Below are 286,659 nucleotides of genomic sequence, written 5' to 3'. Positions count from 1 at the left end.
AACTACCATGGCACACGTTTACCTGTGTAACAAACCTGCACATCCTACACGTGTAACCAATATATGTATATTATTATTCAAGTTCCAATAATCAAATAATACACAAACCACTGTATTATTTGATTATTGGAAATCAAATAATAATAATAATAATAATAATATACATATATTCTATTGGTTCTAATTCTCTGGAGAACCCTGACTAATACAATGGGTGATTCATTCAGGACTCTCAGTGCAAACAACAGAACATTCTCTAGCCTGTATAAGCAGGAAGGAATTTATTATAGGACATTACATAGCTCGTGGAGCCACTGGGAGGACCAGGGAATTAGGCTTGGAGGGTTTGCACCTAGGAATGGTGGCCACTGTCCAGTGGAGATGCCTCTACTACTGCCATGGACACAGCATCTCAAATGACACCTTTGCTGCCCAAACCCCACTACTGCTGCCTTCCAAAACAGGCTGCTTCTACAGCCACTTTTGCTGGAAAATGGAATCTGTGTGATACTTGCTTCCTCTCTTTTCTCTACTTAGAATTAAAATTATCTTTATTTTGTGTCTGATTGGTGGAGCCCAGCTCATGTGTCTGTACTGCAGCTACAAGAAAGAATGGAAAGTGAGTTTTCTGGTTTGTGCCTTGAAAAGGAGGAACCCATAATAGGGAAAATTCCTCATACATAGGAAAGGTGTTCAAAGGGGCTGGGAAACGTGGAAAGTCTACTTCAGTGAATCTGAATTTTCTTAGTTCTGTTCTGCCTCTGTGGGCCCTATCCCTAGAATGTTACAAAGACCATCACAATGGCCTTACTGTTGACCTGGTAGCAGCTCGATATAGTTGCAAGCAAAGAGCTTAAGAAGTGAAGTTATGTAATTATAGAACAACAGAGAAACAAAGACTGTTGGGTACACACAGTCCACTCTTTTAGTAATTTTTGAGTTAAAAAAAGTGTCAGAAACGCAGGAGGCAGAGCAAGAAGGCAGAACAGAAGCTTCTACCAATTGTCTTCCCCACAGGAACACCAAATTTAACAACTGTCTACATAAAAAATGCACCTTCATTAGAACCAAAATTCAAGTGAATGATTGTAGTACCTGGTTTTAACTTTATATTACTGAAAGAGGCACTCAGGAGGGTAGGAAGGATGGTCTTGAATTGCCAGAGCCATCCCTCCCCGATCCCTGGCAGCAGCCACATGGCACAGAGAATCTGTGTAGGGAGAGTGTAGTGGTTGTAGGACTTTGTGTTAGAACTCAGTGTTGCCTTGTTACAGTGGAAAGCAACACCAGGCAGAACTCAGCTAATACCCATGAGGGAGAATTTAGATCAGCCCTAGCCAGAGGGGAACCATCCATCCCAGTTGCTGAATGGGCTAAAGGGCTCTGGGGTTCTAAATAAACTTGAAAGGCAGTATAGGCCACAAGGATTACAACTCCTAGGAAAGTCTGATCTGCGCTTGGAGCCAGTGGACTTGAGGGGCATGTGACCTGCTGAGATAGCCAAGGGAGTGCTTGCGCCACCCCTCTCCCAACCCTAGGCAGTGCAACTCACAGCTCTCAAAGAGACTCCTTCCTTCAGCTTGAGGAGAGAAGAGTAAAGAGGACTTGTCTTGCCACTTGGATACCAGCTCAGCCACAGGAGGTTAGGGCACCGCGCAGAGTCCTGAGGCACCATTCCAGGACCTAACTTCCAGATGACATTTCTAGACATACCCTGGGCTTATATGGGCCATATAAGGCAGAAGGGAACCTGTTGCCTTGAATGAAAGGATCTAGTCCTGATAGTATTCACCACCTGCTGACTAAAGTGCCCTTGGGCCCTGAATAATCAGCAGCAGTAGCCAGGTAGTACACACTATGGCCCTTGAGTGAGAGTCTGAGATGTGCTGACTTCAGGTGTGACCCAGCACATTCCCAGCTGTGGTGGCTATGGGGAGAGACTCCTTCTACTTGAGAAAAGCAGGGAGAAAAGTAAAGGGGATTTCATCTTGGAGCTTAGGTACTAGCTCGGCCACAGTGGGGCAGAGCACCAAGTGGGCTCTCAGCGTCCCCGATTCCAGGCCTTGGCTCTTGCACAGCATTTCTGGACCTGACCTGGGCCAGAGGGGAGACCACTGCCCTGATAAGTGAGTCCTAGGTCTGGCAGCATTCACCACAAGCTTCCTGAAGAGCCCTTGGCCTTGTGTGAACATTGGTGGTAGCCAGGCAGTACTCCCCATGGGCCTGTGGTGGTGGTGGCCATGGGGAGAGACTCCTCTGCCTGTGGGAAGGGGAGGGATGAGTGGGAAAGACTTGACTTGTAGCTTTGTCTGCAGCTCAGCTGCAGTAGAATAGAACACAAGGCAGATTCTTAAGATTTTCAACTCCAGGCTCTGGTCCCCAAACAGCATCTACGGACCTGCTTGGGGGAACTCGCTGCCCTGAAGGGAAGGACACAAGCTTGGCTGACTTACTGCCTGCTAACTGTAAAGGCCTAAAGCCTTGAGTAAACAAAGGTGGTAGCCAGGTAGTGGTTATAGTGGGCCTTGGGTAAGACACAGTGCTGTGCTGGCTTCAGGTCTGACCTAGTGCAGTCCCAGTGGTGGTGGCCACAGGGGTGCTTGTGCCACCCCTCCCCCAGTTGTAGGCAGCTCAGCACAGAGACAGAGAGACTCTGTCTGTTTGGGAGAAAGTAAGGGAAGAGAACAAGAATATCTGCCTGGTAATCCAGACAATTCTTCCAGATCTTATCCAAGACCATCAAGTGGTACCTCTACAAGTCTGCAAGAGCCACAGCATTACTGGGCTTGGGGTGCCTCCTAATGCTGATATGACTATGGTGACCAAAAACTTAGATGACAACACCCAAGTCCCTTCGAATACCTAGAAAGCCTTCCCAAGAAGGCTTTCCCAAGAAGCCCAGACTGCAAAGACTACCACAAATATCTAACTTTTCAATGTCCAGACACCAATGAACATCCACAAGCATCAATACCACTCAAGAAAACATGACCTTACTAAACAAACTAAATAAGTCACCAGGGATTTATCCTAGAGAGATAGAAATATGTGATCTTTCTCTATCTCTCAGAGAAAGGTCATATATCTACACCTCTAGGCTTTTCAGACAGAGAATTTGAAATAGCTATTTTGAGGAAACTCAGTGAAATACAAGATAATACAGAGAAGGAATTCAGAATCCTATCAGATCAATTTAACCAAGATATTGAAATAATTAAAAAGAATCAAGCCGAAATTCTGAAGCTGAAAAATGCAACTGACTACTAAAGAATGCATCAGAGTCTCTTAATAGCAGAGTTGATCAAAGAGAAGAAAGAATTAGTAACATTTCTATGTGAAAACAGTGAAAATTCTGAAAATAGTAATCCCATTTACAATAGCTACAAATAAAATTAAGTACCTGGAAATTAATCAAAGAAGTGAAAGATCTTGACAATGGAAAATAAAACACTATGAAAGAAATTGGAGAGGACACACGAAAAACAGAAAAATATTCCATATTCATAGATTGGAAGAATCAACATTGTTAAAATGTCCATACAACCCAAAGCAGTCTATAGATTCAATACAATCCTTATCAAAATACCAGTGACATTCTCCATATAAACAGAAAAAACAATCCTAGAATTTATAGAGAACCACAAAAGACCCAGAATAGCCAAAGCTATCCTAAGCAAAAAGAACAAAACTGGAGGAATTGCATTACCTGACTTCAAATTATACTACAGAGCTATAGTAACCAAAATAGCATTATATTGGCATAAAAACAGACACATAGACTAATGAAACAGACTACTGAACCCAGAAATAGATCTATACACCTACAGGAACTCATTTTTGATAAAGTTGTTAAGAACATTCATTGGGAAAAGGATAGTTAATCTTCAATAAATGATGCTTAGAAAACTGAATATCCATATGCAGAAGAATGAAACTAGACTCCTATCTCTTGCCATATACAAAAATAAAATCAAATTTTGAATTAAAAGCTTAAATCTAAGACCTCAAACTACAAAACGACTATGCAAAAACTCTGTGGAAACTCTCCAGGACATTGAAGTGGGCAAAGATTTCTTGAGTAATACCTCACAAGCACAGGCAACCAAAGCAAAAATGGATAAATGGGATCACATCAAGTTAAAAAGCTTCTGCACAGCAAAGGAAACAATCAACAAAGTGAAGAGACACCTCATTTGCCCTGACATGATTATTATGCATTGCATGCCTGTATCAAAACATCTCATGTAACCCATAAATATACACACCTGCTATGTATCCACACACAAAATATGTCTCACACAAAAATACGTTAGACATGCCTACAACCCACTTTTCAACTTTATCATGCTTTTCCTATAAAAATGGACTCTAAATTAAAACAGCTATGTGTGAATGACAGAAAGAAATACTAAAACTTAAAAGATACTTTTATTGAGTACTATTAAGAGAATCACAATGAAGCACTTTCTTCACTATCTTATCTGTTATTCGTGTTTCATTCAAAGTTGGTTTCCCTCCACACTTGGTCAAAATACGTCTTTTACTTTCAATCTTTATCCTTTAGTCAAAAGGGATTTTGAGCCATTTGTACAATTGCATCTTGGGTTTCAGAACGATGTGGCAGTACACCCTTGCAGGTTTCTGTGGCAGGTCGGTCTCCCTCCTGCCTTCAACTGGAGTATAACATACAGCAAAGAGCATTAATCTTATGTGCATAATTCGACATATTTTTACACATGTATAAACCGCCAAAGAAATCAAGATATAGAACATTCCCAGCACTCTAGAAGGCTCTTCTGTGCTCCTTCCCAGTCAAAAACCACTGAAAGGTAACCACTATTTTCACTTTTATCACTTTTGATTAGTTTTGTCTACTCACGAACTTTATTTGAATAGTGTCATAAAGTATGTACTTTTTTGTGTGTTTGGCTTCTTTTGCTCAACATAACATTTGTTGACATCCATGTTGCTGTGTATATCAGCAGTTTGATCTTTTTATTGCTGTGTAATTAACGTATATCACAGTTGATTTATCTAGTCTTCTGTTGATGGACATTTGGGTTGTTTCCATTTTTTTTACTATTATGAATAAAACTACCCTCTATGGTAGGTTTTAACTCTTTTTTTTTTTTTTTGAGACGGAGTCTCACTCTGTCGCCCAGGCTGGAGTGCAGCGGTGCGATCTTGGCTCACTGCAAGCTCCACCTTCTGGGTTCACGCCATTCTCCTGCCTCGGCCTCCCGAGTAACTGGGACTACAGGTGCCCACCACCACACCTGGCTAATTTTTTTTGTATTTTTAGTAGAGACGGGGTTTCACTGTGTTAGCCAGGATGGTCTCGATCTCCTGACCTCGTGATCCGCCCACCTCGGCCTCCCAGAGTGCTGGGATTACAGACATGAGCCACCACGCCAGGCCGATTTTAACTCTTATAATGAGGGCTGTAATTAAAACGTCATCTTTATATACACTTATTATGGGAAATGGTTCCAGTTCTCTATTCAAAATTCCCCTTTGTGTCTTCTCTTGCTTCATGGACTGATGGAAAGAGAAAGTGGATTCATGAGGGTACACGTACCATTAGAGAAGGAGAAAGGGAGCATATATTTATCAGACATCTACTCTGGGGCGTGTATTTTACCTGCCTATTTTATTAACTCCTCCTAACAATTTTGTAGGTAGGTTTTCCTGTTTCACAGAGGATGAAATTGAGACACAGAAAAATTAGGTGACCTGTCTGGAGTCATACAGCTACAAAGTGGTAGGAGGTCACATGAAATTCCAAAGCGTGGCCTTTTTCCACCATGTGCCCTGTCCAAATCATCTAGAACCAGAATCACAGTAGGGATGGGGGAGTGGAGGGTGGTAGGCATTGGTGATATTGATGCACTTCCAGATGATTCTATCCATAAGCCTCAGAGGGAGCCCTCTGCACTGTATCATGCTGCCTTTGGTCATTCTTTTCCTCTTTAGATGAGTGACGTTTTCTTTCCTCTCCCCATGACTCACTTTTTCCACGCTTGCTGTCTCCTTTCTAATCTATGACTCACACTCTGCATCCTCAGTGACGTTCACTGCATATAACTGGTTATCTGAAATCTCAAAGCAGTGCCATCTCTCTCCCTGCCTGCTGCCCACTTGCCCTTACCTCTTCCCTCACCAAGTGAGCCACACTCAGTGAGGCCCCAACCCAAGCTCTGCCTCCTTCACCAGGCTGATGCTCAAGGATCTGCTCTTGTCTTGATTCTCAGTTCCTGCCCTTATGGGAGGGATTCAGGGCAGATCCTAATTTCCTCCTCCTCCCCACTCACCCTATGGGGTGGAAAAGACGGTCTACCAGTTATTTTTCTTTCATTGTGGTAAAATACATGTAATGTAAAGTTGATCATTTTAAACACCTTACAGCGTGCAATTGAATGGCATTTAGTATATTCACAATGTGGCGCAACCATCACCAATACCTAGTTCTAGAACATTTTCATCATTCCAAAGGAAACCCCATAACCATTTTCAGCAGTCACTCTCCATCTCCAGCCCCTGGCAACCATTAACTTTCTTTCTGTCTGACAGTGTTGACAGCATTCACTACATGCCAGGCATTGTGCTAATATCATGATATGCATACCTTATTAATTCTCATGCCAGCAGCTCTGTGAAACTGGGGTTCTTCCTTCCATTTCACAGATGAGATAATTGAGGCTCAGAGAGAAAAGATTTATGTGAGGTCACAAAGCCCGTAAGTGGTAGAACCTGGACAAAACCACCCCCCACTCCAGCCCAGTGCTGTTTCCAACCACTGCTAAATGATGACCAAAACATGAATGATGCAGGTCTGGGTAACTCCTAAGCACATATATTTTCCATTCCAAAAGAATATTCTTTCCACTCCATCCTGAAGGTCAGTGGTAACAAAAAACAAACAAACGCAGTGAGCACAAATTCAAATGACTTACATTCCAGGAATTTTCTGGGATCTGTGACCCCAGAAACTATTAGTTGACATCTTGGGATGGCACACAGGGCAAGCAGAGTAAGAAATAAAGTGACTCCAAATGTGTCACAGGCTGAGGGGGTCTCACGAAAGGAAAGGTTCTAACTGGTACCGGATGGCTGTTTCTCCTGCCTTGTTGTCTAAGATTCTTTCTTCAAGAGTTTGGGCTTTTGGTTGCTAGGACCATGTAGGCTGACTTCCCTTATGGTTCCAGAAACGAAGGAAGCAATTGCAATCTCTATGTCCACAAAAAAAGGAGGAGCTTATTAGACTTAACAGAAAAGCTACCATATGACATGCAAGCAAGGCCACATTTTCCTGATCTTCATGCAATTAAGACAAATCTGTGTTGGATGCCTCGTCCTACCTCACACCAAACATGTTAAAATGTGGCCATATGGCACATTTAGTATAATTTACATATATATGTTGAGGTAGGTTTTAGTTGACTAACATAATACACTTTGTAGACATTTAATTAAACATTTATAACTTTCATTTTGTAAGTTTTTGAGACAGTACATTATTTCTTCCAAGTCTCAAATAATTCCATAAACCTTTGAAAAGGTCAGTGACCACCAGGCATTGTGCATTGTGTGGGTTTCTTAAACAACCTTGCTTTGTGAGCCTCTCTGCATGATCACTGTTGTTGAGTAGCTGGTTATTCTGGTCATTGGTCTGAATCTGATTGCCTTTATCACTCAGCCAGACAAGAGCTCAGAGGTGGAGTCTCTGCTGATTTGGAAAAATATGGAACATAAGTTCCCCAACAAAGTGTTCCAGTAGATTATTTTTACATATCGTGCTTCACAAATATAGCTGAACTTGTAGCTGCCATTCAAAATGGCAGCTGGTCTGGACACTAATTGTTAGCAGTTTAGGGAGGACGCAGGGAATCTCACCATTGATGGACTTTGAGCAGTGTAAAAATTGGTAAAGCATAGGGGTACCTGTGGGCATAACCTTGCTAGCAGAATAGTGACAGAAAAATCATCAAAGGCTTAATAGTGAGGTGGCTTAAAAATAAATTTACAATGCAAATTGAGACATACTTTGTTTACATTAAAATGCACACATCTCAAGTTTACAGCTTGAACTTTTTTTTTTTTGAGACAGGGTCTTGCTGTCATCCCAGCTGGAGTGCAGAGGTGTGTGATCGCAACTCTCTACAGCCTTGACCTCTGAGCCTCAAGCAATCCTTCTACCTCAGCCTCCTGAGTAGCTGGGACCACAGGTATGCAAAACCACACCTGGCTAATTTATTTTTTATTAATTTAATTTAATTTAATTAATTTATTTTTTTAAGACAGAGTCTTGCTCTGTCACCAGGCTGGAGTCCAGTGGGGCAATCTTGCCTCACTGCAACCTCAGCCTCTCAGATTCAAGCGATTCTCCTGCCTCAGCCTACCGAGTAGCTGGGACTACAGGTGCGCGCCACCACGCCCAGCTAATTTTTGCATTTTTAGTAGAGATGGGGTTTCACCATGTTGGCCAGGATGGTCTCAATTTCCTGACCTTGTGATCTGCCCACCTTGGCCTCCCAAAGTGCTGGGATTACAAGTGTGAGCAACTGCACCTGGCCTATTTTTATTTTTTGTAGGCATGGGGCCTCCCTCTGTTGCCCAGGCTGGTCTCGAACTCCTGAGCTCAAGAAATCCTCCTGCCTCAGTTTCCCAAAGTGCCCCTGTGTCCGGAATTGGTGGGTTCTTGGTCTCACTGACTTCAAGAATGAAGCCGTGGACCCTCAAGGTGAGTGTTACAGTTCTTAAAGGCAGCATGTCCGGAGTTTGTTCCTTCTGATGTTCGAATGTGTTCAGAGTTTCTTCCTTCTGGTGGGTTCGTGGTCTCACTGGCTCAGGAGTGAAGCTGTGGACCTTTGCGGTGAGGGTTACAGCTCTTAAGGCGGTGCGTCTGGAGTTGTTAGTTCCTCCCGGTGGGTTCGTGGTCTCGCTGGCTTCAGGAGTGAAGCTGTAGATCTTCGAGGTGAGTGTTACAGCTCATAAAGGCAATGTGGACCCAAACAGCGAGCAGCAGCAAGATCTACTGCAAAGAGCAAAAGAACAAAGCACCCACGGTTTGGAACAAGACCTGAGCAGGTTGCCACCGGGGTGCAGGCAGCCTGCTTTTATTCTCTTATCTGGCCCCACCCACATCCTGCTGATTGGTCCATTTTACAGAGCTGATTGGTCTGTTTTACAGAGCACTGATTGGTCCGTTTTGACAGGGTGCTGATTGGTGCGTTTACAATCCCTGAGCTGGACACAAGGGTTCTCCAAGTCCCCACCAGAGTAGCCAGATACAGAGTGTCTGTTGGTGCATTCACAAACCCTGAGCTAGACACAGGGTGCTGATTGGTGTGTTTACAAACCTTGAGCTAGATACAGAGTGCCCATTAGTGTATTTATAATCCCTTAGCTAGACATAAACGTTCTCCAACTCCCCACCAGAGTAGCTAGATACGAGTGTCGATTGGTGCATTCACAAACCCTGAGCTAGACACAGGGTACTGATTGGTGTATTTACAATCCCTTAGCTAGACATAAAGGTTCTCCAAGTCCCCACCAGACACAGGAGCCCAGCTGGCTTCATCCAGTGGATCCCGCACCGGGGCCGCAGGTGGAGCTGCCTGCCAGTCCCGCGCCGTGCGCCTGCACTCCTCAGCCCTTAGGTGGTCGATGGGACTGGGCGCCGTAGAGTAGGGGGTGGCGCTCGACTGGGAGGCTGGGGCGGCGCAGGAGCCCATGGCGCGGGGAGGCTCAGGCATGGCGGGCTGCAGGGCCCGAACCCTGCCCAGGGGGAGGCAGCTAAGGTCCGGCGAGAAGTCGAGCACAGCAGCTGCTAGCCCAGGTGCTAAGCCCCTCACTGCCGCGGGCCAGTGGGGCCGGCTGGCCGCTCCGAGTGTGGGGCCCGCCGAGCGCCCGCCCACCCGGAACTGGCGCTGGCCCGCAAGCGCCGTGCGCAGCCCCGGTTCCCGCCTGCGCCTCTCCCTCCACACCTACCCGCAAGCTGAGGGAGCCGGCTCCGGCCTCGGCCAGCCCAGGAAGGGGCTCCCACAGTGCAGCGGCGGGCTGAAGGGCTCCTCAAGTCCCGCGAAAGTGGGAGCTCAGGCAGACGAGGCGTCGGGAGCGAGCGAGAGCTGCGAGAACTGCCAGCACGCTGTCACCTCTCACCACGATTACAGGTGTAAGCCACAGTACCTGGCCTACCTTGAAGTTTTTTTTAACCTAAAGAGGTAACTGCTAGTCTGACTTCTAGCACTGTAGATAGTTTAGCCTGTTCTTGAACTTCATACGAATGGCATCATACTATATATATTCTTTAATTAATTTTTTAAAGAGACAGGGTCTCATTCTGATGCCCAGACTGGAGTGCAGTGGTGCAATCATAACTTGCTGCAGCCTTGACTTCCTGAGCTCAAGGGATCCTCCTGCCTCAGCCTCCTGGGTAGCTGGGACTACAGACACCATGCCTGGCTAATTTTAAATTTTTTTTTTTTTTTTTTGTATAGATGGGGTCTCGCTGGTCTTGAACTCTTAGGCTCAAGTGATCCTACTGACTCAGTCTCCCCAAAGTACTGAGACTACAGGCATGAGCCACCACACCTGGCCTATATATAGTCTTTTAAAAGTTTCTTACTTCTTTTGCTTAACGTAATGTCTTGTGAAATTATCCACGTTGCTGTGTTTATCAGCAGTTTGTTCTTTTTCAGTCCTGGGTGACATTCTGTTGGGTAAACATACAGCAATTTGTTTATCCTTGTTTATCCTTGCTGATGGACATTTAGATTGTTTCTTGTTTGGGCTATTGTGAAAACAACTATTGTGAGTATTTGATACAAGTCATTTGTGAATATAAGTCTTCCTTTCTCTTAAGTAAATATCACAAATATTTGTAATACCTGTAACTTCTAGTAGTGATAAGACAACCCAGCAAGAAGGCAAAAGATTCCAGCAGACACATCATAAAAGAAGATATGCAAATAAATAATATAATCATTTACTCTAAATAAATATTTGGAGTAGAATTTCTAGATCATATGGTAGATAGGTATTTAATTTTAAGACACTGCCAAATAGTTTTCCAAAGGGGTCGTAATGTGCTGTACTCCCCTCAACAATGTATGACAGTTCTAGTGGTGCCACATCTTTGGCAACACTTGGTTCTCATATGTTTTTAATTGAGCCATTTTCCTGGTGGTTGTTAAGTGGTATCTCATTGTAATTTTAATTTTCATTTCTGTGACGACTAACGATGTTGAGTATCTTTTCATATATCATTGGTCATTTGCACATCTTCTTTTATGATGTGTCTGTTTGAATCTTTTGCCCTTTTATTGGGTTGTTTCTCTTGTCACTATTATAAGTTATAGGTATTGCAAATAGTTTCTCCTAGTCTGTGGTTTGCCCTTTTATTTTCTTAACATAACTTTGAAGAATATAATTTAAAACATTTTAATAAAGCCCAACTTACCCATTTTTCCCTTATGGTTAGTGTTTTTGCTTTTTATCCTGTCTAAAAAATTGTATTTACTGCAATGTCACAAAGATATTCTCCAGTTTTTTTCTCTAGAAGGTTTGTAGTTTTACGCTTAGGTCTCAACTCCATTTTAACTTAATTTTGGCATATCATATGCTAAGGCCATGATACAGATAGAGCCAAGGTTTCTTTCTTTCCATTTAGACATCTAGTTGCTCTAGCATCATTTGTTGAATAGACTACTCCTTCCCCAATTTAATTGCACTAGCACCTTTATAAACAGCTAAGTGACTGGATATATGTGTGTCTATTTCTGGACTCTCCGTTATTTCACTGATTTATTTATGCTTACGACAACATCACACAGGTTTGTAGCTTTAAGTAAGTAGATAAGTAGCTATTTAGTAAGTCTTGAAAATGTTTAGTATAAGTTTTCCACCTCGGTTTTTAAAATTTTTTTGAAGATGATTTTGGCTTTTCTAGGTCTTTTGCGTTTCCGTAAAAATCTTATAATCACCTTGTCAGTTTCTATAAAAACAGCTGCTGGGATTTTGATAGGGACAGTGTTGAATCTATAGATCAAATAGGGAAGAACTGACATCTTTTTTTAAAAATTTTATTATTATTATACTTTAAGTTTTAGGGTACATGTGCACAATGTGCAGGTTTGTTACATATGTATACATGTGCCATGTTGGTGTACTGCACCCATTAACTCGTCATTTAGCATTAGATATATCTCCTAATGCTATCCCTCCCCCCTCCCCCCACCCCACAACAGTCACCGGAGTGTGATGTTCCCCTTCCTGTGTCCATGTGTTCTCATTGTTCAATTCCCACCTATGAGTGAGAACATGCGGTGTTTGGTTTTTTGTCCTTGCAATAGTTTGCTGAGAATGATGGTTTCCAGTTTCATCCATGTCCGTATAAAGGACATGAACTCATCGTTTTTTATGGCTGCATCGTATTCCATGGTGTATATGTGCCACATTTTCTTAATCCAATCTATCGTTGTTGGACATTTGGGTTGGTTCCAAGTCTTTGCTATTGTGAATAGTGCTGCAGTAAACATATGTGTGCATGTCCCTTTATAGCAGCATGATTTATAATCCTTTGGGCATATACCCAGTAATGGGATGGCTGGGTCAAATGGTATTTCTAGTTCTAGATCCCTGAGGAATCGCCACACTGACTTCCACAATGGTTGAACTAGTTTACAGTCCCACCAACAGTGTAAAAGTGTTCCTATTTCTCCACATCCTCTCCAGCACCTGTTGTATCCTGACTTTTTAATGATCGCCATTCTAACTGGTGTGAGATGGTATCTCATTGTGGTTTTGATTTGCATTTCTCTGATGGCCAGTGATGATGAGCATTTTTTCATGTGTTTTTTGCCTGCATAAATGTCTTCTTTTGAGAAGTGTCTGTTCATATCCTTCGCCCACTTTTTGATGGGGTTGTTTGTTTTTTTCTTGTAAATTTGTTTGGGTTCATTGTAGATTCTGGATATTAGCCCTTTGTCAGATGAGTAGGTTGCAAAAATGTTCTCCCATTCTGTAGGTTGCCTGTTCACTCTGATGGTAGTTTCTTTTGCTGTGCAGAAGCTCTTTAGTTTAATTAGATCCCATTTGTCAATTTTGGCTTTTGTTGCCATTGCTTTTGGTGTTTTAGACATGAAGTCCTTGCCCATGCCTATGTCCTGAATGGTATTGCCTAGGTTTTCTTCTAGGGTTTTTATGGTTTTGGGGCTAACATTTAAGTCTTTAATCCATCTTGAATTAATTTTTGTATAAGGTGTAAGGAAGGGATCCAGTTTCAGCTTTGTACATATGGCTAGCCAGTTTTCCCAGCACCATTTATTAAATAGGGAATCCTTTCCCCATTGCTTGTTTTTCTCAGGTTTGTCAAAGATCAGATAGTTGTAGATATGCAGCATTATTTCCGAGAGCTCTGTTCTGTTCCATTGATCTATATCTCTGTTTTGGTACCAGTACCATGCTGTTTTGGTTACTGTAGCCTTGTAGTATAGTTTGAAGTCAGGTAGCGTGATGCCTCCAGCTTTGTTCTTTTGGCTTAGGATTGACTTGGCGATGCGGGCTCTGTTTTGGTTCCATATGAACTTTAAAGTAGTTTTTTCCAATTCTGTGAAGAAAGTCATTGGTAGCTTGATGGGGATGGCATCGAATCTATAAATTACCTTGGGCAGTATGGGCATTTTCACGATATTGATTCTTCCTACCCATGAGCATGGAACGTTCTTCCATTTGTTTGTATCCTCTTTTATTTCATTGAGCAGTGGTTTGTAGTTCTTCTTGAAGAGGTCCTTCACATCCCTTGTAAGTTGGATTCCTAGGTATTTTATTCTCTTTGAAGCAATTTTGAATAGGAGTTCACTCATGATTTGGCTTTCTGTTTGTCTGTTATTGGTGTATAAGAATGCTTGTGATTTTTGTACATTGATTTTGTATCCTGAGACTTTGCTGAAGTTGCTTATCAGCTTAAGGAGATTTTGGGCTGAGACAATGGGGTTTTCTAGATATACAATCATGTCGTCTGCAAACAGGGACAATTTGACTTCCTCTTTTCCTAATTGAATACCCTTTATTTCCTTCTCCTGCCTAATTGCCCTGGCCAGAACTTCCAACACTATGTTGAATAGGAGTGGTGAGAGAGGGCATCCCTGTCTTGTGCCAGTTTTCAAAGGGAATACTTCCAGTTTTTGCCCATTCAGTATGATATTGGCTGTGGGTTTGTCATAGATAGCTCATATTATTTTGAGGTATGTCCCATCAATACCTAATTTATTGAGAGTTTTTAGCATGAAGCGTTGTTGAATTTTGTCAAAGGCCTTTTCTGCATCTATTGAGATAATCATGTGGTTTTTGTCTTTGGTTCTGTTTATATGCTGGATTACATTTATTGATTTTCATATGTTGAACCAGCCTTGCATCCCAGGGATAAAGCCCACTTGGTCATGGTGGATAAGCTTTTTGATGTGCTGCTGGATTCAGTTTGCCAGTATTTTATTCAGGATTTTTGCATCAATGTTCATCAAGGATATTGGTCTAAAATTCTCTTTTTTTGTTGTGTCTCTGCCAGGCTTTGGTATCAGGATGATGCTGGCCTCATAAAATGAGTTAGGGAGGATTCCCTCTTTTTCTATTGATTGGAATAGTTTCAGAAGGAATGGTACCAGCTCTTCCTTGTACCTCTGGTAGAATTCGGCTGTGAATCCATCTGGTCCTGGACTCTTTTTGGTTGGTAAGCTATTGATTATTGCCACAATTTCAGATCCTGTTATTGGTCTATTCAGAGATTCAACTTCTTCCTGGTTTAGTCTTGGGAGGGTGGATGTGTCGAGGAATTTATCCATTTCTTCTAGATTTTCTAGTTTATTTGCGTAGAGGTGTTTGTAGTATTCTCTGATGGTAGTTTGTATTTCTGTGGGATTGGTGGTGATATCCCCTTTATCATTTTTTATTGCGTCTATTTGATTCTTTCCTCTTTTCTTCTTTATTAGTCTTGCTAACAGTCTATCAATTTTGTTGATCTTTTCAAAAAACCAGCTCCTGAATTCATTGATTTTTTGAAGGGTTTTTTATGTCTCTGTTTCCTTCAGTTCTGCTCTGATTTTAGTTATTTCTTGCCTTCTGCTAGCTTTTGAATGTGTTTGCTCTTGCTTTTCTAGTTCTTTTAATTGTGATGTTAGGGTGTCAATTTTGGATCTTTCCTGCTTTCTCTTGTGGGCATTTAGTGCTATAAATTTCCCTCTACACACCGCTTTGAATGTGTCCCAGAGATTCTGGTATGTTGTGTCTTTGTTCTCATTGGTTTCAAACATCTTTATTTCTGCCTTCATTTCGTTATGTACCCAGTAGTCACTCAGGAGCAGGTTGTTCAGTTTCCATGTAGTTGAGTGGTTTTGAGTGAGTTTCTTAATCCTGAGTTCTAGTTTTATTGCACTGTGGTCTGAGAGACAGTTTGTTATAATTTCTGTTCTTTTAATTTGCTGAGGAGTGCTTTACTTCCAACTATGTGGTCAGTTTTGGAATAGGTGTGTTGTGGTGCTGAAAAGAATGTATATTCTGTTGATTTGGGGTAGAGAGTTCTGTAGATGTCTATTAGGTCCGCTTGGTGCAGAGCTGAGTTCAATTCCTGGGTATCCTTGTTAACTTTCTGTCTCGTTGATCTGTCTAATGTTGACAGTGGGGTGTTAAAGTCTCCCATTATTATTGTGTGGGAGTCTAAGTCTCTTTGTAGGTCACTCAGGACTTGCTTTATGAATCTGGGTGCTCCTGTATTGGGTGCATATATATTTAGGATAGTTAGCTCTTCTTGTTGAATTGATCCCTTTACCATTATGTAATGGCCTTCTTTGTCTCTTTTGATCTTTGCTGGTTTAAAGTCAGTTTCATCAGAGACTAGGATTGCAACCCCTGCCTTTTTTTGTTTTCCATTTGCTTGGTAGATCTTCCTCCATCCCTTTATTTTGAGCCTATGTGTGTCTCTGCATGTGAGATGGGTTTCCTGAATACAGCACACTGATGGGTCTTGACTCTTTATCCAATTTGCCTGTCTGTGTCTTTTAATTGGAACATTTAGCCCATTTACATTTAAAGTTAATATTGTTATGTGTGAATTTGGTCCTGTCATTATGATTTTGGCTGGTTATTTTGCTCATTAGTTGATGCAGTTTCTTCCTAGCCTTGATGGTCTTTACATTTTGGCATGTTTTTGCAGTGGCTGATACCGGTTGTTCCTTTCCATGTTTAGTGCTTCCTTCAGGAGCTCTTTTAGGGCAGGCCTGGTGGTGACAAAATCTCTCAGCATTTGCTTGTCTGTAAAGGATTTTATTTCTCCTTCACTTATGAAGCTTAGTTTGGCTGGATATGAAATTCTGGGTTGAAAATTCTTTTCTTTAAGAATGTTGAATATTGGCCCCCACTCTCTTCTGGCTTGTAGAGCTTCTGCCAAGAGATCCGCTGTTAGTCTGATGGACTTCCCTTTGTGGGTAACCCAACCTTTCTCTCTGGCTGCCCTTAACATTTTTTCCTTCATTTCAACTTTGGTGAATCTGACAATTATGTGTCTTGGAGTTGCTCTTCTCGAGGAGTATCTTTGTGGCGTTCTCTGTATTTCCTGAATCTGAATGTTGGCTTGCATTGCTAGATTGGGGAAGTTCTTCTGGGTAATGTCCTGCAGAGTGTTTTCCAACTTGGTTCCATTCTCCCCGTCACTTTCAGGTACACCAATCAGACATAGATTTGGTCTTTTCACATAGTCCCATATTTCTTGGAGGCCTTGTTCGTTTCTTTTTATTCTTTTTTCTCTAAACTTCCCTTCTTGCTTCATTTCATTCATTTCATCTTCCATCACTGATACCCTTTCTTCCAGTTGATCGCATTGGCTCCTGAGGCTTCTGCATTCTTTACGTAGTTCTCAAGCCTTGGCTTTCAGCTCCATCAGGTCCTTTAAGGACTTGTCTGCATTGGTTATTCTAGTTATCCATTCATATAATTTTTTTTCAAAGTTTTTAACTTCTTTGCCATTGGTTTGAATTTCCTTCTGTAGCTTGGAGTAGTTTGATCGTCTGAAGCCTTCTCTCAACTTGTCAAAGTCATTCTCCGTCCAGCTTTGTTCCATTGCTGGTGAGGAGCTGTGTTCCTTTGGAGGAGGAGAGGCGCTCTGCTTTTTAGAGTTTCCAGTTTTTCTGCTGTGTTTTTTCCCCATCTTTGTGGTTTTATCTACTTTTGGTCTTTGATGATGATGACGTACAGATGGGTTTTTGGTGTGGATGTCCTTTCTGTTTGTTAGTTTTCCTTCTAACAAATAGGACCCTCAGCTGCACGTCTGTTGGAGTTTGCTAGAGATCCACTCCAGATGCTGTTTGCCTGGGTATCAGCAGTGGTGGCTGCAGAACAGCGGTGGCTGTAGAACAGTGGATATTGGTGACCTGCAAATGCTGCTGCCTGATCGTTCCTCTGGAAGTTTTGTCTCAGAGGAGTACCTGGCCGCGTGAGGTGTCAGTCTGCCCCTACTGGGGGGTGCCCTCCCAGTTAGGCTGCTTGGGGGTCAGGGACCCACTTGAGGAGGCAGTCTGCCCATTCTCAGATCTCAAGCTGTGTGCTGGGAGAACCAATGCTCTCTTCCAAGCTGTCAGACAGGGACATTTAAGTCTGCAGAGGTTACTGCTGTCTTTTTGTTTGTCTGTGCCCTGCCTCCAGAGGTTGAGTCTACAGAGGCAGGCAGGCTCCACCCAGTTCGGGCTTCCTGGCTGCTTTGTTTACCTAATCAAGCCTGGGCAATGGCAGGCACCCCTCCCCCAGCCTCGCTGCTGCCTTGCAGTTTGATCTCAGACTGCTGTGCTAGCAATTAGCGAGACTCCGTGGGCATAGGACCCTCCGAGCCAGGTGTGGAATATAATCTCCTGGTGTGCCGTTTTTTAAGCCCGTTGGAAAAGCGCAGTATTAGGGTGGGAGTGACCCGATTTTCCAGGTGCCATCTGTCACCCCTTTCTTTGACTAGGAAAGGGAATTCCCTGACCCCTTGCACTTCCTGAGTGAGGCAATGCCTTGCCCTGCTTCGGGTCACGCATGGTGCTCTGCACCCACTGTCCTGCACCCACTGTTGGCACTCCCTAGTGAGATGAACCCGGTACCTCAGTTGGAAATGCAGAAATCACCTGTCTTCTGCATTGCTCACGCTGGGAGCTGTAGACCGGAGCTGTTCCTATTCAGCTATCTTGGCTCTCCCCTCCAGACTGACATCTTAATATTGAGCCTTCCAGTTTAGGAGCATGGTGTATTTTTTCCTTTACTTAGGTTTTTAATCTCAGCATTGTTTTGTAGTTTTCAGTGTGCAGATTTTGTATGATTTTGTTAAATTTAGCCACAAATATTTTTTTGATGATATTGTAGATGAAATTCTTTTTTTTTCCTACCTTCATTTTAGGTTCAAGGGGTACATGTGCAGGTTTGTTATGTGGATAAATTACTGGTTTTTTTTTTTTTAAATTTACTTTGGCTTGTTTTTTTGCCTAGTATATAGAAATACGATTGACTTTTTGGATCCTGGAAACTCACTAAATTTACATATTGGCTTTAGTAGATTTTTTTTCCTTGCATATTCTTTAGGCCTTTCTATGTATATGATAGTGTTATCTTTGAATAAGAACAGTTTTACTCCTTTCTTTTTAACATGCATGCCTTTTTACTTCTTTTTCTTGCCATGCTGTATAGCTAGGATCTTTAATACAATATTTAGTAGAATCAGTGAGAGAAGACACCCTTCCCTTGTTCCTATCTTAGGATGATGGCATTTAGTCTTTTGCCATTAAGTGTAATGTTAGCTGTGTTTTGTGGAATGACCTTTCATCAGTTTGAGAAAGTTGTTTTTTATTCTGAGCTTACTGACAGTTCTATTTATTGTTGTTTTTTTTTGCCATATGCTTTTTCTCCATCTATTGAGATATTAAAGTTGTTTTTCTTTTTTCCTCTATTGATATGGTAAATTACATGAATTGATTTTTAAATGTTGAACCAATTTTGCATATCTGGGATAAACCATCCTTGGACATAAGGTCTTATTCTTTCTATGTATTGTTGCATTCAATTTGATAATATTTTAAGTAGATTTTTATGTTTATATTTATGTTTTTATGTTCATTTTTATGTTTTATATATATGTTTATGTTATCAGGATAATGCTGGTCTCACAAAATGGATTGGGAAATGCCACACCTCTACTTTCTGAAAGAGTTTACATAAGGTTGGTGTTATTTCTTCTTTAAATGATTAATAGAACTTATTAATGAGTAGATCAGAAAGCTGAGCGAAAAAAAAAAGAATTATTAATGAGGCCATCTGAGGATTGAGGATCTGTTTTGGGAGGGTTTTAAGTCATTAATTTGATTTTAAAAGGAGATACATAGTTATTTAGATTTTCTATGTTTCTTGAGTCTGTTTTCATAATTGCATCTTTCAAAGAATTTGTCCTTAGGTTGTTGAGTTTATTGGCAGAGAGTTGTTCACAATATACCTTTATCATACTTTTTTATTTTTGTTTTTTGAGAGAGGATCTTGCTGTGTCACCCAGGCTGGAGTGCTGTGGTACAATCACGGCTCACTGCAGTCTCGACTGCCTGGGCTCAGGTTATCCTCTCACCTCAGCCTCCCGAGTAGCTGGGTTGCAGGTGCGTACCACCATGCCCAGCTAATTTTTGTATTTCCTGTAGAGACGGAGTTTCGCCATGTTGGCTAAGCTGGTCTCGAACTCCTGGGCTCAAGCAATCCTCTCACCTTGGCCTCTCAAAGTGTTGGGATTACAGGCATGAGCCACCATGCCCAGCTCCTTTATTATACTTTTTTTTGGTGAGGGAGAGACTGGAGTTTTATTATTAGTCCAGTCAGTCTCCCCAAGCATTCAAGGATCAGAGTTTTTAAGGACAACTTGGTGAGTGGGGGGAAGCCAGTGAGCCGGGAGTGCTGATTGGTTAGGTCAGAGAAGAAATCACAGGAAGTAGAAGCTGTCTTCTTGTTTTGAGTGAGTTCCTGGGTGGGGGGCCACAAGATCAGATGAGCCAGTTTATCGATCTGCATGGTGCTAGCTAATCCATCAAGTGCAGGATCTGTAAAATATCTCAAGCACTGATCTTATGAGCAGTTTAGGGAGGGTCAGAATATTGTAGCCTCCAGCTGCATGACTCCTAAACCATAATTTCTAATCTTTTTTTTTTTTTTGACAGAGCCTCACTCTGTCGCCCATGCTAGAGTGCAATCACGCAATCTTGGCTCACTGCAACCTCTGCCTCCTGGGTTGAAGCGATTCTCCTGCCTCAGCCTCTTGAGTAGCTGGAATTACAGGTACTCACCACCATGCCTGGCTAATTTTGTATTTTTAGTAGAGATGGGGTTTTGCCATGGCTGGTCTTGAACTCCTGACCTCATGTGATCCACCCACCTTGGCCTCCCAAAGTGCTGGGGTTACAGGCATGAGCCACTGTGCCCGGCCCATAATTTCTAATCTTGTGGCTAAGTTGTTAGCCCTAAAAAGGCAGTTTAGTCCCCAGACAAGGAGGGAATTTGCCTTTGGAAAAGCCTGTTCTCATTCTTTGTTTTAAACTATAAACAAAGTTCCTCCCAAAGTTAGTTGTGCCTATCCCCAGGAATGAACAAGGACAGCTTGGAAGTTAAAAACAAGATGGAGTTGGTTAGGTCACATCTCTTTCACTGTCTCAGTTACAATTTTGCAATGGTGGTTTCAATCTCTCCTTTTGGGTTTTATAACACCTTAATCTTAAGGTGTTGGCTAAAGAAGATGGAAAAAGGGTGAAGATCGCTCTAACTTCTTTCTGCTGATAGGGCGTAGTGAGGGTAGGTGTTGATCCCAAGGTGAGAGGAGTGGAACCACTTTGCAATTGTCTGAGCATACTCATGCAGGTCTGGCTGGGGTTCCAAGGTTTGCATGGAAAAGGCATTAGCATTGTCATCTATAGTTTTAGTACTGCATTTAAGGGAACAACATACTATAAGGTAAATAATGAGTACTAGGGTAAGGAGTGCAATTCCCAGTTTTAAAAGTAAAGATTTGAAAGCATTAGTTTGGAGACTTGTAGCCCACAAAGACTTTAGGATCTAGTCCAGACTGCAGAAAAAACTCAAGAACAGATAACAACAGGTGTACTGTAGTTTTTTTTTAAACATAATTTTTCTGTCATCAGTTCCCATTGTTACTAGAAACAAATCATGATAGAACTGATTTGTTTGCAAAATAAACTTTAGTCTTATTATATTTGGCCTGATTATTTGCATAAAATGCAGCAAGAATAATTATTCCCACATAGGCATTTTAAATTGGCTTTGATGGAACTCTGTTTCATAAGGAATCTCAGATAAGATTTTTTAAAAGCTGAGCCCAGCCATGGGTTTGTACCCTCAAATTACTATGAGTTGGGTATATTCCTCTCCTCTTGAGGTCCTAGGATAACCTGGGGCCCTTGGGCCTCTTAAAAAGTTACATGCTTTACTTACCACTGGTCAGGAACCCTATACAGGGACTGTATAGACAAGGTATGAGGCCAGTTTTCCCAAGGGGCTTTTATTGGCTCTGTAAGTCAAGTTAGATTCCTTAAAGGAAAACATGCCATTCCAGTCTTGGTAAAGTAACCAGTTTCTCCAGCTGTGTCCTGTTACAAAAGAAAGCAGATTCTTATTGCACTTATGCAATAACTATACTGTCATAAGTTGAGAATACTCAAATAGTTTCCAAATTCTGGAGAAATCAAGTAGAGAGAAACAAATATGCTCTAAATTTTGATCATAGAAGTGTATTTTACTCAGTTGTTAAAAGCTATACATAGCTCAAAAGAAAAGTTTTCTTGGCTCTGGAAAGAAAAGGATCAGCAACGTTTTTAGCAAAAAGGTCAAAGAATGATTACTTCAGTTTCCTGTTAGTTTAGTCCATTCAGTTAACTCCTGTTCTGCTTGATATTCATGAACATTTCAGCTCTCCATGAGAGTCCCAAAAGTTTTTCCTCTATTCTAATGTCACAGTCTCCAAAGTTATTAGAAAGCTGCATCCAAAAACACCTCTCAAAGTCCTACAGCCTATTATAAAACACCTTTTGAAGAGGATTGTAACAAGACAACAAATGTCTTTGGATGACAGAAAGTCTCAGGACAGCCATTATTAAAGCTGTAGTTGACCAGGAATTTTGGTTACCTCTGTGGCACACAATAATTTAACATAACAATTATCATTATTACTGATAACATATACTGAGTCATATCAGAATTGTAGGAGTTTCACATAATTTTGGAACATATACCAATAACACATTTACACAAATATATATAGCCCAAAGAAAGCCAAACACCATTTCATATTTGACAATGCTTCCTGTATGATTTTTATACCAAATAAGCCAAACACATCACTTTTGGACTTCAGGGAACCTAATGTCTAACGGATTAGTTAGATCAGAAAATGACATACTTTATAATTTGATTTTGGCAAGGTTGTCAAACACCAAAGGTTTAAAACACCGAATATCACAAAATAGGTTCATAGGTTGTTCATTCATCCAAAGTGGTAACTCAAAAAAACTTTTTAAAAGGCAAAAATCTTTACTTTGATAGAAGAGACAAAACTTTCCAAACAAGACTCAATGAAGTTAGCATGAGGCCAAGTGAATCTTTCTCTTTTCTCTTCTCTTTTTTTTTTCCTGCAATTTACCCAAAGGGGCAAACAAAAACCTTTCATTATCTTTTAATATTACATGAAGATCTTTTTCAAAAGAGAAAAACATATTTCATGTTTGCATTACTGCATCTTTAATGCTAAAGCTAGTTTTTAAAGAAAATTTTATAAATCTATCTAGTTTTAATTAGTTTGACCCTAAGGTAAGATTTTCATAAACCTTTTAGAACCCTTTACAATTTTCTGTTAAACAGCAAATCAATTTTCTAAGAAAATCCTGTTATTTGGACACATGGGGCCCAGTTTCTGGCCCTGCATTAGTATGCTTTTATTTTAATGTTTGACTTACAGAAAAAAATTAAATAATCCCCTTTGAATCTTAGCCAACTTGCTCATACCCACAGAACTTTCTTTACAAGACCAAGCCTTCACAAACCCTTTTCACTTTGCTTAAACCTTCAGTTTTTTCCCATTACTCTTTGAGGTTAAGATGATCTTTAAAACCCTCTGAAGTAGACAAAATTACATTCCCTTTAACAAAAGCCACATTCCCATGCCTTCTTATAACCAAAAACACATTCTACTGTCCCTACACACCTTGTATGTAAAACTGTTTCTTCAGTAGTCTCAACTACATGTTACAATGTTAACTATTAGCAATGTTTATTTTTGGTGAAAAACCTGGTAAGTGAGCGATTTTAATTAGGTACTAGGGATGGAACCTAGGGCATCAGAGAGAAGTGCAGATAAGGTCTGACTCTTTCCAGCATAGCCAGAGGGTTGGGCGTGGGTGGGGCATGGCTAACTCCACATGTCCTCAGGCCTTATCTAGAATCTCATGCTACAAAGTAGGTAAATTGAACAATTATCAAAAGTCAAAGAAGCAGTTTATGACCTTAATGCTTTTAGCAAATCTGATATCTGACCTTAAATTTAGACTAAATGCCTACAGTTGAAGACATTTTTATTTTACCAATAATCTTTAAAACTGTCTTTTTCCCCCCAAAATATTACTAACATCACATGAATAAAAAGGCATTAAAGTGTCTATTTTTCTGACAAAATATGATTTAAGCACTTATTATTCTAAATCAATTAATCAGAGCCCTTTTATATAAATATTACACAAACAACACATAAATACACAGACGGACAGACAGACAGAAGATCCAGCAGTTGTAAGATTTTTCATTTGCTAGTTTTTTTAATTGGATTACTGGCTTCTGGGTGGAGTCCTTGGAGGAACAGGGTCAGGAAAGCATGCAGTTTCTAGGGCCTAATAAGGAGGCACAGCTGGAAGGCAAAGACAGATCCCCAAAATTAAGGGTGCCATTTTAATTTTAATTTTATTTTATTTTGAGACAGAGTCTTGCTCTTTCGCCCATGATGGAGTGCAGTGGCACAATCTTGGCTCACAGCAACTTCTGCAACCTCAAGTGATTCTCATGCCTCAGCCTCCTGAGTAGCTGGGATTACAGGCACCTGCCACCATGCCCAGCTAATTTTTGTATTTTTAGTAGAGACAGGGTTTCACCGTGTTGGTCAGACCAGTCTCGAGCTCCTGACCTCAGGTGATCTGCCCACCTTGGCCTCCCAAAGTGCTGGGATAGGGTGTTATTTTATACTGGATCCTGGATCCCCAAAAAGGAGGGAAACACTATGAGAGTAGATAGTGCAGTGCTTCTACCATGCATTTCATTGCAAGGCAACCCAAAGCAAATCAGCCCATTTTGTAATTAGCCCATCCTGCATGGGAGTCTCATGTCTCAGTGGGGGTTGGGGATGTTTCCATATCTTCCAGGTAGCCAAGAGCATGCTTCTCTCTTTGAGGAGTACAAAGAGCCAAGTATCCCTCCATGACTGCCATTAGCTATACCATAAAGTATATTTCCTACCTAGTTATTACACACCAAGGAAGGCCAGAAGAATGAAGTGGTTTTTGATGGCCCTGCTTGCTGTACTATAGCTGTAGGGGTTAAGCCCCTTTACAAAAGAAAATCACCCTTTTCTGTTTTATGGAACCAGAGACAAAAGATTCTAAGTTTTGCAAGATGTTGCACAATGGGCTGCATAGAAAACTGAATTAACATTTTCCATCCCAGCTGGAGCAAAATACACGTAACAAAACAGACACTAGTCACTTCATTCAGGACCCAATATCGACATGGCAAGGCTCAAACTTTCTCCCATTGGTCTCTGTTGTCCTTGGTCTGCTCCAGGTGGGGAGGCATGATCTCTGAACAGTAATTCAATGGGTGGTCTCTGGGCAAGACAAAGAGTGGACAGTCACACCAAGTCAGGCCTGTTGAGCTTTCTTCAGGGCTCACTGAATGTGACCAGTCAAGTAAGGGTGGGGGGCATTCTCAGAGTTAGGCCTGCTGGACTTCTGTCAGCAATTCCTTCTGAGATCTGCTCCACATATACAAACACACACAAAGATGAGATGAACAAAGGCCTTCCAAATCACATCTCTAGCCAAGAACTCCAAGAGTATCCCTTCTAAACTATCCTCCCATTCTCCATCTGAGAAATCTTCCCAAAATCTTCCTGATCCAGAAGTCTCCCAAACCAGGACTCTTCCTGCTAGTTAGGGAGAGCCAACCAAGACCCCTCAGGAACCGAACTGAGACAGACACCCTCAATGGGGCTACAGACAAACTGAGACCTTTGAAGGAGCTGAACCGAGACAGACACCCTGTGGTGGAGCTACATTGTGGGGTGTCACCCCACAATGAGGCTACAGACAGACACCCCACCACGGGCCCACAGAACCAGTCAGGAGAAGGAAGGAGGCATTGGCAGTGTCTAGGATACTCATCAACCCAGACACGCTGCAGTAGGGCTATGGACAGACACCCTGTGATAGGGCCACAGTTATGGGACATCTCCCCAGGACTTTTCCTCCATTGCAATTAAATCCATGCACATTGGGTCGGCAGCACCCTGCCAGTAGAGAGAGTACCAGAGTCAGCTCCAGTCCAAGAGAACTAGGTGGCTTCTTGGGCTGGCCTTTGGATCCATTGCTGGAGGAGGGCCTCTGGACCATGGGCAGGTAGCCACAAGGGCAATCCTAAGCAAGCCCCCAAATTTGTAACCACCCAGTGGGTTCACCTTGTCCACTGCCTAGACAGAGCTGGTTTATTGAGACAGGAGAACTGCAATAGAGAAAGAGTAATTCACACAGAGCTGCTGTGTGGGAGACTGGAGTTTAATTATTACTCAAATCAGTCTCCCCTTTTATTATGTTTTCAACATCTGTAAGGCATGTAGTAATGTCCCCTCCATCAATCCAGATATTGATATATTGGCTTTTTGCTTGAGTGTTAGCCACCCTGCATTATATAATCTGGAGAATGCCCTCAGAAGAAAAGCCAATTAAATGTGAATCTAACCTGGTGATTTCCTTCTTGCAAGGTTAATTCCTTCCGTTTTGTACCTGCTTTTGGTTATGCTCCAAAGCCTTCAAACAAAAATTTTTCCCCAGAGTTTCCCTCCCAATAATTTAAAATTATTAAAATGGGAGGCTCAGACAGAGACAAGATGCTTTGCCATTACTGCAATAGAAATTCTATTACCTTGCTGTATATTTTCGTTTATCCTGCCTGTTTTTTGTTCCTTTTTCTCTGTTTTCTTGTCTTCTTTTAAATTATTGTTCAAATTTTGCACTTCTATTAGCTTGTTAGTTATACATTTTATTCTCTTAGTTCTTACTTTAGACATTATAATGTATATCCTTTACTTATTAAAGCCCAATATATTTTTATATTTTTACCATTTCATAGTAAATGCAAGACGTGTAGAACACTTTAACTCCATTTGCTCCCCTCCTGCCTTTTGAGTTAGAGTTTTGATGCATTTTAATACAACACACATTTTAAACCTCACAAGACATCCTTACTATTAATATGCTTTTAGTAAGCAATATTCTTTTAGATTATTCACATTATTTTTCTTTCCATTGCACTGCACTGCTTGCATTTTGTACTTTCACCTGTGATCATTTTCTTTCTTTAGTAGTTTTTTTTAGTATAGGACGTCTGATGATATATGATTCACCCAGGTTATGCTTTCTTCATCAATTCCCCACTCTGCTTTCAATATCGTGGACTATTATGTAGCTAACCGTCACAGTAACTTTAAGGAGGAGGGCCTCTCATTCTCTATCCTTAGAGGTTCTATCTTTTGTCTATTTCTTGCTATAAATACCTCTATTCTTTTTGTTTTCCTTTTCCCACCAGAGAGTCGTTACCAGTCTCTTGTGTCTTCTCATAGCATTCACCAAGAACTTCTTCTAGAAGTTATTCTTGCACAGCACCCCAATAACTTAGATAAGTGCAATAATTGCAACAATAATCTGATGTTAAAAGTACAATGGAGAAAATTATTAATCCCACTTGAACCCAAGGATAAGGAAGGATGCTCAGAGAAAGCTATAGGGAAGTTAGGCCTTGAAGGATAGCCAACTAGGCATTGACTGAGTGAAGAGAAGGAATGATATTGCAATAACCTACAAAAACGTAGAGGTGTGAAGAAGTGTTAAGTGGTCTGGGAATGCAGCATGGTTCAGGATTTGGTATAGGGCAGAGATGGAGAATATATAGCTTTCACGCTACAATCTCCCCATTCCACATTCATGGCAGGCATTGCTAATCTATCACAGAGCATTATTTCTCATGGGGATTGATTTGAACCTTTGAATCATTCTCAACTTAGCACTCCAGGCAGCTACTCTTAGTTAAATAGTGGCAGGGTAAGAGATGAAACCTATTTGTTATTTCTGGGAATAGAGAGAATGATAGATCATGAAGAGAAATGAGGCTAGGGAGTTAGGCAGGGTCCAGCTGGGAAGATGCTTTTGATAATGGTATTGGTTGGTGATCAGAACCTCTTGAGGAAGCTAGGAGGCTTTGAGTGTAAAATATCAGAAAAGTTTCAGTGTGCATGTAGCTGCCTCTGTGGGGTGTGCTCCATTCTTGTTAACGAGGCCCCAGAGAAACTTCATTTGAGAATCTCCTGGCTCATCTGCTTCAATAGTAATTAGCCATGCAGAGAAGATCTCTGTGGTTTAATTAAGTGGCATATGTGGTTAAAAGTTTGTCTTCCTCTAAGGGAGCAGTAATTAAAAATTAAGCGTAGTCTCTCCATGGATCAGTATCTTCATTGGAAACACAGCCTTTGGCTGTCACCAATTCAGAATACTGGAGAAACAGGCACTTCTCTCTCAGGCTCGTCTGCCCCCCTTCCAAGTCCAAAAAGTAGGACCTACCTGGGTCTGATTGGGAATGACACCTAGAATTGAGGGACCAAGTTGGGGGAGATGGGTCTTGCATGGCCATAGTCAACCTCAGTGATATCCTCTGTGTTGAAGGAGGCATAACATTATAGAATGAGATTGGTGAGAGCACTGAGGTAGTAGTGCACCTGATGTATTTAAGGAATAACAGACCAGTGTGGCTGGACTGGGCTGAATGAATAAAGAGGGGCAGGAGCTGAGGTCAGAATGGCCACAGGACCAGTTCACATAGTCTTGTAGTCAGATTATTGCAAAGATTTTGGCTTTAATGTGAGCCAACTTTATCAATATTTTGTTTTTGCTACATTTTGATCTTATTTAGAAAATCTTTCCATAGCCCAAGTTCTAAAATATGATAACTTTTATTTTCTACAAAGTGTTTTTTCTAAAATTGTTTTCTGAAGCATAATTTATGAACAATAGCATTTATTCATAGGAAGTATTCCATTTGATGAGTTTTGACAACAGTATGCCGTTATGTAACAACTACAATGAAGATACACAATATTCTTATTGCCACAAAAGTTCTCTCCTACCCATTGGTAGTCACTATCCTTCTCCCACTCCTAGCCCCAGGCAAACGGTGATCTGATTTCCTGCTTCCTTTTCCTGAATGTCATACAATTAGAATGATATAAGATGTAGCCTTTTTTTGGTCCAGCTTCTTTGATTTTGCATACTTTTTTTGAGATTCTTCCAAGTTGTTGCACATATAAGTAATTCATTCATTTTTATTGCTGCATATGGATGTACCACAATTTGGTTATCCATTCATCATTGGTGGACTGTCTCCACTGTTTGGCTACTGTGAATAAAGCTGCTCTAAACATTGGCATACAGTTCTTTGAGTGAACATATGGTTCCTTTTCTTTTGGGTAAATACCTAGGGATAGGATTGCTGGGTTGTATGGTAGGTATGTGTTAAACTTTTAAAGAAACTGCTAAACTGTTTTCAGAAAGGGCTGCTCCATTTTGCAGTGGATACAATTTCCAGGTGCTTCTCTCACCGGAGCTTGGTATTAGCCATTTTAGTGATGTGTAGTGGTATTTCATTGTGGTTTTGATTTGCATTTCCCTAATGACCAGTGGTGTCAAGCATCTTTTCATGTGCTTATTTGCCATCTGTATATCTTCTTTGGTTAAGTGTCTGTTCAGATCCTTTGCCCACTATTTGAGCTATTTGTCTTATAATTGATTGTGAGAGTTCTTTTTTCTAGATAAAGTCTTTATTAGGTATGTGTTTTGCAAACATTTTCTCCCAGCCTGTGGCTTGTCTTTACATTCTCTTAACAGTATCTTTCAAACAGCAGAAGTTTAAAATTTTGATGATGCTGAGTTTAGCAGTTTTTTTCTATTATGGTTTTTGCTTTTTGTTTCTTATGTGAAAATTATTTGCCTAATCCAAGGTTACAAAGCTTTTCTTTTGTTTTCTTCTATAAGTTTTACAGTTTTAGCTCTTACATTTAAGTCCATGATCCATTTTGAATTAATTTATATATATGGTGTGAGTTAAGGATTGATTTTTTTATATGGATATCGAATTGTTCCAGCATCAGTTGTTGAAAAACTGTCCTTTCTCTATTGCATTGGAATTTTTGTCAAAAATCAATTGACTGTATAACTGTAGATCTATTTCTGAACTCTTGTTTGATTGAGCTTTAAAACCAAAAGTACACTGTCTTGATTATTATAGCTTAGTAAGTCTTGAATTGCATGGTATGGGTCTTCTTTCCTCCCCCAAAGTTATTTAGGTTCTTCTAGGATTTTGCCATTTCCATATAAATTTTATTTTAAAATTTTCAACTTACAAAAGAGCCCAATAGAATTTTGATTGAGATTTCATTGAACCAATAGGTCAGGAATTGCCAAAAAAACACTTTCACAGAAACACATAGAATAATGTTTGACCAAACACCTTGTTACCATGGCTCAGCCAATTTGATACATAAAATCAACTATATAGTCTCCCTCCTGATGAATATCACCGTCTTTACCTTCAGTCTCCATTAATGGACTACATTTTTACCAATATTCATAACAAAAAATTAGAATTTTACAGTTTATCTGTAATTAGAAATATGTTTTCATACTTATAAAAGAAAGATTGTTTATGGTCAGGGCGTGAGATCCTTTATGAAGATGCAGATTTAAAAAAATCTATACTTCTGCTATCCAGAGGTAACCACTGTTTCTACATTTTGGTAGACTTCCTCAAATTTATTTATATTTATGCCAAGTCTTATTCCTGAAGAATTTAAGGAAGCTTGGAAATACGTATAAAATACAAGATAAGATAAATGGATAATGAGGTTAGAAAAGAACAAAAGAGGGGATAAACAAGGGTGGAGACATAAAATTGAGCCAGGAATGACTCTGAAAATGCAGATTATGATGACTGTTGTTATGGGTGGGCCTCAGATTTGGCTCAGGCTTTCTGGTCAGCCACACAGTTCACTGGGACCAAAAGTAAAAATAAACCCCTTGATTAGGTGAAATTATATCATCTGCGGTTCTAAGAACAGACACATTGCATGGGGTTTCTTTTAATCCGTCTTAATGTAGGCTTTGGCAATCAAATTGGGGTGTAAAAATTCACAGTAAACAATAGCTCAGAGGCAAAAAGAATGCTGTCTAGGTGCTCAGATTTCCAGTGGTTTGGGTGGACAACATATTGGATTTTAGTCTTGCAGGTAAGTATGGATGACCTGCATGTCCTTTGAGCAAGCTTCCCTAAATATATTTTCTTTTAGTTAAACTTTTGGTAAACACTGAGTATCAGTGACCACCAACTAATAGTCCCTCGTTGATACCTAAGCTGCGGCTGGTGTCTATTATCAATCAAGTAGAGGTGAATCTTATTTAGAGTTGGCAATCAAACCACACACTAGTATTTAGTGCAGGGCTTTCAGTCAGACAGATGTTTCAGATTCTAACTCCATAACTCAACTAACTGTGCAGTAATAAACAAGTTAAAAATTTCACCAAGTCTCCAGGTTCTCATCTATAAAATGTGAATAACATTAGTATCTGTCTTGTAGGGTTGTCGTTGGGATTAAATATGTTTACACAAGTAAAGTATGTAACACAATAACCAGAGTATAGTAAATGTTCAATAAATGATACTATTATTATCTTTATAAAGCTGAGGAGACTAATGAGGACTTGTGCCTAGAAATAAGGCCATCAGACATCTGCTTCCAGGTGAGCTGAGACAGCACCCACCAAACGTGTTCCAGGACCCAAATAAAATCTTAACCTTAAACTACATAACTTTTGAATGAACTCCCAGATTCCAGTGTATTCTACACCAAGGCATCTCAAGTGTTAGTCTGTGGATCAGTGTTTGTCCATAATGAAGTTTTCATGCATGAACTGAAAAAAAAAAAAAAAAAACCCTGCAAAATTGGCTCTGTTCCCAGTACCCTTCTCTATCTTTAGGTTAATTTATATTTCTTGTAGAAAGCATTTAGTTGGAACTTTTTAAAACCATGGTGATAATCTTTGTTTTTTAAGCCTCTGGGAAGGAGGTAGTTAGAATATCTACATTTGATGTAATTGGTGATAGTTTTGAGTTTAAACCTACTTTTTAATTTTGGCCTTTTCTTTTCTTTTCTTTTCTTTCTTTCCTTCCTTCCTTTCTTTCTTTCTTTCTTTCTTTCTTTCTTTCTTTCTTTCTTTCTTTCTTTCTTTCTTTCTTCTTTCTTTCTTCTTTATTCCTTCCTTCCTTCCTTCCCCCTTCCTTCCTTCCTTCATTCCTTCCTTCCTTCCTTATCTCTCTCTCTCTCTCTCTCTCTCTTTCCTTTCTTTCTTTCTTCAGAACCTCACTCTGTCACCCAGGCTGGAGTGCAGTGGTGCAATCTCTGCTCGCTGCAGCCTCTGTCTCCCGGGTTCAAGTGATTCTCCTGCCTCAGCCTCGCGAGTAGTTGGAATTAAAGGTGCGCACCACTACACCCAGCTAATTTTTGTATTTTTAGTAGAGATGGGCTTTCACAATGTTGGCCAGTCTGATCTCAAACTGCTGACCTCAAGTGATCTGCCTGCCTTGGCCTCCTGAAGTGCTAGGATTATAGATGTGAGCCACCACACCCAGCCTTGGCCTTTGTTTTCTATTTGTTGTGTATGCTTTTCGTTCATCTGTTTTTCCTTTCTTGCCTCCCTTTGGGTGGATTGATTATTATTTTTTAAAGTATTCTCTTTTATCTCCTCTATTTATCTCTTTTTAGTTATGCCTCTTTGTTTGTGATTACTCTAGAGATTATAATCTTCACTTTCAACTATCACAGTCTACCTTCAAAAGATGTTCTACCAAATTACAAATAATGTAAGCACCTCATAACAGTACACTTGTGATTCCTCTTCCCAGCCTTTGTCCTCTTAATATCATGTTTTATTTCTACAAATGTCATAAACCACATGATCCATTGTTATCATTTCTTACTTTCAATAGTCAACAGTTGTCTAAAGAGATTTAAAGATGTTATATATGATTATAAACATATTTACAATTCATTTCTATATAATTACAAATGTAATTTTTTTAAAAAGGTCCTTTATATTTACCTACATTTTATTTTATCTAGTGCCTTTCTTTCCTTCCTGTAGATTCATATTTCTACCTGATGTCATTTCCCTTTAGCCTAATACACTTCTTTTAGCATTTCCTATAGTGTGGGTCTGGTGGGAACAAATTATCTTAGTTTTTGTCTAAACATCTCTTCAGTTGCTTTCAGATTTAAAGGATATTTTTGCTAGATATAAGATTCTAGGTTGATAGGGTTTTTTTTTTTTTTTGCTTATTTTTAAAGCACTTTAAAGTTGATGCTCCATTGTCTTCTGACTTTCAGTATTTCTGATAAAAACTCAGAAATTATTTTTATCTCCTCATCCCTTTTCCCTTGCATAGGATATGTCTTATTTCCTGTGGCTGTTTTCAAGAATATCTTCTTGCCTTTGGTTTTACTGGTATGCCGACATATGCTACATTTTACTGGTATGCCTACATATGTTTTCATTTTTGTTGTTTTATTTTATTATTATTGTTATTATTTTTATTTTTTGTGAAGACAAGGTATCCTATCTTGCCTAGGCTGGTCTTGAACTCCTAAGCTCAAGGGATCCCCCTGCCTCGGCCTCCCAAAGTGCTGGGATTACAGATATGAGCTACTGTGCCTGGCCAGTTTTATTATTTTTTAACTTCAACTTTTATTTTAGATACAGGGGTACATGTGCATGTTCATTGCATGGGCATTACACCCAGGTAGTGAGCATTACATATGGTTTCCTTTGTATTTATCCTCCTTGGGTTTCAATGAGCTCTTTGGATCTCTGGGAAAAGTCTTAACCATCATCTTTTCAAATATTCCTTCTGCCACATTTTCTTTCCTTTCTCATTCTTGACTTTAAATTTTAGATGTTATACCATTTTCTATTGTCCTACATTTACCAAATGCATTATTTCCCCCATCTTGTTTTTCAGTCTGTGTAATTTCTGTTGACATTGCTACAAATTCATTGGTTCTTTCTTCTGCTGTGTTCGATCTGCTGAGGAGCCCATTGAAAAATTTTTTTTTTCTGTTTCAAAATTATTCTCTTTTTTGATATATATTTAAGGCATATGACATGATGTTTTGATACACAAACACATAGTAAAAATTCTTTCTGATATTGTATTTTTTATTTCTAACATTTCCATTTGGCTCATAGATATTATATAGTATAAAAATATAGTATAGTAAATATATATAGAGTATAGTACAGTAATAAAATGTTATATATAGTATAGTACATGTAATATATACACTTGTGGCATATAAATATATACTATATATAATATATATTATATCTACACTATAAAAGTTTCAATTTCACTTCTGAAACTCTCCATCTGTTCAAGCATGTAGCCTATCTTTTTCAGTACACCCTTTAATATTTTTATCATAGTTATGTTAAAGTCCCTCTCTAATAATTCTAACATATAAAGTCCTCTTTGAGTCTTGTTATATTGATTATTTTCTCTCTTGGTGGATCACATCTCCGTTTTTCATATGTGTAAAATAACAGAGAATATATAAATAATATTTAGGCCACCCAAAATACGTGATCCAGTTTAATTGTGGCTGTTAGTGTGGGAAACTGAGTCAAACTAATTTAGAGTTGAGTAGTCTGGACTTTGTTGTGGCTTTAGTGAGATACAGTTCACTACTGACTTCAAATGATATGAGGGCAAGATTGTAACTTTCCTTTAAGAAGGGCTTGTGTATGAGTAAATGTGGGGTTTCTTTTAATTCTCCTGATCTTCCCTTAGCCTTCAGCCAGCCTAGTATACATTTGCCTGGTGAATAGGATGGTTCTCTCTCAGCTCTTCAGCCTCTTCTCCAGCCATAGGCAGCAGCTGCCTTGTATTCCGTGGAGGCCTGGAGTGACAGTGGCATATTTCTCAGTTCTACAGCTCCCTCTCTGCTTGTGCTTCAGGTGGAGGTCTCTCTTTGCTTTCCTACTTCCTTTCCCAGCTCTGGTGGCTGCTGCATAGAACTCAGTGAAGTCCTACTGTGTCTGAAGGTTTCCTTCTCCATTTGCCTGTCCTGCCCCAAGACCTCAGCATGCTCTGTGCTCCTGTGTGCTGTGTATAGGAGGAGAGGGCAGGCGGTCTTTCTCAGATTTTCTTCACCTCCTTCAGACATAGACAACTGCTGCCCCATAATCTGGTTTAAAGGGACTGTTAAAAGAGATTGCTAAGTTGTCAAACTGCCTGTGTAAGGTTGATGAGTTATGACAAAAACCAAACCCAGAACTATCTTTGTGAGTTGATGAGGGTTACTACAAAAACCAAGACCCAGGAGGTGGTCACAAAGAAACTTATGAAATTTAGCTTATTATAAATTTCCATTTTAAAAAAAGCTTAGTGACATACAAGCTGTAAATTCTTTTAGATGCTTCTAGACAGAAACATTGAACATGGGAATACTTGCCTGAGGCATGAACTTGGTACATAAATTTGTAGAGGCCAAGATCTCAGCTAATACCTAGGTGGCTCACTTCTAGATTTATAAAGCAAGATCAACTTGGTTTTGATCTGTTGCAAGCCACTTACTATATTGGAGCTTGAAACAGTACCTCACATTGTATGGTGGATGTGGACTTAAGCTGAAAAAATGATCCCATTCAGAACCACAAGAAGATAAGCTACTTAGGAATTGTGATGGTTAATTTTATGTATCAATTTGACTGGTTTAAGAGATACCCAGGTATTTGCTAAAACAGTATTTCTGAGTGTGTCCATAAGGATGTTTCTGAAAGAGATTAGCATTTGAATCAGTTGACTGAGTGTAAAGAAGGTCCACCTTCACCAATGTGGGTGGGCATCATCCAATCAGTTGGGAGTCTGCATAGAACAAAAAGGCGGAGAAGAGAAAATTCGTTCTTTCTTCTAGAGCTGGGACATCCATCTTCTCCTGCCCTTAGACATCAGAGCTCCAGGTTCTCAGGGCTTGGGACTGCAGGTCTTACACTAGTGGCCTCCCTTGTTTTCAGGCCTTTGGACACAGACTGAATTGCACCAGGCATCCCTGGTTTTCCAGCTTGCAGACAGCGGATAGAGGGACCTGGGGCTCATAATCACATGAGCCAATTCCCATAATGAATCTCCTCTTATATTTATCCTATTGATTCTGTTTCTTTGGAGAGCCCTGATTAATATTGAGGAATAAAATTAGTAAGATATATATATATATAATAAGATATACATATATAAAAGTTAATGATATATATGTTATAATATACACACACACATATATACGCACACACTATATAATATTAATATACGTATACTTTAATGAGGACAACTTTAGACTTCTACTTCCATTTAGGATGTAGAAAGTCATAAGAGAATATTGCTCCCTCCCTAACAGTGGTTACTTTTTTACTTTTAGAGTGTAAATGTAAAACTATGTAAATGAACAAAAATACAGAAAATGATGAATTCCTTTTAGGCAATGTATTAATCTGTTCTCACACTGCTATAAAGAAGTACCTGAGACTGGGTAATTTACAAAGAAAAGAGGTTTAATTGACTCGCAGTTCCACAGGCTTAACAGGAAGCATGGCTGGGAGGCCTTGGGAGACATACAGTCATGGTGGAAGGTGAAGAGGAAACAGGGATCTTCTTCACACTGTGGCAGGAGAGAGAGAGGGAGAGAGAGAAGGGGGAAGTGCCACATACTTCCATACCATCAGATCTTGTGAGAACTCACTCACCATCTCGAGAACAGCAAGGGGAAATCCACCCCCATAATCCAGTCACCTCCCTGACACATGGGGATTACAATTTGACAGGAGATTTGGGTGGGGACACAGAGTCAACCCATATCAGTTTAGAAGAGTCACAAGGCTTCATTGATTCATGTTGGAACAGCAGCACGAGGAGAAAGTTTCCAAATATGAGAGCAAGAAGAAACAGTTGAATTTTTTTTTTTTTTTCACAGAGTTTTGCTCTGTCGCCCAGGCTGGAGTGCAGTGGCACGATCTAGGCTCACTGCAACCTCCACCTCCTGGGTTCAAGCGATTCTCCTGCGTCAGCCTCCTGAGTAGCTGGGATTACAGGCGTGCACCATTATGTCCAGCTAATTTTTGTAATTTTAGTAGAGACAGGGTTTCACCATGTTGGCCAGGCTGGTCTTGAACTCCTGACCTCAGGTTATCCACCCACCTTAGCCTCCCAAAGTGCTAGGATTACAGGCGTGAGCCACCACACCTGGCCCAAAACAGTAGAATTTTTAACAAATATTTAAAGGCTAAGTGTGGGCTGGTATGATGGTCTACAATTGGAGCCTCAGCCACAGAGAACTTCTGTAGCCACCAACCTTCTCTTTCCCAAGAATCTTCACCAAGGACTCATGGGAAAGACGGGGCAGAGATGGGGCAGAACCAGAGATCTGAGAGAGAGCCCCTGAGGTGTGCTGGCTTGATGAAAGCTGAAGACAGGGCATGAAACCTGAGAGTGATGTATCTGAGGTTTTTATTATTTTTTCCTCTTGGGAAACAGGTGAGATTAACAGACCGTGAAAGTTAATGGCTCCAGTTCTCACTTTGTCTTATCCATGTGCTTTTCCATACAACCTTATGTATTCCCATTTATGAGTGACACTCTCATGCTCTCTTTCAGCTGCTACCATTTTCTCTTCCCCCTCAAAAGTAACTGATAGCCTGACCTCTAATACTACATTTAGCTTTTCTATTAAAATTATATACATAAATCACATAGCATGTATTCTTTTGTGTCTGATTTCTTTCACCCAACATTAAACTCATGAGAGTCATTTCTGTTGGTACAAAAGGCTGTAATTTGTTTATGTTTCTATAGAGTATACATGATATGGTTTGACTCTGTCCCCACGCAAATCTCAACTTGAATTGTGTCTCCCAGAATTCCCACTTGTTATGGGAGGGACCCAGGGGGAGGTAATTGAATCATGGGGACTGGTTTTTCCCATGCTATTCTCGTGATAGTGAATATGTCTCATGAGATTTGGTGGGTTTATCAGGGGTTTCTGCTTTTTCTTCTTCCTCATTTTCTCTTGCTGCTGCCATGTAAGAAGTGTCTTTTACCTCCCTCCATGATTCTGAGGCTTCCCCAACCATGTGGAACTGTAAGTCCAATTAAACCTCTTTTTCTTCCAGTCTTGGGTATATCTTTATCAGCAGCGTGAAAATGAACTAATACAGTAAATTGGTACCAGTAGAGTGGGGCATTGCTGAAAAGATACCCAAAAATGTGGAAGCAACTTTGGAACTGGGTGACAGGAAGAAGTTGGAACAGTTTGGAGGCCTCAGAAGAAGACAGGAAAATGTGGGAAAGTTTGGAATGCCCTAGAGACTTGTTGAATGGGTTTGCCCAAAATGCTGATAGCAATATGGACAATAAGATCCAGGCTGAGGTGGTCTCAGGTGGAGATGGGAACTTGTTGAGAACTGGAGCAAAGGTGACTCTTGTTATGTTTTAGCAAAGAGACTAGTGGCATTTTGCCCCTGCCCTAGGCCCCTGCCTAGAGATCTGTGGAACTTTGAACTTGAGAGAGATGGTTTAGGATATCTGGTGGAAGAAATTTCTAAGCAGCAAAGCATCCAAGAGGTGACTTGGGTGCTGTTAAAGGCATTCAGTTCTAAAAGGGAAACAGCATAAATGTCTGGAAAATTTTCAGCCTGACAATGTGATAGAAAAGAAAATCCCATTTTCTGAGGAGAAATCCAAGCCTGCTGCATATGTTTGCATAAGTAACAAGGAGCTGAATGTTAATCCCAAAGACAATGGGGAAAATGTCTCCAGGGCATGTCAGAGGTCTTCATGGCAGCCCCTCCCATCACAAGCCTGGAGGTTTAGGAGGCAAAAATGATTTCGTGGGCTGGGCCCTGGATCCTTGTGCTGTGTGCAGCCTAGGGACTTGGTGCCCTGTGTCCCAACCATGGCTGAAAGGGGCTGAGGTAGAGATTGGGCTGTGGCTTCAGAGGGTGCAATCCTCAAGCTTTGGCATCTTCTGTATGGTGTTGAGCCTGTGAGTAAAAAGAAGTCAAGAATTGAGGTTTGGGGACCTCTGCCTAGATTTCAGAAGATGTTTGGAAATGCTTGAATGCCCAGGCAAAAGTTTGCTGTGGGGGCAGGGCCCTAGTGGAGAGCCTCTGCTAGGGCAGTATGGAAGGGAAATGTGGGGTTGGAGCCCCTCCACAGAGTCCCTACTTGGGCACTGCCTAGTGGAGCTGTGAGAAGAGGGCCAGTGTCCTCCAGATCCCAGAATGGTAGATCCACTGACAGCTTGAACCCTGTTGCCTAGAAAAGCCACACTCAAAGCCAACCTGTGAAAGCAGCTGGGAGGGAGGCTGTACCTTGCAAAGCCACAGGGATGGATCTGCCCAAGATCATGGGAACTTTCCTCATGCATCAGCGTGACCTGGATGTGAGACCTAGAGTCAAAGGAGATCATTTTGGAGCTTTAAAATTTGACTGCCTTGCTGGATTTTGGACTTGCATGGGCCCTGTAACCCATTTGTTTTGGCCAATTTCTCCCATTTGGAATGGTTGTATTTACCCAATACTTGTACCCCCATTGTATCTAGGAATTAACTAGTTGCTTTTGATTTTAAAGGCTCATTGGTGGAAGGGACTTGCCTTGTCTCAGATGAGACTTTGGACTGTGGACTTTTGGGTTAATGCTGAAATGAGTTAAAACTCTGGGGGACTGCTGGGAAGGCATGATTGGTTTTGAAATGTGAGGACATGAGATTTGGAGGGGCCAGGGGCAGAATGATATGGTGGGGTCAGGGGCAGAATGATATGGTTTGGCTGTGTCCCCACCCAAATCTCAACTTGAATTGTATCTCCCAGAATTCCCACGTGTTGTGGGAGGGACCCAGGGGGAGGTAATTGAATCATGAGGTCTGGTCTTTTGTGTACTATTCTCATGATAGTGAATAAGTCTCACGGATCTGATGGGTTTATCAGGGGTTTCTACTTTTGCTTTTTCCCCATTTTCTCTTGCTGCCACCACGTAAAAGGGGCCTTTCACCTCCTGCCGTGATTCTGAGGCCTTCCCAGCCATGTGGAACTGTAAGTCCAATTAAACCTCTTTTTCTTCCAGTCTTGGTATATCTTTATCAGCAGCATGAAAACAGACTAATACAATATATACATAAACAGAATTGTTTATGTTGCTGTACAGTATAAAGAATTGTATCTGCACCACAATTTATTTATCTGTTCTGTTTGTTAATGAACATTTAAGTTATTTCCAGTTTTTTGGCTACTGTGAATAATGCTGATATGAATATTCTTGGAAATATTTTTTGGTGAAAACATACATATTCCTGTTGGGTGTGTACCTTAGAGTGGCTTTGCTGGGTGAGAGGGTATATATATTTTAAAATCTAGTAAATAATTCCCAAGAGTTTCTCAAAGTAGTTGAATCAACTTATACTCCTTCTGGTACTAGTTAAGAGTTTCCATTGTTCTACATCTTCATCAAAACTTGGTAGTGTCGATGTTTTAAAATTAAACCATTCAGGTAGGTTTGTAGTGGCATTTTTTTGTGTATGTTTTAAATTTTTTAAAAATTAAAAATAAAACATTCATAGAAAGAAGTGGCCAAATTATTAGTATACATTTTGATGAATTTTCCCAGGACAATGAAAACACCATGTAACCAGCACTCCATTAAAAAATAGAACATTACCAGCACCTAGGAATCCCTGTGATGCTCTGTTTCAGGCACTACCTATCCGAGACATAACCACTATGCTCACTTCTAACACATTAGTCTTGTCTATTTAGTACATTGTACACATGGAATCAAAATACTTTTTCAGGTCTGGAGTTTTTTGCACAACATTATGTTTGTAAAATTTATCAATATATTTGGGTGTAGCTGTAGTTTGGTCATTCTCGTTGTTGCGTAGTATCTAATTTTGTAAATTTATCATAATTTATTTTTCTATTCTATTGTTGATGAGCACTTTGATAGTTTCCAACTTTGGGTATCATGACCACTGCTGCCACAAATATTCTGATATATGGCTCACAGTGAACATATACATGCATATCTGTTGGGTGTATTTCTAGGAGTGAAATTGCTGGATCAAAAAGTATGCATATGTTCACATTAGTAGATACTGCCAGTTTTAAAGTGATACCAACTTACACTCTTGCTACTAGAGGAGAAGAGTTTTTATTGCTCCTTAATCTTGACTAGACTTTTTATTTTTTGTCTTTCATTTTAGAAACTCTGGTAGGTGTTTAGTGGTATCTTTAACCCCTCTTAATATTTACTGGTCATTCGAATATTCTCTTTTATATAAAATTCCTTGTCCAAATTTCCCATCCATTTTTCTGTTGATTTGTAGGAGTTCTTTATATATTCTGAAGATGACTCTTTTGTTGGTTACATGTGCTGTAAATATGTTGTCTCACTCTGTGGCTTCCCTTTTCACTCTTTATAATCATGTACTTTGAATACAAGTTTTTAATTTTAATGTAGACAAATTTATTAGTCTATTATTTTATGATGGGTGTGTTTCTGTTCCAATTAAGAAATATCTACTTACCTCTAGGTCATGAAGATAGTCATATATTTTGTTCTAGAAGCCTTGTCATTTTGTCCGTCACATTTAGATGTATAATCACTTGGAATATTTTTTCCTAAATGTTGCAAGGTAGATTCATATTCAATTTTTCAAATTAAATTAAATATGGATAGTCAATGGATGCAGAATGATTTCTTGAAACAAAATCCCCTTGTGAATTTGCTACTCTGACATATCTGACCAGGCCAAGGGCTTTAGCTTTCACCTTCATGGCTGGCCAGAAGGAAGGAAGTACTGTTATATCTTGCTTCATTTCATTTCAGGTACAAGCACAGAAACTCCTACATGACCACAGTCCAGTAAAGAAAAAGCTATACCTGTTAATAATATTTTATTGAAGGTTCAGGAATGCTGAAATGGTGGTTATACTATGGAAACTAACAAGTACAGCACAGACCCAAACTTTCCTAGGAATTATTTTTTTCCTTTTTTTTTTTGAGACAGGGTCTTGCTCTGTCATTCAGGCAGGAGTGCAGTGGTGCAATCCCAGCTTGCTGCAGCTGCAATCCCCCTGGCTCAAGCAATCTCCCCCATCTCAGCCTCCTGAGTAGCTGGGACAACAGATGCATGCCCCCATGCTCGGCTAATTTTCTTTTTATTTTTTTTGTAGAGGTGGTGTATTAGTCAGGGTTCTCTAGAGAGAAAGAACTAATAGGATAGATACACATCTATAAAGGGGAGTTTATTAAGTACTAACTCACATGATCACAGGGTCCCACAATAGGCCGTCTGCAAGCTGAGGAGCAAAGAGCCAAACCGAGTCCCAAAACTGAAGAACTTGGAGTCTGATGTTCGGGGACAGGAAGCATCCAGCACAGGAAAAAGATGTGGGCTGGGAGGCCAGGCCAATGTAGTCTTTTCACTGGGCTTTTCACTGGCCTGCTTTATATTCTAGATGCCCTGGCAGCTGATTAGATGGTGACCACCCAGATTAAGGGTGGGTCTGCCTTTCCCAGCCCACTGACTCAAATGTTAGTCTCCTTTGGCAGCACCCTCACAGACACACCCAGGATCAATACTTTGCATCCTTCAATCCAATCAAGTTGACGCTCATTATTATCCATCAGAGATGGGGTCTCACTATGTTGCCCAGTTGGTCTCAAACTCCTGGACTCAAGAGATCTACCCACCCTCAGCCTCTCAAAGTGCTGAGATTGCAGGTGTGAGCCACTGCACTAGCCTGGGTGCAGTACAAGCAGCATTCTTGTCAGGCTGGCTGCGAATCTGTCTCCACATGGACAAAGACGCTTCATCCCCAACCTTGAGACAGAGGCCTTTCCATGCCTCAGCGTCTGAGTCAAACAGGCTCCCAAGACTCCCAGAAGGAGGACTTCCCCTTAACTGCCCTCATACCTCATAGCCCCATTGTGCTCAGCCATCTATAATCATGTTTTTACAGTTCTGTGGGAAGGATTAGTGGCTAAGTATAGGGAAGTCTCTGAGGGAATTTTTAAGGCACGGCTTTATATAAAGGTGAATGCCAGTTCCACAGTAAAATCTAAATAAAATTTAAATGGTTAACTAAAGTTGTATACTCAAAATTACATTTAAAATTTAAAAATTAAAAATTTAAATGAGATCAAAATAAAATTAAAATTTCTAATAAAATCATTAGAATTTTCAAAACATATCTGAACACAGGAGCAGAAATTTCATGTTATTAAAACCTCATACCAAAATGTGTATTCTAGAATTGAAATAGGATTCTAATACATGAGCTAGAAAGTTTGCAGCCTAGGTAGGTAGCTGGGCTTTGTAAAGCCCCCTTGAGACAGGTTTGGGAAAGCATACTTCTCTCCAAGTAGTCATTTGCAAGAACCTCTCTGTAACAAGTAGGGGCCAGTCATGATTGTGGGGTCTCTGAGGAGGCCTGAGAATAGGACAGAGGGATGGTAGATGGAAGCCACCTTTATTACTGATAGAGATGTCACTGGAGGATGTGGCTTCAAGTAAAAGTTGAAAGGGCTAAAATTAGGCTGCCTCACTCCTGTGCATAGAGAAGCAGAGTGGAATTCTTGATCCCTGTAGGTGAGGACTGAGTCAAGCAGGTGACCAGGATGGCTTTTCATTCCCCTCAGCTTGACTAAACTCCAGACAGGCTTCTTCCTGACTCTGGGTCCTTGACTTTTTTCTTAGAGTATTTACTTTAGAAAACTTGTACTTGTAAAGTTTTCTGTATCCCACTGAGATGGAAACCTTTTAAAAAGCCTCTTGCCGGTTTCACAAACTAAAAATGTCTTTCTCACGGTCCTGGGAGCCATCTCTTTGGAAGGTAAGCACAAGGAGGTAGCACTCCTGTCTCCAATCTTCTGTGGGAAGGCAGGAACCTACCTTCAGCAGGTGCCTTGCTCCACATTGCAAAGTAACCCCTGTTGTAAAGGCATGAAAAGTTTATTTTTCCTTTGGATAAAGTCAATTAGTAAACACAGGTGGTCTACGACTTTTACCTAATGTTCTTCAGTACTTTCTCATTAGCTCACCCTAGTGCCGAAAAACCCTCCTGCCCTTTGTTTCTGTGGAGTTGAAGTCAGACTGACTTCTGGATTCTCTCCTGTATTGCAACAGCCTTGAATAAAGTTTACCTTGCCTGTTGAACCTTGTCAGATGCAATTTTTGCTTTGACACAGGCTTTATTAATCCATTCTCATGCTGCTAATAAAAACATCCCCAAGACTGGGTAACTTTTAAAAGAAAGAGGTTTAATTGACTCACAGTTTAGCATGGCTGGGGAGGCCTCAGGAATCTTATAATCATGGTGGATGGGGAAGCAAACACATCCTTCTTCACATGGTGGGGGCAAGGAGAAGTGCAGAGTGAAGGGGGTGGGGTGGGAAATGCCCCTTATAAAGCTATCAGATTTTGTGAGAACTCACTCACTATCATGAGAACAGCATGGAGGTAACCTCCCCCATGATTCCATTACCCCCCACTGGGTCCCTCCCATGACATGTGGTGATTATGGGAACTACAGTTCAATATGAAATTTGGGTGGGACACAGCCAAACCATATTACAGGCCAAATATATGCCTTCCCAATGTACTTCCTGGAGTAGAAACAGTAATGAGGTGAAAAAAAGCAAGGGTATTACATTAATTAAACTCTCTTCATGTGGAAGGAAAGATCACCAATAGAAATAAAGCACTCCTGCCAAACAGTGACATTTAGTCTTCCTGCTTTTAGATGTTCACTTACAATATCAATTTTTCTACTACATTCTCAAGTTTTCATTTCTTACCACAGGATCGATATCTTCTGAGCCAAATGAGGCTGACATTTATTTACAGTGGAAAGCTCTATGGCCCAATAAAATTATAACCAATGTCTAAAACTGGTACATTTTCTGGATTTTGTGTGATTTGGTCATACACCTTGTTACAAAATATCACTGTTTTCAGTTCTGAAAATAAGGAGTCTGAAACTCTTTAATATTAAACAGTTTTTCTGAGTTGTAAGTGACCTTTGATATCCTCTATTCAACTGCTGCCCGATGTATAAACTGTCTTTATCATACCCTCTTCTAGGGGTGGTGGACGTCACCTTTCAACAACTCTGACTTTTGAGTGTTTTCCTTACAATGTGCCAGGAATTTCTCTCCCAATTCTTACACATATTGGGTCTTGTTCTATTTTCAAAAGTCATTCAGAATAAACTTCAACACAAAAGATGATCTGCTTCTGGAAATAGGCAGATAGATCGATGGTAATGATGTTGGAAATATAGATACCTGTAGGGCAAATGACCCCAAAAGGAAGCTCAAGAAGAATGATGTACCAAGTGTTGTTGGGGGAATGGAGGGAAGGAAGCCAGGGGTAGAGACACAGAAGTGGAACACACGATACATGTTAGAGAGACTGTGAAATGTCTGATAAAGGAGAAACTAGCAGCAGGGGGCTGAGCTATACAAAATGCGGAGGACAATTGAAGGGATTTTTGGCTGTGGGAATCAGGGTGGCTAGAGTTAGAAGCACATGGTGGGGAGAGGAGCAGGTGTTGCTCAAATTAGAACAATTTTTCAATTTTTTTCCATTCTATTATCTGTCAGCATGGGCTTTGTTTCTTCAAGGATCTTCATGATCTTAGCTCCTAACTCTCTTGAATCTTGTAACTCTTTATACTTCCTCCATCAACACTTTGGGAAAAGCCATCATTTCCCATCTAGATTATTGTGGTTTCATTTTAATGATGTATTTGGCATTTCCATATCCCCTCTCGAAACCTGCTCTTCCATCCATTCTCTGCACTGCAACTACAGTGATCTTTTAGTAATCAATATTTAATCATCTAACTTTTTAGATTAAAGTCTGTGTTAGTTTTCTGGGGCTGCTGTGACTAAATACCATTGCCTCTGGTAGATTAAAACAATAGAGATTTGTTCTCTCACAGTTCTAGAGGCTAGAAGTCAAATATCAGGGTGTCAGCAGGGTTGGTTCCTCCTGGAGGCTCTGAGGGAGAGTCTGTTCATGCCTCTCTCCCAGCTTCTGGTGGTTGTGGGCAATCTTTATTGTTCCTCATCTGGTAGATGCAACACTTCAATCTCTGCTTCTGTCCTCATGTGGCTGTGTTCTAGAGGCATTGGTTTCCACCCCTTTGCAAATCTGTGTCCAAATTTCTCTCTTCTTATAAGGACACCAGCCATCAGGTTAAGGCCCACTTTAATCCACTATGGCCTTGTCTTTTTGATTACATCTGCATAGATGACTCTATTTTCAAATAAGGTCACATTCTGAGGTTTAAGGTGGGCATAAATTTTTGGGGAACACTACTCAACCCCACACAAATCCTCTCTTCATTTAGTAAATATTGATTGAGTCCCTACTCTGTTTCAGGAATTCCAAAGCCCATTGATGACTTCCCAAAAGTGATGACTGAGCTGATTTTCAAAGGGCAATAGACAAGTAGAAGAAGCATCCAGGATGAGGACACCATGAATGAGCCAATGTAGGCAGGAGCCTGGCACATTGAAGAAGCTGGATGAAGCCCCTGGGGAAAGTAGGCGTGGGAAGAAGAGCTAATCAGCATTTATCAAAGGATAAATTTGGCTACCTACATTGGCTCATGATGTCCTCTTGCAGGATGCTTCTCCTACTTGTCTGTTGTCCTTTGGATGTCATCTCAGCCATCACTTTTATGGAATAAGGCACCCTGTTATATGCACTCATAGAATTCTGTTCCCTTCCTCTATAACTCGTATCATGATTTATAATTACTCATTAATTAATATGATTAACATTTGTCATCTCCTTGACCTAATACACAGGGATCTTGTTTCCTTTACTTCACCACTATATTCCTGGAGCTTAGTACTATGTCTGGCACATCGTGGGTGGCCACTAAATATTTGTTGAAAAAATGAAGTCACACCTGGCATTGAAGCTAGGGGCACCTCCTGGCAAAAGCCAGAATAACTGGGTGTAAAGCTGAAAGTAGTGACTATGCAGTGTATTCCTGACTTGCCTATTTGTATAGAACTTGTGTCTAAGATTCCTGATGAGGTGGTTGACTAGTCTGTGTTCTGGTCACAGGTTTATCTGAGCTACAAACATGGACTGGACATGGCCCTTGAGTCCTGATTTTCCACACCCAACCTATGGTCACATCCTGGAGATTCTGCCTCTCCCACGTCTCTCAGTCTGTCTCTCAGTCTTCTCCTCTCTCCATCTCAGCTCTTCCTGCCCTTATGGAGACCTTTATCATGTCTTGTCTCCAAACCAGGCTCCTTGCAGAGATGACGGCCCCCTTTCAATCCATTCTCTACATTGTAGGCAAATCAGTTTTTATAAAATGCAAGTTTGAATACATCATTGTATTATCTTGATAGGGCTGCAGTAACAGAATGGCTTAAACAACAGAAATGTATTTGTATTGTCTCACAGTTCTGGAGGCTGGAAGTCCGAAATTGAGGTGTTGTCAGGATTGGTTCCTTCTGAGGGCTGTGATGGAAGGATCCGTTCTGAACCTTTCTCTCTGGCTTGTAGATAGCTGTCTTCTCTCTGTGTCTCTTCATATTGTCTTCCTTTATGCACATGTTTCTGTTTCTGTATTCAAACTTCTCCTCTTTATAAGGACACCAGTCGTGTTGGATTATGACCCACCCTCATGACCTTATCTTAACTTGATTATCTCTCTAAAGGGCCCATCTCCAAATAATGCCACATTCTGAGGTACTAGGGCTAGGACTCCAACATATTTTTTTTGGAAGGGGCACAATTCAGCCATAACAGTGACGTTTGTGCTGCACAAGCTTCTCCATGGCCTGCAGACTTAAAGCTAATCTCCTTCCCATGATGGGCTCCTGCTGGGCTCTGCTCCATCTTTTGCCTTTCTCCCTGACTTCTTGCATTCCATGTGCCCATTGTAAAATATTTCTTGCTGCTTCTTGCCTTAGGACTTACTATTCCATCTGCCTGAAAATGCCCATTCCCCCTCTCTGTTAGCCCTGGTGATTAGTCCTCACCCTTTGCCTCAGATTAGATATTGCATCCTTTTGGAAGCCTTTCTGATGTTCCTCCATGGTAGGCAACCCTCTCACACACACGACCTGGAACTGAATCAGTACTTACAACACTGTCTTCCCCACTAGACTGTGAGCTGCCTGAATACAAGAACTGTGTCTGGTTCCTTGTTACCCCACCCCACCTGGCATGGTGCCTGGGACACAATGGTCCCTTGATAAATATTTCGAGATGAAATAATGCTTAGATGGACATTTATAATTATGAACAGATGTAAAGAAGAAATGCAACAGACCTCAAGCCACTATCTAAAGAGCAGCATTCCATTTAAGTCACTACAGATGGGACAGAGACCAACCAGAATGGCGGGAACCCCTCTCCTTGAAGGTGCCTCTTGGTCTCTTACAGCTTCAACTTTAAAACAGACTCCTAGGGACTCTGAGTTGGAGAAATTCCTAGAGATCCAGTAGGATCATTTTAAAGAAGGGAGAAATTGGAGCATGATGGGAGGAAGAACCTTAATTATCCTGACATTTTTATTGTTAGTCAAGACTGGTACCTGGACTTCTTGGCTTCTCCATGAAAAGAGTAAATGGTTTACCTGTAATAGAGGTCATGTGCATGGAGGTTAAGAGAATGGGTGCTGGTCCACTTTTTAGGTATATGGTCCTGCCTCTTATCAGGCAAGTGATTTAGGGCAAGTCACCTAACCTCTCTGTGACACGGTTTCTCCATCTGTGAAGTGGGGACAATGGGAGTACCTATCTCAAAGTTGAGAAGATTTGCTGAACAAAAGCATGTTAAAGCACAATGCCCAGCAGGTGGTCAACATCCCCATCCCCAAATGTTAGTATTTATACTATGAGGAAGAGAAAATATTTTAGTAAAGTAACCAGTCATAGCTAAATCTTGGAAGCCTGCCTGGTCTGCACTTAGATTAACCAAACATGTAAAAATCAGAGGTTTAGTCATAGTGACCCCTCATTCCTTTCTGTACACATGGATAGTGCTTGATTTCATTGGGTTCATTTGGACAATAACACATGAATAAGCCTTTCCTGATTCACTGGGGTCTTATCAAAACACTCAGAGTGATTTTTTGCCGATGTTTGACTCATGGACATTTTGGAACCCACCATTCTCCCATGGAGGGCAGTGAGGAAGGCATACGTGATAGACGGGGCTATTTAGTCATGGCGCCTCCTGTGTCCAGATGTTTTATTTCCACTGTCCAGAAGCAGAAGCCTTTTCCACACTGTGTCTGCAAATTTATTCAGAAACCACACTTCAGCTGGAGGCTCCAGCCACCTGACATTTCCCACTCATTAACTCCCTAGGGGAGAACAAGGATACAAGAAGAGGGAAGCAGAGTGACAGTGGTCATAGGTTTTCCTGACACTGCTTCAGATCCCTGACTCATTCCCCACCTCTGGTCCCCAGCACCATCCTAACTTCCCATCCTAGCAGACAGAGTGACCCAGAACCACTGAGTGAGGACCTGTGTGGTCTGGAGACCCTGTCCCAACTGTAATGCTTTAACCTTCCTTTGCCAGGCCTCCTTAGGGCCCTTTGTGCTCCAAGGGAACAGGGTAGTCTCTCTCCCAGCTCTTCCCTCAGGGAACTCTGCTCTATGACTTCTCTAATTTGTTTTGTTTTGTTTTGTTTGTTTCTTTTTTTTTTTCTCTGAGATAGAGTCTGGCTCTGTCACCCAGGCTGGAGTGCAGTGAAGTGATCTCCGCTCACTGCAACCTCTGCCTCCTGGACTCAAGTAAGCCTCTCACCTCAGCCTCCTGAGTAGCTGTAACTACAGACATGTGCCACCACACTTGGCTAATTTTTGCATTTTTTTTTGGTACAGACAGGGTTTTGCCATGTTGCCTAGGCTGGTCTCAAACTTTTGGGCTCAAATGATCCACCCACCTTGGTCTCCCAAATTGCTGGGATTATAGGCGTGAGCCATCATGCCTGGTCAACCTTTTCCAAGCTTAGCAAGCAAAGGACAGCCCAAGGAGATGGAGCATGTCATTGCCTCTTCCCTAGTACTGAGAATATTCCCAGAGCTTTCATGGTCATATCTCAGAGGTGTGACTCAGCTTCCCCATTTGTAGGTAACTCAGGTTGAGGAACAGGAGTGAGTATTTTGGAATATGAGGGATGTCTATAAAAGTGAAATGCTATTTTGTCTTTTGTCTTTTGGTATGGGATAGCTTAATATTGGGGGACAATAGTTTTCAAGTAATGGAATAGTGTGGCTTGGTTGTCTGTGTGTGTGTGTGTGTGTGTGTGTGTGTGTGTGTGTGTGTGTGTGTGTGTGTGTATTTATGCTAGTCCAGGGACAAGTGATGAAGGTAGATTAGAGTTATGTTGGTTTACAAAATACTATCAGGTTCTTTGGATTCTCGGGATATTGACAATGTCGGGGGCTCTTTAAGTGCTGAATTTTCAGCATGTAGTAAGAATAGTTTTACATGATTTATCTATTGGGGAAACTCTAAGAATTGTTCCAGTTTTAGTTGCAATAGTGGCCCTCCAGCTCCTTCCAGTTACTGGCCTCTGACAGAGCAGGAGTACTGTTATCTTGGACAAACAGCTCCACTTTAAGTTCCAGCTCCCTTTCTAACCTCATGCATTTCAAGGAAATCACTTATCTTCTAACAATAAGCAGCCAGAAAGAGCAGACGGTAAAACACAGATAAGACAGCTTGGGCACAGAGAGAGGGGGAAAGTCTCTTGGGTAACCACCAAACTTCACACTCACAATGGGCCCCAGTAAAACAGTGGGTCCTAATAAGTACATTCCTTTCCCTTTAGGTGCATGAAGATAGGGAAGCTAAAAGCAGACTCAGGGGGTATGCCTGCAGCTGCAGGAAGATGTGTGGGAACAGACACAAAAACCCTCCCTCCCAGATAAGCAAGACAAAGAGACAAACATTCCAAGCCCGTGATAAGCTCTTCTGCCTTGAACCCTTAAAAACTCTCAGTCTGTAAGAGAGAATGCCTCTGACCTAACTTGGCCAGAAGCCCCTCTCAGGTTTATTCTCCAAAAGAAACCTCTCTTTGACTGTTGAGCCACTTTTTGTGTTTCTTTCTTCTTTCTTTAATTCTTGTAGCCTCTGTTACTGGGCATGGAGTCATCTGTCTTCTACGGAGCACCTCTGTCTTTTGGTCAAAGAGGGAAAATGAAATCCTGGCCCTATGGATACTGGGAAGCATACTCAAGTATCTCTGTACGTATCAAATGAGACGAGGGCTTGTTCAGGAGAGACACTAGACTTTCTGTTAATCTATACTTTGGGATTCCTGGAAGTTGCATTCTGAGATGCTCCAGATTCACATGAAAAAAAACAAGCCAAGTGCTTGGCTGGCTGGGTTTCTTTCCTCCGCTCCTCCTTCCTTTCCTTATTTGCTCTCTCCTTTCCTTTCTTCCTTCCTTCTCTTTCTTTTCTTTTTCTGTCTCATCCTGTTCTAAAAACAATAGGGTTGTTTAGAAAGATACATACAACAGACAAGATAAAATAAACTAAAAATAGTCGAGGCTGGGTGCTGTGGCTCACATCTGTAATCTCAGCACTTTGGAAGACCAAGGCGGGAGGATTGGTTGAACCCAATGAAGGGAGCCAGCCTCTGCACACCTGTGGGTATTTCTTGTCAGGTGGGATGAGAGACTGAGAAAAGAAATAAGACACAGAGACAAAGTATAGAGAAAGAACAGTGGGCCTAGGGAACCGGTGCTCAGCATACGGAGGACTTGCACTGGCACCGGTCTCTGAGTTCCCTCAGTATTTATTGATTACTATTTTCACTATCTCAGCAAGGGGAATGCAGCAGGAGAACAGGGTGATAGTGGGGAGAAGGTCAGCAAGAAAACATATGTGCAAAGGAATCTGTGTCACAAATAAATTCAAGGGAAGGTACTATGCGTGGATATGCACGTAGGCCAGATTTATGCTTTTCTCCACCTAAACATCTTAGTGGAGTAAAGAGTAACAGAGCAGTATTGCTGCCAGCATGTCTCGCCTCCCGCCATAGGGCAGTTTTTCTCCTACCTCAGAATAGAACAAATGTACAATCGGGTTTTATACTGAGACATTCAGTTCCCAGGGGCAGGCAGGAGACAGAGGCCTTCCTCTTATCTCAACTGCAAGAGGCCTTCCTCTTTTACTAATCCTCCTCATCACAGACCCTTCACAGGCGTCAGGCTGGGGGATGGTTAGGTCTTTCCCGTCCCAAGAGGCCATATCTCAGGCTATCTCAGTAGGGAGAAACCTTGGACAATACCTGGCTTTCCTGGGCAGAGGTCCCTGCGGCTTTCCGCAGTGCATTGTGCTCCTGGTTACTCGAGAATGGAGAATGGCGATGACTTTTACCAGCATACTGCCTGTAAACATATTGTTAACAAGGCACATCCTGCACAACCCTAGATCCCTTAAACCTTGATTCCATACAACACATGTTTCTGTGAGCTCAAGGTTGGGGCAAAGTTACAGATTAACAGCATCTCAAGGCAAAACAGTTTTTCAGGGTACAGGTCAAAATGGAGTTTCTTATGTCTTCCTTTCTACATAGACACATTAACAGTCTGACCTCTCTTTCTTTTCCCTACACCCAGGAGTTTGAGACCAGCTTGGGCAACAGAGCAAGACACCGTGTCTACAAAAAAAAAAAAAAAAAAGACAAGCGACAATAAGTAAAAAAAAAAAGTAGGGTAAGAACAAAATGACGTTTTCTGCAAGGTGAGTATACAAAATCAGTGGGAAGGTGGGGTCTTATGTAGGGATTGATGAGACACAACAGGCTTCACCCAGCACCACAATTTATGTAGCTTTACAGTAGTACAAATGATGGGCACCACACTATGCACTGCAACAGCACTGTGGAGGCCTTGCTTATCCTCTGCTCATCTTCCTGTATCTACAATCATTTCACACTGGAATATGAATGGTCACAGAGACAGCCAGACTATCTCAGTTTGGGCATTGCACCAGATCTGGGGCTTATTTGGCTTTTACATCTTGATGGTCATGTAGCCCTCTCTGAGATGTATTTCTTTATTTTAGTTTATTTTTTTCTGAGACAGAGTCTCGCTCTGTCGCCCAGGCTGGAGTGCAGTGGTGCGATCTCGGCTTACTGCAAGCTCCGCCTCCTGGGTTCACGCCATTCTCCTGCCTCAGCCTCCCGAGTAGCTGGGACTACAGGCACCCACCACCATGCCCAGCTAATTTTTTGTATTTTTAGTAGAGACAGGTTTTCACCATGTTAGCCAGGATGGTCTCGATCTCCTGACCTCGTGATCCTTCCGCCTCGGCCTCCCAAAGTGCTGGGATTACGGGCATGAGCCACCGCGCCTGGCCTATGAGATGTATTTCTATCTATCATTTTTCTGTGCAGCTGCCTCTTGTCAATTACTAGCAATTGCTGGTTATCCAGTTACTAGTTAACAAATCAACAAAGAGGTGCAGCATGCTGGTTCACTATATAGCCGGATCCTAGTTTATCATAGATCGGGTATGCTGTACATTCTTTGAATTACTGTTGCGTGAAATAAAACTGAGAGTCAAGTCCTCAGGTTTTCTTGAGGCTGAAAAAAAGATTATACTCCATCTGTTAATTCTTTCCTCCCAGTTTACCTCTGACTTTTGTCAATACTTCTTTGCCATATGTTCCTTGGGCATTTAAAAGATAATTATATATATTAATTGACAAATAATAATTGTATATATTTATGTGGTACAATGTGATGTTTTGATCTATGTATACATTGTAGAAAGGTTAAATCAAGCTAATTACCATATCTAACATTTCATCTACTTATGATTTAAAAAATAATTCTTGGCCGTGCATGGTGGCTCATGCCTGTAATTCTCAGCAATTTGCGAGGCTGAGATGGGCAGATCACTTGACACCAGGAGTTTGAGACCAGCCTAGGCAACATGGTGAAACTCTGTCTCTACTAAAAATACAAAAATTAGCTGCGCTTGGTGGTGCACACCTGTAGTCCTAGCTACTAGGGTGGCTGAGGCACGCAAATCACTTGGACCTGGAAGGTGGAGGTTGCAGTGAGCCAGGATTGCACTTCTGCACTCCAGCCTGGGTGACAGAGCAAGACACTGTCTCAAAAAGAAATCTTTAAAAAGTTTTATTTAATTGTAATTGACAAATAATAAACACATATATTTGTGAGGGTATAATGTGATGTTTCTACACACGTACACATTATGTAATGATCAAGTCAAGCTAATTATCATATAATCACCTCAAATGCTTATCATTTCTTTGTGGTGAGAACATCTAAAATCTACTCTTTCAGCCATTTTGAAATCTATAATACGTTGGTGTTCACTATAGTCATCATACTGTGCAACAAATCCCGGAACCAATCCTCCTGTTGAACGGAAACTATGTACCCTTTAAGCTGTGTTTTGCTTTTCCCTGTCCATTCCCCTATCCCCCTCCTCTGCTAACCACTGTTCTACTCTTTACTTCTATGAATTTGACTGTTTTAGATTTCACATATAAGTGAGATCATGTGGTACCTGTTTTTCTGTGCCTGGCTTATTTCACTTAATATAATGTCTCCTAGATTCACCCATGTTGTCACAAATGACAAAATCACCTAGTTTAGAAAGTAATCCTTAATGTAGTACCTTCTACAACATTTTGTGCACAAAAATACATTTTAAAACTCTGCAACCATGAGGACCATATTATTCAATGAGCAGTTGGAATTCTTTCCCAAGAATCACATTGAGCCATGAGTATATTTACTTAAAAATTTCTGATATATCTTTTTTAGTTGGACTATCCTCTCTCTTCCCTTTTTCTCCACTATCACCTGCATTATTGTTATTATTATTATTATTATTTTGAGATGGAGTTTCGCTCTTGTTACCCAGGCTGGAGTGCAATGGCGCGATCTCAGCTCACTGCAACCTGCACCACCCGGGTTCAAGTGATTCTCCTGCCTCGGCCTCGTGAGTAGCTGGGATTACAGGCATGTGCCACCAAGCCCAGCTAATTTTGTATTTTTAGTAGAGATGGGGTTTCTCCATGTTGGTCAGGCTGGTCTCCAATTCCCAACCTCAGGTGATCCTCCAGCCTTGGCCTCCCAAAGTGCTGGGATTACAGGCATGAGCCACCACGCCTGGCCTCACCTGCATTTTTACAGGCTTCAACAGAGGTGTTGAGCTGCATATATCACTTTTTTAAAGCTAAATTTACTTCTTTGTTTGGCCAATAGATCTCCATGAGTATTGCATCAACTGGAAGTTTTAGTTTGACTTCTCAAAATACCTTTTTATTCTGGCAACCATTTTCATTTATTTTTTATAAAGTAGCCTACAAATTCTTTATTACCTATAGCAGAAAGATTAAACAGTGTTCAGGACATTAATATAATCATGTCAATTTCCTAACCTTCTCAGCAAAAATACCATTTTCTCATACACATTTCCCATAACTGGTGTAATTACTGGAGGTCATTGCTCAGTAAAGTCTAGGTTCCCTCTGGTCTGGGGGCATAATTACACTTCACCCACCAAGGAATAATTTTTTTTTTCTTCGAGACGGAGTCTCGCTCTGTCGCCCAGGCTGGAGTACAGTAGTGTGGTGTTGGTTCACTGCAAGCTCCGCCTCCCGGGTTCACGCCATTCTCCTGCCTCAGCCTCCCGAGTAGCTGGGACTACAGGTGCCTGCCACCACGCCTGGCTAATTTTTTGTATTTTTAGTAGAGACAGGGTTTCACCGTGTTAGCCAGGATGGTCTTGATCTCCTGACCTTGTGATCCACCTGCCTCAGCCTCCCAAAGTGCTGGGATTACAGGCGTGAGTCACCGCGCCCAGCCCAAGGAATAAGTATTACAGTAACTCAGGTTCCAGGTATCACTGTGGAGCACTGCCCATCTGTCCATAATTGGTAGAGTTTGAGCCAGTTAAGGATCAACTTTGGGTCATCCAAGGTAATACCAATTGTATCACAGAGTCAAAACTCCTTTCAACTTTTTGACACTGTTGCTCTGAGGGAGTAGCAGTAAATGGCATGCTTACCAGTCATCTTGCCATATGCCATAGGTTAGGTTGGCCATAGTGTTCCCATAAACATACCTCCTCTTGCTTGCGCCTGCAGCACAACTGCTATTTAAATGTATCAGGTGCTGTTGCTGTTGACATGGCAATTGTTCCTTCCTTGGTGAGCATATGGATTCTTGCCCAGAGTTATTGACAAGCAAGATGCTGAGTGAGTTGGGTAACATGCATAGTCCATTCAAATGCTGTGATATGGTTTGGATATTTGTCCTGCTCAAATCTCATGCTGAAATGAAATCCCATGGGGATTGGAGGTGGGGCCTGATGGGAGGTGTTTGGGTCATGGGGGTGTGTTCTCCTGAATTTGGTTGTTTAAAAATTGTGTGGTGGCTGGACACAGTGGCTCACGCCTGTAATCTCAGCACTTTGGGAGGCCGAAGCTGGCGGATCACCTGAGGTCAGGAGTTCAAGACCAGCCTGACCAACATGGTGAAACCCCATCTCTACTAAAAATACAAAATTAGCTGGGCGTGGTGGCGCGTGCCTGTAATCCCAGCTACTCAGGAGGCTGAGCCAGGAGAATTGCTTGAACCCAGGAGGCAGAGGTTGCAGTGAGCCGAGATCACGCCATTGCACTCCAGACTGGGCAACAAGAGCAAAGCTTCGTTTCAAAAAAAAAAAAAAAAAAAAAAGGGTGTGGCACCTGCCCATATCCCCGCCTTGCTCCTGCCCTTTTCATGTGACCTGCCTGCTCCAGCTTTGCCTTCCACTATGAGTAAAACTCCCCGAGGCCTCCCTGGAAGGTGAGCAGGTGCTGGTGTCATGCTTGTGCAGTCTGCAGAACCATGAGCCAATTAAACCTCTTTTCTTTATAAATTACCCAGTCTCAGGTATTCCTTTACAGCCATGCAAGAATGGCCTAGCACATTGCTTCATCATATTTCTGGGCCAAATGCAAGTTCAGTGAGTTTCCTGGAAGAGAACTCCCCCTAGTGACCATTTAGACCACAAGCATGAGTCTCCAGAAAAGTCATTTCCACTTGCCATGCTTAACCAAGTTCCCAACCTCCTAAGTCCCTCTTAGTACTCTGGACCGATGCTGGGTCTGTGATCACAAGTGTTGCAGCCATGAGTACTTGTGATACAAGACTAATTCAAGTACACTACATGCATCTAAAAAGTACTGTGTCCCTTAAGAGATTGTAGGGTTATCATACTCAGTTCCCAGGGGCCGTTCAGTTCAAGTATCCCAAAGGCTTCCCATAATCATTGTATTGGAAATTCCAGGGTGAGATCATCATTGGTATGTGACAACCAGGTCATGTCAATATTCCCCTCTCAGACATCATTGTGATTTTTTGAATGCCTGCCTGTATTGTTTTCCAAACACATTAGCATATGCTGTAGTTAAAAGGGCAAACTAGACTCCAATATACTAGGCAGACAACTGCAATGATGTCTCCCTCATACCCAGGTATTTGCTTTAACAATGGGGTGTCATCTTGGGTTACAACAACATGATGCAGAGCTGTTAGTTGACAGTCACAGTATGTTCAGTGAGGTTCAAAGGCAGGAATCCTCTTAGTGCTACAGCGAATCAGCATGATACACATAAGAACAAAATGTGACTAAAACAGTAATCCCAACCTACTGTTGCTTAGGCAGGTCATCAAAGAACTCTGATGTCTTCTCTCCAAATCTTGTACATAATGTCTCAGGTAATTGTTGCCATGTGGCTTCGGTCCAATCCTCCTTATTAAGGGGAAATAAATCTTGGGGTATTTCCTTGTATGGGCTATGATCAGCACCACATATGAGAGAAACAGCTAAGAATATTGTTCTCCTGCTCCTGAGATAAAAATGACAACTCCCAGTGGCCGGGTGCAGTGGCTCACGCCTGTAATCCCAGCACTTTGGGAGGCCGAGGTGGGTGGATCATTTGAGGCCAGGAGTTTGAGACCAGCCTGGCAATATAGTGAAACCCCGTCTCTACTAAAAATACAAAAAATTAGTCAGGTGCGGTGGCATCTGTCTGTAGTCCCAGCTACTCAGGAAGCTGAGGTATGTGAATTGCTTGAACCTTCTAGGCTGAGGTTGCAGCGAGCTGAGATCATGCCACTGCACTCCAGCCTGGGTGACAGAGTGAGACTCGATCTAAAAAAAAAAAAAAAAAAAAGTCACCTTCCTTTCCAGGTATTATTTCCCATTTTATGATCTCTTTCCATTTATTACCTGTCTTGATCCAGACTGGGCTTCTCTGGGTAGACATCTCTGGTTCAGCTATCCTGCCCTCTACAGGCATGTAGCAGGTGAGGCTTTCCAGAACTGCTTCTTGTGTCCATTACCAGGTAGAAGGCATAGGGCTAGAAAGGCAAAGGAAGATGGGAATGTCTCACAGGGGAGGGGCGCATCACCTATGGTCAGCCGTCATGAGATGAAGTCACTATCCATTTCATTATTTGTTTAGGAATATGCACAGTCAAGTTATTTATTTGTTTAACTTTAGGTTTCTTTTTAAATAAAACAAATTTGCCTCCAGCAAACACTAAACTGCTTCTGCCTCTATAAAGTTGTCAGTTTTGGATATTTTATACAAATGAAACACAAAAAAAGGCAAGCCTTTTATGTCTGGCTTCTTTCACTTTACATAATGTTTTCAAGGTTCATTCATGTTTAGCCTGTACTAGTACTTCATTCCTATTTATGGCTGAGTAATATTTCATTATATGAAGATGCCACATTTTGTTTATACATGCATCCATTGATGAACATTTGTGTTGTTTCCACCTTTTGGCTATTGTTAGTAGTGCTGGTATGAACATTTGGATGCAAGTTTTTGTTTGAATACCTATTTTCAGTTGTTTTAGGTATACATCTAGGGGTAGAGTTGCTAGGTCATCTTGTATCTTTGTTTAACTGATTGAGGAATAAACTATTGTCCACACTGTCCATACCATTTTACATTCCCAATAACAGTGTATGAGTGTTTTAATTTCTTTGAACTATTTGTTTATCATTTTGTTGATAGCCATGATAAGGGGTATGAAGTGATATTTTATTGTCATTGTGTCTTGCATTTCCATAATGGCAAATGACACTGAGCATCTTCTATGTGCTTGTTGGCCATTTACATATTTTCTTTGGAGGGATGCCTATTCATGTTCTTTGCCCATTAAAACATTTTTTTCCCTTCGTCTTTTGTTGTTGAGTTATAAGAGCTCTTTATATATTCTGGATAAGATATCCTTATCAGACATACGGTTTACAAATATTTTCTTCCATTTTGTGAATTGTGTTTTCACTCTCACAATGTTGTCTTTTGATGTAAAAAAGATTTTAATTTTGATAACGTTCACTTTATTTTTTTCTTTTGTGGCTTGTGTTTTTGGTGTCATGTCTATGAAACTTGGACAAATTCAAGGTGATAAAGATTTATTCATTTTTTTCTAAAAATTTTATAGTTTTAGCTCTTATATTTAGGTTTTTAGTTGATTTTGAGTTTTGTATATCCTATGAAGTAAGGGCTCAACTTTATTCCTTTCTATGTGTCTATCCAGTCGCCCCAGCACCATTTGTTGAAGAGACTATTCTTTCTCCATTGAATGGTCTTAGCACCCAGGTTAAAAATCAATTGACCATACATATATGAGTTTATTTCTGAACTCTCAATTCCATTCAATTGATCTAGTTATTTATCCTTATGCTAGTAGCATACATTTTTTTATGACGGCAGTTTTGTAGTATATTTTGAAGTCAGGAAGTATAAATCCTCCAAATTTGTTCTTATTTTTCAAGATTGTTTTGACTAGGGAGGAAGAGTCTGGGGATGGAGATGAATGGGGAATAATGGCTGTAATAAGCTCTTGCATATAACAAAGTTCTAGAGGGCTATGTGCGCACTCAGGAATAAACACGTGCCTAGAAAGATTGGAAGAGATCCTATGCTTTTAGCTCTGGCTAATCTCTAGGATCCATGTAAGCAGTAAGTGAAGGGATAAGGCAGAGCTGTAAATTACCTAGCTAACTATGGAAGGAGTGCCCTAACGCAGAGACAATCTGCCAAGACAGGGGAACAGTTTTTCTCTTTTTCTTATTTTATCTTATCTTATTCTTTAATTTTCTTTTCTTTTCTTTTTGGATCCAGGAAGCTAGGAGAATCATGGTTAAATCACTAGCTGACCATTAAGCTAACAGAACCTTCAGGGAACACACACACAAAAGAATACAGTCTTTATAAAAGTAGTTTAGAAAAGTCACTAATCCAACATCAGTGATCATTAGAGAAATGCAAATCAAAACCACAATGAGATACCATCTCATGCCAGTCAGAGTGGTGATTATTAAAAAGTCAAGAAACAACAGATGCTGATGAGGCTGTGGAGAAATAGGAACACTTTACATTGTTGCTGGGAATGTAAATTAGTTCAACCATTGTGGAAGACAGTGTGGCAATTCCTCAAAGAGCTAGAACCAGAAATATCATTTGGATCAGCAATCCCATTACTGGATGTATAACCAAAGGAATATAAATTGTTCTATTATAAAGATACATGCGTGTGTATGTCCATTGCAGCACTACTCACAATAGCAAAGACATGTCATCAACTCAGATGCTCATCAGTGATAGACTCAATAACAAAAATGTGGTAAGTATACACCATGCAATACTATGCAGCCATAAAAAGGAATGAGATCATGTCCTTTGCAGGGACATGGGTGGAGCTGGAAGCCAATCTTCAGCAAACTAACACAGGAACAGAAAACCAAATACCGCATGTTCTTACTTATAAGTGGGAGCTGAACAAAGAGAATACATGGACACAGGGAGGGAACAACACACACTGGGGCCTCTCAGGGCAGGGGCAGGGGAAGGGAGAGCATCAAGATAAACAGCTAACGTACATAAGGCTTAATACCTAGGTGAGGGGTTGATTGATAGGTGCAACAAACCACCATGGCACACGTTTGCCTATGTAACAAACCTGCACATGTATCCTGGAACTTAAAATAAGACAAAATTTAAAAAAGAAAAATCACTAATCAAAGAAACTACTACTACCCACAATGAGCAGCAACAATAAACCCTGGAAATGGAGGAGAATTTGATTTCTAGAGTTAGCACATTATAATATGAAAAACATTCAGTTTTAAATAAAAATTACGAGGTGTGCAAAAAAAAAAAAAAGTTCCCAAACAAGAAACTATGGCCCATTCATGGGAAAAAAATCAACAGGAATTGTCCTGAAAGAAGCCCAGATATTGGACTTACTAGTGAAAGATTTTAAGTCAACTTTAAAAAATATGAGCAAAGAACTAAGGAAATCATGGACGAAGAACTAGAGGAAACTATGAGAACAATGTATTACCAAACAATATTAATAAAGGGATGGGAATTAGAAAAAAACACCAAATAGAAATTTTATATTATAGGTAAATGGTGCATTTTTTGTTCGCGACTTATTAGTCTAATGCAACTTCTAACACCTACCCCTTTAAAAAGAATTGTAAAACCACAAAATACTCTATCTCTATTAAACCCTTTCCTATAATTTTTGTTGTTTTCATACATTTTTAATTTTTCTTATACTTAAGACTGCACAATACATAACCATAATTGTGCAGTCAGCATTCATTTTTTGCCGTGTTTAATATTTTTGTTTTTCTTCATTTTTTTTAGATCTCCTTGTTTCCGCTGGGACATTTTCCCCTTTGTCTGATGAAATTTCTTTAATATTTGTTTTAGGATAGGTGTGTTGAATAAATGTCTTAATTTGTCTTTATTTGGAAGGATATTTTCAGTGCTTTTAGTGTCCACAATTTGTAGTTATAGTTTTTATTCTCTTAAAATGTTATTCCCTTGTCTTTGGGATTCATGTTGAAACGTGTCAGTTGTCAGGAATGAATGTTTGAAAGGAATCTGTTTTTCTTTTAACTACTTTAATGATTTTTCTTTGTCTTTGGTTTTTACTAGTTGAATTGTGGTGTGCTAAAGTCTAGTTTTCTGTATATTTATTTTGATGGGTTCAAAAAGTTTTTTATGGGGTGTATTCTCACGGTGCTAATAAGACATACCTAAGACTGGGTAATTTATAAAGAAAAAGAGGTTTAATTGACTCACAGTTCCACATAGCTGGGGAGGCTTCACAATCGTGGTGGAAGGCAAAGGAGAAGCCAAGGCACGTTGTACGTGGCAGCAGGCAAGAGAGCATGTGCAGGGGAACTGCCCTTTATAAAACCATCATATCTCGTGAGACTTATTCACTATCACGAGAACAGCATGGGAAAGACTCTCCACCCCAATTCTATCACCTCCCACTGGGTCCCACCCATGACATGTAGGAATTATGGGAGCTACAATTCAAAATGAGATTTGGGTGGGTACACAGCCAAACCATATCATGGGGGGTGTTGCTTTTGTCAGTTTTTGGAAAACTGTCAGCCATTGTCTCATGAAATATTACTCCTAAACTGCTTTTTTTTTCTTTTCTCTTTCTGAACTTCAATTACATATATTTTTTGTCTTTTGAATATGTTCCAACATCTCGTATGCTCTTTTTCTCATTTTTCATTCTTATTTCTCACCATGCTTCAATTTATCTGTCTCTTTTCATCCTCCTTACCCTTTGCACTATTCTACTCTCTACCTCCATGAGGTCAAATTTTCAAACTTCTCCATATGAGTGAGAACATGCAATATTTGTCTTTCTGTGCCTGGATTATTTCACTTAACACAATATCCTCCAGGCTCATTCATGTTGCTGCAAATGACAGAATTTCATTCTTTTTTATGGCTAAATGATGTTCCAAATTTTCTTTATCCATTTGTCTGTTGATGGACACTTAGATTGATTCCATATTTTGGCTACTGTGAATGGTGCTGCAATAAACATGGGAGGATAGACATCTTTTTGTCATCCTGATTTCTTTTATTTTGGATATATACCTAGCAATAAGATTGCTAGATCATATGACATTTCAGTTTTTAGTTTTTTGAGGAATTTACATATGTTTCTACAACAAGGTTTATTACTAGACATTCTATAGAATTGCAATAATTCCGATAAGATGCTCTTGAAAGGACACTTGCCCAGTAATGGCATCTTCACCAATGAACCAGTGATGACTCTATCTTTGATCCTCTGAAACCAGTGAACTCTGTTTCTAAGCAGCTTAGATGAATCTTTCCCTTTTTAACCAATAAAAGCTTCCCTTTATGCTTCCCTCTTTGGATGCACCAGTTCATGCACCGCTGGTTGTAATCCTCATTTCTCATTTCTGAATGAACTCAATGTAGTTGGACATTTCTTTAATGTCAGAGAGATGTCGGTACTCTTTTAAAAAATTTGAATAAGTTTTTGGGGGAATTGGTGGTGTTTTGTTACATGAATATTTTCTTTAATGGTGATTTCTGAGATTTTGATGCACCTATTACCTGAACAGTGTACATTGTACTCAATGTGTGGTCTTTGCTCCCTTCCACCCCCCCACCCTTCCCTTGAGTCCCCAAAGTGTATTGAATTAGATTGGTGCAAAAATAATTGCGGGTTTTGCCATTAAAAGGGGCTTTTAATGGCAAATAATGGTAAAACCCATACTTATTTTTGCACCAACCTAATATTATTCTTATGCCTTTGCATCCTCATAACTTAGCTCCCATTTATGAGTGACAACATACGATGTTTGGTTTTCCATTCCTAAGTTACTTCAGTTAGAATAATGATCTCCAATTCCATCCAGGTTGCTGCAAATGCCATTATTTCATTCCTTTTTATGGCTGAGCAGTATTCCATGGTATGTATATATGTGTGTGTGTATATATATATACACACACACATATATACATATTATATGGGTATTTAAGTCCTCGATGTATATATGTGTTCACGTCCTTGATTCATCTTGAGTTGATTTTTGTATAAGGTGAGAGATGAGGATCTAGCTTCATTTTTCTACATGTGGCTTGCCAATGATCCCAGCATGATTTGTTGAATAGGGTGTCCTTTCCTCACTTTATGTTTTTGTTTCCTTTGTGAAAGATTGGTTGACTGTAAATATTTGGCTTTATTTCTGGGTTCTCTATTGTTTCCTTGGTCTATATGCCTGTTTTTATACCAGTACCATACTGTTTTGGTGACTATGGCCTTATAGTATAGTTTGAAGTCAGGTAATGTAATGCCTCCAGATTTGTTCTTTTTGCTTAGCTTTGCTTTGGCTATGTGTGTTCTTTTTTTGGTTCCATATGAATTTTAGGATTGTTTTATCTAGTTCTGTAAAGAATGATGGTGTTATTTTAATGGAAATTGCATTGAATTTGTAGATTGCTTTGGGCAGTATGGTCATTTTCACAATATTGATTCTCATGAACATGGGATGTGTTTCCATTTATTTGTGTCATCTATGATTTCTTTCAGCAGGGTTTTGTAGTTTTCGTTGTAGAGGTCTTTCACGTCCTCGCTTAGGTATATTCCTAAGTATTTTATTAATTTGTTTATTTTGCAGCTATTGTAAAAGAGGTTGAGTTCTTGATTTGATTCTCAGCTGGTCCCTCTTGGTGTATAACAGGGCTACTGATTTATGTACATTAATTTTCCATCCTGAAACTTTGCTGAATTTATTTACCAGTTCTAGGAGCTTTTTTGATGGGTCTTTAGGGTTTTCTAGGTATACAATCATATCATCAGCAAACAGTGATAGTTTGACTTCCTCTTTACTGATTTGGATGCCCTTTATTTCTTTCTCTTGTCTGATTGCTCTGGCTAGGACTTCCAGTACTATGTTGAATAGAAGTGGTGAAAGTGGGCATCCTTGTTTTGTTCCAGTTCTCAGGTGGAATGCTTTCAGCTTTGCCCCATTCTGTGTAATGTTGGTTGTGGGTTTGTCTTAGATGACTTTTATTACCTTAAGGTATGTCCCTTGTGTTTCGATTTTGCTGAGGTTTTAATCATAAAGGGATACTAGATTTTTGTCAAATGCTTTTTGTACATCTATTGAGATAATCATGTTATTATCTTATCTTTTGTATTTTTTTGTTTCAATTTCATTTAGTTCTGCTCTGATCTTGGTTATTTCTTTTCTTCTGCTGGGTTTAGGTTTGGATTGTTATTGTTTCTCCAGTTACATGAGGTGTGACCTTAGATTGCCTATTTGTGCTCTTTTAGACTTTTTGATGTAGGCATTTAATGCTATAAATGCTCCTTTTGTCACTGCTTTGCTGTTTCCCTGAGGGTTTGATAGATTTTGTCATATTATCATTTAGTTCAAAGAATTTTTAAATTTCCACCTTGATTTCATTGTTGACCAAATGATCATTCAGGAGTGGGTTATTTAATTACCATGTATTTGCATGGTTTTGAGGATTTCTTTTGGAGTTGATTTCCAATTTTATTCCACTGTGGATTGAGAGAGTACTTGTTATAATTTCAATTTTCTTAAATCTACTGAGACTTGTTTTGTGGTCTATCATATGGTCTTTCTTGGAGAATGTTCCATATGCTGATGAATAGAATATATATTCTGCAGTTATTGGGTAGAATGTTCTGTAAATATGTGTTAAGTCCATTTGATCTAGGGTATAGTTTAAGTCCATTGTTTTTTTGCTAACTTTCTGTCTTGATGACCTGTCTAGTGCTGCCAGTAGAGTGTTAAATTCCCCCACTATTACTGTGTTGCCATCTATCTAATTCCTTAGGTCTAGTAGTAATTGTTTTATACATTTGGGAGCTCTAGTGTTAGGTGCATATATATGTGGAATTGTCATTTTCCTGTTGGATTAGTCCTTTTATCATTATATAATGTCCTTCTTTGCCTTTTTAACTGTTGTTGCTTTAAAGTTTGTTTTATTTGACATAAAAATAGCTACTCTTGCTTGCTTTTGGCGTCCATTTGCATGGAATAGCTTTTTCCATCCCTTTACCTTAAGTGTATGTGAGTCCTTATGTGACAGATGAGTCTCTTGAAGACAGAAGATACTTGGCTGGTGAATTCCTATCCGTTCTGCCATTCTGTATCTTTTAAGTGGAACATTTAGACTATTTACATTCAACATTAGTATTGAGATGTGAGATGCTATTCTATTCATCATTCTATTTGTTGCATGAAATCCTTGTTTTTGTTTTTCATTGTTTTGTTGTTTAATAGGTCCTGTGAGATTTATGCTTTAAGGAGATTCTATTTTGGTGTATTTTTAGAATTTGTTTTAAGATTTGAGCTACTTTTAGTAGTTCTTGTAGTGTTGGCTTGGTAGTGGTGAATTCTCTTAGCATTTGTTTGTTTGAAAAAGACTGTATTTTTCCTTCATTTATGAATCTTAGTTTCACTGGATACTAAATTCTTGGCTGATAATTGTTTTGTTTATGGAGGCTAAAAATAGGACCCCAAACTCTTCTAGCTTGTAGGGTTTCTTCTGAGAAATCTGCTCTGTTAGTCTGATAGGTTTTCCTTTATAGATTACATGATGCTTTTGCCTCGCAGCTCTTAAGATTCTTTCCTTCATCTTGACCTTAGATAACCTCATGACTATGTACCAAGGCAATGATCTTTTTGCAATGCATTTCCCAGTGTTCTTTGAGCTTCTTGTATTTAGATGTCTAGATCTCTAGCAGAGCTGGGGAATTTTTCCTCAATTATTCTCTCAAATATATTTTCCAAACTTTTAGATTTCTCTTCTGTCTTGGGAACACCAATTATTCTTAGCTTTGGCTATTTAACATAACCCCAAACTTCTTGGAGGCTTTGTTCATTTTTTAAATTCTTTTTTCTTTGTCTTTGTAGGAGTGGGTTTATTCAAAACCCTTGTCTTTGAGCTCTGATTTTCTTTCTTCTACTTATTCGATTGTATTGCTGAGAATTTCCAGTGCATTTTGCATTTCTCTTAAGTGTGTCCTTCATTTTCAGAAGTTGTGATTATTTTTTATTTATGCTATCTATTTCACTAGAGATTTTTCCATTCATATCCTGTATCTTTTTTTTTATTTCTTTAAGTTGGACTGCATCTTTCTCTGGTGCCTCCCTGATTGGCTTAATAGCTGATCTTCTGAATTCTTTTTCTGGCACTTCAGAGATTTCACCTTGGTTTGGATCCATTGCTGGTGAGCTAGTGTGATCTTTTGGGGGTATTAAAGAACCTTGTTTTGTCATATTGTCAGCACTGTTTTTCTGGTTCCTTCTCATTTGGGTAGACTATGTCAGAGGGAAGTTTGGAACTCAAGGGCTGCTGTTCAGATTCCTTTGTCCCACAGGGTTGCTCCCTTGATGTGGTTCTCTCTCCTTTCCCCCTGAGATAGAGCCTCCTGAGAGCCAAACTGCAGTGACTGTTGTTTCTCTTCTCAATCTAGCCACCCAGTGAAGCTACTGGGCTCTGGGCTGGTACGGGGGAGTGTCTGCAGAGTCCTGTGATGTGATCCCTCTTCAGGTCTCTCAGCCACGGATACCAGCACCTACTCCAATGGAGGTAGCAGGGGAGTGAAGTGGACTCTGTGAGGGTCCTTGGTTGTATTTTTGTTAAGTGTGCTGGTTTTGTGTGGACCTCCAGCCAGGAGGTGGCGCTTTCAAGAGCACATGAGCTATATTAGCACATCAGCACATCAGTATAGGGAAGATTAGGCAGTGGGTGGGGCCATAGGGCTCTCAAGGGATTATGTCCTTTGTCTTTAGCTACCAGGTCAGCTAGAGAAAGACCATCAGGTAGGGGCAGGGTTAGGCATGTCTGAGCTCAGGCTCACCTTTCGTGAAGCTTGCTGTGGCTGCTGTCGGGGCTGGGAGTGTGGTTCCCAGGCCAATGGAGTTATGTTCCCAGGGGAATTGTGGTTGCTTCTGCTGTGTCACACAGGTCACTAGGGAAGTGGGGGAAAGCCGGCAGTCACAGGTCTCACCCAGATCCCATGTAGCCCACAGCCTGAAAGGCTGGTCTCACTCCCAAGGTAGTCCCCCGCCCCCACCGCCCGCCAGCAGCAGCGAGTTTATTTCTAGGTAGCCGGTGAGCAGGGCTGAGAATGTTCTGCAGGCTCCAAGCCTCTCAGCTGAGAAAGCAAGCAAACTCACAGTTCCTCAGTTGTCCCACAGAGCCTGCAGCAGCAATCCACCTCCCTCAAAGGGTCTGTGGATTCTTTCAGCTTTCCTGGTATGTTCTTGTGGCAGTTCTTAGAGCAAAAGTTCATGGTGTGTGTCTACACATGCCACTCTGTCCGTCCTAGTGGGGGCTGCAAGTTAGTTTTGCCTCCTATCCACCATTTTCCCTCTATTGGAAGTACACTTGAAGTGAGAGTACCTTTGGAAAAGATTGGTGACTCTTGGAACTGGGTGAGGAACTGGGTAGGTAACCACAATTGAGCCCTTGGCAATCTAAGCTTCCATGGATCATCTTTCTTCTGCCCAGGTAAATCATCTCTCAGATTGCGTTCCCTCCCTTTGGTAGCAGCTCCCTGTTGACTTATTCAGGATCTGATTGGGTTAAGATGCCTTGCATCCTTTTTGGGACTATATAAGACTTTTTGTCTTTTTTGGAAAGTTATTTCTTTTAGAAAGACAGTTTGTCTTTCTGGTCCTGGTAAATGCACTTTTGGTTTCAGTTTTGTTCTGACTTGTTTGTGTATGCTTATACTTTCATTTGTTGCTTGATTCTTTTCTTCCTCTATTTCTAAACATCTTTTGAAAGAAAAATTTACTTTCTCAAAAGGTAGGCACGAGTTGGCCGTTTAAAAGCCATTAGGGCAATTGCCACCATTCTATGAGGGATGTCAGTATCCGAAGAAAAAAAATCTCTTGTCAGGATAAACTAGCGCACAAACAGCCAAATTACCACTAGGGGGCCTGCCAGTCTCAAGAAAAATTTTGCGCGTCTGGGGAAAACTTGTTCGTGGGACAGGCAATGAGAGTGCAGATTGCTTGCCAAGTAAAACAAAAATCCGGTGCCAGGCACACTGTAAAACAAAACACCAGTCCAAACGCCTATCATTCCCTGACAGGGCTCTGCTCTTCGGGCTTTTCTTTTGCTCTCAAGAGATTAATAAGCAGAATGGGATCCCAAAATCCTAAAGCACGTAATTATAATCCTCCTGGGACCCCTGCAGGCTCTATGTTTTAAAAATTATGGTCCTCTGTCTTGTGTACAATTTTAAATCAATAGCTATAGCACACCAAAACTAATTTGGATCCTCAATGGTCATACTGGGGGGCATTTGAGCTCCCCAAACTTGTTTTGTTAGAACAAAATTAGAAGACTGTGGTCCTAATATTAAGCAATCTGAATGGGAAACATACTTTAATTGGTATCTCAAAGCTTCTAAGTACATTCAGGATTCTACAATTGCCTCCTTATGAGATACCATGTCAAAATTAACTGAGACAAACAAATAGTTAAGGAAGGACAAGGCTTGAGGATCCCAGACTTGTTCCTCGTTGGAGACCTCCTCTTCTCTTTCCCCTGTTCCTTCTCTCTATTTCTTCTTTGAGTGAATTACCTTTCCCTCTGGATTCCTCAGCTCCCACTACCCCTGAACCTGGTCCTGTTAAAACCTGTCCCTTGAAAGTTAAATTCACTGATGATTCCTCTAAATCCTAAATTTCTTTTGTTCCTTGGAGCAAGGCTGAACTTTAAGCCATTGCCACAGAATTCCCAAAGGTCATGGAGACCTTTCAAATTTGCTGATAAAATTAACACAGTATTATAATTTCGACTTATCATCCAGGTTTTTCTTACCTATGCCAGTTGGTTCATATACTTTTTGTGAAGGCCAGGCCCAATATTGAACGGCCCAGGCTCCTTGATGTGACCCTGAGAGGGCTTTAGGCAAGAATACCCCAAAAGACTATGACAGAGCCTGAAGCACAGTGAGCAAGCAAGTAGACAGACAAACAAAAACAACAAAACTTCATGAGGCTATTCTTGAGGCTTTTCCTGAAACCTGAGATGAATAAAATCCAAGACTGTACCCAAAACCTAATGAACCAGATTACGACTATTACAGTTGGCTCCGGGTTGTATTTGTAGAAAATTCTGGATTACCTATGGATGCCGAATCTACTCAAGTAGGCTGTAATTCTAAGTTTGCAAATGGCCTTTCTCAAGAACTTTCTCAGCTTGTCAAAAGAGTACAGATGGAATGGAAAACTATGTCCACTTCTGATTTGGTTAATCTGGCAAATCACCTTGCCTGCACCCCTGAGGACAGTACTAAAAACCACTAACATTCGTAATCTTCAATTACAGCAAACTGAGGCTCCCAGACATAACACTAGGCAGAGACTCCCTGGGCTGTGCCAACGTTCCAGATGGCTGGAAGAGAGATTGCTGCAAGAGAAAGGGGGAATTTCATTCTCAATTCCCCCATCTCCTCTCCCATCTGAGACCACTTTCAGTGAAGGGGCTCCAAGGACTTATGGGGGATTTTCCCACTTCTCCCACTTAATTTTCTGAGTGAAATGATCCTTCAAATTAGGAGTGTTTTTTTTTTTTTTGGTGGGGGGACAGAGTTTCTCTCTTATCTCCCAGGCTAGAGTGCAGTGGTGCGATCTCGGCACACAGCAACCTCTGCCTCCTGGGTTCAAGCGATTCTCCTGGCTCAGCCTCCTGAGTAGCTGGGATTACAGGTGCCCACGACCATGCCCAGCTAATTTTTTTGTATTTTTAGTAGAGACGGGGTTTCACCTTGTTGGGCTTCGAACAACTGATCTCGAACTCCAGACCTCATAAGCCACCTGCCTTGGCCTCCCAAAGTGCTGGGATTACAGGCATGAGCCACCACATCCGGCTAGGAGTGTGGTCTTAACTATGCTCATTGATGCCACAGCAATATTTTTCATCCTTAATCCCCCTAGCCTCAGTCAGCCCCTGCCTCAGAGTAATAAAAAGATTACAAATGGTGAGTTTCCAAAAAGCCACTGACTACTTTTGTTTCACAGCCCATTTCTTTCCATCTTGGTCTTCTCTCCAAGACACCCACACCTTTTGCTTGTTAATTCTGCCCCGCTCCACCACCTTGGATGTGATTTTTTTGAAAAATACCATGCTAAAATTTCTTTTTCCCAAAAGGGGGAAATAATTTTAGAATTTGATAAACTAAACTGTCCTCACTCAACAGACTCCCCCAATTCTGTCATTTGTTATGTCATTCCCTGTTCAGAAAACAAAAATAATGTCACTCATTTAGTGCTGAATCAAATACCTGTCTCTTTAAAGGCAAAATCTTTCACTGATATTTTCAAAATTCATAGTGTACCTCTTATTAAAATCCAGATTAGCCTATTAAAACCCTTGCTTAATATTAAATAGCCACTAAACCAGATGGCACTGCAAGGTATTAAACTTATTATAAAAGAATATAAAAAACAGTCTCATTATTTTCTGTACCAGTCTTTGGAGTACCCTGATCCTACCTACTAAAAGACCAAACAACCATGGGAGGAGGTTTGTTCAGGAACTCTCTCTGAGTTATAAACCATAGTATTATTACAAAGCACCCAGTGGTTCCAAATCCCCATACTGTATTAAATCCAATACCCATTGATAGCAGATTCTTCACCATCACTGATCTGTGTATTACATTATTCATTATTCCAGGGGATCAAGCCAACCAATATCTTTTTGCCTTCACCTGGGAAGGCCAACAGTTCACCTGGACATTAATGCCTCAGGGGTTTACTGAAAGTTTTTCCTATTTTCTCAAATGTTAAAGGCAGACTTAGAGGATGTAATTTTTCTCCAAGGCTCTTGTTTACTACAATATGTAGATGACTTCCTTCTTTGCTGTCCTTCACAGGCAGCCTGTGAAAAAGACAGTGTATACCTATTAAAGCAAGTGGCTGCTTAAGGTCATAATGCCTGTAAAGAAAAACTGCAGTGAGTAAAAACTCAGGTGAAATAATAAAGCCATTTAATTTCAGAGAATGAATTACATTTAGAACCAGAACAGATTCAAGGCATTTTACAATTTCCTCAGCCCAAAAGAAATGCCAACTTTGTGAGTGGGTTTCTTGGACTCACTGGCTACTTTTGAAACTGAATTCCCAACTTTTCTCTTCTGGCCCAACTCCTGTGTGCTTTACATAAATTTACCAAACCTGACCCCATTACTTGGACAAAATCATAAGGGTAAGTTTTTAAAAAGCTAAAGGAGAAATTGATAAATTCTCCAGTTCTAGGTAATTCTAATCATAAACTCTTTTTTTTTTCACTTTGTCTGTGAAAAGGAAGAAAATACTTCAGGGATCTTAACCCAAAAGCATGGAGGTCCACACCATCCTCCAGGATACTACAGTTGACAACTGGATCCCATCTCCTGTGGATTCCCTCTCTGCCTAAGAGCAGTCCCCACTGCATCCTTGTTAGTCAAGGCGACTAAGGAGATAGTCATGGGATTCCTCCCTGACTGTGTTTTTTCCTCATGCCATGGAAGCCGTTTTACACACTCATCACACTTGGCATTTTTCTGCTAGCTGACTAACCTCCTATGAACCTCTCCTACTTACTATTCATCATATTATTCAATCATGCTGCAATAACCTTAACCCTGTGGCTCTCTGGACCTCTCCATCAGATGAAACACCACATGGCTGCTTAACTCTGACAGACCAGCTTTTAATTCCTTGGGAGCAATTCCTGTGGACAATGCTGAGTTGTCCTGGTTTACAGATGGCTCACATTTAAAGAATGAGTCTGGCAAGTATTGTGCAGGCTGTGCAGTCGTGACTTCCTTTGAGATTGTGAAAGCAGCTCATTTACTATTAACTACTTCAGCCCAGCAGGCAGATCTGTTTGCCCTCGCTTGAGCCTGACTCCTTGCTACAGGAAAGACAATGTTTATGTAAGCAGCAGGTAAGTGATATGGCTTGGCTCTGTGTCCCCACCCAAATCTCATCTTGAATTGTAGTTCCATAATTCCCATGTGTTGTGGGAGGGACCCAGTGGTAGATAATTTGAATCATGGGGAGCAGTTTCCCCCATACCGTTCTCATGGTAGTGAGTAAGTCTCATGAGATCTGTCGTTTTATCAGGGGTTTCTACTTTTGCGTCTTCCTCATTTTCTCTTGCCACCACCATGTAAGAAATGCCTTTCACCTCCCACTATGATTCTGAGGCCTCCCCAGTCATGGGGAACTGTAAGTGTAATTAAACTTCTTTTTCTTCCGAGTCTTGGGTATATGTTTATCAGCTGCACGAAAATGGACTAATACAGTACATTGGTACTGGAAGTGGGGCACTGCTGAAAAGATAACCAAAAATGTGGAAGCGACTTTAGAACTGGGTAACAGGCAGAAGTTAGAACAGTTTGGAGGGCTCAGAAGAAGACAGGAAAATGTGGGAAAGTTTGGAACTCCCTAGAGACTTGTTGAATGGCTTTGACAAACGTATTGTTAATGATATGGACAATGAAATCCAGGCTGAGGTGGTCTCAGATGGAGATGAGTAACTTTTTGGGAACTGGAGCAAAGTTGACTCTTGTTATGTTTTAGCAAAGAGACTGGCAGCATTTTGCCTCTGCCCTAGAGATCTGTGGAGCTTTGAATTTGAGAGAGATGATTTAGGGTACCTGGCAGAAGAAATTTTTAAGCAGCAAAGCACTCAAGAGGTGACTTGGGTGCTTCTAAAGGCATTCAGTTTTAAAAAGGAAGCAGAGCATAAAAGTTTGGGAAAATTTGCAGCCGGACAATGTGATAGGATAGAAAATCTTATTTTCTGAGGAGAAATTCAAGCTGGCTGCAGATACTTGCATAAGTAATGAGGAGCTGAATGTTAATCTCCAAGACAATGGGGGAAGTGTCTCCAGGGCATGTCAGAGACCTTTGTGGCAGCCTCTGTCATAACAGACCTGGAGGTCTAGGAGGGAAAAATGGTTTTGTGGGCAGGGCCCAGGGTCCCCATGCTGTGTGCAGTATAGGGACTTGGTGCCCTGTGTCCCAGCCACTCCCACTGTAGCTGAAAGGGGCCAACATAGAGCTCAGGCCATGGCTTCAGATGGTGCAAGCTTCAAGCCTTGGCAGCTTCCATGTGGTGTTGAGACTGTGGGTGCACAGAAGTCAAGAATTGAGGTTGGGAACCTCTGCCTAGATTTCAGATGTATGGAAACACATGGATGCCCAGGCAGAAGTTTGCTGCAGGGGTGGGGCTCTCATGGAGAACCTTTGCTAGGGCAGGGTGCAAGGGAAATGTGGGGTTGGAACCCCCACACAGAGTCCCTACTGGGGCACTGTTGTTGAATGGCTTTGACATTGGCCTAGTGGAGCTGTGAGAAGAGGGCCACTGTTCTCCAGACCCCAGAATTGTAGAGCCACCCACAGCTTTCACCAGGTGCCTGGAAAAGCCATGGACACTCAATGCCAGCCCATGAAAGCAGCGGGGAGGGAGGCTGTACCCTGCAAAGCCACAGGGGTGGAGCTGCCCAAGACTATGGGAACCCACCTCTTGCATCAGCATGACCTGGATGTGAGACCTGGAGTCAAAGGAGATCATCTTGCAGCTTTAAGATTTGACTGCCCTGCTTGATTTCAGACTTGCATGGGGCCTGTAGCCCCTTTGTTTTGGCCAATTTCCCCCATTTGGAATGGCTATATCTACCCAATACCTGTACCCCCATTGTATCTAGGAAGTAACTAGCTTGCTTTTGATTTTACAGGCTCATAGGAGGAAGGGACTTGCCTTGTCTCAGATGACACTTTGGACTTTTGGGTTAATGCTGAAAAGAGTTAAACTTTGTGGGACTGTTGGGAAGACATGATTGGTTTTGAAATGTGAGGACATGAGATTTGGAGGGGCCAGGGGTGGAATGATATGGTTTGGCTCTGTGTCCCCACCCAAATCTCAATTTGAATTGTATCTCCAATAATTCCCATGTGTTGTGGGAGGGACCCAGTGGGAAATAATTTGAATCACGGGGACAGTTCCCCCATACTGTTCTCATGGTAGTGAATAAGTCTCATGAGATCTAATGGTTTTATAAGGGTTTTCTGTTTTTTCATCTTCCTCGTCTTCTCTTGCTGCTGCCATATAAGAAATGCCTTTTACCTCCCACTGTGATTCTGAGGCCCCCTCAGCCATGTGGAATTGTAAGTCCAATTAAGCCTCTTTTTCTTCCCAGTCTCAGGAGTGTCTTTATCAGCAGCATGAAAATGAACTAATACAGTAAGCCTTTGGAGTTGTTCATAATTTTGGTATGGTTTGGAAGTAAAGAGGTTCCTCACTTCCAATGGAGACAAAATAAAGAATGACCCTTATGCGCAAGAATTATTAGATGCTATACAGTTACCTGATGCCCTAACCATGATCAAAGTCTCTGGCCATTCAAAATTAGACACTATGGAATCTAGGGAAAATCACTTTGCTGATAATGCAGCAAAGAATGCTGTCCTTAAAAGATCCTATTGATCAAATTTCTATCATGGCCCAGCTAGAAAATTCCCCCCAAATAATTCTGAAACAATTACTAAAGAAGCACAGAATTGGGCATCTGAGGCCAAAAAAATAAGCTGGAGAATAGTGGATGCTGATTCACTGGTAAAGATATACTTGGGTTTGGGCCAAATAAACAAACCTGTCCTGCTAGACTCCATGAAATTTCCATTGTTTACTACTGTACATAACTTAAGCCACTGGGCTACATAAAATACAATTACTTCTATAAAACAATACTGGTCAGGTACCATCAATAAAGCAGCCAAAAATACTTATTTTACCCTGCCCTACATTCCCTAAATCCAATCCTGGGAATGCAGGGTGCATAACCCTGAACATTTTAACCTCCCTAATGGGCCTTTCAAAGTTGGATTTTATCCAGCTCCCTCCCTTGCATGGATACAAATGTGTGTTAGTGCTTGATCTGTATGTTCTCCCCCTGGATTGAAGCATTCCCCTGAAGATGAGCCACCACATTAACAGTAGTTAAAGTCCTTTTAGAAAAGATAATTCATACCAGGGCCATCTCTCTTGAGCTCCCAGCGACTGAGGAATTAATTTTACAGGACAAGTTATAATACAAATGTGGGCCATCTGGCCAATCTTACAGCACTTTAATTGTGCTTATCATCTCCAGCCCTCTGGACTAGTTGAAATGCACCAATAGTACTCTTAAGACCCAACTGGCAAATTTTGTAGAAACCTTATACTTGCCGTGGCCTAAAGCCCTGCCTATAGTGCTTCAGAGCTAAAAGGTCTCCCTTTGGAATACATAAGATCTCACAATTTGTAGTTATTACTGGGTACTCCATGCATTTGGCCCCAACTTCAAAGACCCAAAGTTCATAAAAGGTGAAATGCTTCAATATTATAAAGGTATAATCAAGGTTATGGATAAAAAGTATGCTCTGGTAGAACAATCTTTCCACAGTGCATTCCCAGGAGATGAAGACCTAAAACACCGTAATCTGCAATCAGGAGATTTTGTCTATTTGAAAAGACATTTAAAAAAAGACTCCCTCCGACCTCATTGAGAGGCTCATTTCCAGTCCTGTTAACCAACCTTTGTGCTGCCAACCTTAAAGGAATTGATTCTTGGATATATGTATCTTATCTAAGGAAAACATCAGCTCCTGAGTGGATCTGCACTCCTGTCAACGAATTAATACTAAAAATTTCTAAGAACTGAACTTAGTTTATAAAACTAAAAATTTCTAAGATTTGAAGCAGGTGGCATCTGTTTCTCCCAAGATGTTTGGATGACTTCTATATACCCTTTCCTTATTTCTAATTCTTACTTTATCTTATCCATTTTTTTCCCCTGGAAGACGATATTCCTGTCCACATTTCCCAGTCTGTTGGTACAGGGGAAAACTTACTGATTGTTGGATCTGTCATAAAAAATCCTGACCTGTTAATGACTCTAGTTTTCTTTTAGTACAATCTGTAACAAATTTAGTACAATCTGTAACAAACATCTCAGCTCCAACCCTCTGTACAAAGTGTATCATGGGACCGTCCTATAAGGTTAAGCTTTCTCATTCACCTTCTATTCCTGTCTCCTGTCTCATCTACTCAAAACAATGATCTCCTAGTAGGGCCCTAGAGACTTGCAATGGATCATCTCTCTAAAAGTATTCCTTGGGTCTCTTTACCATATGTAAGAAAACTTGTTGGGACTGATTTTAAGAGGAAGGGCCATTAGCAGTTTATAGTAATATAACTGACCCCTGGTTTAATCCTGCCATACACAGAAAATTTACAGATGGAAGAATTCTTTGTTTTCCTATTGGATATATTTACTTTTGTGGGTGGGATATGTCAATATGGGCCTCCAGATATTTAGACACTTGGACAACAGGAGGCTAATGTGTGTTGGGATGTTTTGTTTCTCTGTTGTCAATGCATAATAGATCTGAAACTGGTCACGGGACTAGTCATTGGACTAGTCCCGTCTTACTATATCAAAGGGTTAAACATGAGTTACCAGGTGGGCATGGGACTCTGGATTGCTTCCTTTGTCAGATCTTTTGTATAATGGTATGATATAGCCACTAATGAAGAAATGGTAAAAGATTTATTTGCTACCCTAGGAATTCTTGCAGACTTCACTGCAAGTATACAATAGCATTCATTGGCTTCTCTTGCCAGGGTAGTGTTGACAGAATTGCTCTTGATTATCTATTAGCCGAGCAAGATGGTATCTGTGCGATTGCTAATACTGCATGTTGAACCCAGGTTAACTCCTCCAGGTAAGTTGAAACTCAGTTACATAAACTAAAAGAACAAGTCTATCTGGCTACAAGTCTCACCCATTTCTCTGGGGTCATTTTATCTATTTAGTCGGTTGCCTTTGTTCATGGCTCAAAAGCATCATGCAAACTGGACTCGTCATATTATGGCTGTTTTTGCTCTGTATTTTCCTTTTTAAACTGTATACTTGTTGTCTGTTAAATCTTTGCAGAAATACAACTCTTGACAAAATAATGTTGGCCCAGCAATTTGAGATGATAGTCAATGCCTATGGAACAGACAAAATTAAATTTAATGATGAAATCCAGATGAGATAAGCCTAAGAGCTTTTCCTTCTGGCCTCCTTCTTGCTCAAATGTGGCTAAAAGGGTCTTGAGACTGACTTCCAGCTGTTTATCACTTCTGCCTGATGTGGGATGAGATCAACTAACTACAACAGGTCTATCCCAGCACCAAAGGACAATTCAAACCTGGCTACAGGCTAGTTGATCAATGATATTTTAAGAGAAAAATCGTTATCAAAAGAGGGAAATGTGAAAGTTGCAGGTATCAGGATGAAATAACTTTTGTCACACCCAGACAAAATAGGACTGGGAAGGCATGAAGGAGAGGGGGCTCATGCTTACATGTCTGAGATAAGAACTATTTCCAAGAACTTTCTAAGAGCTCCAGAAGACATCTCTTTGTATCTTTCACTCATCTGCTTTGTACAGCTTGCAGGTTTCACACATATACATATGCTTCTATGGCAAGGTTTATCACTAGACATTCTTTAGGAATGCAGTAATTCAGATAACATGCTCTCAAATGGTCATTTGCACAGTAACAGCATCTCTACCAATGAACTGATGACAACTTTAGCTTTGAGCCTCTGGAGCCAGTGGACTCCGTGTGTAAGCAGCTGACACGAACCTCTTCCTTCTTGCCAATGAGAGCTTCCCTTTACCCTGCCCTCACCAGATGCACTGGTGGCTTGTCATTTTGTGCACCCTGGGTTATAATCTTCATTTCTCATTCCTGAATAAACTCAACATATTTGGACATTTCTCTAATTTTTTTTTCCTAGGTGAACACTTGGCAGGACAACAGGCAGACAAGGAGCAGCCTGGGCTACACCCTCCTCCATCCAGCTTGGCAGGGAAGGTTGGGGCAGGGCCTCGCTAGGAGATAGGGGTTGGAGGGCGAGGCCAGGGGCAGGGTTAGGCATGGGGACAGCACCACGGTGGGGCCTTCCTGGCTCACTGTCCACTACCAGGTACTGGGATCCCCAGTTATTTTATTGCCTCACCATGAAAAGAAGTGAAAGCATTCCCTAAACATAATTTCATCATTGTCTTTATCTCTCTCCCGCCACATTTCTTCTTTTCTATTGCTCTTTCTCTCACAAAAGCAGGGGATATATATCAAACTTGCTAAGTGGTTCTATTGAAGCTTCTTCCATTAAGCTTGAGATAAGGAGAAAAACACCCCTCTCCCTGTTAGGAGGATTTGGGATTCACTATGCAGCTTTCTCTGAAAGAAAACTTTACAAGACACTCTCTTACCTCCAGCTCTCAGCTCTTTTTAGATCCACATTAGATTGAGAGGCTCAAGTGTTACGATATTGATTATTATTATTATTTCCTATCAATATCTTCATTTTGTGTGTCACAATTCACTTTAATATCTGTTGTCTCCCAGGTCTTGGTGCCTCAGTTGAAACTTCCAATTTAACATCCTGACACACACTACTCCCTCTTCCTGTGATCATCAGAACAAGATAAAACCTTGTGTGTCTGGATAGTTCTCATCTGTTAAGATTCAGGTAAAGAAACGCCTTCTTTGGGAAGTTGTTTATATCCTCTTCCATCAGACTGAGCTAATTATTCCTCTTCAAACCCACACAGTGTTCCATGTAAACTATTATAGTCTTTGCTACAGTGAGTCACTCTGGAATCAGATGCCAAGATTCAAGTCTTCCTTTCACGAACTATATGATCTTGGGGTATTCTTCCCCTTTTAGAGCCTGAGTTTTTTAAACTTACCTTTTGGAGTTTTTGTCAGAATTAAGTTAGATGATTTTAAGGTATATTAAGTTCTTAGATCAGTCCCTGAGAGAACTGAGGTGACATTTATTTTGTCACTGAACATCTGTATGTGTTTGGGGAGAAAGGAAGTGTGGGCTATATTCTGGAAGGACAAGAAAGCAGTGTGTTAATTATTATGTAAGGAGTGAGAAATGTCATATGTTTTTCTTAAAATTTCTGAAAGGGCTTCAGCTTCCTGGATATCTGGTGCCTGGGCGAAAGAGGAGCCATATCTTCACAAAAGTGGAAAATTCCTAAGAAATAGAGGTGTGAAGGGCCAGACACATTTTATAACAAATTTAAAATTTGGGAAAGGTCAGCCCTGATGGCTTCCTTTTCATACCAGCCAAAGTGACATAACATGCTCAGAGTATTTTCCAATTCCATTACCCAAGAAAAGAGCAAACAAAGTCCTATACAACATATCCTATTTTACTATTCCCTCAAACAGATGCAATAATAATATCAGGAAAGCATTTCAGAGTGACAGCTGTGGAAGAAAGACAAGTGAGCTATATTTTCAATAATTTGTACTTCTGTATTATTGAGGAAAAATATTACATGGGATGTTTTAAAAGAAAGGTAAATATCAGTTAGAATAATGGTTTTTTTTACTCAATAATTTTTTTTTCTTTTTTCTTTTTTTTGACAGAGTCTTGCTCTGTCACCCAGGCTGGAGTGCAGTGGCATGATCTTGGCTCACTGCAACCTCCGCCTCCTGGGTTCAAGTGATTCTTCTGCCTCAGTCTCCCGAGTAGCTGGGACTATAGGCATGCGCCACCATGCCCGGCTAATTTTTTTGTATTTTTAGTAGAGACGGGGTTTCGCCATGTTGGCCAGGCTGGTCTCGAACTCCTGATCTCAGGTGATCCATCTGCCTCAGCCTCCCAAAGTGCTGAGATTACAGGCATGAGCCACTGCGCCTGACCTGTTCAAGAGTTTTCTTAGGGCTCCCTTAATGTCTTTATTTCTCAGACTGTAAATGAATGGGTTCAACATGGGAGTGACTACTGTGTATATCACTGAAGCAATTATGTTCTTGTCATTGGTGTTGCTGGATGGGGGAAGAAAATAGAGACCAATAATTGTCCCATAATAGATAGTCACCACTGAGAGGTGGGATCCACAAGTGGACAAGGCTTTGCATATGCCCTTGGTAGAGGGAATCTGGAGGATGGTGACCCCAATGTGACCATAAGAAACCAGGATGCACAGAGATGGAAGCATAATGGCTGTCAATGCTGCTGTAAAGATTGCTAACTGATTGAGGGAGGTGTCTGAGCAGGACAACTTGAGCAGGGCACCAAGGTCACAGAAGAAGTGAGGGATGATGTGGTCAGCACAGAAGGAAAGCCGGGCCAGGAGGAGGGTATGCAAAAGAGCACACACACAAGCGATGACCCAGGACCCAGCCACCAGCATGACACACTGGCTCTGACTCATGATGTTGGCATAATGTAGAGGGTGACAGATGGCCACATACCTGTCATACGCCATTGAAGTGATAAGGAAACTGTCTAAGTCAGCAAAGAATATGAAAAAATATGTCTGTGAAATGCACCCCTTGTAAAAGATGGCTAGGTGCTGGGTCTGCATGTTCATCAGCATCTTAGGGACAGTGACAGATGAAAAGGAGATGTCAGGGCCAAGTGGCTGAGGAAGAAGTACATGGGGGTGTGAAGGTGAGAGTCCAGCCGGATGAGCAGGATGATGAGCAGGTTCCCCAGCACTGTGGTCAGGTACATGCCCAGGAACAGGGCGAAGAACACAGCCTGCTGCTCTGGCCGGATCGGGAGGCCCAGGAGGAGGAACTCGGACACGCTGCTCTGGTTCTCAGGGCTCATGTTTATATCAGCTGGAGGGCACTAGGGAAATTTGAAGGAAAAAAATGGTATGTCTTGGAATAAGAAATGATAACTGTGGCATAGTAGAATAGAGATGTTCTTTTGACTTAGAGAATGTCTTCATATTTTCTTACATTTGCCACAGATTTTGCTGCAAATGTGCTGAAAAAGAAATGAAGGTTTAGTCGATATAGCTACTTTCTTTCTGAATCTGGTCTCTGTAAATGATAGTACTAAAAGTTGTTTGCTAAATGTTTTTTAATACACTGTTCCAATAGCTGATGTATTGTAAGTGATTCAATAGCCTTCAATATATGAGCTGGGTGGTACTGTTATTATTTCTACTCCTTAGATGTGAAAGCTAAGGCAGACAGTCTTATAGTCACAGCAACAGGAAGAGGAGAAGCTGGGATTTGGACCGAAGTATCTTGACTCCATAGTTTCTTCTGTGGAAACAAAGCAATTATTTGACATTGGAAATCTCATTGCCTTATTTTGTGTGCAATGACCTATTTAATTCTGTATACCCTGCTTGTCTACACAATGCATGATTATTTCTAATTTATTCATTGTTTATAGACCCCTAATCTTTTTTTAAGACATAACACTTTATTTATTAAAAAACTCTTCCATGTAAACAATTACTCCAAAAGACAACAAAACAAGTTATTTTGAGTGATTTTTCAAAGGACATGCCCACACATTTTATCATGATATATATGTACTATTCTAGAAGGTGGGGAGGGTGGTACTGTTGAAAGTCCAGGTAAATAAATCATAATACGAAGTAAGCAACAAGATAGAAAATCTTTCTTATGGTTTCAGATCCATACGTAATTGCTCTGATCTTTTTTTGTTTGGTTGTTTGTTTGAGACAGAGTCTCGCTCTGTTGCCAAGGCTGGAGTGCAGTGGTGAGATCTCGGCACACTGTAACCTCCGCCTCCCGGGTTCAAGCGATTCTTCCAGCTAATTTTTTATTGTTAGTAGAGACGGAGTTTCACCATGTTGGTCAGGCTGGTCTCGAACTCCTGACCTCATGATCCACCCGCCTCAGCCTCCCAGAGTGCTGGGGTTACAGGTATGAGCCACTGCACCCAGCCTAATTGCTCTGATCTTTTTAAAGTTTAAGATAAGTGTAAGATATTTAATTCTATGTTTGAATATCAGTGTGTAGCGTGAAAACATATATATTCCTTCAGGCTCAACCACACATGTGACAATGTCTCTTGGGGACGCAGCAGTGAATTCCTCTCACAGTATGTCTAAGGAGCATTGGCTAAGTGAGATTTCACATTCAGTGGATTTCAGCCATCTCATCAATTTCTCCATGCTACTGAAATCTCATTGTTCCACTCAGAATTTGTCTTTTCCCCAGGATGGCTTTCAAAGCATTTTACTGACTGTGTCAAGCCAGAGTAAGTAAAATGCTGATGAGTTTGGATTTCCTCCTCCAGTCTCTCGGCCTTTCTATTTTATTGTTTGGTATCTCATTTCTACATGACATCAGATGCTGTATTAGAAATTCCTGCTTGATCTTGAAATATATCAAAGGTACTGACTGATGAGGCATTAAACACAACTTAAATTCAGTCTTTAATCACTACCACTTTTAAAACATTTAATAGTGTACTTAAGAAAAATTCATAAAGACTTGGAAACTTCACATCATAATAAATTCAGATATTAGCGAGGCTGTCAGATGCTGTTACTCTATTCTAAATACCAGTACCAGAAGGACGAGACAATTTCTCAACATATTTGGAAATAATACTTCAGATTAAGATACGAGCTGGATGTCTTATTTTGGTCTATTCTCTTTCATGTTTCCATGTTCCTTTCTCTTTTTCTTGAAAGAGTAGACCTAGAATCTATCATAACCAACTAATGCATACTCTATATAAATTTGTTGATCAAATAAAATGTTAGAGCTATTTAAATTTATCATAACAGCTTTATTAAAAAACTTTTACTGGGCTTAGTTCAAGAACCAGTTTTGCTCTAACAATCCTGGGGGCCCCATGTTATTTAGTTGACACATGGCCTCACATTCAAAGAAATACAATCTAAAAGCTAAAAGTAATTTTAACAGGAATTCTGTTCTTTCAGCATCTCTGAAATAGCTTATCAGCGATTTATTTTTCAACTCACATCAATATTTATCAAAGTACTCTTTTTTTTATAAAAAGAGGGCAGGGATTCACTGTAACATATCACAGCTTGTTACAAATAATAAATATTTGCAAGTGATTAAAACAAATAAATATTTGCAAGGATAAACCAATAAAATAATGAAGAAAAATATAGAGCTTAGAAATAGACATGTTTATAATGAGGACCATGAGATTGACAAAAGTGCATTATAAATCAGTGATAAAGTAGTAAAAGAAGAACTGTTCATTAAGTGGTGCTGAGGAAGTTGGCTATCAATAAAGGAAAAATAATACTATATCCCTACCTCACATCATTAGAAAACTTTATAGATTATGTTTATGGCCTTAGGATAAAACATATTTCTTTCTAACTTGTATTTTATGTTCAAGGGTACAAGTGCAGGTTTTTTACATAGGTAAACTTGTGTCATGGGGGTTTGTTGTACAGATTATTTCATCACCCAGGTTTTTTTTTTTTTTTTTTTTTTTTGGCTGTTGAATCCTTTTGAAGGATCTAAAAACAAATTTTATTAGAAAGAAAATGTATTTGCTTCTTTTTTTTATTATTATACTTTAAGTTCTAGGGTACCTGTGCACAACATGCAGGTTTGTTACATATGTATACATCATCACCCAGGTATTAAGCTTAGTACCCATTCGTTATTTTTCCTGATCTCTCCCTCCTCCCACCATCCACCCTCTATTTTTTATTTTATTTTATTTTTTATTTTTTGTTGAGATGGAGTCTTGCTCTGTCACCAGGCTGGAGTGCAGTGGCGCAATCCCGGCTCACTGCAACCTCTGCCTCCCGGGTTCAAGCGACTCTCCTGCCTCAGCCTCCCGAGTAGCTGGGATTACAGGCATGCGCCACTACGCCCAGCTAATTTTTGTACTTTTTAATAGAGACGGGGTTTCACCATGTTGGCCAGGATGGTCTTGATCTCTTGACCTTGTGATCTGCCCGCCTCGGCCTCCCAAAATGCTGGGATTACAGGCGTGAGCCACTGCGCCTGGCCCCATCCACCCTCTAAAAGGCCCTAGTGTGAGTTATTCCCCTCTATGTGTCCATATGTTCTCATCATTTAGCTCCCACTTACAAGTGAGAACATGCAGTATTTGGTTTTCTTTTCCTATGTTAGTTTGCTAAGCATAATGGACTTTGGCTTCATCCATGTCCCTGCAAAGGACATGATCTCATTCGTTTTTCATGGCAAAGTGCATTTCTTTTTTTTTTTATTATTATACTTTAAGTTTTAGGGTACATGTGCACATTGTGCAGGTTAGTTACATATGTATACATGTGCCATGCTGGTGCGCTGCACCCACTAACTCGTCATCTAGCATTAGGTATATCTCCCGATGTTATCCCTCCCCCCTCCCCCAACCCCACAACAGTCCCCAGAGTGTGATATTCCCCTTCCTGTGTCCATGTGATCTCATTGTTCAATTCCCACCTATGAGTGAGAATATGCGTTGTTTGGTTTTTTGTTCTTGCGATAGTTTACTGAGAATGATGATTTCCAATTTCATCCATGTCCCTACAAAGGAAATGAACTCATCATTTTTTATGGCTGCATAGTATTCCATGGTGTATATGTGCCACATTTTCTTAATCCAGTCTATCATTGTTGGAGATTTGGGTTGGTTCCAAGTCTTTGCTATTGTGAATAATGCCACAATAAACATACGTGTGCATGTGTCTTTATAGCAAAAGAAACTACCATCAGAGTGAACAGGCAACCTACAAAATGGGAGAAAATTTTTGCAACCTACTCATCTGACAAAGGGCTAATATCCAGAATCTACAATGAACTCAAACAAATTTACAAGAAAAAAACAAACAACCCCATCAAAAAGTGGGCGAAGGACATGAACAGACACTTCTCAAAAGAAGACATTTATGCAGCCGAAAAACACATGAAAAAATGCTTATCATCACTGGCCATCAGAGAAATGCAAATCAAAACCACAATGAGATACCATCTCACAACAGTTAGAATGGCAATCATTAAAAAGTCAGGAAACAACAGGTGCTGGAGAGGATGTGGAGAAATAGGAACACTTTTACACTGTTGGTGGGACTGTAAACTAGTTCAACCATTGTGGAAGTCAGTGTGGCGATTCCTCAGGGATCTAGAACTGGAAATACCATTTTACCCAGCCATTCCATTACTGGGTATATACCCAAAGGACTATAAATCATGCTGCTATAAAGTGCATTTCTTAATCAAGATCCCCAAAGCACACAGGATAAATGAATCTTCCGTTAAGTTTGATAACATTAAAATGAAGTTTCATTACGACAGCAATCACCAACACCACAAAGCCACAGATGGGAGAATATATACTGCCACAAATCAACAAAACACTAGTATTCCGGACACATAGAGAACTCCTATAAATCAATAAAGAAAAGACAAAAGCTCAATAAGGAAAAGACAAGCTCAATTAAAATATGGCAAAAAATACAAACTAGAAACTCACAGAAAATGAAGTCCGAATGGCCAATAAACATATTAAGCATGTGAGGGGTCCACTTTGAAAGTGATAAAGTAAATAAAAGTTAAAACAATGGTAAGATAGCACTGATGAAATTTTAAAAATATACATGAAGACACCATGAATTGGCAAGTATACGAAGAAAAGGAACTCTCATACATTGCTATAAGATAGTTAAATTGGGAAGGATAGTCTCTTCAATAAATGGTGATGGAAAAACTGGATTTGCACATGCAGAACAATGAAGCTAGACCCCTATCCTTTATCATATATAAAAATAAACTGTAAGAGGATTAAGGACTTAAATATAAGATCCAAAACAGTAAAACTATTAGAAGAAAACATAGGGGAAATGCTTCATGACATTAATTTAGACAAGGATTTTTTTGACAAGACCCCAAAAGCACAGGTAACAAAAGCAAAAATAGACAAATAAGATTATATCAAACTAAAAAGCTTCTGCACAGGAAAAGAAACAACCAACTGAGTGAAAAGACAACCTACAGAATGAAAGAAAATATTTTCGAACTGTGTGTCTGACAAGGGGTTAATATCCAGAATATATAAGGAACTGAAACAACCCAATAGCAAAAACAAACAAACAAAAACAATAAATTTTAAAATGTGCAAAAGACCTGAATACATATTTCTCAAAAGAAGACGTACAAATGGCCAATAGGTATATGGAAAACCACTCATATAACTAATTATTAAGGAAATGCAAATTAAAACCTCCATGAGCTGTGACCTCACCCCAAATAGAATGGTTATTATCAAAAAGACAAAAAAATACCAAATACTGGCCTGGATGTGGAAAAAGGGGAAGACTTATACATGGTTGGTGGGAATATAAATTATATAGTCATTTTGTAAAACACTATGGAGATTTCTCAAAAAATTAAATAGAACTACCATATGATCCAGCAATCTCACTACTGAGTATATATTCAAAGGAAATACAGTCAGTAACTTGGAGAGATATCTGCATGTTTATTGCAGCACTATTCACAATAGCCAAGATGTAGAATCAACATAAATGTCCATCAGTGGATAAATGGATAAAGAAAATGTATATATACACAATAGAATACTATTAAGCCATAAAAAGGAATATAATCCTGTCAGTGTGGCAACATGGATGAACCTGGAGGACATTACGTTAAGTGAAATAAGTTCTGGCACAGAAAAACAACTACTGCATGATCTCACTCATATGTGGAATCTAAATAAGTTGATCTCAAAAAAGCAGAGAGTAGAATAGTGGTTACCAGAGCCTGGGAGGGTGAGCAGGATGAGAGATGGGAAGAAATTGGTCAACAGCTACAAAGTTACAGTTAGATAAGAGAAATAAGTTGTCATGCTCTATTGTACAGTAGGGTAAATATTGTTAACAACATTGTATATTTCAAAAGAGCTAGAAGAGAGGATTTTGAATGTTTTCTTCACTAAGAAATGATAAATGAATGAGGTGATGGATATACAACTTATTATACAATGTATACATGTATGAAAACATCACACTGTACCCCATAAGTATATACAATTATTGTGTCAATTAAGCATAAATAAAAAGGTTCATCGATTTAAATCGTTCATCTATTTGAACAGTTTAAATTGGCTTATCTGTTAAATATTTCTCATAAAATTGAAGATTTACTTCTCTTGATGTGTTTCTCCATAGATGCTGTAAAAAATTGCTCACAATTCTCCAGAAGGAAAAAGGCCACATTATTATTTAGAGCTTTGTAATAGTGAAGAACTGAAACAATTAATTGTTCAACAGCCAATAACTAGATAAACAGAAGTTAATTTATTTATGTAATTCTATCCTGCAATAAAAAAGGAATAAACTGTATGCCATATGTGTCTACATAGATAGATATTTAAAAATTAATTTAGGGTTAACATGCAAACTATGCTCATGTGTAATATATCAATTAAAACGTGGAACAACACTATATATTATTTATGGGCACATATATGCAGTAAAAGCACAAAAACAAGTATAAAAAGTATTAAAAAAGGTATTAAAAATTTCTTTGTAGTGGTTAACCCTAGAAAAGGAGAAAGCAAAGGGGAACATGTGGGATACACCTTTGGCTGTGCTGATAACATTCTGTGTTGTTTGTTTTAAAGGTCAGAAACAAATGTGACAACATGTCGATGTTTGTTAAATCTGAATGATAAGTACATTAGGTCATATGTTTTACTTCTCTTTATTTTTGAACTAAGTAATTAAGATATTTCTCTAAATAAAAAATAAATGCTTCTAAGGTCACATTCTCTAAAAAATGTTAGTAGTTGAAAAGGGTGAGGTAGAGTGTAGAGAATTAGGTTTGTTCATTGGCAGAAAGGTCAGACAGGAAAAATTTGTCTCAGGTAAACCCAATTTATAATAAGAGTTATTAGTTTGGTGAATGCACTGTATATATCAGTAATACATATATCTTAAAAAGCATGGCTTCATGAAGTAATCAATATTAGGAGCCCATTGTGCCTTCCTCTGTTTTTCTCCATCAATTTCCAAGGTTCTCTTATTTCTATGTTTTCCCACCAGCAGTTACAATAATTTTTACTATTTTTGGGGGTTTTTTGTTTGTTTTTTTGAGACAAAGTCTCGCTCTGTCGCCAGGCTGGAGTGCGGTGGTGTGTTCTCGGCTCACTGCAACCTCCAACTCCTGGGTTCAAGAGATTCTCCTGCCTCAGCCTCCCAGGTAGCTGGGACAATAGGCACACACGACCACGCCGAGCTAATTTTTGTATTTTTAGTAGAGACGGAGTTTCACCGTGTTGGCCAGGATGGTCTCGATCTCTTGACCTTGTGACCTGCCTGCCTCGGCCTCCCAAAGTGCTGGGATTGCAGGTGTGAGCCACTGCGCCTGGCGAATAATTTTTACTATTAAATTTAATGGAACTACTTTGGCCAGTCTACACAGCCAATGGGCAGATTATCCTATTGGCCTATGGTAAAGAACAAATCTCCTCCTCTTAGGCCAGGTAGTCAAATCTAAAGAGGTTCTTAACATAAAGACACTATTATGAAGCACAGAATCCATGCTCTGAAAATTCTCTCCCATTTAAAGAAGGGGCAAAAATTTCTGCTGTTCATTCCTGCTTAGTCATGAGCTATCCAACAAGAGAAAAAGAAAAAAAACGTAGGACAAGAAGACAGAGTGTAGGACCAGGTGCGTTGGCTCACACCTGTAATCCTAACACTTTGGGAGGCTGAGGAGAGTGGATTGCTTGAGCTCAGTAGTTTGAGACCAGCCTGGGCAACATGGTGGGACCCTGTGTCTACCAAAAATACAAAAAATTAGCCAGGAATGGTGGTATGCGCCTGTGGTCCCAGCTACTCAGGAGGCTGAGGTGGGAGGGTCGCTTGAGCTCGGGAGGTCGAGGCTGCTGTGAGTTGAGATTCTGCCACTGCACTCCAGCCTGGGTGACAGAGCGAGACCATGTTTCAAAAACACAAAAAACAGTGTGCAGAAGCCCCACCATCACTTTCTCAACTGGATTCAAAAGGCAACCATGTCCTACCAGTCCTGGTTCCTCTTCCCCACCGAGTGACAGGAAGAGTGTAAACATGAGCCAACTTAATCTAGTAGGTGAAAATTCATGCCAAATGGTAACTTTCAGTAACTACAGCAAAGTAGCCAACTGGCTCCATGTAATATTGAATTAGAATTTCAGCAGAATTAGAATATTTATGAATGCTTTACTGTTAATCCCAGAAACATGTGAAAGCTAGTTTGTTACTTAGTCTTAGAGGCTAAAGGCTTTCCGCACAGACTCCAGCACTTTGGACCCAAACTTGACCCCCACATCTTCATAGATTGTAGAAAATGAGTGATAGAACCATGTCTCTAAGTTTCTCACCATTCTTCAGATTATCTGGGTTAGTTTTGTTTTCCAAGTGAACATGCAGTGTGATGTGATTTTCAGAACAACATTGAGCCTTCCCTATCCCTACCCAAGACATCACCCTCAATAGCTTGCTGATATCTGAAATTCTTTTAGCAAGAGAAAAAGGGCTTTAAGTTTCCAACTAGAGATTAGGTTTCAAGTTAAGTTTTCCTGGGAGAGAGAGCCCTATGGCCAACACTCTCACTCAGATAGAATGGCTGAGAGCAATTTATTTGGGGATCCAGGTTTGGATGGCAGAACAAATGCACTGGCTTTCTCAGACAAAGTGAGGAGACAAGGTTGGAGATTACAGGCAGAATGAAAGCAGAGGCTGCAGACACTGAGAACAGATTTACTATCTTTCCAATTTGGCTGCAATGACTGCTGTAAGGCTGGGCTGTAGAAATAGTTGAATTGTTAAGAAATCTGATGTAGTGCTTAATTTGTACCAGGTGATTTTCAAATAATATTCACCTGTTCCCACATAAGCTTTTGTTTGTTTGTTTTGTTTTGTTTTTTTGAGGTGGAGTCTCTGTCACTCAGGCTGGAGTGCAGTGCAGTGGAACCATCTCGACTCACTGCAACCTCTGCCTCCCGGGTTCAAGCAATTCTCCTGTCTCAGCCTCCCGAGTAGCTGGGATTACAGGTGCCCACTAGCATGCCAGGCCAATTTTTGTATTTTTAGTTGAGAGGGGTTTTCACCATGTTGCCAGGCTGGTCTTGAACTCCTGACATCAAGTGATCCACCCACCTTGGCCTCCCAAAGTGCTGGGATTACAGGCATGAACCGCTGTGCCCAGCCAATGTAGGCATTCTGATCCTCACTTTGGAGAGAACACTGGGATTCAGTGATGAAACTTGCCCAGTATTATAGCACTAGTATATTGTGAGCCTGGGAATTGATAGCAGGTCCATCTGGCTTCAAAGACTATATTCTTCCCACTCTATTAAAAGCCCTTATTAAATATATCTTCCAATAGGACAATATTTGCTGCCTGAGAGCACTCAAGAATTTCATGAAGTAAATCGGAGAGTTTAAGGATGAATAAAAATCTATAGTTTCAAGATTTGTGCCATGATGGTGATGTCAATAATACTGATAATAAAAATTAGAATAGCAATCATTCATTAATCACATATTTATTGTGTGAATAATAATATAGGCCAGCTGCTGTGATGCAATTTATATCATATCAGCCTAACAGGATCACAAAATGGCATTATTCTCATCTAACCAATTGGAAAGTAGGGTTTACAGAGTATAAATAATTTGCCTAAAATTCTACATCATGAAAATGATGGGGAGGTCATTCAATCCTGTGTTTGTCTGATTTCAAACTCATGCTGCTAATCATCATGTCGTATTGCCTCCAGCAGAGCATTGATGGAAAAGACATCTGGATATGCACCTGTCATTAAAGAGGTGGAATCTGTAATTTCTTAAAAGCCTTTGCATAGATGTATTGCTTCAGTCTTTAATCAGATGATCAGAAGAGAATAGAGAAACCAGGAAATCAGTTACTGGATTTACGAAGGCAGCTTCCCAGAAAGTAAATTTCTCGGGGTCCCAGGAAAAAAACAAATAAGACCCTGGCCAGTGTTTTTGATTGATACCTAGTTTGCATCAGTAAGGGAAAGGTTAAGGCAACTATGGTACACATTATTGAAAAGAATATGTAGTCAATAAAATGAATTAATTAAAAGCTTATGATATAATTTTTAAAGGACATAATAGGAAATTGCATATAGGTATGTTTATAACTATTTATAAAAATGCAGATTATTATTACTTTTTAAACCTTGAAGAATGTGCTCATAGCTGGGATGTAGGCCAGATATTCAGCAAAACTGTGAGAGAACATTTTCCTAAAGAGGAAAGTACAAACACCAGAGAATAATAATAATGATGTCCACCCTAAATTATTTGATGTAATACAAAAATTATATAAACCACCTGGCACATGTGTACTCATCTGCAAGATTTTGGAGGAGATGATTAACACACACACACACACACACACACACAAACTGCTTAGTGGAGTCTGTAAGCATTGGTCTTACCTAGTTCAGTGATAAATTCAAATATTGTCAGCTCCTTGGTATGAACTAATTATTCATTTTCTCTCCAAAAGTCTTAGAGCTGGAACAGTGAGAAAAGTGATGAGCTCAACCCTGAAGTGGAGAAGAGGCACGTTCTTTGTTTTTCACCAGCCACAAGGCTACAGCAAGAGTATCTCCCTTTACCTGCCTGGATGGGAACCCAGGGGACTGGTGCCGGAAGTCTGTGGTGAGACACAGTTAGGGGCTAATTACTGTATTTCCCTTAATATTCCCAGTTGAGATGTGCCTTTGCCGGACACCAAAGACAGTCAACTCCTATGGGAATATAAATAAGAACTTTTATTACATACAGATTTTTTTTATTTATAAAGAACTTTCACATCTATAAGATTTTTTAAGCATCACAATAGTATTTGATGTAGATAGTATTTTTCCCATTCATTGAGTTTGACAATGTCTCAAAAGTAAATGGTTAAACGAGTATTCAAACATAAACACATTAACTTCAAACCTAAAGCCTGGTTTCATTCTAGGCTTTCTTCCATGTTGCCTCCCTTATATTAGTGAGCTCTATATTTTAAATAATTCTTTGGGGTTTTTTGTTTGTTTGTTTTGTTTTTGTTTTATTTTTGTTTTGAGACAGTTCTGTTGCCCAGGCTGGAGTGCAGTGGCATGATCTCAGCTCACTGCAACCTCTGCCTCCTGGGTTCAAGTGATTCTCATGCCTCAGCCTCCCAAGTAACTGGAATTACAGGTGTGTGCCACCACGTCCAGCTAATTTTTTGTATTTTTAGTAGAAATGGGGTTTTGCCATGTTGCCCAGGGTGGTCTCAAACTCCTGAGCTCAGGTGATCTGCCCGCCTCAGCCTCCCAAAGTGCCTGGATTATAGGCGTGAGCCACCGCTCCTGGCCTATACAGACTTCCTCCTTCCCACATTCAATTTGGAACTAGAAGGAGAGGTGTTACTAGTCCCTGAGGATTAAGAACACTTTTCAAGGACTAGAGATTTATTTTCCTCATGGGAAACACCTGAATACATGCAGGATTTATTTTTGGTTAGTGATGACACATAATAATAGTTGGAACAGACTCAGGGCTCAAAAAGTATTCTTTGACCATAAAAATGAGTGTGAGAATCTTCAGAAACCTGCTACATTCAGGTTGGCAAAAATATAAAAGAGATGGAGAATTAAGTGGAGGAGATTGCTTTTTTCATTATTTCTTTGAATAATTTGTGCATTCATTTACTCATTCAGAAGAATATTGTATAAATATGATGTGGCAAGAATTTTGTGAGGCACTGTAAGTAAAGAAAACACAAGTTTCTTTTTTTAAAATTTATTATTATACTCTTAAGTTCTGGGGTACATGTGCAGAATGTGCAGGTTTGTTATATAGGTATACACATGTCATGGTGGTTTGCTGCACCCATTACCCATCATCTACATTAGGTATTTCTCTTAATGCTATCCCTCCCCTAACCCCCCCACCCATTGACAGGCCCTGGTGTGTGATGTTCCCGTCTCTGTGTCCATGGGAAAACACAATTTTCTATCCCCAAAGAGTTCCCAATCCATTGAATGAGATCAACAAAACCGTCCACATCAGACACTGTAATGAAGGTAAGAGCCGAGTGCTGTGGGAACACAAAGGGGGCATCAAACCCAAATTAAAGGCATCAAGCAAGTGTTCTGTGTGGGAAACTTATGAGGGGAGAAGAAAAGACACACACACCATTCCTTTATTCCATATATAAATATATATATATTTACACTCGCCAGACTACGGAGGATTCACCACCAGACTGGAAAGCAACAGCCTGGGTTCCAGAGTCAGATACAAAACTCACCAGACTGTGGAGGATTCACCACCAGACTGGGAAGAAACAGCCTGGGCTCCAGAGTTGGCCACTTGTCCGTGCACAGCCAAGGAGAGGTTTCATGAAGCTTCGGTGTGGTCTGGGACCCTAGCTCTTTTTGTAAGAAGTTGTTTTGCATGAGGCCCAGTGATGAGGGCCCTTTGCGACTGGGCTCAAGGAACACAAAAAGATCAACTTGTTTTTGCAATTATCTATTGTTTTTCAATAACCAATGTATAGGAATAGATTGAAATAGAGATTTCTCCGAAACAGTGCTGGATGACTGCCTCAAGGGGCTCACACAACCTGTTCCCGGACTTGGTGACCATTGTTTGTGTCCACGTTCAATTGAGTTCAAATTTAATATTTAACTTTTTCTTCACATTGGGCCTCAATTTGATACTCAATTGTAGGAAAATACCCTTACAGATACATGGGGAAGGCACAGTTGATAGATTACAGATACATGGTAAGCACAGGAGAATTAAAAACACAATTAATAAAAACCACACCTACGATAGCTTTGCAAGGAGAGTAATATTGTGAGAATTGTCAGGGATAGACACATAACATTTAGTATGCAGTAAGGCACAAACCCCTCCTTGGGCTGTGGTAAGCATATCTAATGCCTCTCGATTTTGCAACACAACAGTGCACGGCTGAGCAAATTCATCTGATAACAACATAAGTCCAGTGCTACTATCATTAAGAGCTTTTTCTACATGTAAGCTTAATATTTTAATTTGTTGCTGAAGCAGGATTGTACTGGTGGCAGCGGAGATTACTGTGATAGGGTACCATCATCAGGGAGTCTGGCGCATTCATAACCAGCGATGTTTGTAAGCATCTAGATTACTGGGGAGGGAATATTATCCCAGCTGGTGAATGGAATTAATGGCCATCCCCAAATGCATCTCCCCATCCAATGTGGGGTGGTGAGTGTAAATATATATATATATATATATATATATATATATATATATATATATATATATATATATATCTTTTCCTTTATCCCCTTCCCATTGCAACTTGCTTATTATATCAATTTGCTTATTATATCATTGGCTTGTTATATCTGCATTGCCATTTACGTGGGATAAAGCTTGTTTACCCTTAAAGGTATTGTGTGTGTGTCTTTTCTTCTCCCCTCATGCGTTTCCCACACAGAACAGCAAGGTAGGCTTGTAGAAAGTTACAAGTAAGCAGAAACTCAAGAAAATCAAAACAAGTAGAAGGTGATGTCAACAACATAGAGGCAGAGCAAGTGAAAGGGAGAGAAACAGAAGAATAGGAAAAGACCTAGAGAAGAGAAAGGATGGCAAATTTAGGAAACAATTATCAGAAAAATTAGAATGGCTGAAATGTACACTTGAACAGGGGAAGAGGTTCAGGATGAGTCCAGAGAAACTAGAAGGAATAAATCATGTAGGACCTTAGAAGCCATATTGAAGAATTTGCATATTACTCAAAAGGAAAGAAAGAGCCATAGAAGGACTTGATCAGCAGATTGACAATCGTACTAAACACAGTTGGTATAGCTCAGGAGTGGATAATGAGCATGTGTTTGCAGTGGGCGGAGGACATGTTGGCAGAGCAGGCATGGGGTAGTGGAATGCAAGACCAGAAGCAAAGAGACTCATTAGGAGAAGATGACAGCCATTTAGGTAAGAGATTATGAAAGTCTGTATAAGAGAGTGACCATGATGTTAGAGAGAACTATATTGATTTAAGTCTCCGTAGTCAGAATCTAATGGATATAGTAATTTTGATGTGAGTTGATTTTGATAAGAATGTAGAAAATAAGGAGAACAAAGGAGTTGAAAACCTCTCTAAATTTATGGCTTGGACAGCTGAGTGTATGGTTGTGCTATTCACTGAAGGCAATATAGAAGGAGAAAAAGATTTGAGAAGTTGTATTGCATAGAGTATGAGGTACCTATAGGTCATCCATGAGACAAATTTAGTAGGCAGGTGGTTATATTTTGGATAGAGATAGAAATTCATGGACTGTCAACATAGAGGAGGATGAGATTGCCTTAAAACAAATGAGGTTAGTAAAAGCTGAGGAAAAAGAAGAAGGAGGGGAGAGAAAGGGAGGAGAGGAGAGGAAAGGAGAAGGGAGAAAAGCAAGGAAAGGGAAGGGAATAGTTGCTGAGGACAGACCACAGGGAACATTGACAATTAAGATAGTAGCAGAGAAATAAAGCCCCCAAAAAACATCAAATAACAACCAGAGATGGAGAAGGAGAATATAAAAATGTAGAGCCAAGGTTAAGTGCTGAAACCATTCATTGGATTTAGTAATAATGAGGATTTCGGTGACATGACTAGGAGCAATGCGAATAAAAGGTGGGAATGGAATCTAGATTACAGTGGATTGAATAATAAACAGGATGTGCACATGGTGGATGGTTAGATTGATTCAACATTGAAGCTTTGGTGGAAGAGTGGGAAGGAAGGACCTTGTGGTAAAGACAGGCAAATTGGTAAGAGAGCTATAAACCATGCAGCTCATCCTGAAGAGGTAAGAGTGAAAGCGAAACAAATTTTGGGGAAAAATGAACAGGATCAGAGACTGGATAGATTTATGAGGCCAAATATCCTATATAATGGGTAGGATAAAAAAGAGAGAAAAAAGAATTGAATGTTTAGATTTAACATTTTTTCTTTTTTGACTTTTAGATTCAGGGGGTACATGTGCAAATTTGTTACCTGGGCATATTGTATAATGCTGAGGTTTGGGGTATGAATGATCCCATCACCCAGGTACTGAGCATAGTACCTAACAGTTTTTCAACTGTTGCCTCCTCCCTCCTTCCCTTCTCTAATAGTTCCCAGTGTCCATTATTGCCACATAAGTCCTTGACTACCCAATGTTTAGCTCTCACTTATAAGTTGAGAACATGTGGTATTTGGTTTTCTTTTCCTGAGTTAGTTCACTTAGGATAATGACCTCCAGCTGCATTCACGTTCCTGCAAAGGACATGATTTCATTCTTTTTATGGCTTCATAGTATTCCACGGTATATATGTACCACATTTTTTTATTTAGTCCACCATTGATGAATACCTGGGTTGGTTCCATGTCTTTGCTACGTGAATAGTACTGTGATGAATATGCAAGTATATTTGTCTTTTTGGTAGAACAACTTGTTTTCCTTTGGATATATACCCAGTAATAGGATTTCTGGGTCAAATGGTAGTTCTGTTTTGAGTTCCTTGAGAAATCTACAAAGTGCTTTCCACAGTGGCTGAACTAATTTACATTTCCACTAACAGTGTATAAACATTCCGTTTTCTCTGCAGCCTCACCGACATTTATTGTTTTTGACTTTGTTCCTCTTTAATGATTTTTCTATTTCTTTCTCTTGTCTGATTGCTCTGGCTAGGACTTCTAGTACTATATTGAATAGAAGTGATGAAAGTGGGCATCCTTGTTTTGTTCCAGTTCTCAGGGGGAATGCTTTCAACTTTTCCCCCTTCAGTATAATGTTGGCTGTGGGCTTGTTGTAGATGGCTTTTATTACCTTAAAGTATGTCTCTTGTACACCAATTTTGCTGAAGGTTTTAATCATAAAAGGATGCTGGATTTTGTCAAATGCTTTTCCTGTGTCTATTGAGATGATCATGTGAGTTTTGTTTTAAATCTGTCTAAGTGGTGTATTACATTTATTGACTTATGTATGTTAAATCATCCCTGCATCCTGGTATGAAACCCACTTGATCATGGTGGATTATCCTTTTGATATGCTGTTGGTTTTGGTTCACTGGTATTTTGTTGAGGATTTTTGCATCTATGTTCATCAGGGATATTGGCCTGTAGTTTTCTTTTTTTGTTATCTTTCCCTGGTTTTGGTATTAGGGTGATACTGGCTTCACAGAATGTGTTAGGAAGGATTCCCTCTTTCTCTATTTTTTGGAATAATGTCAATAGGATTGGCACCAATTCTTCTTTGAATGTCTGATAGAGTTCAGCTGTGAATCCATTTGGTTTTGGACTTTTCTTTGTTGGCATTTTAAAAAATTACCATTTCAATCTTGCTACTTGTTATTGGTCTATTCAGAGACTCTATATCTTCCTGGTTTAACCTAGGAGGGTTGTATATTTCCAGGAATTTGTTCATCTCCTAGGTTTTCTAGTAAATGAGCATAATGGTGTTCATAGTATCCTTGAATGATCTTTTGTATTGCTGTGGTATCGGTGGTAATAGCTCCCATTTCATTTCTAATTGAGCTTATTTGGATCTTCTCTCTTCTTTTCTTGGTTAATCTCACTAATGGTCTATTAATTTTATTTATCTTTTCAAATAACCAGCATTTTGTCTTATTTATCTTTTGTATTGTTTTTTGTTTGTTTCATTTAGTTCTGCTTTGATTTTCGTTATTTCTTTTCTTCTGCTGGATGTGGGTTTGGATTGTTCTTGCTTCTCCAGTTCCATGAGGTGTGATCTTAGATTGTCTATTTGTGCTCTTTCAGAGTTTTTGATGTAGGCATTTAATGCTGTGAACTCTCCTCTTAGCACTGCTTTTGCTGTATCCCAGAGATTTTGATAGATCACGTCACTATTATTCAGTTCAAAGAATTTTTAAAATTTCATTGTTGACACAACAATCATTCAGGAACAGGTTATTTAATTTCCATGTATTTGCATGATTTTGAGGTTTCCTTTTGGAGTTGATTTCCAATTTTATTCCACTGTGGTCTGAGAGAGTACTTGCTATAATTTCGATTTTCTTAAATTTACTGAGACTTGTTTTGTGGCCTATCGTATGGTCTATTGGGAGAATGCTCCATGTGCTGATGAATAGAGTGTATATCCTGAAGTTGTTGGGTAGAATGTTCTATAAATATCTGTTAAGTCCATTTGTTTTGTGGTATAGTTTAAGTCTGTGGTTTCTTTGTTGACTTTCTGTCTTGATAACCTGTCTAGTGCTATCAGTGGAGTGTTAAAGTGCCCCACTATTGTTGTGTTGCCATCTATGTCATTCCTTAAGTCTAGTAGTAATTGTTTTATAAACTTGGGAGCTCCAGTGTTAGGTGCATATACATTTAAAATTGTGATATTTTCTTGTTGGACTAGTCCCTTTATCATTATATAATGTCCCTCTTTGTCTTTTTTAACTGCTGTTTCTTTAAAGTTTGTTTGGTCTGATATAATAAAAGCTATTCTTGCTTGTTTTTGGTGTCCATTTGCATGGAATATCTTTTCCACCCCTTTACCTTAAGTGTATGTGAGTCTTTATGTGCAAGGCGAGTCTCCTGAAGAGAGCAGAAACTTGGTTGGTGAGTTCTTATCCACTCTGCCATTCTGCATCTTTTAAGTAGAGCATTTAGGCCATTTACATTCAATGTTAATATTGAGATATGAGGCAGTATTCTATTCATCATGCTATTTGTTGCTGAATACTTTGTTTTATTTTCATGGTGTTATTGTTACATAGGTCCTGTGAGATTTATCCTTTAAGGAGATTCTATTTTGGTGTATTTTAAGGATTTGTTCCAAGATTTAGAGCTCCTTTTAACAGATCTTGTAGTACTGACTTGGTAGTGGTGAATTCACTCAGCATTTGTTTGCTTGGAAAAGATTGTATCTTTCTTTCATTTATGAAGCCTAGTTTTGCTGGATACAAAATTCTTGGCTGATAATTGTTTTGTTTAAGGAGGCTAAAAATAGGACCCTAATCCCTTCTAGTTTGTAGGGTTTCTGTTGAGAAATCTGCTGTTAATCTGATAGGTTTTCCTTTATAGGTTACCTGATGCTGTTGCCTCACAGCTCTTAAGATTTTTTCCTTCATGTTGACTTTATATAACCTGAAGACTTTGTGCCTAGGTGATGATCTTTTTACAATCAGTTTCCCAGGTATTCTTTGAACTTCTTATATTTGGATGTCTAGATCTCTACCAAGGCTGGGGAAGTTTTCCTTGATTATTCCTTCAAATATGTTTTCCAAAATTTTAGATTTCTCTTCTTCCTTGGGAACACCAATTATTCTTAGGTTTGGACATTTAACGTAGTCCCAAACTTCTTAGAGGCTTTGTTCATTTTTTAAAAATTATTTTTTCCTTGTCTTAGACAGATTGAGTTAATTCAAAAGCCTTGTCTTTGAGCCCTGAAGTTCTTTCTTCTGCTTGTTTGATTCTATTGTTGAGACTTTCCAGTGTATTTTGCATTTCTCTATGTGCGTCCTTGATTTCCAGAAGTTTTTTTTAAATGTATGCCATCTATTTCACTGAAGAATTTTCTTTTCGTATCCTTTATCATGTTTTTGATTCCTTTAAGTTGCACTTCACCTTTCTCTGATGCCTCCTTGATTAGCTGAATAATCGAACTCCTGAATTCTTTTTCTGGCAATTCAGAGATTTCATCTTGGTTTGGATCCATTGCTGGTGAGCTGGTATGATCTTTTGGGGTGTTAAAGAACCTTGTTTTGTTGTATTACCAGCATTTTTTTCTGGTTCCTTCTCACTTGGGTAGACTATGTCAGAAGGAAGATCTGGGATTCAAGGGCTGCTGTTCAGATTCCTTTGTCCTACCGGGTGCTCCCTTGATGTGGTGCTCTCCCCCTTCCCCTAGGAATGGGGCTTCCTGAAGCCAAACTGTAGTGACTGTTTTTCCTCTTCTAGGTTTAGCCATGCAGTGGAGCTACCAGGCCCTGGGATGGTACTGGGGAGTATCTACAAAGAGTACTGTAATGTGATCTGTCTTCAAGTCTTGCAGCGTGAGTACCAGCACCTGCTCTCGTGGAGGAAGTAGCAGGGAATGAAGTTGACTGTGTGAGGGTCCTTGGTTGTGTTTTTATTTAGTGTGTTGGTTTTGTGTTGGTTGAACTCCAGCAAGTGGGTGGTGCTTTCAAGAGCACATCAGCTGCCAACCTATGGGGAGGATGCAAACTTGCCCTAGGGACACCTAGTTAAGTATTCAGGTTTCTCAGGTGGGCAGGGCCATAGAGCTACCAAGAGATTATGACCTTTGTCTTCAGCTACAGGGTGGGTAGAGAAAGACCACCAGGTGGGGGCAGGATAGAAGTGTCTGAGCTTAGACTCTCCTTGGGTGGGGCTTGCCGCGGCTTCTGTGGGAGTCGGCAGGTGGTTCCTAGGCCAATGGAGTTATATTCCCAGGGGAATTATGGCTGCTTCTGCTATGTCATACAGGTATGAATCCCAAATATCTGAGACAGTCTCAGTTAATTTAGAACATTTATTTTGCTAAGGTTGAGGACATGTGCCTGAGACACAGCCTCAGGTGGTTCTGATGACACGTGCCCAAGGTGGTCAGAGCACAGTTTGGTTTTATACATTTTAGGGAGACATGAGACATCAATTAACATATGTAAGATGAACATTGGTTTGGTCTGGAAAGGTGGGACAACTCAAAGCAGGGAGGGGGCTTCCAGGTCATAGTAGATAAGAGACAAATGGTTGCATTTTTTGAGTTTCTTATTAGCCTCTCCAAAGGAGGCAATCAGGCATGCATTTATCTCAGTGAGCAGAGGGGTGACTTTGAAAAAAATGGTAGGCAGGTTTGCCTTAAGCAGTTTCCAGCTTGACTTTTCCCTTTAGCTTGGTGATTTTCGGGCCACAAGATTTATTTTCCTTTCACACACGTCACCAGAGAAGTGAGGGAAAGCCGGCAGGTGAGAAAGACTCACCCTGCTCCCACGCAACATGCGTCCTAAAGGCCAGTCTTACTCACACCGTGTCTCCTTCCCCTCTCTACACCCCGACAGCACTGAGTCTATTTCCAAGCAGCAGGTGACCAGGGCTAAGAACTTTCCCAGACCACAAGCCTTCCTGTTGAGAAAGCAAGCAGACACAGTTTTTCGGCATCTCAGGGAGCCTGCAGCAGTGATCCAGTTCCTTCAAAGGGTCTGTGGATTCTCTTGACTTTCCTGGTATGTTCTTGTAGATAGTTCTTGGAACAAAATTTCAGGATGTGAGTCCCCACGTGCTTCTCTGTCCATCAGAGTGGGAGCTGCAAGTTAGTCCTGCCTCCTATCTACCATATTCCTCCTGATATTGGCCTATTCAGTGTTTCAATTTCTTCCTGATTCAATCTTGGGAGACTGCATAGTTTCAGGAATTTATCTATTTCCTCTAGATTTTCTAGTTTGCGTGTGTAGAGGTATTCATAATAGTCCCTGAGGATCTTTTGTATTTATGTGGGATTAGTTGTAATGTCACCTTTGTCATTTTTTATTATGCTTATTTGGATCTTCTCTTTTTTTTGTTAATCTAGCTAGTGGTCTATTGGTATTTTTTATTCTTTCAAAGAACCAACTTTTGGTTTCATTTATTATTTGTATGCATTTTTGGGTCTCAGTTTCATTCAGTTTTGCTCTGATTTTGCTTATTTGTTTTCTTCTGCCATCTTTAGGGTTAGTTTGTTCTTGTTTTTCTAGTTCTTCTAAGTGTGATGTTAGGTCATTAATTTGAGGTCTTTCTAACTTTTTGAGGTAGGCATTTAGTGCTATAAACTTTCCTCTTAATACTGCTTTTGCTGCAGTGTTTGTGGCATTCCAGAGATTTTGGTATGTTGTGTCTCTATTTTCATTTATTTCAAAGAATTTTTTGATTTCTGCCTTGATTTCATTGTTTACCAAAAAGTTATTCAGGAGCAAGTAATTTAACTCTCATGTAATTGTGTGGCTTTGAGAAATCTTCTTGGTATTAATTTCTATTTTTATTCCATGATGGTTTGAGCATATGATTGGCATGATTTTGGGTTTTTTTTTATTATTGAGATGTGCTTTACAGCCAAGCGTGTGGTCAATCTTGGAGTAGGTTCTATGTGCAAATGAGAAGAATGTACATTCTGTGGTTGATGTATACCTCTCTAGCAATATTAGAAAAGTTTTCTTGAATTATTCCCTCAAATATATTTTCCAGGTTGTTTGTTTGTTTTTTTCCTTCTTCCTCAAGGATGCCAATAATCCATAGGTTTGGTCACTTTACGTAATCCCAAGGACTTTGCTCATTAAAACAAATTTTTAAAAATTATTTTTTCTTCATTTTTATTAGACTAGGTTGATTCAAAAAACTGATCTTCAAGCTCTAAAATCTTTATTCTGCTTGGTCCAGTCTATTGATAAAGCTTTCACTTATGTTTTGAAATTCTTTAAGTGAGTTTTTCAATTCTAGAAACTCCGACTGATTTCTTTCTAAGGGGTTTATCTCTTCTTTCATTTCCTGGATAGCTTTAGAAGATTTTTTGTGTTGATTTTCAACCTTGCCTTGAATCTCATTAAACTTTTTTGAAATCCATCTTTGAATATTTTATCTGTCATTTCTGAGATTCCATTTTGGCTAGGGACCTCTGCTGGAGATCTAGTGCAATCCTTTGGTGGTGTCACTACATTCAGATTTTTCACGGTGCCAGAATTCTTGCACTGGTTCCTTTTCATCTGGAGATGCTGGCACTTCTAATTTTTGTGATTATTTTTGTGCAGATAGGATTTTTTCCTTTTATTTCTTTCCTTATAATGTTATTATTTATTATTTCCCTTTTCTCCTCTTCCCATGGGGTGTAACTGTAGAGAATACTGGTGGGTAGGGTATTTTGGCATTGCTTCTATAGCTCCATGTGCTGCATTTGGCAGATTTTATATTGGGCTGTGCAGTTCATCCCAGAAGCCTATAGATGGCACTATAGGTAACATCTGGCTGCAGACAACAAGGTTGGGTCTGTACTTAATCCTTGTTTACTGGCAGAAGCTCCCTCTTGCCTCAGGCAATGATCTGATTTGAGGAATGCACAGTAGTCTGAGCTCCCTGCCCAGGCCTGTGAGTTGAGCCATGAAGGGCAGGGCTGGACTGGGCAGGTTTACCTGCGGGTCCCTTGATGGCAGGCATAAGAACCAATGCCAATGGAGAATCCAGTGGGTGGCCACCAGGATCCCAGAGGTGTGTCTAGGTGTGGAGCAGGGAAACCCCTTAGTTCCAAGTTCTCTGCATGGGGACAGGGGGCTGCCTAAGCTTTCAGTCCAGGGCAGTAAGGGCTCAGATCCCTGGAGATTTGCCTGGCATGAAGCAGAGGGGAGCCCCCTAAACCAAGATCTCTGCACAGGAGGGATGTGGCATCTCAGGCTGCTGAACCAGGCAAACAGGTGCTTTGAATGCCTGGAGATCTGCCTGGGCATGGATCAGAGAGAGCCCCTGTGCACCAAGATCTCTGCACAGGAGGGGTGGAGGCAACTCAGGTTGCTGGATGAAGCAAGCAGGTGCTCTGACTGCCTGGATATCTGTCTGAGCATGTAGCAGTGGGGTCTCCATGCACCAGGATCTCTGCACAGGAAGAATAGGGTGGGTCAGGCTGCTGATCCAGGTGAACAGGTGCTCTGAATGCCTGAAGATCTGCCTGGCTGTGGAGAAGGGAAGAGCCTCGCTGCACCAAGATCTATGTCCAGGAAGGGTTGGGCAGCTCATGCTGCTAGTCTGGACAAACAGGGACGCCAAATGCCTTGATTTCTGCCTGGAAGTGGAGCAGAGAGGGCCCTGCTGCACCACAATCTCAGGGGAGCAGGGTGGGGCACCCATCAATGGCACACATAGATCAGTTTCAGGGCACCAAGCTGGCCTTGGCTGCAAGTGTTGCTGCCCAGGAGAAGCCACAGCTGTAGCAGCTCTCCTCCCACTGCAGGCTTGCAATAGGAGCACAATTATAGCACCTACTGCTGAAACACTTTCCATAGTTCTGGCTGTGGAGATCATTACTGTGTTCCAGAGCAGGTGCTCCAATTTCTGGCCTTAGACTAAAATGCTTGCACAGCCACACTGTCAAAGAATAGCTGACTTTGTATGCACTTGGATTAAAAATGGCATTCTGCTGTCAGTCCTGGGTCTGGGAAAATGTCTGCAGTTTTTTTGGTGTGTTTTCCTCACAGTGTCTCCAAGCTTCTCCCCAAGTTAACTCCAGGGCTTGAGAGAAGCAAAATTGTCTCTCTCAGCCTGGGTTGCTCAGATCTCCAGTGGATAGGGGAGTCACAGAGGGAGGCTCTCTGCCTCTCTCATGTACTGGAGGTTTACTCACTTTTAGCAGCTGGATGCAGTCACAGGGTCCATTTGCCAGCATGCCCCTCTCTGGGATCTGGGGTGTGCTTCATGATTCTGGTGGATTCTCATTTTCCTTCTTGAATTAAAGTGCACAGAGTTGATCTGTATGTACTATCTTGCTATTTCCAAGTGGCTATGGCACTAGATTTAACATTTTTTAGATAAAGCAATTTCCGATTTCATGATATGGCCATGAGGAAAGATGACTAAAAGTGCAAGGGAGGTCAAGGTCATTGAAGATGAGGTCAAAGACTAAAGCTGTTATGATGGTGAATGGTTCACTTAAGCAAACGTTGAAGGCACTCAAGTTGATAGCTAATTTGTAGGGGGAGAAGTCAACTGTGATCTAGGTGCCACCATCTGTAACAAAATAGGAGTCACTGAAGTTTGATCGTTGATGGTATAGGCTTTGACTTTTGAAAGTTTCTACAGTTTTGCTCAATACTGAAAAAAACTTTATGCAGAAAGATGTCTAATTACAGCATAATTTTAAGAGATAAGAATTAGTTACAGACTAGTTTCCATGAATAAGGGAAAGGTTAAGGGAACTATGATACATAGTCATTGGAAGTAATATTACATAGTCATTAAAATGAGGTTTATGAGAAACATAATTTTTGAAAGAACACAATAAAAATTATATATAGACAGGTTTACAGTTATTTGCAAAAGGCAGATTATTATTTTTTAAAAACCTGCACATGCTCCAAAATGTTAATAAAAGCTATATTTTGCTGTTGGGATTAGAGGCATTTGTGTATTTTAAAAATATTTGTCTGCCATCACATTTATATAATCATGCATTTCTTTTATAAGTAATAAAGACATTGGACAGTTTTGTGAACCGTTGTTGAATTTCGTAGGAAAGACTATGGTCCAGGAAGAAAGTTGGTCCGAGGGTTGACAAACTTCAAGAAGAAGAAGGCAGCTGCCCCTGTAGACACTACTGCTGTGTCTTCTTGGTCTTTGTGCTGATTGCTCTTCTCCCAATCACCACCCACCACAGGCATTAAGCATCCTCACATAGGACCCTGAGAATCAAGGCACAAAACCTTCAATGGACAAGTTTCCGAAGCTTCAGGGAACAGTTCCTCTCCTCAAAATAACCTTCAGCCAACAAGCACATGCTTATTCCTACTATAAAACAGTTTATATCTTACTGCCATATGAGGCCTTAGCCCTTCTTAATATGTGCCGAGAGAAAAGAAAGTAAGATTTTTTTTTTTCATTCACTCCTGAATTTTTAGACTTTAGTGTTGGGCACATAGAGATCCACTTAAAAATGTTTACTGAGTTACAGAGAATGAAAGAACATTGTTTCCTGACAAATAGCCAATAATAAAAAGTTATTATTAAGTTACAGAAGTTTAGTTTGTATTGCTCCAGAAGTCAACTCTAAACCAAGAATTAAGGGCAAGTAGTTTATTTGAGAATCAAAGGAAACAGCAATAGGAGAGTGGGAAAATAAGACAGGGAAAAGTGAGGAGTAAAGGAGGTCAACAAAATTATCACCTGGTAACTGAAGCTGATCCCACTGAGAAAACACTAGACTCCAACACACCTCAGATTTTTCCACCCTGCAGGTGAGTGAGCTGGGGCATTCATGTATGAACTCCTGTCTGTTTGTAACCGAGGACTGATGGATATGGTAGTGGTGGATAGACAGAACAAATTCTCCAGCACTTCTAGCTTGCTATCTGTGTAAACAAACTGGGCTCCAGTGGCCAGAGAAAACCCTTAAGTAAGGAAATAAAAATTCTGATAGTTGAAGCTCTGGACAGAATGCACTGAAGCAGTAAGGTAAATAGTTATGAGTGGGGAGTTCTCAGAGTCTGTGACATTCACGTCCTTCATTGTTCAGATCCATTCATGTCTTATTACAGATTCTTGCAGATGGTGGCCAACCTAATTTTCTTTAAAAAAAAAATCACCAGAGAATTAGATGGGTGTAATGCAATTTATACTGCTTCAGTTGGTCTCAAGGCTGCAACTTAAACTCACCATCTCACTTCTCCACCATCCATCCTTGATTCCCCTTTGTTCATTAGAACATGTACCTTGTTCCAGGATGCTTGTCTGGAGGGATCACGCAGACCTTCATCTCTGAGGATGCTGAGGCCTTGGAAGATCATGGTTGCTGCAAGAGCAGCCAATGGGCATGAAAACACCAAAAAGTGTTCCAGTGAATCCCTAGAATTCCAGACGTTTCTCTGCTTTCATTATGTAGCAGAACCTTCTCATGATAAGTTGTTAAGTAGGGTCAAGTAACCTGCCAACATAGTACTTTTTTTTTTTTTCTGCAGGTCTACTAACAGAAGGAATTCAAATGATTAAGCAGTAACCATATCTTTAGGCTTAGTGGAATCTTTACTGTGTTTCCTGGTAGGAGTATCCAGGATCTGGAATTCCAGTTCAGCAGAGCAAAAAGTTCAAGATACCAGAAGCATAAATGCCTCCAAGACAGTGATCAGGAAGTATGGTAAGAGGGGCCACTCCTTCCACTTTTCAGTTCCTAGTCTAAATGCATTCTTCTTATGGAGGACCTAATACCTTATAATGGTCATTGGTTCAAAGAACATATTGCATCTTGAAGAATAGTATTCCAACCCTCCAGGAGATCATCTACAGGTGGTTGTCTTAGTTGATTTTTTAAGAGGACATTCCAATATTCTGTCAAACCAATTTAAGTGATGTGGTATATGATAGGAGCAAAGAGCTTTATAGCTGTATATGCATTGTGCCACCTCCTTCACAATGTGAGATGATGTCATGTGGGACATGATGATAAATGAGATCTTGAATAGTGGTAGTGGCTAAGGCATGGCGGAGGGAAAGGAAAATCCAAAACAAGAGTATCTGAAAATCCCAGTGAAGATGAATCATTGCACTCAGGTCTGAAAGGTGTTGAATGTAATTAACTTGTCCCAGTAACCATTTGGTCCCCCAGAAGAATAACAACATATTGAGGGCTCAGCATCTGTCTGAGCTGCTATTAGGTTAAACATTCAGCAGTGGCAGCAGCTAGTTCATCCATGGTGAGAGGAAGTCCATGCTGTTGGACTCATGCATAGCCTCTACCTCCACGGCCACAGGAACTTTACTGATGGATCCACTGTACACCACATTGGTGAAGGACAGAATGTGGTTAACCACCACTGGATAAATAATATTATTAATCTTTTTGTTCAGTGTCTTCTCTGAAGTGGATGCTCTCTGGGAGGCATTGACATAAGATATAAAAACCCATGTACTTTGTGTCCAGTCTCATAGGTTCATCCACTTTATTTCTCAAAAATACTCTATCTCTGAACTTCCACTCTTACTCCCTCCAGGCCCCTGACAAACAACTAAGTCATTCACCAACACCAAAGAATCCATGCATATCTTTACCGCAGGCCATTTACACAAGATATGACCAGGTATACTGCACAATAACTTTTTGAGCAGGGAGTATTTCCCTTGATCACAGTTGTTTAGAGCCACCCTGATCAGGTCTGAACTGGAACAGAAGTCAATTTTTAGCTCCCACAAACATATATGGCCAATCCGTCTATGAACCAAGCCCAGGACTTTTTTTCTCTTTTTCAATTAGTTGTATGGAAATCCTCATGAGGCCATAGGTAAGGGCTGAGGGACAGACTTCAATACAACGTAGTTAGATGATCTGGGGGCCCAGGCTACCTGTTTCTGAAGTTTACTGTTGCTGCCCAGACCTACTAAGGCCCCATGCCAAATTTGCTGCTGTGTCTATCTGACCTTACAACTTTTTGTGCCTGACAATTCTCAGGTTCTGTCACTGGATGTCCCATGGTTAGGCACGCTGCTCTGCTAAAGCCCAGTAGCTCCGTAGCAGTTCCTGGCTCCAGAAACACTGCTTTGCAGCTCTTCTATTAGAGTTTACCAGAGGCTGCATATAATGCCACTATCTACCATGTATACCTCTACCACCATGAGTTCTGCCCATTCAGATGATCCAATTAGCATGGTCCCTTGTACCACTGTCTGAACCAGCTGCAGAATCTTATCTTGTTCTAGAGCTTACTTAAAGCTGGAAGTTTATCTAGTCATTTGATAAATTGGTCAGAGGAGTATTATAAATGTGATGTGTGCTGTCTTCAAAATATGAAGAGGCCTACCAAATGCTGTGCTTTTTTCTTAGTGGTAAGAGGTGTGAGAAATAATAACTTGTCCTTTGCTTTCCAGTGAGAATCATGTTTTTCACCAGTCCTACTTTAAGTCCCCTTGTGACCACATACATGTCATTTCTCTGTCTGTAATGCGTCAGACTTTAGTCCAAGGTGTCTCCATCTGATCTATTGTATTTCAATCTGTCCAAACCCACCACAGGTACCTTTGTCTTTGCTTTACAGTCTACCCTGTCTATACTGCTTGCTTTCATAGCTTCCTGTATCTGGCATCTGAGCTCCCTGCATCCTGTATCTGACTGTGTCTATTCAATCTGCCCACTTGCCATACAATGGAGTTGCCCTTCCCAGTGCACCAAGTGTCTGGCGTGTCCTTCCCAGAGCATCCAGTTCCTATAGCTAAACTATCTTACAGCCCACTTGGAGTTTGCTAAGCTGCTACTGGCCAATATTCTTTTAACCATCTTCCCTGGGTTTTGCCTAGAATGCTGTTGGACTTCAATAATACTGAGTTGACAGAGTCTCCAAGCCCTTCTGCTCCAAGTTATATAAAGTTGTGGTAGTAAATACAGGGTCATCACACCTAGAAAGAAGCTGCCCGCATATAAGCTCTCTCAGTCTGTTATCTGTTGTTATAACTGAATACCTGAGACTAAGTAATTTATAAAGAAAAAGAATTTATTTCTTGCAATTCTGGAGACTAAGTCTAAGGTCAAGAGGCTGCATCTTGTGAGGACCTTCTTGCTCGTGAGGACTCTGCAGAGTCTTGAGGCAGTTCAGGCCATCACATAATAAGGGGACTGAGTATGTTAGCTCAGGTTTCTCTTTCTCTTCTTACAAAGCTACCAGTCTCGCTCTCATGATAACCTATTAATCAATTAACCCATTAATCTATGAATGGATAAGTCCATTCATAAGGGCAGAGCCCTCAAGACCCAATCACCTCTTAAAGGGCCCACCTCTCAACACTGACACGTTGGGGATTAAGTTTAACATGAGTTTTGAAGGGGACAGACATTCAAACCATAGCATAAACTTTGCTTTATCTATGATGTCTTAGACCTAGATATGAAAGAGGCCAAAATAAATCCTCAAACATTATTATCTCAAGCTATAAATACTTCTTTATTTGTCCTATATCCCTATATATCTCACCCCTAAGAATCACGATTGGCATGATAAATGACCATTTTCCTCAAAAGATCAATTTCAGAGAACCTGAAGCTTTTCAATTTTGAGTCATTTTTTCTAGATTTTGTGTGTCAACTTGTTTTTTTTTCTATTTGCAAGTTTGTTTTCTTTTGTTTTTGTTCATTTAGTTTTCTTTCCCTTCTCTTCCTTCTCTCCTTTTTTCATTTCTTCCTTGAAAACTATTTTTATTTGATATAACCATACCTAAGTTTGTCAATGAAACAATAAAACCTCAAAAAAGATGATGATCTCTGCCTCTTTCTCCTTCTGTATTTCCTCATGTTCACCGGAGAGAAGAAACACAAGTCACTTCCTTTGGGCTACCTGATGAGTAGGACTCAGTAAGATCCCTTGGAGTGGGATATGGTTCTACCTAAATTCTCAGAGCCCAGCAGTCATATGGATTTCTATTTAAACATGATTGGAGTCAGTATTTTTTTTAACCTCCCTAGGATTTATCCAAAGTGTGATTACGGCTAGAAAAACAGAGGGTAGAACAGAAGAGAGACTGAGGGTACTTTGAGATATTTTCTTTATGTACTCACCCTCTAATGTTCCCAGGACAAATATCCTCCCACAGAATACCTTTCCCAGTGGAATCAAGGGGAAAATTGGACAATTAATCCATGTTTTATGGATATCTTTAACTGGAGATTACCAGTTCAATCTCCTACTCCCTAGAGTTTTCTCCTTAGTTAAGCTCTTTGATTCACAGCTCTGGGGCTGTAAACAGGAATGAGTTTGCACTTGTAGCTTTTATTCTTGGTGTCTGAGAAATGTCTAGGATCTTGGAAGCTGGTTTTTAGATCCCATAATGAGAACCTTAGGAACACTTATCCACCAAACATTGGATCATAAATGCAGGGAAGGTAAGCACTGGAGATGGAATGGGTATTTTTTCCCTCTCAGCAATAGATGAGTTTATAAGTGCATATAGACGAGGAAGAAACAGAAGGCAGCAGTTGGCATGGAGAGAAGAGATAGAATGTAAAAAGACACACAGAGAGAGAGGAAGAGAGAGAAGGAAGGAACAGAGAGATATTGAGTGGCAGACATAGACAGGATGAGAGAAAGGGGCAAAAGGAGAAAAAGATGAATGAAGAGAGAGACTGACATACTGGAGGAATATTTTTCTGACTTGGATCCTGACATAGAAAACCAGATCTGAACAGCACAGAATCCAAGCATTCCAAAGTTGTTTTGGTGTTTAAATCAGGAATTTTGGGAAGGCCTCCTACACTTTCAAAATGTGTCCCTCATTGGCTATAAAAATTATTCAACTGCCAACATTTGGGATAATTTTTCTTTGATGACAAGCATATTCCTCTCTGTTTACTCAGGACAACACAAATATGGTGCCTTATCTGTGGTAGGTTTCAAGGGTCTGTTTGTTGAATGAATGCATGTGCCTTATAAGGACAAACGTCTCTCCAAAGGAGTCACTTGTTTAGTTCCTGATGTTTGCTTGTGTCAGAACTGTCAGATAAGTCATGACCTTTGAAGCAATCAGAGGGCACCTGAAGATGAAAAGAAGAATGGAGTTAAAAAGGGTCATTAAAGGGGAAAATACTTAGGAGGCTGGGATTAGGGTAAACAAAGTCATCTCTTTATATCTTGCTGAACACTCAGTTATCCTCTTGCCATTGGCTTTGAGTCTTGGTAGGCTGCTGAGGGACTGGCACTTGGCTGCCTTATAAATTATCCAGCTTATCCCCAAATACAGTCTACACCAAGGCATGGCATTCAGCTGCTAGGCATCAGAATATAAGCTACTTATGTGAGAACGAGCCTCTCTCCTGAATTTCCCTTTTGTTTTCCCTCCCTGGTAAGTAGTGCCTGTTTCTCACTTGTCTGAATGAGAACTCCAGCAGTAGAATGATCATTTTCCCCCTGTGCTCATATGTGTTCTATGTTTGTGCTCTTGGTTTGCCAGCAGTTTGTATACTAAATTCCACAACTTTGTCTAAGGAATCCACACCCAGAGTCCAGCAAAGGAATTGATATGAATAATTTTCTCCTGCGTGTAAAAGGACGTAAATTCCTCTGGCTCCTCTCTGGGTAGATTTGCATTTTGTCTTTAATTGTGGCAGGAGGGAAACCAATATTTGCTGAGCACTATGCAAGCAAATGTACTAGGGGTTTCAAATATGTCATCTCACTTCATCTTACAGTAACCTTATGGGGTATAATTGCATCCTGTTTAAAGATCTTCATCTTTCTGAGATTCGCAAGAGTTAAGAGACCTGCTATGGACAAAAATGCCACAATCAAAGTTTTATGGTGACCAAGCCTATCTTATTCCAAAATCTGTGGCTTTCTTTCTAGTCTCACATTGCCTTCAAAGTGGGGGTAGAGGACAGAGAGGGAGGGAGGGAGGGAGAGTGAGGGGGGGAGAGAGAGAGAAGGAGAGAGAGAGAGAGAGAGAGAAAGGAGAAGGAGAAGAAGGAGAAGGGGAAGAAGAAGAAGGAGGAGAAGGAGGAGGAGGAGGAGGAGGAGAAGAAGATTAGGAAAAGGAAGATGCTTGAGCCTAGCACACTTTGAACACTGTGTTTACTCACCTCAATATGTATGTTAGGGTGGGGATGTCTTTAAGGAGTTAGGATGAGGTCTATATAGCTAGATTTAAAAACTGAAAGATTTGAAACCTGCCACCGACTTGTCTTCTGCTGAATTTTTGCTCTAGGCCAGAAGCTCATTGGATGGATAAGAGCCCTCTCTAACTCTCTGCCTTTTCTTATTAAAGGAAATTTTATTAAAGGAATATTCCTTATTAAAGGAATATTGAAATTTGTAGGAGAGGGATGGCATAGAGTCTCATTTATGATTAGTGACAAATGCTTCCAATGAGATAGCAGCCTTATTTCCCTACTGGTTAGGTAAGGATTAGCTCTGCTGAGTGATTGCTTTGTTTTGTTGGATGCAAGATGGAAGTTGGGGAAGGACACACGGATTTTGTTGCATTCTGGTCCCTAGATAACCAGAATATTTGGATATACCTGAAGTCTTTCCAATGCTGATGTATCAGTTTTCTATTACTGCTTTAACAAATTACCACAAGCTTAGTGCTTTAGAAAAACCTCACAAATGTTATTATATCACAGTTCTGGAGGTCAGAAGTCTAAAATGGCTATCACTGGGTTAAAACTGAAGAGGTTGGCATTTGTTCGAGAGGTTCTAGAGCATAATCTTGTTTTCTTGCTTTTTTCTAGCTTGTAGAGCCCACTTGCATTCCTTATCTCATGGCCCCTTCCTTCATCCTCTGAGCCAACAACATAACATCTTCGAATACCTCTCTGATTCTGACTCTTCTATGTCTTCTTCCACATTTAAGGGACTCATTATCACATTGGGCCAACCCAGATAATCCAGGATACGCTCCCCATTTTAAAGTCAGCTGATTAGCAACCTTAATTCCATCTACAACCTTAATCCCGCCTTGGAATGCACCACAGCAGATTTACAGGTTCTGGAGATTAGGATGTGGACATCTTTGGGGGTTCTTATTCTGCTTACCACAGCTGACTAGCAGGTGTTGTGTTTTAAGATGACAGGAGTACCCAAGAGGGAGCTGAAAACTTGGAGTACACTTAAAATCTCACTTCTTTTGCCATCTTTTGATAATAGCCTTCACAGTTTGTTATGGGATGAGTGTTATTGCCTAGGGAGGAAAGGGAGACTGGATTGGAAAAGAACTAGAAAATGCATACTTTGAATATAATTTAAGATAATGTCACTTAAACTGCTTTGTGTTGACAGTAAACAATAAAACGTAAATAAATTTCCCTAAAATATTTTCTCATAGCCAGTCTAGTCTTTACTTTCTCAACATGCCAGGGAATCACAAGAAATCCACAACCACCAAGGGGAAGAAGTCTAAATGATGTTAAATGGAAATGTGCCTTCCCACAAGGTTGGAACAGAGAGGTTGGCAAGGCTGAGGGGAAAGGGAGGGCAAGAAGGAAATGGGAAATGTAGGAGAGATGCAGGTTTTGCAGGGCCTTTAAGCCATATTAAGGTTGTTACACTCTAATCTTAAAGGTCAATGGGAATCCTTTGAGAATTTTTAGACAGGGAAGTCATGTTGAAAGGTAGTTTAAAAAAAGATCTCCAAGACTGAAGTAGAGAAAATGAATTGATACAATCCCTAATTTCTTAGGAACCCTCTACATAATTGAAACAAATAAAAATGTATGCATAATGATAACTGTTCTAATGAGAACGCATGGACACAGGGAGGGGAACAACACACACTGGGGCCTGTCGGGGGGTGCGGGAGGAAGAGCATCAGGATAAACAGCTAATGCATGTGGGGCTTAATACCTAGGTGATGAACCCAGATGCAGCAAACCACCATGGCACACGTTTACCTGTGTAACAAACCTGCACGTCCTGCACATGTACCCCAGAACTTAAATTAGGAATACTATTCTTTACATACTTTTATTTGAAAAGGCCACCTCTCATCTGAAATTTAACAATGGCTGGTGAAGTCAGATCTTCTAATGGTTGCTGTACCATGACTGATGGCTTGGAATACTCGCCACATTAACTTTTGGGAGCAGTAACTTGGCTGAAACACCTTTCTCCACAGCCTAGTCCTCAGTCACACAGGTGCAAGATTTATGTTTTGTTATCGAACCAAGAAATGCTGACTCTCAGTAACATTTGCCTCAATGCTTTTTTCTAGTTTTCTTACATAACATATAAGGAAAAATATGAGAAGCAGGTTAAATTTTGCACTTTCTGAAATAAAGCATATTTTATATATATATATATATATATATGTATGTATTTTTAAGTTCTGGGGTACATGTGCAGGATGTGCAGGTTTGTTACATAGGTAAACCTGTGCCATGGTGGTTTGTTGTACCTATCATCCCATCGCCTAGGCGTTAAGCCCAGAATGCATTATATATTTTTTCTGATGCTCTTCCTCCCCACAGACCCCCGATAGGCCCCAGTGTGTGTTGTTCCTCTCCCTGTGTCTACGTTAAAACGTACATCTTTTAATATGACTGCTAAAAATGATAATTTCAGAGCCTCTAATATTCTCAAGCATTCTTCATCTCCATCAGAGGGCAAAGGAGTATGAGCCTTGAGAACCAGAGCAGCGTGTCCGAGTTCCTCCTCCTGGGCCTCCCCATCCGGCCAGAGCAGCAGGCTGTGTTCTTCACCCTGTTCCTGGGCATATACCTGACCACGGTGCTGGGGAACCTGCTCATCATGCTGCTCATCCAGCTGGACTCTCACCTTCTCACCCCCATGTACTTCTTCCTCAGCCACTTGGCTCTCACTGACATCTCCTTTTCATCTGTCACTGTCCCTAAGATGCTGATGGACATGCGGACTAAGTACAAATCGATCCTCTATGAGGAATGCATTTCTCAGATGTATTTTTTTATATTTTTTACTGACCTGGACAGCTTCCTTATTACATCAATGGCATATGACCGATATGTTGCCATATGTCACCCTCTCCACTACACTGTCATCATGAGGGAAGAGCTCTGTGTCTTCTTAGTGGCTGTATCTTGGATTCTGTCTTGTGCCAGCTCCCTCTCTCACACCCTTCTCCTGACCCGGCTGTCTTTCTGTGCTGCGAACACCATCCCCCATGTCTTCTGTGACCTTGCTGCCCTGCTCAAGCTGTCCTGCTCAGATATCTTCCTCAATGAGCTGGTCATGTTCACAGTAGGGGTGGTGGTCATTACCCTGCCATTCATGTGTATCCTGGTATCATATGGCTACATTGGGGCCACCATCCTGAGGGTCCCTTCAACCAAGGGGATCCACAAAGCATTGTCCACATGTGGCTCCCATCTCTCTGTGGTGTCTCTCTATTATGGGTCAATATTTGGCCAGTAACTTTTCCCGACTGTAAGCAGTTCTATTGACAAGGATATCATTGTGGCTCTCATGTACACGGTGGTCACACCCATGTTGAACCCCTTTATCTACAGCCTTAGGAACAGGGACATGAAAGAGGCCCTTGGGAAACTCTTCAGTAGAGCAACATTTTTCTCTTGGTGACATCTGACTTTTTAAAAAATTAGAATCTCATTTTGGTTTATCTCATGTATTTGATTTTCCATTTTAATATGTCTCAAAACATTTTATGTCCTGAAGCCCTAAGACAAATGTTAACATGTTGAATGTAATTGGTAAATATTTGTTGACCAGAATTCCATTCTCTTATTAACAATGTTATTCTTTATAGTTTTTGATCAGTGAATGCCAAATTTTATTATTTATTTCTGCAACTTGGAGAAGGGACATAATAATGCAATAATATACAGTTTTCTTATCCCTTATTTGAGGAGATGTTTGGAGACATATATATTTTTGGCCTATAATCCCAGGCTTTAACACAACATAGAATTGAAAGAATTAGCTGTATTATTTTACTATTCTCTCTAATGTAGACTGAGTGGTATCATTAGTGACGTAGTGCTTCATACCAGTCTCCTTGGAAATATAACCAAATTCAAGTGCTAACTCTTGGAAAGTGTCATTTTCCTAAAAGTGCCACTCCAGATTCAGCACTGACTGTCTTTCATGAAGGATAGTCCTGTCTTCCAAATGAAGAATGAAAAGTAACACTTCTCAAATGTTAGGGTACATGAGAATTTCTGGAAAGATTGTCAAAACTCAGATTCCTTTGATCTACCACTACAAATTATGATTTAGTAGAATTTTGGGTGAGGTCTAAGAATTTGCATTCCTAACAAGCTGCCACATGAAACAATGCTGTAGAATGTTTACTAAATCTTGGAAGTTGTGGGACACACATTTATAACACCTCATCTGAATTCTGGTAGTAGATGGGATGAAACAAGAGACACCTTAAGTTATTTCAGTAATAGAGAAATCAGTGATTCATGCTGATATTTTTGGATTAACTCTAGCTGTGGTAAATTCCTCTCCCCAGTCTCTAAATTATCTCATTTGTATATAATATAGAAATACCCAGCTACTCCATATCATGGTTTGTATCATCACGCCAACCTATATATGTAATGAAAATGAAGCCAAAGTTTGGAAAAAAACTACATCCAGTGTCCATCTGTGACTTCTTGTTTCCATTAAGCCTCGTGGAATTTCAGTGTGCCATGTAACTTTTCTAATGTCACTCAAAATGCTCTGATTTTCCTTGAACGATTGGGGCAGGTTCACGTGATCTATAATAACTCTAACAACATATTTTCATATTTCTGAACTAACTGAAACAATCATTTCACACATGATGCACATTAAATTGTATGTTGGTTAGAAAACACTAGATGATTTCAGAAAAACTATAACCCCACAAAGGAACACAAGTTCTTGGCAGAATATTGAACAATTTTATGTTAAATGGTGTCATTCATTTATAAATGGCTCACTTAGTTTGCCATGTTTTTTGACATATCCCATAAAATAGCATTTGTTGTGGATCCAATCCATGTTATTGTTTTTTTTTACCCCAGTCTTTATCTCCGCTCTTTTTGTTACATTGGCTGTATGCAAAATGCTATATGTTTACTCAATTTTATACATAAAGATAAGGCTAATTACCATGTAAGCAGTAACTGGGATGGCATTGGTGATGGCTTAAACTGGAGTCTGAGATGCGAGGATAGAAATACTTGTGCATTTTGAAGGAGTTTGATATTTGATCTATGTGTGGAATATTGCAGTAGCAACTTCCCTGTTATTCAGCTAATTTCATTCCATAACCTTTCACCTAGGCATTGGGTGGGTGAAAACAATCCGGCGTTGTTGCCTGTGTTTCCACAGAGTTCAACCTGAACTTCCATTGTTCATGTATTTTCACAAGCATTTTTTTTATTATTTTACTTTAAGTTCTGGGATACATGTGCTGAATGTGCAGGTTTGTTACATAGGTATACATGTACCATGGTGGTTTGCTGCATGTATCAACCGGTCATTTGGTTTTAAGCCCCGCATGTATTAGGTATTTGTCCTAATGCTGTCCCTCCCCTTGCTCCCCACCCCCCGACAGGCCCTGGTGTGTGATGTTCCCCTCCCTGGGTCCATGTGCTCTCATCATTCAACTCCCACTTATGATTCACGAGCATTTTCACAGTTGTTTCTCCTCTTTTCAAAAGGGCAAGCCGCAGACACTAAGGAATTAAGACAATGCAGCACATTAAAAATGATGCTTTTGAAGATATTAAAGTAGCCTTGATCCGACAGCTCACAAAAGAGATGATTTTAAGGCATTTCATAGTCTTTAATAAAATTTCATAGTGAATAAAATAAAACATCTTAAGTAGATATGTATGTATAGATGTGCATAGACATAGAAATGCAAACATGGTGACAGTAAATTATCACAGAAAATGAAAGCTATAAAGTACTATAAAATAAATCCCATTATGTACACAGACATGTTTATGAATAAGTCATTTTATTTTTCATTTTATTATTATTTTTTAATTTCAACTTTTGTTTGACATTCGTGGGGTGCATGTCCAGGTTTGTTACATGGGTATATTGCATGATGCTGAGGTTTGGGTTACAAATGATATATCATCACCCAGATAGTGAGCGTAGTACCCAATAGTTGGTTTTTCAACCTTTCTCTAGTAGTCTTCAGTGTCTATTGCTCCCATCTTTATGTCCACGTGTACCTAATGTTTAGCTCCCACTTGTAAGTGAGAACATGCAGTATTTGGTTTTCTGTTTCTGTGTTAATTTGCTTAGGATAATGGCCTCCAGTTACATCCATGTTGCTGCAAAGGACATGATTTCATTCTTTTTGATGGCTTCGTAGTATTCCATGGTGTACTACATTTTCTTTATCCAGTGCACCATTGATAAACACCTAAGTTGATTCCATGTCTTTGCTATTGTGGATAGTGAAAATGCCCTCTTAGAAGGATAAAAAATGAATCATGAAAGGGTGAGATACTTTGACTTTCTCCTTTGTTTTCATGTTTATATTATTTGTATTTCCATCATAAAGAGGAGTTAGTTTTATAAGCAGCAAACCAAAAAAGAATTTTCATTTGAGAGAAAAATCTCTATAGACATCTCAACCTAACACCTAACCAGGGGAAACCAGAATCTGGCAGGGGAGGTCTTTCCCCATCTCTTTTTGGACTTAAATTCACAGGGCCTGACACTCTTCCTAAGGACAGAGATTCCTTGCAGTCTGCCCTTAGAGCCACTTGCCTCAGAATTTTCTGGCCCCAGATCTCATGAATGAATATCTCCACAGGTGGAGCTGGGACCTGATCTTTAACAAGCTCCCCAGGTGATTTTGATGAACATCGAAGCTTAGAGACCACTGCCCGAGGGCATCTCTCCTGGGGAGAGTAGGAGGAAAACTGAGCAATTAATGCATGTTTATTTAACGCAAGTCTCTAACCTTGAGCTTTGTGCCCTGTCCCCTTGTGTCCTCTCCCTGGTGGGTAGAATAGACTTGTTACCTCTCCATTTCTGAAGCCTGTAAATTGAGAAGAGTAAGCTCCAGGTTCATGACTTCTTTCTCCGATGTCAGTGAGGTTTAGGACCACAGAATTCGGAGGCTAACTCTGGTCCCTTGGTCTCCTAGAAGGAAGCTGAGAAACCAGTCCATACTCCCAGGAATGACTTGAGCATAAAGTTCAGATCAGGACTGGGTATCCTTCTCCAGGAGCAGGTTGTGTGTGTGTGTGTGTGTGTGTGTGTGTGTGTGTGTGTGTGTGTGTATACGGGTGCTCAGCATTTGTCTGTGCTCTTCTGGAGTCATTTTTTATTCCGTGTGTGTGTGTGTGTGTGTGTGTGTGTGTATACACGGGTGCTCAGCATTTCTCTGTGCTCTTCTGGAGTCATTTTTTATTCCCAGTTCCTAAAGACAGGGATGCAACAATCACCACCGGCCAATGACTCTCATATCTTTAACCCCACGTTGTGGGGAGATGAGGGATAGGGCCAGCTGGCTACATAAATTGGTGGGCATATCCTCAAAATCCAAGCTAGGGGTCTCATCATTCATGTTCTAGATATTAGAATGTGGGCTTATTTACTGCATACGTGTTAGAGAGCCCTCTCTAATATTTCTTTCCAAAGTCCCTGATCATTTCCTTCCCTTTAGACAGCACAGCTACTTTCTGAAAGTATATTTGAAGGACATGTTTAGCTAGAGAGCTTTGGGTCCTTTCTTCTTTTGTGTAGCATCCATACTGCGTCTTCTTATTACAATCTGCTTGATAATTTCCTGCCTGTAATCTGTAGTGTATTCTTAAACCTTCATCAGAGGCAGCAAACTTTGAGCCCAGGCAACATCTACTACCCCAGTAATTTTTGCCTGGTTTGCACTGAATATAAGACACTGAGTTTGTTCCCTAGAGGTCTTTGCACTTTATTTTAATGGAAACAATGTCATCTCATATACGACACCTTCTATGGATGAGGTGTTTTTATAGACCTTACCTTATTTAATTTTTACTATAATTCAGGGATTATGTTCACAATTCTAGAGAGGAAAAGCTGAGGCTCCTAAGATGTGCACTACCTTGCCCAAAGACATACAACTTTGATTTGAATCCCTTCTGTCTGACTTCAAAACCTGTGCTTTGTCTTCTACTATAATACACAACCTCACTGTAAAGGAAATATCAGTTATCAGCAAGCAGTATTTGAGGTTTTAGTGATCAAGAGGCTGAATGTGGTGGAGTGGAGTCCATACATGGTCTTTACATAGAATTTATGCAGATAGAAATAGGCATGGCTGAATTGGATTCAGGGGACTTTATCAAAATCCTAAATCCCATGGATTAAATAGATTTACAAGGTCAAGAAGGAGTCATCTAATTGATATAGCATGAGAGAAACCAGAAGAGAATGGAGAAGGAGAGGGAGAAGTCCAGAATAGTGAGATACCTGAGCCATCATTCTCTAGGGTGTGGTTGGATGCTGCCTTTCTGCCCAACTTCATTATTGCTGTTTCTGGCCTTTGCCTGCATCAGGTCATGATCTCATGATGTAGTGGCCTTGTGGCGCCTGAACTCTGCCAGTATCTGCCTGTTGAAAGGAGTGGGCAATCAGGAGGGAGAAATAAAGGAGACTCAGGAAATGGCAGGTGAGAAACTAATATAAATTGGTTCAGATTGTATGCAGTCATTCTTCACAAATGTTTTCTTATTAACATTCACAATATTCTCATGACTTAGGCTCATAGTCTCATCTCCAGATTAGAGATGAGAAAACTGAAGCTCAGGCCAACTGGATCACTTCCCCAGAACTCACAAATATGAAGATATGAAGTGATGTTGCCAGGACTTGAATCTAGGGCTAATTGCAATGCTTTTGTCAGTACAACATACTACCCTCAGACACTAGGCTCTATCCTTAAGGTCACAGCCCCAGGGAGCCTTAAAATGCTGGAGTGAGCAGGTGCAGACGGGGAACCTGGGCCAGGCATTCTTGCCCCTTTTCTCTATGGGTCCATTCGGAACTCTGTTATGTTGGCTGCCTTTTGGTAAGTTTCAAAGGAAGGATGGTATTCCCATATGAAACAGGAGTATGCTCAACTCACCAGCTTAAAGAAGCAAAGAATTTTAAGCCTATCCTTAACCTGTATAAAGCTCTTCTGAATTTTTCTCCCAATTAAGAACTGTTATAATGAAATCCTCACATTTTCTATTTACTTAGTATATGTTGGTATATATATTAGGCATTTGGCATTGCTTTTTGACTTAAAGGGAACTTTTCAATTAAGACACAGTGGCATTATAAACTCATTCCTACTGGCCTTGCAGGATTTTGTAACTTAGGTTTAGAATATCTTTTTGAGGTGTTTTTTTTTTTTTTTATGTTCCAGGGTACATGTGCAGGATGTGCAGGTTCGTTACACAGGTAAACGTGTGCCATGGTGGTTTGCTGCACCTGTCAACCCCATCACCTAGGTATTAAGCCTGGCATTCGTTAGCTCTTTTTCCTGATGCTCTCACCCCCTCAAGCTCCCTAGACAGGTCCCAGTGTGTATTGTTCTCCTCCCTGTGTTCTCGTTGTTCAGCTCCCACTTATAAGTGAGAACATGTGGTGTTTGGTTTTCTGTTCCTGCATTAGTTTGCTGAGGATAATGGCTTCCAGCTCCATCCATGTCCCTGCATAGGACATGGTCTCATTCCTTTTTATGTATGTTCATTGCAGCACTATTCCCAATAGCAAAGACATGGAATCAACTCAAATGTCCATCAATGATAGACTGGATAAAGAAAATGTGGCACATATATGCCATGGCTTTAGAATATTTTAATGGGTAGATAGTGGCTGTGGAGGAAGCTGGCATATTTTTCTCATTCCTGATTTTAATGGAAATGCTTTAAAATGTCTCCACTAGGTATGGTGTTTACTGTATTATTTAGTTTACTGAGTGTCTTAGTCGGTTGGGCTGCTATAGCTGGGTGACTTTAAACAGCAGACATTTATTTGTTACAGTTCTGGAGCCTGGGAAGCCCCAGATCAAGGTACCAGCAGATTTGGTTGCTGGTGCGGGTCCACTTTCTGGTTAGCAGATGGCTGCCTTCCTGCTGAGTCCTCACATGGCAATGCCAGAGACACTCTTGTGTTTCTTCTTATAAGGGCAATAATCCCATTCATGGGGTTCTACCCTCATGACCTAATTACCTCCTGAAGCTCTCACCTTTAAATATTTTGTGTAAGATTTACTTTTTTTATGGCAGTGATATTGTAATCAATAGACAAGTTTTTTTTTCTCATCAACTTTATACATAATGAAAACTTTGGCTGTTTATCTTTGATCCAATTTCTTTTGGATATGTGTTATGGAAATTTCATCCCTATATGTTGCTTACTAATAGATTTTGAAGTCAAATTTTAAAAAGTTCAATATGTTACAACATGAAGGCTCATGACTAGCCTGATGATTGTTTTTAAAAGTACATAAACAATGGAAATTGGAAAGACGTTATCTTACGATCCATCTGCTAATACGGTGTGAAGCTTTCTCTTTACTGACTAGACATGGCTGGTCTTCTCTTCTATTTCAAACCCTCTACTCTCTTGGTGAATTATCCCATTTTGAGTGATAAAACCATCTACTTGAAATGATTTTTTGTAGGGACATAGCAATGTAGACAGACATTGGCATATTCATCAGTAGCAAGGATCTTATTCTTATCTGCTGCTGTAAATCAACATTTGTTTGTTTCTGCCTTTTTCAGTGTCCCTCTATTCCCAGCAGAGAGAAGACTGTCAGCATGAAGAGGGAGAATCAGAGCAGTGTGTCTGAGTTCCTCCTCCTGGGCCTCCCCATCTGGCCAGAGCAGCAGGCTGTGTTCTTCACCCTGTTCCTGGGCATGTACCTGATCACGGTGCTGGGGAACCTGCTCATCGTCCTGCTCATCCGGCTGGACTCTCACCTTCACACCCCCATGTTCTTCTTCCTCATCCACTTGGCTCTCACTGACATCTCCCTTTCATCTGTCACTGTCCCAAAGATGTTATTAAGCATGCAAACTCAGGATCAATCCATTCTTTATGCAGGGTGTGTAACTCAGATGTATTTTTTCATATTTTTCACTGATCTAGACAATTTCCTTCTCACTTCAATGGCATACGATCGGTATGTGGCCATCTGTCACCCCCTCCGCTACACCACTATCATGAAAGAGGGACTGTGTAACTTACTAGTCGCTGTGTCCTGGATCCTCTCCTGTACCAATGCCCTGTCTCACACTCTCCTCCTGGCCCAGCTGTCCTTTTGTGCTGACAACACCATCCCCCATTTCTTCTGTGATCTTGTTGCCCTACTCAAGCTCTCATGCTCAGACATCTCCCTCAATGAGCTGGTCATTTTCACAGTGGGACAGGCAGTCATTACTCTACCACTAATATGCATCTTGATCTCTTATGGCCACATTGGGGTCACCATCCTGAAGGCTCCATCTACTAAGGGCATCTTCAAAGCTTTGTCCACCTGTGGCTCTCACCTCTCTGTGGTGTCTCTGTATTATGGCACAATTATTGGACTGTATTTTCTCCCCTCATCCAGTGCCTCCAGTGACAAGGACGTAATTGCCTCTGTGATGTACACGGTGATCACCCCATTGCTGAATCCCTTCATTTATAGCCTAAGGAACAGGGACATAAAGGGAGCCCTGGAGAGACTCTTCAACAGGGCAACAGTCTTATCTCAATGACATTTACTCTTCTTTATAACAGACATATGTATTGACCTATTTCCAGATCATAGATCCTTACTTCTGATCCCAGCAAGGGATAAGTGCTCAGTAACTCTCTGATGACTTGAATTGCATTCTGTTACAGTTATTCTCCCTTTTCCTCTTTAGTGCAAATTGTGAATTCTGAATTTACATAATTGTTTATTTATCTTGCCTATTAGATTCAGAAATTACATAGTTAACAGAACTTAAATCCTTCATTTTATTTCCTGGAAATTTATTTGTTCTTAGGAATTGTTTAAATATGTTGACTAACAGGATTCCCTTGCCATAGAAAAGTTGAAGGATTGGGTACTTGTAAAGGCATTTCCCTTTCTTTCTTCCCATTCAGTTCTCTTCTCACATTTTTTATTGTTGTTGCTGATGGTGGTGGGTAAGGAGAAGAAACTATATAGTACCCTTTACAGATCCAAAAAGCTATTCACTGTCATAAGTTCAGCTGTTCCACTTCAGAACTTGAGGTTCCTCTTCTAGACTACAATAACTTTCATTCAACAGTTCACTTTCAGACCCATGTTTATGAAGCTTTCTGACTACACATGTGAGTTTCAATCACGCCGCAGACTCACTCCAGGTAATGAATGAGAAGAACAAAAAAGTCTTCACAGTCAGGAGCCTTCTGTTGCCGTCACTAAATTTGATCCCTTTCTCATTCAGTGTCTTCGTTGTCTTTCTTATTGAAAAGCATTTCTACTCAGCTTAATGGCCCCTAGTTTGTATTATATGCCCAAGTCATCTTTTATCTTTTTCTTCTATCTTCTATGGTCTCCGCCATCCAGTGAAGGGCATATAGGTCTCTTTTTTCATTCCTCTACTTAAAGATAAACAGAACTACAAATGCTTCTGAGAAGCAGCAACGTGTAGCTGCAAGAGAAGAATATTTGGAAAGCTACATCTCATTTGTAATCTCTATATACCAGGGTGGTGGCTGCGTGGCCTCAGACAATTCACCCAATTCCTTTGAACCTCAATTTCTTCTTCTGTATAGGTGAAAAAAGTTCTGCAACACCTAACATATTTTATTTGAAGTAAATGCAGTAATAAATTGGGCTTAACACTACAGCTGACCAAGAATAATGAATGTGGATTTTCTCTACCTTCTCCATCAGAGATGAGTTTTGAAGCAGGACTTGTGCAGACACTCCTGAATTATGGTGACCATGGGCAGCTTGTCATGTTGGTTATATTCCCAATTCAAAAGCAATAAACTGCCCTAGGACACAGCAACATATCTGTTCTGGCTTCAGCTAGAACCAAATAACTAAAGGGCAATGAACAAGTGAGTTCATGTGTGGGTAGGTAAGGAAAGGCAGATCAGAAAAAGACCTTACTCTTCACTTGTTTGATATTGACTCAAAGAGTGATCCTTCATCGGGGGCTCATGTAGCTGCCTTTTGGCATCCCAGATTCCTTTGTAGAACAAGAAAGAGTGCCACCCCCACTCCTTGCTGCAAGCACAGGGTCACTTTGTTTACAGGCTTAGCCCCGACCTTTTCCAGAGCCAAAACCTGAACAGGGATAGAATCTTTATTGTTGGTTTATTGTTGGTCTAGGTAAAGCATGCCTTGATAGCCTCAGCACAATCATGACCTGCTGTACACTCTCATCTCTGCTATAGTGATGTGATCTGTAGAACTAAGTGCCTGACTCAGTTTCCCTGCCAGCACCCCAGTTCTGTTGTTCAGATCCCTGAAGATCTGCCTAGTCTTGTCAGGCCCATCCTCCAGAGAGACCAATATTGTCATTTATGTTTTTAGCCACAGGCTGGTGACACTTCTCTGAATGACTTTTCCTCAAGAAATGGCAAGCTCACTTGTCTGTTGGGAAGTGTTTCATCACTATCTGTCTTACCAGTCCACCTCATCTCCCAGATCAGTTTGTCTTGGTTTTGGACAGCCCAAAGCACACTGGGGTGCACCGTATTGATTTGAATATGCAAATAGAACTGAACATCAATCACATTGGAAGTGTGCACTTTATATGAGTGCATTTCCCTCTAGCCATGCCAGGGCTAGGATTCATGACCTTTTCCAGTGAAGCACCTCATTGAGTTTAGAACAAAGCTTGCTGCATTTTTGAAATCCATGAATGTGTGATTTTTTTCACAAGTTAACAAATAGTTCTGAAAATTGGCAATTATGGACGTTTCAAGTGACCAGTGTACTTCCTTCTCAAAAGTTAACACTAATTCTTTCACAGTGTGACAATAGAACAATCTTCCTCAGAGGGGAGGAATCAAAACATCCTAGAACCAGGAACTCCAGCACTTGATTTTAGCACATATGTAACACACAATTCTGACATGGAAATTTTAAGAGTAAACAAAAATTATTCTATTTTGTCACAGATGGAAAGTGGAAGGGGAATTTGCTAAAGAATTAAGTTCACTTAGCTTTTGAAGGAAAAAATAAACCCATTAATGTTGTGATGGTTATATTATTTGAATCCAAGAACTGTGTGCATGTGTGTGTGTGTGTGTGTGTAACTCACATATACATAGAATTTAATTTGTTTGTAATTAAGGACAAATGTTGGAATTAATACTAAAAATAGTAAAACATTCTTTATTTTATAGATTGTGCCCCTCAGTAGCCATTCAGCAAGTTACCTGTCTGTGCCAGGCAGTGTGCCTATTCTTGGTCAAACAGATCTGGATGAAGAGAAAGCCTCCAGGCAAAAGAAGCTCATATTCTGATAGTGTAGCAACAGGTAAACTAAGAAATATGCAAGAGTACAAAAAGTGCCTTAACGTAATAACACCACGAATAGTTGTGCTTATTTTGCATGGCTACTATGTGTCAGGCATTGTATTAAAAGCTGTACCTGTATTATCTCATTTAATCCTCATAATAATTCTACATATATACACTGTTACTATCTATATTTTACAGCTGGGAAAATTGAGGCTTAGAGACGATGAAATACTTACATGGTAGTAACACAAGGGCGTATAGTTAATGCTGCCTGGATATCAGCAAAAGCTTTACAGGGGAAGTAATTCTTCAGTTGGGGGTTGAAGGATGCTCAGGATTGATACATAATGGAACAAATGAGTCTAGGTAAAGTGGACAGAGTGGGCCAGGGCACTGAATTTGCATGGTATGTTCAGGGAAATGTAAGAAAAATGATGTTGCTATACATAGGTGTGTATGAGTCAAGGAAGCATCAAGAGGTGAGTCTAGACAGGGAGACAAAGACTATATTGTGAGGGGGGTAGATTGTCCTGTTAAGAGGTTTAGACATTGCCTTGCAAGTGACAGGCACCATTGGCTGGGGTGGGGTGGAATTGGGATTAATCTCAGGGAAGGTTATGTTTGTGTTTTCTAAAGATTACTCGGGTAACCAACGTGTGAGATGGTTTGGCAATGGATCGGAGTGCCTTGAATCAAGATGCTTAATTAGAAGGTCATTGTACATTCAGGTAACAGATAATGTGTGCCTGGATGAAGACAATGGCATATGATAGAGAAGAGAATACTCTTGAAGGTAGACTAGACGGTATTGGTAATTGATGGGAAGTAGGTGATAGAATGAAGGATTGCTCTTGATTTATGGTTCTGTGGACTGATATTTAAGAACAAAATGGAAGACTAGGCACCTTAAATAATTTTGATTAGGTTTAACAGTCTTAAGGAAGTGAGGAAACAATCTGAAGACCATTTGCTTCTTAAAAATGGGTTCTGAGCAAGAAGAAAGCAAAACCCCCAAATAGGCAAGGGGCACCGGGAAGCTTTCTATCATGCTACCTCTCTCCATTACCCCACCTCTGATTCAAAGCACGCCCTGCTCATTACCCTACCAAGGTGCAAAGATTTATAAGTAACCTGTATGTCAGTGGGAATTATTTTAATGCTAACATCACATTAATTCTCTTTGACATAGATGACCTTAAAGGAATAGAAATTTGAGCTTAGGTTTTGGGGATGGGTGTAATAAGATAGTCATGTGCCTCATAATGATGTTTTGGTCAACAACAGACTCCATATGCCACAGTGGTTTCAAGCTCATAATGGAACTGAATAAATCCTATCACAGAAATACTTACCATAGTGTTACAGTTACCTACAGCATTTAGTACATTAACAAGCTGTACAGGTTTGTAGCCTAGGAGCATTAGTTATACCATATAGCTTAGCTGTATAGTAGGCCATCCCATCTAGGTTTGTGTAAGTGTACTTTATGATGTTTGCACAATGACAAAATTGCCCAGTGAAACATTTCTCAGAACATATCCACATAGTTAAGTAATGTATGACTGTATATCAAAGGAGGAATGAGTTTGGAACTTTGAATACATTGGTAACTCTTGGCTGGCTGGAATCGAGGAATGTTAGACTATTGAACAGTGATAGGCAACAGTGTCCGTTGATGAATCTTTGTATGCTGAGTGCTGACCTAACTCCTAACGGCCACAGAATTATATTAAGTAAACTGAAGTGGACACCCAGTCACATCTTCTAGTTTGCTTGGGGCCTGTGAGAAAGAACTTAAACCATACCCAAACAGGATTCATAAATTTACCACACTATCAGTGAGTGGATTGAGGGTCCCTGAGGATCAGAATGGTGAATGAAACCAGAAGGCGACATAGAGAAACCACCATGAGTAAAGAAGGTAAAGTTGATTGGGTGAATCTGAGCAGCAGATTTAGGGTATCAGGGTGGACATAGGTTTCCGATATAGTGTGAGGCTGTATCTGGTGATCTCACACCTCAGCCTTCCTCATGTCCACTAGCTGTGTCATCAGGGGCCTTAGAGCTCTCCTAGGAGACCCTCTTCTGAAAGAGCTGATCATGAGAAGTGGAGGATAGTCCATTGCCAGTTCAAATGATAGAAGAAAGCTAGAGGTCAATGGCTTGGAGGAGACTGTCAGTGGTCTTTGGTCAGTGGAGCGATAGATGTCAACAGAATGGAAGGAGAGTTGTAGACTAAGGAGATGAGGGCAGGAGAACTCCAAGTTTGCAACCATCTCCAGCTCTGGTTACATGACGATGCCCTGCTCATCCCATTCAAGGACTCTCTGAGGGAACATCTGGAAAGGAGTTCTAGAGAGAAGAACAGACTTCCAGTTCCAGGTCATGAAATAAATGGAATCCTCGCGTACTAAGATGTGGCATCTAAATGATTCACATTTGTACTTACTAATAGCTGAAGCCTGGAACAGTTTGATTCCATGAAAGATGCTCCATAAGTATTCATTGAAAAAGTGCAGCAATCATAAAACATTTTAGAATAGGTTAGGTCTGAGAAACAAACTTTAATGAGGAAGGAGTTTAGGTAGCCAGTGGACACCTGGTGATACCAGATGTAAGAAATCGAAACTATATAGCCCTTATATTTAAAATAATATTTTTAATATTTCTAAGATTCTTGGAGACAGATAGAATGCCATTTACCTTCAAACATCATTTTTTCCATCTCTGCAACTAATTTAAGCTGCTGGTGCCCCTTTTAGATGTGGACGCAAACCTGCAGTCAAATAAGCAGAGAGGATTTCCATGTTCCTCTCATCTAATAGTCACTAAAAGGATGGTGGCATTGCACGTTTCTGACGAGCATGGGGCAGAGGGAGCACAAGGAGCTTTAACCCCCTTCCTAGTGAAACATTAGCCAACCATGGGGTGGGCAACCCGCATGGAAACCTAAACATTGAATTTGAACCTTTTGATGGGGATCTCTTTAGCTATTCTGCAGCACGTGGAATGCAGCCTCCATCTTTATTTCTTTTGTCTTACTCCCCACTTAATGCCACAAACAAAACAAGTGCCCCCAAAATTTTAATGATCGACAAATTAATAACCTAGAATGAAAGCGTCATGAAGGCAGGGACTTTGTCTTGCTCAGTGTCATAACCCTAGCACTTACAATAACTTCCAACACACCATAGATAGTAAATATTTATTGAACAAATATATCTCAGAGAAAAGATTTTTTGACTTCTGAGTTGGGGGAGGAATGAAGAATAATAATAGTAATAAATAATAATAGCTATCCCTTATTGAACACCTACTATTATTCACTACTATACTGGATGCATTTCGTAGTTTATTTCAGTTAATCCTCCAAGTTACGTTATTAGATAGAAACTGTTATCTCCATTTTATAAATGAGAAAACCAAGGCTCAGAGAGGCTAAGTAACCGGACTACAATCTTATGGCTAGTGTGTGGTAGACCCCAAAATGAAGCCCGTTTGTCTGACTCCAAGCCTATGTCTTTTCATTAAATGTTGCTGTCATCACATCTAAGAGGAAACAATACTCCTGTGACTGAAGAGCCTCTTTAGGGCCCCCTTCATGTCCTTGTTCCTTAGGCTATAGATAAAGGGGTTCAACATGGGAGTCACTATGGTGTACATTGCAGCTGCTGCAATGTCCTTCTCTTCAGAGGCAATGGAGGGAGGACACAGGTAGGCACTGAAGAGCGTCCCATAGAACACACAAACAACGCAGAGGTGGGAACTGCAGGTGGAAAAGGCCTTGCCCACCCCACCACGGGTTCGGACCCTCAGGATAGCTGGCACAATGTGGATGTAGGAGGTGACAATGCATAAAAAGGGGACGATGAGTACGGTGCCTCCCAAGACAAAAACCATCATCTCGTTGATGTGGGTGTCAGAACATGACAGCTTCAGGACAGGAGTGATGTCACAGAAAAAGTGAGCAATTTCCCCAGTCACACAGAAGGACAACCGAGCCATGAGGAACGTGTGAGTCAGGGCAATGATATTGGTGAGGACCCAGCACAATGCAAGCATTAGGGCACAGACTTGGGGCCTCATGACTGTGGAGTAGCAGAGGGGGCGGCAAATGGCCACATAGCGGTCATACGCCATGGCAGCCAGGAAGAAGCTGTCTAGATCACCAAACATCAGAAAGAAATACATTTGCGTGAGGCAACCCGTATAGGAGATGGTGTGATGCCGAGTCTGTATATTCACCAGCATCTTGGTAACTGTGGAGGACGTTAAACCCATGTCAACAAAAGACAGGTTGGCCAAGAAAAAGTACATGGGGGTGTGGAGGTGCAGGTCAGAGCCAATGGCCAGGATGATGAGCAGGTTCCCAGTCAAGGTGACAAGATACATACACAGGAAAATTCCGAAGAGGGACTGCTGTTGCTCTGGAGACGCTGATATTCCTCGGAGGAAAAATTCAGAAATGCTGGATTGGTTTTCCATGACTCTGCAGCATCTGGAGCTGAGGGAAGACAGTTAGAATGCTAGATTTCATCTACAACTGTGTGGGCTGACTCCCAAATCTCCCTTTAAGTTCATTATATTCCTAATCCTGACTTTATCTTCATTCTGATCCTGCTTCTTTTCTCTCTTCATCAGAGTCTCATTTTCCCCCTTTCTCCTCTCTTTACCACTATTTAATCTTTTACACATAGAGTCCCCTTCCAATAAGGTCAGGGCATATTCTTCCTTGGCATGACCATGCCTTAGACTAGTCTATAGCCTCATGTTAGTTTCATTTTTGCAGTAGGCTGTCTATGTGAGTAGACTGAGGTCAGCTAAATTTTACATTCTTTTGGGAGGTAGCCAAAAAACCCACACAAAATTCTTAATTTTGACACATCCTCATTCATTTTAGAGTGAAGGGCATATGAAGGACTCATGCCTCTTTATTTTTTCATTATTTCTTTTGAAAAAGAAAATACGAAGTCCTGCATTTCTCCCTGCATTTGAGTTTTTGTCATTGGCACCATCATCATCCTGTAGCTAACGCATATTACATGTTAGCCACATATATGACAGGTACTCTACTAAGTACTTTATGAAGATTGTTTCCTTTAATCCTTAAACAACACTAGGATGCAGAGATTGTTATTCTTACCCTTATATAAGAAAAACTGAGTCTAAGGATGTTTAAGTAAATTGTACAAGGACCCAGAGCTCATAAATATTTGAGACAGAATTCAAACCCACAGCAATGGTTTCCAGAGACTGTACCATCAGTCAATATAGATAGAAAGTAACTTTCTAGGACCACATTTATATTTAATCCCTCAGTATTCTTAGTTTAACGTATTTAGTCTCACTTGCCTTTACTATCTTTTATATGTGTGTTTTACAGAAGAACAACGAAATTTAAGAACTAGATAGAACCTGAAAGATCACCTGGCCCAGAGGTCTCAAGCATTGGTCTGTAGACCAGTTTATCATAATCAAGTGAGATGCTTATTTAAAATCCTGATCCCGGCTGGGCACAGTGGCTCATGCCTGTAATCCCAGCACTTTGGGAGACCGAGGCAGGCGGATCTACCTGAGGTCAGTAGTTCAAGACCAGCCTGACCAACATGACAAAACCCCGTCTGTATTAAAAATACAAAAATTAGCCGGGCGTGGTGGCATGTGCCTGTAATCCCAGCTACTTGGTAGGCTGAGGCCGGAGAATCACTTGAGCCTGGGAGTTGGAGGTTGCAGTGAGCCGAGATCCTGCCATTGCACTCCAGCCTGGGCAATAGAGCAAGACTCCATCTAAAATAAATAAATAAATAAAGATAAAAATAATAATCCCTACCTCAGACCTGTCAAATTTAAATTTCTAGGATACAATTTAGGTAACTATTTAAAAGCTAAAACTGAAGCCTTCTCAGGTGTTTTGATGCTCAGTGAGGATTAAGAAAATTTTGCTTAGTCCAACCCCTCCCTTTGATTCAGATAAATAAGCTAAAGTTCAAAAGACCAAAGTGATTGAAAAAGTTTACACTATGTCTTGGAGGAAGATATGGTATGAAAACCAGGGTATCAATGCTCTCAGACAGGTGTTCTTTTTAAAAATCAGCTATCTTTTCATTTTTTGAATTCTTTGTCATTAATATCTTACAGATCTAGATGTGTTTCTTTGTCCTGATTTATATTTAGAGTCTATACCTGAATAAAAAGTTATCTTCAAATTGATAGCTTTACTAAAGCACTGTTTGTATTCTGAAGTGGATAGCAACATCTGAGAACTATTGTATATGTATCTATCCCTGAACCCTACACTGACTGAAGAACATCTCAGGGTTTTACAACTTTTCTGAGGGATCTGAGGCTACAATCCAAGTTATTTTCTCCCCTACTTCACCACTTGATAAGGCACCCTCTGACAGGGCACATTCTAATAGCCATGTCCAGAAGGGTAAGAGATCCTCTTATGATTCAATTGATTGTTTGTCTCATCAAGAGAAGGGCTGGCCGGGCGCGGTGGCTCACGCCTGTAATCCCAGCACTTTGGGAGGCCGAGGCGGGCGGATCACGAGGTCAGGAGATCGAGACCATCCTGGCTAACACGGTGAAACCCCGTCTCTACTGAAAATACAAAAAATTAGCCGGGCGTGGTAGCGGGCGCCTGTAGTCCCAGCTACTCGGGAGGCTGAGGCAGGAGAATGGCGTGAACCCGGGAGGCGGAGCTTGCAGTGAGCCGAGATCGCGCCACTGCACTCCAGCCTGGGCGACAGAGCGAGACTCCGTCTCAAAAAAAAAAAAAAAAAAAAAAAGAGAAGGGCTACACAGTGGCAGACAATGCCATGTTTTCCTAGCATGCAGACCCTGCCTTCAGCAAGCAAGTCCTTTCATTGAGGTTTTCAAAGGGACAGTAAGTTATTTTAGGGAAGAGCAGCATCTTTTTGATCATTTGTGTTGGTATATACTGCCTTAATCAGGCTATTTCTATGGAGGTTCTTTGATCTAGGGCACCAACTGCTTAACATCAGAAAACTCCCCAAATCCTCAAAAAAGGGTCCAAAGCAGCCTAGCTTTTTACCTTCTGTCATATTTTTTGGTCTCTACTCAAGCACCTTGCACCATCTCTTGCTCTATTTTTGGTTTTTCTCTTTCCCTAAAAGGGTTCCTCATCCTTCATCCTATCTATGGCCTCATAAAACTCTGTAGATCCTTGAGATATCAATGGGGTTCTTCCAGAAACTTGGGGCAATCCTTCCCTCTGTCATCCGAGGGTGATAAGGTCTCTTTACTTACCTCCACTGCCTCTTCATCTACTGTGTCAGCCAACAGGTAAGAGCTGGCTGGAACATGATGGACAGAGTATTCCAAACATAGGACATGCCCACCTGCGACTGTTTGTCTCAAGTGACTCCGCTTACCACTACCCTGGTAACAGAGGAGAAGGCAAAGCAGATGTCCTTAATTTGAGGGGAAGAGCTCAGATTCTTCCTGACAATCTTTGTGATGACATTAACTGAAATGAGGGTACAGGATCAAGAATAATGAATACAAATGGCAAACAGCTGGAAGCAGAAGTCAGGTTGATAAACCAAGATTAAAAATATATTTAAGGGGGTTAAGGGAGGGATGGAGAGACTAAGATTGTAGATAAGAAATCCATGAGATGAATAAAGGACTGTAAAGCCAAGTTAAGGCCAGATCAGTAGGGGAGGCTGGAGCAGTGGCAGTTACGTTCATCAGCTGGAACAGAAAAAATCAGAAAGAGGAGTATTTGAGATGACCTGGGACACATTGCACTGTGATCCCACCTAACCAAGATCTCTGGGACTTTTGAAGTTTTTTATGTTTACATTTTGAATCCTGAACCAATAAACTCAGAAACAGAGAGCTGCTGGCTCATCAGGCTACTACCAGGAGGAGGCTAAACGTACTACACTTGGGGCATCTACAGATACAGGGAGTCATGGGACAGAGTTCCCTAGTGCCCTGTTAGTGTTAACTCTCATAATTGCCCAATTTTCTCTCTGCTTTTCTTAGATCAAATTAGTACAGTGCTGGCTTTATTTAAAAATTGGGAAGCTTTACTTTTTTCTCTATGAAAAGTGGTAGTGTTAGGATGCTATGGTATTTTTCATGCACGTCTGTGTGAAGAGACCACCAAACAGGCTTTGTGTGAGCAACAAGGCTGTTTATTTCACCTGGGTGCAGGTGGGCTGAGTCGGAAAAGAGAGTCAGCGAAGGGAGATAGGAGTGGGGCCGTTTTATAAGATTTGGGTAGGTAAAGGAAAAAGGGGTGTTGTTCTCTGGCGGGCAGGAGTGGGGGTCACAAGGTGCTCAGTAGGGGAGCTTTTGAGCTAGGATGAGCCAGAAGGAATTTCACAAGATAATGTCATCAGTGAAGGCAGGAACAGGTCATTTTCACTTCTTTTGTGGTGGAATATCATCAGTTAAGGCAGGAACTGGCCATCCGGATGTGTACGTGCAGGTCACAGGGGATATGATGGCTTAGCTTAGGCTCAGAGGCCTGACATTCCTGTCTTCTTATATTAATAAGAAAAATAAAATGAAATAGTGGTAAAGTGTTGGGATGGTGAAAATTTTTTGGGGGTGGTATGGAGAGATAATGGGCGATGTTTCTCAGGTCTGCTTCAAGCCGGATTAGGGGTGAGCATGGGAACCTAGAGTGGGAGAGATTAAGCTGAAGGAAGATTTTGTGGTAAGGGGTGATATTGTGGGGTTGTTAGAAGAAACATTTGTCATTTAGAATTATTGGAAGGAGGTTCAGCATAGCCTTGCCAGCAAAGATTGTTTATTTACTTTAAGAGTTAAGAGTGGTGGTTTGGGGATAGCACCAGGAGATATCAGCTGTGATGGCTTGGAGAAACAGTGTAAACTGGCAGTGTAAACAAGAGCAGGGCGTGTATGAGTAGTTGAGAATGGTGAATAGGAGTATGACTAGACAGAAGATAGTAGGGATGGCAAGTTTTTTGGGGTACAGTCCAGGTTGGTCTGGTGTCTGGAATGAGACTGGGCCCTAATAAAAAGGAGCGTCTATACAGGAGCTCAAATGGGCTGTACCTTGTAGCATTCCAAGAACAGGCCTGAATTCTGAGAAGGGAAAGTGGTAAAAGTATTGTCCAGTCCTTTTTAAGTTGGTGGCTGAGCTTGGTAAGGTGTGTTTTTAAAAGACCATTAGTCTGTTCTACCTTTCCTGAAGACTGAGGACTGTAAGGGATATAAAGGTTTCACTGAATACTAAGAGACTGAAAAACTGCTTGGCTGATTTGACTGATAAAGGCTGGTTTGTTATCGGACTGTATAGAGGTGGGAAGGCCAAACCGAGGAATTATGTCTGACAGAAGGGAAGAAATGACCATGGTGGCCTTCTTAGACCCTGTGGGAAAGGCCTCTACCTATCCAGTGAAAGTGTCTACCTAGACCAAGAGGTATTTTAGTTTCCTGACTCGGGGCATGTTGAGTAAAGCTAATTTGCCAGTCCTGGGCGGAGGCAAATCCCTGAGCTTGATGTGTAGGGAAGGGAGGGGGCCTGAATAATCCCTGGGAAGTAGTAGAATAGCAAATTTGCCAGTCCTGGGCGGGGGCAAATCCCTGAGCTTGATGTGTAGGGAAGGGAAGGGGCCTGAATAATCCCTGAGGAGTAGTAGAATAGCAGATGGAACACTGAGAAGTTATTTCCTTGAGGATAGATTTCCACGATGGAAAGGAAATGAGAGGTTCTAACAGGCGGGCTAGTGGCTTGTGCTATAGCATAGCCTGCCTTTGCTGGTGTGTGGTGATTAGGCCTGGTGGAACTGCCATCAATAAACCAAGTGTGATCAGGGTGAGAAACAGGGAAGAAGGAAATGTGGGGAAATGGGGTGAACGTCAGGTGGATCAGAGAGATGCAGTCATGAGGGTCAGGTGTGGTATCAGGAATAATGTGGGAGGCCGGATTGAAGTCCGGGCCAGGAACAATGGTAATTGTGGGAGACTCAACAAAGAGTGAGTACAGCTGAAGGAGCTGGGGAGCAGAATGTATATGCATCAGGTGTTAGGAAGAAAATAGATTTTGGAAATTATGAGAGCTGTAGAGAGTGAGTTGAGCATAGTTTGTGATTTTAAGGGCCTCTAAAAGTATTAGGGCGGCAGCAGCCGCTGCACGGAGACATGATGGTCAGCCTAAAACAGTAAGGTCAAGTTGTTTGGACAGAAAGGCTACAGGGTGCGGTCCCGGCTCTTGTGTAAGAATTCTGACCGCACTAACCATGCCTAGGAAGGAAAGGAGTTGTTTTGTAAGGGATTAAGGTTTGGGAGATTAGTCAGACATGATCAGCAGGGAGAGCACGTGTGTTTTTATGAGAATTATGCTGAGATAGGTAACAGATGAGGATGAAATTTGGGCTTGACTGAAGTAAAGGGGGCTGTCTGTGAAGGCTTGCAGCCCGGGTAATTTGCTGAGCCTAATGGGTGTCAGGGTCAGTCCAAGTGAAAGCGAAGAGAGGCTGGGATGAAGGGTGCAAAGGAATAGTAAAGAAAGCATGTTTGAGATCCAGAACAGAATAATGGGTTGTAGAGGGAGGTATTGAGGATAGGAGAGTATATGGGTTTGGCACCACAGGGTGGATAGGCAAAACAATTTGGTTGATAAGGCGCAGATCCTGAACTAACCTGTAAGTCTTGTCTGGTTTTAGGACAGGTAAAATGGGGGAATTGTAAGGAGAGCTTATAGGCTTTAAAAGGCCATGCTGTAACAGGCGAATGATAACAGGCTCTAATCCTTTTAAAGCGTGCTGTGGGATGGGATATTGGCATTGAGCGGGGTAAGAGTGATTAGGTTTTAATGGGATGGTAAGTGGTGCATGATCGATTGCTAAGGAGGGAGTAGAGGTGTCTTACACTTGTGGGTTAAGGTGGGGAGATAGAAGGGGAGGATGTGAAGGAGGCTTTGAACTGGGGGAAAAGGCGGCAATGAGGTGTGGCTGTAGCCCAGGTGTAGTCAGGAAACAGATAATTTAGTTAAAGTGTCTCAGCCTAATAAGGGAACTGGGCAGGTGGGGATAATTTAAAAAAAGTGCATAAAAGAATGTTTTCTAAGTTGGCACCAGAGTTGGGGAGTTTTAAGGGGTTTAGAAGCCTGGTCGTCAATACCCACAACACTTACAGAGGCAAGGGAAACAGGCCCTTGAAAAGAAGGTAATGTGGAGCGGGTAGCCTCCGTATTGATTAAGAAGGGGACGGACTTACCCTCCACTGAGAGTTACCTGAAGCTCGGCGTCTGTGATGGTCTACAGGGCTTCCGAGGCGATCGGGCAGCGTCAGTCTTCAGCTGCTAAGCCGAGAAGATCTGGGAAGGAGTCAGAGAGCCTTGGGCCAGAGTTCCAGGGGCTCTGGGAGTGGCTGCCAGGTGAGTTGAACAGTCTGATTTTCAGTGGGGTCCCGCAAAGATGGGACGCAGCTTAGGAGGAATCATGGGCTGCCGGTATTCCTTGGCCTGGTGGCCAGATTTCTGGCACTTGTAGCAAGCTCCTGGGGGAGGCAGGCCTGGAGGAATGCCTGGCCACTGCGGTTTAGGCGTTTGGAAGTTCTCGTGTGCTGGAGATGTGGCTGGGGTTTGTCTCACAGTGGAGGCAAGGAATTGTATACCTTGAAGGGGAGGTTAATTAAGTCCTGTTGTGGGGTTTGAGGGCCGGAATTTAATTTTTGGAGTTTTATTTAATGTCAGGAGCAGATTGGGTAGTAAAATGTATATTGAGAATAAGATGGTGTTTTGACTGTTTAGGGTCTAGGGCTGTAAAGCGTCTCAGTGTTGCAGCCAAACGAGTCATGAACTGGACTGGGTTTTAATATTTGATGAAAAAGAGCCTAAACGCTATCTGATTTGGGATAAAGAAAAAGAGCATTAACCTTGACTATGCCTTTAGCTCCAGCCACCTTTTTAAGAGGATATTGCTGGGCAGGTGGGGGAGGGCTAGTCACCGAACGAAACTGTAAGCCGGACTGGGTGTGAGGAGCAGAGGTGATAAAAGGATTATAGGGTGGAGGAGCGGAGGCTGAGGAAGAATTGGGACCTAGCTCGGCCTGGCGAGGAGGGGAGAGGTCAGATGGGTCTGTAGAAAAGGAAGATTAGAAAGACTCAGCGATGCTTGGGGTTGGGACTGAGGGGACAGGTGGGAGGGAAAGAAGGAAGATTTCGGACGATTTGCATTGGGAACAGAGACTAGGGAGGAACCGATGTGTAAAAGAATGCCTGGATGTCAGGCACCTCAGACCATTTGCCCATTTTATGACAAGAATTATTTAGATCTTGTAGGATGGAAAAAGTGAAAGTGCCATTTTCTGGCTATTTGGAACCACTGTCGAGTTTGTATTGGGGTCAAGCGGCATTGTAGAATAAAATAAGGCATTTAGGTTTTAGGTCAGGTGTGAGTTGAAGAGGTTTTAGGTTTTTAAGAACACAGGCTAAGGGAGAAGAAGGGGGAATGGAGGGTGGAAGCTTGCCCATAGTGAAGGAGGCAAGCCTAGAGAAAAGAGAGAGTAGAGACATGGAGAGAAGGGGTGGGGGGTTTTTGCCCTCCAGAAAAGCGGGAAAGGGGTTGGGGCATGGAAATAAAGGGTCGGGGTGCAGAAATAAGAGGTTGGGGCATGGAAATAAGGGATCGGGGTGCAGAGATAAGAGGTTGGGGTTCCTGCCCCTCCCCCAGAAAAGCAGGACTTGCCACTAAGGGTAAAGGACCAAGGCAGGTGTCCCTGCGTGGTCTGACACCTCTGAAACGTGGGTGAATAATCAGAGAGGTGTCCCTGCAATGATTAAACACCAAGTGAAGGCTGCCTTCCCTAGTCTGTGACCAGCACCGGAGTTTTGGGTCCACGGATAAAACATGTCTCCTTTGTCTCTACCAGAAAATGAAAGGAATTGAAATTAAGAGAAGGGAGAGATTGAAGTGTGGCGCCAAGATTGAAAGGAGAAAGAGGTTAAGGGATAGTGAGGGAGGTTGGAGAAGAGAGTAAAAAGAGGCCGCTTACCGGATTTGAAATTGGTGAGATGTTTCTTGGGCTGCTGGGTCTGAGGACCTGAGGTCGTAGGTGGATCTTTCTCACGGAGCAAAGAGCAGGAGGACAGGGGATCTTCCAAGGGAGGTCCCCCGATCTGAGTTACGGCACCAAATTTCATGTGCGTCCGTGTGAAGAGACCACCAAACAGGCTTCATGTGAGCAACAAGGCTGTTTATTTCACCTGGGTGCAGGTGGGCTGAGTCGGAAAAGAGAGTCAGCGAAGGGAGATGGGGTGGGGCCGTTTTATAAGATTTGGGTAGGTAAAGGAAAAAGGGGTGTTGTTCTCCGGCGGGCAGGAGTGAGGGTCACAAGGTGCTCAGTAGGGGAGCTTTTGAGCCAGGATGAGCCAGCAGAAGGAATTTCACAAGATAATGTCATCAGTGAAGGCAGGAACAGGCCATTTTCACTTCTTTTGTGGTGGAATATCATCAGTTAAGGCAGGAACCGGCCATCTGGATGTGTACATGCAGGTCACAGGGGATATGATGGCTTAGCTTGGGCTCAGAGGCCTGACAGTATTAGTATTGATTTGTAACCACAGTCAGTGGCAAAAATGAACTTTCTGTGTAAATGCATCTCCTTGCTGCCCCCTTACAACAAGGTTCCTGCTCCTAACTTCCTCTAAAAACAAAACAAACAAAAAACTCACAAGCTGCCAATGTCCACCTTTACAAGCAGTTTAATGGCATATGACTTATCTTTAAAGAATTCTTATACTTCTGGTTAATGATGTCATACTAAACTCATGCATCTAATTTCACTCCCTCCATAAACTCTACTAAAATAAAAAAGACATAAAACCCAAAAGGACAGAGAAGAGAGGCAAACAAATAATAACAACAAAGTTTGGAAACTGGAAACCAGATGGATGCACCAGCGATGACCAACACTGCCCTCAGCTTGACCAAACTTTAGATAGATATCTTCCTGACTATAGGCCCCTGGCTTCCCTTTTCTTTACATTTGCATTCGAGAACTGACAATTGTAATTTTTTTCTGGGCTCTTTTGAGATGTAAATATTCTCCCAGACTCTTGATAGTTTTATAGCCCAGGAATGTCTTTCTCAAGGACCTGGGAGCTATCTCTTGGAAATGTAATCAAGAAAGATAGATAGGTTCCAGTTTCATTCTTCTGTGTATGGATAGCCAGTTTTGCCAGCACCATTTATTCAATAGGGTATCCTTTCCCCATTTATTTTTGTTGACTTTGTCAAAGATCAGTTGGTTGTAAGTATGTGGTTTTATTTCTGGGTTCTCTATTCTGTTCCACTGATCTATATGTCTATTTTTGTAATAGTACCATGCTGTTTTCATTACTGTAATCTCATAGTATAGTTTGAAGTCAGGTAATGTGATGCTTCTGTAGCAGGACAAGCCACAGATAAAACCTCTCAGACACCGAGTTGTAGAAGGAAGGGTTTTATTCAGCTGGGAGCATCAGCAAGCTACTGCCTTAAAATCTGAGCTCCCCAAATGCACAATTTCTGTCCCTTTTAAGGGCTCACAACACTAAAGATTTCACATGAAAGGGTCGTGATTGATTTAAGCAATCAGGTGGTACATGACAGGAGCTGCATGCACCAGTGGTCAGAGAGAAACAGAACAGGGCAGGGAGTTTCACAATGTTCTTCTATACAATGTCTGGAATCTATGAATAACATCAGGTTCTAAGTCATGAGTTGATTTTTAACTACTGGGTTTAGGCCAGGCAGGCCCAGGCCTGGTTTCGGGCCTGGTGCCAAGCTGCCTGTCTTTGGTTTAACTTTCTTGTTGTTTTTTCTTAAAACAGGTACTGAGCATAAAACAATATAAAACAATATGAGAGGGTCTCTCTCTTCCCTCACTTCCAGCCTTACTCTTTTGCTTCAGGTTACCTTGGCTATTTGGGCTCTTTTTTGGTTCTATACGAATTTTAGAAGTTTTTTTCTAATTTGGTGAAAAATGATGGTAATTTGATAGGAACTGCATCAAATCTGTAGATTGCTTTGGGCAGTATATTCATTTTAATGTTATTGGTTCTTCCTATCCATGAGCACAGGATGTTTTTCCATTGGTTTGTGTCATTGAAATGGCCTCATTTCCTGGGCTGGCATCTGAAATTCTTGGTCTCATGGCTGAGGAAATCAAAGATGCGGACACACCAAGGATAAGGTCAGAGCAGAAGCAGAAGGTTAATAGGCAAAAGGAAGAGAACAGCTCTCTGCAGCAGAGAAGGGTCCTGGAAAGGGTTGCCATTTTTACAGTTGAATGCAAAGGCTTTTATAAGAAAGTGATGAGGGCTGGGCGTCTCATTTGCATAAGGTGCGAATTTCTGGTAGCTCCACCCTGTCCTCCTAATGTCCATGTGGGCCCTTAGCTTGAGTTACTCCATATTGCTTTGTACCTCTTACTGCGCATGTGTCGGGGGATGGAATTTTCCATTGTGGGCATGTCTATGCAAGTCACCTGTGTAGCCTTTCTTATCTGTGCAGCTGTGGGCATGTCTCAGGCAAGCCCACCCCCAACAGCCCCCCAATCCCCCTGCCCCTGCCCGGTACAAGTTCCCTTATCTGTGCCTGCAGGCTGTTCTTTAGTTTGAAATAATTCAACCGAGGACCCACCCTGACTGCCTGCCTGACTGGGTTTCTTCCTTTCTCCTCTCTCATCATCTATGATTTCTTTCATAAGTGTTTTGTAGTTGTCCTTATAGAAGTCTTTCACTTCCTTGGTTAAATGTATTTCTAGATATCTTACTTTGTATGTGTTTGTGGCTATTGTAAATGGAATTGGGTTCTTGATTTTGTTCTCAGCTACAGTGTTGTTGGTGTATAGAGATGCAACTGATTTTTTTGTGCTTTAATTTTGTATCCTGAAACTTTACTGAAGTCGCTTATCAGATCGGCGAGTCTTTTGGAGTAATGTTTAGGTTTTCTAGGTGTAAGATCATGTCATCAGTGAACAGAGATAATATGACTTCTTCCTTTCCAATTTGGATAACTTTTGTTAATTTTTCTTGCCTGATTGCTCTGGCTAGGACTTCTACTACTATGTTGAATAGGAGTGGTGAGAGAAGACATCTTTGTCATATTATGCAGCCATAGAAAAGAATGAAATCATGTCCTTTGCAGCAACATGGATGGATCCTAAGTGACATAACTCAGATACAGAAAATCAAATACCACATATTCTCACTTATAAGTAGGACCTAAACAATGGGCATACATGAGCATAGAGATGGAAATAACAGACACTGGAGACTCCAAAAGCAGAGAGACAAGAGTTGAAAAACTACCTATAGGGTACAGTGTTCACTATTTGGATGACCAGTTCACTAGGAGCCCAAAGTTCAACATTATGCAATATACCCATGTGACAAACCTGCACATGTACCCCCTGAATCTAAAGTTAAAAAAAATACAAAGATAGTACACCTATCTCTCGGTCTCTGTGGGAAGGTAGGGGCCTGACTTTCAAAAGTGTCCCTTTTGTTTTTATTTATTTATCTATTTTTTAATTATACTTTAAGTTTTAGGGTACATGTGCACAATGTGCAGGTTTGTTACATATGTATACATGTGTCATGTTGGTGTACTGCACCCATTAACTCGTCATTTAACATTAGGTATATCTCCTAAAGCTATCCTTCCCACCCCTACCCCACAACATGCCCCGGTGTGTGATGTTCCCCTTCCTGTGTCCATGTGTTCTCATTGTTCAATTCCCACCTGTGAGTGAGAACATGCGATGTTTGGTTTTTTGTCCTTGTGATAGTTTGCTGAGAATGATGGTTTCCAGCTTCACCCATGTCCCTACAAAGGACATGAACTCATCATTTTTTATGGCTGCATAGTATTCCATGGTGTATAGGTGCCACATTTTCTTGATCTAATCTATCATTGTTGGACATTTGGGTTGGTTCCAAGTCTTTGCTATTGTGAATAGTGCCACAATAAACATACGTGTGCATGTGTCTTTATAGCAGCACGATTTGTAATCCTTTGGGTATATACCCAGTAATGGGATGGCTAGGTCAAAGGGTATTTCTAGTTCTAGATCCCTGAGGAATCGCCACACTGACTTCCACAATGGTTGAACTAGTTTACAGTCCCACCAACAGTGTAAGAGTGTTCCTATTTCTCCACATCCTCTCCAGCACCTGTTGTTTCCTGACTTTTTAATGATCGCCATTCTAATTGGTATGAGATGGTATCTCATTGTGGTTTTGATTTGCATTTCTCTGATGGCCAGTGATGATGAGCATTTTTTCATGTGTCTTTTGGCTGTATAAATGTCTTCTTTTGAGAAGTGTCTGTTCATATCCTTCGCCCACTTTTTGATGGGGTTGTTTATTTTTTTTCTTGTAAATTTGTCTGAGTTCATTGTAGATTCTGGATATTAGCCCTTTGTCAGATGAGTAGATTGCAAAAATTTTCTCCCATTCTGTAGGTTGCCTGTTCACTCTGATGGTAGTTTCTTTTGCTGTGCAGAAGCTCTTTCGTTTAATTAGATCCCATTTGTCAATTTTGGCTTTTGTTGCCATTGCTTTTGGTGTTTTAGACATGAAGTCCTTGCCCATGCCTATGTCCTGAATGGTATTGCCTAGGTTTTCTTCTGGGGTTTTTATGGTTTTAGGTCTAACATTTAAGTCTTTAATCCATCTTGAATTAATTTTTCTATAAGGTGTAAGGAAGGGATCCAGTTTCAGCTTTCTACATATGGCTAGCCAGTTTTCCCAGTACCATTTATTAAATAGGGAATCCTTTCCCCACTTCTTGTTTTTGTCACATTTGTCAAAGATCAGATAGTTGTAGATATGTGGTGTTATTTCTGAGGGCTCTGTTCTGTTCCATTGATCTATATCTCTGTTTTGGTACCAGTACCATGCTGTTTTGGTTACTGTAGCCTTGTAGTATAGTTTGAAGTCAGGTAGCGTGATGCCTCCAGGTTTGTTCTTTTGGCTTAGGATTGACTTGGCGATGTGGGCTCTTTTTTGGTTCCATATGAACTTTAAAGTAGTTTTTTCCAATTCTGTGCAGAAAGTCACTGGTAGCTTGATGGGGATGTCACTGAATCTATAAATTACCTTGGGCAGTATGGCCATTTTCACGATATTGATTCTTCCTACCCATGAGCATGGAAGGTTCTTCTATTTGCTTGTATCCTCTTTTATTTCATTGAGCAGTGGTTTGTAGCTCTCCTTGAAGAGGTCCTTCACATCCCTTGTAAGTTGGATTCCTAGGTATTTTATTCTCTTTGAAGCAATTGTGAATGGGAGTTCACTCATGATTTGGCTCTCTGTTTGTCTGTTATTGGTGTATAGGAATGCTTGTGATTTTTGTACATTGATTTTGTATCCTGAGACTTTGCTGAAGTTGCCTATGGAAAGCAAACACAGATGGCCTAATCACATTGGCCAACCTCCCTGCTAACACCCTCCAGTAGTTTTCTACTAGCTCACCCCAGCTCTTAAAAGTCCTCCTGCCTTTTGATTCAGCAGAGTTGAGTTTACTCTGTCTCCCCTATTACAGTAATCTTGACTCCTATGGCAATCATGTTAAATAAAGTCTTCTTGCCTGTTCAACTCTGTGCAGGGCAATTTTTCTTTGACAGTTCACTGAGTTAACAGATGCATGAAAACTAAATCCTAAGCTGGCAGTAGATAAAATAGAGGAAACAATCTGATCAACACCAAAAAGTCCTGAAAAGGCCCAGAAACCGGCATCCTTTGGTGCCTCTCGACTTGAGAGTGAAAGAGAAATAAACTAAGAAGAAAGAGATGATAGCTATTTCAGAAGAATTTGGATCCCTAATTTCCCCCTTTTCACTGCACACTGCTCAAATATTGTCCCTCTCCTATCCCAACAGAAGTTGGGAGATTTACTTTCTGAATAAGTCTGGGTCTTGGGGTGGCCATATACAGCTAAGATTAGTGAATCATATCAAAAATAAGAGAATTACATAACAGCATATGCATACCAAATGCTGAATGCTGAAATGCACAGCCCTTTGTCTACATTAAGCTGCCAAGCCTCCACCTTAAATACAGAATATTAAAAGAATTTTCTTGGAGTTTGGCTAGCCCAAGAGAAAAGAACTAAAGATACTGACATTGAGGGGTTTCTTCCCCAAATTGTGCTTCCCAGCCAGATCACCCTGTGGTGAAACTCAAAGAAGACAGCTCCATCTACAAGCACAGAGCTTCCCATCAGTTTCCACAAATGTTATTTGGTTATGGCATATATCAGCAAAGTCCATGAATCTGAAGTGCACAGCTCAATAATTTTTTCATATGTATACACCAATGTAAACACCCCACAGATCAATATACGTAACACTTCCATAAAGCCAGAACACTCCCTCTTGCCCCTTCTGAGGCACTGTCCTCTCAGAGGTAATTGCTTTGTGATCACTATAAGATTAGTTTTGCCTGTTTTCGAAGTTCAGGTAAAAGGAATTACACTGCAGAACTCTTGTATTTGGCTTCTTTAGCTCAACATTACATCTGTCAGACTCAATCATGTTTGTTGCATATACCAGAAGTTTGTTCTTTTTATTGCTGTGTAACATTTTATTATACAAATAACCCATAGTTTATTCAATTCTCTGTTGAATAATGGTGGGCAAATGGATTGCTTCCAATATTTTGGCTATTATGAGTAAAGCTGACAGAAATATGCTCAAACATTTTGTGGGACATTTCGCTTAGAGTGTACACCTAGAATAGCAGTAATATTTCTGGGCAATAGGGTAAGTAATATTTAGCTTTAGTAGATGTAGACAAACTGTTTTCCAAAATATTTATATAAATGCACACTCTCATCCAAATCATTGAGAGTTCCAGTTGCCCCGTATTTTCAACAGAACTAGTAGTTTCAGTCTTCTTTCCCAACATTTTATTAGAAAATTTTAAAAACACACAGCAAAGTTGAAAGAATTTTACAGTAAACATTCCTATACCGCCCACCTAGATTTAATCTTTAAAACTTTATTATACTTGCTTCCACACATCCATTTATTCATCCTTCATTCTACTTTATTTTAAAATCAACTTTATTGGGGTATTATTTACATAAAATGTACCTATTTTAGGTGCACATTTAAGAAGTTTTGACAACTTTATATACCTGTGCAAACTACCACAGTCAAGATACGGACTTCACTCCAAGTCCCATGCGGCCAGCCATCTGAATTCTGTCATTGTAGATTAAGTTTGCTTTTCCCAGAGTCAAATTAATAGTTACAGTATGCACACTTATGTCTGGTTTCTTTGGCTCAACAAAGTGTTTGAGATTTATCCACGTTGTGGTGTATGTCAGTAACTTATGTTTTCATTACCCAGTAGTATTCTATTGTATACCACAATTTGTTTATGCCTTTTATAGCTGATGAGCATTTTGGTTGTAACTATTTCTGATCATTATAAATAACTGAGCTATAAATACCCATGTACAAACTTTTGGGTGGACATATTTCATATGATAACTGTATGTTCAGTATTGTAAAAAAATTCATTTTCCAAAGCAGTTTTGCCACTTTATATTTCTACCAGCACTATATGGGGATTCCGTTGCTCATATTTTTGTTATTGTTTAGACAGGATCTTGTTCTGTCACCCAGGCTGGAATGCAGTGGTGCAATGATCTCAGCTTACTGCAGCCTCGACCTTCTGGGCTCAAGCAACCTTCCCAACTCAATCTCCCAAGTAGCTGGGACCATAGGCATGTGCTACCACGCCCAGCTAATTTTTGTATTTTTTGTAGAGATGGGGTTTTGCCATGTTGCCCAGCCTGGTCTTGAACTCCTGTGCTCAAGTGATCTGCCTGTCTCAGCCTCCCAAAGTGCTGAGATTAGAGGCGTGAGCCACTGTGCCTGGCCCAGATGCTCATATTCTTGTTAGCACTTGGTATTGCCAGTCTTTTTATTTTAGGAGGTAAATTGTAATATTACACTGTAGTTTTAATTTGCATTGTTCTGATGACTGATGATGTTGAGTACCTGGAAACTTGCCATTAGAACCCAGTCGTCATGTTGTGAGAAGGCCTAGACTACAGGGAGAGGCCATGGGAAGGTATTCTAGTTGACTGTCCCAGCTAACTTCCTACCCATAAGGTCTAACACTCAACATCAACAACCAGAGATCTGATTAAACAAGAGAACAGATGGTTCAGTCTCCATCCTCTTAGCCGTCAAGAAGACATCACATGGAGTAGAGATGAGGTATCCAAACCAGTTCTGCCCAAACTGAAAGTGAGTAAAATAAATGCAGTTGTTATTTAAAGCCACTAAGTTTTGGAGTGGTTTGTTACACAACCACAGGTAACTGGTACCGATTTTGGTTATCATAATCATAATTTTCTTTTTTCAACTTTTGTTAGCCTCATAAAATGAGGTGGCAGCTATTTCCTTTTTGTTTACCTTCTGTAGAATTTGTGTAAGATTAAACGGAATCTTTCTACAATGTATGCATAGATCAAAACATTACATTGTAGCTCATAAATAAAGTTGTCAATTAAAAATAATGAATCAATTAAAATTTTACTTAGATTAAAATTTTTTTAAATTTATTTTTTTAAATGATGAGGGAATTAAACAGTGAAACCATCTAACCTTGAATTTTTCTTTGTGGTTAGTTGTTGATATTGATTTCGTTAATAAATATAGGAATATTCAGCTTTCTGTCTCAAATTACAATATCTGCACTAGGTTTTAAAAGCTCTATTTTTCAAGAATTTTGTTATCAAATTTGTTAGTAAACATATTTTTCAAAATAGCCTCTTTTTTCTTTTTTTTTTTTTTTTGAGATGGAGTTTCGCTCTTGTTGCCCAGGCTGGAGTGCAATGGCACGATCTCAGCTCACCGCAACCTCCGCCTCCCAGGTTCAAGTGATTCTTCTGCCTCACCCTCCCTAGTAGCTGGGATTACAGGCATGCGCCACTACGCCTGGCTAATTTTGTATTTTTAGTAGAGACAGGGTTTCTCCATGTTAGTCAGACTGGTCTCGAACTCCTGACCTCAGGGATCTGCCCTCCTCGGTCTCCCAAAGCAAAATATCCTCTTCTTATCCTTGTGATGCCTGTGAAACCTGTATGGACAACCTTGTTTTCTCTTTCTTTTCTCTTGATCCGTCTGGCTAGGGGTTAATCAATTTTGTTGATTTTCTTCAAAAGGCCAACTTTGGCTTTGTTACCTTTCTCTAGTGTTTGTTTTTTATTTCATTGTTTTTATTTCTTTCTTTTTACTTTCTTAGGGTTTACTTTGCTTCTTTTCTTCTAGCTTTTAAATTTAGAACATTGTTATTAACTGTAGACTTTTTTCCTTAATTCAAGCACTTAAAGCAATAAATTTCCCTCTAAGCACGACTTTAGCTGCATTTCCAACATTTTCGTATTATATTTTTAATATAATTCATCTCAAAATATTTTCTAATGTCCCTTAAATTTATTCTTTGACTCATAGACTTTCTATTTGTATTGCTTAATTTTCAAATATCTTGATTTTTAAATTTATTGGTGTTACTGATTTATAATTTAATTTCATCTTAGTTGGATATAATATTATGTATGATTACAATCCTTTTAATTTATTAACATTTATTTTATGGCCCTCTCTATGGTTTATGTTGGTGAGTTGACCATATGATTTGAAAGAATGTGCATTTTATAAGTGGTTGTTTATGGTATTCCATAAGTATCAATTAGGTAAAGAAAGTATTATTCAAATATTTTATATATTTATTAATCATTCTATCTACTTGTTCTACCAGCTTTTGGGAAAAAATGTTAAAATATCGAGATATAATTGTGTAATTTCCCATTTCTCCCTTTAATTCTTTTAATTTTTGATGCATGTGTTTTGAAACTCTTTCATAAGATGCAACCACATTTATTATTATATCTTCAGGATGAGTCGACCATATTATTATTACGAAACATCTTCCTTTATCTCTGGTAATACTCTTTGTCTTGAAGTCTGTATTGTCTAATTTTAACATAGTCACTCCAGCTTTCTTATACTTAGTATTTTTGTGTTATTTCTTACCACTGTGTGAAAAATCACTCTGAAAAACTAACGCTGAACATATGCAGAAACTGGGACCCCAGAATTCTACTTCTATATTCAACCAAAATATGTATGTATACTCTCCAAAGTCATGTACTAGAACGTTTATGTCACTACTATTTGTAAAATACCAGACTGGAAATTATCTAAATACCTATGAATAATATTAATATAATATATGAATTGTGGTATATTTATCAGTGGAGAATTAGCAGCAAAAGAATGAAAGAAACATAGCTGTGTGCTTCCTGCCCTCCTCCCTGTCCTGAGAATTGGGAGTGTCTATTATAGTTATTCCATGTCTATATCACCATTATGTTAGGCACATGTGTGTTGGGGGGTGGATAAACTTGTCGCTTACATTCTCAGGTCTTCAGATTGAGAGGAACTGTACACAGGGAACTGTATCTGAGAAAACTCATTTTTACCTGGACCTCATTTAGATGATAAGATCGTGGACATTAACATGATGTGGCAAAGGGATGAGATTCTCAGGCTCTTGGGAGGGGCCGAGTCTATTTTGAATGTGGGAGGAAAGTAAATAATTTGTGGCAAGTGTGCAGGTTGTGGCAAATTAAAGAGGACCAACAATTTTTTGCCACTCTTCCTATTGAGAGACAGAGCTTAATTTTCTTCCCTTAGTGACTTGTTTGACCAATAGAAGGCAGTGAAAGTGAGATTCTGGGATTTTCATAGGCTAGTTTGGGAAGCTTATGAAGTAAAGCAGCTTCCGCCTTGGTCTCTTAGAACGTTTGCTCGCACTGTGCTTGCTTTCAGAACCTGCTGCCTTGCTGTGAGCTGTCCAAGTGATGACCATCTACAGGTGTTCAGACCTAACAAACAAACAGAGAATGCAGGATTTATTTCAAAAAATGCTACGGATACAACTAGGCTATTTGTTAAAAAATTAAAAGTAAAAGCAGATCCTCTTCTCTCACTTTACCACAATATAAATGTCAGGTAAATTAGAGATTTAAATGTAGTACTTAGAATTTAGAAGAAATAACTACATGAAATTTTCCTCATTTATGCATGGAAAGGACTTTTGTGTGTAAGAATAATGGAAGAATAACGCAAAGCAAAATATCTGTCAATTTTGAAAACAAAAATTATTTTAAACTTATTTTTTAATGGACAAATAATAATTGTACGTATTCGGGGGTACATAGTGATGTGTTGATACATATATAGTGATCAGATCACGGTAATTAGGATATCCATCATCTCGAACATTTATCATTTCTTTCTGTTGGGAATGCTCAGTATCCTCCTTCTAGCTACCTGAAACTATATAATGTATTATTGTTAACTATAGTCATCCTACAGTGGTATAGAACACTAGAACTTATCCTGCTATTAGCTGTAATCAAAAATAAATTTTTTAAAAAGAATATTAATAAAGAATAAGCAGTGAGCCAGATAAAAAAATAATAATTTAAAAAATACATAATGGAATGACTAGTAAAGAAAAAAAGTACCCATAATAAAATACTTTACTTTGTTTTATTGTCTTTGATAACCATTTAAAAAGGCATGAACACCCCAGCGAAAAGGGCAAATATATTAACAGGACATTCTGAGGTTAAAAATCAGATGAAACAACCATTCAGTCTTACTAGTAACAAAGGAAATGCAAGTTTTAAAAACAATTTGATTGTTTTATTTTATTTGTTATATACTGTTTATTTGATTTGTATAAACTTAGAGGATACAAGTGCAGTTTTGTTACCTGTAAATATTGCATAGTGGTGAACTCTGGGCTTTTAGTGTAACTATCACCAGAATATGGTACATTGTACTCATTAAGCAATTTCTCATCCCTCAGCCCCCTCCCATCTTCCCATCCTCCTGAGTCTCCAATGTCTATTATTCCACTTCTATGCCCAGCTTGATTTCATTTTTTATGGCTGAGTAGTAGTTCAGTGTGTGTGTGTGTGTGTGTGTGTGTGTGTGTGTACGTACACACTACATTTTCTTTATCCCATCATTCGTTGATGAACACTTAGTTTGATTCCATATCTTTGCTATTGTGGACAGTGCTACAATAAACATACAGGTGCAGGTATCTTTTTGATATAGCAATTTCTTTTCCTTTGAGTATATACCTAGTAGTGAAATTGCTGGATCAAATGATAGTTCTATTCTCAGTTCTTTGAGAAATCATACGGTTTTCCTTAGAGGCTGTATTAATTTACATTCCTGCCAACATTGCGTAAGTATTCAATTTTCTCTGTATCCCCACCAACATCTATTATTTTTTGACTTTTACAATAGCCATTCTGACTGGTGCAAGATGATATCTCATTGTGGTTTTAATTTTCATTTCTCTGATGGTTAGTGATGTTGAGCATTTTTCTCATATGCTTATTAACCATTTGTATGTTTTGTTTTGCTCAAAGCAGAAGTGTACAAATTTATTTAATACAAGTTTTACATGATACAGAGCCTTAAGGAAATGAAGATCCAAGGATGCAGTTAGAGTTTGAACACTTACATACTGAATTAAATGAGGAATAGTAAATTGTGAAAATGTGACAAGGCAAAGGGGTTTGGGCTGGGGTAGTTAATTGGGTGGAATTGACTAGAAAGATAAGGATTAATCTAACAAGGTTTCTTTATATACATTTCCCTTAATCTCAAGTTCTGTCCTTGATAATAAAAATGATAGTTTCCTCTAGTACAGGGAGGAAGTTTTCCACAAGGAAATGTCATCTCTTGTTTTTAAGAAACAGAAAACAGGCCAGAGCAATCTTCCTGCACCTGCTGTTTTTCAAGTGCCTTCAACTCAAAATAGTCATTATGCCAAAGTGACTCATTAGGAGATGGTTATATGTTTTCTTTTGAAAAATGTCTGTTCATATCCTTTGTCCAATTTTTTTAAATTTTTATATATATATTTTTTTATTATACTTTAAGTTCTGGGGTACGTGTGCACAACGTGCAGGTTTGTTACATATGTATGCGTGTGCCATGTTGGTGTGCTGCACCCATTAACCGGTCATTTACATTAGGTATATCTCCTAATGCTATCCCTCCCCCCTCCCCTCTACCCCCATCCCACAACAGGCCCCGGTGTGTGATGTTCCCCTTCCTGTGTTTTTTTTTTTATTGTTGTTGTTGTTGTTGAGCTGTTTGACTTCCTTGTAGATTCTGAACATTAGTCTTCTGTCAGATGCATAGTTGGCAAATATTTTCTCCCATTCTTCAGGTGGTTTGTTTACTCTGTTGATTATTTCTTTTGTTGTGCAGAAGTTTTTGGTTTAATTTAGTTCCATTTGTCTATTTCTGTCTTTGTTGCCTGTGCTTTTGAGGTGTTAGTCATGAATTATTTGCTTAGATCAATGTTGATATGATTTGGATGTTTGCCCTCTCCAAACCTCATGTTGAAGTGAGATCCCCAATGTTGGATGTGGGGCCTAGTGAGAGATGTTTGGGTCATGAGGGCGGATCCCTCATGAATGGCTTGGTGCTCTCCCCGCAGTAATGAGTCCATGTGAAAGCTGGTTGTTTAAGACAGCATGGCATCCCTCTTGCCATATGATATGCTGGCTCCCCTTCACCTTCCACCATGATTGGAAGCTTCTTGAGGCCTCACCAGAAGCAGATGCTGGCACTATCCTTTGTGTACAGCCTGCAGAACCATGCGCCAAATAAACCTCTTCTCCTTATAAATTACCCACCCTCAGATTTTCCTTTGTAGCAATGCAAATGGACTCACACAAATGTCTAGGGGAGTTTTTCCTCAGTTTTCTTCTAGGATTTTTATAGTTTCAGGTCTTACAGTTAAGTCTTTAATCCATCTTGAGTTAATTTTTGTATACGGTGAGAAATATGGGTCCAGTTTCATTCTTCCACATATAGCAATCCAATTTTCCTAGAACTGTTTGTTGAATAGGGTGTCTTTTCCCCAGTGTATGTTTTTGTTAACTTTGTCAAATATCAGTTGGCTGTAAGTATGTGGCTTTATTTCCAGGTTCTCTATTCTTTCCATTGATCTATGTGTCTGTTTTTATACTAGTACCATGTTGTTTTGGTTACTATAACTTTTTAGTATAATTTGAAGTCAGGTGATGTAATGCCTTCAGCTTTGTTCTTTTTGCTTAGGATTTCTTTGGCTATTTGTGATCTTTTTTGGTTCCATATGAATTTTAGGATTTTTTTCTAATTCTATGAAAAATGGTGTTGGTATTTTGATAGGAATTGCATTGAATCTATAGATTGCTTTGGGCAGCATGGTAATTTTAACAATATTGATTCTTCCAATCCATGATCATGGGATGTTTTTCCATTTATTCGTGTCATCTAAAATTTCTTTCTTCAGTGTTTTGTAGTTTTTCTTGTAGACATTTTTTACCTCCTTGGTTACATATAATCCTAGGTATCATCAGAGACTACTATAAACAACTATGAATTCACAAATAAGAAAACCTTGAGGAAATGGATAAATTCTTGAAATATAAAATCTCCCAAGATTGTGCCAGGAACAAGTAGAAATGCTAAATAAACCAATACCGAGTAGTGAGATTGAATCATACAATCTCCCAACAACAACAACAACAATAAAAAGCCCAGGATCAGTTTAATTCACAGCTGAATTTCACCAAACATACAAAGAAGAACTGGTACCAGTCTTCCTGAAACTCTTCCAAAAAATCAGTGAGGAAAGAATCCTCCCTAATTCATTCTACAAAGCAAGTATCACCCGGATATCAAAGCTAGACAAGGACACACAAAAAAGAAAACTACAGACCAATATTTGTGGTGACAATAGATGCAAAAATTCTCCATAAAATACTAGCAAACTGAATCCAACAGCACATCAAAAAGATAATACACCATGATCAAGTGGGTTTTTTTTTTGAGGAATACAAGGATAGTGAAATATATACAAATCAATAAATGTGATTCACCACATAAACAGAATTTAAAATAAAAACCTTATAATCATCTCAATAGATATAGAAAAAGCAACTGATAAAATTCCATATCCCTTCATGATAAAAATGCTCAACAAACTAGGCCTAGAAGGAATATACCTAAATATAATAAAAGCCATATGTGACAAACCCATAGCCAGCATAATACTGAATGGGGGAAAGCTGAACGCATTCCCCCTAAGAACTAGAGAAAGACAAGGATGACCACTTTCATCACTCCTATTCAACATGATACTGGAAGTCTTAACTGGAAGTCCTTAACCAGAACAATCAGGGGGAAAAAAAAAAGACATCCAAATTGGAAAAAGGAAGTCAAAGTATCTTTGTTTGCTGATGATATGATCTAATACCTAGAATACCTTAAAGATTCCTCCAAAAGACTCCTAGATTTGATAAATGAATTAAGTTTCATGATGCAAAATTAATGTACAAAAATCAGTAGCATTTCTACACACTAATAACAATCAAGCTGAGAACCAAATCAAGACCTCAATCCCATTTACAATAGCTACAAAAATTTTGATTATTTTAGACCTATGAAATTGCTTATGATTGAAACCAACAATGATACTAGAACAAAGCATAGTGGATAATAGCATGTACTCCAGAGTCATTACAGACCTAGGTGGGGATTCCACCCTCTCCACTTAATAGAATTAATTAAAATACAGTAGATATGAGTAGCTTTTTTTGAGCAGCTGCTTTGTATGAGGCACTATGGCTGGTGTGCTTTATTTAGGTTGCCTCATTAATTGAGTTTTGGAGTTTTTGAGGGTATTGTTTCCATTAGGATTATTCTCTTTAAGGAAATCGCCAGCAGAAATAGTTGTGTTTTAGTTTATACTCCTGATTTCTTCTTCAATGCAGTTTTACCTAGGACATGGGACAAGTGCTGAATTGCCTAATGCGTATAGGCAGGAGTTCCCAGGTGACCTGCTAGTCAGGCTGAAGTGCACTGCATTGCCAGCAAGAGGCTTCAGAATCACATTCCCGAGACCCACATTTGAGATCTTAACCCCTGGGAAAGAGAGGTCCTCAGCTCCCCTAGGATCCAGCCAGAGTTGGCTGGAGAACAGGCTGCACAATGACACTGAGGTCGACCTTAACGAGCACATTGGGAGTTGGTGTTCTAGGAGCCTTTATAACCTTAAGAGATATCCCTGTCTTCTTATGCCTGGGGAAGCTGAAATCGAGCCATACACTTCAGGTATTTCTAATAAACTCTGGACTCAATAGACCCCGACTTTATTGCCTCTGAGTCAGAAAGGTCTCAGAGTTTTTTATTATGAATTATCCATCCAAGGAAGAGAATTGGAGAATTTGAAGACGCCTAAAACTGATCCATAATCTGACAGGTGAGGATTTGGAAGGGGTAGGACACATACACACACACACACACATACACACTCTCTCTCTCTCTCCCACACACACACACACACATATACACCTTCCTTCCCAGTCTGATGACCAGGTGACCAGGCAAAAGTTTCCTGGGAAAGTGCTGAGTCTCTGCCTAAGGTCAGAAGCTTCTCTATGAACCAAAGAACAAACGGAGGACTAAAATAGTTACAAAAGCTTCTAAGGCCAAACTTCTACAAGATCAATATGAAATGGTTTCTCCTACCAGCTCACTAGGGCAGCAGAAAAACAGACTGGTTATTTTCAAACCAAAAAGTCAGGGCAATACCTTTCACCTTCCCTCCCTCTGGTTAAAAGTAAATATTAGACAAATGTAGTACAAATGTAGGGGTGAAGGCACAGGTGAACTAAAATATCAGTTCCCAGAGCAGATAGAGATGCATAGCAGCAAAAAAGGGAAGAGGACAGGGATAAAGGAGAGAAAGTGATGGAAGGGAGAGAGTGGCTCCCTGTCCTATTTGTGTGCGTGTGTGTGGGAGGGAACATCCTAACAGTGGATGGGGGAGTACGACACCAGACACCTACTGCCCTCAACTCACATATCCTTTGCCGCTAGTTAGGAAAGAGTACAGGACTGGTTTGAATGGGTGAGGTCAAATTCTCGGCACTGAAAGGCAAGTGGGGAGGAAGCTATCTTGTCTTAAAAGTCAATTTCAGCCCCCACATAGAGGGCTTGAGAGAGAGAGAGAGAGTGTGTGTGTGTGTGTGTGTGTGTGTGTGTGTGTGTGTGTGTGTGTTGGAGGAGGGGTAGGAGTTTGATGGAGATCATGCATCTTCTTTCCAATTGACAATAACAAACGGCTTTTCTAATCTTGCCATCAAGCTAGTCTCAATTCTCACTTCCTCTAAATAGCCCATGCCAATTTCTCTGGTCAAACAAATCTCTTTTCTTTGGATTCTGCTATAGCATACAAAGCACAATTGAGATTTGAATGGATATTATCTTAACTGTTCTCTAAATGTCTCTTGGGTATTTCCTTGCATTCCCAATGAGATTCAGAGATTCTTATTGGCAAAGACCGTTTATTTTTCTTTTCTTTTTTCTCCCAGCACAGTTCTGGCCACACAGATGCATATCTGTAAATTGATCTAATAAATAAATACTGACACATGGAAGGTTTTTATCTGCGCAGATCACACGAACTACAAGGGATGGGAAAACCAGGCAGAGTGAACCAAACCACTGTTTCAGACTTCCTCCTTCTAGGACTCTCTCAGCGGCCAGAGGAGCAGCCTCTTCTGTTTGGCATCTTCCTTGGCATGTACCTGGTCACCATGGTGGGGAACCTGCTCATTATCCTGGCCATCAGCTCTGACCCACACCTCCATACTCCCATGTACTTCTTTCTGGCCAACCTGTCATTAACTGATGCCTGTTTCACTTCTGCCTCGATCCCCAAAATGCTGGCCAACATTCATACCCAGAATCAGATCATCTCCTATTCTGGGTGTCTTGCACAGCTATATTTCCTTCTTATGTTTGGTGGCCTTGACAACTGCCTGCTGGCTGTGATGGCATATGACCGCTACGTGGCCATCTGCCAACCACTCCATTACAGCACATCTATGAGTCCCCAGCTCTGTGCACTAATGCTGGGTGTGTGCTGGGTGCTAACCAACTGTCCTGCCCTGATGCACACACTGTTGCTGACCCGCGTGGCTTTCTGTGCCCAGAAAGCCATCCGCCATTTCTACTGTGATCCCAGTGCTCTCCTGAAGCTTGCCTGCTCAGATACCCATGTAAACGAGCTGATGATCATCACCATGGGCTTGCTGTTCCTCACTGTTCCCCTCCTGCTGATCGTCTTCTCCTATGTCCGCATTTTCTGGGCTGTGTTTGGCATCTCATCTCCTGGAGGGAGATGGAAGGCCTTCTCTACCTGTGGTTCTCATCTCACGGTGGTTCTGCTCTTCTATGGGTCTCTTATGGGTGTGTATTTACTTCCTCCATCAACTTACTCTACAGAGAGGGAAAGTAGGGCTGCTGTTCTCTATATGGTGATTATTCCCATGCTAAACCCATTCATTTATAGCTTGAGGAACAGAGACATGAAGGAGGCTTTGGGTAAACTTTTTGGCAGTGGAAAAACATTCTTTTTATGGTTAGACATCTAGATGGTGATGTCTAATCTTGATCAACCCCTCCCTGTCTTCCATCACTTCAGTAATTCTACTACTGTCATGTTGATATTAGGGGAAGGTTATCCGTTGACTCTGAGTTAGGGATTAAAAAAAAAAAAAAAGAGTGTTTCATTCTTTTATTAGGCTGTGGAATGAGATGTTCTGTCTCAGCCTCTTTCCTGACCCCAGTGAGGCAACCATTACTAACAGCAAAACTACTATTCCTCCTCACATCTCTAAAACCAGCATATTAGCCATAGTGAACAAGGCATTTGTTATGAGGCTCTGGAGCCAAGCAATTCTACCCCAGCAAGGCAGGCATGGGATGAGCTGAAGGAAGGAGAATAGAAACATTTATTGACTATCCACAATGTTCCTCATTATTCCTTACATCAGTTACTTTAGGTAGAATTGTGAAAACTGTGAATTAGGATGCTAAATAACTTAACAAGTCAATTTATGCCAGTATCGACTCCCTTTCTATTTTACCACTTTGTGAGGATCATGACAAGGAAGGTGTGAGTGCACATCTAAGGTTAATATTGAATGATAACAATAGAAGAGAAAGAATTAATATATGTTATGGTATTCCTTACTATTTCATTTCTTTAACTTAAAAGCACTCTTCTGTTGTAGTAAATAGATTAAAAGTAATCAATATTTGTTGTACACCTACTAGTGCCAGATTTGCACTAACTACACCATCCGTTCTCTGAATTCTTTCATAAAAATATTCTAGAATCAAAAATGATAAATCAAGCATGCTGGAAATTTTTAGGGCAATAATTTGATGCAAAGCAATCTGGTGGAAACTGATATTATGAGAAGTCACAAAGCTTAACAATGGTTTTCTTTTTGCAGTGAAATTCTAGGTTATCAATTTCTTCTTTATAGCTACATGTTTTGAAACATGTAGATCTTTTTCAAAAAAGGAAATGAAATTTGAGGGTTGGCACAAAAAATGTTTCAGTGATAACTCACAGAGAAAAAGAAGCACTGAAACAGATCTCTGAGATCAAGTTCATCCTGGGCCAAATTTTTTAATAAAGGAAGGTATGCCCTTTTGGTGTTTTAATAAATTTTATTAAATATTTTAATAAATACTGCTTAAGGATCTTCCTTTAAGGAAGATCAGGCACCAGCATGCATTGCTCTTTGGTCATTCTACCTCTCTCCTTGTGTCCCTTCTCTTTGGATAGAAGAGAGGAATAATGAGACAACTAGGGAAACCAGACAAGACCGTCTTAGCCTTGAATTAGGTGACTTGGCCCTGACCACAGCAATCTGCTGCTGCAATTTCTAGTGCCAAGGCAAAGGTTGGGAAAGGCAAGTTTTGTGTTTGTGAATAATATCTCTCCTCTTTGGGAACTAATTTCTGACCTCTAAGATCCCCACCTTTGCCCTCCAGTCACCCAGCTACACCATGCCATTTACGGTCTATTTATATATAAAGATATCTACCTCAAGGAATTGGCTCATGCAGTTGTAGAGGGTAGCAAGTTTGAAATTTGTAGGGCAGGCTGGAAACTCAGGCAGGCATGAACATTGCAATCTTTTTTAAATATATAGACTTTACTCTTTTAGAGCTGTTTTTGGTTTATAGAAAAATTGAGCAGAAAGTTCCCATATACCTTATGCCCCAACACATGCACAATCTCCCAAACTAATCCTCACCAGAGTGGTACATTTATTACAATCCATTAGCCTCCACTGACACATCATCACCCAAAGTCCATAGTTTACATTGGAGTTCATTCTTGGTGTTGTGCGTTCTGTGGGTTTTGACAAATGCTTAATAGCATGTATTCATCATTATAGTATCATACAGAATAGTTTCACTGCCCTAAAAATCCTCTGTGCTTCATCTAGTTATTCCCCTCTCCCCATAACCCTGTGGTAACCACTGATCTTTTTACTGTCTCCATAGTTTTACCTTTTCCCAGAATGTTATGTAGTTGGAATCATACAGTATATTGCCTTTTCAGATTGGCTTCTTTCACTTAGAATGTGTTTAAGATTTCTCCATGTCTTTTCATAGCTTGATAGTTCATTTCTTTCTGAGACTGAGTAATATTTCATTGTATGCAATATTCAGGGAAAGGTGTAATGTCTGTGTCTAGATTCTTTTTTTTTCATGTGGATGTCTAGTTGTTTCAGCACTATTTGTTGAAGAGACTGTTTTCTCCATTGCATTGTCTTTCATCCTTTGTCAAAAATCAGTTGACTCTACTTATGTGGGTCTATTTCTGGGCTCTTTATTCTGTTATATTGATCTATTTTTCTGTTCTTTTGTCAATGCCACACTATCTTAATTACTGCAGGCTTACAGTAAGTAGTGTCCGCCGGGGCCTGTTGGGGGGTAGGGGACAAGGGGAGGGAGAGCATTAGGACAAATAACTAATGCATGCAGGGCTTAAAACCTAGATGACAGGTTGAAAGGTGCAGCAAACCACCATGGCACATGTATACCTATGTAACAAACCTACACATTCTGCACATGTATCCCAGAACTTAAAAGAAAAAAAAAGTAAGTAGTGTCAGTCCTCCAAACTTGTTCTTCCATAATGTGTTAGCTATTCTGAGTCTTTTGCCTCTCTGCATTTTGTTGATATCCACAAAGTAACTTGCTGGGGTTTTGATTGAGGCTATGTTGAATCTATTAATCAAGTTGGGAAGAATAACACCATGATAACATTGAGTTTTCCTATACATGAACATGGAATATCTCTTCATTTATTTAGTTCTTATTTGATTTCTCCTATCAGAGTTCTGCAGTTTTTCTCATATTAATCTTGTATATAGATTTATATCTAACAAATTGGGGGCTGCTAGTGTAAATGGTATTGTGTTTTTAATTTCAAATTCCATTTGTGCATTGCTGCTATGTAAGAGAGCAACTGGCTTTTGTATATTAACCCTGTATCCCGAAACCTTGCTATAATTCCTTTAGTTCCAGGAGAGATTTTTGGATATTTTGGATTTTCTGTAAAAATCATGTCATCTGAAAATAAAGACAGTTTTATTTATTCCTTCTGAATCTGTATACTTTTCATTTTCTTGTCTTATGCATTACTAGGACTTTCAGTATGATGTTCAAAAAAGGTAATGAGGGGGGACATTTTTTTGCCTTGTTCCTGATCTTAGTGCAGAGCTTTTAGTTTCTCATCATTAAGTATGATGTTAACTGTAGTTTTTAAGATAGATATCCTTTATCTCTCTATTCCTAGTTTACTCAGAGTTTTTAATCATAAATGAGTGTTGGATTTTTGTGAAGTGCTTTTTCTGCATCTATTTATATTATTATGTAGTTCTTTAGTCTATTGATGTGATCAACTAAATTAATTGATTTTTAAGTGTTAGAGTAGCCCTGCATTCCTGAGATAAATCCCACTTGGATATGGTGTATAATTCTTTTTGTACATTCTTGGATTCTATTTGCTAAGTACTTTATTAAGGATTTTTACATCCATACTCATGAGAGATATTGGTATGTAGTTTTCTTTTCTTGTAATTACCTTATCTACTTTTGGTATTAGAGTATTGCTGGCCTCATAGAATGAGCTAAAAGTTCTTTCTTACTCTATTTCCATCTTCTAGAAGAGATTGCAGAGAATTGGCATACATTCTTCCTTAAATGTTTGATAGAATTCACCAGTGATCCCATCTAGGCCTGGTACTTTCTGTTTGGGAAGGTTATTAACTATTGAGTTAATTTCTTTAATAGAAATAGGCCTGTTAATGTTCATTTCTTCTTGTATGGGTTTTAGTGGATTGTGGCTTTCCAAGAATTGGTCCATTTCATTTAAGTTATCATGTTTGTGGGCACAGATTTGTTCATGGTATTCCTTTATTATCCTTTCAATGTTCATGGGATTTGTAGTGATTTTTTTATTCATTTCTGATATTAGTAACTTGTGTCTTCTTTCTTTTATTTTCCTTAGTTAGACTTATTAATGGTATATCAATTTTATTGATCTTTTCAAAGAACTAGCTTTTGGTTTTGTTGATTTTCTTTAATAATGTCCTATTTTCAATTTCATTGATTTCTGTTTTAATTTTTATTATTTTTTTCTTGTGCTTACTTTGGATTTAGTTTCCTAGGGGGGAAGCTTAGATTATTTATTTTGGATTTTGCTTTTTTTTTTTTTTTTTTTTTTGCAAAAGAAGATTAAATTCAACTGGTGTTTTATCTCTCACCTTTTGGATAGTTTGAGGGTATTTACTTCTCTGTAAACCATAGCTCAGTTCCTTTTTTGTTTGTTTGTTTAAAGGTTTGACAAACGCTTTCTGGGCTAAAGTGGCTTTGAGTGCTGAACCTGTCGATTTGAATTCATATTTTCTGCAGTTAGAACTTTTCTAAGTAATTTCTTATTATTTTATGTTTGTGATGCCTTCAAGAACATATTTAAAATATTTAATCTGAGTTTTATTAGTTTTCCCATTGGGAAGGTTGGTCCAAATTATTAGGTTTGCCATTACCAAAAACTTTATAATAGATGGATATATATATATACACTCTAAGAATCCCTGGGCTTTTTTCATACAAATTTGTCCTTTAAGATTCATGTAATTATTAATATATTTGTAGTTGATTTTGATTTTCCATTTCCTTTTTCTTTGTTCCTATATATCATGCTTTTAAAATTATTTCTTTTAATTTTCTCTTCTTGTCTTTGTTTCATTCTTTCCCTTATAATGTGGAAGTTTCATATCTTTTTAAAAGTTTTATTTTATCCTTAATTGACACAATGATTATACATATTTATAAGGTACAGGGTGATATTTCGATATCTCTATACATTGTGTAATAATCAAACTAGGATAATTAGCATATCCGTCATCTCAACATCTGTCATTTCTTTGAGGTGAGAACATTCACAATCCTCTCTTCTGGCTATATTGAAATTACAATACATTATTGTTAACTATATTCATGCTTTTGTACAATAGAACACCAGAGCTTGTTAATCCTGTCTAAGTATAACATAGATCTGTTGACTAACCTATCCCTGTTCCCCACTCCTCCTAAATCTTCAGCTTCTAGTAACCACTATTTTACTCTCTACTTCTACGAAATCAACTTTTTGTTGTTGTTGTTTTTTCTATATGTAATATTTATTTTTATTTTTTTATTTTATTTATTTATTTATTTTTATTTTTTTATTTTTTTATTTTTATTTTATTTTTATTATTTTATTATTTTATTTTTTTATTTTATTTATTTTTATTTTATTTATTTTTATTTTTATTTTAAGTTCTAGGATACATGTGCAGAATGTGCAGGTTTGTTACACAGGTATACGTGTGCCATAGTGGTTTGTTGCAACTATCAACTGGTCATCTAGAGTGTCAATTTTAGATCTTTCCTGCTTTCTCTTGTGGGCATTTAGTGCTATAAATTTCCCTCTTAACACTGCTTTAGCTGTGTCCCAGAGATTCTGGTACGTTGTCTCTTGTTTTAATTGAATTCAAAGAACTTCTTGATTTCTGCCTTAATTTCATTATTTACCCAGTAGTCATTCAGGAGTAGGTTGTTCAGTTTCCATGTAGTTGTGTGTTTTTGAGTGTTTTTTAATCTTGAGTTCTAATTTGATTTCACTGTGGTCTGAGGCTGTTTGTTATTATTTCAGTTCTTTTGCATTTGCTGGGGAGTTTTTTGCTTCCAGTGATGTGGTCAATTTTAGAATAAGTGCCATGTGGCACTGAGAAGAATGTATATTCTGTTGATTTGGGGTGGAGAGTTCTGTCGACGTTTATTAGGTCTGCTTGATCCAGAGCTGAGTTCAAGTCCTGAATATCCTTGTTAATTTTCTGTCTCATTGATCAGTCTAATATTGACAGTGGGGTGTTAAAGTCTCCCACTATTATTGTGTAGGTGTCTAAGTCTCTTTGTAGGTCTCTAAGAACTTGCTTTATGAGTCTGGGTGCTCCTGTATTGGGTGCATATATATTTAAGATAGTTAGCTCTTCCTGTTGCATTGTTCCCTTTACCATTATATAATGCCCTTGTTTGTCTTTTTTATTTTTGTTGGTTTAAAATCTGTTTTGTCAGAGACTAGGATCACAACCCCTCTTTTTTTTTGCTTTCCATTTGCTTGGTAAATTTTCTCCTGTCCTTTTATTTTGAGCCTATTTGTTTCTTTGCATGTGAGATGGATCTCCTGAATATAGCACACCAATAGGTCTTGACTCTTTATCCAGTTTGCCAGTCTGTGTCTTTTAATCGCAGCATTTAGCCCATTTACATTTAAGGTTAATATTGCTATGTGTGAATTTGATCCTGTCATCATGATGCTAGCTGGTTATTTTGCACACTAATTGATGCAATTTCTTCATAGTATCGTTGGTCTTTATATTTTGGTGTTTTTGCAGTGGCTGGTACCGGTGTTTCCTTTCCATATTCAGTGCTTCCTTCAGGAGCTCTTGCAAGGCAGGCCTGGTGGTGACAAAATCCCTCAGCATTTGTTTGTCTGGAAAGGATTTTATTTCTCATTTACTTATGAAGCTTAGTTTGGCTGGATATGAAATTCTGCGTTGAAAATTCTTCTCTTTAAGAATGTTGAATATTGACCCCCACTCTCTTCTGGCTTGTAGGGTTTCTGCTGAGAGATCCTCTCTTAGTCTGATGGGTTTCCCTTTGTAGGTGACCAAGCCTTTCTGTCTGGCTGCCCTTAACATTTTTTCCTTCATTTCGACCTTGGAGAATTTGATGATTATGTGTCTTGGGGTTGATCTTCTCATGGAGTATCTTAGTGGAGTTCTCTGTATTTCCTGAATTTGAATGTTAGTCTGTCTTGCTAGGTTGGGGAATTCTCCTAGATAATATCCTGAAGTGTGTTTTCCATCTTGGTTCCATTCTTCCCATCTCTTTCAGGTACTCCAATCAATCATAGGTTCTGCCTTTTTACATAGTTCCATATTTCTCAGAGGTTTTGTTCATCCCTTTTCATTCTTTTTCCTTTAATCTTGTCTGCCTGCCTTATTTCAGCATGATGGTCTTCAAACTCTGATATTCTTTCTTCTGTTTGATCAATTTAGCTATTGATACTTGCATATGCTTCATGAAGTTCTTGTGCTGTTTTTCAGCTCCATCACATCATTTATGTTCCATTCCATCATTTATGTTCCTGATTGTTCTAGTTAGCAGCTCCTGTAAGCCTTTATCAAGGTCCTTAGCTTTTTTGCATTGGGTTAGAATATGCCCCCTTAAGCTCAGCAGAGTTTGTTATTACCCACCTTCTGAAGCCTGCCTCTGTCAGTTCATCTATTTCATCCTCCATCCAGTTCACGCCCTTGCTGGAGAGGTGTTGTGATCATTTGGAGGAGAAAAGCCACTCTGGCCTTTTGGATTTTCAGCGTTTTTTCGTTGATTCTTTCTCATCTTCATGAGTTTGTCTAGTTTCCATCTTTGAGGCTGCTGACCCTTGGATGAGGTTTTTGTGGGGACGTTTTTTGTTGATGCTGTTGTTGTTTTCTGTTTGTTTTTCTTTCAGTGGTCAGGTCCCTCTTCTGTAGGGCTGCTGTGGTTTGCTGGGGGTTCATTTCAGGCCTTATTCATCTGGTTCGCTCCTGCACCTGGAGATGTCACTGGGGGAAGCTGGAGAACAGTAAAGATGGGTGCCTGCTCCTTCCATTGGTATCGCTGACCTTGAGGGGCACCGACCTAATGCCAGCAGGAATGCTTCTGTATAAAATGTCTGACAACCCCTGTTGCAGGGTCTCACCCAGTTGGTGGCACTGGGAGCAGGACCCATTTAATGAAGCACTTTGGCTGTCCCTTGGTGGAGGGGGTATGCTGTGCTGGAGGGAAACTTACTCGTCTGGGCTGCCCAGATTCCTCAGAACTAGCAGGAGGAAAAACTAAGTCTGCTGGTCCGTGGAGACTATGGCCACCCCTTCCACTAGGGGCTCAGGCCCAGGGAGATGAGAGTTCTGTCCTTGAGCCCCTGGCGGGAGTTGTTGGAGTTCCTGCAGGGAGGCCCTCCCAGTGAGGAGGGATGGGTCAGGGTCTCGCCTGAAGAGGCACTCTGGCTGCAGTCTGCCACAGCCGGTGTGTTTCGCTGTGGGGAATATTTCTTGCCACCAAGTCTCCCTGGCTCAGCAGGGGAAAATAGTGACCTGGAGCTATAGAGATGGCTGCCGCCCTTCCCCCGCCATGGGAGCTTAGTGTGTTAGGCAGCTAGCAGTCCCAGTGTTGGCTGCTGCCCCTCCCGCAGGGAGCTCAGACAGCTTAGGCAGCAGGCAGTTGCAGCTGTGGTGATGGCTGCAACTCCTCCCAGGAAGTCAGCAGGCTTAAGCAGATTCTAGCTGAGTGGCTATTGAGAATCTGCGTAGCTCTGTTGTTGGGACCCTAGGCCCTGGTGGCAGGGGCTCTCGAGTGGGATCTTCTGATCTGTGGGTTGCACAGTTCTGTGGAAAAAGCATGGTTTCCCAGGCTGGGTAGCACGCTCACTCACCGCCTCCCTTGGCTGGCGGGTGGGGACTCCCCTGCCCTGTGTGGCTCTCAGGTGGGCTGCCACACCACACTGCACTTCCTTCCTCTCCGTGTGTCATACCAACTGCCTAGTCAGTCCTGGTGACAGCACCTGGATACCTTGGTTGCCGTTGCAGGGTTCACATGCTGTTTTGGTTGTTTTCTGAATTCAACTTTTTAAAAATCCCACAAATAAGTGAGAATATGGGTATTGGTCCTTCTGTGCCTAGCTTATTTTATTTAACATAATGTCGACTAGGTTCATCCATGCTGCCACAAAAGAATAAAAATGATTTTATTCATTTTATGGCTGCATGGTGTTCCATTGTGCACATATAGCACTTAAAAAAATCTGTGTATCCACTGATGGACATTTTGGTTGATTCCATATCTTGGCTGTTGTAAATAGTGCTGTAATAAACTTGAGGGTGCAGATGACTCTTTGACGTACTTATTTCTTGTCCTTTGGATATATAACCAGTAGTGGGACTACTGGATCATATGGTAGATATATTTTAATTTTTTGAGGAATCTTGACACTGTTGACCATAATGGATGTACTAATTTATATTCTCACCAACAGTGTATAAGTGCTCCCCTTTCTCCACATCCTCACTAGCATTTGTTATTTTTTTTTGTCTCTTTGATAATAGCCATTCTAACTGGGATGAGGTGATATCTCATTGTGGTTTTAAAAAGTTTGTTTTTATTTTTAAATTTTATGGATACATCATAGTATAGTTAACAATAATTTATTGTATATTTCATTGTGATTTTGATTTGCATTTCCCTAATGATTAGTGATATTGAGCATTTTTCCATATGCTTGTTGACCATGTAGATGTCTTCTTTTAAGAAATATCTATTTAGGTCTTTTCTCCATTTTTAAAATAATTTATTTGTTTTTTTGTTGTTATTGAGACATTTGAGTTTCTTATATATTCCACATATTAACCTCTTGACAGATGCATAGTTTGCAAATATTTTCTCCCATCCTGTAGGTTGTCTCTTTGCTCTGTTGATTGTTTCCTCTGCTGTGCAGATGCAATTTAGTTTTATGTAAATCCATTTGTCTATTTTTGCTTTTGTTGTCTATGCTTTTAAGGTCTTATCCAATTAATCTTTAGCCAGATCAATGTCATAAAGCATTTCCCCTATGGCTTTGTCTAGTACTTTCATAGTTTCAGGTCTTACAGTCAAGTTGTTAATTTCTTTTGGGCTGAGTTTTGTATGTGGTAAGAGACAGAGATCTAGTTATTCTTTTGCATACACATATTCAGTTTTTCTAACATCATATATTGAAGAAACTGTGCTTTTCCCAATGTGTATTTTTCACACTTTTGTCAAAAATCAGTTGGCTATAGATACATGATTTATTTTTGGGTTGTCTATTCTGTTTCATTATCCATATGTCTGTATTATGACCATGCTGTTTCAGTTACTATAGCTTTATAGTATGTTTTGAAGTCAGGTAGTGTGATACCTCCTGTCATTTCCCAAGGTAACTGTGCATTGGGAAAAGGGAAATGATCTGATCTTTTGGGGACTACTGGACACTGGCTCTCAACTGATGTTGATTCCAGGAGACATGAAACATCACTGTTGCCCTCCAGTTAGAGTAGGCAATTATGGGGGTCATGTGATTAATGAAACTTTAGCTCAGATCCAACTTACGGTGTGTCCACTTGATCCCAAAACCCATCTTGTGGTTATTTCCTCAATTCTAACTGTGGTTATGTCCCCAGTGCAACTGTGGTTATTTCTCCAATTCTAATATGCATAATTAGAATAGGCATACTTAGCACCTGGTAGAATCCCCACATTTGTTTCCTGACTTGTGGAGTGGGGGGGTATTATGATGGGAAAGGCCAAATGGAAGCCATTACAGCTGCCTCTACCAAGGGAAATAGTAAATGAAAAGTAGTGTTGTATCATTGGAGAAATTGCAGAGATTCGTGCCACCATCAAGGACTTAAAAGATGCAGGGGTGGTGATCCCCACCACATCCCTGCTCAACTTTCCTATTTGGCCTGTGCAGAAGATAGATGGATCCTGGAGAATGACAGTGGATTATCATAAGCTTCACTAAGCAGTGACTCCAGTTGCAGCTGCTGTACCAGATGTGGTTTCACTGCTTGAGCAAATTAACATTTCCTGGTACCTGGTGTGTAGCTATTGATCTGGCAAATGAGTTTTTCTCCATCCCTGTCTGTAATGCCCACCAGAAGCAGCTTGCTTTCAGCTGGCAGGGCCAGCAGTACACCTTAACTGTCATACCTCAGGAGTATATCAATTCTGCAGCCCCATGTCATAATCAAGTTCACAGAATTCTCGATCACTTGTCCTTCCACAAGATGCCACACTGGTCCATTATATTGATAACATTGTGCCAATCTGAACTCATTGGTAGGACATTTGTGTGTCAAAAAGTACAAATAAATCTGGCTAAAATTCAAGGGACTTATACTTCCTCGTGAAATTTATAGGGTCCAATGGTGTGAGACCTGTCCAGATAGCCCTTTTACGGTGAAGGATAGGTGTCTGGCCCTTCTTACACCCAAGAGAGAGGCACTATGCCTGGTGCATCTATTTGGATTTTGGAGGAAACACATTCTGGGTGATCAGGGATTTGGAAGCAACATGATTGGAAAATTGATGACAAAGATACCTGGGGAAGAGCAATGTGAATAGACCTCTATGAATGGGCAAAGATATGAAGATATCTGTGTCCCATGTAAATACTCACCAAAGCATGACCTCAGAAGGGGAGGTTTTAATAAGTGGATAGGATGACCCATTTTGTGGATACCAGTGAGTCTCTTTCCCCAGCCACCACTGTCATCGCCCAATGGGCTCATGAACAAAATGGCCATGGGGGCAGAGATGGAGGTTATGTATGGATTCAGCAGCATGTACTCCCACTAACCAGGGCTGACCTGGCCACTGCCACCTTTGAGTGCCCAGTCTGCCAGCAGCAGAGACCAATGCTGAGCCCCCCAATGGCGCCATTCCCAAGGGTGATTAGCCAATTACTTGGTGGTATGTTGATTACATTAGTCTGCTTCTGTCATAGAAGATGTATGGATCCCGTCACCCAGGTAGTGAGCATAATACCTGACAGGTAGTTTTTAACTTACCTTCTCCCCACCTTCACCTTCTAGTAGTTTAATTTTTATGAAGTTCAACTTTAAAATTTTTCCTTTTATGGATCATGCGCTTTGCTTTTGATTTCAACTCTAAGAACTGTTTGCCTAGTATTTTATTTTTTATCTTTTTGATACATGTTGACACCTATGAGAAAACACACAGTCAAGAACAATGACTGGGCTCCTAAACTCAGGCTTGGAGTAAAGTAGGTGGAATCAGGGTCTGCTCTTCCAAGGCCTAAGCAGTGGCAGCATAGCCATGTTTGGTGTCAGGGATCTGTGGAGTATGATCCAATGAGAAGGAAATCATTACAAAGGAACACAAATTAGGGTGACCTCTTATTTATCACTGAAAACACCCAAGGCATTGGAATAATATAGATGTATCTTTAAAAGATCTGAAAGAAAAGCTTTGGACCTAGAATGCTGTATCCTATCAAATTATCAAATTGTCTACTAAAGTAAACGTGCCAAAATCGTGTTTTTAGATATGCATGCACTCAGAAAGTTTTTCTTCAACTGGTAATTTATGAAGTCTTTCACCATTGCATAGGTCATCTTGTTTATTAATAGTTTTCTATTCCATTGGCAATAAATGTTTATTTGAAGAAATTCAGACATTACAACTGTGTATAAAGAAGAGGAAATATTCTCCCTCCATGTTTCCCCCTGCCCTTCCATTCTTACCCCAGTGGCTACACACATATGTACATTCATATTCATATAATGTTTTAATGTAATGGATTCATACTTTTACATTTGTTCCATATCTTAATTTTCTTACTTAATGGCTTTTCAAGGAAGCAGTAAAGATATATTTGATTCTTTGAACATGCTGCATATAGTTACACTTTATGGAATTAGTCATAGCATCTTTCTCCATTTCCCTATTGAAAAGGTTTTAGGTTGTTGCCATTTTTACCTACTATAAACTGGGATTTCCCTGAACATCTTTGGAGATTATATATACATGTATCTCACAATATTCAATACACATTTACAATAATATTACTCAATACAAATTTATAATAATATTTCTATAGGCTAGAGTCCTAGAAATGACAGTTTCTAGACGAAGTATTAAATCACACATTTTAAACACATAGTTTATGGGAGGGTGAACCAGAAGAAATGTTTCAACCTCCCCTGTGTGAAATGGATAATTTCCATGTTATCCCTTGTGGTTTTTGTTCTTTCTGACCATTAGCATTTTTAAATTGTATGATAAAATATAAGAGGAAATTAAAAGTAAATAAAACTACCGCAGTATAATAAAGGAAGGATAGAAAGATAAAAAAGTAAAAGCTTAAGATTTAAGCAATAAAACATTTTTAGAAGGAGAAAAATAAAAAATTATAAAAATCCTCAAGAAGAGAAAATTAGCTAAAATATATATCCTCCTCTTCCTTCATTCTTTCTCTTTTCAATTTTTTTGCAAAAACATTCAATGGCTACAAATTACACATTTTTCAGCAATATATTGAAATGTGAAGAATTTTGGAGGATCTGCCTTAATAAAAGGAGAGAAATTTGTTTAGGAAATATTCATGGGGAAAGGATTAGATTAAAGCAGTTTTTGGAAAATGAGAAAGTGGAAAAAATAAATCTTTCCAAGAAAGAGGAGACACAGACAGGAAACGATTGTGATTTAAGAGATACAGGCCGAATTGTTGGGTCATCATCAATGGATGTAAGTGCCCACAATAGCCTTGTCTCACATGGGTCAGAAGTGCTAACTTCCAACAGCTTTGACTGTTCACCAGAAACCAGTAGAAAACAGGTCCAAGTTGAGCAGATTCCACTTACGAGTTTTTCAAGAGGGTGCTTCCTAGGATCTCTTGCTCATAAGCTTCCTCAGGCCCTGTTTCAGGTCTTTGTTTCTCAGGCTGTAGATAAAAGGATTGAGCATGGATGACAAAACTGTGTAAACAGTTGTTGCCACGTGGTCCTTGACAGTGTAGGTGGATGGGGGCTGTAAATAGACATAGAAGATGCTTCCATAAAAGAGTGTCACCACGGTGAGGTTAAAACCAGAGGTGGAGAAGTCTTTGCATTTCCCAGAAGTAGAGGGAATCTTGAGAACTGTAGTGAGGATTCGTATATAAGAGAAAGCAATGCAGAGAAAAGGAGTCACCAAAACAATAGGTGCTTCTGTCATCTGCACAATTTCATTGACAAATATGGAAGAGCAGGACAATTTCAGCACAGGGCTGAGGTCACAGAGAAAGTGGTGGATAACATTGGAGTCACAGAAGGTGAGACGATTCAGCAGAAGTGTGTGCAGGAGTGAGTGGAGGTGAGGAAATGAGCAGGAGAAGGCCACCAGGAGGACACAGTGGTGGTGGCTCATGGTGGTGACATAGTGGAAAGGGTCACAGACGGCCACATAGCGGTCAAAGGCCATGACTGCCAGAAGGCAGCTGTCACCATTGCCCAAGGCATAGAGAAAATACATCTGTGTCAGACACCCAGCATAGGAGATGGTCTTCTTTTCTGACAGGAAGTTCATTAGCATCTTGGAGACAACGCTTGTTGTAAAGCAAATATCAGTGAGAGACAGAAAACTCAAGAAGAAATACATAGGGGTCTGAAGATGGGGGTTGAAGCAAATGGCCAGGATGATGAGCAGGTTCCCTGTTATGGTGACCAGGTACACGATGAGGAAGAGAACAAAGAATGGCTTTTGGTCCTCAGGCTGGGAGGAGAGTCCCAGGAGGATAAACTCAGAGACACTGCTGGTGTGGTTGATTCTTTCCATTGACTTGGGCTCAGTTATAAACAAGAAGTTTTGTCATTTAACATGCTCTGATTTCATAACACCAATCATGAGAACCTAGCAAGTCATTGTTTCTTCTCTTTGGTCACAATTAGCTACTGTGCTAATCGTGGGATGGCTTGTTCACCTCATGGTCCTTGATGGGGTCCTCTCTTCCCAACTCTATGGGCTCCATAAGGGCATTATATTGAAATCTGGAGGGACTGAGGGAGAGTTTTCCTTTAGAAACTTTCAGAAGTGGACTCCTCTAATTCAGACTCAGTATTTCCTATTCTGTGAAAAGCACTATTCACCTGCCAGGGACATAGCAATAGAGCAGACAGATTTCTGCTTATGTGGAGCTTACCTTCTAGTTGGGGAGGTAGATCATTATACTACAAAATATGTAGTATAGCATCAGTTAGGGATACATTTTGTGAACAAAATAAAACAGTATTAGGAGATGGAGGTTGCTGGGGAGTCAGACTGGGGGTATTTTAGATGGGGAGGTTTCAGGACACTCTTTCCCTATCAAAGCATACTCAGTTGTGTTACGCTGAAGTTTATCTTTGCATTGTCTTGAAAAAAACTAATGGTTTTTCAAAACAGCCAACAGGGCAAATCTAAGACGAATGTTGAACGCAGTCAATAGAGTGATTTTTTTTCTGCTCTGCTCACAGAATGAAAGGTTCATCCTCCCTAGCTCATGACATGCTATCATCATTAGTTTGCACAAGTCTCCCTTTTTTTGTAAATTGTTTTTCCCTTCTTTAATTCTCTGTCCTAAATCACATTTGTACAGAATAAGCACCCATTGTTAAGTGATAAATCTGTTTTTAATTTATCTTTTACATGTTAAAAATATATATGAGAAACATGTTAATTTTTTGGTATATATATTTTTCATCCCTATCCAGTTACCTACCAATGGATATCAAAGTGGCCTCCATTTCTTGCTACTATAAAAAAACTCTGCAATGAGAATTTTTGTATCAGCAAAATGTTGTCACAATTTTTTTGTAATTAAAGTTTTTGAGTAAGCATATTCATTCATACCTTGTGAATAGGCATATTACATAGAGATTTTCAAGCATTTTTAGATATTGGTTATTTATACATTTTTGGCTACCATAAAATCTCTACAGTGAACATATTTGCACCACCAAGATGTTTGAAACAACTTATTTTATTTTATTTTATTATTATTTAAGTTTTAGGGTACATGTGCACAATGTGCAGGTTAGTTACATATGTATACATGTGCCATGCTGGTGTGCTGCACCCATTAACTCGTCATTTAGCATTAGGTATATCTCCTAAAGCTATCCCTACCCCCTGCCCCCACCCCACAACAGTCCCAAGAGTGTGATGTTCCCCTTCCTGTGTCCATGTGTTCTCATTGTTCAATTCCCACCAATGAGTGAGAATATGCGGTGTTTGGTTTTTTGTTCTTGCGATAGTTTACTGAGAATGATGATTTCCAATTTCATCCATGTTCCTACAAAGGACATGAACTGATCATTTTTTATGGTGGCATAGTATTCCATTAATCCAGTCTATCATTGTTGGAGATTTGGGTTGGTTCCAAGTCTTTGCTATTGTGAATAGTGCCGCAATAAACATACGTGTGCATGTGTCTTTATAGCAGCATGATTTATAGTCCTTTGGGTATATACCCAGTAATGGAATGGCTGGGTCAAATGGTATTTCTAGTTCTAGATCCCTGAGGAATCGCCACACTGACTTCCACAATGGTTGAACTAGTTTACAGTCCCACCAACAGTGTAAGAGTGTTCCTATTTCTCCACATCCTCTCCAGCATCTGTGAAACAACTTCTTTAGAGCAGTATATTCTTTTACACATTGTGAATGGGCCTTAATACACCAGAATTTTCACACATTTTTAAATGTTGGCTATTTATATATTTATGTACTAAAAAATTAAATGCTTACATTTTTCTCATAAGTTTCTAAACACCCTTAAATCTCAGGTTTTTCATGTATAAAATCGAACACAAATATCCACATTGTCATGAGGATTTAATGAGATAAAGCATTTGAAAGACTTAAAAGAGGGACAAGGATATTGTAAAAACATTCAGGGCAAGCTGTTCCCCAGCCACCTCAGCGTCATCGTCCCTTATCTTATATTCCTTCATGTTCTCAAAACTAATTATCTCACATGCTTAAAATATCATATCCCTCACTGTCTCTCGGATTAATTTTATAATATTGCAAGATTTTATAGAAGGAGTATTTGCTGATATATTGAGTGAATCAGTAATTAAAGTCAATAATATTAACAAATATTTATTGAAAATGTATTAGTATTAGGTACATGGTAAGCATCTCACTAAATTCTGTAATAAGGAATTAAGAGGCATATGTTATTACTGTTGCCATTTTTACATACAGGAGGCTTAGAGAGGTGAAGTGATCTGTTCAAGGTCAGTAAGGAAGTGAATAATAGTAAAAATTTGAACCTGAAGCCTCTTCATGTTTTGGTAAAGCTATACATATCTTACAATCATGCATTGGTGCTATGTTTTCCTCACTCTGATAAATTTCTACAGAATTACCCTCTTGCCACACAAATACACAACTGACAAACTTTCTTGTCCCATGTTCAGAATCCACTTTTGCAGCTGTAAGGGTGATTACCAATCTTTCTGTGTGGTACAGATGGTGGGATTTGAAAGCTTGAACACTAATGAGGGACTGGTCACAATCAGGTGGGTAAAATTGGCCATGGATGCCGGGCACGGTGGCTCACACCTGTAATCCCAGCACTTTGGGAGGCTGAGGCAGGCGGATCACAAGGTCAGGAGATTAGGTGCATCCTGGCCAACACGGTTAAATCCTGTCTCTACTAAAAATACAAAAATTAGCCGGGCATGGTGGCAGGGGCCTGTAATCCCAGCTACTCGGTAGGCTGAGGCAGGAGAATTGCTTGAGCCCAGGAGACGGAGGTTGCAGTGAGCTGAGATTTTGCCACTGCACTCCAGCCTGGCCGACAGAGCCAGACTGTCTCAAAAAAAAAAAAAAATTAGCTGAGTGTGGTGGGGCGCACCTGTAGTCCCAGCTACTCGGGAGGCTGAGGCAGAAGAATCGCTTGAAGCCGGGAGGCGGAGGTTGCAGTGAGCCAAGATTGCACCGCTGCACTCCAGCCTGGTGACAGAGCGAGACTCAGTCTCAAAAAAAAAAAAAAAAATTGACCATGCATGGTGGAGGTGGGTCTTGTGTGTAGGGTTGTAGTGGTGCAGTGGACAGTGCCTTGGACTTGAGGCAGAAGATGCAGGCTGGATTTGTCCTCTATCACCTGCTCATAGGCTGATTCCTGATGTTTTATGAAAGGTGTGTTAGTCTATTCTTACACTGCTATAAAGAAATACTCCAAACTGGGTAATTTTTAAAGTAAAGAGGTTCAATTGCCTCACAGTTCTGCAGAGTTTACAGGAAGCCTTGCAGTTTCTGATTCTGGGGAGGCCTCAGGAAACTTTTATTCATGGTGGAAGGCAAAGCCGGAGCAGGCATCTTACATGGCAGGAGCAGAACAGAGGTGGGGGGAGGCGCTACACACTTTTTAAACAAGTAGATCTTGTGAAAACTCACTCACTGACATGATACTAGCACCAATGACAGTGCTAAACCATTCATGAAGGATCCATCCCCATGATCACCTCCCACTGGGGCCCACCTTCAACACTGGAGATTAAAATGCCACATGACATTTGGGCGGGGACACAGATCCAAACCATATCAAATAGCAAGTGAGATACCATGTCTGAAAAGCAGTGTGTCAAACACAGATCATTATTTAAAAAGCAGTCATTCACGAAAAGGCTGCCTTGGGAATACAGAATTTAAAAAATAGTGGAGATTTGGGTTAAGTGGGTTTGGATGCTCCAGACTGTAGACATGAGGAGCACCCATGCTTATCACTGGGAAAAAGGAAGAAGGTTTAGGATATGAAAATCAGGGAGAATGGTTCTAAAGTACAGGGCGAGTGTATGGGGCTGGGAATGCAATCATTGTTTTGTTTTTTTGGTTTTGGGTTTGGTTTTTTTTTTTTTTCTACTAACAGGGTTTTGCTTCTCTCAAAGCATGTGGTGTAGAGGGCCTCCAGATCAAGCTCAATGAGTCTAAATGAGTCAGATGGTGGTTATGACTTCTTAATTCATGAAATATTTGAAACTTTCAGAAAGGAAAGAGAAAGTGCCAAACTGGGTTGGCTAGGTAGGTGGCTAGCTCACTGAAGCTCACCTCTGTATCCAGGGTTTTTTCTTTGCTTCCATGTGTCTCAAGAAGTGGATCTTCTGCACATCTGTGATTTCCAACTCTGCTTCTTAGCCAAAGCTCAGCTTCCTCATGTTTCTCCTCTGAACTTCTGGACTAATTAGCAAGGAGGGAAGAACTGAAACACTACTCAAAAGGAATACCACATTTCCCTTTTCTGACCTTAACTCCCTGTTTCTTTCCTAATCTGTGGTTCCTAACATAATGCTGCCTTTCTCAGCTGCACATCTCAGAAGGCAGGGAGGCCCTGACTCAAGTGGCAAGGACTCTTTTGATTGTGGAAGCCCAGTGAGCTTTCCATGGGTTTGAGTTCTGCCCTCCTGGCCTCTGGGATCCTTGTTAGGCTGATATAGCTGTGGTGTGCTGACCCCTCAGGGGAGTTTGTCCTGTGATCTCCCTCAGCAAAGAAAGCAGAATGGAAATAACAGTTAGCAGAGCTGACTCCAAGGAGACAGGGACCCCTGAGGCTTCCCATTTAGATGTTGGGGCTAAACTCAGAGCTTCTTAACTTCACTGCAATATCCCAAGGGAATGCTTCTCTTTCCTCAAGTAATGGTTATCAAGAGTGGATAAATATTTATGTGAGTGAATATTTTTATGTTTAGGAATGTTTATGTTTGGCCATTCTAATGGGTATACAGTGGTATGTCATTGTTGTTTTAATTTGAATTTCCCAGATGACGTGAGATGGAGCATCTTTTCACATGCCTGTTTTCCATCTGTGTATCTTCTTTGCTGAGTGTCTGTTAAGACCTTTGGCCCGTTTTTAATTGGGTTGTATATTTTCTTATTGTTGAGTTTTAAGAGTTATTTGTGTATTTTGAATTACAGTCCTTTATCAGATATGTTTTGTGCAAATATTTTCTCCCAGTATGTGGCTTATTTTTTTATTCTCTTGACAGTGACTTTTGCAGAACAGAAAAGTTTAATTTTAATGAAGTTCAGCTTATGAATTCTTTCTTTTATGAATCATGCCTTTGGTGTTGTATCTAAAAAGTCATCTCTAAACCCAAGATCATCTAGATTTTCTCTTATGTTATCCTCTATGAGTTTCACAGTTTTGCATCTTATATTTAGGACTATGATCCATTGAGTTAATGTTTATAAAGGGTGAATTTATTTTTCTTTTTGGTATGTGGACGTCCAGATAATTTAGCACCATTTGTTGAAAAAACTGTCTTTGCTCCGTTATATGTCTTTGCTGTTTGTCAAAGATAGTTGTGTGGGTCTATTTCTTGGTTCTCTGTTCTGTACCATTGATCTATTTGCCTATTCTTTTGCCAGTATATATTGTCTTGATTACTGTAGCTTTGAAGTCAGGTAGTGTCAGTCCTCCAGTTTGTTTTTCTCCTTTAATATTGACTTGGCTACTCTGGGTCTTTTGCCTCTACATGTAAACTTTAGAATTAGTTTTTTGATATCTGCAAAATAACTTGCTGGGATTTTGATCGGTATTGCATGGAATTTATACACCGAATTCAGGAGAATTGACCTCTTGATAATATTGAGCCTTCTTATTCATGAACATGGAATTACTATTTAGTTCTTTTATCTTTCATCATGGTTTTGTGGTAACCCTTGTGTTCATCTTGTACTTATTTTGTTAGATTTATGCCACTATTTTATTTTGGGGGGTGCTAATGTAAATGATATTGTGTTCTTAATTTCAAAATCCACTTGTTTGTTGCTAATATTTAGGAGAACAATTGGCTTTTGTATATTAATCTTGCATTTTGCACTCTTGCTGTAATTGCTTATTAGTTCCAGGAATTTTTTTGTCAATTCTTTTGGATTTTCTATATAGACAATCAAATCATCTGTGAACAAAGATAGTTTCATTTCTTTCCTTCAAATCTGTATATCTTTTATTACTATTCTTGTCTTATTGCATTAGGTAGGATTTCCAGTATGATGTTGAAAAGCCATGGTGAGAGGGAGCATTCTTATCTTGTTCCTGAACGTAATGGGAAAGCTCCTAGTTTCTCGCCATCATGTATAATGTTAGTTGTAGGATTTTTTGGGGGGTAGTTTTTTCTTATCAAGTTGAGGAATTTTCCTTCTATTCCTAGTTTACTGAGAGTTTTTAGAATCATAGATGGGTGTTGGAGTTTGTCAAATGATTTTTCTGCATCTATTTATGTATTCATGTGGCTTTTCTTTGTTAGTTTATTGATGTGATGCATTACAATACAATAACTGATTTTGGAATGTTGAACCAGGCTTGCATACCTAGGATAAATTAAACTTGGTTGTGATGTATAAATCTTTTTATACATTGTTGGATTCAATTTGCAAACATTTTGTTTAGAGTTATGCATGTATGTTTATGAGAGATACAGGTTTATAGTTTTCTTATAATGTCTTTGGTTTTGGTATTAGGATATTGTTGGCTTCGTAGAATGAATTAGAAAGTGTTTCCTTTGCTTCTATTGTCTGGAAGAGATTACAGATAATTAATATAAATTCTTCTTTAAATGTTTAGTAGAATTCACCACTGAACCCATCTGGGCCTAGTGCTTTCTGCTTTGGGAGTTTATTAATTATTGAGTCAATTTCTTTTATAGATACAGTTCTATCAATTTCATCATTTCTTTTTGTGTGCAGCATTTTGACATATTGTGTCTTTCAAAGAATTTGTCCATTCATTTAGGTTATCAAATTTGTGGGTACAGAGTTGTTCATAGTATTTCTTTATTTTCTTTTAATGTCCATGAGATCTGTAGTGATGTTCCCTTATTTATTTCTGACATTAATAATTTGTGTCCTCTGTCTTGTTTTCATAGTCAGCATGGTTAGAAGCTTATCAATTTTTAAAAACTAAATTTTATTGTGTATATTTGAGGTTTACAGCATGATGCTATGAGATACATATAGAGAGTAAAATGGTTATTATTATGAAGCAGATTAACATATCTATAATCTCACAGTTACTTTTTGTGATAACAGCAACTAAAATCTACTTATTTAACAAAAATCCCTAATACAATTCAATATTGTTAACTGGTTCTCATGTTGTACATTAGATCTCTAGACTTGTTCATGCTTCATGTCTGTATCCTTTGACCTCCATCTCCCAATTTTATCCCTCCCCCTACCTGTAGTAACTATTGTTTCATTCTCTATCCCTGCATATTTCTTTCTTTTTATTTCACATATACATGAGAGTGTGCAATATTTTTATTTCTGTGTCTGGTTTATTTCAGTTACCATAATGTCCTCCAGGTATATCTGTGTTGTGGCAAATGGAAAGATCTACTTCTTTAAGTCTTAATAATATTGTAAGGCTGAATAAATATACATTGCTCCTTTTAAGAACAGATAGTTCATTTTTTTGCTGTTGACTTGTAAGAGTACAGAAAGTATATACATATATATGTATGTATGTGTACATGTAACATTTTCTTTTTTACTTTTTTTTTTATTTTTTAAGACAGAGTCTTGCTCTGTCACCCAGACTGGAGTGCAGTGGCATGAGTTCGGCCCACTGCAACCTCCGCCTCCTGGGTTCAAGCGATTCTCCTGGCTCAGCCTCCCAAGTAGCTGGGATTACAGGTGTGAGCCACCACGCCCAGCTAATTTTTTTTTTTTTTTTTTGTATTTTTTAGTAGAGATGTGGTTTCGCTACATTGGCCAGGCTTGTCTTGATCTCCTGACCTCAGATGATCTGCCCGCCTTGGCCTCCCAAAGTTCTGGGATTACAGGCGTGAGCCATCGCACCCAGCCAACATTTTCTTTATATTCACTCATTGTTGGGCAGTTAGGTTGTTTCCATATCTTGGCTATTATGAATACTGTATGTATCTTCACTGTGAGAACCAGGTAGAACTCTGGGAGGTAAAACTCACAACAGCGTGTGGGCCTTTCTATGACTGGTTCCCCCTAGAGATTTTAACTCTCAGACTTGTCTACACTGAGCCTCCAGCAATTCATCAATTACAGTTCAGGTTTTCCTACCTTAGCACTGATTCCTGCAGAGGCTTCTGTTTGTGGGTTTCTGCTCCAGTAAGCTGTGATTCTTTGTATTTTGTTGTCTGTCTCTCCAATTTGGGGGGCAGTGGGTTGCCATGTGACCTCACTTCTCTGATGGATCTAAAAAGAAATGTTGATTTTTCAGTTTGTTAGGCCTTTTACTCTTTCAGAAGGAGTAACAACCTCCAAGATCCATACATGTTGGACCAGAAACTGGAAGTAACTCTGATGTATAATTGGGTTTTTAAATGACAATAATTGATTCTGGGTGGAGGCAGGAAAAGGAGATACTTTCTACTGCTGCTAGTAGTGTGAATACAAAGTGGCATATGCTTCTAGGAAATAAATTGACAGCATGTGTTATAAACATTAAAAATATTTGTTTCTATGACCTAGTCTTTTTTTTTAACCTCTGAAGAAGCATTTAATCTATTCATACATTGGTGCCTTAAATTTAGTCTTTCGGTATAAGCCCATATAGACATAGACAGTGTTAAGCAATTTAGAAAAGTCTCCAAATTGGGTTGATACTATTATTGTAGGCAGACTTCAAATTTAAGGGCTTACAATAACTTTACTTAGCCAAAAGTTTTCAGTAGTTTTACACATATGACCTCCACATACAAAAATCGTTGGGATAGTCTGTGTTTAAATTTAAAAACAGAATTATAAAAGAAGGCAAACACCTCAATAAGAAAAAAATGCAACGAACATGAACAGGCAATTCACAAAAGAATACAAGGGTTCAGTAAGCATGTGAACAAGTAATTAATGAAACTAGCAATAATGAACTATTGGATAAAATAATAAAATAACAGTGATACCATTTTTTCACCAATCATATTATCTGTCAAAGATTGAAAAGAATCATAATACCTAGTATTAACACTGAGAGTGCAGGTGGAAATGTAAAGTATCACAATAACTCTGTAGAGAATTTGACAGTATTTATTTAAATATTTTTCACTTTAAGAAATTTATCCAAAGGAAACAGTTGAAAGTGGTACAAACATATCTGAAGAAAAATGTTCTCAATTACATTAAGCCATGTACATTCTTGTTTTTGTTCCCCCTCACCTTCATATCATCAGTACCAAATATAGTGTTTGGCATAGAAATTCAGTATGTGGTTAATTAATTATTTATATTGTCTATGACCTAGTCTTTCACTTTCAGGAATCTGATCATATAAATACTAAAAATATTGCCAAGTGTGGATGTGGTGAAAAGGAAAACACTTTTACACTGCTGGTGAGAATGTAAATTAGTACAACCACTATGGAAAACAGTGTGGAGATTCATTAAAGAACTAAAAGTAGATACACCATTTGATCCAGCAATCCCACTACTGGATATCCACTCAGAGGAAAAGAAGTCATTATACGAGGCTGAGTGCGGTGGCTCACGCCTGTAATCTCAGCATTTTAGGAGGCTGAGGCAGGTGAATCATGAGGTCAGGAGTTTGAGACCAGCCTGGCCTACATGGTGAAACCCCGTGTCTACTAAAAATACAAAAATTAGCTGGTCATGGTGGCAGTCACCTGTAATCCCAGATACTCGGGAGGCTGAGGCAGGAGAATAGCTTGAACCTGGGAGGCGGAGATTGCAGTGAGTTGAGATCATGCCACTGCACTCCAGCCTGGGCGACAGTGCGAGACTCCCTCTCAAAAAAAAAAAAAAAAGGACATCATTATATACAAAAAAGATACTTGCACATGCATGTTTATAGCACCACAATTCACAATTGCAAAAATATGGAACCAGCCCAAGTGCCCTTCAATCAATGAGTGGATAAAGAAATCGTAATATATACATACACAATGGAATACTATTTGGCCATAAAAAGGAACAAAATAATGGCATTCACGGCAACCTGGATGGAACTGGAGACAATTTTTCTAAGTAAAGTAACTCAGGAATGGAAAACCAAACATCGTATGTTCTCACTCATAAGTAGGAGCTGAGCTATGAGAACAAAAGGCATAAGAATGATACAATGAACTTTGGGGACTCAGGGGAAAGGGTAGGAGAAGGTGAGAAATAAAAGACTACACACTGGGTACAGTGTACACTGCTCGGGTGCACCAAAATGTCAGAAATCACCACTAACAAACTTAAACATGTAACCAAACACCACCTGTTCCCCAAAAACCTAAAATTAAAAAAAATTCTGAAAAAAAAATCTCAGAAATTACCACTAAAGAACTTATTCATGTCACCAAACACCACCTGTTCCCCAAAAACCTACTGAAATTAAAAAAAAAAAATAGAAAGTCATTAAAAAAGAAAAAAGAAAAATACTGCCAAGAATATATGTACAAGGATAGTACACATAAGAGAAACAGAAATCATCCAAGTTTTCATGAATGGGGCTTGGTTAAATTATAATATGTTGATATAATTGACTATTGTGTGGACTAATTATTTGATAGCATATTTTGAATACAGAATAATAATCTTAATAATTATAAATTTAAATTATAATTTTAATATAAATTTGAAACATTTTAATTGAATTATGTTTAAATTTAATTTGAATACATTGTAATTGAATTTTAAAAATTGAATACATTTAAAAATTTTGCACTAACTTTTTAAGGTAATACCTATCCCTTGTCTGGAGATTGCTTTGGAGATAAAGTCGCTCTTTCTCTCCTGTAAGAGAGAATTGAAGTCATTTCCTTGTACTGGAGCAAAAGGCAGCTCGGAAATTTCAGGTTGTCAACTAATAGCTGCTGGATGAGGTTCTTATACATTCTATTACAAAGGGTATAAGTGAGGGCTTCTTAGAGAATATTAAGTACTTCAAAAAGAGAATTCTTCCTTTTTAATTAGATATTAGTTGTGATGTTTACATTTGAGACTGAAGGAGTTTTCTGTCTATATACATAAGCATAAGGGGTATGGTGTCATAATTATTTCAGGATTAAGTCTACATTTTATTATCTGTTGTATTAGTCAAGATTTGTGTAGGGAAGAAAAAATTGTCATTGATGTTTTAAGCAGAAATGAAGTAAATAAAATACTGAAATATTTTATTTACCAGGAAATTGAGTGCTTACAAAGTCACTGGAAATGTTATAGAATCACAGGCTCTAGGATGAGTCTCTAGGAATAAACTTAAGCACAATAATAATCTGACCCACCTAGAGTACTTCTCTTACCCAATTAGGAAGGAGGAGAATCAGAAGGTCGCCACTGAAACTATTGAATTCAAGAGCTTATCGGTGCAACTGCAGCCCAACTATCAGGAATCAGCATCAAAACTACTTCCTGTCTCTCACTAACTGGGTAATTGGTCACAAAAAGTGGACTTCAGCTGCCGCTCCTAAAGCAAATGCCTGTCAGCAATAATGTACCTAGTAATTGGACAATGAAAATCTGCCGCAGAAAAAAAAAATGTTCCAAGAATATTTCTGACAGTAGAAAAAGCAAAAACATAGGACACCTTCCACGTCATTTCAATATTTTAAATTTCATATAAGTGCACCCAACTAATTCATATTGAGGACTCTTAACTGTAAAGAATTCTAGGAAATGTATTCTTTTTTATTTCTAGCCTTCGACGTACAGGATGGCACACTAGAATGCGGTCAGAATGAATGCCGAGTGCCAATGATTATTTACAAATAAAACCATTGAATAATAACCTTTCTGTTTCCCTTAGTTGATAGGTCTAATCTGTAATAATTTAAGTTTCCGTATGGTCAAAGCAGAGGAACACCAGTGCTAAGATATTTAGTGCAGTCAGTCTGCATTTTTCAGGGCATATGACTCATGCTTAAGATCATACAATGCCAAGAAGACACAAGAATATGAGAAAGGAATTCCTAGAAAAAAGGCAAAGGTTTCAATGACTAAGCTAATTTTTTCTAAGTCTACTGATAACATACTCCCTACCCCATCCTCCATTAATAAAAGAATGGTTGTTGTATTGTATTATGAGGGAATTAAAAGTGTGATAAGACTGTGCTGGTGTCAGGGTTTGTTTGTGTTGTATTTGTTTTTTGTTTTGGGGTTGTTAAAAAATATACTTTTGTTCTAGGCTGAAGCTACTACACTGTGGATCAATAAAACTACTAAAGTGTCCCAAGTAACTACTATAATGGTAATTTGCTTTCTTTTAGTAATAAGAACACACCACAGCACAGCTACAATAAAATAAGGTCCTAGAATGAGCAATAGGCCTTTATTTATAAAATTAAGCAATACTTAGTGTCTCTCTAAGGCCAGCTCTAAAAAGAATTCGATTGAATATTAAATATAATTATAATGGTTTATATTTATTTCATAATAGTGACAAATATGGGCCGCGCACAGTGGCTCACACCTGTAATCCCAGCACTTTGGGAGGTTGAGGTAGGCAAATCACGAGGTCAGGAGATCGAGACCATCCTGGCCAACACACTGAAACCCCGTCTCTACTAAAAATACAAAAATTAGCTGGGTATGGTGGCATGTGCCTGTAATCCCAGCTACTTGGGAGGCTGAGGCACAAGAATCTCTTGAACCCAGGAGGCGGAGGTTGTAGTGAGCCGAGATGGCGCCACTGCACTCCAGCCTGGCGACAGAGCAAGACTCCGTCTCAAAACAAAACAAAAAAAAAGTGACAAATATTATATTATGATCGTCAGTCAAAGCAATTACAGTTAGGTAAAAAGGTAGGTCATTATAATTAGGCTTCCAAAAAATTTTCAAAAATCTTTGTAGGACTCCTGTTTCTAGCAATTAGGCAAACTAAATGCATAGAACACATTTTCATTTCAAAACTCCTAGATGTATCTACTTCCTAGTAAGAAAAATAAAATTTAGAAGTCTAGAAATACCAAGAAAATGTGAATTCACAGAGGTAAGTGAGTGCCAATCTTCTTTAAAAATAAAGACAGAGGCCGGGCACAGTGGCTCACGTCTGTAATCCCAGCACTTTGGGAGGCTGAGGCGGGTAGATCACCTGAGGTCAGGAGTTTGAGACCAGCCTGGCCAACATGGTGAAACCCTGTCTCTACTAAAACTAGAAAAATCAGCAGGATGTGGTGATACACATCAATTGCTTGAACCCAAAAGGTGGAGGTTGCAGTGAGCTGAGATCACGACACTGCACTCCAGCCTGGGTGATAGAGTGAGACTCCATCTCAAAATAAATAAATAAATAAATAAATACCGAACTTTATTTTTTAAAGCTTCACAAGAAACGAGACAAAGCACGGTGTCAAAGCATGGGGAGAAGATCATGGTATTGGAGACCTTTACCTAAAGCTAGGACCACTGAAGGACTAAGCTCATAGTGTAAGAATTATTTTTTTTTTTAAGTCTAATTTATTTTTGGAGATAGCAAGAAAAAGCAAATTTCTTTTTCTGCGTTTTTGACTTAACCATATTTTTTAAAACTTCTGAGAAGTGTTGCGTTTTTGACAAGGATATATTTTTAAACTTCTGAGAAGTATCAACGTCTAATGAAAGACTGAGAATACACTCAAACTGCATCCATGGCTTAAAAATAATAAACTAAGAAGAATTTGGTTTACGTTGGAATTAGGTAAAAGTAAACAAAAATCCTTTCTGGCAAATGGTTTAAGCCCAGACTTCAAAGACTTTCTAGAGATAAAGTTCCAAAATTTATGAGTTTAAAAAATACAAACAAGGCTCGGTGCAGTGGCTCAAGCTTATAATCCCAGCACTCTGGGAAGCCTAGGCAAGAGGATCACTTGAGTTCGGGGGTTTGGGGCCAGCATGGGCAACATAGCAAGACCTTATCTCTACACAAAATTAAAAAAAAAAAATTAGCTGGGCATAGTAGTACACACCTGTAGTCCCAGCTATGCAGGAGGCTGACATGGAAGGATCACTTGAGCCCAGGAGTTTGAGGCTACAGTAAGCTACACACCATTGCACTACAGCTGGGTTGACAGAGTGAGACCCTGTCTCTTAAAAGTTATTTTTTTAAGTTAAGTTAAAGGAAAAAAAGACATAATGAGCAAGAGTTAGCAGAAATAACAACAGAATGAGACTAAAAAAGTTAGTAGCCACAATTTAAAAATAATCGGGAGTACATATATATGAGAACAAAATAAAAATCTCTAGAAATAAAAGTGTAATTAAAATGAAAACTAAAAGCAGCTCAACAGCAATTTAGATACAGCTCAAAAGAGAATTAGTTAAATTAAAAATAGAGCTAAATCATATAGATTATAGCAGAGAGAAATAATATAAAAGAATAAGGAAATGGGATTATTTTATTATATTATTTTAACATAATATAATCAGAGACTCAATAAACAGGAATAGCAATACATTTTGATGTGTAAATTTATAAATACTTTCCAAAAGAGGCAAAAGACCAATGTTTAGGAAAACTTCCATGTGGGACAACATGGGGTAAACAATAAATGGATACGCCCCTATTCACTCTAGTCTGATTTTGCAAAACAATCAGGCAAATCCCAACTGAGAGACATTCTATAAAATACTTCACCAGTATTCCTTAAAACTGTCAGGGTCATCAAACAAACAAACAAAAAATTAAAATATGAGAAACTCACAGTCAAGAGAAGCCGAAGGAGACAGGATGACTGAATATAATATAATATCCTCGATGGGATCCTGGAACACAAAAAAAGGATATTTTAAAAGTAAGGAAATAGGCCGAGCGCACTGGCTCACGCCTGTAATCCCAGCATTTTGGGAGGCCGAGGCTGGTGGATCACCTGAGGTCAGGAGTTTGAGACCAGCCTAGCCAACATGGTGAAACCTCATCTCTACTAAAAATACAAAAAATTAGCCGGGCATGGTGGTGTGTGCTTGTAATCTCAGCTACTTGGGAGGCTGAGGCAGGAGAATCACTTGAACCTAGGAGGTGGAGATTGCAGTGAGCAGAGATCGTGCCACTGCACTCCAGCCTGGGTGACAAGAGCAAGACTCTGTGTTAAAAAAAAAAAAAAGGAAAAAAGAAAAAGTAAGGAACTAGGAATAAAGTGTGAACATTAGTTAGTAAATAAATAAACATCAGGAAAGCCAGACAAAATGTACAAAGCAAGTGATTTTAGATATTGAAAAAGGTAGCATGGGGAGATAGAATTTTCAGAATTGAAGTGTAAGGACTTCAGAAAATCTGCTCCTAAAAAAAGCAACAACAAAAACTGGCATGTAATCCAGCACTCTAGGAGGCTGAGGTGGGAGGCTCACTTGAGCCCTGTAGTTTGAGACCAACCTGGGCCACAAAGTGAGACCCTATATCTAGTTAAAAAAAAATACCTGGCAAATGTAGCCAGAAAGATAGAAACTGTTTCTGAGGAAGTCCAGATGTTGGAATTACTAAACAAAGACTTTAAATCAGCTATGTAAATATATTTATAATAGGTAGTAAAATATATATTCATAAGTTATAGAAATCAATGTAATACACCATATTAAGAATAAAAATGTAAAAAACCATATGATCATCTTGATAGGTGAAGAAAAAGCATCAAACAAACTTCAACACCCTTTCATGATAAAACACTTAACAAGCCGGGAACACTTGAAAACTTTTTTAACCTGATAAAAGGCGTCTATGAAAACCTCACAGCTAACATCATACTCTAGGGTGAAATACTGAGTGCTTTCCTCCTAAGATCAAGAACTAGATAAAGATGACAGTACTTGCCACTTCTAGTCAATTGTGATGGTTAATAGTGAGTGTCAACGTGATTGGATTACAGGATGCACAGTATTGCTCCTGGGTTTGTCTGTGAGGGTACTGATTCATGCTACAACATGGACAGACCTTGAAAACATGGGCTGGGCATGGTTGCTCACGCCTGTAATCCCAGTACTTTGGGAGGCGGGGGTGGGGGGTCGAATCTTTTGAGGCCAGGAGCTCGAGACCAGCCTGGCCAACATAGTGAAACGCCATCTCTACTAAAAATACAAAAATTAGCTGGGCGTGGTGATGCACACCTGCACTTCCAGCTCCTAGGGAAGCTGAGGCATGAGAATTGCTTGAATCCAGGAGGTGGAGGTTGCAGTGAGCCAAGATTGCACGAATGCACTACAGCCTTGGTGACAGAGCAAGACTGTCTAAAAAAAAATATATGTGTGTGTGTGTGTGTGTGTATATGTATATAATGTGTATATATATATACAACATTATGCAAAATGAAAGAAGCTAGTATAAAAGGGCCACATTATATGATTCCATTTACATGACATGTCTATAAGAGGCAAATCCATAGGGAAAGAAAGTAGATGGGTTGTTCCTAGGGGTTGGGGACAAGGTAGAATAATGACTTACTGCTAATGGGTACTAGATTTTGGGTTATGAAAATGTTTCAAAATGAGATAGTTGGGAGAATTTTACGACTCTGAATTAAATTTACTGAATTTACTGACATTACACTGAATTTTATGGTATAGGAATTATATGAATAAAGCTATTTTTAAAAGGCTATGCAAAACAGCTATCCTCAACAAGGTTGGAAACTTAGGGATGATCTTTCTTATTTTCAGTCCTACTATCTGGAGAGCATTTCCAGGCTTCACTGTAGAAAGGAAAAATCAAAAATATTCCAGCAAACTCTTTTAGTTGAGGAGACAATGTTTGAAGACCAGGGAAGCCTCAGCTTCCCTAGTAGCTGGGACTGCAGGTGTGCACCACCACGCCCAGCTAATTTTTGTATTTTTAGTGGAGACCGCGTTTCACCATGTTGGCCAGGGAAGCCAAGAAAGCTAGAATTCTTGGGACAATACCAGAAAAAAGGAAATTGTGCAGAGAGAAATATCAGATATTTTCTGGTGGGCTTTCTTGGGCCTCTGACTGGGTTTAGATCTGAATATGTGTGTGAATAAACTACCTGAGGCTGGAGAAAGTATCACTAGAAAAGGCTGGGTGGAACATTCATTTTGATGTACCTCTAGTAGTTTCTAGCACCACGGGGAAGGCAAATGGGAGTGACTGCTAATGGGTGCAGGGTTAGTTTTTATGGTAATGAAAATATTCTAATGCTAAATAGTTGTGATGGTTGCACAATTCTGGGACTATACTAAAAACAACTAAATGGAACACTTTTTAAAGTGTTATACTGTTATAAAGTAAATTTTATTGTATGTGAATTATATGTTAATAAAGTTATTTTTAAAATTCATAAAAAATTTCCTAGGTTTTCTTCTAGGATTTTTATAGTTTCAGGTATTACATTTAGGTCTTTAATCCATCTTGAGTTAATTTTTGTACAAAGTGAGAGATAGGAGTCCAGTTTCAATCAATGGAACTCCCATGTCCTAGCAGTGAACAATTGAGAATTTAAATTTTTAACATGAAATTTATGACAGTATAAAAACTAAGAAATACATAAGGATAAATTTAACAATATGTCAACATATTATACATTAAAAACTATAAAGCATTAAAGAAGATTCAAATAAATGAAGAGATATACCTTGCATATAGATTAGATTACTCAATATCATGGTGTCAGTTCTACCCAGATTGATCTATAGATTCAATGCAATCTAAATCAAAATCTTAGCAGCCTATTTTAGAAGCTAATTATTTTATATGGATATAAAAAGAAACCAGAAGAGCAAAAACAACTTAAAAGTGGAAAACAAAACCAGAGAACTTTATATAATTTTAAACTTCCTATAAATTCATAACAATGAAGATAATTTGATAATTGCATAAGGATAGGCATATATATATAAATGAAAATCTTAAAATAGACCAATATGTGTATGGTCAGTTAATTTTTTACAAATGCACCAAGGCAATTCGATATGGAAATGATAGTTTTCAACAAATGAGGCTAGAACAATCACTATCAACAGATCTTAAATTAAATGAACATAGGCTCTTATGCTGTACCATATACAAAAAAAACTTGAAATGGGCCAAATATGTAAGAACTATAGCTATAAAACTATTAGAAGAAGACATTGGAAAAAAATCCTGGCAAACTTGGGGTAGGCAAAAATTTTCTTAAATAGGACACAAAAATCATAAACTACAAAAGAAAAAATTCTAATTTAGACTTCATAAAAATAAAATGCATTTGCTCTTCAAAAGACACTCAATAGGCTGGGCACGGTGGCTCACGCCTGTAATCCCAGCACTTTGGGAGGCTGAGGTGGGCAGATCACCTGAGGTCAGGAGTTCAAGACCAGCCTGACCAACATAGTGAAACCCCATCTCTACTAAAAATACAGAAATTAGCTGGGCATGGTGGTGGACACCTGTAATCCCAGCTACTCGAGAGGCTGAGGCAGGAGAATTGCTTGAACCTGGGAGATGGAGGTTGCAGTGGGCCAAGATCATGCCGTTGCACTGCAGCCTGGGTGACAGATCGAGACTCCATCTTAAAAAAAAAAAAAAAGACAATAAAATAAAAAGCCATGCCTCAGGCTGGCAGAAAATATTTGCAAAACAGATCTCTAAGGAATTATTGAATGTGTAGTATCTACAGAAGGAAAACAATCCAATTATTTAAAAAACTGTGTGCAAAAGATTTGAACAGATACTTCATCAAAGAAGATACATAGTATATCAGCATTTGTAAAGACACTCAGCATCTTTCATAATTAGATAAATGCAAGTGAAAACCAAATGAAATACCATGACAAACCCATTAGAATGGCTAAAATTCAAATGACTGACAATCCCAGTTGGTAGTAAGGACATGTAGAAATTAGAACTCCCAGTCACTGGCTGTAGTAATGCATTATGTAGAGCCATTTTGGAAAGCAGTGTCAGTTTTTCATAAAGTTAAACATGTATTTGACCCAAGCAATTTCAGTCCTGTATATTTACCCAAGAGAAATAAAATCCTCCTCACATAAAGATTCGTATGCATAGACACTTTAATCATAACAAACAAAAACTAAAAACAACCCAAATGTCCATCAACTAGTGAACAGATAAACTGTGTTATGTCTACGCCGTGGAATACTAACCAGCAATGAAAGGGGAAAAAACTGTGAATACATATAACAGCATAGATAAATCTCAAAATTAGTATGCAAAGTGAAGGAAGTCAGGTGTAAAAAATATACTGAATGATTCTATTAATATGAAATTTTGGAAAAGGCAAAACTATAGCAACAGAAAGAACATTGATGACTATTAGGAGCGTTGAGTAGGGGAGAGGATTGGCTACAAAGGAGCATGAGGGAGCTCTCGGGATGGTGGTGTTCTACATCCTGATTGTGTTGGTGGATCTGCAAGTGTTTATATTTCTCAAAACTCATCAGATTTTACACTTTAAATGGTAGATTCTATTATATATATTATGCCCAAATAAAGCTGAGAAGAAGAGGACAAATTTTCAGATCCATCAAGCAAATGATCCCAAATAGCTTATATGAGGGAAATTTACATCTAAACACATTATAATGCAAATGAGGAAAATAAATATATAAAAAGCTAAAAGCAGCAAAAGAGAAAAGTAATTGTATGCAAAGGATCATTATTAAACTGGCAAACATCTCCTAATCACCAGCAATGGAAGTCATAATACAGTTGAATAATATCTTCAAAGACTGAGAGAAAATAATTTTCAATTAGGATTGTAAATTCTTTTTTTTTTTTTTTTTCTGAGACCAAGTCTCACTCTGTCACCAGGCACCAGGCTGGAGTGCAGTGGCGTGATCTCGGCTCACTGCAACCTCTGGCTCCCGGGTTCAAGTGATTCTCCTGCCTCAGCCTCCTGAGTGGTTGGGACTATAGGTGCGTGCCAAACATGCCCAGCTAATTTTTGTATTTTTAGTAGAGATGGGGTTTCGCCATGTTGGCCAGGATGCTCTTGATCTCTTGACCTTGTGATCTGCCTGCCTCAGCTTCCCAAAGTGCTAGGATTACAGGCGTGAGCCACCGCACCTGGCCGAAATTTGTTTAAGGTTAAGAGTGAAATGAAAATATTATTAGAAAAATGTAAGAGAAAACCAACACCAGGCTTTTCTAAATGAAGTCCTTCAGTAAAGGGAGGATAGTCCAAGAAGAAAGAATTGAGAATAGTTAAAGCCTGCAAATAACTGTATTTTTTTTTACAAAGAAGATAGAAGTATTGACTAACCTTAAAATGTAAGTTAAATATGAGTAATAAATCTTCCATGTAAATAAAAATTAAAATACCTATTTTACAAAAACTGCCAAACCTACCAAAAGAAAACAAATTTAAAAAGAGAAAATTTGATCAATCCAAAAAAAGGAAAGTAGAAAATAAGTGACACGTGGAAAATGAAAAAATTAAAAAGTTCACATATTACAATATGAATATATCAACAATCAAGTAAAATACAAAAGAACCAAAATCCCTAGTTAAAGATGGACATTTAACTTTCTTGGCTGTGGCAATTATTTTACTATATAGATGTATATCAAAACATCACATTGTAAACCCTAAATAAATGCAGTTTTGTTTTAAAACTATGGCCTGGATTCTTAAAAATTTAGAATTTCGCAATTAGTTATATTTTGACTAACTCTATAGACTAATTATCAAAGGTGATGACATCTTAAAGCACACTTTGATATACCTATAGTAGCTTTCCTTTGGTTAATATTTGCATGGCTTATCCTTTTACTATCAAATTTTCTGTGCTTTTACGAAGTTCTCAAATTTTGAGATGTGTATTTTTATATATCTTTTATGTATCTAAAAGATATATAAAAATACACATCTCAAAATTTGAGAACTTTTATGTACATAAAAGACATAAATATCTTTCATATATCTATGTATATGAAAGGTATATAAAAGATATATGAAAGATATATCTTTTATATCTTTCATATATCTATGTGTAAATGTTTTCATATTTCTCTTATGATTGATTATTTGGCCCAAGACTTTTTTATGTGTCCACTTTAATTTTCAAATATATGGAAATTTGATTATCTTTTATAATTGATTTCTAACTGAATTACATTGTGACCGGAGAATGTGATCTGTATGATCTTAATGTAATCTTTGAATCTTTCTTATAAGCTAATACATCATCCATTTTTATAATTGTTTAATCTGGGAGTGACTATTCCTATGATTTTGGAGGAAGTGCTCTTGATATATTTCATTAGAACAAATATGTTAATTATATTATTAAACCTGCTATGTTGTCTTGTTGCCTAATTAAACCCCAATACAAGTTAGAAATTAAAATCAAATCTATTAAAAAACACTTAGGTTTTCCAAATGGATATTCAACTGGCCCAGCAATTCCAAGTAAAATCCTGCCAGTATCTCTGTGTACCTGCATGCACATGTGCATGTATGCAGGCGTGTTTGTGTGTGTGTATGTGTATGTGTGTGTCAGAGAGAGAAAACTGACAAAACTACTTTTTTTAAATCGAAAAACAGGCTGTTTTATTTTATTTTATTATTATTATACTTTAAGTTTTAGGGTACATGTGCACAATGTGCAGGTTAGTTACATATGTATACATGTGCCATGCTGGTGTGCTGCACCCATTAACTCGTCATTTAGCATTAGGTATATCTCCTACTGCTATCCCTCCCCCCTCCCCCCACCCCACAACAGTCCCCAGAGTCTGATGTTCCCCTTCCTGCGTCCATGTGTTCTCATTGTTCAATTCCCACCAATGAGTGAGAATATGTGGTGTTTGGTTTTTTGTTCTTGCGATAGTTTACTGAGAATGATGATTTCCAATTTCATCCATGTCCCTACAAAGGACATGAACTCATCATTTTTTATGGCTGCATAGTATTCCATGGTGTATATGTGCCACATTTTCTTAATCCAGTCTATCATTGTTGGACATTTGGGTTGGTTCCAAGTCTTTGCTATTGTGAATAGTGCCACAATAAACATATGTGTGCATGTGTCTTTATAGCAGCATGATTTATAGTCGTTTGGGTATATACCCAGTAATGGGATGGCTGGGTCAAATGGTATTTCTAGTTCTAGATCCCTGAGGAATCGCCACACTGACTTCCACAATGGTTGAACTAGTTTACAGTCCCACCAACAGTGTAAAAGTGTTCCTATTTCTCCACATCCTCTCCAGCACCTGTTGTTTCCTGACTTTTTAATGATTGCCATTCTAACTGGTGTGAGATGGTATCTCATTGTGGTTTTGATTTGCGTTTCTCTGATGGCCAGTGATGGTGAGCATTTTTTCATGTGTTTTTTGGCTGCATAAATGTCTTCTTTTGAGAAGTGTCTGTTCATGTCCTTCGCCCACTTTTTGATGGGGTTGTTTGTTTTTTTCTTGTAAATTTGTTTGAGTTCATTGTAGATTCTGGATATTAGCTCTTTGTCAGATGAGTAGGTTGCGAAAATTTTCTCCCATTTTGTAGGTTGCCTGTTCACTCTGATGGTAGTTTCTTTTGCTGTGCAGAAGCTCTTTCATTTAATTAGATCCCATTTGTCAATTTTGGCTTTTGTTGCCATTGCTTTTGGTGTTTTAGACATGAAGTCCTTGCCCATGCCTATGTCCTGAATGGTAATGCCTAGGTTTTCTTCTAGGGTTTTTATGGTTTTAGGTCTAACGTTTAAGTCTTTAATCCGTCTTGAATTAATTTTTGTATAAGGTGTAAGGAAGGGATCCAGTTTCAGCTTTCTACATATGGCTAGCCAGTTTTCCCAGCCACAATTTATTAAATAGGGAATCCTTCCTCATTTCTTGTTTTTGTCAGGTTTGTCAAAGATGAGATAGTTGTAGATATGCGGCGTTATTTCTGAGGGCTCTGTTCTGTTCCATTGATCTATATCTCTGTTTTTGTACCAGTACCATGCTGTTTTGGTTACTGTAGCCTTGTAGTATAGTTTGAAGTCAGGTAGCGTGATGCCTCCAGGTTTGTTCTTTTGGCTTAGGATTGACTTGGCGATGTGGGCTCTTTTTTGGTTCCATATGAACTTTAAAGTCGTTTTTTCCAATTCTGTGAAGAAAGTCATTGGTAGCTTAATGGGGATAGCATTGAATCTAAATTACATTGGGCAGTATGGCCATTTTCACGATATTGATTCTTCCTACCCATGAGCATGGAATGTTCTTCCATTTGTTTGTATCCTCTTTTATTTCCTTGAGCAGTGGTTTGTAGTTCTCCTTGAAGAGGTCCTTCACATCCCTTGTAAGTTGGATTCCTAGGTATTTTATTCTCTTTGAAGCAATTGTGAATGGGAGTTCACTCATGATTTGGCTCTCTGTTTGTCTGTTATTGGTGTATAAGAATGCTTCTGATTTTTGTACATTGATTTTGTATCCTGAGACTTTGCTGAAGTTGCTTATCAGCTTAAGGAGATTTTGGGCTGACACAATGGCATTTTCTAGATATATAATCATGTCATCTGCAAACAGGGACAATTTGACTTCCTCTTTTCCTAATTGAATACCCTTTATTTCCTTCTCCTGCCTAATTGCCCTGGCCAGAACTTCCAACAGTATGTTAAATAGGAGTGGTGAGAGAGGGCATCCCTGTCTTGTGCCAGTTTTCAAAGGGAATGCTTCCAGTTTTTGCCCATTCAGTATTATATTGGCTGTGGGTTTGTCATAGATAGCTCTTATTATTTTGAGATACGTCCCATCAATACCTAATTTATTGAAAGTTTTTAGCATGAAGGGTTGTTGAATTTTGTCAAAGGCCTTTTCTGCATCTATTGAGATAATCATATGGTTTTTGTCTTTGGTTCTGTTTATATGCTGGATTACATTTATTGATTTGCGTATATTGAACCAGCCTTGCATCCCAGGGATGAAGCCCACTTGATCATGGTGGATAAGCTTTTTGATGTGCTGCTGGATTCGGTTTGCCAGTATTTTATTGAGGATTTTTGCATCAATGTTCATCAAGGATATTGGTCTGAAATTCTCTTTTTTGGTTGTGTCTCTGCCCGGCTTTGGTATCAGGATGATGCTGGCCTCATAAAATGAGTTAAGGAGGATTCCCTCTTTTTCTATTGATTGGAATAGTTTCAGAAGGAATGGTACCAGTTCCTCCTTGTACCTCTGGTAGAATTCGGCTGTGAATCCATCTGGTCCTGGACTCTTTTTGGTTGGTAAGCTATTGATTATTGCCACAATTTCAGAGCCTGTTATTGGTCTATTCAGAGATTCAACTTCTTCCTGGTTTAGTCTTGGGAGGGTGTATGTGTCAAGGAATTTATCCATTTCTTCTAGATTTTCTAGTTTATTTGTGTAGAGGTGTTTGTAGTATTCTCTGATGGTAGTTTGTATTTCTGTGGGATCGGTGGTGATATCCCCTTTATCATTTCTTATTGTGTCTATTTGATTCTTCTCTCTTTTCTTCTTTATAATTCTTGCTAGCACTCTATCAATTTTGTTGATCCTTTCAAAAAACCAGCTCCTGGATTAATTAATTTTTTGAAGGGTTTTTTGTGTCTCTATTTCCTCCAGTTCTGCTCTGATTTTAGTTATTTCTTGCCTTCTGCTAGCTTTTGAATGTGTTTGCTCTTGCTTTTCTAGTTCTTCTAATTGTGATGTTAGGGTGTCAATTTTGGATCTTTCCTGCTTTCTCTTGTGGGCATTTAGTGCTATAAATCTACACACTGCTTTGAATGTGTCCCAGAGATTCTGGTATGTTGTGTCTTTGTTCTCGTTGGTTTCAAAGAACATCTTTATTTCTTCCTTCATTTCGTTATGTACCCAGTAGTCATTCAGGAGCAGGTTGTTCAGTTTCCATGTAGTTGAGTGGTTTTGAGTGAGATTCTTAATCCTGAGTTCTAGTTTGATTGCACTGTGGTCTGAGAGATAGTTTGTTATAATTTCTGTTCTTTTACATTTGCTGAGGAGAGCTTTACTTCCAAGTATGTGGTCAATTTAGGAATAGGTGTGGTGTGGTGCTGAAAAAAATGTATATTCTGTTGATTTGGGGTGGAGAGTTCTGTAGATGTCTATTAGGTCTGTTTGGTGCAGAGCTGAGTTCAATTCCTGGGTATCCTTGTTGACTTTCTGTCTCGTTGATCTGTCTAATGTTGACAGTGGGGTGTTAAAGTTTCCCTATATTAATGTGTGGGAGTCTAAGTCTCTTTGTAGGTCACTCAGGACTTGCTTTATGAATCTTTGTGCTCCTGTATTGGGTGCATATATATTTAGGATAGTTAGCTCTTCTTGTTGAATTGATCCCTTGACCATTATGTAATGGCCTTCTTTGTGTCTTTTGATCTGTGTTGGTTTAAAGTCTGTTTCATCAGAGACTAGGATTGCAACCCCTGCCTTTTTTTGTTTTCCATTTGCTTGGTAGATCTTCCTCCATCCTTTTATTTTGAGTGTATGTGTGTCTCTGCACGTGAGATGGGTTTCCTGAATACAGCACACTGATGGGTCTTGACTCTTTATCCAATTTGCCAGCCTGTGTCTTTAATTGGAGCATTTAGTCCATTTACATTTAAAGTTAATATTGTTATGTGTGAGTTTGATCCTGTCATTATGATGTTAGCTGGTTATTTTGCTCGTTAGTTGATGCAGTTTCTTCCTAGTCTCGATGGTCTTTACATTTTGGCATGATTTTGCAGCGGCTGGTACCCGTTGTTCCTTTCCATGTTTAGCGCTTCCTTCAAGAGCCCTTTTAGGGCAGGCCTGTTGGTGAGAAAATCTGTCATCATTTGCTTGTCTGTGAAGTATTTTATTTCTCCTTCACTTATGAAGCTTAGTTTGGCTGGATATGAAATTCTGGGTTGAAAATTCTTTTCTTTAAGAATGTTGAATATTGGCCCCCACTCTCTTCTGGCTTGTAGAGTTTCTGCCGAGAGATCAGCTGTTAGTCTGATGGGCTTCACTTTGAGGGTAACCCGACCTTTCTCTCTGGCTGCCCTTAACATTTTTTTCTTCATTTCCACTTTGGTGAATCTGACAATTATGTGTCTTGGAGTTGCTCTTCTCGAGGAGTATCTTTGTGGCGTTCTCTGTATTTCCTGAATCTGAATGTTGGCCTGCCTTGCTAGATTGGGGAAGTTCTCCTGGATAATATCCTGCAGAGTGTTTTCCAACTGGGTTCCATTCTCCCCGTCACTTTCAGGTACACCAATCAGACGTAGATTTGGTCTTTTCACATAGTCCCATATGTCGTGGAGGCTTTGTTCGTTTCTTTTTATTCTTTTTTCTCTAAACTTCCCTTCTCACTTCATTTCATTCATTTCATCTTCCATCACTGATACCCTTTCTTCCAGTTGATCGCATTGGCTCCTGAGGCTTCTGCATTCTTCACGTAGTTTCGAGCCTTGGCTTTCAGCTCCATCAGCTCCTTTAAGCACTTCTCTGTATTGGTTATTCTAGTTATACATTCTTCTAAATTTTTTTCAAAGTTTTCAACTTCTTTGCCTTTGGTTTGAATTCCTCCTGTAGCTTGGAGTAGTTTGATCATTTAAAGCCTTCTTCTCTCAGCTCGTCAAAGTCATTCTCCATCCAGCTTTGTTCCATTGCTGGTAAGGAACTGCGTTCCTTTGGAGGAGGAGAGGCACTCTGATTTTTAGAGTTTCCAGTTTTTCTGCTCTGTTTTTTCCCCATCTTTGTGGTTTTATCTACTTTTGGTCTTTGATGATGGTGATGTACAGATGGGTTTTTGGTGTGGATGTCCTTTCTGTTTGTTAGTTTTCCTTCTAACAGACAGGACCCTCAGCTGCAGGTCTGTTGGAGTACCCGGCTGTGTGAGGTGTCAGTCTGCCCCTGCTGGGGGGTGCCTCCCAGTTAGGCTGCTCGGGGGTCAGGGGTCAGGGACCCACTTGAGGAGGCAGTCTGCCCATTTTCAGATCTCCAGCTGCATGCTGGGAGAACCACTGCTCTCTTCAAAGCTGTCAGACAGGGACATTTAAGTCTGCAGAGGTTACTGCTGTCTTTTTCTTTGTCTGTGCCCTGCCCCCAGAGGTGGAGCCTACAGAGGCAGGCAGGCCTCCTTGAGCTGTGGTGGGCTCCACCCAGTTCGAGTTTCCCGGCTGCTTTGTTTACCTAATCAAGCCTGGGCAATGGCGGGCGCCCCTCCCCCAGCCTCGCTGCCGCCTTGCAGTTTGATCTCAGACTGCTGTGCTAGCAATCAGCGAGACTCCGTGGGTGTAGGACCCTCTGATCCAGGTGGGGGATATAATCTCCTGGTGCGCCGTTTTTTAAGGCCGTCGGAAAAGCGCAGTATTCGGGTGGGAGTGACCCGATTTTCCAGGTGCCATCTGTCACCACTTTCTTTGACTAGGAAAGGGAACTCCCTGACCCCTTGTGCTTCCCGAGTGAGGCAATGCCTCGCCCTGCTTCAGCTCGCACACGGTGCGCGCACCCACTGACCTGCGCCCACTGTCTGGCACTCCCTAGTGAGATGAACCTGGTACCTCAGATGGAAATGCAGAAATCACCCATCTTCTGCCTTGCTCATGCTGGAAGCTGTAGACTGGAGCTGTTCCTATTCTGCCATCTTGGCTCCTCCTTCTTCAGCACTCTTAACGTGTCATCCCAGTCCTTCCTGGCTTGCAAAGTTTCTGCTGAGAAGTCTGCTGCCAGACGTATTAGATCTTCCTTATATGTGATTTGCTTCTTTTCTCTCACTGTTTTCAGTATTCTCTCCTTGTCTTTACCCTTTGAGAGTTTGACTCTAATATGTCTTGGATTATCCTCATTTGTGTTTAATATGTTGGTGACATTTGGCCTTCCTGAACCTGGATATTTATGTGTTTCTCAGATTTGGAAAATTTTCTGTTATTATTTTTTAAAGTAAGCTTTCTTCCCCTTTGCCTTCTCAGTTTCCTCTTTAACTTCAATAACCCAATTATTTGCTATTTTGATGTTGCCTCATAGATCCCATAATCTTTCTTCATTTTTTTCATTCTCTGTCTTTTTTGTCTTCTGACTGTGTATTTTAAAAGTTTGTCTTTCCAGCTCACTGATTCTTTCTGCTGTTTGATCAATTCTTCTGCTGATGCTCTCTACTGCATTTTTTATAATTATACTTTAAGCTCTAGGGTACATGTGCACAACATGCAGGTTTGTTACATATTTATACATGTGCCATGTTCGTGTGCTGCACCCATTAACTTGTCATTTACATTAGGTATATCTCCTAATGCTATCCCTCCCCCACTACCCCCACCCCACAACAGGCCCCAGTGTGTGATGTTCCCCTTCCTGTGACCAAGTGTTCTCATTGTTCAATTCCCACCTATGAGTGAAAACATGCGGTGTTTGGTTTTTTGTCCTTGTGATAGTTTGCTGAGAATGATGGTTTCCAGCTTCATCCATGTCCCTACAAAGGACATGAACTCATCCTTTTTTATTGCTGCATAGTATTCCATGGTGTATAGGTGCCACATTTTCTTAATCCATTCTATCACTGATGGACACTTGGGTTGGTTCCAAGTCTTTGCTATTGTGAATAGTGCCACAGTGAACATACGTGTACATGTGTCTTTATAGCAGCATGATTTATAATCCTTTGGCTATATACCCAGTAATGGGATGGCTGGGTCAAATGGTATTTCTAGTTCTAGATCCTTGAGGAATTGCCACACTGTCTTCCACAATGGTTGAACTAGTTTACAGTCCCACCAACAGTGTAAAAGTGTTCCTATTTCTCCACATCCTCTCCAGCACCTGTTGTTTCCTGACTTTTTAATGATTGCCATTCTAACTGGTGTGAGATGGTACCTCATTGTGGTTTTGATTTGCATTTCTCTGATGGCCAGTGATGATGAGCATTTTTTCATCTGTCTGTTGGCTGCATAAATGTCTTCTTTTGAGAAGTGTCTGTTCATATCCTTTGCCCACTTTTTGATGGGGTTGTTTGTTTTTTTCTTGTAAATTTGTTTGAGTTCTTTGTAGATTCTGGTTATTAGCCCTTTGTCAGATGAGTAGATTGCAAAAATGTTCTCCCATTCTGTAGGTTGCCTGTTCACTCTGATGGTAGTTTCTTTTGCTGTGCAGAAGCTCTTTAGTTTAATTAGATTCCATTTGTCAATTTTGGCTTTTGTTGCCATTGCTTTTGGTGTTTTAGACATGAAGTCCTTGCCCATGCCTATGTCCTGAATGGTATCGCATAGGTTTTCTTCTAGGGTTTTTATGGTTTCAGGTCTAACATGTAAGTCTTTAATCCATCTTGAATTAATTTTTCTATAAGGTGTAAGGAAGGGATCCAGTTTCAGCTTTCTACATATGGCTAGCCAGTTTTCCCAGTACCATTTGTTAAATAGGGAATCCTTTCCCCATTGCTTGTTTTTGTCAGGTTTGTCAAAGATCAGATGTTTGTAGATGTGTGGTATTATTTATGAGGGCTCTGTTTCTGTTCCATTGGTCTATATCTCTGTTTTGTTAGCAGTACCATGCTGTTTTGGTTACTGTAGCCTTGTAGTATAGTTTGAAGTCAGGTAGCGTGATGCCTCCAGCTTTGTTCTTTTGGCTTAGGATTGTCTTGGCAATGCAGGCTCTTTTTTGTTTCCATATGAACTTTAAAGTAGTTTTTTCCAATTCTGTGAAGAAAGTCATTGGTAGCTTTATGGGGATGGCATTGAATCTATAAATTACCTTGGGTACTATGGTCATTTTCACGATATTGATTCTTCCTATCCATGAGCATGGAATGTTCTTCCATTTGTTTGTGTCCTCTTTTATTTTGTTGAGCAGTGGTTTATAGTTCTCCTTGAAGAGGTCCTTCACATCCCTTGTAAGTTGGATTCCTAGGTATTTTATTCTCTTTGAAGCAATTGTGAATGGGAGTTCACTCATGATTTGGCTCCTGTTAGTCTGTTATTGGTGTATAAGATGCTTGTGATTTTTGCACATTGATTTTATATCCTGAGACTTTGCTGAAGTTGCTTATCAGCTTAAGGAGATTTTGGGCTGAGACAGTGGGGTTTTCTAAATATACAATCATGTCATCTGCAAACAGGGACAATTTGACTTCCTCTTTTCCTAATTGAATACCCTTTATTTCTTTCTCCTGCCTGATTGCCCTGGCCAGAACTTCCAACACTATGTTGAATAGGAGTCTCTACTGCATCTTTTATTTCCTTCATCGTATTTTCACCTCCAGTATTTCTGTTCAATTTTTAAAAATTGTTTCAATCTGTTAAATTTATGAGGCCATATTTCCCTGAATATTCTTGATGCTTGTTGATGGGCAACAATGTCTGTGCAGTGAGGGCTGGGTATTTATTTTAGTCTTCAAAGACTGGCTTTGTTTCCTTCTGTCTTTCTTCAGAGGACCTTCAAAGATTCTAAGGAAAATGACTATTGTGTTCCCTGAACCTGTAATCACTTCAGCCATCCCAGCACTAGAGGATCCTCTAAGCCCAGGCTTGCCGTGAGTCTCCTGAGGGGCTTCAAGGTTGACATGGCTTTCCAGCCCAGATGGACCTGTGGAAGACCCAAGTGGGGGTACTTGGCTGTGTGGGAATGCTGGCTAGGGACCTGAGACCAGAAGACTGTCCCAGTGACCCAGATGAGTGTGCCCCCAGCAGATCTCTGTACAAACAATGTTGAACAGAAGTGGCAAGAATGAATCTGCTAGTCTTGTTCCTAATCCTGGGGGAAAGCTTTCAGTCTTTCACCACTAAGTATGAGGTTAGCTGTGAGTTATTTTTTGATGCCTTTTATCAAGTTGAGAAAGCTCCCTTCTGTTCTTAGTGTGTTGAGTGTTTTTATCCTGAAAGAATGATGGATTTTGTCAATACTTTTTCTGCATATATTGAGATGATCTTTTTTTATTCTGTTGGTATTGTGCATTACAGTAATTGCATTACATAACTTCAGATGTTGAGCCAACTTCTTTATTCTACTGATTGTTTCCTTTGTTGTACAGAAACTATTTAGCTTGATATAATCTCATTTGTCTATTTTTTTGTTCTTATTGCCTGTGCTTTTGAGGTCTTACCCAAAAAATCTCTGCCCTGCCCAGACCAATGTCCTGAAGTGTTTTCCCAATTTTTTTTCTAGTAGATTCATAGTTTCACATCTTATATTTACATCTTTAACCCATTTAGAGTTGATTTTTGTTTATGGTGAGAGATGGAGGTCCAATTTTATTCTTGTGCATATAGATATCTAGTTTTCCCAGCACCATTTATTGAATAAATTTTCCCAATGAATATTCTTGGCATCTTTGTCAAAAATGATTTGGCTGTAAACATGTGGATTTATTTCTGGGTTCTCAATTCTTATTCTTATAATTTTTTATTATATGTGTCTGTTTTTATACCAGTAATGTGCTGTTTTGTTACTATAGCTTTGTAGTATATTTTGAAGTCAGATAGTGTGATGTTTCCAGCTTTATTCAGATTGCTTTTGTTATTCAGGGTCTTTTGCGAATCCATACAAAAGCTAGGATTGTTTTTTCTATTTCTGTGAAGAAAGTCATTGATATTTTGATAGAGATCGCACTGAATCTGTAGATTGCTTTGGGTAATATGAACATTTTGACAATATTCAATATTGGTGATAGCCAATGCCTATGGAACAAGCGAAATTGAATTTAACAGTGGACTACAAATGGACTTAGCCTAAAAACCACTCACTCCAGGCCTCACTTGCTGCTCAAATGTGGCTAAAAGAATTTTGATATGGACTTCTTGTCACCAGTCACTCTCTCCAATGTGTAACCAGACCAACAACTTGGGACAGGTCTATCCCAGTAACAACTGGCAATCAAAACCTAACAACAGGATGACTGATCAGTGATGCTTTTGGAGAACGATCTCCATCAAAAGAGGGTAATGGCAAAGTCATCAGAATCAAAATGGCATCACTTGTATTAACAACCCTGGAAAATGAAGCCAGGGAAGGCCAGAAAGGAAGGGTTCTCACACACAAATGCCTCATAACAAGAACTATCACAAAGGACTGCGGAAACTACAACCCTGCACAAAGGCTGCTGAAACCTCACACACACGCACAAAACACTTCTGTGAGAACATCTGCCCAGCAACTACCTGTCTCACCTCAGACTGGCACCACCCTTGTTATTGATTCCTGTAGCCAAGGATAATTATCTCAAACAATCGAGTAATCCTCATTTTTCTCAGCTTTCCTTTAAAAACTTTTACCTTCCTGAATATGCACATCATTTACTGTGGCACATGTATTCTCATTGCAATGCCCATTCCCAAATAAATATCATTCATTTTAAAGAGCCTCTCTCTCACTGTTATTTAGGTTCAACAACATTTATTGAACACTAAAAGCAAGAACAGCAAAGCACACATTTCTCTCAAGCACACCTGGAACATTCATTAAGACAGACTACACCCTTGACCACTGGAGGATATGCTTTTATTTTTGCTCATGAAATATATAACAAGAATGACTATATGCTGGGTCATACAAAAGCCTAAAAGTCCTCAAAGAATTGAAATAATACCAAGTATGATATTTGAAAACAATGGAACTAAGCAAGAAAAATACTAGTAATAATCAGAAAATCACCAATTATTTGGAAATGATGCCATGCATTTCTAAACAGCCTGAGAGTCAAATAAAAAATATCAATGAAAATTAGAAAATATTAAAGATGGTAACAAAAATACAACATATCAAAATTTGTGAGATGCGACTAGTACAGTGAAAAAAAATTTCTAGCTCTAAATGCATGCAATAGAAAAAGGGGTGAAAAATCAATGGTATCTACTTCAACATTAAGTAGGTAGGGGGAAAAAGCAACTTATCCCGAAAGAAAATAGAAAAAAGTAAACAATAAAAACAAATGTGAAAAGCAATGAAATGCAAGCAGTTACACAATACAGAAAAATCGACCAAACCAAAGTTTGATCTTTTGAAAAGATTACTAAAATTAACAAACTCCTACCAAGACTGATCAAAGAAAAAGAAGAAAACAAAAATCAAAATTTTGGGAATGACAAAGGATATCACCAAAGATAATAAAAACATTAAAAAGATAATAAGCAATTTTAAATTTACTATAAATTTGTAGCATGCAAGATAGTACTGTGTTTATATGAAGATAGAAAATAGATTAATTAAAGATTAAATAAAGTTTAGACAAACCCACAGAGATATGGTTTGGCTCTGTGTCTCCACCCAAATCTCATGTTGAATTGTGATCCCCAGTGTTGAGGGAGGGACCGGTGGGAGGTGATTGGATCACAGGGGTGGGTTTCCCCCTTGCTATTCTCATGGTAGTGAGCGACTTCTCACAAGATTTGGTTGTTCAAAAGTGTGTAGCACTTCCCCCTTTGTTATCTATCCTGCTGGCCATGTGAAGATGTACTTCCCCTTCACCTTCCACCATGATTGTAAGTTTCCTGAGGCCTCTCCAGCCATGCTTCCTGTACAGCCTACAGAACAGCGAGCCAATTAAACCTCTTTGCCTCATAAATTACCCAGTTTCAGGTAGTTCTTTATAACAATGTGAGAACGGACTAATACACGCAGTTACCTGGTTAATTGAAATACATTTTTTTCTAAAGTAAAACCTAAACATGAAAGCTAAAGTTTTGAAGCTCCTGGAAAAAGATTGTTAGCTAATGTCTTCACAATCTTGAGTTAAATATATTTCATACAAGACACAGTTTCTTGAAATCCCCAAACAAGAAATAATGGGTAATTGGACTTTATATAAATTAAAATTTTATGTCCATCAAAAGACAATGTTAGAAAAATAAGAATTAAGCCACAGACTGGGAGAAAATATTCACAATACATATAGCTGATGGATTAATATGCAATACATATGAATTAAAAATTCTTATAAATTATTAAAAGACAATCCAATAAAATGGGTATACAAATTAATAAAAAGAAGATATATAAATAATAAGCACCTGAAAAGAGTCCGATATCATTAGTTATTGGGGAAATAAAAATTAAAACCACGATTAGGTAGGATGTCATGTTGGTGTTATTACAATTCTTTGAAGATTTTTAGGCTTTTGTATGACCCAACATATAATCATTCTTGTTATATATTTCATGAACAAAAATAAAAACATATCCTTCAGTGGCCGAGTGTATTATCTGTCTTCGTGAACGTTCCATGTGTTCGCTCATACACTCTAGGATGGCAAAAATAGCTATAAGATTTCTGTAGAGAGAATATTTTGTTTTCTGAGTTATCTACCTGATGAAACTGAGGTCCAAAGAGGATAAGTGAAGTTCACAAAGTCACAGAGCAGTTCATTTAGAGTTTGAGGACTGGGACTGGCAATAAAACAGGTTTTTCTCACAATGAATGCTTTGGAGACTGGAATTCCCAGATGTCTCTACCACTTTCAGCAGGGAGCTCTGGGGATTGTACCAGAAACTACATGTAGGTAACTCCTCTCTTCCTAGGGTTCTAATCAGTCTGGCTGATTCAGGATCCATGGTGCTGCTCTCATTTCCCCTTCCTTGGAGCAGAAGAGGGTTCCGTGTCCCAGGAGGCCCTTCTGCATTAAACATAGGGGAAGATGATGTCTTTTCATGTGATCCTCAAATATAGCTTTTCTACTCTTGACACGTGAGAACCTAAAGCAGAACACTGAAACCTCTACCTTAGCATGAATAAATGAGGAACTCTTCTTGGCCCAATCCAGAACTGACAGTAAGTTATTGGTCACACCTCTCATTTTTTGGTCAATCAAGAGAATCAGAATGGTCCATGGAAATAGTTTCAGGAACCCTGTTGTTGCTATCAGTCATAGTGCTGATCTTGGATGAATTCAGCAGCCCTTTAAGATTCTGTTTACTCATTCACCAAATAAGGGAGTTGTATTAGGTGACAACATGTTTTAGTCCCTAAAGGCTAGAGTGGCTAGATAGCTTTGATCCAGAGCACTATTTTACCAGGTTGTGATCTATATCCCTAGTCCCTGAAACCATAATTTCCTGAAATTTCCATATACCCCTGAGAGAGGTTTGGCATGTGAACAAAACATGTCAGGTCAGGTTTGCTAAGTTTTCAAATGCAGGAAAACAAGCGATTTGGGGGAACATTTATCAGCATTGGGAAGGATCACAAAGGAGCAGACTCAGACCTACTAGGAGATGTGTTCATATTAAATCTGAATCCCAAGCATTAATTTTCCCAGCATTCTTTTTAAAATTAAAATAAACCAATGTTCAGTTTAAATGCAAAAGATCAACAAATCAAGCATTCAGTATTTGTATAAATATGCGATTGATTAGACTAATTCAACATCCAACAATACTTTTTTTTTCCTTTTCACAAACAAGTTTGAACACCTTCTATGTACTAAAACTAATGCTGGGCAATCTAAGATCTTCATTAAGGGTAGTCTGTTTTATTAACTATGTAAGTAAAAAGCAATGCCGGTAGCTAAATGATTACACCATACACTTTTGTCATAGCTTAAAAATCATTTTACCACCGATCTGTTTCCTATCTTATTGAATAGATGATTACCGAGTACATATTAAGAAGAAACAAGATGAATAAAAATGAGTCTCTGGCACTAAGGGACAAATAGTCTAATGGTAATAAGCAGACAATTATAAAGCAATATGTCAAATATTCTACCAGAGACCCATAGAAAGGACTGCGGGGGGCAAGAGCATAAAACAATGAACTTCAACAGGAAAACATGTAAAATACTCTCAGAAGTCGACACCTGACCTCTTGCCTGGTGGAGAGGAGGAAGCACCCAAGAAGGGGAATAGGAATGGCAAATCATGGGGCCAGGAAGATGAGCTGTTCGGGGACTGTGAGTGGCTTCATGGGTAAGAAGGTGGGGTGCCCTGGTATGAGGGAGAATTTTCATTGGATGATAGAGGAAGACAGAATCATGAAGGGCTGATTATGTCATGATATAAAATAGCATGAACAATTTCCTGATGGCAGTAAGAGGCTATGTTACAGCAGCCTGTAACATAGATGCAAGTCCCAAGTAGGGTATTCTTTTCTCTGAGCAATGCTAGAGACAAATCAAGGTGTAGCTTTGGGGGCAAATGAAAGATTTGATGCCTTATTTATATTTAAGAATATATAAATCTAACATATAATAAGGCCATTTTAGAACAAAGAAGGGTTTAGGAGCTGAAATAGACCATCTAAAGCTTAGATTTTTAAATCCAAGTGGCCAGGAGAAGAGAAACCAAGGATTCATTTACCCTTCTTCATAGGCAGGGAAACTATAATAGATTTCAGAGACAATAAATGAATTATTCAAACCCATATTATTGGGCTTGATGCAGAAGGCTAATTAAGATTTTCTTAGTGCAAACTAAAGTTTTTTTTACCATTACACTGTTCAACCTAAATATTCTCTTCAGAAACAAATAAGTGAGTCTAATGCACTGTTTTTAAGTGTATAGATACAGTAGAGTTCAGATTTTGAGTAGCGGATAAGAAATGCTCCCCAGATGGGCCGGGCACGGTGGCTCACGCCTATAATCCCAGCACTTTGGGAGGCCGAGGTGGGCGGATCACGAGGCCAGGAGTTCAAGACCAGCCTGGCCAAGATGGTGAAACCCCGTCTCTAATAAAAATACAAAAATTAGCTGGGCATGGTGGCAAGCACCTGTAATCCGAGCTACTCAGGAGGCTGAGGCAGAGAATTGCTTGAACTCGGGAGGCAAAGTTTGCAGTGAGCCGAGATTGCACCAGTACACTCCAGCCTGGGCAACAGAGTGAGACTCCATCTCAAAAAAAAAAAAAAAAAAAATGCTCCCCAGATGATTGTGAGACACACCTTCAGCTTAAACCCACTGACCAGGGTGTGACAGTATCTATCATCATAATAAAATTGAAACCAAATGACATACCTTTTCCCCAAAGTCAATTGTTTTAAGTTTTATTAGTTTACTTGCTTAGAATTTCTGGATAATTCTGAGAACATTAATTCATGTTAATAAAATTTTATTTGGAGTCAATGTAATTGGGCTGCATGTTTTTATTAATGAAATTCCTTTATTCATTATTTAATAAAAATTTGCAACCTGAAGGTGTGTATCCCTTGGGAAAGAAAAGTGTAAACTGGAATAAATGTTACTTGTTTCTAACTCTTACTGTAAAGATGATATAAATAAATGAATATGACAAAAATTATCACTGTACATCTGCTATCTGCTTAGCTTCTGAATCTGGACTTGGTTGCAATTAGGGGGAGAGGAGCTACAGATACCAGGAAGGAAGGAGTCTGTTGCTGTCAGGATAGCTCCATCTCAGAGTACAAATCAAGTGTAAAAATTGGATCTTGTCCAGACATTGGATTGGACCAAAGTAGACTAACTCACGTCAATCATGTTCACAAAAGATTGAGGCATAAGACAAAAATATCCACATCTTCATTTGCTTTGAGAACTGCAACTGTCAAATTGAATGGATATTTAAATTCCCTGATGGTGCATTCGCTCCTTATAGAAAATATGCATGAGACTGAACTAGAGTCAGAAAATGACTTGGTGAATATTGAAAGACAGTGTAGCACAGTGGTTTAGAACTTAAGCTTTTGACTCAGACAAACTTCAATACCTGCTGCTGTAGACTTCAGCAATTGCATACCCACCCTGAACTTCAGTTTCTACATTTTTAAATAAAGATATTCACAGTGCTTGTGCACAGGGCTATCACTTAAGTGAATTCAGAACCTGGCAATGGCTAGTGCTCAGCCAGTATTAGCTATGATTATTACTCCAACTTTTTTCATAGTGTCAGAACCAGGGCTGTGGATTGGATAAACTTAATATCCAGTATTATCTATTTAAGAGATCCTGGTATATCCTCACTATGGCTTCTATGGGAAAAAAGGAAATTCAAGTCCCATATCAAGGTATTCTTTGAGCGGCGCCAGAGACAAATTAAGGTGTGGCTTTGGGGGCAAATGAAGGATTTGACACCTTCTATTTAGATTTAAAATATATAAATCTCATAAATAAATATAATAAGGCAAGGAAGGGTTCAGGAGCTGAAATAGACCATCTAAAGTTTAGGTTTTTAAATCCAAGGGGCCAGAAGAAGAGAAGCCAAACTGAGTGGAGAAGCACCTGTGAGTGAGGAGCACCTCTGAGTGAGGAGCACCTGTGAGTGAGGAGCACCTGTGAGGACCACCTATCCTATGTGGAGCACCTGTGGGTGAGGAGCACCTATCCTATGAGTGAGGAGCACCTATCCTATGAGTGAGGAGCACCTGTGAGTGAGGAGCATCTGTGAGTGAGGAGCACCTGTGAGGAGCACCTATCCTATGAGTGAGGAGCACCTCTGAGTAAGGATCATCTGTGAGTGAGGAGCACCTATGAGTGAGGAGCACCTGCAAGAAGCACCTGTGAGTGAGGAGCACCTATCTTATGAGTGAGGAGTACCTGTGAGTGAGGTATATCAGAGGTGTTAGGGAAAGCATGTGTCATTCCCAGGCATGCTTGGGGATACTGGAGCAGAATTCAATGCGTTTCCTGTAGCTTTTCTTAGGGAAAGCCAAAATATTACTCTAAGTAAAGTGACTATGATGAAAAAGTCTTGCTCCATAACTTCAATTTTTTTTCTTTGCACACAGTCAAATGATTTGATTTTTGTTCTACTTACTTGCCAGAGCTGCTTTTTAGAGATGACACCCTGGTTAACTTGTCAGAATTCTGGGTCTCTCAAAATCTCCATATTGGCTTCTGGACCACCATTTAAATTAGTTCAACCCATCACATCCATCACACTCAAAAATAATATTTTACTTTCAAAAATAACACATGCTAGTAAAAGAAATGTTGTGTGTCATATAGAAGTTGACACCCACCATTCTTCCCCCCACACTCACTCCCTAGAAGCAAACAGTATCCATCTTTTGAGTGTGTTCTTCTAGACTGTGTTCTTATTCATACACAAATATTTCTGTGTCATTTTTACTTAACTGGAACTATGCATATACACACTGTTCTGGTATTTTACATTTTTACTTAATTATATTATTACTAAGAGAAAAGTACTCGTGTAAACAGATAGGACATGTACAATCCAAGGCACACTTTTACTGGTGGCTGATATGTATCATATGGACGGCTGAAATAGTTCAAAGGAGCCTTAGATATCTTATCAAATACTGACACCAATCAATAACTTGACAAATGGTCTGACCCAAACTTTTTAACATGCACAATAATAAATCCAAGCTTTCTCCAAACAGAATTATTTAACCACAGAATTTTTTCAAACAGGAGTTTGAAGTACTTTTAACACAGCATTATTTTACTCTTGCTACTTATAACAAAATTTATTTCACACAGAATTTGAGACATGGACAGAAGAAACCAGACCTGCATCTATGAATTTCTTCTCATGGGCTTCTCTGAACACCAGGAGCAGGAGGCTCTTTTGTTTGGGCTTTTCCTGGTCATGTACTTGGTCACTGTGTTGGGGAACCTGCTCATCATCCTGGCCATTGGCTCTGACCTGCACCTCCACACCCCCATGTACCTCTTCCCGTCCAACCTGTCCTTTTTGGATATTGGCTTTATCTCTACAATAATTCCCAAGATGCTAGATCATATTAGCTCAGGAATTAAGCTGATTTCTTATGGGGAGTGTCTGACACAACTCTATTTCTTTGGCCTATTTGCAGATCTGGACAACTTTCTCCTGGCTGTGATGGCCCTTGACCACTATGTGGCCATCAGCCATCCTCTCCATTATGCCCTAACCATGAACTCCCAACGCTGTGTCCTGTTGGTGGCTGTGTCATGGGTGATCACTACTTTACATGCCCTAGTGCATACCCTCCTAGTGACCAGGCTTTCCTTCTGTGGTCCAAATATTATCCCTCACTTCTTCTGTGATCTGGTCCCACTCCTGAAGCTGGCCTGCTCCCGTACTTGTGTCAATGATCTGGTGCTCATCCTTGTGGCAGGAACACTGCTGGTTGCACCTTTTGTCTGCATCCTTATGTCCTACTTTTACATTGCATTGGCCATCCTGAGAATTGATTCCCCAAGGGGTAAGCAAAGGGCCTTCTGCAGCTGCACTTCCCACCTCTCTGTGGTCTCTCTGTTCTGTAGCACAGCTATCGGTGTCTATTTATGTCCTCCATCATCCCACTCAGATGGAAAGGACAGAGTCTTCTCGGTCATGTACACGGTGGTGACTCCCATGTTGAACCCCTTCATCTACAGCCTGAGGAACAGGGATATGAAGGGAGCACTGGGAAAACTGCTTGGAATAAAAACATCCTAACACCCTTACTCAAGACCTTAGGATCCTGACCCCAAGACTCAGAGCTGGGAGTGGATCAGTCTCCTGAGAGCCCAACCACTGTAGCGTCTCTCAGCCCAAGACTTCATTGTTGCCGTGTTTACATTTTGAAATGGATGAGGAGAGAACCAGTGATATCAGTCATCTTTAATCATCTTCACAAAATGTTCATGCCCTGACTAGTTCATTATCCACTCTCAGAATTGTTGTTTGTTTTTGCCAAATGCCTGCATGTGGGGGACTTATATGCATATAAAATGAAAACAAAAGTCTAAATTTTTGTTTAGCTCAAGTTATAAAGGAATTCCAGTAAGTGGCATGAGGGGGAAATGTGGAAATGTTTAGAACTTGTGGTACATCTAATATCCTCTGAAATGCCTTAAAAATAATGATGTAGGTCCGAGAGTGCTGTAGGAGGTCCATGATATATTGATGAGAGAAACAAAGAAAGCTCCAAAACAAATGATCCTATTTTTATAAAAACAAAATTTTATATATGCATGTTCATGTGTGCATAGAAATTGTCTAAATGGGTACATGTCACAAAAATAGCAATTACTCCTAGAGAGAAATCAGGTAGGGAGTGGTGAGAAACACTCTCAGTTTTTATTCAACATATGTCTTACTGCTAATTTTTTAAAAATATAAGTATGTACCACTAAAAAAAGCAAATAAGACGCTGCTTCTCTAAGAAAGAACTAAGGGCAGGGAGAAAGTTCCTCCCTGCCTTGACCATATCGAAATTTCTGTGGGCTTCCTTCTCAAAGCCAAATTTGGAGCACATGTAGTCAACCCCATGTCCAGACTGATCTCCCAGGCCCTGGCTGCTCTCCTGGGATCAGCTGAGCTGCCAAGCCACAGTCACTAATACTGACACCAGGAGCACTGTCTCATGGGCCTCACTCCCCAGAGAAGTCAGTGAGGTTGGACAATGACACATTTGGGACTCCATGCTAGTGAGAACCATGGAATCCATGCAGAAGCATGTGATAAAACATCAGCTCCCAGCACCTTCCCCAGACAGGTCCTCCTGCCCCTGAAGAGCAGAAGCACCACCAGGAGTCTGGTGGCTCTACCCCTACAGCCCCTCCCTGATGCTTTTCTTTCTTCTATTCTTGGAAATTTCCTCTGTCTTCGCTGAGTGGTCAGCTCCACGCTGCTGTCAAAAAAAGACATGATGACAGATGCTGCCTGAGGCAGATTGGGAGAGCCAGGGCCAGTACAGCTGCAAGGTAAATATCTGCTCTTAGGAGCCTGCACACCAGAGCACAGAAGTTTCTGGACACCTCCGACAATTCCTGTATAGGCTTTCAGTAATTTCTGGAGGGAGGACCATCTTTCTCAAAACTGATCCTTTGTACAATACTATTGAGTATTGTGAAGTTTGTCTTTGACTTCCTAATCGTCTTGTTTTTTCCTCCCCTTGTCATGCCTCCTCCTCACACCATCCTCAGACATTCTATGTCTTTATGGACTCTCCCATTTCCCCTTATCAAAACCTATCCACAAAAGAGTATGAACAATTTATAGGTTGGTACAAAAGTAATTGCAGTTTTTGCCATTATTTTCAATGGAAATAATTGAAAATTATTCACTAATACATACTGAAGAGTAAAATTTTCCCTGAATCAGAGAAAATAGCTAATAGATTCCAGAGATTTTCAATCCGTCAGGGAGGTATTAAGAATAATCAGAGTTAGGTGGCCCAGAAATCATCCGCTGGAATGGTTTTTCACTGTGTGTCTTCTCTTAACAACTGACCCAGATTTTCTTCTCATTTCTGGGAATTAAGAATCAGAGAAACTCGGAGACTTTATTAAGTCATGTTATCCCAGTGTCTCCTCTATTTACAAAGGGCAGTTTACGGATCCGATTGCTGGCAGTTATAGAAAGCTATTCTGGGATAGCAAAGGATAGGAAACCCAGGTTCCCACAGAAATTTAAAATAAACAACTTCTCACTGTTTCATGGGACATTTAAAGGGCCTTCATGTCTGTAGTCTCTTCTGATATTTTATATCAAGCTTCTACATTGAAAGCAGTTATTATTCTTCCCATTCCCCAGAGGAAGAAACTGAGGCTCCCAAGAAAGGAAGTGGTTCTCCCAATGTTTCAGAACATTTTCATGGCAGACCCGGGACCAAAGCCCAGATAGAAAATGGAAATTTCCTGGGTCAAGCTCCATTCCTGCACACCACATTACTGTTTTATTTTAAAATCCACATCCTTTTATAAAGTAATGTTCTCCTCTAGGAGTTCCCTATTCTTAGTCTCCTGCCTCCTTGTCCACACCACGCTCCTCCCCTCTGCCATAAGGGGCTCATACGCTGCACTATACGTCAGGCGAGATGATTTCTGCCAGCCATGAGGAAGACAAGGAGGACTCTAAGTTTCTAGGCAGCTCCCCACCATCCACTTCTGGGACTCTCTCTAGCCTCTTGGGTAGCTGTGTCACAAGAGCTACATAGATATTGCCCAGGTAGCATCTGGGCACAGGCTACTGACTGTCAAGTAGAGCTCAGTCCACTCATAGGCCTTTCCCAAGATCTGGAAAGAAGGATTAATCTTACGTTTCCCAAACCATAAACTCAGGGCCACCTGATGCCCAGCCCTGCAGGCTAGAGATGTGAATCTTCATTTGAAGAATCCAATTACAATGCCACATTGATAAGAGAAGACCAGCACAGGGAAGGAATGGAATGTGGGTGTTAAATCGGTGAGGTCAGAGAGGAAGAGCATTGCTTCCGAGTTAGACAGATTGATGATCAAGCTGGATCCAACTCTACTCTATTTGACCTTGAGAAAGTTAATTAGTCTCCCTGGTCCTCGGTTTTCATGATCTCAGTATGGGAATAATAATATCTATGCTTAGTTTTATAATGAGGATTAAACAAAAAAATGATAGGCACTTATCATTGTCCAATGCACAGGATAGCACAGTAGAAAAGAAGGAAACAAAGAGGAAAATAGAAACTAGAATAGCGAGAGAAAACTTAAGAAGTAGCATAGCCCCATGGTTGAGAGCATAGGCTTTTGAGGTCAGGCAGAGCTGAATCCAAATTTCATTTCTACCACTTATTAAATCTGTGACCTTGTGCATGTCACAGGACCCTTTCAAGCCCCAATTTCCCCATTTATAAAGTGGATCTGATACCTATGTCATGGAATTGCTGTGATCACATGAAAAACATATATACAGCTCTTAGAATAATTCCTGGTATATAGTAAGTGCTCAGTAAATGTGCACTTTTATTTCACATTCATCATCATGCCACATTGAAATCAATTCAGGATATTCAATATCATATTAGGAATTGCCACACTTTTATAGTTGAAAAACCTACTGTTTGTTCTCTTGAGCTGTACCATGGTGGCATCCTTTAATTTGAGGCATGAAAGCAGACAGACCAGGAATGATAAATTCTATTCTGTGAAGAAGAAGCTAAATAAGTGAAATGGGCCATCAGGCACGTATGAGCACTAGAGGTATCCAGACATAAGTGTGAAGTCGTTACCACTTACTACTAAGTTATACTGAGTGAATCACTTCACCTCCCTAAGCCTTGGTATTCTCATATATAAAATAAGGATAATAAGCGATTGTGACTAGGACACACAGCTAGACACATACTGAGATTGCTACAAGGATTATCTGAGATATGTGTAAAAGTGCCTTACATAGGAACAGTTCTTAACTGCTGGCACTTTTTCCTCCCAACGACCAAATTGCACAGTCTAAGAATTCTTATAGCCATAAACACATTTTATTTGTGGACTGCCAACTCTGATCTCCACCTCAAAAAGATTATTTGGTTATTATTTACGACCAGATGAAATCATTGTGACTAGCCTGTGATGAAAAACCAGACTCATAGAATATTGCTTAGTTTCTGGAAATGGCATTTTAAGGACAGAGGAAAAGTGAACAGTGTCACAGTAAAGAGACCTGGATGGCAGAAAAACCTGGAGACGCTATGTTTAACAAGACTGAAAAAAAATGAAAGAAAAAATCACCAGCATTTACTGAATACTTTCCAGAAACCAGGTACTTTCATCTAATCCTTGTAACAACTTTAAGTGTAATAAACTATAAAAATCCCCATTTGACAGATGAGAAAATGAAGGCTGGGCTTTCAACCGCTGCACAGTGCTGCACGTTTAGATTTCTCAAGGGCTGTCATGGTGAAGAATAACAGGCTTGTTGTGTGAGATCCCAGAGGACCAACCTCATTCTGCGAGACAGAAATGAGAGGCAATTATACTTTATAGCTTCTCCTGTAAAAAAAAAAAAAAAAAAAAAAAAATCTGACAACTAGAGCTTCCTGCCACTAAAAGCATTCAAAAGGAGAAAGGATGATTATTTCCCCAGGATCCTATAAAAAGAGGCTGAACATTGATTGAGAAGTTGGGTCAAGTTCTCAATCAATGAGTTTATAGTTTTCAATGAGTTTATAGTTTTTGCTCATATATGCTTTTTTATTAAGACCCATGCACTTTTAAAAAGAGGCATATAAAATTATTCATTTGATGTTTAAATAGCTATAAGTATATAATACATGGAGTATTGTACTTTTAAAACAAAACTTTACATTATTTCTTAAAATGTACCCAATGACATCTAAACGCAGAGTGATTTGATAATCACATCGTTCATTTTTAAAATGCAAGAACAAAGTCATCCTGAAAAGGTGTACGTTTTACATTATTCCTTCTCCATTTAAACGTGTATTTCCATTCTTCTCCTATATAAATTTTATCCTGTTGTAATAAATGTTTATGCTGGAAAGTCTCCTGTAATCACCTATATTATTTTTCACAATAAAAAATAAAAGTTTTTTTATTTCTTATGACCACAAAATTTTGTGTTAAAATAATTATGAAAAATCATCTACATTGAGTTATTATCACAATTATTACTAATTGGGACCAATTTGGTCAGTTTAAACAACTGACCAAAACTATGTAATTGTTAGCTTCAATTATATTAAGTTGCCAACATTCACCTATTTTGATCTACAAAAATAGTAATTTCATATGGTAATATATCACAAACTTTGAAAATAATTGTTATTCCTAAAAAGATTTTAATTAAAGGCATCTAGTAGGACTTTTTTAGTTCATATATCTAGAAATGAGTATTACTTATTACTAAAGTAAGTCAAAATCAACATCAATTATATTACCATTTAGTTTTCATTTGTTGCATGGGAAACAAGATTATGCACTAGGTGACATCTTAAAGATAAGAAGAGTTTAGAAAAGAGAAATGTGGCAATTGAGGATCTAGACAATTATTTTCCTAAAACCATTATTCTATGTACTGAGAAGTCTCTGGAGATCAGCAAGAGTACGTGTCCCCCAAAGTGAAAATTACTGAACCAAATGACCTCTGACCTCCCTTTCAGCAGGCAGATTCCTTGGTTATATAGCTCATCAATAGATCTTATTACCATGAATAAGATGGCTTGGTTTTAATCTGGGGAGTCATGTCATATAGTGGCTAATCGTATAATCTTTGGCACCAGATAAATGTGACTTAAATTGATATTTTGCTCTTTATGAACTTAAACTTTCTGTGCCTGTTTTCAAATTTGTAAAAGTGAAATAATAATAATAATAATAATAGTAGTAGTAGTAGTAATAGCCTTATAGAGTTATTGATTTAAATGTGGTAACACAGAAAAGTCCCTGGTTTAAGGTAAATGTTCTGTAAACGTTAGCTATGGGGCTATTAGGTTGGTGCAAAAGTAATTGCGGTTTTTAGCAGTACTTTTAATAATGATGATGTTAATGAAAAATCCATATTATCTTGGAAAAGTCATAAGCACTTAATCCCTTTATCAGCACAGTGTGTAGTTTACACTGGGGCACAACAGTGACTATATGTCCAAGTCTATAGAACTAATTCTTTTTGTTCTTATGGCAACAGATGGACAATAGCAACTGGACCAGTGTGTCCCATTTTGTTCTCTTGGGCATTTCCACCCACCCAGAAGAGCGAATCCCACTCTTCCTTGTTTTCTCACTCATGTACGCAATCAATATTTCTGGCAACTTGGCCATCATCACACTGATTCTCTCTGCTCCACGCCTCCACATCCCCATGTACATCTTCCTCAGTAACTTGGCCTTGACAGACATCTGCTTCACCTCCACCACGGTCCCCAAGATGCTGCAGATTATTTTCTCCCCTACAAAGGTAATTTCCTACACAGGCTGTTTAGCCCAAACTTATTTCTTCATTTGCTTCGCCGTCATGGAAAACTTCATCCTGGCTGTGATGGCCTATGACAGGTACATTGCCATCTGCCACCCTTTCCACTACACTATGATCCTGACTAGAATGCTGTGTGTGAAGATGGTGGTCATGTGCCATGCTCTCTCCCACCTTCATGCCATGCTGCATACCTTTCTCATGGGCCAACTAATCTTCTGTGCAGATAACAGAATCCCCCACTTCTTCTGTGACCTCTACGCTCTGATGAAGATCTCCTGCACCAGCACCTACCTCAACACCCTTATGATTCACACAGAAGGTGCTGTTGTAATCAGTGGAGCTCTGGCCTTCATTACTGCCTCCTATGCCTGCATCATCCTGGTGGTCCTCCGGATCCCCTCAGCCAAGGGCAGGTGGAAAACCTTTTCTACCTGCGGCTCCCACCTCACTGTGGTGGCCATATTCTATGGCACCCTCAGTTGGGTCTACTTCCGGCCCCTTTCCAGCTATTCAGTGACCAAGGGTCGCATTATAACAGTCGTGTACACAGTGGTGACTCCCATGCTGAACCCCTTCATCTACAGCCTGAGGAATGGGGATGTCAAGGGAGGCTTCATGAAATGGATGAGCAGAATGCAGACCTTTTTCTTTAGATAAAACCCCAAACACAGTTCAGAGGTTTACCTATGATTCTGGAGAAATAATGTTGTGCCTCACAGATCTGCTGTCTTTAGAACTTTCCAGAAATATCTAAATTAGCTATATATCATGTGTTTTCTCACTGGATATTGCCCAGAGAAATCTATTAAATCCAAAGTACATAAAACAAAAAGGAACCACCATGTACTTAGTGTAAAACACTAGCGTTTCTTTAACTATAATTAACAGGGTTCTCTGCAATTAAACACTAGGGTTGTAACTCTCAGAGTTCTTAGATGTAGGCAATAGAAACTGATTCTGGCTTATGCATGGAGGAAATGAGTTTCTTGAAAAGATATGTGGAGCTCATGCATTTCCAAGGCTAGGGAACTAGACTCAAGAAAAATGGACAAGAATAATAAAGGTCATATCATCAGAACTGCAGTGAAAATCATATCCCAGAACTAGTCTAATGAGGACACTACTGTAGCCACCAAACTCTATTCACTGCAGCTTGTACCTCCTCCTATACTACCAGCAGTAGTCACTGGGCATAGTTCTTGGAGGTCTATAAACTGGTTATTACCACTTCCAGAAAGAACTGTCCCCTTCTTATTCTTTTCACTACTATGTCTAGATTCAAAATAAGGTGGTGCATCTGACTGGTCAAGAATTTGGTCACCAACACATCCCCTAGCTGCCAGGAAAACTAGGAGAGCAATATTGGTGCTTTTATTTTCTATAAGTTTATAGAAGTCAGGTGAAATGGGGTAACTACTCCAATATAAGAGGAACATAATGATAATGTCTACTATTTGGAGTCAGAAGTTATATATGCTCCAGAATGAAGCACTGTCATGCTTACCAATTTGCATTTTTCTTAACCTGCTTTACCTGCACTACTCAGGGATAAATCAAACTCATTTTGCCTCAGCATGTTCCTGATCTCTTCTGTAGTTGATATGTGGAACTGGTCTAATAGTGGGTGAAAATTGATTTGTCTTCTGACCAATCGATACTGGGCATGAAGAACAGGTTCAAGCATCAAGAGTCTGTTAAAATGTTGATTCTTCAATATTATTAAAAGACCATACTGCCCAAAGAAATTTATAGATTCAATGCTATTCCTATGAAACTACCAATGACATTTGTCACATAATTAGAAAAAACTATTCTAAAATCCACATGGAACCAAAAAAGAGCCCAAATAGCCAAAGCAATCCTAAGCAACAGGGACAAAGCCAGAAGCATCACACTATCCAAATTCAAACTATACTACAAGGCTACAGCAACCAAAACAGCATGGTACTGGTACCAAAACAGACACATAGAGCAATGGAACAGAATAGAGAACCCAGAAGTAAACAACTACATGTTAGCTGGTTATGTTGCCCATTAATTGATGCAGTTTCTTCATGCATCGATGGTCTTTACAATTTGGCATGTTTTTTCAGTGGCTGGTACCGGTTGTTACCTTCCATGTTTAGTGCTTCCTTGAGGAGCTCTTGTAAGGCAGGCCTGGTGGTAATAAAATCTCTCAGCATTTGCTTGTCTGTAAAGGATTTTATTTCCCCTTCATTTATGAAGCTTAGTTTGGCTAGATACGGAACTCTATGTTGAAAATTCTTTTAAGAATGTTGAATATTGGCCCCCACTCTCTTCTGGCTTGTAGGGTTTCTGCAGAGAGATCCACTGTTAGTCTGATGGGCTTCCCTTTGTGGGTAACTTGCCTTTTTCTCTGGCTGCCCTTAACATTTTTTCCTTCATTTCAACCTTGGTGAATCTGACAATTATGTGTCTTGGGATTGCTCTTCTCAAGGAGTATCTTTGTGGTATTCTGTGTATTTCCTGAATTTGAAGGTTGGCCTGCCTTGCTAGGTTGGGGAAGTTCTCCTGGATAATATCCTGAAGAGTGTTTTCCAACTTGGTTCCATTCTCCCCATCACTTTTAGGTACACCAATCCAACGTAGATTTGGTCTTTTCACATAGTCCCACATTTCTTGGAGGCTTTGTTCATTTCTTTTTACTCTTTTTTCTCTAATCTTGTCTTCTCACTTTGTTTCATTAATTTGATCTTCAATCACTTATGTCCTTTCTTCCACTTGATCGAATCAGCTATTGAAGCTTGTGCATGCATCACAAAGTTCTCGTGCCATGGTTTTCAGCTCCATCAGGTCATTTAAGGTCTTCTGTACACTGTTTATTCTAGTTAACCGTTCGTCTAACCTTTTTTCAAGGTTTTTAGCATCTTTGTGATGGGTTAGAACATGCGCCTTTGGCTCGGAGAAGTTTGTTATTACCGACCTTCTGAAGCTTACTTCTGTCAACTTGTCAAACTCATTCTCCATCCAGTTTTGTTCTCTTGCTGGCGAGGAGCTGTGATCCTTTGGAGGAGAAGAGATGCTCTGGTTTTTGGAATTTTCAGCTTTTCTGCTCTGCTTTTTCCCCAACTTTGTGGTTTTATCTACCTTTGGTCTTTGATGTTGGTGACCTACAGATGGGGTTTTGGTGTGGATGTCCTTTTCATTGATGTTGATGCTATTATTTTCTGTTTGTTAGTTTTCCTTCTACCACTCACACCCCTCAGCTTCAGGTCTGTTGGAGTTTGCTGGAGGTGCACTCCAGACCCTGTTTTCCTGGGTCTCACCACTGGAGGCTGCAGAACAGCAAATATTGCAGAACAGCAAATATTGCTGCCTGATCCTTCCTCTGGAAGCTTCGTCCCAGAGGGGCACCCACCTGTATGAGTTGTCTGTCGGCCCATACTGGGAGCTGTCTCCCAGTCGGGCTACACGGAGGTCAGGGACCCTCTTGAGGAGGCAGTCTGTCTGTTCTCAGAGCTTGAACACCATGCTGGGAGAACCACTGCTCTTTATTGTATATATTCAAAAGCTGGAAGAAAGGATTTTGAATATCTCCAACACCAAGAAATGATGAATGTTTGTCATGATGAACATGTTATTTATCCTGATTTGATCATTATATATTGTGTACATATATCAACATATCACACTATACTCCATATATATGAACAACTATTATGTGTCAATCAAAATAATAATTTTTAAAATAAAATAAACATAAACACAGAAAAAAAGATTAAAGATACCTGGATCCCTGATGCCATGGAGTGCCTCTGTGGCTCTGGACTGACCAACTGCAAACTTTTTGAACATTAAATGTAAATAAACTTCTATATTATTTCAAAAAACAACAACAAAAGGAAACCAAAAAAGAATGTCTCACCAAAGAGAAAATATATATAAAGAGAGAGAAATTATAAAAAGGAACCAAATGGAAATCTTCAAAAATGCACCCACACAAAATAAAACAAACTCTTGCAATTAATAAATGAATAGAGCTAATAAACCAGCAAAGTTTCAGCATAGAACATGAACATCAATAATCAACTGTATTTCCATATACTAGCAATGAATAACCTTCAAAAGAAATAAAATTTAATTTATAATAGTATCAAAAAGAATGAAACAGGAAAAAATTTAGCCATGGATATGCAATACTTGTATACTGAAAACTACAAAACATTGCTGAAAGAAATTTAAAAGACCTAAATAAATAGACATCCATATAATGGACTGGAAGACTTAATATTCTTAAAAAGGCAATAATCCATAAATTGATCTACAGATTCAATGCAATTCCTATAAAATCTTTATTATTTTGTAGAAATGGAAAAGCCAATCCTGAAATTCAGATGAAATTGCCAGAAACAATGAGTAGCCAAAACTATCTGGAAAAAAATGAACAAATTTGTAGAACCTACACTTTCCTATTTCCAGAATTATTACAAAGTTATGAAATAAAAGAGGATACAAACAAATGGAAGAACATTCCATGCGCACGCGTAGGAAGAATCAATATCGTGAAACACAGGTAGGACGTTTATCAGTAATTTGATTCACCCAATAAGCTGCTTTGCTTTATTTGTGCTTCCAAATCCTCCTGTTTAATTTCACTTTTCCCCATTTCCACATATGGCACAGTCAGGAGCTGTCCTATATGCTCTCCTGGCTCTGCTTTCCAGGGAAGAGAAGTAGATCAAACAATTTGAATTTCCGCATTGTAATCTGAATCAGTGACTCCCGTTTGTACTTGTACCCCTTTTAAATTTAAACTAGACCTTCCTAGAAGTAATCCTATCATCCTAGCTGGCAAGGGTCCACAGACCCCTGCTGGAACTTTTTGCGGGAGTTCCCCAGGCATAAGGCTCACAGCTTTTGTGCAACATGAATCTACTGTGGCACTACTGGCTGTGGCAGGGGACAGACATTATACAGGGGTGAGGGAATGGCCTGAGCCAGAAATGCCCTGGTTTGGAACGGGGCCTGGGATGGGCCCCTCATGGCGTTTCCTGAAATCGGGTTCCCATCTTTATCAAATTTAGAGTGACACTGATTAGCCCAGTGTTTTCCTCAGGCTCAGTAGTTTGCTTTTTTCGCCTATCTGGCAGCCTGACTCGCTGATTTTTTCTACATTCTTTTTTACTATGACCATGCTTCCCACAGTTAAAACAAGCTCCAGGAAACCGAGTATTTCCTTTATCCACTCTCAGTCCCGCCATTGCTTGGGCTAGCAGAGTAGCCTTATGCACATTACCTCCGATACCATCACAGGCCTTGATATGATCAACTAAATGTGCTTTCCTGAATTTAAAAGGAAAAGGCTCAAATGTAGCTATAATATTTCCCAGTTGATCTTGGGGGGTGTATTCTAACAGGGAATTGCCAAGCCTCTAAATCACCCTCTCTTCTAGCTTGCTGAATTCCTGCCTGAATAGAACTGAGAGCGGTCACTCAAGACGCTGCTCGAACAGTCACTGGGGCAACTACTTTTCTCCCAGTGTCCTCCAGAAAAGAAAGATCTAGAGGGTCAGGCCACTCTTTTTTCTTCAAAATAAGGAGGGTATGCAGAAGGGTAGGGATGAACCTCTTCCTCCTTTGCCGCTTTAGCTTTAGCTGGCAAACAAACCTGCTCTGTCACCTCTTCTGTTACTTCATTATACTCTCCTTTTTCCTTATCATTAGTGTGAAAAGGTTCCAAGGTGGAACGAACCAGAGCCCACACTTGTCCCACTGTTACCCTGATGCTTCCAAGCTCCCCTTCTTACTCATCACAGGGATTGCTTTAAGAGTACTCGGGTGTCCTCCAGCTTAGTTCCACATTCGCCAACTGTCGCTCCAGCAACCTTTCGACCTCGGTTTGAGCCTCCATGTTGGGCACCGCTTGCCGAGACCAGCTCGGTCGTGGAGACCCTAACCCAGTGGCACTAGAGGAATTAAAGACACACACACAGAAATATCTTGTGTGGAGTGGGTAATCAGGGGACTCATAGCCTTCAGAGCTGAGAGCCTCGAACAGAGATTTACCCACATATTTATTAACAGCAAGCCAGTGATAAACATTGTTTCTATAGATTATAGATTAGCTAAAAGTATTTGTAACTGGAAACAAAGAGATGGGCCAAAACAAAAGGATGGGTCTGGCTAGTTATCTGCAGCAGGAACATGTCCTTAAGGCACAGATCGCTTATGCTATTTTTGTGGTTTAAGAATGCCTTTAAGCGGTTTTCCGCCCTGGGTGGGCCAGGTGTTCCTTGCCCTCATTCTGGTAAACCCACAACCTTCCAGCGTGGGCGTCATGGCCATCATGAACATGTCACAGTGCTGCAGAGAATTTGTTTATGGCCAGTTTCGAGGCCAGTTTATGGCCAGATTTGGGGGCCTGTTCCCAACAATAAAAGCCATGTCGTACTGGCAAAAGTATAGAAATATAGGTCACTGAAATAGAATTGAGAGTCTAGAAATAAGTCCATCTATCTAAAATCAATCAATTTTTTTTTTACAAGGGTCAAAGAACATTCAAGGAGGAAAGAACATTCTCTTCAACAAATAGTGCTGGAATAACTGGTTATTTATATGTAAAAGAATGAAGTTAGACTCATTCTTTCCTCATACCATATAAAAAATTAACTCAAAATTGACCAAAGACCTAAGTGCAAGAGCTAAAACTAGGGAACCCTTGTTCACTGTTGGTGGGAATATAAATTGGTACAGCCATTATGGAAAACAGTATGGAGGTTCCTCAAAAACTCATACACAGAACGACTACATAATCTGCTTCTAGGTTAGGGGGAAGGAAGAGATGAATAGGGGAGCACAGAGAATCTTTAAGGCAGTCAAACTGTTCTGTATGATTCTGTATGATTCTTTAATGCCACTATGCATTTGTCCAAACTCACAGAATGTGCTAAACCAAGAGTGAATCCTAATGTAAAGTATGGATTCAGGGAGACAGTATGTCAATGTAGGGTCATCAATGTTAAGAAATATACCACTACTCTGGTGTGGAATGTTGATAGTGGAATAGACTATGTACATGAGAGAAAGAAGTATATGGCAGCTCTCTGTGTTTTTTGCTCAATTTTGCTGTGAACCTAAAGCTACTTTATTTATTATTATTTTTTGAGACAGGGTCTCACTCAGTCACCCAGGCTGGAGTACAGTGGCACAATCATAGCTCACTGCAGCCTCAATCTCCCAGGTCAAGCCATCCTCATACCTCAGTTTCCCAAGTAGCTGGGCCCACAGAGGCCCACCACCATGCATGGCTAATGTTTTTTTTATTATTATAGAGATGAGGTCTCACTATGTTGCCCAGGCTGATCTTGAACTCCTGGCCTCAAGTGATTCTCCTGTTTTGGGCTCCAAAAGTGCTGGAATTACAGGAATGAACCACCATGCCCAGCCCTAAAGCTACATTAAAATATTAATCTTATTTTAAAAAAAATAAAATAAAAACCAAATGCATTTGCGGCAATAGCAGAAAAATCATGGTAAATCTCACAGTACGTATCAGAAGGCATCCAAAGATATGTTTTTGAAAAATGTAAATATGACCAGCAGTTAAATAAAAGTAAGATGTATAAGCTTCTAGATATCTAGTGGGGGAAAAGATAACAAAAAATGTGAAATGCAATACAAATTATGAGAAAAAATGAGCTAAAATAAGATCATATACTGTCTGAGTAACCCCACATCTGGAAGTAATCCAAACTATGGAGGAAGTGTATATATTAATTGCAACACAAAGGAGACAACATTAATTTACAGAAGAAAACAAATAGTGGTGTACCCACTCAGTGTTTATTGTAGGAAGTTAAGAGATCATATCCCTGTTCCACTCAGCTTCTAACCAACGGAGCAGACAAAAAGGGTCACATCAGGATCAAAGCTTTATTATAACAGTAAATCTGTCAGTTAGGGCTGCTATAACAAATTAACATAGACTGGGTGGCTTAAACAATATTTATTCCTTGCAGTTCTGGAAGCTGGAAGGTCCAAGATCAAGGTGCGGGCAGATCTAGTGTCTGGTGAGGGCAGGCTTCCTTGTTTTCAGATGGCCATCTTCTCATTGTATCCTCACACGGTGGAGAGCCAGAGAGACAGGATAAAGAAGCCCTCTCTGACCTCTTCTTGTAAGGGCACTAATTCCATTCATGAAGCCTCCACCCTCACAACCTGATTATCTCCCAAGGCTCCCACCTCCTAACACTATCACCTAGGAGGTTAAAGTTTCAACATATGGATCTTTGGGGGACCCAAACATTCAGTTCATAACAGAGTGACTCTTCTCTTCCTCCTCCCAATTGAGGATAATTTCCTCTTAACCTTTCCTGTACCTGGACAGAGAGAGCAGAAGCATGACTACTTACAGTCACATTAGTTCATACAGCCATGGTTCACAATCCTGGCTTTGCACCTGGAGAGAATCAAAAATATCCCTGTCTGGGCCCACCTCTACTGATTCTGTATTAATTGGTCTGTAGTATGACCTGGGCATCAGTATACTTTTAGAGCTATCACATGTTTCTGATATGCTGTGGGATTGTTCTGTGCCACTCACACAGAAGATTGAAGCTCAGGGCTAGCCAGAATAAATGTAAAGATTACTAATTAGAAAAATTCCTCCTCTTCCTGTGTATAAGTGGTAGGTGAGGGTTAGACTAGAAATTTTCCTGCCAGTTTGTTTACTTCTGCACTGTGAGGTAAGATTGGTTCTCTTTGTGGACACTTGAGGGTGAAGAATTATATGGTTCCTACCACCAGGTATAACAGTGAATTGTAACACCATGGAAAATTATTTTGACATTATTTTAAACATTTTTGCAAAACTGTATGTAAATTGTTATTATTATGAAAATATGCATATGAATAAAATTTTTATATTCTAGTGGTAGGATAATTTTTTAATCAAATAAAGCACACTAAGACCCTGCTACTTACTCAATGTGTGGTCCACTGAGCAGCAACATTGGAATTACATGAAAAATTATTATAGAAATAAAAGTTCCATGTAAAGTTTGAAAAGCACTGTGCTAGGAAATTGTCAAAAGCAGCAGAAGCAGAAGAAACAGAAGAGGGAGAGGAAGAAAAGGAAAGACAGAGAAGAGAAGAGAATAGAGGGGGCAGGGGCAGGATTCCAGGAAAATGCATAATTTGATGAGAAATTAAAAAGGTATCTTTTTCACCAGTGCTGTACAAACTGTGAGCTTTTCCAGCAAAAAAAGAACATAGTTGTCAATGGGTGCTTATGAATATTTGCACATGTTTTGTGACCAGCTGCTTTGGGAAATAATTAATAAATATATAACATAGCCTTTTCTCTCTTCAACAGTATAATCCAGTTTCAAAAATGCTGCTGATGGACTTGAAAAATGGACCATAATCATAACAACTTTTCTCTGTTACTTAACAGTTTACAAAGCAAAATTGCACGCACAATGTTAGAAGCATAATTAACTTGTGAAGAAAGTAATGCAGGTATTATCATCTCTGGGAAAACCCAGGCTCACAGATGCAAGACCTCAATCAAAATGACACAATGAGGAAGTGATGGGATTGAGTTGAACAAAAGTGGATGAAGCTTGATGACTTCAAATCCAATGCACATGGGCTGCATATGTGCTGATTTATGTGGTATACTCTGTAAGATTAACACCATGAACAATGGAAGAGATTGACAGCAAGGAGGCCCATTTGTAATTTGCATAGGAAGTGATAAAGATCTAGATGAGGTAAAAGTTATGAGAACTGAATATAGTTCAATTTGGAGGGGAAATACGGAATACAAACCACAGGTTAGTTGGAGACAGATGGATCTGATCAAGGGTTGACTCCAAGCAAGTAACTTATTCTTTCTGTGCCTCATGGGGGTAATAACAGCAATTACTTCATCAGGTTGCTGAGAGACATAGTGGGTTAATATGTGGAGAGATCCTAAAACAGTGTCTGACACATAGTAAATGCTATATAAAAGCTATTACTACTACTCAGATGCAAGAGATTTTAGGAGGATTAATTGATAAGCTTCAAAACACATCACATTAAGCCAATGGTCTTGACTGTAGCTACATATTAGAATCATTTGGGGAACATTTAAAAATACTGATACCTAAGCTTTACCTCATAGCAAGTGGATCCAAATCTCTAGAGTGGAGGCCCAGGAAAATGAATTTTTTAAAACTCCCAGGTGATTCTAACGCACAGTGAAAGTTGAAAAGCACCGATATAGACAGAGGAAGAATTAGGCTTGACTTATTGGAACCTTAGATATCAGTGGTGATAATGGCAATAAATGAAGAGCTGTGGAAATGAATCTACTGTGAGGATTTAATTTCCTAGATTTTCATTGTAAGGTGATATTAATTTGAAAAGAGAAGTGATATATTAAGAGTGGATGAGTTCTGTAACAGGATGAGACAAGCATAGGCAAGGTGCCGAAGACTTGAAGTAGAAGGAAGAGATGTCACACAGGGTACAGAAAAGATGGAGAGACATTAGAGGACAGCAATGGTACAATGTCATGGGAGCCAGGCATATGGGTGAGGTGATAGTTCCCAAAAAACTATGTCAAAACTCACAGGCAGACAATGTACATTAAGCATTGAGATAAGACCACTGGATGTTGCCAATGGTTTGAGAAAGGTAGAATGTATTGAGTGAACAGAAGATGCTGGTGAGAAGACAGTGTGGAAGTAGTCAGGGGAATATAGAAATTATACCTGAAATGGGGAGATCCCAGGGATTGAAGTAGTACCTTGGGATGTGGGTGGAGGGGCTTATAGAGGAATAAAGACAGAAGTCAGCAAACTCAGTAAGGAGAAGTAGCAGAGAAGACCAGATTTTGGCTGGACCAATAATGCTGAAGGTGTCCCAAGAAGAGTGTTGTGTGATTGTCAAGGTGCCTTCTAGAGTTCTTACAACTCTAGAAGCCATAGATGATGTCCTGGAAATCCTCAGCACAGGAAACCCTGCTTACAATTACATTACAATCTATTTGAGTGAAGCTGCATCTCAAGTGGGGTGAAGGGCAAAAGTCAATGCATAAAAGTGAAAATCGAGTACCCTCAAAATTACCATTTTAATCTTTTAAGAAGCACCGAAGTAGAGACCAGTTTTCCAGCTGCCAAAAAGCTAAGCAAAGTACCAATGTTTTAATCAGTGTTAAGATAGTTCATTGTTCCTTCTTTTATGCAACAAAGTAGTTAGCTTGCATTTTTCTATCTATATTTTATTTTTAATGCACATTAAAAATTAATTTAATTTTGTTGATTCTTTCAAAAAACCAGCTCCTGGATTCATTAATTTTTTGAAGGGTTTTTTTTGTCTCTATTTCCTTCAGTTCTGCTCTGATTTTAGTTATTTCTTGCCTTCTGCTAGCTTTTGAATGTGTTTGCTCTTCCTTTTCTAGTTCTTTTAATTGTGATGTTAGGGTGTCAATTTTGGATCTTTCCTGCTTTCTCTTGTGGGCATTTAGTGCTATAAATTTCCCTCTACACACTGCTTTGAATGAGTCCCAGAGATTCTGGTATGTTGTGTCTTTGTTTTCATTGGTTTCAAAGAACATCTTTATTTCTGCCTTCATTTCGTTATGTACCCAGTAGTCATTCAGGAGCAGGTTGTTCAGTTTCCATGTAGTTGAGTGGTTTTGAGTGAGTTTCTTAATCCTGAGTTCTAGTTTGATTGCACTGTGGACTGAGAGACAGTTTGTTATAATTTCTGTTCTTTTACATTTGCTGAGGAGAGCTTTACTTCCAACTATGTGGTCAATTTTGGAAGAAAACCTAGGCATTACCATTCAGGACATAGGCATGGGCAAGGACTTCATGTCTAAAACACTAAAAGCAATGGCAACAAAAGCCAAAATTGACAAATGGGATCTAATTAAAGTAAAGAGCTTCTGCACAGCAAAAGAAACTACCATCAGAGTGAACAGGCAACCTACAAAATGGGAGAAAATTTTCGCAACCTACTCATCTGACAAAGGGCTAATATCCAGAATCTACAATGAACTCAAACAAATTTACAAGAAAAAAACAACCCCATCAAAAAGTGGGCAAAGGATATGAACAGACACTTCTCAAAAGAAGACATTTATGCAGCCAAAAGACACATGAAAAAATGCTCATCATCACTGGCCATCAGAGAAATGCAAATCAAAACCACAATGAGATACCATCTCACACCAGTTAGAATGGCAATCATTAAAAAGTCAGGAAACAACAGGTGCTGGAGAGGATGTGGAGAAACAGGAACACTTTTAACACAGTTGGTGGGACTGTAAACTAGTTCAACCATTGTGGAAGTCAGTGTGGCGATTCCTCAGGGATCTAGAACTAGAAATACCATTTGACCCAGCCATCCCATTACTGGGTATATACCCAAATGACTATAAATCATGCTGCTATAAAGACACATGCACACGTATGGTTATTGTGGCACTATTCACAATAGCAAAGACTTGGAACCAACCCAAATGTCCAACAATGATAGACTGGGTTAAGAAAATGTGGTACATATACACCATGGAATACTATGCAGCCATAAAAAAGGATGAGTTCATGTCCTTTGTAGGGACATGGATGAAATTGGAAATCATCATTCTCAGTAAACTATCGCAAGAACAAAAAACCAAACACCGCATGTTCTCACTCATAGGTGGGAATTGAACAATGAGAACACATGGACACATGTAGGGGAACATCAGACTCTGGGGACTGTTGTGGGGTGGGGGGAGGTGGGAGGGATAGCATTAGGAGATATACCTAATGCTAAATGACGAGTTAATGGGTGCAGCATACCAGCATGGCACATGTATACATATGTAACTAACCTGCACATTGTGCACATGTACCCTAAAACTTAAAGTATAATAATAATTAAAAGAAAAAATAATTTAAAATATATAAAATAGAATTCAAATGCATCAGAGTTAGATGCTCACACTATAAGAAACCCATGGAAATTAATCCTAACTTATGGAATAGTAGAATCGTGATTATCATTTCATACTCACTCTGGGACATATTTTTGCTCATTGAATGGAATAGGTAGCGAACTTGACAGCCCTATTTGTCTAAACTGTCGTCTTCCCTTACTTTCTGATATACACAAACACACTCCCACAAGAACACACACCAACCTAAATGTGATGATGATGATTAACTCTACTGCTCTTCGTTTAGTTCATAGTTTCACAATCCTATCCTCATATTCCCTCAGAACTCTAAAATTAAAACTACCCAGACTTGGTAATTCTTTTTCATCCACTTTGATAAAATAAAAGGCCTGATGGAGGGTGCCCAGAGGTATTCTGATAAGGGAGCCCTGATCTTATGTGTCTATGAATGTGGAATGTTCATGGCTCCATCAAAGCACAATGTTGACAAGAGCCAAATCTGGAGTTCCTTAAGTTATCTAGGCCCTCCACCCCTCTGATCTCCCCAAAACCAACTCTGCTCAGAATATGCCCATGACTGTTCTCACCTATTCAAAATGGCCCACAGCAGGCTAATCAGGGGTCTACCTTCCCCCATTCAAGAAGCCTGCAGAGTGCACCCTTGACATCCTTATTGCGGAGGCTATACACAAATGGGTTGGCCAAAGGTGTAATGGCAGTGTACATTACTGAAGCCACCATGTCCTGATACTGAGAGTTCTGGGAGGGAGGCTGGAAGTAGACCCAAATGATGGTGCCGTAGAGGAAACCAACCATGGTGAGGTGGGATCCACAGGTGGAGACTGCTCGGCGGCGACCAGCAGCTGAAGGAAAACGTAGAATAGTGGCCCCAATTCGGACATAAGAGAGTACAATGAGGGCACAGGGGCCCAGCATAAGGAAGCCACCCTCAAAGAATATGGCCAGCTCATTAGAATGTATGTCAGAACAAGAGGCTCGCAGAAGTGGCCGGTGGTCACAAAAGAAGTGAGGAAGGTTAACGTTGCCCCCAGCATCCCCAGTCCAGCAAAGAGGCAGGACGAGTCCCACATGCAACATGGTGTGCAGTATGGACACCACCCAGCTCAAGGCTAGTAAGCAGGCACACCGTTGGTGATTCATTACCAAAGCATAGTGCAGGGGGTCACAGATGGCCACATAGCGATCCAGAGCCATGACAGCAATGACAAGTGTATCTGTAACCCCAAATGCATAGAAGAAAAAGAACTGAGCCAAGCAGCGGGCAGCAGGAATGGTTGGGTAATTAGAGACCAAATGGGCCAGCAACTGGGGCAGTGTAACTGTGGATAGCCCCATGTCTATCACAGAGAGGCCACGAAGCAGATAATACATGGGTGAGTGCAGTCTGGAGTCCCAGGAGATGAGCAGCACCAGTGTCACATTCCCCAGTATGGTGGTCAGGTAAATAGCCAGGAACAGGAAGAAGAGGAGAGTGTGGGAGATGCTAGCTCTCGAGAACCCGAGGAGCAAAAAAACCGGAGAGTGTGAAGCATTAGGGGCACAGCTCATCATGAGTGACAGTCAGCCTGCCTGAAAGACAGTTTAAGTCAAAAAGAAAGTCATGGGTCTGATATTAGGGATCATAACATTTCTAATTAATTATATTACGTTACTGAAGATCGTTAAAGACCTAGATTCAAACTTGACCATCTACGCTCCCTCCCTAAGGTCTAGGATTTCGCTTCCTTAATATGTATTTATTTTCTCCTTTATGTCTTCCTTTTCACCCACCCTAGTGACTTGTTCCATCTAATTCACAAGCCCTACTAAAGTCCTTCCCACAGCGAAAAACTCTTCATTCATTCTTGTCTTTTCATCCAACTATTTCTTCTCTTTTTCCAGTGGCCAACTTCATGAAAGAATTATCTATATTCACTGTCTCCAGTTCCTTACCTTCCATTCACACCTCACCCAACTGCAATCCTCATGATGTCTTCTCTCTGAACCTGTATGGAAAATAACATACCATTAAAACACATACCATACAAAGAAACAATTCTTTCGACATAGCTGACTTTTTTACATTTCCTCTAAAGTCTGGAACAAGACAAGGATGTCCACTTTTACCACTCCTATTCAACATAGTAATAGAAGTTCTAGCCAGAGAAATTAGATCAATGAAAGAAAAGCCACCCAAATTGGAAAAGAGGAAGCGAAATTATCCATGTTTGCTGATAACATGATCTTATATTTAGAAAAACCTAAAGACCCCACCAAAAAACTCTTAGATGAGATACTGCTTTAGAATGTCATGAAATTACTTGTTCTTTCTCTTTATTCCCTGTGTTAGTTAATGGCATTATCATTATCATCAGCCTGATGCACAAACAAAAAACTGAAGGAATTACTCCATCATCTCCCACATCCAATCATTCCTTAACGTCTATGTTTTCCCTTATATCCATTCTTTGCTGTTAGTCCACTATGACCATTTAAGTTTTAGCATCTCTAACCAATACTGATTTCTACAACCTCATTACTGGTTTCTCTACTTAACTCTTCTGATAGGTCTTCCATACTGATACTGGAATAAAACTTTCAATATGTGACTCCTTGTTTAAATAGTCAGGGACTTCAGAATAAAATCCAAATGGCTTAGTCTGTCTTGGATGGAACTTTCATTATTAGTACTTAACTTCTCTTAGAATTATACTGAGTCACCTATCCAGGGTTTTTTTTTTTTTTTAAAGACAATCTCACTCTATCACTCAGGCTGAAGTGCAGTGGCTTGATCTTGGCTCACTGCAGCCTCTGCCTCCCGGGGTCAAGTGATTCTCCTGCTTCAGCCTCCCAAGTAGCTGGGACTGCAAGCACACATCACCACACCCAGTTCATTTTTGTATTTTTAGAAGAGACAGGGTTTCACCATGTTGGCCAGGCTAGTCTCGAACTCCTGATCTCGTGATCCAACCATCTTGGCCTCCCAAAGTGTTGGGATTACAGGCATGAGCCACCGTGCCCAGTCCCAGTGTTTTAAACTAGACATTTTTTCTTAATTCTCAAACATGGTAAGCTCTCACACCCCTGCACATCTTCCCATTATTTTGAGAATTTGGGCTTTCTGAAATATGAGGTATGTAATACAATCATCCACACATGCCCACTCAACACAGAAATTTAGAGAAAATATAATAATCATACTTTTTTTTTTTTGAGACGGAGTCTCGTTCTGTCGCCCAGGCTGGAGTGCAGTGGCACGATCTCGGCTCACTGCAAGCTCTGCCTTCCAAGTTCATGCCATTCTCCTGCCTCAGCCTCCAGAGTAGCTGGGACCACAGGTGCCCACCACCATGCCAGGCTAATTTTTTTTGTATTTTTAGTAGAGACGGGGTTTCACCGTGTTAGCCAGGATGGTCTCGATCTCCTGACCTCGTGATCCACCCACCTCGGCCTCCCAAAGTGCTGGGATTACAGGTGTGAGCCACCGCGCCCAGCCAATAACATACTTTTAAAATCATAACTAAGCTTTCAAGAACGTAAGGGAAATACAAGAGTCTGTAATCAAAGAGGAATGTGAAAAATTAATATCTAAAAACTATCTGTGATTATGGAGGTAGTGATGGCAGGTGACAGGTGGCAGGTAGGTTCAAGGGCATCACATCAGTCTTCATAGTCCACAGATTTGATTATGAACATCCATGTGGAACAGGAGATAAGAGCTTAAACCTGTATGAGGCAGGAGGTAGAGACCACCACATAAATTGAGGACATTCAAAAGGCTAAATTTTCAGCGAAAGGGTATACACGCACAGGAAAACACACACACACACCTACACCCACACAGGGTATGTGAGAACAAATGAAAATTCAGATCGCTCAGTCTGGACTACATGGAAGGAAAAGTGCTTTCCATGGGAATGCAGTTACGGATCTGTACCACATAAGGAGTGCATAATGCTAATTTACAAAATACATACAATTCTAGAACTCTAAAAATAAAAAATCAACATAAAAATTACCTTCATACAGGTAAAAGCATTGGAGTACCTTTTAGAAGTGAACATAAAACTTCTCAGTGACTTATAGACTCTAGACAGGAATCCCACAAACAGAAATCCACCAAAGATGAGCTCACAATTCAAAATTACAAAACACACATAAAGTCTATTCATTATGAAGATATTCATCAATCAACAAATAATGTGATTAACCTCCTCCAAATGTCATAAAATTAACCAATCTATTAAGGAATATACATTATATTTAAAGTACTTAGCGTCTAAGAGAGAAAATAAAGATTATAAGAAAGAAGTTATCAAAAAAAAAACACATATTTTTAAAGCCCCAAAAAGAATTACTAGAAAACAAAAACATTCACATTGAAACGAAAAACTCAATGGATGGGTTAGACAGTGGCTGAAGAGAGAAGTTAGTTCTTTAAAAAATTTTTCTCTATTTCCATAGGTTTTGGAAGAACAGGTGGTATTTGGTTACAAGAGTAAGTTCTTTAGTGGTGATTTCTGAGATTTTGGTGCACCCATCACCCAAGCAGTATACACAGCACCCAATTTGTAGTCTTTTATCCCTCACCCCCCTTCCACCCCTTCCCCCAAATCCCCAAAGTCCATTGTATCATTCTTTTCCCTTTGCATCCTCATAGCTTAGCTCCTACTTATGAGTGAGAACATTCAATGTTTGGTTTTCCATTCCTCAGTTACTTCACCTAGAATAATGGAAAGCAGCTAATTCTAAGAAAAATACCCAGAAGACAGTACAAAGTGACCAAGATAATATGAAGGGGGTTTGTATTAGTTTGTTTTCACCCTGCTGATAAAGATAATATGAAGGGGGGTTGTATTAGTTTGTTTTCACCCTGCTGATAAAGGCATACCCAAGACTGGGCAATTTAGAAAATAAAGAGGTTTAACGGACTTACAGTTCCACGTGGCTGGGGAGACCTCACAATCATGGCAGAAGTTGAAAGGCACATCTCACATGGCGGCAGACAAGAGAGCTTCTGCAGGGAAACTCCCCTTTATAAAACCATCAGATCTCATGAGACTTATTTACAATCATGAGAACAGCACAGGACAGACCTGCCCCCATGATTCAATTACCTCCCACCAAGTCCCTCCCTGAACACATAGGAATTCAAGATGAGATTTGGGTGGGGACACAGCCAAACCACATCAAGAGTTAAGAATTTCAGGAAACAAAATAAGAAGACCCATTATATATCAAGTAAGTCCAAGAAAAAAACTGGATACTACATACAAAAGAATGGAATTGGACCCTTATCTCACACCATTCACTAAATCAACTCAAAATGGACTGAAGACCTAAACACAAGACCTGAAACCATAAAATTCCAAGAAGAAAATACAACGGGGAGACTCCTTGACATTAGTTTTGGCAATCATTTTCTGGATATTACACCAAATGCTCAGGCAACAAAAGCAAAAATAAACAAGTGAGACTACATCAAACTAAAAAGCTTTTGCACAGCAAAGGAAATAATCAACAGAATGAAAAGGCAGCCGACAGACTGGGGGAAAATATTTGCAAACAATATGTCTGATAAGGGGTTAATATTCAAAATATGCTTAAAAATTTATACTCAATAGCAAAATAATAATAATAATAACCAAGTTTCAAAATGGGCAAAGAGGCCAGGCATGGTGGCTCATGCCTGTAATCCCAGAATTTTGGGAAGCCAAGGCAGGCGGATCACTTGAGGTCAGGAGTTTGAGACCAGCCTGGCCAACATGGAAAAACCTCGTCTCTACTAAAAATACAAAAATTAGCCCGGCATGGTGGGACATGCCTGTGGTCCCAGCTACTTGGGAGGCTGAAGCAGGAGAATTTCTTGAACCCAGATGCAGAAGTTGCTGTGAGCTGAGATCACACCACTGCACTCCAGCTTGGGTGACAGCGTGAGACTGTGCCTCAAAAAAAGGGTGGGGTGGGGGGGTGCAAAAAGAACCTGTATTAGTCTATTTTCACACTGCTATAAAGAAATACACTATAGCCTGACCAACATGGAGAAACCTCGTCCCTACTAAAAATACAAAATTAGCCAGGCATGGTGGCACATGCCTGTAATCCCAGCACATTGGGAGGCTGAGGCAGGTGAGTCACCTGAAGTCGGGAGTTTGAGACCAACCTGACCAACATGGAGAAACCCTGTCCTTACTGAAAGTACAAAATTAGCCAGGCGTGGTGGCACATACCTGTAATACCAGCTACTCAGGAGGCTGAGGCAGGAGAATCGCTTGAACCCGGGATGTGGAGGTTGTGGTGAGCAGAGATCATGCCATTGCACTCCAGCCTAGGCAACAAGAGCGAACTCCATCTCAAAAAAAAAAAAAAAAGAAAAGAAAAGAGAAAAAGAAAACAGAAGAAAAAAGAAACAGAAAAGAAATACCTGAGACTGGGTGATTTATAAAGGAAAGAGGTGTAATTGACTCACAGTTCCACACACAGCTGGGGAGCCCTCAGGAAGCTTGCAATCATGGTGGAGGGCAAAGGAGAAGCAAGTACCTTCTTCACAAGGCAACAGGAGAGAGAAAATGCAGGGGGAACTGCCCCTTATAAAACCATAAGATCTCGTGAGAATGCACTATCATGAGAACAGCATGGGGGAAACCACCCCCATGATCCAATCACCTCCCACCAGGTCCCTCCCTTGACATGTGGTGATTACAATTGGAGATGAGATTTGGGTGGGGACACAGGGCCAAACCATACCAGAACCTGAATAAATATTCATCCAAAGATATACAAATGGCCATAGGTATATGAAAGTGTGCTTAACATCACTAATCGTCAGGGAAATGAAAATCAAAATCACAATGAGATAGCACCTCACACCTGCTAGGATGGTTATTATGCGGAATAACAAGAAGAAATAACAAGTGTTGGCAAGGATGTGAAGGAAAGGGAACACTTGCACATTGTTGGTAGGAATGTAAATTGGTGCATCCATTATGGAAAACAGTACAGAGGGTCTTTAAAAACTTAAAAATAGAACAACCAGGTGACCCAGCAATCCCTCTCCTGGGTATACACCCGAAGGAAAATAAATCAGCACCTCATAGAGATATCTGCACTCCCATGTCCACTGCAGCATTATTCACAATAGCTAAAATATGGAAACAACCTAAGTGTCTTTTAATGAATGAATGGCTAAAGAAATTGTGGAATATTATTTAGCCTTTAAAAAGGAAGAGGTTCTGCTCTTTTTGTGATAACATAAATGAACCTGGAGGATATTATGTTAAGTGAGACAAGCCAGGCACAGAAAAAAAATACTGCATAATCTTACTTTTATGTAGAACCTTACGTTTTAAAAACTAAATACATAGAAACAGTGACTAGAAGGGTGATTAGCAGGAGTCGGGGAAGGGAAAAAATGAGTAGTTAGAGCTCAAAAGATATAAAGTTACAGTTTTGTAGGATGGATGTCTAGAGGTATACTGTACAGCAAGAAGACATATTAATAATATTGCATTGTATACTTCTATCATGGAAATTTGCCAAGAGAGTAGATTTAAGGTGTTCTTACCACAAAAAAATAGGTAACTATGTGAGATAATGGATATGTTAATTTGCTTGACTGTTGTAACCATTTCACTATGTATGTGTACATTAAAACATTATGTTGTACACATTAAATATACACAATAAAAAAGAAGTCCAAGATTAAGTATATGAGAAAATAGAGGAGAGGCAATATTGAAGAGACACAAACTAAGAATTTGCCAGACTTAATGAAGGAAATGAATCCTCAGATTGAAGAATCACAGTAACTCCCAAACAAGATAAATTTTTTAAATTCCGTACATAGACACTATGTTAGGGAAACCACTGAATAGAAAATTCAAAGAGGTTATATTAAAAGCAACAAGAAAGACAGACAAATAGACTGACAAAAGATTTATCAGCAACAAGAGATTCTAGAAAATCAGGAAATAATATTTCCAAAGTGCTGAGAGAAAATCATGACCAAACTCAAATTCTATATCCCTTTAAACTATTGAAAAAATAAAAAAACATTTTTATGGATACTATTTTCTCTTTCATGGAATGTCCTCCCATCCTGTTAGGGCCCAAACTTAGGGCCACATGCTAACAAGTGAAGAGCTACTCATGTTGAAGGTGTCAGTCAGGTTTCATTTCTACTTGGAGACTTCACCAAGTCCCTGCACAGTCATTTTAGTAGAGCATTTTTTGCTTTTCAAGTAACTTCGTAAATATTGACTTGCCTATCTCCCAATGTACACTGTTAATATGTGTGTATACACACACATATACACATATGAACCTATGTAGATACACACACGCATGCACGCATACGTACACATATATACTGGCCAGGAGCAGTGGCTCACGCCTGCAATCCCAACAATTTGGGAGGCCAAGGCGGGTGGATCACCTGAGGTCAGGAGTTCAAGACCCACCTGGGCAACATGGTGAAACCCAGTCTCTACCAAAAATACAAAAAATTAGCCGAGCCTGGTGGCAGGTGCCTGTAATCCCAGCTACTTGGGAGGCTGAGGCAGGAGAAATGCTTGAACCCAGAAGGCAGAGGTTGCAGTGATCCGAGATCATGCCATTGCACTCCAGCCTGGGCAACAAGAATGAAACTCTGTCTCAAAAATAAATAAATAAATAAATAAATAAACAAACACACACATGTACATTCATCACTGACTTCCTAATACCTAACACAGAGCTGGGGAATGAGTGGGTGCTCGTTAAACATTTGTTAACCAAACAAAAAAGATTTTCTACTAAAGGGCAGTGGTCTAGAAGTTAACACAAACGTTTCGGAGTCAGACTTACCTGGAGTTTCACTCCATATCTGCCATTTATTAACTATGTGATCTTAAGCAAGTTATGCTTTCTCAGCTGTCAAATAGTGACAAAATTTCTCATAAGGTAGAGAAGATTGAAGGAAAACATATTCCATTAAGAGGGTATTTTTGGAAGAAAATGAACTTTGCAGAGGTAAAGTAGGAAGTAACTTTTTTCACACGACTGCTTTTTGAAAAGTCTCATTTTTAGGTACTAAAATTCCAACACATTAGAATATAAAAATTTTAATTCTCAAGCAATTTAAACTGTGCTTTCTTCCCCAGCAGGGTTTATATTTTCATCCAGAAACCTGCATTAGGGAAAGAGGGATGTGACTGTCTTCATCTTTGCACCATCTTATCCATCCTTTTCCGTCTCTGGCTATTGCAGTGTTGATTTGAAGAAGGGAAACGGAAAGGTAAGGTCTCTTTGAAAGATAGAGCTGGTAGAAGTTACAAATACTGACTCTTTTCTCTTGCGGAACATCATATTGGCCCATTTGAGATCACCTATAGGTAACTATTACTGCATTCTTCCCAGATAAGACTAATTCAAACCCTGTCTGATCCCTTAGAGCCCCTCCCTTACATTGGACATCTGACTGCACCCTTCTAAGCTTCTTCTAGGATTGCCTTACTCTAGCAAGAAATTCTCTTAGGTGGAATGATTTTCAAGATGACACAGCTCATGTACCATCCTTGGGTCCAAGGAAAGTTAGTCTAAGGAAAACTCATACATTTTTATCCCAACAAATTTGGTAAATGCAGTCTTCTCTTTCTCCATGCACTGGCAGAAGTTGCACTTGGCCCTTCCCTCAAGCTTTCTTTAAGGCCTTAAGTAATATTTTACACTGCATTCTTAGTTTGCAAACATTTTCTTAAACTATCTTTTTGTTACCAGTTTCTAATTTAATAGCATTCTGGCAAGAGAATTTAATCTCTGTGAGGTTACTTCTTTGAAGTTTTTTAAGATTCATTTTGTAGCCCAATATGTAGCTAAAAAATGGATATACAGATACAGAAATGGACAGTCCCAAAAACAAAATCACGATTTGTAGAAATTGTGGTATATAACAGTGATGGCAATCTTCAGTGATGAAGAATAGGTAATTCAGTTAAATATTGTGCTATAACTCTACATACATATTTTAACTTGTGTTTTATTCACACTATACAGCATTTGAAATCAAAACAACATGCATGGCGTGTAAAACTCCAAGACATAATGTTAACTGGGAAAGGCCGGTTGCAAAATGATAGAAAAGTATAACAACAGATATAAAGTTGTAAAACATGCAAGAGAATTCTGTCATTTTTATAAAACATATATAGTGAAATTCTAGAAACATGCAGGAAAATAATGAATAGCTTATTTGGGATAGTAGGTTTCTTTAGGAACAGAGGAAAGAGAAGCAGTTTGGGCTTTAATTGTATCTATAGCAGTCAATTTTTTCAAGGTAAGAACTGAAACAAAAAAGGGCAAATTTAAGTTTTGTTGAAGTTGGGTATTTAGTATATGTAGTTCATTGTTTTGGTTCCTATGTATTTTTCTATACTGTGAAGCTTTTCCTATTAAAATATAAACAATAAAGCCAAGGGTAGCAATGGAGATATAAGACTTTTATTTTCTAGTGGTTTTTATTATTGATGCCTTCTAAGATTAAGCATACCTTTCTAACTCAAAATAATATCCACATCACACATTCAGCACCAGGATACTCAAGCTAGTACATTATGGAGAACCCAGAATTAGGTAATATCTATCCGAGAACTAAGATAATCAGAGATTTATCTCCAAAACAATTTGCCAAGACCTTATGGAAAAAGAAAAGGTCACAATACTTGTGAATTATAATCATCAGGCCTGTGCATTGAGCCATGAAGTTCCCCTAGATGGTCTTTCCCTGACCCCAGGTAGGACCCGTGTTTCCAATTATCATTTCTAGTTCTCTGTCTCACTATAGCAAGTTCTACAGTGAGCTTCTCATAGCAGCTTTTAGTTTGGGCTGATTGAAGGGATCTAGAGCAGGAGAAAAGTTTACACAGAGCTCCGGAATAGAAGGGAGAAATCTTCAGCAAGACTAAGAGATGGAAGGCTCATAACTGACTATATTTCCCCAGCCTCAGAAGCCCAAAATTTAACTAATCATAAGCTTTGGTTTATGCTACACTACAGTGGTTCGATTATAACCTGCTTGCCTGCTTACTCACTTGGTTTTAAATATTATTATAAACACACATCAACGTATTGTCCAACAAAGAAACAACAACATTGATGATAATTCATATCTACTTAGATAGACATTTTTCATCACCTCCCCGTTACCTCCTGCTTAGGGTAACCAACCTCTAGAATCTTGAGTTAATCATCCTCTTACTCTTCTTAACATGTTTATATATTATATACGTCTATGATTTTGATACATCTATAGATATTCCAAAAAGAATATTGTCAAGTTTGAGACTATCTTAAATGTATTAAAGGATAACAAGCTTTAAGTAACTTGAGGTGGACATATCTTTAGATCTCAGCATCATATTACTTCACTGATATTATTGGGTATAGCTTCGGTTCATTTATTTTTCACTGCTATATAATAGCCCTTTGCATGAACATATCACAATGTATTTATACATTCTCTGTGATATATATTTGGGTTGTTTACTGATTTCCGTTATACAAAGCATGGGTCTAAGCTTATATAAGTGTATGTTTCTGTGCTTTAAGTTACTAACTTTCATATGTGAGTAAGTTTTTTGACTTGTCTTTGAATTTCAGATTCCTCAACCATAAAGTGGACATGGGAACTACTTTCACAAAGTTGTTGGAAGAATTAAATAAAATGCCTATTATTGCTTAAAAATTATAATTTATACTTTGTAAGCTATCAAATTTAATTTCAATATATATTTATATATTGAATCTCAAATTAAATTTCAATATATATTTATATATTTATTTATACTGAAATTATTCAAGTATAATTTCAATATAAAGTAATTTACTCCATTTTTGCTTCCAAGGTTATAAATGAACAGTCTTCACCCATACACAATGATCTATAACAACAGGAGTAGTAGAACAAGAAGCTAACATTTTTTGAGCCTTTTTAATGTGCCACAAACTGTACGAAGCACTCCACATGCATGATTTCACGAAACCTGCGGTTCTGTGAGGCAGGTACCATTTCTGATTTTACAAATGGGGAAACTGAAGCATACAGAAATTAAGCAACTTGCTTACTATTGTAGAACTAGTCAGTGGCAGAACTGGAATTTTAACACAAAGATTTGGAAATCTTGATCATGGCTTCTCCCAACCCTTCTTCATTTTCCTTCTTTACTATTATTATCCACTATCCCCCACCTTCTAGATATTTGCTTTTGTCTAATCTCTATAATACTATAAAATTATTAATTTTATCCTCCTCCCTCCAAGTGGTTATCTCTTTTCTATATATTTTCCTTACTTCCTCTCCCATTCCCTTCACCATGAAGCCTCCCCAAGAGCAAACCAGAAGAACATGTCCAGTTCTAGATCTTCAATGATCAACTTAATGCTGATTATTCTACAGTTCTTGTTGAAAATACAATACCTAATGAAGCCGAGTATATAATGGAGGACTAATAATATAGTTGAAGGATCCAGAGAGAATAACAGGGACTGGAAAATAAAAGGAGACAGAAGAAAAGTCAGAGGAAAAGCAGGAAAGTTGGTGAAGGGATATGGAGTGGGCGGGAAATGAAGATTTAGTCACCATGAACCAATCATATTGGGGATTTTAAACAATTTTAAAGCAATTTTAAGCAATTGCCAAAGACTATTTTCTCATAAAGCACAATTGTTATTTTAAACAGTGCTTGGCAACTGGAATCTATGCCTCTGGATATACAAGAGAAGAGAGAAGAGAAGGCATGGAGAGAATTGTTCTGAATATTTGAATTTGCCTATGGTTCCCAGAAACTAATTTTGGCTAGATTAAGTACATTAGGTAGTCACATGATCCAGAAGATAATTCATTTATTTATCCATCCATTTATTGATTAATTCATACGTCCTACTAATATTTATTTCTTACCGGTGATGGGACATTAAGACACATCATACAAAGACCCTGCCATAAAGAAGTCATAGCATGGAGAGAAAGAAGAATAAATATTAGATGCAAAACAGTACAATAAGTGATATAATAAATATAAGCAAACGGGCTTGTGAATCTTATTTGGAGTTGGTCCCATTTCAGACTTAGGTGAGGTCAGGGATGGAATGAGGTCATGAAAATATTCCTCAGTAGGTAACAAAATCATAACAGGGTATAGTGCATCAAAGCACTTTGGGCTAATATCAAAACTTCCCTCCATATTACTCAAAGAACAGCTGGCTTTCTGAATAATAGTGGTGAATGTGACATAATGTGTGTGTGCATGTATGTGTATATGTGTGTATAAGCCCTATATATGTGACAAATTTTCAAAAAATAATTACTGAAATGTGAATTTACTGTTAATTGAGTGTTTCTTCTAAACCTTTCTTTCTAAAGTTCCATGTTTCCAAAAGTAATTTTGTGACTTTCTTCAAGAGATAATTGAAAGTCACAGCAAGGGTTAGAGACATAGAAATGAAGACACAATGGAGGAAAGGACAAATGCAGTAGAAAACAAAGAAGTCAAAGTGGTGGGGAAAGAGTAAGAATGGAAATGCAGGGTGGAAAGAGAATGCACACTGAATGTGAGAATTCAAAGAGCATAAGGACCCATGGAAGCAGAGAATAGAATGCTGGTTCCCAGGGAGTGGGGGTTGGGGAGAGGTCATCAAAACATACAAAATTTCACTTAAATAGGAAGAATAAGTTCAAGAGACCTTTTATACAACATGGTGACTATAGTTATCAACAATATAGCCTTGAAAATCACTGAGAGTACATTTTGTAGTCTCACCACAAAAATATAAGTATGTGAGATAATGCACGTGTTAATTAGCTCAATTTAGCCATTTCACAATGTATGCAAACTCCAACATCATGTTGTATATTATAAATCTATACAAATTTTAATTGTCAATGAAAAATATAATTTTTTTAAAAAAAGATCTTTGAAATGAGAAGACAGAGGAGCATAATTGGGGATTAGAATAAAGAAAATGATTAGGGCAGAGATAATGAGCAGAAATAAAGATTTTCAGGAAAAGAAGAAGGGCGTGCAGGTGATGAGTGAGAGAAGGGTAGGAATGTGGACAGAGTAGAAGGAAAGCAGAAAAGAGATGGTTGGAAGTGGTGTAAAGGAAAGAGAAATGAAGGCAGGTATGAAAAATAGAACATCAAGAATGGGAACAGAAAGGAGAAAGGATAGAAAAGGAGGGTAGAGTGAGGAGCGAGAAGGGAATTGCTATGAAGGCATAAAGGAGAAAAGATGGTGTTAAACAGGAATAGATCCAGAGTGAGAGACAGGTTATTGATAGAGAAAGACAATAATTTGTCAGGGAAAAACAGGATGGAGAATGAAGGCTAGTTCCCCACCCACACATTCACCTGGCAAGAAAGGACTGCTGTGACTCTGGATTGTGTGACTCCAGCCTCCTCTTAAACCTCAGACATCTGGCCATGGTGCTGAAGGACAGACACTCAGCAGACAGAGCAGGAAATCAGGGCTGGTGAGGCTAGGTGAGATTTAGGAGTTGTGGGGCCCTAGAGATCTTTCCTCTAGAGCCACCTGGGGGGAGGTCAGGTACAATGCCTGCCACCTCACAGATCAGGCAAGCATTGACATACTCTCAAGGGAAGGTACTTTTAAGTACCACGAGTCTCTGCCAATGTCTCCATGCCACTGATCCTGTTGGGGTAGAGAAGACACATCAATCAATGCCCAGGTACCCCAGATGACAAACACTTGTGTATCATTACCCTAATCACTCACACAGTCATCACTTTATCTTCTTCCTATGATATAATAAGTAAATCATGATGTAATCACCTAAAGCAGGGCTTTGGAGACAAAATTGAATATAATTCTAGGCTACAACACTTATACATTCTGTGAATCTGGCAATTACTTAACATCTCTGACCTCTAGTCTACTTACATGTAAAGTGCTAATAACATCTAATGTTTTATAAAAGATTTTTGTAAGGACTAGAATATTTTACCTAAAGTGTCGGATATAGTGCCTGGCATGTACTAAAAGGCTCAAATAATAATTGTTTTTGTTGATAAAAGAATGGGGGTGTGGGGCAAGATGGCAGAATAGAAGCCTACACCATTTGTTCCTCCCCCACCACTCTCACTGGAACACCTAATTTTAACAACTATCTGCACAGAGAAAAGCACTGACACAAGAACCAAAAATCAGGTGAGTAAGCACAGTACCTGGTTTTAACTCCATATCATGGAAGGCTATTGAGAAGGGCAGGACAGTCTTGAATCTCTGATGCCACCCCTCCCTGACCCCCCAACAGTGGCCATGCTGCAAGGAGAGAGAATATGTGCACCGTGGGGAGGGAGAGCACAGCAACTGAGGGACTTTACACTGAACTCAGCACTGCCCTGTCACAGCAGAGAATAAAGCCATGCTGGACTCAGCTAGTACCTGCACAGGAATGGAGTATTTGGACCAGCACTCGCTGGAGAGGAATCACTCATCCCAGTGGTGAGAACCTGAGTTACTCAGCAAGCCTCGCCACCGTGGGCTGAAGTGTTCTCGGGTCCTAGGTAAACTTGAAAGGCAGTCTAGGACACAAGGACTGCAATTCCTAGGCAACTCCTAGTGCTAGCCTGGGCTTAAAGCCAGTGAACTAGGGTGGCATGTGACCCAGGGAGACATTAGCTGGCATGGCTAAGGGAAGGCTGGCGCCATACCTCCTCCAAACCCAGGCAGTGCAGTTTGTAGTAATGAAAGTGACTCCTTCCTTCTGCTTATGGAGAGGAGAATGAAGAGTAAAGAGGACTTTGTCTTGCATCTTGGATACCAACTCAGCCACAGCAGGATAGGGCATTTGGCAGAATTGTAAGGCCCCCATTCCAGGCCCTAGCTCCGGGATGACATATCCTTGGCCAAAAGGGAACCCACTGTCTTGATGGGAAGAACCTAGTCCTGGCAGGATTCATCATCTGCTGACTAAAGAGCCCTTGGGTCCTGAATAAGCACCAGCAATACCCAGGGAGGACACTGTGGGCCTTGGGCTCTGAGACATGCTGGCTTCAGAGGAGACCCAGCACATTCCCAGCTGTGGTGGCTGTGAAAAAAGGCTCCACCTGTTTGAGAAAATCAGAGGGGAAAAGTAAATGGGACTTTGTCTTGCACTCTAGGTACCAGTTTGGCCACAGTAGGGTAGAGCAATAATCAGGCTGTTGGGGTCTCTGGGTCCAGGCCTAGGTTCTTGGATAACATTTCTGGACCTGCTCTGGGCCAGTGGGGAGCTCACTGAATGGTGAGTCTCAGGCCTAGCAGCATTCACCACAAGCTGAAAGAAGAGCCCTTGGGCTTTAAGCAAAACTTGGCAGTGGCCTGGCAGAAGCCCCATGGACCAGTGGTAGTGGTGACCACAGGAAGAAGTTCCTCTGCCTGCCATAAGGGGAGGAAGGGGCAGAAAGGACTTTGTATAGTGGTTTGAGTGCCAGCTTAGCCACGGTAGAATAGAACATTAGGTAAATTGCTAAGCTTTTGAACTCTAATCCCTGGCTTCCAGATAGCATATCTAGACATGCATGGGCCTGGGTAAACTTGTCACCCTGAAGGGAAGGCCCTTGGGCAAGGCCCAGTGATGTGCTGGCTTCAGGTCTGAGCCAGCACAATCCCAGTGGTGGTGACCACAGTGGTGTTGGCATCACCACATCCCCAGTTCCAAGTGGCTCAGCAAGAAAGAGAGATAGTCCATATGTTTGGGGAAAAGTAAGAGAAAAGAATAAGTCTCTGCCTGGTAATCCAGAGAATTCTTGCAGCTATTTTCCAAGACCACCACGGTGATATCTTTATGAGTCTGTAAAAACCATACCATGATTGGCCTTAGGGCTCAAGTCCCTTCCCTGGAGAGCTTTCCCAAGGACAGGCACACACAAGCCCAGACTGTGAAAACTACAATAACTACCTGATTCTTCAATGCCCAGACACCAATGAACATCTACAAGCATCAACGTCATCCAAGAAAACATGACCTCACCAAATAAATAAGGCACCAGGGACCAATCCCAGAGAAACAGAGCTATATGAACTTTCAGACAAAGAATTCAAAATAGCTGTTTTGAGGAAACTCAAAGAAATTCAAGAAAACACAGAAAAGGAATTCAGAGTCATATAAGAATTTTCACAGAGAGATTGAAATAATTTAAAAGAATCAAGCAGAAATTCTAGAGTTGAAAAATACAATCCACATGCTGAAGAATGTATTAAAGTGTCTTAATAGCAGAACTGATCAAGCAGAACAAAGAACTGGTGAGCTTGAAGATATGCTATTTGAAAACACAGTCAGAGGAGACAAAAGAAAAAAAAAACAGAATAAAGCATACTATAAGATCTAGAAAATAGCCTCAAGAGGGCCAGTTAAAGAGTTTTGCTCTTAAAGAGGAGGTAGAAAGAGAGAAAGAGATAGAAAGTTTATTCAAAAGGAAAATAACAGAGAACTTCACAAACCTAGAGAAAAATAGCAACATTCAAGTACAAGAAGGTTATAGAACACTAAGCAGATTTAACACAAAGAAGACTCCCCCAAGGCATTTAATAATCAAACTTCCAAAGGCCAAGGATAAAGAAAGGATCCTAAAAGCAACAAGAGAAAAAAATAACATACAATGAAGCTCCAATGCAACTGGCAGAAGACTTTTCAGTGGAAACCTTACAGGCCAGGAGAGAGTGGCATGATATTTTTAAAGTACTGTAAGAAAAAAAATTTACCCTAGAATACTATAGAATAGTATACCCAGTGAAAATATCCATTAAGCATGAAGGAGAAATAAAGATATTCCAAGACAAACAAAAGCTGAGAGATTTCATCACACTAGACCTGTCCTACAAGAAATGCTAAAGGGAGTTCTTCAATCTGAAAGAAAAGAATATTAGTGAGTGAGAAGGAATCATCTGAAGGTACAAAACTCACTGGTAATAGTAAGCACCGAGGAAAAAACACAGATTAGTATAACACTATAATTGTGGTATGTAAACTTCTCTTAAGAGAAAGACTGATGAAACCATCAAAAATAATAACCACAACAACTTTTCAGGAAATAGGCAGTACAATAAGACATAAAGAGAAACAACAAAAAGTTTAAAAGCGAGGGGAAAAGTTAAAGTGTAGAGTTTTTATTCATTTTCTTTTTGTGTGTTTGTTTATGCAATCAGTGTTAAGTTGTCATCAGTTTAAAATGATGGGTTATAAGATTGTATTTGCAAGCCTCGTGGTAACCTCAAATCAAAAAACATATAATGGATACACAAAAAACGAAGAGCAAAAAATAAAAGCATACCACCACTGAAAATCACATTCACTGAAAGGAAGACAAGAAGGAAGGAAAAAAAGAAAGAGAAGACCACAAAACAACCAGAAAACAAATTTTAAAATGAAATAAGTCCCCACATATCAATAATAACACTGAGTGTAAATGGATTAAACTCTCCAATCAAAAGACATAAAGTGGCTGAATGGATGAAAAAAACACAAGACCCAATAATCTTCTGCCTATAAGAAGTACACTTCACCTATAAAGACACACCTAGGCTGAAAATAAAGGAATGGAAAAAGATATTCCATGCCAATGAAGACCAAAAAGAAAAGAGCAGGAGTAGCTGTACTTACATCAGACAAAATAGCCTTCAAGACAAAAACTGTAAGAAGAGACAAAGAACGTCATTATATAATGATAAAAGGATCAATTCAGCAAGAGGATATAACAATTATAAATATATATGCACCCAAAACTGGAGTACCCAGATATATAAAGCAAATATTATTAGAGCTAAAGAGAGGGATTCCACTGCAATAACAGCTGGAGAATTCAACACCCGATTTTCAGCACACCGCTATAATTGTGGTGTGTAAACTTCTCCTAAGTAGAAAGACTAAATGATGAACCAATCAAAAATAATAACTACAACAACTTTTCAGGACATAGCACAATCAGACATAAGGAGAAACAACAAAAAGTTAAAAAGCAAGAGGACAAAGTTAAAGTGTAGAGTTTTTATTCGTTTTCTTTTTGCGTGTTTGTTTATGCAATCAGTGTTAGGTTGTCATAAGTTTAAAATGATGGGTTATTGGACAGATCTCTCAGACAGAAAATTAACTAAGAAACACTGGACTTCATCTGCACTATAAAACAAATTTTGACCTAATAGATATTTACAAAACATTTCATCCAATGGCTGCAGAAGACACATTCTTCTCTTCAGCACATGGATCATTCTCAAGGGTAGACCATATGTTAGGTCGCAAAACAAGTCTTAAAACACTCAAAAAATTGAAATAATATCAAGCATCTTCTCTGGCCACAATGGAATAAAACTAGAAATCAATAACAGGAGGAATTTTGGAAACTATACAAACACATGGAAATTAAACAAAATGCTCCTGAATGACCAGTGGGTCGATGACAATGGAAACACAACATACCAAAACCTATGGGATACAGTGAAAGCATTACTAAGAGGGAACTTTATGGCTATATGTGCATACATCAAAAAAGAGGAAAAACTTTAAATAAATAACCTAATGATGCATCTTAAAGAACTAGAAAAGCAAGAGCAAACTGAACCCAAAATTAGTAGAGGAAAAGAAATAATAAAGATAAGAGCAGAAATAAATGAACTTGAAATAAAGAAAATACTACAAAAGATCAATGAAACAAATAATTGTTTTTGTTGCTGCCACTGTTACTGATACAGTAATTGTAGATATTACACAGTCAAAGTGAATCCAGGTTTTTCAGCTGTTGCTACGATGCACTGTGGGTAACTCAATCCCCATATTTGACTCTGTGCTACAGGAGGGAAGAGGCTGTGATAAATTCACACCTGTGCCTACTGACTAGCATGGTGCCCAAAGCAAGCACTCAAGAAAGAATGGCTGAATAAATGGACAGTGGGTGACAACCTTTATTTCATTAACCCTAATTCCCTAACAAAATGAAATGCTCTATTTTTCCTATCATTCTCCAACAGTGTTTATATATCAAGAGTAAATATGTGTGAAATAAATCCATTTTTTTCTCCTTATGTCCTTTGTTTTCACAATCAGTTAGCTAATGCATTCTCCCAGCTCTGTACTAGGCTAATTAAATATCTATTATTCCTTAAAAAAAAAACGGATCAATGTATTGTGTTCTGGCAGAGATACAACAAAAAAAGAAAATTTCAGGCCAATTTCCCTGATAAACATTGATGAGAAAATCCTCAATAAAATACTGGCAAAACAAATCCAGCAGCATATTAAAAAGGTTATCCACCATGATCAAGTCGGCTTCATCCCTGGGATGCAAGGCTGGTTCAACATACGCAAATCAATAAATGTAATCCATCACATAAACAGAACCAATGACAAAAACCACATGATTATTTCAAAAGATGCAGAAAAAACCTTCGATAAAATTCAACACCCATTCATGCTAAAAACACTAAATAAACAAGGCATTGATGGAATGTATCTCAAAATAATAAGAGCTATTTATGACAAACCCACAGCCAATATCACACAGAATGGGCAAAAGCTGGAAGCATTCCCTTTGAAAACCGGCACAAGACAAGGATGCCCTTTCTCACCACTCCTATTCAGTAATTGTTTTAAGGAAGTCTCAGGATACAAAATCAATGTGCAAAAATCACAAACATTCCTATACGTCAATAACAGACAAACAGAGAGCCAAATCATCAGTGAAGTCCCATTCACAATTGCTACAAAGAGAATAAAATACCTAGAAATACAACTTACAAGGGATTTGAAGGACCTCTTCAAGGAGAACTACAAACTACTGCTCAAGGAAATAAGAGAGGATACAGACAAATGGAAAAACATTCCATGCTCGTGGATAGGAAGAATCAATATCATGAAAATGGCTATACTGCCCAAAGTAATTTATACATTCAGTGCTATCCCCATCGACCTACCATTGACTCTCTTCATAGAATTAGAAAAATCTACTTTAAATTTCATATGGAACCAAAAAAGAGCCCATATAGCCAAGACAATCCTAAGCAAAAAGAACAAAGCTGGAGGCATTATGCTACCTGACTTCAAACTATATTATAAGGCTACAGTAACCAAAACAGCATGGTACTGGTACCAAAACAGACATATAAATCAATGGAACAGAACAGAGAACTCAGAAATAACGCCACACATCTACAACCATCTGATCTTTGACAAACCTGACAAAAACAAGCAATGGGGGAAAGGATTCCCTACTTAATAAATGGTGTTGGGAAAACTGGCTAGCCATATGCAGAAAACTGAAACTGGACCCATTCCTTACACCTGATACAAAAATTAACTCAAGATGGATTAAAGACTTAAAGGTAAGACCTAAAACCATAAAAACCCTAGAAGAAAACCTAGGCAATACCATTCAGGACATAGGCATGGGCAAAGACTTCATGTCTAAAACACCAAAAGCAATGGCAACAAAAGCCAAAATTGACAAATGGGATCTAATTAAACTAAGAGTTTCTGCACAGCAAAAGAAACTCTCATCAGAGTGAACAGGCAACCTACAGAATGGGAGAAAAATGTTGCAATCTATCCATCTGACAAAGGGCTAATATCCAGAATCTACAAAGAACTTAAACAAATTTACAAGAAAAAAACAACCCCATCAAAAAGTGGGCAAAAGATATAAGCAGACATTTCTCAAAAGAAGACATTTATGCAGCCCACAAACATTTGGAAAAAAGCTCATCATCACTGGTCATTAGAGAAATGCAAATCAAAACCACAATGAGATACCATTTCACACCAGTTAGAATGGCAATCATTAAAAAGTCGGGAAACAACAGATGCTGGAGAGGATGTGGAGAAACGGGAACTCTTTTACACTGTTGGTGGAAATGCAAATTAGTTCAACCATTGTGGAAGACAGTGTGGCAATTCCTCAAGGATCTAGAACTAGAAATACCATTTGACCCAGCAACCCCATTACTGAGTATATACTCAAAGGATTGTAAATCATTCTACTATAAAGACACATGCACACGTATGTTTATTGCAGCACAGTTCACAATAGCAAAGACTTGGAACCAACCCAAATGTCCATCAATAATAGACTGGATAAAGAAAATGTGGCACATATACACCATGGAATCCTATGCAGTCATAAAAAAAGGATGAGTTCATGTCCTTTGCAGGGACATGGGTGAAGTTGGAAACCATCATTCTCAGCAAACTAACACAGGAACAGAAAACCAAACACTGCATGTTCTCACTCATAAGTGGGAGTTGAACAAGGAGAACAAATGAACATAGGGAGGAGAACATCACACACCGGGGCCTGTCGGTGGGTGGGGGGCTAGAGGAGGGCTAGCATTAGGAGAAATACCTAATATAGATGACACGTTGATGGGTTCAGTAAACCACCACAGCACGTGTATACCTATGTAACAAACCTGCATGTCCTGCACATGTACCCCAGAACTTAAAGTATAATTAAAAAATGAAAATTAAAAAAAATATATATAATATATTTATATATAGTCCCACACACTTATAAGGTATTTTAATTCTAGCAATATCAGGGAGACCAGACACAGTGCTCAGTGGATTAAATCTGGGGGAGGCAGAGACTCAGGCTCATGCTGTCATCTCCAGCAGTAAGAACTATATTGGCCTCTGGAGTTCAATGTTTAGAAATATAACTGATAAAATTCCAGAGCCTGCATTTATATGATTTACTTACCATGGCTATTGCAACAAAGAATAACATAAAAATGATATCACCTAATTTTAAGGTTATTAAGGAACTCTAGGTACCATTAAAATGGTTTGTCCCAGCCGGGCGCGGTGGCTCACGCCTGTAATCCCAGCACTTTGGGAGGCTGAGGTGGGCGGATCACGAGGTCAGGAGATCGAGACCATCCTGGCTAACACGGTGAAACCCCATCTCTACTAAAAAAATACAAAAAATTAGCCGGGCATGGTGGCGGGCGCCTGTAGCCCCAGCTACTCGGGAGGCTGAGGCAGGAGAATGGCGTGAACCCGGGAGGTGGAGCTTGCAGTGAGCCAAGATCGCGCTACTGCACTCCAGCCCAGGTGACAGAGCGAGACGCCATCTCAAAAAAAAAAAAAGTTTGTCCCAAAGTAAACATGAAATAATTATCCAACATTCTTCATAATATATCTGATGAACATTTTAGGTTTAAAGACTAAATTTTTAAAATTAAAACATATTTTATAAAATGTCCTTACTGTTGACTTTTCTAAATTTAATTTTGTTTTGTTAATTGATACATAATATTTGTACATATTTATGGGGTACATACTGTGATCAATATGTACAATGTATAGTGATCAGATCAGGGTAATTAGCATATCCATCATCTCAAACACTTGTCATTTATTTGTGTTGGGAACATTCAATATCCACCTTCTAGCTATTTGAAACTACATAATGTATTACTGTTAACTACAATCATCCTGCAGTGCTATAGAACACTGAACTTATTCTTCCTATATAGCTGTAATTTTGCATTCTTTAACAAGTATCTCTTTACCTTCCTTCCCCCTAAACCTTCCCAGCCTCTAGTATCCTCTGTTCTACTTTTTATTTCTATGACATCCACTTTTTTTAGGACAAAGCTGGAGGCATCATACTACCAGACCTCAAAATATTGTTGATTTTTTTAAGACACTGAAACTTTGATACAACCTTAAGAAAATGATTTAGAGTGAGAAATTAACTCATCACTTTCACTTTTCTGGACTTACTAGCTTATTAGCAAAGAAAAGGATGTTTCCTAGTTTGTACATTCCAATTTGCAGAAAAATAAAACCAATTATAACAATTTTTATTTGTTGTGAGTTCATTTTTGAAATTATCATTTCAGATATATGTACATCAGGGCTTTTGCTCTATCACACAGGCTAGAGTGCAGTGGCACTATCATAGCTCACTGTAATCTCAAACTCCTGGCTCAAATGACCCTCCTGCCTCAGCCTCCTGAGTAGCTGGGACTACAGCCTCCTGAGTATGCTGTGCCACCATGCATTGCTAATTTTTAATTTCTTTATTGAAGAAAAAAGGTCTCGCTATGTTGCTCAGACTGGTCTCCAACTCCTGGCCTCAAGTGGTCACCTTGGCCTCCCAAAATGCATCATTTCTGGTATTTTATTTCATTTAAGCATTGTCCAGAAAATTCCATATTAAAATTAGAAATATTTTTCAATATCTGTCATGAGTGAAAACTGAGATACTGTTTTCCTATTACTGATTCCAGAAATAACTGTATCAGATACTATTTAATAAAGATTCATATAATATTACAACTTACCTACTTCTAAAAGTCATCAATTAATATTCATTAAAATTAATTTTATATGACTGATTGCTAGAAAAGTTTGGGCTAAACATCTGGCTTTATCTGAAACTAGTAAACAGAATCTTGAAATTAGTTAATGTCATTTTGTTAAAGATTTGTGTGCATTATAGTATCGGCAAAGTCAAAAATCAGGAAGAGATTAGGTTCAGACCTGGACTTAAATTTAAAACCCTCACTTTCAACTCCACCGTTATTGATTTAGTTTCACTTAAACCACATCATCTGTTCCATAAATAAGTGTTCTTATTTTGAAATATGTCTGCAATACTTTATTTAATTTGTATCTTTATTACAGGTTTAGAGTTAAATCTGTATATTGATACATTCATTAGGGCTTAGAATTTTCTGTTCATATATATTCTACTGACTTTAAAATAAAACAGGTTAACTCAGGTTCTATGTTTGTTGTTTTTTTTTTTCATCTTAAAGTAACTGTATAATGCTCAAGTTTGATAACTTCAGCTCCAGATGATTTATCAAGGAGTGATCCAAGATTAACCCTCATTATATTATCTATCTTAAATCCCTGGGGATTGGAAGGATATAGGGGAATAACTTTCATCTCTTGGTTCTTCAACTTGTCTCTTACGGAATGTAGCTCTCCTATAATCACAGTGGGGAAGTCAAAGCCCTCTGCTCCAAGCTAAGGGTGCCTGTGACACTAGGCTGTAATTTCCACAATGTGGGATCCACCTGGAGTCCCAGCATTACTGTGCTCAAAGTAACCAGGCACTCAGGACTAAGGCCAGCTAGACTGAGGACTTGGCATCAGCCCAAGATAAACAGACAGTCATAAATGTTTTAAATTGACCAAGATGAAAAGGGACACTTTCCTTGGGGACAGAAAAGGCTCTGAGGAATATGAGAATGTACTGATGATAAAGCACTAGTTAATATGTATTAATGTAATATGTATTATGTATTAATGTTGACAGACACCATGCTACGTATTAAATGCTTTGTTCATTTCAGGCTCACAGTGCACCTTTGAGTTAGTACTATGAAAGGCAGCATAGCTTAATGTTTAGACTAACCAAGTCTGAGTTGTAATCCCAGCTCTAACACCCATCAACTGTGTGATCTTTGGAAAATATCTTAACCTGTCTATGCCTCAATTTTCTTACTTGTAAATGAGGAAGATAGTCCCTGTCTCATAATATTGCTACTATTAAATAAGTTTTCATAAAATTCTTAGAACACAGATTGACACATGGTAAATACAATATAAGACATTCTATTACTGTTGGTATCCTTCACAGTAGGTAATTGAGATCTTCCACTGTCTCATGTAAAAGTTTCAGAAAGATGAGTTCCTCATCTGTCTGAAACCAAGCCTGTGTTCTTAAACACCCACCATAGCACTTCCCCCTGGCTGAAATTGAGGTTATAAAAACAGATTTCTCCAACTTCACAATATTTCCCTTGGTAATATCTGAAGGAATTTATTCTTGTTAAGGAGAGAGGGGTTTTAAGTGGTAAGGATATTATTCAACCTGCTTATGCTCAAGATCCCCTCAGACAGTAGAGAAAGAGCTCTTATTAATTGAGAGCCTACTAACAAAGATTCTGGACTAGACAATTCATGCATTTATGCATTTTTTGAGTGTTTATAATTTAGTTTCCATCAAATCTCTTTAACATATTATTAAATACTTATTTTCTCCAGTATTAAAAGGCAAATATTGAGCATAAGATATGCTCAAAAAATAAATTAGAGATCAACACAGTAAACATGCTCCAGAAAAAGAGACTCTTTTCCATACTCTATGTATTTTTTAATTGATCACCAACTATGTGAAAAGGGCTCTAATGGGGATTGAGGATGCAATGATGAAAAAAATATATAATTATGTCCCTAATGGAGCTTCCATTGTAGCTAGGATAAAAGATAAGACATAACTTCAAGTGTCATGTAAACAATCAAAGGGAAGAGTGCAATTACAAATGAGGACAGTTTTATTAGCCCTACTTTCCTGATGCATGACTGAGACTATACAAAGAGGTAGGTTCTTTCCTGAACCACAACTTGGAGAAGGTATACAGAGCGAGACTTGCTCACAGCATCTATCTGATTCCAGTGTTCTCCTAAGACCCAGCTGTTTCCTTCGTGGGAACTCAGTGCTCTGCTGCATCAAGAATACTCCCCTTCTTTCTACTCTAACCAGATGGGGTCCATTTCTTATGGTTTTGACAATATTTTTGTTTTTCATTTCAATGACCTCTGAAGATATACCAAATTTCCCATTGTCTTTCCTAGAGTTTCAGAGAAGAAAGTACCACTCCTTCTTTATTTCATCAAAACTTTTCATCCCTAAAGCTTATTCTTCCTGTCTAACTGAAACTTTGTACCCTTCAGTCAACATCTCCCCTTCACCCAACCCAACTCCATCACCAGTCTCTGGTAACCACCTTTCTACTTTCTACTTCTAATGAGTTCAACTTTTCTAGATTCCACATAGAAGTGAGATCATGCAGTATTTGTCTTTCTGTGCCTGACTTACTTCAGTCTGCATGATGTCCTCTAGATTTATCCATGTTGTCACAGATAACAGGATTTCCCCCCTTTGTAAGGCTAAATAATATAGCACAGAATGGTGACTATAATAATTATGCATTGTATATTTCAAAATTACTAAAAGACTTTAAATGTTTTCACCAAAAACTGAAAATTACTTGTGGTGATGGATTTGTTAATTAGCCTGATTTAATCATCCAGCATTGCAAACATACATCAAAATATCACAATGTACTCCATAAATTACACAATTATTATTTGTCAACTACAAATAAACATTTAAGAAAAATTCTCCATCATTCCAGGTCCTTCACTGCACCATTCACCCTGCTCCCCCAGGCACATTATTTTCAAAGCACTAAAACAACTTTTTAATATCAAAAGAAAGAATGTGTGATGGGGGATCAAAGAGGAAGGAAAAAAGGAAAATACAGCATCCAACTTTAACTAATTTGGGAGTTAAATTTTCCCCACAGATCTATCTTCCTTCAAGTCCTCTCTACTCAGTGGGGTCCAGACTGTTCCTGACCAAAGCCCCCCTATTACCGGCTCCTTGAAAGTCCTATTCTGTGAAATTTCTCCTACTTTTACACATAAAATGACAGAGCCTTACCTAAATCAACGCAGACGCCCATCAACGATAGATTGGATAAAGAAAATGTGGTACATACACGCCATGGAATACTATGCAGCCATAAAAAGGAATGAGAATGAGAGATCATGTCCTTTGTAGGGACATGGATGGAGCTGGAAGCCGTGATCCTCAGCAAACAAACACAGCAACAGAAAACCAAACACCACATGATCTCACTTATAAGTGGGAGCTGAACAATGAGAACACATGGACACAGGGAGGGGAATGACACATACTGGGGCCTGTTGGGGGTTGGGGTGTGGGGAGGGAGAGCATTAGAAAAAATAGCTAATGCATTCTGGGCTTAATACCTAAGTGATAGGCGCAGCAAACCACCGTGGCACACATTTACCTATGTAACAAAACTGCACATCCTGCACATGTACCCCAGAGCTTAACATTAAAAAAAAAAAAAAGTCCTATTTTGTGAAATTTCTTCTGCTTTTACACGTAGAATGACAGAACTTTACCTAAGTCCTCCTTGAAGTGGTAGCCTAGTGTAATGGTCAAGAACATGCATTGAATCCTGGCCCTGACATTTACCAATAATATTACATGGGGAAATATCATTTACCTCTATGAGTAAGACTCAGTTTCCTTATTTCCAAAATGGGTATACTAATAGGATCTGTCTCTAAGAATTTATGTAGCTACTACATGCCTGAAATGTACTCTGTGTTCAATAGGTTGTATCCATTTTGTTGTTGTTGTTGTTGTTATTTGAGGAAGAAGATGGCACAGGGCACAATTCTGGCAACACGTGTCTTCAAAAAATTTATTAATCCAAAGATAGGAAACAAATCCTTGAAGCTTTGTTGATTTCAGATATTATACATAGACAAAGACAATTTTCTCATTATTATCTGCTATGGTTTTAAGATGTCCCCCAAAGTCCATGTGTTGGGAGCTTAATCCCCTCTACAACGTATTGGGAGATGGGCCTTTAAGAGGAGATTAGGTATCTTTTCTCATGAACCCTTGGAGGGCTCTTTCTTATGAATAGATTAATGCTGTTATTGCAGGAATTATCATGGGAGTGGGTTCCTGATTAAAAAAAAAAAATGAGTCTGGCCCAACTTCCTCTCTGTATCTCACATATGCACTTCCTCACCATGTGATACCTTCCACAATGGGATAACCCTTGCCAAATTCTAGTGTCATGCCCTCAGACTTCCTAGCCTCCAAAACCATGAGCCAAATAAACGTTTGTTCTTTATAAATTGCCCCATCTGTGGTATTCCATTACAGCAGCAGAAAATGGACAAAGACAGTATCATTTCACAGTCTACAAACTAAAGTTAAATTTAAAACTAGAACTTGAGGCATGACTTTCTATTCCTAAACCCAAACAGTACTAAATCAAAAATTACAACATAAATTCTATTGAATGGGTACTTTTATTTTATTTACTTTATAACATATTTTAGTTATATGATTATATAAAAGCTATAAGCATTGGCACTACATTTTTTTTTATTAAGTAACATCATTGAAAATAGTTTAAATCAACTGAGGGGTCCAACCGATTTTTTTCTTTAAAAGTTATCAATATAATGCATTAAATGATTCAATACATATTTCTAGTTTAATTTTTTTTCATTTTTATGTAGATTTTGACTACTAATATGTTTGAAGATCTTTCTCAGGTTATTCCAAGGGTCAGGGGGTGTTCTCAATCTCCTGGACCTTTAGGCTACAAAAGAGGCTTTTAGTATGAGGCTTATCATTTTGGAGAAATCAGAGACTTTCTGGCCAACTCAGACTGTAAATAATAAAAATACAAATAATAGAAAATCGTTATATAGAACTTACCAGAAGTGTCTTTACACATATTACATAATTAAATCTTTACCACAATTATGAGGCAGCTACTATTATCTATTTTTTACATAGAGTCAAACAAGGCAAAGAAAGTTTCGGTAACTCACCCCAAGATCCTACAACTGGTTATTAGCAGACCTAGAATTCAAGACAAGATGTCTGACGCTACAGTCCATGTTGTTCCTGCCTGTGTTGTAATGTTTCCCAGCTAAGGACTGGCTGGAAGTAGATCAAGGGCTTTTAGAACAGATTACAGAAAGTGAAAACATACTTACTGCAATGTCCATTCTGCTTTACCAGCAATAGTAGTCTTGAGATCAGATTGATATTTGCACTCACGGAACACAAAAACATAGCAAACCTCCAGACCTGAGATAGAAATCAAAGGACAATCTTTATTTGTAGTGTTCCATTTTAAAGGGCAACATATTCACCTATAATTATGTATTATTTGGGGGGCAAGACATAAAGCATAGCATACATAGTGAGACCATGTGCTCTGAAGTGAGGTTGCCTGGTTGAATACTGGCTCATCCACTTACTAGCTGGATGACTTTGAGAAGGTTACTCAATTTTTTGTGCCTTGGATTCCCAATTTGCAAATAAGAGGTAAGAATAATGCCTACCTAATAGGGTTACGAGGACAATAAAAGTGACTCGATACTTATAAAGCACATAGAAGAGTTCATGGCCCATAATAAGTACTTTATAAAGGTTTGTGAATAAATGAATTTTTTAGAGGCTGGAGAAAATGGGCAAAATGCTATTGTTGCAAACCTTTCTGGGTGATGGTAACATGAATGATTACTATTTTCCTCTTTGTACCTTTCTACATTTTTTATTTCAAATTTCCACAAATAGAAAAAGGAGAAAATAGCTCATTTGTTGAGTAACCACTACTTTGAACAAGGCATTGATCAGCCACTCATGGGTGGAACCTGACTTTATTTTATATTCCACTGTATCTCCAGTACCCATCACAATTCCCATCACATAGTAAGCCTTTAATAAATGCCTATGAACTAATAAACTGATCAGAGCAATCAGATATTAATAGGCATGGTTATTGATCTCAAGGAGTATGCAGTCTGGAGGGACAGCTTAAACTAATATGCTTCTTTGAATCAACAAGAAATAGTTTATATTTTTGGCACTATGCTTTATTTGGGAATTGTTACTCAGCATATGATATCCAAATCTTTTTGCTAGCATCATAAAAAAGCAATAGAGTGGCAGGTTAAGAGCACTGAGTCAAACAGGAGTTAAACAACCTCATGAGATGTTTCAAAACTGATTCTGTCGCTTACTTGCTGTTCTACATTGGATAGCTCACTTCACCTCTCTGAGCGCAGATTTCTCAACTCTAATGTAAAGAAAATCAGACCACCTACCTCATTAAGGTGTTGAGATAAATAGATGAGATATTACATCTAATTTGTTTAGCTGAGTGCCTAGCACAGAGCAAGCACTCACTGAATTGTTGCTGTCTGGGATTTTTAAAAATTAATGTTTAAGCAATAAGACAAACAGATTGAGATATTGCATAGAATGGAGGTCCAAAGTGTTAAGTGGGGACAGAGACAAAGCCATTTCAACTGGTAGTCATCAAGCAAAGTGTCCTGGAAGAGGCTGAATTCGAGCCTTGCAGGTTAGATTTAATAAATGAAGGAAAGGATAAGCAAAGACACAATAGTCTAAATGGGTGAGGGGCAATGAGTCAGAAGGAATCAGATATCCTTGGATTGCGGTTGTACTGGGATATGGGGAAGTTTAAGTCCTAATTTGAGAATTACATCATACACACAAAGTGAGATGTCCCAAATGACCAGAAATATGGATTGCCATAAAATATAAAATATATGTCCCTAGTGGCTGGAGGGAAGGAGGAATGGAGAATTGGTGTTCAGGGAAAATATATTTTCAGTTATATAAGATGAATAAGTCCTAGAAATCTGCTATGCAACATTTTTCCTATTATTAATGATACTGTGCACTACAAATTTGTAAACAGGGTAGATCTCATGTTAAGTTTTCTTACCACAATGAAAGAAAAAAGAAAAGAAGAAATAAGAGAGTAGAAGCCTTATCCTTCTCATCCATTCAGCTCATCTGTCAGAATCCCTCCCCCATCACTTCCACCTGCTTAGAGCCATCTCTTTGTAGGAGGAAAACAAACATCACCTTAAATTTCAAGTAATGAGAGCAGGAGCCATTTCAAATACATGACAATCTGAGTTCTAGAATGGTTCCAGTGAGGATTACTTTCTTACTTTCAAACAGATCCACACAATAAACTAGAGTGGCCAACCACTTCTTTTTTTTTTTTTTTTTTTTTTTGAGACGGAGTCTCACTCTGTTGCCCAGGCTGGAGTGCAGTGGCATGATCTCGGCTCACTGCAAGCTCTGCCTCTCAGGTTCATGCCATTCTCCTGCCTCAGCCTCCCGAGTAGCTGGGACTACAGGTGCCCGCCACTATGCCCAGCTAATTTTTTTGTATTTTTTTAATAGAGACGGGGTTTCACCGTGTTAGCCAGGATGGTCTCGATCTCCTGACCTCGTGATCCGTCCACCTCGGCCTCCCAAAGTGCTGGGATTACAGGCGTGAGTCACCGCGCCCGGCCCCAACCACTTTTTTTGAAAGTTGTTTTAACAATAAAAATATCGATCTGGTTTGCTTAATGTTTGTGTGTTACAACTGTAATAAAATTAATAGCTAACGCTATATATATATGCCCTGGTGGCTTTCCTGAGTGAGAAGCAAGGGTCATACATAAGTAGACTTAAGGATGCTTCAGACAGAAGAGTAAAGATTCAAGGCCTAGGGTCTAAAGTCTTAACCCTATTGCTTATTATATTTCAAAGTTCTAAGAACAGTGTCTAGCAAGGGACTGCTTCTAACACTGGGAGATGGGAAAGTGACTAGTGGCATAAGATGTTCTAGTTGTTTTAGCTTGATGATCAATGAATTCCGAGAAAACGTTCTCCAACCCCACATGCTGTCTTTCAATGTAAGCAGCATGGCGGTGAGGCTCAGGAAGTCTGTCACTTGAGCCAGCCTCACACAGGTGGGGTCTTTTTCACCAAAAGGAGTTAGGTCAGGAGGGTGATTTCTGAGAGAGAGAGAAGGCACTGACACTCCCCAGGCTCCTTGGGGAAGAAACTCCAAAACCGTGATAGTTCTTGGCTTGTTTTCTGCTGTCTTCTCCATCTGAACTCCAGGGACTTCTTGATGATCTCAAAGGATGCTCCCTTGACAGAGGGTGGGGTCTATGAGTGTCTTTAATCTCTTCAGCATGTGGGAGGCCCAGAGGAGGAAGAGAGGAAAATCTTCAGCTTCATGAGGGTTGAAAGCTTGTCTAGAATCAGGTGCCTTCTCTGTGGTTTTTTGGGGAAGCATATATATAACTGAGACTGGAATTGGGAAAAGAATTACACCAACACAGACAAGCATGCACCAACAATGACGATTTTAGCATTTAGGGGCTGGATAACAAAAATGAGGTTTATGTTACATTAAAAGAAATGTTGGCCGGGCGTGGTGACTAATGCCTGTAATCCCACCACTTTGGAAGGCCAAGGTGGGCGGATCACTTGAGATCAGGAGTTCGTGACCAGCCTGGCCAACATGGTGAAACCCCATCTCTACTAAAAATACAAAAATTAGCCGGGTGTGGTGGCACAAGCCTGTAATCCCAGCTACTCAGGAGGCTAAGGCGGGAGAATCGCTTGAACCCAGGAGGCAGAGGTTGCAGTGAGCTAAGATTGTGCCACTGCACTCCAGCCTGGGCGACAAAGCAAGACCTTGTCTCAAAAAAAAAAAAAAATAAGGAAAAGAAATGTTTTTACTATCCTGTTATTTCTGTCTATCTTTTGCCTCTTCATACCTATCCTTTCACTCAAATAAGGTTTCACTAAAAAATGAGGGAAATGGAGTAACTGTTGGGTAATCTCATATTTCAATGTCTTTTTACATGATTGCCAGCCTCCAGAATAATTGATGCAGACAGAAGTATCCGAACTAAGGGAAATCATTATTCCATCAGCTGGAAATTGAGAGATGAAACTTTTTTTAACCTGTCATAAACTAATTACTGAAAACCGTGAATACGATAAATATATACAGAAAAAGAAGAGAATAATTTCTCCAGGATTCCCCTCCTCTCCTTCTGGGAATTCTCTTGCACTCACTCCTTCCTCTTGCCCTATATCTCTTCTTTTCTCTTTTTCCCATTTCTGTTTCCCTGTAATTTGTTTCTTTATAGCAGGCAACTGAGATTAAAATATATATTAATTTCTAAATACCCCACATTAATGGAAAGAAACCACAATCCAGATAATTGTAATGTTTTAAATTTTTTCTTTGCTGATAAGAAGAATAAAAGGAGAAATTTTGGACAGATTGTATCAGATGTTGGAAGAATCTGTTACAGTGTTAGTTTATCTTTAGGTGAACCCACAACTATGGGAAGAAATAACCTAACAAGACCCTCTGAATTCATCCTCCTTGGACTCTCCTCTCGACCTGAGGATCAGAAGCCGCTCTTTGCTGTGTTCCTCCCCATCTACCTTATCACAGTGATAGGAAACCTGCTCATCATCCTGGCCATCCGCTCAGACACTCGTCTCCAGACGCCCATGTACTTCTTTCTAAGCATCCTGTCTTTTGTTGACATTTGTTATGTGACAGTCATTATCCCTAAGATGCTGGTGAACTTCTTATCAGAGACAAAGACCATCTCTTACGGTGAGTGTCTGACCCAGATGTACTTTTTCTTAGCCTTTGGAAACACAGACAGTTACCTGCTAGCAGCCATGGCCATTGACCGCTATGTGGCCATATGTAATCCCTTCCACTACATCACCATTATGAGTCGCAGATGCTGTGTCCTGCTTCTGGTTCTCTCCTTCTGCATTCCACATTTTCACTCCCTCCTGCACATTCTTCTGACTAATCAGCTCATCTTCTGTGCCTCCAATGTCATCCATCACTTTTTCTGCGATGATCAACCAGTGCTAAAATTGTCCTGTTCCTCCCATTTTGTCAAAGAAATCACAGTAATGACCGAAGGCTTGGCTGTCATAATGACCCCGTTTTCATGCATCATCATCTCTTATTTAAGAATCCTCATCACTGTTCTGAAGATTCCTTCAGCTGCTGGAAAGCGTAAAGCATTTTCTACCTGTGGCTCTCATCTCACAGTGGTGACCCTGTTTTATGGAAGCATTAGCTATGTCTATTTTCAGCCCCTGTCCAACTATACTGTCAAGGATCAAATAGCAACAATTATCTACACCGTACTGACTCCTATGCTAAATCCACTTATCTATAGTCTGAGGAACAAAGACATGAAGCAGGGTTTGGCAAAGTTGATGCACAGGATGAAATGTCAGTAAAAGACCTAAGGTCTTAAGAGAATACCACAGATCTCTTGCCCTGCACTATAGGTTATTAATGGGTATGTGATTCTGAAATGATTATTAGATTCTGAAAGGATAGTACCTTCAATGATGGTGTTTCATTCCTTACAGAAGAATGTTTATTGCATGTATTGAAGCTACTCCTGAATATAATGCCTACAAACTAAGTTGGATCACTGTAATCTCCTGAGTATCCCTATTCATGCAGCTGGGTTTTCTTGTATAGTAATGTAAAGCTGCTTGAATGTCTTTGAGCTACTCTGTGTGTGTGTGTGTGTGTGCGTGTGTGCATGTGTGCATGTGTGTGTGTGTGTGTGTGTGTGTGTGTGTGTGTCGCTTCATCATATTAGCCCAGGGGCTCCTCAATAACGAGGTCTCTCTCTTTCTCCCATTATAAATGTCAGAACTGTGACTCCATCCTCTGCATTTCCTCAAAGATTAAAGCCTGGCTTCTATAGTTGTCATAGTCTCAACAAATAAAACCATCCCACTAGATAACTCTTAGTGAATCAGTGCCAGGTCAGGTTCCTAAGAGTATGGCTTCTCAGTATTCTTCCTGCTTCCCACCTGGCAAAGCTGACAGTACCTTAAATCTCTCATTAATTTCATTTGACCCAAACTCAACTGCACCGTTTTCCCAGGAGGTATGTGTTAGGTCCCAGTAACCTTAGTAGCAGATGCCTCCAACTTCTGGGGCAGTTCTCTTCCTAAACAGACTTTGAAGACAGTCTTCTAACCAGAAAAACCAATTGGGTAGGAAAGAAACACTTTTGCTCATTTGTGAGTTCTGAGAAATATTAGTCACTGCTAGTCCATCAATTATCTTGCAACTCAGAGATTTGTGAATTCATTTGCTCTTTCGACAAATTTCTACTTCTGATACACCATGCACCAGCCTACTGGACTTAAAAACAAAGATAATGTGCTACATGATTTAAGTCAACAATCTGAAGGCCAAAGATCAGCAGGGTCTAAGGAAACAAAATAACACAGGCAATACAAGTATTTGAAGGGCAATTTCCTGTTAATTGGATTGTTTTAGGTTTGCAAGGTACAGAGAAACACACATACTTTTAAGTAACAGATGTCAAATAAAAATCCAATCTGGTCTTAGGTAAGGAGAGATACTACTGCAAAAGTGGGGAAATGGTCTATAGCAATAATGCAAGGGAGACTATTACACTAGGGAGAATGTCTCAATTGTGAGACCAACAAAAGTGTCAAATGTCAGACAGAAAAGGAATTTTCTTTCATAAAGAGAAGTGAACATGAATGAGGCTAGAAAGAAACAGATATGCAGAAGTGGGATGAGCTAGTAACAGTAGCAGGACTGAAGAGTTGATCAAAGAATGTATTTTATCAGTTGACGCTCCAGAGGGGTCATTAAGGAGGGGTTATGTGTTAACTCAGATTGAGGGTGGGACAAAGTTCATTCTTTTCCAGAACACAAAAGAGTGGAGGGATTTCTTTAACTGTCACTGTTTTCCAGGAGCACAGGGCTCAGGTAAAATTCAACATTGGCTGTAAGAATTCATGAGGTAAAAAGAAGACATAAATCTCAGCTGCGCAGCCAGATCTCACAGAGGAATAAGAACCAAAGCATAGTTGGGCCCCACAGAGTTGGAAGGTAATTCAGGCTCTGGAAGGCTACTCAGGGGAAAATGCAAGATTCATGAACATGTAATTTTGATGCCCTTCCACATTAAGTTCAAACAAGAAGGCCATGGTCATGAGAATCACACAAAAGATAAGAAGCTTCTCTCCAATACCCTCTCCAAATGGGAGAGAAGAGTCAGCTAGAGTGAATTGGAGATTACATGGTGATAAAGTAAACATGGAAACTTCCCAGAGACATGTTTGTCAGAGGATATTTACAATAGTTACAAATGTGCCCTTCATGCAAGTATAAACTCCCCCCAAAATAAACAGTCAAACATACTCCAAACATCCTTAGTAAACCATACACCACACAGGGACTGCCTTACGTAAGTAACTGGAGAAGGACTCAGTTGCACATCTGGGTCAATATGAAGAATAACAGAAGCAAAAGCTTGCAGGCATTGATCATAAAAGATTACAAGCCTCTGGGATTTGCAGAAACATTGGCAAAGAACTTAAACTTCCACCAACCAGGCAATTGATAGGTTCCTGAATTCAATCTTACTTGAACATTCAGCAGAGGGATGCTACTGATCTTTACACTATGTAATAACAGCCACCAAGCATTGAGCTGTAAAAGGCACTCCAATGCAGCACTTTACATACATTATCATACTAACTTTCTACTAACCTTTTGATGAAAGTACAAATTTGTTATGTCCATATAACAGATGTGATCAATGAGAATCAGAAAGTACAAATAACTTGTTGAATATCAAACTACTCTTAACATCAGATCTGAGAACTTAAACTTGTTCTGAAATTGTATTTTTGGCTCTTAACCCCTATCCTACCTCCCTAAAGGTAACTATGTGTCCATAAAGACAAATTTCTTCAACTTACTATTTTCTTTAAAAAAAAAAAAAAAACAAGTCTAGGTCAGTGAGGTGGAACTTTATTTTCATTCTTAAAAGCAGAAACCCAGAGGCACAGATGACCACAAGGACATAAACTTCCTAAAACTATGCAAAATTCTCCATAATAAGTTGAACTTCTGCATGTTGTGAAATGGGAACATTGAGTCACATTTACTTAGACCTCAAGGGGCAGAAAATCCCTCAATGATAGCTATATCTGTTGAGAGTTTTTATTGTGCCAGAATTAAAACATGTTTTAATTATCAGAATAATACTATGATATAATATTATAATCTCATAGTAACACTATAATCATGGCCACTTTACAGATGAGGTAGCCAAGTTTCAGAGGGCTTAAAAGACTTTCCCAGCTATGACATAATCAATATGGCAGAATAGGAGATACCAGCCTTTATCTCCCAACCCCACCACCCAAAAAACAAATATAGACAGCAATACACAAACCAAAATAACCCAGAGAGTGCTCAAGGGCTCATTTAAGAATCTGCAGCAACACAGTGGTGCAAGAAGAAGAATAAAAAGAAGAAGAGGAATGTACGCACATAAAGGACGACTTGTGAGATCAGTGTAGGTACAAAGAGAAAAGCCAAGGTCACTGGTATCAGGCACATTGAGGGAGACACCACAGTCCCTAGTGACCTGCTCTGCAGAAAACTTTGGCATTTTTGTCACTAAGGTAACCAAAAGCCATTCCTGCCAGGGAACCCCAGAGAAGAAGACTTGGCTTCACACATACACACCCTCAAGAAGTAGCCAGCGTTGTGCCACTCCAGAACCAGAGCCACCACTCCTCTCAACTTGACATATGTTCCTGACCACTAAACTGCAGCTTCTCCATGACTGCCTGCATTCCAGACCTTGGCTCTGTGGCTGTACTACATCTACCCATGCCTCAGATATCAGAGCCAACACCATGGCAAGTTAGTTTACACTCTGCACCCCAGAATTAAGGTCTGTCTGCATGGATTCACACACCAGATATCAGCCCTGCCACCATAGAGAGCTAGCGCATGACCTGGAGCCTGGAGCTGCTATAGCTCTGCACAAGTCCATGACTCCCTGCCTGCTTCATAAACATCCATGTCTTGTACATCATTACCGACACAACAGCAGGGGTACCTGCACCCTGGGCACCAGTGCGTTTGCTGCCCTGGACCTCAGAGCCACGGTCTTTCCACACATGCCTGTGCTCTCAGCCTTGGCTCACTGGCTACTCCACAGGTACTGTTCATCAGACACCAGTATTGCTGCCAGTGTGAGCAGGCCTATGAGTCAAACCCAGTGGCAAGAGACATCCCTTTGGTCATGGTTTCCCAAGTGGAAGAAAAAGATCTCAGGAGAACTTTTAGCAGCCATAAACACCAAACACATCAAAAGCCCTCACTGCTGCTGCAGGCACTCACATAATTGATCACTGCCCTGTAAACTTTACCAACGCTTACTGCAGATGACATAACTGTACAGAGACTATGCTGCTGCACCCTCACCAGAGTCAGAATTGCTGCACCCTACATAGCCAGCACCCTTGCATGTTCCCATAAAAGAAGATCCTTCCCCACCAAAACCATCCCAGAAATCAGACAGACAGAGGGGATTATTTCACTGCCTTGAAAACTTTGAGTGTATAGTCTTGGTTGCAAGCAAATTCAAGCATTAACAGAAGGCCACAAGAAACATGAAAAGCAAGGGAAACATATCATCACAAAAAGAATACAATAATTTCCCAGTAGCTGACCCCAAAGAAACAGAAATTTCTGAACTGCCAAAGAATTCAAAATAATTGTATTTAAGGAATCTCAGCAAAGTTCAAAAGAAGACAGAGAAAAAAGTTTCAACAAAATCAGGAAAACAATAAATAAAAAATGAAAAAGTTACATATTGAAATCCTAAAAAATCAATAAGATATTCTAGAACTGAAGAATACATGAATGAAATAAAAATACAATGGAGAATACAGTGAATGGAATAAAAATGAAACAGTGTCAATGGCAGAATTAATCGAACAGCATAAAACCTTGTAAAATTGAAAACAGTTTATTTGAAGATATACACTCAGAGGAGAAAAAAATGAAAAGAAATGAAGAAAGTGTATGGGATTTATAGGACAACATAATGATAGCTTTCATCTGCATTATAGAATTTAAATAATGTGGAGAGAAAGAGAAAGGGATAGAAAGGTTATATAAAGAATAATAGCTTAAAACTTCCAAATCTGGGAAAAGATATAAATATGCAAGTACATGGAAATCCAAGGTCTTTAATCAGATTCAATCCAAATAAGACTACCACAAGACATGAAATCAAATTATAAAACAAAACAACAAAGAGAGGTTCCTAAAAGCAGAAAGGAAAAAGAAGCATATCACATTTAACTGATTTCCCACAAGGTTAGCAGCACACTTCTCAGCAGAAAATTTGCAGGCCAAGAGAGAGTGGGATGACATACTCAAAGTGATGAAAAAAAACTGTCAACTAAGAATATGTGACCAGCACAGCTATATTTTAGAATGAAGAAGATATAAATACTTTCCCAGAAAGGTAAAAGCTGATGGAGTTAATCATCCCCAGAGCTGACTACAAAAAATGCTAAGAAGAGCTCTTCAAGCTGGAAAAAAATGATACTAAATAGTAACATAAAAACATGAAAATATAAAACTCACAGGTAAAAGTAAGTACATTGTCAAATTCAAAATAGTCTAATTCTGTAATGTTTGCATAAACCAGTCATAACTTTAGTATGAATGTTTAAAGACAAAACTATTAAAAATAGTAACAGTTACAATAATTTGTTAAAGGATACACAATAAAAAATAAAAGATGTAAATTGTGACATCCGAAACATAAAATGGAAGGGGCAGGAGCTTGAAAGTGTAGTTTTTTTATGTAACTAAACTTAAGTTGTTATCAGCTAAAAATAGCTTGTTATAACTACAGAATGTTTTAAGTAAGCTTCATGGTAACTGCAAAACAGAAACCTATAGTAAATGCAAAAATGAAAAAAGTAAGGAATCAAAAGATACTACAACAACAAGAAATTACCAATTGAAGACACAGAAGAATGAAACTAGACCCCTATTTCTCACCATATACAAACATCAAATCTAAATGGATTAAAGACTTAAATCTAAGACCTCAAGAAAATATTGGGGAAAATGTTCAGGACATTGGTCTGAGCAAAAATTTCTTGAGCAATATCCCACAAGCACAGGCAACCAAAGAAAATGTGGACAAACGGGATCACATCAAGTTAAAAAGCTTCCACACAGGAAAGGATACAATCAGCAAAGTGAAGAGACAACCCACAGAATGAGAGAAAATGTTTGCAAATGCTATATCTGATAAGCAGTTAATATTAATATTCAAAATATATAAGGAACTCAAACATTCAATAGTATGAAGGTAAATAATTTGGTTTTAAGGTAAGCAAAGGACCTGAATAGACATTTCTCAAAAGAAGATATACAAATGGCCAACAGGTATATTTTAAAATGCCCAACATTACTAATCATCAGAGAAATGTAAATTAAAACCACAATGAGATATTACTTCACACCTGTTAGAATGGCTGTTAGCAAAAAGTATAAAGATAACGATTGCAAAGATGTAAAGAAAAGGGAACAGTTACACACTGTAAGAATGTAGATTAACACAGCCGTTATGGACAACAGTATGGGGGCTCCTCAAAAAACTGAAATTATTATTACTATTATTATTTTTTGCGACAGAGTCTCACTCTGTCGCCCAGGCTGGAGTGCAGTGGTGCTATCTCGGCGGCTCACTGCAAACTCTGCCTCCCTGGTTGAAGCAATTCTTCTGCCTCAGCCTGCCAAGTAGCTGGGACTACAGGTGTGCACCATCACACTCGGCTGATTTTTGTACTTTTAGTAGAGGCGGGGTTTCACCATATTGGCCGGGCTGGTCTCTAACTCCTGACCTCATGATCTGCCCGCCTTGGCCCCCCAAGAGTGCTGGGATTACAGGTGTGAGCCACTGCACCCAGCCAAAAAACTGAAATTATTGTGTTGGATATAAAAATGCTCTAGGAAAAAATGCTTGGTGCCACAAAGTGAAACCAGCACTCAGGCAAAAGTTGTCTCAGCAAGGCAATTCACTTCTGCAGAAGAGTGCCACTTGTGTCAATCAAGATCGCAAGAGCACAGGGAACAAAGGAGAGCAGTGAGTTTTTATCTCTGATGGTCGTTCTTACCTCTGTGTCACTCCGCCATGGGCTGGGGTCAGGCCGCACAATCTGAGCTGACCCAATTGGCTACTTGCAAATATTTTTCTAAATATGGAAGGGAAGGGGGACATGAGGTACAGTGGTAAAGCATGTGAGACGTCCAGTTTCAGGGGAACAATGGGTGCAGGTAACCAAGGGAATAGATGTGCATTATTGATTAGAGCTGACAGGAAGTGGATAGGCTATTTACAGTAACTAGGGGCAAGAAGGAACAAGAAAGTTGAGTTTGAAAACAAAGGACAAGGAAGTTGGCAGGCTAAATCTTTGAAGAGAAACTCAGAGAAATTCATTGTATCTTACAATTGATACAGGGGTTAAAAAGAAATTATTTAGGCAGTGAGTGAGGGTGAAAAAATACTCAGTGGGAATTTTCCTTTAATAAAAAGCAGCTCCCAAATCATTTCTTTTCTAATAAAAAGCAGCATGAAAAATCAAGTTGCAAGCATAGATAAGCAAGCTGGAAACTTGCATAGGTAAATGGCAGCAGCTATGCCAGACACCACGTATATCCAACATGGCAATTCCCTCTTCCCTTTTCCTTGTTGCCATATGTGTGGGTGTCATGGCGCCAGCCAGGTGAAGGCTCCATTTGCATAATACAAGATAAAGTGGGACGGTCCGTTTCTTCACAGGCTATGTAAATGGCACACCTGGTCAAATCAATCCCCTGAGTCCTATGTAAATCAAACACTGACTCCTCAAGCCCCTCTATAAAATCGACCACATCTTACCCCAAACCTGGAAATCCACTTGGACATCCCCTTCCTCTGCATGAAGAAGCTCTCTTTCTCTCTCTTCCTCTCTCTTCTTTCTTATGCCTATTAAACTTTCCACTCTTAAACTCACTCCATGTGGATGTGTGTCTGTGTCTTTGTTCTCCTTAGTGTGAGACAACAAACGTCTGGTATTTCCCCAGACAATGAAACTCCTTCAATCTAACTACCATAGAATTCAGCAATCTCATTTCTGGGTATATATCCCAATGAATTTAAATCAGTCTTTCAAAGAGATATCTGCACCTCATGTTCATTGCAATATTATTCACAGTAGCCAAGATATAGAATCAACCTAAGTATCTAACAACAGATGAAGGGATAAAGAAAACGAGGTGGCTAGGCACATTGACTCACATCTGTAATCTCCCCACTTTAGGAAGCCAAGGCCAGAGGATTGCTTGAGACCAGGAGTTTGTGACTAGCCTGGGCCACATAGCAAGACACCATCTCTGCAAAAAAAATTTCTGTAATTAGCTAGATGTGGTGGCACATGCCTGTAGGTCTAGCTACTTGACAGGTTGAGGTGGGAAGATTGCTTGAGCCCAGGAGTTGAAGGCAGCAGTGAGTTATGACTGCAGCACTGCACTCCAGCATGGGCAACAGGATGAGAAAAGAAAGAAAGAAAAGAAAAGAAAGAGAAAGAGAGAGAAGGAGAGAGAGAGGAAGGAAGGAAAGGGAGAGAGAGAAAGAGAAAGAGAGAGAAAGAGAGGAGGAAAGGAGGAAGAAAGGAAGGGAGAAAGGGAGAAAGAGAAAGAGAGAGAAGGAAATTTTGCATATTCCGTGTGTGTGTGTGTGTGTGTGTGTGTAATATTATTCAACCATGAAAAGAAGGAAATCCTGACATTTGCAACAACATGGATGAACTTGTAAGATATTATGCTAAGTGCAATAAACCAGATACAGAAGACAAATATCTTATAATCTCACTTATCTGTAAAATCTTAAAAAGTTGAACTTATAAAAGCAGAGAGCACAGTGGTGGTTGCCAGGGACTGGGGGTGGAGGAAACGGGGAGATGTTGGTCAAAGGTTATGCACTTTCAGTTATAAAGTGAATAAGTTCTGGGGATCTGAAGTAAAGCATGGTGAATATAGTTAATAATATCATATTGTTTACTTGAAATTTACTAAGACAGTAGATCACAAGTGTCCTCACCAAACACACACACACTATGTGTGGTGATGGATGTGTTAATTAATTTGATTTTGACAATCATTTCACAATGCATGCATATATCCAATCATCAATTGTATACCTTGAGTGTATACCGTTTTTATTTGCCAATTATAATATAAACTTAAAATAAAATCCTAACCACCCCCTATCCCACCAACTAAATGAATGCCCAGGTAGCCAACGGGACTCCAGAAAAACCTTAAAACCAAGTTCCTGGCCATGTCAGGATGGTAGGTTAGACAGGCTTCACTATATACCCTCTCTTTTATGATGAAGACACAACAACTGATCAGCATTATTGTTAAAATAGATATCATAAGATGAACAGAACAGACTCTTAGTGGCAATAAGATACCAAATTATAAATGGGACCTATGGCCATGCCAGGCAAGGGTTAAGTCACACATCCCTTCACTTAAAGGATAAACTGTGTTCTAACTGCCACAAGGCTTTTCTCTTTCTCTAGCAGCTAACCCAACCTTGGCCTCAAGATAAGTAATATTACAACAATTTTCAGCTCCACAGATGCCGACTAACTGAACCCCAGCCCTTGTTCCACCCGCCATAACTACAGCTTTGATTGGACAAGAGACTGATTTTACTAAATTTCTCCTGATAAAAAGATCACTGACCATGAACTGGTTCTGTCCAGTTTACAGAGACTGTGCACTTATGTGCTTTCTTTTCCTGAAAAGATCTTTTGATGTATAGGCCCTAATTGTAATACATTTAAATGTTAAGTCTCCATCCCAAAGTGAACATGAGTCATATGTTACATGCATGTTGGTTCAATACACATGTGTCAGGACTGTCTTCTTGAATATTCATAGCTTTTTCTGTAACCTGTTGAATATGTGTTTAGCCAACCTGTTCAGCATAAAAGCTCCTGTCTCAACTCCTCCTCCTTCAAAGTGCCTATCTCTGGTTTTGGCTGAAGGCATGCTTCCCGGCCTCTTGATGGCCACCTTGTAAGCTATAACCTCATAAAAATTAAAGTCTCCCCTCCTCTTCCAAATGTATAATCTTTTAAGTTAACAATAACTTAATGCAGTTAGGAGAGGGAAAAAAAGAAAAAGACAGTGCGGTTCTTGAAATGTAAGATGTAATCAGAAATCAATAAGCGACAGGAATGGACAATATGTAAAAGGCAGGGCATTTGGGGACTCTGATATGTGGATTCTGTGTGCTTACATGAATCAAGAAGGGTAAGAGATTTGAAGCTGGTGGCTTTCCCTAGCAGTGATAGCAAGGAAAGGGAATCAGATATATGAGCAGCAGACTTGGAGATTGCCTAATACAAGAAGGGTGACCTATGGTTGAGTTCAAAGGTTTTAACACCACCTTTTGTTAGAAAATAGAATCATAAAGTCACCACTACTAAACTAGTAGCTGCATCTAATCCTGGAAGGGTTTGGAAAGAAGGCACCAATGATGTTGGGGTACACTTGGGGTAGTTGTCCTTTGAAAAAATGGAGGCACTAAGGAGGAGGCCAAATTGATATTTTATAGGTTCAAGGGGGGAATTGGACCCAGGTGTAAATGCCAGGTACTCTGTTCTCAGTGCTAGTTGGGACATCTTCCAGGCAAGCCCTCAGCTTGGAAGAGCTGGGAAAAGAAAATTATCGTCCATCTGAGATACCTACATCAAGCTAAGCAGATCTTGCACTACCTCCGAAAGCTCCAAGAGGAGAACGTGGGGCCACTTGCTGGGGCGAGCAGAGAAAATGTGCAGTTCCTCTGGATCCCTGGAGACAATTCTGCACAAAGTTAATGAATGGTTGTTTTCTTACTGTCTCCCCTAGCAAACACCAGAGACCTAGTGGCACAGTCTCAGAATATACTCCCATGAGGAAAACGTGGGCTATAAGTATCTACAACTTGTGAATGACAGTAAGAATCCAGGGAAGGGAGCATTCAGATTCAAGAAGCACTGGGAGATTTTTGACAATTAGATACATTTTTGTATGCAGTTTCTTGGCACAGATTTATCTTCTTTCGACTAATTATTTCACAGAGCATAAATGAGAGGAATGAATACATAAGGCCAGACATTAATGTCCTTTCCAGGTAAGAAATCAACCTAGTGAGTGCCTGATGAGAAAGTGGAAATACCTGATCTCTGGGAAATAATTAGTCCTTACTGGACATTAAATAAGAGAGCGAATTTATGTTCACCCTAAGTGTAGATTATCTGTATTTATACTCTAAAGTCTGATCTTCCTTTACCCTAGCCAACTCCAGAATTACATTCCCCTGACCTCAGAATATGGATTATCAGCCAGACAGTAGGAAAGCTTGGGAGAGAATTTTCTCACAAAAGTACTCTGTCCCCCTCACTCTCTCATTCCCCGTGTTTCTTTTCCCTATAACTGTTTACATTCAACTCAGTGTTCTCTAAGTGAGTTTCTTGCTTCCATTGTAAATGATGTGGAAACATCTTGACTCAAAAGAAAGGGTATTCATCAATTACAAGCTAGGTGAGATAACTATCTCGTTACCTAGATGTGGTTTAGCCACTCATAATCCTTAATCAGAAGATGGCCTGAACTTGATTCAAAGTCTTTATCTGTGGTTCCTGTAATTATCGGCCACAGAGTAACTAGGAGGAGAAAGGTATCAGCCATTTGCTCCCAATCTCTTTCTCTCTGACTGTCTGTCTGTCTGTCTCTCTCTCTCTCCTTGTATCTGTTCTCTATAGATCTTGCTATGGGTTAAATGTTTATGTCCCCCCAGAAGTCACTTAATCCCCAATGTGATAGTATTTGGAGATTGATATTTGACAGGTAATTTAGGTCATGAGGGTTGGGGCCCTCCTGATGTGATTAATGCCGTTATAAGAAGAGCTTGCTTCCTCCCCCTGCTTTCTGCCATGCAAGACTACAAGGAGAAGACAGCCCTCTGAAAACCAAGAAACAAGCCCTCCGCAGACACTGGATCTGTTGGCAACTTGATCTTGGACTTCCCAGTCCCATGAACTGTGAAAAGTAAATGTTGTTCAAGCCACCTAGTCTCTGATTTGTTTGTTTGTTTTTTTGAGACCAAGTCTCGCTCTGTCACCCCGGCTGGAGTGCAGTGGTGCAATCTTGGCTCACTGCAACCTCTGCCTCCCAGGTTCAAGCAATTCTCTTGCCTCAGCCTCCCTAGTAGCTGGGACTACAGGCATGCACCACCAGGCCCGGCTAATTTTTTGTATTTTTAGTACAGACGGGATCTCACCATGTTGTCCAGCCTGATCTCGAGCTCCTAACCTCAAGTGATCCACCCACCTCAGCCTCCCAAAGTGCTGGGATTACAGGCATGAGCCACCGCATCTGACCTGGCTATGGTAATTTATTATAGCAACCTGAACTGATTAAGACAGGTATCTACCTCAAAGATCTTTTAAAAAGTGAAAACACACTTTCAGTTCTGATTTCTCCATGCTCAGGAAGAAAGATAAACAACAGAGTAAATGCTCTATTAATAACTACTCAGTGTAAGAGTAGTTTCCACTACGTGGAAAGATGCATGTTGTAGATGACATAAGAATTATGTCATTAATTGACAGTGTTGCTTATCTTTAGGTGAGTACAAGTCCATGGGAATGTCCAACCTAACAGGACTCTCTGAATTTATCCTCTTGGGACTCTCCTCTCGGTCTGAAGACCAGAGGCCACTCTTTGCCCTCTTTCTTATCATATACCTGGTCACTTTGATGGGAAACCTGCTCATCATCTTGGCTATCCACTCTGATCCTCGACTTCAAAACCCTATGTATTTTTTCCTAAGCATCTTGTCCTTTGCTGATATTTGCTACACAACAGTCATAGTCCCAAAGATGCTCGTGAACTTATCAGAGAAAAAGACCATTTCCTATGCTGAATGTCTGGCACAGATGTATTTCTTCCTGGTTTTTGGAAACATAGATAGTTATCTCCTGGCGGCTATGGCCATCGACCACTGTGTAGCCATTTGTAACCCATTCCATTATGTCACTGTTATGAACCGCAGATGCTATGTGTTGCTACTAGCCTTCCCCATCACTTTCTCCTATTTACACTCTCTCCTACATGTCCTCCTGGTGAATCGGCTCACCTTTTGTACATCAAATGTTATCCATCACTTTTTTTGTGATGTCAACCCTGTGCTGAAACTGTCCTGCTCCTCCACCTTTGTCAATGAAATTGTGGCCATGACAGAAGGGCTGGCCTCTGTGATGGCTCCATTTGTCTGTATCATCATCTCTTATCTAAGAATTCTCATCGCTGTTCTCAAGATTCCCTCAGCAGCTGGAAAACACAAAGCTTTCTCCACCTGCAGCTCCCATCTCACTGTGGTGATTCTGTTTTATGGAAGTATTAGCTATGTCTATTTGCAGCCTTTGTCCAGCTATACTGTCAAGGACCGAATAGCAACAATCAACTACACTGTGTTGACATCAGTGTTGAACCCATTTATCTACAGTTTAAGAAACAAAGACATGAAACGGGGCTTACAGAAATTGATAAACAAGATTAAGTCTCAAATGGGTAGGTTCTCTACAAAGACCAATAAAATCTGTGGACCCTGATTACAAGGAGTGTGTGTGTGTGTGTGTTAGCACCTGATGCAACTCTTTTCTTGAAAAAACGTTTCTTCATCTTCACCATTTGTAGCTTCACCTCGTGGTTTTCCACCCTGTGGTCTCTGTCATCGTATGATTGAACAATTAGGATGTCTTGGTATCAATGCCCCAATCACAGACTCACCTCATAATATATCTTAATTCCAGAAAATCACATTCCCTTTACTCTTTGCATATTTATTTGGAGCCTCTCATATTTCTTTGTTTTTATAAATTCATCCAAGTTTGGTCATTCAATTATCAGAGAATTTTCCTATATACCTATGTAGAAATTTAAATATGTGCAATGATATTATGCACACATAGTCACTCTCTTCTATTTAAAGCTGTCAGGAATTTTTTGCAGGCATGTGTGTATGTATGTGCAAGTCTCACCTGCCCATGAGACTACAGGCTATGGTCCCCCTCTCCACCTTTTTAGAGACAGGGTCGTACCCCCCTGTCACCCAGGTTAGAGTGCAGTGGCACTATCATAGCTCACTATAACCTCAAACTCCTGGGCTCAAGCAATCCTCCTCCCTCAGCTGCTCAAGTAGCTAGTACTACAGGTGTGTACCACCACCCCTAGATAATTGTTTTAATTTTTTGTAGGACAAGGTCTTGCTATGTTACCCAGGCAGGTCTCAGACTCCTGGCCTCAAGTGATCCTCCTGGCTTCAGCCTCTCAAAGCACTGGGATTATAGGCGTGAGCTACCATGCCCAGCTTTATGGTCCCTTTTTAAAATTATCACAAGAACTGAATGTCCTGGGCTCTGGAGTCATAGATTCTCAACAACTGCTACCAATTATCTGATTGACTTTTTCTTTTCTTTTTTTTTTTTTTTGAGACAGAGTCTTGCTCTGTCACCCAGGCTGGAGTGCGCAGTGGTGCTATCTTGGCTCAGTGCAATGTCTGCCTCCTGGGTTCAAGCAGTTCTCACCCCTCAGCCTCCCAAGTAGCTGTGATTACAGGCGCCTGCCACCACGCCCAGCTAATTTTTGTATTTTTAGTGAAGATGAGGTTTCACCATGTTGGCCAGGCTGGTCTTGAACTCCTGACCTCAAGTGATCTGCCCGCCTCAGCCTCCCAAAATGCTGGCATTACAGGCGTGAGCCACTTCCCCCAGCCTGATTGACTGTTAATAAGACAACTCTATGTCTCTACATGAGTTTGAGTCTCTACTCTTTCTTCTTTTCCTATAACCCAAGGGGCATTCATCCCCTGATTCTTCCTGGGGCTTCTTGCCTGTTCACTCTTCCATCTAGAGATGCATATATTTCTAGGCGTCTCTAGGTGGTTAAATAAAACACTGAATTAAAAAATCTCCACTGTCTCCTCTATCTGTCTAGTTTTTTTGCTCAGAATAAAAAAAGGTTTATTCCATGTAATCAGAAATGTTCCCTATGGTCACTGGAGGCAGAGTCAAAATATCAATAAATATAAACTACTAGCAAGGGTTTCTTGGGTCAGAGTGCCTGATACAAAGGAGGCTCTCAATATAGTTGGGGAATAAATTACATGACTTAGGAAAGCAGTCAGATGAATTATTTGCCACAATATTTTTTTAAATGCAGCTATTTAATGAGTTTCTCTTTCTTTCCTAGTATTTGTATTTTAGCAGATGGAAATGTCGAAGTCAAACAAATTAATCTCTCATGGTATTTCAGACAATGAGCAGATGGATTATCTTAAAGTGTAAAATGATAGAATAAGGTTCTGGGGATCTATTACACAGCAGGTGACTACAGTTAATAATAATGTATTGTATATTCCTAACTAGCTAGAAGAATGGAGTTTAAATGTTCTCACCACAAAGAAACAACATGTATTTGAAGTGATGGATATGTTAGCCTGATTTGATGATTCCACAATGTACACATGTATCAAAACATCACACTGTACTCCACAAATATATACAGTTATTATTTGTCAATCAAAAAATAAAGTAAAACTTTTTTAAAAGAGTCTTTAAATACCTTTGTTTTTGCCCTTGTTAATCCCTAACCAAGGGTAAGGCAGAATCAAAATAAGGATATACTGTTCTATTTCATCCCTTTATTACATGTATTGCAAAATTAATTTTAACTTCCGTGCCAACTGCGGACTCCTGCATTGCTAATGAGAAAACTTATGTGCCTACCACTGGGCTGAATGAAGAACGATGAAGATTGAGTATGTCTACAATGGGCATGGGAGCAAGGAGCACTGGTACATATAACAAGTGAATTTTCACAGTCACCACAGGCCTCAAGACTTGGGCATACTTTCATTCTATAGCATAACTTTTTAAAATTTTTTATTTCCATAGGTTTTTGAGGAACAGGTGGTATTTGGTTACGTGAGTAAGTTATTTAGTGGTGATTTGTGAGATTTTGGTGCACCCATCACCCAAGCAGTATACACTAAACCCAAATTATAGTCTTTTATCCCTTACCCCCCCCCATCCTTTCCCCCAAGTTCCCAAAGTCCATTATATCATTCTTATGACTTTGTATCCTCATAGCTTAGCCCCCACTTATGAGGGAGAACATAAGATGTTTGGTTTTCCATTCCTGAGTTACTCACTTAACATAATAGTCTTCAGTTCCATCCAGGTTACTGTGAATGCCATTAATTTGTTCCTTTTTGTGGCTGAGTAGTATTCCATCATTTTATATATATATATATATATGATGTTATATATATGTATGTGATGTGATTATATATATGATGTGATATATATATATCACAAGTTCTTTATCCACTCATTGGATATGAGTGGATAAAGCATTATGTCTGAGTAGTAGTCCACCATATGTACATATATATCACATTATATTATATTATATTATATTATATATTACACTATATTATATAATATATATTATATATAACACTATATTATATATTATATATTATATATAACACTATATTATATAATATATATCATATATAATACTTTATCCACTCATATCCAATGCATATATATCCTTTATATATAACAACATATATATAACATCATATATATATAACATCATATATATATATATATGTGTGTGTGTATATATACACCACAAGTTCTTATCCACTCAGTGAGTGGATATAAACTCAATGAGTGGAAATAAATCAATGTGCTGCTATAAAGATGCATGTGCAAGTTATCTTTTTTGTATAAGTTTATAGATCATTCTATAGCTTAATTTGTATAGTTTTTTTTCACTTTTTGCTTTGCCCAATTGAGGCCCAATTCTGAGTTTCTCTTATCCCAATTCAATAATTTCTCCATGACTTCTGTTATAATTTAGCCCCATTTATTCATTTCATACCCCTCCTGGCTGTCATTGCTCCCTCCATGCTCTTTCTTTAAACTCTCAGGACTTAGGCAGCTTACTCCTGATGTCCCTAATATAGAGCAGGGTTTTTTTAGTGTGGTCTACTTTGGTTCTATACTAGAATCTGTTGCTAACATCCGCCCTTTTTCCATCCATTTGTCACCATGGATGATCACTAGGGCTTGCTTTGGATTGGCAACTGGCTTTCATTACTCCTCATACTCTCTAGTGATGACCCAGTAGAGATGTCACCATTTGCCATCAAGAAGTGGTTAAACACTGAATTTAAAATCCTCCACATAAATATATAGTATATAGTAAATCCCAATATATGTTCAAATCTATTTCTGAACTTTTGATTCTGTTTCACTAACCCAATCATCTCTATTTGTGTCAAATCATAATGTTTGATGGTCATAGTTTTTAAAAATATATACTAAGGTAACTCTTCCTTCTTTGAATCCTACTTTTCAAAAAAGTTATTGACAATTCTCACACATTTATTTCTTCATGTGAAATTCTCAAAAGTGCTAAAGTCTTTCTTTTACCTTTTTATCAACTATGTTCACATGTGGTGTCAAACATGAATTAGGCTTGAATTGTGTCCTTAGCTGTAAGGTAAGATAGTTTAAATAGATGGATGGATAGATGGATGATAGATAGATAGATAGATAGATGATAGACAGACAGACAGACAGACAATAGATTGCCTCAACCACTCTCATGCTGTACATATAGGCATATAACTACATAAATATATGGCAAAGTTGTACATGGAAATTGTTTTAATTGCTGTATATGTTTTCCAAAAACCTATTGGGGTTCTGATTGAAAATGTATATAATTTGTACATTGGTTTGGATAAAACTGACATTTTCATGATATTAAATCTTCCCATCCAAGAAATTCTATATCTTTCCATATGCTCAGATCCAGATTTAAGGAGCAATCACTCTTGATTTTCAGATTCAGAGCATGCACTGTAAATATTTAACCAGAAGATAACTTCTCTTTCATCTCTAGGTGGTTTCTAGGGCACCATTTCTGTTTCAATCAGCCCTAAGTTCCTGGATATCCCCAAAATCTCACCTTAAACTTAACGATTAGTTTCCTATAAAAGTTATTTTCATTCTTATTATATACCCATTTCTATACTTTGATTCTTCCTACAAACTGGACATACTCTGTGGTCACTTAGCATTTGTTTGACTGCCTCAAATGACAGGGAACCCACAACATAATGGGGTAACCTATCCAACTGTTGGACAGCTTCTGTGTTAATCAGAATCTGCCTTCCTGCTATAATGCCTTCAAATATTTTGGTAACTTTCAATGTATAGAAACCATTGATTATTATGTTGTCAAGTTTGTCAAGCTTTTCCCTCTAAAAAAAAAAAAATAGCCTCCTATATTAACTTCAGTTCTATTCTATTCTTTAGTTTTAAATATTTTGTAGACAGATATATAATAACTATTTCATCTATATATCTAATTACTCTGATAACATTTATAATCACTAATTTCAAATGCTAAATGCCCATATATACATTTATCTCATTTATTTCTTTGTTTCACTGATATGTGTCTTATTCTGCTTTATGTTGCTATAATAGTATACCCATGACTGGGTACTTTATAAAGAAAAGAAATTTATTTCTTACCATTCTGGGGACTGGGAAGTCCAAAGTCAAGGGGCCTGCATCTGGTGAAGGTCCTCTTGCTGTGCCACCTCATGGTATAAGGTGGAAGGGCAAAAGAGCATGAGGGAGAGAGCAAGGAAGCGGATTGTACTCATCCTGTTATCAGAGACCCACTCCTGCAGTAACTAACTGACTCCTGAGATAACAGCATTGAACCATTCATGAAGACAGAGCCCTCATGACCCAATCACCTCTTAAAGTTCCCACTTCTCAATACTGTTACATTGGGGATTAGGTTTTTAACAAATGAACTTTGTGTGACACATTCAAACTATAGCAATATGTACATTTTTTTTTTTTTTTAAGACAGAATCTTGCTCTGTCGCCCAGGCTGGAGTGCAGTGGCGCGATCTCGGCTCACTGCAAGCTCCGCCTCCCGGGTTCACACCATTCTCCTGCCTTTAATTGCTATAACTTAAGAGCTTTTAAAAAATATTTTAGGGCAAGTCCTCCATCGTTGTTATTTTTAATTTTTTTTGATCATTCTTAAACAATTTCTTTTCTAGAGAAAATTTAACAATGGTTAATCAATTTCACAAAAAATTTCTTGAGATTTTGTATTGTATATATTGAAGGTGTACAACATGATGTTCTGATATATGTATACATAGTGAAATTATTATTATAGTCAAGCAAATGAACATATCCATCATCTTACATAGTTAGCTTTTCTAGTGTACTAAAAAGTACCTAAAATCTATTCTCTTAGAAAATTTTCAGTGAGCAATATGGTATTGTTTAACCCATTTCCTGTTTGCCCCAAGAATACACTTGTCTCTAATCCTAATGTAACAGAAATGTTACATTGTTTTTTATCCATAAAATGGTTTCAACATTCGAGAATTACTGTGAAGATTAAATGTTTTATGTGTATAAAATGCTTAGACCAGTGCCTGGTTCATAGTAAGCATTTAGTCAATGTTGTTGTCGATGCTGTCACTCTCTTACCTGTTCCTTTCATAATACCTAATGTGATAAGATGGAAGACCTGATTTGAACATCCTAAGAAGATGAACTAAAGTTGCTTCATCCAGAGTATGAATTTAATGGAAAATAGAACAGTTTAGACAAGAAAGGGATTAAGAAGGCTGACTAGATGAAGGTAGTATGTTCCTCCTCCAGGGAGAGGAACCAGAATAGAAAGTAGGTACATTTCAAACAGACCATCTAGAAGAGAATGCTAGGATTCACCAGAGAAAATACAAGAAGCACCCAAAATAAGTAAAGAGAAGGTTCGGGACACCTTGCCTAGTGAGGGACTGACTGAGAGCTGAGAGAGGCTCCTAGATATGGGGAAACAGTAAGAGAGAAACTCCCAGGTTTCTCTGGACTTTGGGAGAAACCTTTGACCCTCTAGACCTTGGGCCTGACATACAGAGCTGCCTAAAGATTGCACAG

At 39.5% G+C, this 286,659-nt stretch overlaps 8 protein-coding genes across 15 annotated transcripts; 4 read left to right on the top strand and 4 right to left on the bottom strand.

The window, feature by feature from the left end:
* Nucleotides 1-69,397: 69,397 nt before the first annotated feature.
* Nucleotides 69,398-271,552, top strand: LOC100969519 (olfactory receptor 1Q1). Of its 7 annotated transcripts, none has more exons than XR_010109092.1 (9): nt 69,398-72,365; nt 78,259-78,996; nt 91,788-91,942; nt 93,218-93,339; nt 106,931-107,106; nt 126,734-126,867; nt 138,122-138,234; nt 241,331-241,464; nt 244,070-244,222. XR_010109092.1 is itself a non-coding variant. In XM_063594227.1 (9 exons), exon 9 carries the CDS (start codon nt 265,981-265,983, stop codon nt 266,911-266,913), a length of 933 nt encoding a protein of 310 aa, XP_063450297.1. In that variant the 5' UTR covers nt 69,398-72,365; nt 78,259-78,996; nt 91,788-91,942; nt 93,218-93,339; nt 106,931-107,106; nt 126,734-126,867; nt 138,122-138,234; nt 241,334-241,464; nt 265,967-265,980; the 3' UTR covers nt 266,914-271,552. The 7 variants fall into 7 exon arrangements, 2 of the variants coding, with proteins under 2 accessions (XP_063450297.1, XP_063450296.1); XM_063594227.1 differs by lacking the exon at nt 244,070-244,222 and adding an exon at nt 265,967-271,552 and having other exon boundaries at nt 241,334-241,464; XR_010109093.1 differs by lacking the exons at nt 126,734-126,867; nt 138,122-138,234; nt 241,331-241,464; nt 244,070-244,222 and adding an exon at nt 184,210-192,405.
* LOC100995068 (olfactory receptor 1J1) lies at nt 80,110-81,102 on the bottom strand. The gene is given in 2 exon segments (XM_008958640.5): nt 80,110-80,901; nt 80,904-81,102. Coding segments are annotated over 2 exon segments (963 nt in total). The 3' UTR covers nt 80,110-80,137.
* LOC100994379 (olfactory receptor 1J4) lies at nt 123,102-125,218 on the top strand. Its single transcript, XM_014346246.4, has one exon. It carries the CDS (start codon nt 123,175-123,177, stop codon nt 124,114-124,116), a length of 942 nt encoding a protein of 313 aa, XP_014201732.1. The 5' UTR covers nt 123,102-123,174; the 3' UTR covers nt 124,117-125,218.
* LOC100994041 (olfactory receptor 1N1) lies at nt 126,960-133,341 on the bottom strand. Its single transcript, XM_063594229.1, has one exon. The coding sequence runs from the start codon at nt 131,334-131,336 to the stop codon at nt 130,401-130,403; it is 936 nt and encodes a 311-aa protein (XP_063450299.1). The 5' UTR covers nt 131,337-133,341; the 3' UTR covers nt 126,960-130,400.
* On the top strand, nt 156,637-171,396 carry LOC100995405 (olfactory receptor 1N2). Its single transcript, XM_063594228.1, has one exon. It carries the CDS (start codon nt 157,388-157,390, stop codon nt 158,390-158,392), a length of 1,005 nt encoding a protein of 334 aa, XP_063450298.1. The 5' UTR covers nt 156,637-157,387; the 3' UTR covers nt 158,393-171,396.
* Nucleotides 162,481-183,329, bottom strand: LOC100995751 (olfactory receptor 1L8). The gene has a single exon (XM_063594230.1). The coding sequence runs from the start codon at nt 172,773-172,775 to the stop codon at nt 171,846-171,848; it is 930 nt and encodes a 309-aa protein (XP_063450300.1). The 5' UTR covers nt 172,776-183,329; the 3' UTR covers nt 162,481-171,845.
* Nucleotides 232,159-261,890, bottom strand: LOC100967437 (olfactory receptor 1B1). Of its 2 annotated transcripts, none has more exons than XM_003833128.5 (2): nt 261,795-261,890; nt 232,159-234,196 (listed from the first exon to the last, which is right to left on the bottom strand). In XM_003833128.5, exon 2 carries the CDS (start codon nt 233,760-233,762, stop codon nt 232,806-232,808), a length of 957 nt encoding a protein of 318 aa, XP_003833176.3. In that variant the 5' UTR covers nt 233,763-234,196; nt 261,795-261,890; the 3' UTR covers nt 232,159-232,805. The 2 variants fall into 2 exon arrangements, with proteins under 2 accessions (XP_003833176.3, XP_057154633.1); XM_057298650.1 differs by lacking the exon at nt 261,795-261,890 and adding an exon at nt 261,627-261,710.
* Nucleotides 271,553-279,225: 7,673 nt separating the features above from the next.
* On the top strand, nt 279,226-281,834 carry LOC100969871 (olfactory receptor 1L3). Its single transcript, XM_003833135.5, has one exon. The coding sequence runs from the start codon at nt 279,244-279,246 to the stop codon at nt 280,213-280,215; it is 972 nt and encodes a 323-aa protein (XP_003833183.2). The 5' UTR covers nt 279,226-279,243; the 3' UTR covers nt 280,216-281,834.
* Nucleotides 281,835-286,659: the final 4,825 nt, after the last annotated feature.

This window comes from Pan paniscus, chromosome 11 (assembly GCF_029289425.2).
Source record: "Pan paniscus chromosome 11, NHGRI_mPanPan1-v2.0_pri, whole genome shotgun sequence".
Lineage (NCBI taxonomy): Eukaryota > Metazoa > Chordata > Mammalia > Primates > Hominidae > Pan > Pan paniscus.
The sequence above is the reverse complement of the archived record's forward strand: the minus strand, read 5'-3'. Positions and strand labels throughout refer to the sequence as shown.

Bases quoted from the DNA above. Each gene is read 5' to 3' on its own strand.
- LOC100994379 (XM_014346246.4), top strand. From the start codon at position 123,175: ATGAAGAGGGAGAATCAGAGCAGTGTGTCTGAGTTCCTCCTCCTGGGC.
- LOC100969519 (XM_063594226.1), top strand. From the start codon at position 219,005: ATGGACAATAGCAACTGGACCAGTGTGTCCCATTTTGTTCTCTTGGGC.
- LOC100967437 (XM_003833128.5), bottom strand. From the start codon at position 233,762: ATGATGAGCTGTGCCCCTAATGCTTCACACTCTCCGGTTTTTTTGCTC.
- LOC100969871 (XM_003833135.5), top strand. From the start codon at position 279,244: ATGGGAATGTCCAACCTAACAGGACTCTCTGAATTTATCCTCTTGGGA.
- LOC100995751 (XM_063594230.1), bottom strand. From the start codon at position 172,775: ATGGAAAGAATCAACCACACCAGCAGTGTCTCTGAGTTTATCCTCCTG.
- LOC100995405 (XM_063594228.1), top strand. From the start codon at position 157,388: ATGGAAGGTTTTTATCTGCGCAGATCACACGAACTACAAGGGATGGGA.
- LOC100994041 (XM_063594229.1), bottom strand. From the start codon at position 131,336: ATGGAAAACCAATCCAGCATTTCTGAATTTTTCCTCCGAGGAATATCA.